General features: G+C 46.4%; 6 protein-coding genes across 14 annotated transcripts; 4 read left to right on the top strand and 2 right to left on the bottom strand.

Moving 5' to 3' along the window:
* The first annotated feature begins 2,665 nt into the window (after positions 1-2,665).
* Positions 2,666-38,468, top strand: LOC135375157 (EF-hand calcium-binding domain-containing protein 4B-like). Its single transcript, XM_064607883.1, has 13 exons — positions 2,666-2,754; positions 10,464-10,575; positions 15,467-15,548; positions 17,971-18,085; positions 22,146-22,250; positions 22,514-22,590; positions 25,229-25,376; positions 25,939-26,083; positions 27,743-27,827; positions 30,140-30,254; positions 33,832-33,933; positions 34,122-34,213; positions 38,268-38,468. Exons 1-13 carry the CDS (start codon positions 2,743-2,745, stop codon positions 38,362-38,364), a joined length of 1,287 nt encoding a protein of 428 aa, XP_064463953.1. The 5' UTR covers positions 2,666-2,742; the 3' UTR covers positions 38,365-38,468.
* Positions 38,469-85,460: 46,992 nt separating this feature from the next.
* Positions 85,461-88,747, top strand: LOC135375153 (uncharacterized). 4 transcript variants are annotated; one of them, XR_010417170.1, is made up of 8 exons: positions 85,461-85,585; positions 86,588-86,626; positions 86,737-86,890; positions 87,583-87,748; positions 87,930-88,012; positions 88,187-88,303; positions 88,370-88,424; positions 88,669-88,747. XR_010417170.1 is itself a non-coding variant. In XM_064607880.1 (8 exons), the coding sequence occupies exons 3-6, from the start codon at positions 86,856-86,858 to the stop codon at positions 88,245-88,247; spliced, it is 321 nt and encodes a 106-aa protein (XP_064463950.1). In that variant the 5' UTR covers positions 85,463-85,585; positions 86,588-86,626; positions 86,737-86,855; the 3' UTR covers positions 88,248-88,303; positions 88,370-88,424; positions 88,669-88,747. The 4 variants fall into 4 exon arrangements, 2 of the variants coding, with proteins under 2 accessions (XP_064463950.1, XP_064463951.1); XM_064607880.1 differs by lacking the exon at positions 87,930-88,012 and adding an exon at positions 87,307-87,365 and having other exon boundaries at positions 85,463-85,585; XM_064607881.1 differs by lacking the exons at positions 87,930-88,012; positions 88,370-88,424 and adding an exon at positions 87,307-87,365 and having other exon boundaries at positions 85,463-85,585.
* A 19,883-nt stretch (positions 88,748-108,630) lies between these two features.
* LOC135375144 (medium-chain specific acyl-CoA dehydrogenase, mitochondrial-like) lies at positions 108,631-133,987 on the bottom strand. 2 transcript variants are annotated; one of them, XM_064607869.1, is made up of 14 exons: positions 133,792-133,987; positions 128,355-128,442; positions 127,223-127,320; positions 126,516-126,585; positions 126,133-126,233; positions 118,346-118,426; positions 118,142-118,272; positions 116,433-116,541; positions 114,958-115,029; positions 113,483-113,551; positions 113,272-113,367; positions 111,078-111,254; positions 110,936-111,007; positions 108,631-108,771 (listed from the first exon to the last, which is right to left on the bottom strand). In XM_064607869.1, exons 1-14 carry the CDS (start codon positions 133,810-133,812, stop codon positions 108,703-108,705), a joined length of 1,254 nt encoding a protein of 417 aa, XP_064463939.1. In that variant the 5' UTR covers positions 133,813-133,987; the 3' UTR covers positions 108,631-108,702. The 2 variants fall into 2 exon arrangements, with proteins under 2 accessions (XP_064463939.1, XP_064463938.1); XM_064607868.1 differs by lacking the exon at positions 126,133-126,233 and adding an exon at positions 120,874-120,974 and having other exon boundaries at positions 133,792-133,981.
* A 264-nt stretch (positions 133,988-134,251) lies between these two features.
* Positions 134,252-198,654, top strand: LOC135375124 (choline transporter-like protein 2). 4 transcript variants are annotated; one of them, XM_064607838.1, is made up of 24 exons: positions 158,980-159,108; positions 159,210-159,326; positions 167,833-167,881; positions 170,018-170,091; positions 171,713-171,791; positions 171,896-171,995; positions 174,970-175,104; positions 175,314-175,377; positions 178,131-178,239; positions 181,693-181,713; positions 183,720-183,803; positions 185,679-185,791; positions 185,874-186,014; positions 186,827-186,926; positions 187,132-187,224; positions 187,976-188,060; positions 188,136-188,392; positions 188,956-189,084; positions 190,150-190,219; positions 190,306-190,379; positions 190,479-190,549; positions 192,846-192,934; positions 195,524-195,608; positions 197,551-198,654. In XM_064607838.1, the coding sequence occupies exons 2-24, from the start codon at positions 159,260-159,262 to the stop codon at positions 197,655-197,657; spliced, it is 2,196 nt and encodes a 731-aa protein (XP_064463908.1). In that variant the 5' UTR covers positions 158,980-159,108; positions 159,210-159,259; the 3' UTR covers positions 197,658-198,654. The 4 variants fall into 4 exon arrangements, with proteins under 4 accessions (XP_064463906.1, XP_064463907.1, XP_064463909.1 ...); XM_064607836.1 differs by lacking the exons at positions 158,980-159,108; positions 159,210-159,326 and adding an exon at positions 134,252-134,528; XM_064607839.1 differs by lacking the exons at positions 158,980-159,108; positions 159,210-159,326 and adding an exon at positions 139,343-139,830.
* A 4,112-nt stretch (positions 198,655-202,766) lies between these two features.
* LOC135375137 (splicing factor C9orf78-like) lies at positions 202,767-208,915 on the bottom strand. 2 transcript variants are annotated; one of them, XM_064607860.1, is made up of 10 exons: positions 208,737-208,915; positions 207,323-207,437; positions 207,174-207,235; positions 206,128-206,211; positions 204,931-205,008; positions 204,651-204,779; positions 203,338-203,471; positions 203,107-203,244; positions 202,934-203,030; positions 202,767-202,871 (listed from the first exon to the last, which is right to left on the bottom strand). In XM_064607860.1, the coding sequence occupies exons 1-9, from the start codon at positions 208,877-208,879 to the stop codon at positions 202,936-202,938; spliced, it is 978 nt and encodes a 325-aa protein (XP_064463930.1). In that variant the 5' UTR covers positions 208,880-208,915; the 3' UTR covers positions 202,767-202,871; positions 202,934-202,935. The 2 variants fall into 2 exon arrangements, with proteins under 2 accessions (XP_064463930.1, XP_064463929.1); XM_064607859.1 differs by having other exon boundaries at positions 202,767-203,030.
* A 645-nt stretch (positions 208,916-209,560) lies between these two features.
* Positions 209,561-210,651, top strand: LOC135375143 (large ribosomal subunit protein uL15m-like). The gene has a single exon (XM_064607867.1). The coding sequence runs from the start codon at positions 209,693-209,695 to the stop codon at positions 210,569-210,571; it is 879 nt and encodes a 292-aa protein (XP_064463937.1). The 5' UTR covers positions 209,561-209,692; the 3' UTR covers positions 210,572-210,651.
* The last annotated feature ends 434 nt before the right edge of the window (positions 210,652-211,085 follow it).

The raw sequence follows: 211,085 nt of genomic DNA, 5'->3' as shown, positions 1-211,085 counted from the left end.
CGCAGTCCGGCACGTGCAACGTGTAGCCACACAAATTGGCTGACTCGCCTTGCGCGTAAATGTACAGGTATAAGTAAAGTAGATGTTAGAGGGCGTATTATGCCCCCAAATTCAGTTTTAAAAAAAGAAGAAACGACGCTGCATAAACGGCTTTACCTGTGTTTCAGCTTCTTTCCGTCAGATGGCGATACGGTCAACTTACAAAACGATAAAATGTTACAAAGAGGACAAAAATGAAATAATATCAGCAAAAATGGCCACACTAGTATTTTCAATGTCATTAAAGCAACACTGCATGCGCGCCAAAGGAGAAGACGGGTGGCAAAAAAAGTGTATAAAGGGTACGATGAACTCTACAATGTCTAGATGGCGCATGAAAATCGACACCGGCTAACAATAAAGGAGCATCTATTTTACCATGCACGACATGGAACAAGAAAGTCATATATCTCGAATATAACGACGTTGTTTCAGCGATGTCATCTTAAGCTTCGCAAGGAGGTGATATTGTATTCGTAAAACCATTTTCTTTGTGAGTACCGTATCGTAAATAATTCGCACAAACTTCTTTTGCACATTTTCGAGGCGATCTAAAGCGAGTTTAAGGAGCACGTAGAAGTATCACGATACCGCGTCCGAGAACATGATAAGCCAGTCGCTCAATTCCTTTGGAGTGGCTTACGTCACGTTACTGATATTGCCCGACATCGATACGGAGACGGAATAGGAGGGCCCTTACGAATATCTCCCTGAGGCGATACTTACGCGATTCCCATCGGACATCACGACACTTTTCATTTTTGCCCTTTTCTTGATGCAAGCAACTAGGGATGCGCCAACCGAATTCCATTGGCCAAAAACAGCGAATCGAATCTTTCGAATCCACCAACCACGTTTGTTTGTTTCTTTTTAAAATCGGCGCCTCCAAGCAGACTTGGCCGGGGGGCCCCCAGGGCGTGCCAAAACCACACGTTAAAGCTCCAATATTAGAAGTATAAAAGTATAACACGGTTTTGCTTTGATTGTTTCTTAGTTTTACATACGGAGGGAATTCGGACTCCCGAGTTTATGTATTTCCTGTAGTCGATGAATAACACGTCAAATAAGTTACACTAAATTTCCAGAGAAGACATACCCATCATGTACTTCTTCCGGTCTTCTCTGGAAATTTTTATTGATTGATTGATTGATTGATTGATATGTGTTTAATGGCACAAAGGCAACAAAGGCAACAAAGATAACCAAACTCTGCTTCAAAAAACTTTCCAGTAGAAGAGTTTCCTTGGACTCGGATTTTAAGAAATTCTGGATTCGTCCCATCACTACCCACTTAAAAATGAACTTTACCGCATAGCACGCTCCTAGCCAACCATTAATTATCGCGAATGATATCGTTATAGTTTTAAGAGTGTACAAGCAACACTGCAAGCGTACGCGCGCTAAAGGGTAAACCCTTAAAAATGAACTTCACCAACCATCATCTCGAATTATATCGTTATCTGCCCTGATTTGTTGAAAACGGGAGGCGTACGCCTTTCTGTGACACTTATGCTGTTCATAATTGTCACAAAAAAGGCGCCTCCCGTTTTCAACAAATCAGGGCAGATAACGGTACACTCTTAAAAATGAACTTCACCACATAGCACGCTCCTTGCCAACCATCATCCCGGGTGATATCGTTCCCTTCCTTGATTTATGGAAAACGGGAGGCGTACGCCTTTTTGTGACACTTATGCAGAAATGTTAATTGTCACAAAAAGGCGTACGCCCCCGTTTTCCACAAATCATGTGAGAGAACGATGTCACTCGAGATGATGGTTGGCTTGGAGCGTGCTATGTGGTGAAGTTCATTTTTAAGAGTGTATCGTTAGAGATTATGGTTGGCTAGGAGAGTGCTATGCAGTGAAGTTCATTTTTAAGAGTGTACACTGTTAAAACAGAACTTCACCACATAGCACGTTCCTAGCCAACCATCATACCGAATGATATCATTCTGTGTCATGATTTGTTCAAAACAGGGGGGAGGCGCCTATCTGGGACAAGATAATCTGTCCCAGATAGGCCCCGCCTCCCATTTTCAACAAATCAATACACAGAATGATATCATTCGGTGTGATGGTTGGCTAGGAGCGTGCAATGTGGTGAAGTTCTGTTTTAACAGTGTACTGCATGTTTTTGTTTGGAATCTCCTCTCGTGCGCGTCACATTCAAACAGGTGTCCGCGCGTATTCTTCTAAACACGCATGTCACACGTACTTGCAAGACAGGGGAGAGAGAGAGAGAGAGAGAGAGAGATTATGGGTTTAATGGCACAAAGGCAGCAAAGGCCATAGAGCGCCAAAACTACGGTATCGCACAGAAACAGCATTAAAAATCTCGCCATGCCACAGGCAGCGTGCCGCTAGCCAACGAACCTAGAGCGCTGTCAACGGAATGTGACTTCACGCGGTTTCACATTCCTAATACATGGACTCTATGGGATATGAAGAGGTGAAGTCTGCCTTACGTTTTGTTCCGAATTATTGGGGATGAATAGATACTGCGCAAGCGCATTGTCGTTCTTCGCTCGGGCTCCGCTCCGAGTGAATAAACATAAGCGCCCTTGGTCACGTAGTACAACTCTGTCACGTGACAAACTCCTATCCCGAGAGTTTCTTTTGGAGCGCCGCCAATACGTCATATCTCACAAGGGCTCACGGCTGCGTGTAGTGTATTCCTTCTGTGCAACTGCTGCTGCTCATCATGAACAAACAGGTAATTGTGTCCTATAAACATTATTTTATTTCGCCACTGAACTGCAAGAAACATGTCTCGTTTAGAAGCTGCGTGCAGAAAACGTAGGAACTTCGCAGAGTCTGTTTTCTTCCTTTCTTTTCTTTTTTTCTTTCGTTTACAAATGTGGCTCATTATGCCAACGAGATTCGGAAATTGCTATTTTTCGTTGCAACTGCTTCGATATGCTTCCAACTTCTCCAACTTCCCGCCCGGTGCATTTTTCTCCACTTTGCCCGTTGTCTTTCTGAGAGGATGCTGTAGGTCACGTCCGTCTTCCTGGTGATAATCTAGTCCGTATCAAATACATGTTGAAAGAAGGGAAAGTGAACTATATGGCAGCATAGCGCAGACATAATACAGCTCGCACCAGGGTTAACTTGAACGCCATTCCGGCCTGCCGGTGGTGCCTAGTGGAAATAACGGCGGGCGGTGTTTTGGTCATCCACGCATTTACCGTTAGAGTGGGGACCCTCGTTGTGAAGGCGTTGGTTTCTGTATAAGGCGCTATTGGAGGCGCAGGGTGGAGCTATTCCCGCTTCGCAGGATGGGGCGGTGTTCAAGCTAACTTTGACACGAGCTGTACCACACTCTTGAAACAAAGCTTCGCTACATAGAACGCTAAAGGCCAACCATTGTACAGAGCGATACCTCTGTCACTCATAACTGTCACAAGAAGTCGTACGCCTCCCGTATTCATCAAATCAGCGATCAATTCATCAGACAGCGACATCATTTGAGATGATGGAGCGTGCTATGCGGTGAAGTTCATTTTTAAAAAGATTGAAACATTTAAATAATTCATCTCTTTAAATACTTATCTTAATCAGGGAAGATCGATGTCACTCGGGATGATTGTTGGCTAGGAACGTGTGATGTGGTGAAGTTCATTTTTTAAGAGTGCAGCTCCCTATCCAGTATTATTTTTGGTGTCGTATTATTGATTTTATGAATTTTCATCTTTCGAAGAGTGAGTCACATTCCTAGTGACCTATGCGCTGTATCGGATGAGATGCTGTACCCGTTGTATTATATTTAGGGTTTCACTTCTTCCCATGATAAATTCGGGTCAAACCCGATTTCTCCCCGAATGCTAGCCGCATATCAAGTTGTGTCGGATATCGCGAGTACTATTTAGTGCGCATGCCTGATGTAAATATTACCTGAGTGCGACAATAAACTACGTGAACCCGCCTACAGCAGCACACCGGCGAAAACATGCAGGCCAAACCGCATGGATAAGTGCACGTCGTGAAACGGGGAATTCGGCGAGAGAAGAAAATCACGCTGTGTTGCCAGTGCGTGTACAATGTGCACTAACGCAATATAACTCAATATATATATATATATATATATTATCTTGAAAAGTTGGAGCTGGGTCGAACGGCTACACAATTATAGTGAACGTCGAGATAAATGGGTTGAGGTAGCTTCTGTCTCTCAACGTTCACTATATGTATATACATATACGAGGGACGTTCAAGTCAAATCGGGACTTTTCATTTTTCACAAAAGTAAAATGAACTTAGAGGCGAGAAATTAGTTTTATTTTTCAACGTAATCTCCAGCTGCACTAATGCGCTTGTCCCAGCGTTTCACGAGGGCTTGGATGCCAGCAGCGTATAGAAATCCTTACCGGCGCGTAGCAGCCATGTTCGGACCGCATTCTTGACCTCGTCCTCGCAGCTGAAGTGGCAGCCCCCAAGGAACGCCTTCAGTGAACCGAAGAGATTGAAATGGCTGGGGGCCAGGTCTGGACTGTAAAGGGGATGTGGCAGCAACTCCCAGCCAAGTTACTGTAAGGTGCCTGTCGTGAGATGTGCTGTATGCCGGCTTGCATTGTCCTATAGGAGGAGGACACCTTTGGTGATGAGGCCCGGCTTTCCGAAACTGGAGGTGTTCAACGTTCCCACAGAAAGGTCCGTCTTTCGAGCCAGTTCGAGACATGTTATCCGTTGGTTCTGGAGGATCAGGCGCTCCACAAGTTCTCAGGAACTCTGACACTGGGCTCTGAGCCGTCCCGGCCGGGATCGTCCTGCACTGATGTACGGCTGTCTCGGAACCGTTTGCACCACTCAAACACTTTGCTGCGGCTAAGTGTATCGTGGTCATACTGAGCGTGAAGTCTTTTGTGAATTTCAGATGACTTTACGCCTTCATTCACGAGAAACTTCATGACAATTCGCTGTTCGATGTGCGGGCTCATCCCGTTGTCGGCCATCTTGTCCAGCACGTGTCTTCTGTTTTGCACAAACTTTGGACCACCACGTGGTGAACGCGGAGGCCTGTCGCCTGTGAAGATGACGAAAAAGAAGTTGATTGATTGATTGATTGATTGATTGATTATGTGTTTAATGGCACAAAGGCAACAAAGGCCATAGAGCGCCAAAACTATGGTGAGTGTGTCGGAGATGATTATGGGAAAGATGATGTGAGAGAGAGTGTGGTAGTTAAAACCTATCTACAGGTATGAGCGATGAGCGATGATTGATTGACCAGGATAAGAGAGAAGCGCCAGCCATTTGTACACTCAGGAGACAGAAAGTCCCGGTTTGACTTGAACGTCCCTCGTAGTTTCAAACACGTCTAGTATCATTTACTTGTTTCTGTAATGGCTTTTTTCCCTATATATATATATATATATATATATTTAGCTCTTTTGTCCCGAAGAAGGCGGAGCTTCCGCCGTAACGTAGACATCCTCCCTAACTTTTATGATTTTTAAGTTTTAATAAACCCCTTTTTTGTTACTTCCCCTACTTTCGTCTTCTGTCTCCCATTTATTTCAACTATATATATATATATATATATATAATAAATGAAGAAAAATAGCATACGCTCTTTGGCTACACGTTGCCTTCCGACGCCACTCGCTCAAACGTCGCCCACCTACGCATTGCTGATGAAGGCCCAATAAGGCCGAAACAGCTGTCCAATGCTGGTGTGGCGACGTTTGGGACTTATAAACATATATATATATATATGTATATATATATATATATATATATATGTATATATATATGTATATATATATATATATATATATCTGTTAGACGAAAGATATTGCGGTGCGAGACAGAGGTTAAACGTTTAATATGGTTCAGCTAGGTGCACACAGGGCGCCGCTATCACAAAACGCTGTGTGACCTGTTTTCAATACGTTTCTATATTCGCTACTCCTGTTATCCCAACAGCGAGGGCCCTCCCTGTACCTTTCGTTATCTTCAAGTATAACAAACGTGAGAGGCTGTCATGTCAACCAACAACAACAATAGATTCACCGCGGTGGTGCAGTACCTTACCCCACTGCACGTGCAGCATTACATGAGGATGATGAAGGAAGGATGAAAATACGAGAAAAAAATTAAAGCGTCTGGAGCAATCCAGTGGACGACAGGAAGTTCATGAACAGGTGGAGAACCCGACGATGGAGCACAGGATCTTCATAGGGGCAAATGAAAGCAGCTAAGTTGAGCGGTCTCTTGCTGATACGGGCAAGCTCATCACACAGTATCCGCCTCTATGGGCAGTATCGTGTTGAGAGGTGACAGAAGGACCCTACTAACTGCGTGGTTTCAATCCTTGGCTCTGCAGCAATGGCGCCGGGACATCACGGCTCAATCTCTCATGCATTTGGTAGACCCAAATTTGTCGTTTTCTTTCCCTGCCCGTTTGTCACGCCATATCACCTCCCTCCTGCGTAGACTCGGCCTCAGTATGGCTTTCACCCCACAATTCAAGTGCATGATCAGGTGCTGTGACACAAACCTCTGTTCTAACTGCGGTGTCGTGGCGGACGCCCAGCACATGTCAACCATACAAAAGTGGATGCAGCGTCAAAATAAAAAGCACAGCGGTTTCCATGGGTTGCGGAACCGAAAACTGATACGCATGGCACGCTACGATTGCCACGCTTCCGTCCCCGTGACATATCAAGAGGTTGACGCCCTGGAGCACGCCCTAGAAACCGGTTCTCCACCTGAAATTTTGCGCCAAGCTTACTACGGCGGCGTTTTCGCACCCAAATACACGTCATGCGGTTCCAGCTTCAGGCCGGTTTCACACTATAGATAGATGACGTTTTTCCGCGTCCGTGAAATGCGTCCGTGTTGGGACCGCTTTTTTTCTCCGTGATCATCGCTGTGCGCACCGTGTTCGAGACGTTTGCCTGCTTTTATTGTGTGTGTGTGTGTGTGCGTGTTTTCACTTCACAGATTCTACTCGGATTCATGTAGGCCATGCACACTACCGTATGGCCTCGCGAGTGACGTGTTCGCGACGATGAATTCCCCCACGCCCCATTCTAAGCGATTTTCCCGCAACAAACTCGTCTTTAGCTCCGTGCCTTTTCAGACTACAGAGTTTTTTCCTCCGTGTCATATCGCCCGAGAGCCCGTGTTCCCGATCCGTGAAAATTACTGCATGTCCGTTTCTTGCCCGTGTTTTTCGGGCACCACACCCTCTTGGGAAGTATCTTTGGTCGCTCTCGCTCCTCAACGGCATCAGGACGTTGGTATCATTGGGTAACTTCGCCAATAATCCTGGTGGTTACCGTGGTAGAGGAAGCATCCCAATGAAGGCGACTGAGGGATGCTCGCATGTTTTCTGTGGTGAGTGGTTCTGTTCTGTTGGACTGCCCAAATACCAGAGCCTGACGGTTAGCACACCCCTCCCTCTCCTGTGCCACCATAATTCTCTTCCCTCCCTCTTTCACCCTCTCCTCTTCTCACTCCCATGGGTACACACAGCCGCCACTGCACAGCAGGCTGACCGCACCTTCCCCTCTACATCCCCGGACCCACCAGGACGTTGCGATTTTGTTATTTCTCTGTTTCCAGTACGTATTGCCGTTGCTCCATTAGCGGTAATATCGTGGATATAACAATATTTTATATATTCTTATTTTTTATTATATTTTATATGTACAAGTTATATTTTTGCCTGTAACTTAAAAACGTTCCCTGCTTGCAAAATTTCTTGTCGTAAATCATGTGCACAGGCAAAAGTGACGAGGTATGAAGGTCTGAGAGTCATTGCCATAGCTTGAAATCACGGAATGGCGTAACCACCAGGAGAATCTGAGCGTCTCGCCTATCGTGTAAGACAGCTGTCCTCGAGGCTGGCCTACGTCAAAGAACACTCTCTTTACACCCCATTCTTCATTTATCTCTTATTTTTATCAGTATCTGGATGTACCAACACCTCCTAGGTAGTAGAAGACCTGCGCACTGCCCACCTCACGGAGGCCTGCGTGCTTCCAGCTGCTTCGAGCTTTTCTCTTGTTCGCTCTTTCATTTACGTCATAGCAGCGTCCACAGCAGGCCTTCGTGTGTGACGCTCTGTCACGTGGGGCGCAGGCCTGATGCTATTTAGGAGGTGTTGGGTGTACACGGACGATGAATGCGGTTGCGTGAAAGGGAGCACCTGCACCGCGAGCAGAGTGCGTGAAGAAACGGGTAGGAATGGGACACGCACATGGTAATCAAGATCTGTACTGGCGTACCTCGCGTCCATGGGCGCTTCTTGAAACGGTCCTACAATGTCCAACCCAAACTTCTCCGACGTCTTCTTAGGCAACTGTAGTTGCCGACTTGTCTGCCGCCTGGCATACAACGCAGTCCTTCACGATTTGCTCCACCTCGATGTCGATCCTTGGCCACCGGTACTGTTCTCGGATGCGCCGTTTCGTACGCACTATGCCCTGATGGCTCCCACGAGCAGAGTTAATCAGCCTGGAGGTGTATTGGGATGGTGGAACCAACCGTTCCTCCCGAAAAAACAAGTCCTCCACAACTAATAATTCGTCCCTTACGTCATAAAATGGCGCTATTTCTTCCCGGAGCCCCTTCTTTCCTGGCCACGTTATCTCTGTTATCACATCATTCTGTAATGCCATCTTTATCGATAACTGTTCCCTGTAGACAGAGAGAGAGAGAGATTATGGGTTTAGTGGCACAAAGGCAACAAAGGCCGTAGAGGTCGCACGGCATGATAGACACCGATGATCCAGTATCGATAATAAATTCCACCTTGTGACCTTCTACTAAAACGTCGGTCGTTATCGTTCTATCCGTCTTATCAGTAAGTTTCAAAACACTGAGCTGCTCTTCATTTTCTTCTTCTATAGCCCGCACTGCCAAATCTCGTGACTGTCGACACATTCTTTACAGGTGTCCCAGTTTTCCACACTGGTTACATCTTTTATTCCTCGCCTTGCAGTCTCTGAAGTTTGCGAGGTATTTTCGCGAACCACAACTATAGCATTCCGCGACTGGAGCACGCGTTGAATCTCTCCTTCCTATTATTGATTGATTGATTGATTGATTGATTGATTATGTGTTTAATGGTCCTATTATTGTCTGGTTTCTGTATTTACTCTGCCTTCGTACTTAAACAACATCCGTTTTCAAGCTGACGACACTGTACAACTGTGCTACTTTAGTCGTATAGTTTCAATTGCTTGCAGCATTTCGGCTGCTCTCTCTAGGCGCCTCCTTAAATCATTGAAAAGGACGCCTTCGACAACTTGGCCCCTCTACGCTTCATTCAGTGTTTCTCCATAACCACAATTTGCCGTCAATTGCTTCAGTTCTGTGACGTACTCTCCAATAGTCCCTCCAGGAAACTGCTTCCGCATTTGGAAACGACAGCGCTCCACTAACACGTTGACGACAATTCCGAAATGGGAATCCAGCAAACTTACTGCTTCGTCGTACACATCTTGGTCCTTGTCAGTCTTGTCAGTGACCTTGACCTTTGTTGGCGTCGTTGACAGCGTTCGAAAGATCCTTCACTACTATGACATCGTAGAAGCATAGCTTTCCATCTTGCCGAATCCAACCCGTTGGCTCCTGCCAGCAAGTAGTTGAAGTCTTCGCGTCACTGCCTCCATAGTAGTGCAGGTTCACCCGGAAGCTTGAGAAACGGCGTCAACGGCGGCAGGCCTAACGATGGCCTTGGCCAGGCCTTGTCACATACACGGTGTAGTAGAGAAGACGCTTACGAAATCCCGAAAGTACACCTCCAACCATCTTCGTCGCCATTGTCTTGGTAATAGGCTCGCAGCTCTTAGGTACGATGTACCTTGCAAAATGGCAGTTCACATGCGCCCCCTGGTATATGTGGCGCCCTCTACCACAAGAGGGAAAGCGTGAAAAACAAAAAGGAAAAAGAGGGAAGCGGAAGTTTTTCCGCTAAAAATAAAGGGGAAGGAAGCGTTTTTCGGTTTCTCTGTTCTCTCCTTCTCAAGAGACCAGACGCAGGGGTGCGGTACAGTGTCCAATCATATGGCGGTAAATTGTTTGCGGAGACCAATGGGAGACAGTCCCGCACTGTCGCGCTTCTTGAGAAGGAGAAAAGAGGGGAAAGGCGAAAAAACACCTGGTTTCCTTCCGATGCAGCTGATACCAGAAATCACCGGATAACGATCAATAGAAACACCGCCACAGCTGACAGAGATCCTTAGGGCTGCTGGAGTCACGGAATGTGATGGCGACGAATTTTCCCTCAGAGGAAACAGATGAATTTTGCCGTGAGAGGTGGAGCGTGAGACCATTTGCTTAACCTGTTAGAAGTTTGTGCATATTTTCACTTCGTCGAAATTAAAATCTGCGCGGCAGGACATAGAGATGTCTACCGTGGTACTTCCCGCGCTAAAGGCAAACTAGATTGACAGCCTCAGTTTATTGCAGGGACCGTCAGTCACAGTGGCAGTGATAGGAGAATCAGAAGTCGGGAAAACCACCTTCATCAACGCATTGGCAGCTGGTGAGGAAAAACAAACGGATGGCTTTTCTGCAGTAGGTAAGCTCCTGTCAGCGGACTAGTACGTATGTCCGAGAAGGATTGTAAGAGAGTATGGGTGCAGAATGACGCAGGGGCCTAGGGTAAGTTCGCACTGTAAAGTCTTAACAATTGCATCAAAGTTCCTGCTGATTCTTTTAGTGTGACGTGAATGCACCCATACTCTCTTACAATCCTTCTCTGACCATGACGGAGACCGTCAGCGTCGTCCATCCGTTGCGAGTGCTATACGATTGCAAATAAACGACGTCAGAGATGACGCCAGCAATACGAATAATAAGCAGTGCATAATTAGCCATGTCGCGTTTACATTCGCGCACTCCGTTTCGTTGTATTCCCTTTCCTTGTCCTGGTTGAACCATACAGACTCCAAACAGAAGGGTATCGTGATGACCACACAGAGATAAGGAAGGTTCACTTAAACGGAGACTTGGCAAGGATTCGGAAAAAAAGAAATAGGTGAGAATCATACCGAACACGAACCACCCTCTCGATACCGAACACAACATTCATTTTACGCGAATACTTAACTCATAAATGATGACAGTGGCATACCGAAACTGAAATGCGAAGAGTAGAGAACAGAGCCCCATACTACGGCGGTTCGTCCGGAGGAGGATACCGTGACGTCACCCAGCACTGTCGTCTGCTCCGAAACGCGCATTCTCCCTTGCCGGATGATGTCAGCGGTGTGATGCTTTCAGCGCCCTCTGGTCTCACAGAGGTGAAACGCTCGCTTCGTAATAAATTGGCTTGAATAAAATCGGCGCAGTTTTGGAACGAGATCTTTCGTACACATGTTCCTGACATCCGAAAGGCTGCGAATATACCACAATCTTTGTGTCGATTTTGTTGTGGAGTCCCAAATACGGCCCATTTCTCGCCTAGATTTGAATGGACATGTAGTGATTAGGCATGACATCGTTGTTGGAGAGCTGATTCCTGCTAGCGCTCACGCCATCATGGACGGTCTCGCCATGATGAAAGCTTTCTTCGCGAGGTCGGCAACAGGGGATGCATTGCATTCTTCTGTTCACACGTGTTAATATTGGCCTACAGCTCCGCGATATGGACGTCGCTTCCTGTTTAACCCCAAAAAGTGTACTGACTCCGTATTACAGCGCACGGACACACGGCACGGATACAGAGATGCACGGATAAACAAGCCTACTGTGACACATGCGCAGGGCAGCAGTATTCGGTAACGTACTCGGGTATTAGTAGACACAAAACCCATGCGCACGTGCTAAATATTTGTGGGAGCTCAGAAGGGAGCGACCACAAGAGACTCGGATCAAGCGAGAAGTGATGGTTTTTAATGGAACCGGGAAAAGCCCGCGGCCGTGTGCGCGAGATGCTGTCTTCTTCCTTGCCAGGCACCGATGGCGCTACAAGCCGCCACATATTTTTTGTTTACGGTCCTACCTCTACCACCAACAACTAGGATCGCTCGCGCGTCATGATGACAGCCTTGCCGATGGGTCTGATTTGGTATTCCCGCTGGCTTTCGCTACCAGTTTGCGTTTACCTTACTTACACCACTTAGGACTGGTTTTACCAACGCCGATTAACATTTGAACCGAAATCAACAGCACCTTGAAGGAGCAGGGAAGTGACATGTAACATGGCTTTTAATCCCGCTTCATCTGTGAAGCTGTCCACCCCATACCATGCAAAATATTTTCGCCCTGCGGTGTAAAATTTACAAAAGACAGTCGGAGAAAGCAGTCGCGGACGAGAGATAGGAGCCTCGCGTGACGTAGAAAGTGCTCAGTGCCTTTTTTCCTTTGTTTTCCTTCTCGACTCACGCGCTGCTTATACATGCTTGAGCTGTGCCGTTGGACGTGACTGGTCACGTGCCGGAGCCCGTGATACGTCACGACGTTTTCTCGTTCGCCGATGCGCTCTATGCACGTGGAGAGGGTTTTTAAAGGAGGTACGCATGTATTTAGTTACGGGTTTAATAATTCTTCTCCTTCATAACTTGTGCAGCGTTAATACAAAAATACACTCTCTTTCGTATTCAGGCGAGTACACGCACCGTCGTCCAGATACCTCTATCCATCGTACGTCATGTAGCACCCAATCAGACGCCAACGCGGAGGCACACATAACGTTCTGCTTTACCCTCTTCGAGATGAACTTCACTACATGGCACACTCCTAGCCAACCATCATCCCAAATGACAACGTTCTCGTCTCTGATTCGTTGAAAACGGGAGGCGTAGCCATTATGTAGCCGTGGATAATATATACATAACAGGCTTCGCCTCTCGTTATCAACAAATCATGGGCGAGAACATTGTCATTCGGGAAGATGGTTGGCTAGGAGCGTGCTATATGCTGAAGATACGCACGTATCAAATTCACCTGTACGAAACGTGTCACAGGCAACACATCGAAATTGCCGTTTGGAGCCGACACAGTCGGCGGTCTCGCTTGGTACAGCTCATAGCTCCTTTAAAGGTGCACTCTTAGAAATGAACTTCACCACATAGCACGCTCCTAGCCAACCATCATCTCGAATGATATCGTTATCTGCCCTGATTTGTTGAAAACGGGAGGCGTACGCCTTTTTTGTGACAATTATGAACAGCATAAGTGTCACAAAAAAGGCGTACACCTCCTGTTTTCAACAAATCAGGGCAGATAACGATATCATTCGAGATGATGGTTTGCTAGGAGCGTGCTATGCGGTGAAGTTCATTTTTAAGAGTGTACTGTAAAGCAGTTGACAAGCATGATATGCCGGTGATGTGACTAGAGACTTTGTTGCTTCTAAATACCATATGCGGAACCATATGACCGATAACGTGCTATTGCTAATATTTTTAATTTGCCATGAAAGATGCGGCATAGTGGAGCGGGCAACACTGAAAATTGGTGTTACACGCTATTACATCGGAACTTCGTCATTTTAGTAACCATATTATTAGTTTCCCTGTTTACCTATGCATTCTGAAACCCCTGTTAACAAGTGTTTTTTGAAGAGTAACCCAGCGCTGGCCGCTGTTCGATGGAGGCTCTCCGTACTTCTCTGCTGCGCCTGCGCGCTCCTTCTGTTCGGCCTCTTTCGAACGAACAAACTCTCTCTGTGAACCTCTGTGAACAAACAAGTCCCGACGCTGTCTGGCTTCTTGAACGTCCGACACACTTTTTCAACGGTTTCAACATTTCATTTCAGTTCGCTTATCCGTTTATCCTCAGATGTGGATCGTCCATCGTTGTGTGGATTGCAGGGGCGGATTTTATGGTGGATTGTTATGTCGTGCCCAGTGTTATACGCATGCAATGTGGTTGCCGCCGTATGTGGCAGGAGTACGATATTCCTTTCGAATACCTAGTACAGTGTTGCCCGTAACCTTTAATTGTAATTTTCCAATTAATTGTACCGTCGATTGGAATGAAACTTGCGCAGTTCGTCCCGGTGGCTTGGATTATCGAATAGCGCCACTAAATGACATTTGATCGGTGTTGCATTACAGTACCTTTAAAGGTGTGCGGAGCAGAGCCTTGCGCGTGCTCTGTAGGTCACCTGAGCTCATCGTTCTTTCGCAGGAGCTCATTTTATTCGTTGCAGAAGACGCCGCCCCATGCTCCTTTAACTTTAATTTAATACCCCCGTCACACGGGCATTTTCGATCCTGCTCGACCGAACCTGCTTGAACCCAATGCAGACCGGATGGTGCTACACGGCCGCTTCCAAGCAGGATCGAACTTTGATCCTGCTTGACTCAAGACAGTTCCCATAACAGGACTGAGAATTTCAAGACGGCTCGACGGCCGCCATTTGCATCCTCGACCCCGGTGAACTGTCATAACTTAAGACGGACATGCGCGCGAAGCTACAAATGATGCTTACATCGGTATACGATAAATTACCACTAATATCGCTGTTATATAGGAAACGCGAAATTAATGAGCTCCGTTTATTCATTTGCACAGGTCAACCATTCAATGCGCATTGAAAGTGGCAGTGTAGCAGCGTCAAAACTCCAGCGTGCTCGGGAAGTTCGATGCAGATCGGATTCGAGAAGGATCGAAATGCCCGTGTGACAGGGGTATAACGCTTAGCTCTGCTTCAATGAAGGGAGTTATTGTCACTGAAACATTCACCTTCAGCATTGGTATTACCTTCAAGTCTTTGCAACCCTTGATCTCTGCTTAACGTTAACCAACGTTGGTGAAATCGGACTTTACTGTCCTCGGGAACACTTACTACTTCGGCACAGTCTAGGAAGCTATTTTCAATTTGGATTTCCTAAGAACCCACGCGTGTGATTGGGATGGGTTGATTGATTGATTATGTGTTTAATGGCACAAAGGCAACAAAGGCCATAGAGCGCCAAAACTATGCTGAGTGTGTCGGAGACGATTATGGGAAAGATGATGTGAGAGAGAGTGTGGTAGTTAAAACCTATCTACAGGTATGAGCGATGAGCGATGATTGATTGACCAGGATAAGAGAGAGGGGGATGACGATAGCAAGCGAGCATGGCAGTTAAAAGCTATCTACAAGTGTGACAATGAGATATTTACATGAGGAATTCGGTGATAATGGATAAAAGCGGAGCAATGCTTATCATCTACATCTGACTAAGAAACCCACACGTGGTCAAAAATTTGATTACGTTATCAAACGGCACAAGAGGGGTGTCACCCAGTAGAAGGGCTGGGTGGAGTGGGACATGGAAGATTGGGATGGAAATTGTGACTTCAAAGTAGTGGTGCTCTGGAGTACGCTACTGAAAGAACTCAATTTTATGATATTGCGTCTCAGCTGCTTTGCGGTATACCGATAGAACTACGTATTTTGCAAGGCGCTAAATGATGCCTAATATATGCAGAATAGAAACGAAAGCTGCTCGCACTAATTTAGTACCCATGGGCAGGAGTGGACGTGAGGAAGCGAAGTATTCGAATCGGACGCGGCCTGGTCACGCTGATCTTCTGGGACACAGCCGGAAATGTCACGTATGTATTCTCACGTTTTCTACGATTATATGCCTTTTGCAGGGAGCTCAAGTTTTTTGTACAATTAAAATATTGTCTTGTAATGCAACAGTATGCAATCAAAAATATTTTATTCCGCAATGTTTTCAGCACATGTACTGATATGGTTTCCTCACAATGGGAGCTTTGGCGGTTGTGTTTTCAAAACTGCGGCTCTAGAATTTATCCGCTAGACAGCATTGCTTTCCTGCGCGAAATAAATAGCGCATTCATCGATTTTCTTATTGAATGCGATAGCATCTATGAGCAAACCCACTCGTTTTCTTGGGGCAGGGTATGTCGCCACGTAGGATGTGTACTCATGGGCTGCATGGAGATCGCGTATGTTGTGATAACGCCGAAACGTTGCCTACACTCTTAAAAATGAACTTCACCGCATAGCACGCTCCTAGCCAACCATAATCTCGAATGATATCGTTATCTGCCCTGATTTGTTGAAAACGGGAGGCGTACGCCTTTTTTGTGACACTTATGCTGTTCATAATTGTCACAGAAAAGGCGGACGCCTCCCGTTTTCAACCAATGAGGACAGATAACGATATCATTCGAGATAATGGTTGGCTAGGAGTGTAGCCGTTAAATGCGGCAGTGCGCGAAGCAAAGAGAAAAAGAAGCGACAAGAGGAGGAAGAGGAAGCCCATTCACAACAGAGCAGACAGATGACAGCACAGAGCTCAAACACGACAGATTTCATGCAAGCAAATAAACATCTTTACTTGTACAAACTTATACGCTTCTGTGCTCCCTGGGACAGCGGCTGTGGTCAGACAGGTCCACTTGTGATTTTGAGGTGGAATTTCCCATACGTGTTCAAGCGCTGGTATAAAACCGCCATGGGAGAGATCGCGATTTCCGTTGTCACACCGTGGACGTCCCGACGCCACTGACGCCACCACAAGCAGTTGTCGGCGGCGGAGTAACTTCTCCAGTTCAAGCGTACGTGTGTCTGTGTACGAGGAAGATTTCAGACCAACGCAAAGCACGTTTGTCCAAAATGCGACACGCTAACCGGGTGATGCAAGACGCGGACCGCAACGAGCTATGCAGCCCACCAGCACATCTGAGCCCCAACTACAGGAGATTGTGCTTCGGGTTCAGTAGTGATTGATTGATTGATTATGTGTTTAATGGCACAAAGGCAACAAAGGCCATCGGGTTCAGTAGTGGGATCAGTTGGTTCGGCGGACAGTAGCAGCGGAATGAATGGCGCGGGCAAGTGCTGAGCGAGCAGGTTGCAGGGCCGGGCCGAAGTGGAGTAAAGGCAGGTAGGCCGAACTGATTCAGAGAAGGGGGAGGGGGGCAGGACCGCGACCGGTTCGTGAGCGGCGAGCTCTTAGTGTTGTCGCCAATGAGAAAGTCGAGGAGGATCATCGTGAAGAACGGGGAGGCCGGGAGTAAAACTCACTGCGGCCTCCGAGCGTGTCCCCGGTGGAACGTTGGTCCAGATTCCTCTTGTTCGCAACCGGGTGGGCTGCCAGCATCTTGTATCAAAGCCTGGTTGGAAGGCGAAGCGGGCAGGGTCCTTGGGACTGAAATGGCAATGCGGATGGGGCCATGTAGTCGTACCGCGGCCGGTATGAGAAGATGCCGCTGGTGGAAGTCCGAAGAGTGCCATCACGAAGATGGTGACGACGTGACGTGGAGTGTGGGACCATAGCGAACGGAGTTGTGTAGATGAGCGAACCATGGTACTCAGCGGCCGGTCGTTGTGACGAATAAGCCGCGGTGAACTGACGTCGTCGCCTAGCGATTGTTCGGGAGGTGCACAGTGCACCGGTCATTCAGTGATGGCTTCCAATGTGGCCTTGCAGAAATTTGGCTTCCTCCACACGAGTCCTGACCGGCCATGATGGAATGTCCCAGCGTGCAGATGTTCGTGGGCGCACGCTAGAACGGTGCCGATAGAACTGGCTGCCATGCGCAGTGGCGCGCGGCTGCGGAGGCACGTCGTTGCCATCGTCGTCCACGGGACGCCACACGTTCTTGCACGCCTTCCATCAAGTTGGATTTCTTGTTTCCCATCGCCTCGCGCTCTAATACGTCTTTCTCTTTTTCGTCGATGAGGCCCGCATAAGGATGCCACCACATCCTGACGAACGCGAACAGACTATGTATTTCATATGCTTTTCCATGTAAGCCTTTGACGTCACAACCCTCTCTCCGATGCCACTGCGCGGACCGAACCCAAGAGAATACGCACGCAGGCGGCGGATGTTCTCGTTTGCTCTTCATTTCTACCCTCTTTGTGCCATTTCCATCGCTTCTCGTCGTCAAGACTCTCTCTTCGTCTTGGCTCACGTTGTAAAACGGCTTGTATTTCAACTATGGCGAAGGACAAACTTTCCTCTAATGTTTGCGCTTCCTTTGACTCGTATCATTACAGGACAGGGTACCTACAAAATCTAGATGTTAAAAAAGTCGATGGCTTCATCCTCATGTACAGGGTCTACAGATGGGACACCTTCGCCGCCCTCCTGGATTCTGTCGACGCTCTGCAGGTGAGGGCGCCATTGAAATCTTCATTTTTGCCCTGCTTCGACGGATAGTTTTGAATGGGGATATGCAAGAGAACCGTGCTTCAGTTTCCCACTGCATGTCACGGCGATCTTGACTAACGGCCGTAACGCTTGTAAGCAAAGCGAATGCCATTTTGTAACATTTTTCGATGTATACCAGCAATTTTTATCCATCATGCTTGCAGTTGACAGGTCGGCTTGTGCATGCTGCCCCGTACGGGAGGACCTCGATATTCCCGCCGAAATCCATCTCGAGATTCACGTTCTCAAACGAAGAAGGAAAATAGAGAGAGAGAAAGATTATGCGTTTAATGGCACAAGGAAAATAAAGGAGAGAGAGATTATGGGTTTAATGGCACAAAGGCAACAGAGGCCATAGAGCGCCAAAACTACGGAGAATGCTCTGTTGCTTCGTAAGGCGATATGTCGTTTTTAAAAACGCGCCATCACTATTTAATTACTCAAATTCGCGGGTTTTCGATGTCTGTCCAAGTCGTTCTAGCGAACCAAGGCCACGTGTCAGCAACCGTTAGGTTTAGCAGTGCGGACACGATGGAGCAGCATGTTGGTTAGTTGTCGTCATTATTATGGTCCCGTCCAAGTTCGATGTCTGCACTCCTATGCCCGGGTTAATCTACGTTCGCCGTTGACAGTCCCCGCGCGGCGCCCATTTTGTGGTCAGATACAAGATTCATTTATAGTAGTCTATTTTGCAACGGAGATTTTGATCACTTTATTTTGTGGTACAGGTTGGGACAAAAGTTTACGGAACACGCGAGCGGCGTACTTTTTCTTCGGTGCGACACCCTAGCGGCCGACGGAAGCGGGTGAATTCACCGTTTCAGAGGTGTGGAAGGGTGCGCTGTTGAGACACAGCGGTAGTTCCGGTGTCGCTTTCGGTATGCCTAGAAGGGAAGCTACCGCTGTGTGTCGTTAACCGCACACCCTTCCACCCCTCTGAAACAGTGAACTCACCCGCTTCCGGCAGCCGCTAGGGTGTCGCACCGAAGAAAAAGTACGTCGCTCGAGTTTTCTGTCCCAACTTTTATCCCAACCTGTACAGCCCCTCGTACTGCTGACCGTTCCCAGCGGTGTGATAACTGTGCACCGTGCAACTTACACAAGCAGAGTACGTTCATCCAGTAATTTCGCGCTGACAAGGAAATGTCGGCCAGCGCGAGAACAGAACATAAGCAAGATCGCATGGCACCCGTGACGTGGGGACAGGACAAGATGGCGATTTCGCCACAAGTGACCGCTTGAGCGTGACTACAACATATTGGAAACGTGTGTCACCCCTGAGGTACCCGTGGATAACCTACAGTCAGTCATATTTAGCTCCTTCGCGCCAAATTGGCTAATTTCGACTGTCGTGGCGCCGAAGTTTGGGCCACGGCGACTCGGCAATTTTCTGGCTACTCTGCGGTACTCCTTGGTGATACATTTGAGAGTTCTGTGTATGCCGCAAAAAGGACAAGAGTAGAAGATAACGGGTTATAGTTTTGATCGTGGCGACACGTCTAATGTTCGAAGTACATACATTGCGTTCACTCTCAAATCTCTTGATGATCGGCCTTCTCTTACACGGTATGATGTCCTTTGGACTGTTTTGTTTCTGTGCTGGGGTTTCAGCGTTCGTTAAAAACACTTGGGTTCGGTGAAATTAATCCATCTATCCTGCGCTCCTCATGATCATGTGTCTCTTGCGGCGTAATTATACGAATTATAACAAAGTCTCTCATGGGTTAGGCTGGCTAGGTTTTATTCTCTGGTTATATAAAAATGAGACTATGTAGACACGACCCTGGTCATTTTTTTTCTCTCTCTGATATCGCGCGTGCTTCAAAAATCCGACCCGAATATTTTGCTGATTGGTCAATGTGTATCATATGTCTTCTAGCGCAACTGGCAGTTATCACCCCTCTTTACGGTGGTGAAAGAGCGGCCAAGAGAGGAAAGAGGGGTGATAACTGCCAGTTGCGCTAGAAGACATATACCATTGTGCAAATACCTTAGACGACCTCAGCTGATTCCATGTGGCATTTTGATATCATGCCTACGCACCACTGGATATACGATTGGCTCCTTCTACTACTTTCTCTTAGTCCCTCCATCCAGCTTGTTTTGTTCAGACATATGTCGGTACAGTTCCCCTAGAAGTCGGCCCAGGACGCACATTACCCCAAGGCGTCAGTCGTGACGTTGCCCACCTCTGTGGGGCCGACAACGGCGAGTCCTTTCACCATCACCACCACCATCGTCTGCTACTTTCTCTATGCGTTTTGGCGGCTTTTCAGGATTTTGACTTGTCAATCGTGCTTGCAGATTCCTGCGGGTGCTGGTCCCGATCTGCGATATTGTGCGGCTGGCAGATCGCACGCCGGTGTCACTTTTACAGCCACACGGAATGGAAAATATTTAATGATTGATTGATTGAAGATGGGTGTTCTTGCTTCGTTGCGTCGTAGTAGCGCCGTTGTGACGATCCGGTCTTTTCGAAATGGGCTTCACAAAGTCTTCATATTTTCGAAGATTAAAGCGACAGCGCGCACTGTTATTTCTGGAGCTCACGTCACCCCCGAGGGCCATAGACGTGTTCGCAGCGTTTCTCTATGCTGGGAAGGGAGACCCAAGGGTGCTTCACCCAAGTAGCGGAACTTTTGTAGAAGGGAGCATCACTCCAGGTAAAAGAAAGACGTGGCAATTAGAATGTTCTTGGAATGCAGTGTCTGGAGCACGTATGTTTTGGTTTGGCATATAGTAACTGGCCCTGACTGTGGCTTGGTGCAAGATATGTTGTAAACCCTGGAGGACGTTAAAGTAGCACAGAAGTCACTTTTAACACCCTGTTTTCTTCCTGTATAGCTCTTAAGTAGGCCAGTAGGACGCACCATGCGAAGTAATTCACACCACTGAGAGTTATAATTCTCGCAGAAACTGAATTTAAAATGCGCCGCAAAAAGCGACCGTGCGCAACGGTGGTGAAGAACAGTACCATCCTGCGATTTGCCTGGAACCTCGCGCTGATGCTATAAGGAGAACGCTCGCTGATTGGTCTAGAGAAATGTTTTCTGGTACTTCGCTGTCGTCTGCTACTCGGCTGTTCGGGGTTCTGAAAAAGCCTTTCTCCTGGCTCGGCAATGATTCGTCCGCTCCTTCTATCCCCAATTCTCCGGGAGAACTGGCAAAACTGGTTTACGGCGGCAAAGAGACAACGCGCTGACCCCAACTGACCAGCGAACCAGAACGAGTTCTCCTTATAACGTCATCGGTGACGTGGCATCATACCTCCTCATCCTCGTTATACCTGGAGTGGCGAGTTAAGGGTGAACGCGCGTAGCTACGTTTATGTGATTTTTTTTTTAACAAATTGCACACATCAAAACTTTTCGCGCTATTAGGTAAAATGACACACACTTTCATCAGACGTCTTAATCTGTTTTTTTTTTTTTTTGATTGCCCTCTGTACCACACACAGAGTGTAGAGGCAGCCGGCTAGTAAGTCAGGCAGAGTTGGTGTCAAGGCCCAGTTTAGACCTGAGAGCTGGCCGCCCTAGTCCCCTTCCACCAGCGCTGACGTACCCGGCGCCTTCGGAAACCAGTGAAACTGATTGATTGATTGATTATGTGTTTAATGGCACAAAGGCAACAAAGGCCATAGAGCGCCAAAACTATGCTGAGTGTGTCGGAGACGATTATGGGAAAGATGATGTGAGAGTGTGGTAGTGAAACTGAGAGAGAGATTATGAGAGAGAGTCACATCATCAGAGACTCATCAGGGACAGACTTTGGCGAGCACTTACAGCTGACGGCTGTGTTTCTTCTCGCCTCTCGATCGGATTTGAAAAAAAAAAAAGAAAGCACGAGTTGGCGGGTGGATGTAGATTGTAATTGAGCGCTGGCTGCGTGCAGGATGTGGGTCAAATATTTCCCACCCGCACGGGACACACCACGTAGACTGCCACACTACACCCTTTTGCTTTCTCACACAGTGCAAGATCACAAAGCTCTCACAGAATTTCATCGTTGCTGCAATTTTCAGGCCCATCTGGGAGGGAAGCCCGTTCTAATTGTTGGGAACAAATTTGGCAGCCGTGCCGCCGACGAAGCAGAAGTTAGTTGGTGTAATGGAGAAGTACTAGCTAAGGTAAGCACTCTAAGATATATTCCCCAACACGCAGTGTACTCGCAACTACCTCCTCAGAACATCAGTTTCTCTCTTGTACCTCCCATCTTGGAGAAGCATGTCCGCGCACACACTCGATAATCTTGTTTACCTTCGTTACTCGTTACCTGTTGGCGCGGACAACATAAAATTGTCCTGTGGTCATTTTGGAGGGTCGTCGAAGAATTTGAGAAAAGAGAACTGCTGTAACTCCAGAGCGGAAAAAGAAAACAGTTTTCTTGCAGGATTTGGGAGCAAACTTCTTCGAGGTTGATGCATGCGACGACAACCAGGTGCGGAAAGTAGTGCAGAACTGGACAAAGTAAGTTCTACCATTAGGAAGAAAAACTGACCCGCTCACGAACACCAAGCGTGACTTCGCTTTCTAAAGTCCGTGGAATGCACCGGCAGGCCTCCGCGTGCCCTTTGCGTCAGGCTTCACATTTTATGTTTACGGTGACGTCACGTCACGTCAACATTCATATGTCCTGATGCGCAACTGGAGCTGCCTTTTGAAAAAGCGTACCGCGCTTACCGAACGGAAGAATGAAGGTTTCGGAGGGAAGAGAGGGTAACCCTACACTCTTAAAAATGAACTTCACCACAACGTTCTCGCCCCCGATTTGTTGAAAACGAGAGGCGGAGCCTATTTTATGTCAATTATGTACGGCACAAAATAGGCTCCGCCTCTCGTTTTCAACCAATCAGGGACGAGAACGTTGTCATTCGGGATGATGGTTGGCTAGGAGCGTGCTATGTGGTGAAGTTACATTTTTAAGAGTGTAGTTGTAGCAATGATAGAAAGGGTGGTGTCATCTGTTTTCACCTTATGGTGGTCAAATCTCGTACGTCTGTGTGTAAGAAGGGAGGCAGATTGACAATCGAGTAATCATATATCACGCAAGTAGCGCCAACTGGATGGGGCGTTGTTGAGTCCAACAGATTCCGTGCGGAACTGAGCCGTGCTCTGCGCCGGGAAGGAGTAGTAGGCCTGCTGCTATTGGCCAACCTCTCCTCAAGCCCCATAAACGAACAAAGAAGGACAATGGTGGTACTTTCGCCCAGTGCAGTAATGGAAGTAATGACTTAGTTACAAGTAACTAGTTACTAGTATCGGGATCTAGCTGCTGTAACTCAGTGACTCAGCTACTGTAATACGTGAAGCGTAAAATATTTTATTTCAACCACTTCACAGCTTTTTGTGTTGACGGGATGGTTCAACATACTGTCGGAGACAATACAAGACGATCGGGGAGGAACGATCTGCCCACGTGGTGCTGTCAGCTAAGATGATGATGATGACAATGACTCCTTTCAGCTCCAGGATTCCTTCAATGATGAGGCACTGGAGAGAGAGAGAGACAGATTATGGGTTTAATGGCAACTGGAGAAGTGGATACAGAGCAACCGTAGCCCTGTGTTGTCTCTAAATGATTTTCAAGTTTAAGGAAGTTATCCGTGTTGGAAAACACGGAGATTCCATCAAGTGCACCTGTTGTCTTCAGTGGTTGGCAGGGAGGGGCATCTTTGAACTCAAGCCTTGGGAAAATTAGTGAGAGAGAGAGATTATGGGTTTAATGGCAAAAAGGCAGCAAAGGCCATAGAGCGCCAAAACTATGGTGGGTGTGTTGTGGTGTGAGATGATTATGGGAGAGATGATGTGAGAGAGAGTGTGTGTGGTAGTTAAAAGCTATCTACAGGTATGAGCGATGAGATGGACCAGGATAGGAGAGAGAGGAGAGTGACGATAACAAGTGAGTATGGCAGTTAAAAGCTATCTAAACGTGGGAGCGATGAGGTGATCCAGGATGAGATATTTACATGAGGAGTTCGGTGATATTGGATAAAAGCGGAGCAATGCTTCACATCAACATCTGACTTAGTAGCCCACAGATGGTCAAAAATTGGATGACATTATCAAACGGCACAAGAGGAGTGTCACCCAGTATAGAAGGGCTGGGTGGAGTGGGACATGGTATCTGTAGAATGCGGTGAAATACTGTTGGCGTTGGTGGCTGAAGTGTGGGCAGGATGCCAGTAGGTGCAAGACGGTCAGCTGTCACCGCAGTGCGCGCAAGCTGGCGGATCCTGACCTCTGAGTAGGTGGTGATGCGTGAGCCATGTGTGCCCAATCCTCAAGGTCGCGTAAAGAACTTCGGAGGATCTGTTGATGTGTTCAGTCCGATGCGGGGGGAAAACGTGTGGCTGTGTGACGTGTAGTTTGTGACACTGGCAGGATGTCTTGGTAGGGTAGTCCTAGAGCTGAGTCCTCTTGTGCCAACGCTCGCCGAGCCTCACGGTCGGCTCGTTCAATCCCCGGGATCCCAGTGTGGCTGGGACAGACAGCAGAGACAGATTGAAAGGCCTCGGGAACAAAGTTGAGTCGCAAGCGCCCGTAATCGCTTGACGAGGTGATTCTTGCTGTCATAGCATGAAAGCAGCGCACGCACAGAGCTTAGCGAATCGGAGTAAATAACTGAATTTTGAAGATCGTTTTGTTGAATGTGCCGCATAGCCAAGAGAATCGCGTAAAGCTCTGCGGTGAAAACTGTGGCATAATAGAATCACCTTCAAGGGCAACGGCCGCCACACCATTGCTTACTTTGGTCCCATCAGTGTAGATTGCATGGTGGTTCCCGAAGGAATTCCTGGAGAATGACATTGTGTGCAGTGGATTGTTTGTCAAACTGTGATAGAACTGTCAATTAGTGATAGAACCTTCGAAAAACAATAGTTGTGGAAATGAAAACTCGTTCAGATGATGCATAAGATTCCTGGGTATTATATGAACGAATTGTATCGCATGAGCTGAATTGCACGACATTCTTATGTTAAGAATGCCATGCGTTTTTGAGAATAAAGTACTGTTTGCCTGTGCCCATACGGTTGTCCGTCCGCGCTTGTACCAGTGGCGTATTCGATGCACTTTCACGTTTATACGCAGTTACCTTGCTTTACAGTAAAGTACTGAGTGTTCTGTGCACGCGTGAGAGACCATTGAAGGCAGCCATAGATGAAGAGAGACCATTGAAGAAGACAGCCGTAGATGAAGCGAGACCATTAAAGACAAGCGTGGATGAAGACCGGCCTCTTCAAAAACGTTCTGATGTGAGTTTTATGCGAATAGGTGAAATATTGTGTTGGAGACACGTATATGAATACGAAGCCTGCATTCCGGTCAGGGAAGCAGTGAAAGAAGGAAGTCACTAAAAAGGTTAGCCAGCTGTAGGACTTGAACCCACGTCTTCTGGATTGCCAGTCTAGGGTTCTAGCAATTGAGCTAAGCTATAACAGCGTCTTCCAAGGGTGCGTCATTTGGAGGGACAAACACATCTCACTCACTCAGTTATTCCACTTTCACTCTTACATGTTTTCTCACTCACACGCACACATTCATAGGATTGATTGATTGATTGATTATTCATAGGACGGGGTGACTTCCTTCTTTCATTGTTCTTATGTATCTATAACATATCATCTATAACATATATTAGAGAACCTGCAAGTACCTGCAAGTACCTATATCAGTACATGCAAGTGCGGTGTTGGATATCACTAGACATACGGATTCGGGAAAGTATAGGGACAGTCTAGTTGCGCCTCTGCTAGCCCGAGTGCAACCGCTGTGTCTTTCGGTATCTCAATCAATATTTGTATTTCATTGTTACAGATTCCATCATCAATACCTTCAGTAACAAGAGATGGTCACCACAGGCACTTCAAGGTCATCTTGGTTGGAAACAGCAAAGTGGGCAAGACATCTTTCGTTATGAGGCTGGTCACGGGGAAATTTCAAGAGACCCAGAGTACAAAACGTGTGTAGTGCAAATGTCTTAAGAGAATATCACAGGTGATCACAGTGGCTGTATTTATGCGGTGACTGAAACTCGACTAGCGTAATAAGTTGGCCAAGCAGCGAATTTGCCAAGGTGTTACAGAGGATCTGCGTTCTGAGTGGCGTACCTTGTCAGAAAATCTACCAGCTTGAGGAATCTAATTGAACAGCTAACGAAATTATAACATTAATCAATCATAAAACTGATAATATGTAATAAATCAACGATATTAATAAGCTTTTGCGAAACTAAGTATGGAATATGCGTACGCTGTTTGTGGGCACCAAGTATTATTATTATTATAAACTATTATACGTATATCCCTCTACGGAAGAATCCCACCTGGTAGGATGCAACAGAAAACTACTTCACAGAGGGCACTCAATGCCCTCTTTCCACCAAGGTTTCGAAGAACAACAAGTTATACACAGGTTATATCATCCCGGAGTATACCCATGTCATAGTATTTCGTTTAACTGTACTTTTTCCAGAGAGTTTTTGTAACAAAGTCCAAAGTAATTTGTTCTTAATAATCGGAGAAACCGAAGGAAGTAAAATGACGAACCAGTACTTTCCAGAACGATGTCAGCAAATATTCTCCTGAAGGCATCCCAAGACTTCGCCCCTATCTCCCAATCCTTCCTGTCGTCCCCCTGTCCATCTATACAGATCTGTACGTCTCTGATAGCCTCATAGTTCAAACAAATAGACGTGAGACGTGAGTGCGGGTAAGCAAATTCGCACCCGCACCACACCCCCGGCGCATGATGCGGGTATGCTAGCACACTTCCGATGCCTGTGCTGGTACTCCAGCATTCTACCCGTGTCATGCAGCGCCACTCGCTGATAGCAAAACTACGAAGTGAATCAGAAAACGCAACTGTATTGTCCGGAATGATGGTTACGCTATCATGGGGCGAATTTTTGTAGAGCCGGCGTGACAAAAGGCAAAGCAAAGGCAAAATGGCAAGGGCAACCTGAATGTGATATTTCGAGCTGACCGACCCGTCTGTTGCCGGATAGAGTTGAGTTGAAAGGAAGGAGTGGAATTCCTGCGCCACAGGCGACCTAGTGGAAGGTCAAACGGCAGTGGGATATGCGAAAAAAAAAAAGTTCTTTCTTAGGCACTTTCCTGATGAAGCCCAGGGAACATGCGAACATTTATTCGCAAGTTCGGGTAATTCGGGTGTACCCGCACTACCTGCGGACACGTTGTGGGTACACCCGCCATTTTACCCGTAACACGTCGTGACGTTTATACCCACCCATTTATACCCACAAATCGCGAAACTGCGCGGGTATCTGCGGGTAACCGTGGGTACACCCGCTACCTGCACTCACTTCTACTGATTACTTATTTATTAATTTATATGATACTGCAGACCCCTTGGGGCCCTAGCAGGAGTGAATTTACAGTACACGTAAGACAGTCACCAAAGGTTAGATTTATTGACCACAAAATAGCTAACGAAGGCCGAGGATGCTAATGAGACGAGGATCATACTGCAGTCAAGTATTGATTTATACGATTACTTCTCGTGTTAATTGTAATGGATCATACGTATTTTCGCAGTAACCTGCTAAATTGTCTCTCCCCATGTTTCGTATTGACTTCCCATTCCTCTGTTTGTTCCGCAGCAAAATTTGACATCGTGCGGCACGACATTGATGTCGAAGGCCACACAGTAAAACTGCAAATCTGGGATACTGCAGCACAGGAAAGGTAAATTTCACGAGTGATTATCCGGTACATAGATGCTGTGAGATTTACGAGTTTTATAGTTGTGTTGCTTGTAGGGAATTGATTGATTGATTGATTGATGTGTTTAATGGCACAAAGGCAACAAAGGCCATAGAGCGCCAAAACCATGGTGAGCGTGTCGGAGATGATTATGGGAAAGATGATGTGAGAGAGAGTGTGTGGTAGTTTGCCATTAAAACCATAATCTCTCTCTCTCGCTTGTAGGGAATACGAATAGTAATTCGTACATGTTTGTCGCTACGTGTATTTACCAGCACTCTTTTGGCTGTCGTGGTATGAGGAAATCTTATTGCATAGTGAATAAAACGCAGCATTATGTTATCGAATTAGCATACGTGCACAGTCATCATCATCATCGGACACGCGCGTGCACACACACACACAAAAATAGAAAAAGAAAGTACATTATGTATTGTTTGAGGTGTATTACATATCACTACTTACACGATCTTATTTCAGAACTTATACGAGCATGCAATTCAGTCAGGCAGTGCAGATTTTCACAAGCTTGCAATATTGGAACGTTACATCAATGCGCCCAGAAGATCATAAGAACCACATGCATTTTTTATCAATCTCGTCCACATAGGGCCTTCCAAAAAAATTTCAGGTTAAGACGTCTGATGAAAGTGTGTGTGTGTGTGTCAGTGTGTGTGCGTCCGCGCCTTCACCCTTAACTTGCCACTCCGGGTATTATCAGGAGGTGAAGGCATGATGCCACGTCACCGATGACGTTATAAGGAGAACTCATTCTGGTTCGCCGGTCAGTGGGGGCCAGCGTCTCGTCCTTTGCCGCCGTAAACCAGTTTTGCCAGTTCTCCCGGAGAATTGGGGATAGAAGGAGCGGCCGAATCATTATCGAGCCAGGAGAAAGGCTTTTTCAGAACCCCGAACAGCCGAGTAGCAGACGACACAGGAGTAGCAGACAACATTTCTCTAGACCAATCAGCGAGCGTTCTCCTTATAGCGTCAGCGCCAGGTTCCAGGCAGATCGCAGGCTGGTACTGTTCTTCACCGCCGTTGCGCACGGTCGCTTTTTGCGGCGTACTTTAAATTCAATTTCTGCGATAATTATGACTCTGTGGTTTGAATTACTTCGCATGGTGCATCTTACTGGCCTACTTAACAGTTTTATAGGAGGAAAACAGGGTGTTAAAAATGACTACTGTGCTACTTTAATAACCTTGTCAGTCACCTCTGGCACTCCACAAAATTCCTCTCCTATACCAAATTTTTGTCCTATCATCTTGCTTCATGCGCTAGGAGCCAGTCATGACTGCACCGCTGAAAGGGGCAGCGATGTGCCCCATATAGTTGAGCAAACGACCACAGCAGGGGACCTTGTATCGCTACCCTGGGGGGGTTACGAATATATTTTAATATATTGTGTATGTAAAATGGTGCGATGGTCCCTCCCGCCGGCGACCGATTGGGACGCGTATTTGAAAGGAGACCCACAGCGTGCGCGCGCCTCTGTTGTGCCGCACACTTTTCAGACATCCTCATCTCTTTGAAAGAGCGTGTAGGAGAAGGAGCGATGGAGGTTGATTCACCACGTGATTCGTGACGTAGACCGAACCTGAGAAGAGAGAAGAAACAAGAAAAGGGGGCACGGGGCGCAGCCGACGTCACGCGAGAGGATCGGGTAGTCCGTTCGTGGCTGCTTTCGGCGAGTGTTTTCTAAACATGGTTACATGGCTACAATACATAACATGCAACAAAAATATTTTCCTTTGTGGCTTCTGATGGACACTTTGACGAACGACACAGGGTTTCGGGTCGGATTAAGGGTCATGCTCCTTTGCTCAAATGTTCCTTTGATATGCCTTTAAGGTTAAATGTTATGCGCTCCTTTGCTCAAATGTTCGCTTACTGTACTTTCACCTATCTAACATTGTACTGTTTGGGACATGATTGTCTAAAATCCCGTGGCCGAGCAGTCCCCTACCGGCCATGTCACGTTACCAATACAGTCTCTGAGGCAAGGCCACGCAGTGCCACCTGCCGGGAGAGAGTGAGAGAGAGAGATTATGCGTTTAATGGCACAAAGGCAACAAAGGCCATAGAGCGAGTAGAGTACCATCGCATACTCTGCGTCGTCTGCTAGGAAGAGCAGTTTAGCGCGACCTCCCCTATGTGAGGGTATTGGTTCCTTCGTGCGCGACATCGCCGATAGGGGACTGCTCGGCCACGGGCTGGAGGTTTTAGACAACCGTGTCCCAAATAGTACATATCTTGAGAGTTTGCATCCCAATGGCTATTCGTCAATGCAGGTTTCAAACTATGCCCGAGCAGTACTACAGACGAGCGGAAGGAGCCATTGTCATGTACGACATCACCTGCAAGGAAAGCTACGTCGATGCCTCCAAGTGGGCTGCGGAGATCAAGGCACGTCGACATCATTTTTATTTCCGATCATTGTGTTTCCGATTATTCCCCTATGGGGCAAAAAAAGAAGAAAAAGAAACGAGAATGTGATGTTGATGACCCCAGACAGAACATAGCATCAGCCTGTCCTCGCAACCGCTAGGTTTCGCAAGCTGCAGCACCAGTACGCGCATTAGACCAGTGGGCGGTAAAGTCCCTCGATCGCTCTTTGAGAAGTAGCGACAACCCTTGCGGCGCCGACAGGGAGCGTTCGTTGGTCGAAGGTGCTCACGTGGTAGTTTTGCGCCACTTCCGCCGTGTCGCTCTGCTTCGGTCCGCCATGATCTTCCCAAGTTCGCTCCTTGCTCAGTTCGTGCGTTCGTGCTCTTTGCGCGTAGTTTTTGAAGGCCGAACTATCGCGTTGAATCGCCTATCATAACCGACTGAAAATGACTGGCTGCTGTGCCTTCGGGTGCAATAGTCGTCCTGAAACAGGACAGGCAATGTTTGCCGTTCCAATGGGGAAAAGCAGTAAAGAAGTAGCAAGGCGGAAGGGTGGCTGCACAAGATTGGAGGAAAAAACTTCAAGCCAACGAAAAGCACAAGTGTCATAGTCTTCGTCCTTGTGACCCAAGCCGCCGTCTCTACTTCTCTGCTGACGTTCCCCACGTGTTAAAGAATTCGAGAAACCATTTATCACACGGCCAACAGATATATACAGGGTGTCCCAGAAAACGTGTCATTGAATTATGATAAAAAAAACTACACCACCTAGAGTCATGCGGTCAACAGCATTTGTTCTTATTAGGTTTTTGTCACCTACTAATGTGAATGTCATGTACTCCAAGTTTAATTATGTAAATATTTGTGAACTGAACTCGGAAATTTGCCAGGTAAAGGTGACTTTTTTACCTCACCAATATGAAGAGCGTGCCAAATTCACTCAAAATCATGATAATTCACAGTGATATTCACGAGCTATCGCATCGGAAAAAATAGCCGAATATCATGCTTTTCGGAGCACCGGACCATAGCGCGCGATGACTTTTTGAGCGCAATCGCTCTGAGTGCGACGAAAGGAGGTTCCGAAGCCAGCCCACAGAGTGATAGTAGAAAAAGTAACAGTTCCTAAAATTGGGAGAGGGAAAGCATTATCCCAGCGAAAGTCGGACGTGATAAGCCGTGCCTGTTAATTTGACTAAATTAGACACGCTCTTCACATTGGTGGGGTAAAAAAGTGACCTTTACTAGGCAAATTTCCGACTTAAGCTCGCAAAAATTTACATAATTAAACTAACGTTACACGACATTCACATGAGGAGGTGGCAAAAACGTAATAAGAACTCCTATAGATGGTTAAGATTACCTATGAAGACAACCCGATTGTGACAACCTGACAAGAACAACCTGACATGACAACACGCGCTGAAAAAAAGACCCTTTTCAGGGCCGTTCCAATTAGTCAGCATGAGGCTTGCAGCTGTGTTAGCAGGAAATCCAAATTGTGTGTTTTTTCCCTTATACTTGAGGGTGGGAAAATTATAGTAGCCAGGCCTAGGGACATTAGTGGGAAAAATTACGGTAAACCGGGGCATTACTTGGAACAGCTACCTCCTTACAAGACGCTGTGCAGAAAATGAAATAAGTTTGGTGTAGTTGAGGTTGAAGTTTGTTTGATTCTGGAAAAAAAAAAGAAACGAACGAAAAGGCTAAGTTGCAATTCCCTAACAGATGCATTACAGAGAGTCACTATCGGTCATGCTTGTGCAGATATTTTGTCTTTTTATCTTCCTAACAAGCAAACGGAGTCGTGCAGGACTGGCAAACAGCACTTCCGAGAAATAGATGAGAAGTCTTCCTTCGAAGACGTTTTCGTTGGGTTTTCATTCAAGCGTTTCACTGCACAGCCAAATGGTTCTTCGTGATGCTGTAACACTAAGCGGCATGCTCCTACTTCTGATTTGGGAGTTCAAAAACAAGTCAAGGACGTTTAGCATTCAAAACGCACGCACATACACAAAATTTCGGTCTGCTGAAGTGAAATTAGCAGGCGGCTAGCAAGACAATGTATCAGCGAACCGAACCGGCGTCGATACCTGGGAAGAACATGGCGGGCGGAGGAGTGAAAGGGAGAAAAATAAAGAGGGCGAGGGAAGGGTTGTCGCTACTTCCCAAAGAGCGATCGAGGGACTTTAGTGGGCGGATCCCAGGGGTCCCAGAGACCCTCCGCGCTTTCCCGGCACACACTTTCCCGACAAAACCGGGAGCTGGTTTTCGCGCAGTGATGCGACAATTGCAAAAGTAACGCAACCGCTATGACGTATATTCACGGACACCGTTGCTTAGGGTTGTGTTCGTTTATTGGACTGGGGCAACTCGAGATCCAACTCTGTGGCCGAAAATACAACGGCGACACAAGCAGCACGCCAATACTGGACCCATGTGGGATGCCAGGATTACCAATATTGGTCCAATATGGGGAGTACAACCAGGGTCTATATTGGTTTTTATGATTTTTATGATTTCTATATGATTTTTAAGGGAAACACTGTGGGACTGGATTCCTGAAGCAAATGTCCCTCCTGAATCGGTTCGTGAATCGCTTCATATTTATACGGTTGACAACGAAATTTGGTCGAGGCAGACCACACTTAGGGACGACACAAACATGTAAGCCTCATACGCCCGGAATCATCGAAATGCAACAACTCATATTTATTTTGGTACAGTTCCAGTTCAGTAAAAAATGAGTTTGAATGAAAATGAATTTGTTAGCAGTTTTCGGTTTGGGTTCAGCTACGGTTCCGATCCCCAGAGCAACACATTGTTGCACCCTTCCATATCCGGTTGGTCGTTGTGACAGTTCTGCGCATGTAGTTCTCCACCGTATAGTTCTCCGGCATCGCTACACAATTTCACTGTGAGGCACTGGGTGTGACCACGGACATCTTTTTGCAAGATGAGGGAATTAATGCCCTCATCTTGCGAGAAGATGCCCGTGATCATACCTTTCCTGTCTGAGTCATTTTCGCCCATATCCAACTCGCCGAAAAGCTCTTGTATCCTTTCCCAGCTCGCCGAAGGTGATTGACCTTTAGGCGAACTGGGTTGAAGCTTCCCTGGATCCACTCCTACAACCATTCTTACTAACCTAACGGACCGTTTCCATGTGCGTGTCGCCCCTGGCGTCGGAATGCAAAACATCGTATTTTAATCGCAAATGACTGAGGGGCGCGTTTCGAACTGGCACGTCGCGTGCTGAAGTGGCGAGAGAACACTGTAAAAAGAACACGGGAAGAGTGAAAGGCGTATTGTCCTGATTATATATAGCTGGATTTAAGCTAGATTGTGCAGCTAGCCAGGGTTCGGTGTTGCGCCGTCTACTCCCTAGGCCGTAGCTCCTGCAATCCCTCGTACTAGTAGTATGTGCGTATGCACAGTCAGCTGCACCTGCAGGCTGCTGCCATGTCATTTTGCCGTATGTCATCGGTGTGGAGGCTGCACGGACGTTTGAGGCCGACACTTGACGCTTTGTACTGGTAATCAGGACAATACGCCTTTACCTGTAGCGAGTGACCAGAGTTCCTTTATTTTGTAGAAAAGATCCTCCGTACAACCGGTACTGGTAGTGGTAGGCAGCAAAGAGGACCTGACGGGATCACGTGAAGTGAAAGCGAAAGAAGGAGAGAAGCTTGCCCACGTAAGTGTTTAATCTGGCCCTCATGATTTGTTGTTTTTGAATAAGCCTATCATTTACTGCAAGTACTGAGGGTACGTATTACGACAACTTCACACGATATATCATTATAATTATATATATTATTATTATTATTATATATTATAATCATTTAGATGATGATGATGATGACGATGACAAATCTGTTTCAGACTTTGTCCTCTCCAACAATGACGGTGGCATTCTTCGAGGTCAGCGCCAAAACGGGATTCACCGTTCTCAGGGCTGTAACACACTTGGCACTGTAAGCCACATTGTGATTTAAATGCGTGCTAGAGCAGGTCAAGCTTCCTAGCGGGGATATGCTGAGTTACAACATTTTTGTAGCATTGCTTTCCTCTGAATATAAACTAACCGCAACGAGGCATGTCCCGCGATGAGAATACGGTTTCACTCGTAGAGTTATACCCATGTTACACGGGCAGTCTTTGACATAACCGTTGAAACCAACTGCCTTGAAAAATGAGCGTAGCGCCGGCTGGCATGTAATCTGTCAACTTCTAAACTGGCATTGAATATAATCCTGCTTGACAGGTTGACACGTTATAGAGGTTGACATATATACATGTTAACACGTTATACTTATACTTTGTTGGCGCTACGCGCGTTTTTCAAGGCAGCTGGTTTCAACAGTCGTCGAATTAGACTGCCCGTCTAACAGGAGTATTAGTGGAGCTCGTTCGCATGGGCGTACCGGGAGGGGGCCGTGCCCCCACTGGAACTCCAAGGTCGCTTGTGAAAATAGTGCACTCTTCAGTCGCAGGTGTCATAATAGGAACCTCTGAACATCCACACAGTGCGCAACGTCCGCCGGTGGGGTTTTGCACTTTTGCCCCCAACCTCTTCCTGGAAAAACTCCTGGGAACGCCCATGCTCGTCGGCGATACTCGGCGAATTCCTCACATGATTGGAAAGCGGACATGGGTCGAGGCAAACAGCGCCTGTGTCGTGAGGTTAAAATGGAACCGGAGACCTAGACTAATGGGAATTGATTATCTGAGGCCGGAACACATAGAAGGGACAAATACATACAAAGCCTCAAGTGCCTAAGAGGCATGTTAGCTTAGCTCTGGCTTAGCTTAGATGTGGGTACGAGTCCTACAGCTGGCTTCAGTGACTTCCTTCTTTCTCATTTCTCTTCTGTCATTTCTCATTATCTATAGACTAATACTATTGAATGACAAGGCCCAGACAACACAATAGAGACGACAGCACAACGGCTTTCGAGCAGACCGTGGTCCTTGGCACATATAGAGGACGAATTCAAAGAGAGATTCTAGAAGCTTATCACCTAGGCGAACATGGGTGCCAATAAGTGTATTCGCGCTCCCCCTATCACTATCACTATCACAGAAGAGGAGATAAGGCATCCTCATACTATAGTATGAGGATACCTTACCTTGTATACAGGGGAAACCAGCGCCAAGAGACCAAAAACCCTGAAGTATATGTACCAACTCAATGTACAGTGGCGGATTGGCGCCAGTAGGCCCTTCTTGTGAAACAAATAATTCGAAGTTTCGTGTTGTGTTATCGTCTCTATTTTTCGTATTGTCCTGGCGCCGTTATCCAGTAGTTCGCAATGTACAACTATACCCCAGGTGTCTACGTTGATTAATCTAGACCAGTGCTTCTCAATCGGAGTTCCGCGAGCATTGTCCTGGGGTTCTGCAAACGTTATAAGGACCGACAGTTGAGAGGTTTAGTGCATCGTACGCTATCACCATTGCGCACGTAGGGGATAGCGTAGTGGTTCTGCGCAGTGCAGGAAGCTCTCCTTTGTTTCGCGCGTGCGTAGAATCACCAACGCAATCCCTTGTGTATGCAAAGGCGATGACGCACGATCCACTAAAGCTCACTACCCGCTCATACCCGCTTGCGAATTGTTGGTACAGGCAATGCGCAAACAGGCTACAACACCACCATGGGCCTGTTTCACGACGTTTGGGGGCACTCCGAACCGTACTCTGCAGCGCCATTTGTGGTCGTGTAGCCGGACGTTTTTCCGTACATAGTCATGTATCACCTATATGGCGGCTCTGAAAAATCATGGCGCAAGGATGTCCACAAAACAGAGATTATGCGTTTAATGGCACAAAGGCAACAAAGGCCATAGAGCGCCAAAACTATGGTGATTGATTGATTGATTATGTGTCTAATGTGTGTGGCACAAAGGCAGGCCAAAACTATGGTGAGTGTGTGGGAGATGGTTATGGGAGAGATGTGAGAAAGAGTGTGGTAGTTAAAAGCTATCTACAGCTATGAGCGATGAGATGGTCCAGGATAAGAGAAAGAGAGATAGGATGATGACGATAACAAGTGAGTGTGGCAGTTAAAAGCTATCTACAAGTGTGAGCGATGAAGTGATCCAGAATGAGAGGTTTACATGAGGAGTTGGGTGATAAAGGCTAAAACCGGAGCAATGCTGAACATCTACATCCGACTAAGTAACCCACACATGCTCAAAAAGTGGATGACATTATCAAACGGCACAAGAGGAGTGTCAACCAGTCCACAAAAGATTGATTGATTGATTATGTGTTTAATGGCACAAAGGCAACAAAGGCCATAGAGCGCCAAAACTATGGTGAGTGTGTCGGAGATGATTATAGTCCACAAAAGAGATGACGTTCCTAGTATGGCAGTAAGGCAGGGAACACGGGGGACTCGATCGTGTAGTAAGGGCGCTCGACACTACAGGGCATTTGGCGCTGCGGTCGCCCGACTGGCCCCATGCCAGCGCACGCACAAAAACGCTCGGCAGCAGATAACAAGGTCTGCACCTTCTCATTCTTTTTAGGAGCCGATGGTGAGATTTCTACAACGGGTGCTGCACTGTGTCTACACCGACACGAGTGCAGCACATTTCTTTCGAAAAGGGTGCACCGATATGGTATTCTACCAAAATGTTGTTTCTCTATCTGATGCAGAAGTATCACAATGTCTGCACTCATAAAAATGAACTTCACCGCATAGCACGCTCTAAGCCAGCCATCACATCGAATGATATCGTTATCTGCCCTTATTTGTTGAAAACTGGAGGCGTACGCCTTTTCTGTGACACTTATGCTGTTCATAATTGTCACAAAAAAAGGCGTACGCCTTCCGTGTTCAAGAAATCCAGGCAGATAACGATATCATTCGAGATTATGGTTGGCTAGGAGCGTGCTACGGGGAGTGCGGTGCATGACGTCAGAGGGTGCGCTATATGCTGCCAGTCTGGCAACACAGGCCCTCCAAAGTCGATTTCGTTCTCAGCACCACAGCTGTTGGCAGTCGTCCAACCTGGGGCGAAGAGCGGAAGGTACGTGCGGTGTTGCTAAGAGACGGACATCAAAGCTCTTGCTGACGTCACCTACTCTTGGGTGATACGAAACTGCGAAGCTTTGCGACTTTTTCGAAAATTCGTGGGAACACGTAATTTTCACAGACGTCCCTTATATTTTTGCGTACTGAGTCACTTAGGGAGGTTCTAATTAAAATAAATTCACTCCGTCGTGGCACTTTAAAGGCAAGACGTACTGCTTGCGACATACTTGTCTGAAACTTTCAGCCCGTGGCTCAGCTGTCCCTCATCGTCGGTGTAGCGCGCAAAGTAGTTGTACCATTATCGCCTTTGGGGTGGGGGGGGGGGGGCGTGTTCCACACAACGCCACCAATCGGGAGATATCATCCGTATACTTGAGCGTCATCTGCTAGCATTCTTTCCTTCATGCTAGCAGACCATGCGTCCAAGTTTCACAAATGATCTCTCAAGATTGGTCGCGGTACAGCTCTCTCGCGCGCGACACCGCCGAGAGGGGACGGCTGGGTCACGGGCTGGAGATGTCGCAAGCTATACACAGGGCAAGCTACCCATCTCCAGAATAGAGAAACACGAGGCTGATTTCACTTAGGCTGATTTTATAGCTACACTCTTAAAAATGAACTTCACCGCATAACACGCTCTTAGCCAACCATCATCTCGAATGATATCGTTATCTGCCTGTTGAAAACGTTGTTGAAAACGGGAAGCGTACGCCTTTTTTGTGACACTTATGCTGTTCATAATTGTAACAAAAAACCGGCGTACGGCAACTGAAGGCGTACGCCTTCAGTTTTCAACAAACCAGGGAAGATAACAATACCATTCGAGATGGTGGTTGGCTAAGAGCGGGCTATGCGGTGAAGTTTTCAAGAGTACACTGTGCCAGGAACGTAGCTGTATGACACGTCACGCTTTCTAGCAAGGTTACCTGGCAACGTAGCCATTAACAATCAACTAACTAACATCCCCCTTTTCTCTCTTGGGCCCACAGGCAAATGCTGCGTGCTGAGGACAGCGATGTTCACGATGTCTTTCAGCTTCAGAGCCAGGCCGGACAGCCACGGAAACGCAAATGCTGTTCCAAATGATAGGCCGTATTACCACGCTTCTCACACCATGCGCAAGCACAAATGCTCCATGTACACTATTGCGAACGAGTCGCAACAATCGAAATAAATTCGAAATATTTTAATGAGTGTGGTCTATGCGTTTATGCGACCGTTTTTAACGAATTGCGTGTTGGCTGTGGTGGCACACCGCTCAAGTTGGTCGATTGGCATCAGCGACAAGAAGTGCCAGATCCAGACATCCATTTCTCTCCCTTTTATTTTTTCAAGATCCAGGTTATTTCTTCTTCGTCGTGTGTATTGCAACGTTTACGCTGAATATTACGCTAACTCACCCGTAGATGATGTGGTGACCCTGTACTAGTGCTGGACTACATAAGTTACGAGGAACCTTGAACTGTAAAAAGTTACTGCTTTTGGTTATTTAACAAGCACATGCAGAAGGTGTCGCATCACGACCACACCACACCGTTTCACACCGTTTCGTAGAGCCCCGTTCCTCGAATTTTGTCGCGACGCTGTGTGATACGTTTAACCTTACGTGACGTAACACCAAAGAACTCACGGTGTGCATGCACAACCTGCAATAGGATTTGAGCTCGCTTCTCCGCCACATGGTACATTCTGAATCTGGGTGAACTGTGGATAAGTTTGGACGAGATTAAAAAGGTTCAAGATTGGCGATTGGCTTATGTGATACCACACCGTTTTTCAACCTCTCCTTGTTGACACTGGTGGAAACACTACTCGCCGGCAGGTTTCATTGCACCCGTCAAACGTTTGGTGACCATTTCCGCTACCTCTTCAGGAAGGACATTTACCCGCAGGTCCTCGTCGACAGTTTAGAAGCGTACAATTTGCCCGCGCTACCGCCACAAGAAGCTTTCAAACGTGACCCGAATGACCACGGACGAGGACTATCGGTATGCCCCTCGACATTTTTGAATTGTTCGAATGTGAGGACCTCGGCGGTTACACGCGTCTCTACGTCACGCTCTACGCTTATCAGCTGTGCGACGTCCTGTTGCATTTCAGGAAGATTGCGCTAGAGACGGATGGGATGGATATCCTACGTACCATGTCCCTGTTACGCGTTACGCGTAACAGGGACGATTATGGACTTATGTTGACTGGACAAGATAGAAAATCTTTCAGCGGGTACGTCATCAATCTGTTCTGTCTCTTGTCCAGTCCGAGACGCAGAACGTTTCGATGCATTTTCCGGTTCTATGGTAAGTAATGCATGTTTGTTAGCTTTACATAGCAAAGGATATGTTTGATACCGTTCCAGTGTTCTTCGCTTGGAATCTCGTTGAACGGAATCATGCACGATGTGGCAAACGTCAAATCTGGTCTCGTTCCAACGGCAACAATGCTCTAATTGCCTGCCGGTACTAGCATGCCAACTCTTCTCTTGGTCCATTGTTCCTGTCCGCCATTTGATACCTACTTCCACGGCGACGCCCACTTTGCATCCATTTCAAACGTCTCCAGAATCTCTTCGACGTAGACCTTCTGATCGAGGGAAACATTTCTATTATGGCCTCGCTTTAAGAGTGTGGATAGAATACGATTGGCCTCGCCAGCGACCAGCGATGATGGAATGTCCCAGCGGGCAGATGATCGTAGCCTCACGCTAGGACGGTGCCGGCACTGTCGTGCCAGCGCCGTCGCCCCTGGCAGCAGTGGCACTTCTGCATCGTCTTCCACGGGCCGCCACATACCTCCTACTACAGTCCACCCTCGTTTATCCGGACGGTGCCGTTCCCGGCGAAATCGTCCGGTACCGGGGCATCCGGATAAATGAAACGACCGAATATCAACGTCATACAGAGCAAGGTTTAATTAAAACACAGAAATGTCGTCAATGATAGCTGTTACATAGTAGTCATAGGCACTCGATTCCTGCAAACTTCTGGTAATTGCATACAGTTGAGCCACGCTGTTGCGCTGCTCGAAGTGCAGCGCGGACGTCAGTGCGTCAATGTCGGAGCCTTGTTTCTCACTGGCGTCATCGGCACCGTCTTGCTGCACATCATCGGAGGCAACAGCAGCAATCACACCGTCATCAGTCATAGTTGCGCACGCGTCATCATCCTGTCAACGTAGTCAGAAACCGCAGCATCATCTACGGCAGTCGCAGTGAACCTCTGCATGAGGGATCGCAGCTCAGCTAGGGGAATGTCTTCATCGGCCAACGGACAGTAAGCAGCAGGCCCTCGGGTTGGAGTTTTCCCCTCTTGAACCGGACAGGTGCTGGAGATATTTCCAATTGACTCGACTGGTCAACGTGACGCAACGCACACAAATAGAAAACGCGGGTCATCGTGCACGGTTGTCTCCCCTACGGAGGAATGTAGGTCCCTGACGTGTGACGGGAATAACCCCAACACAGCGAAAAGGGTGACGAAGCGGCGTCAGTGTCTCCTCTTACTCACGGTAGTCCGGATAACTGAAGCTGAATTACAAGAATTTTCGACTTTCGTTCCCTGGAATTCTTGTCCGAGTCCCGAAGCTGAAGTCTGGATAAACGAGAACAAAATACATGGAGGAAAATCCGTTCCCGTGCCTTTTGTCCGGATACCGCGGGATCCGGATAAACGGGGGTCGACTGTATAAGACATTTGTCGCAATCGCAATACATACATATACATATCAGCTCTTCCCCAAAAGGTCCCGACAACATCATCGTCTTGCAGTCAATGAATATCTAAAACAAGCACAAGCGTGGGGGGGGTGCAAAATCCCCCCCCCACGGAATGGATGTCACCACCACATTGGAGATGACCCCCGAATGCGTACAGCTGCTATACAGGTCGCCTTGTGATGTTACCTGATGGCAGCTTTATTGAACATGACTTGTTCTCCCCGTCTCTTCCTCAATGAAACCCTTCACAATCCTTGCTGTTCTGCAAACTTGTCTCGTGTACAAGATCGCTTTCTTTCATGGAAGGAGAAGGCGTGGCACGTGAGAACTCCCGATCGTAACTCCCACAGATAGTCCTTGTGCCAACGTTTCCAAAAGTGGTCAGTTTTCCTTTGCTGGTGCACCCACCTTCGCGAAAGCACTTCTGGAGCTGATCTGGTTTTGTTTGGTCGGTTCGAAGTTGGAAAAGCAATCAAGCGTTTTCCAACTAGGAGGTGCGCTGGCGACAGAGCAGCAAGCTCGTTGGCTAGCACGTCACGTCGTAGAGCATGTTTAAGGGCCCGAAAGAGTCTCTCCCAAAACCTGCCCCACCACGAAGCTCTTCCAAGTATGAACCCCCAGCCGACCACTTGACAAGGCGCAATACTGCGCTTAAACTGATCAGCAGTTAATCCTGGTGGCATGGACCTAAGTGGCTAGGCGGAGGCAGCGGTGTAGCGGACGCCAGAGCACCCGCTTCTCAGTTCCACCGGCGCGGCCATGGAGATAGGCCACCGTCATCGCCTCTCCGTGGAATACCATCATTGCCGGTCGGGGCTCATGTAGAGGAAGACCACCGTCCCCTACATCGGGATGTTGGCCGAACAATTTCGTCGAATGGGATCCACGAACGGATGAGGAACGCCTACAATGTCTGACAAAACTGCAAGTAGCGTTGCAACGAGTGTCGCCAATAAACCTCTACCTGAGAAACGTCATCATGACGTTGGTAGACACACCGAAACCAAAACGGATCGGAAGGGGAGAGCTGGGTTCCACGAATGGGCAATAGGACCGAAGGTCGCGTCCTTTTCGGAGACCATCGTAATCCGCTCAAGACCGTGGCTTTCGGGCGCGACCTTGTTCGCCACTAGCTTTGAACGTAGTTCAACTCTACCAAACTCGTGGCGCTGTCGAACATTATGACGTCATTTGTTTACAAACAGGTAGAGGTCTATTCTTGAGTTGGATGCATGCAGCAAGTATTCCCGTGTTTTGCGAATGACTACCTGAATTTTTCGACTCACCAGAGATTTTCGGCATCATAAAGAACGGGTCTGAAACGTACTGGGTACGTACTTCGCACGCCGAAACGCATCCAGATTAAGTTTATTCATTGAGAGAGAAGAAGGAATTTCCCAAGAGCTCAAAGATCGCCAATGTGCAACCTTTCCGGAGAAGAAGAAGAACAAGTCAAGCATCCCATCATCATTTCAAAGAGATAGAGATTTTTTCAACGTGAAAATGAAGGCGAACGAGCAAGGACTATCTAGGAAGACTAGGAAGACTTGTGGAGCTGCATTGGAAACTGTCACTTGCAGGCTACGCCTTCACAGATAGAGAAGTGGCTCTGGTGATGCTCATGAAACTTCCTGAAACAGACGAGAAGCTCATCCTAAACCTAGAGCAGCACGAACAGACGCTGACAACCAAAGCTGTTAAGACGAGACTGCTCATCGAAGAGAAACGCAAGAAACGTGGTGACGAGAAGCAGAGCATTGCAGAAGACAGGTAAGGCAACGGCTTTCCTCACTAAGAATTATGGTAAGAAGGACGATAGCAAACAGCGGCAACGCAAATCAAGGTACCCAGAAAAGAAGACGCATGTGGAAAAATTGTACACACAGCCAAAGACTGACCAGTTCTCGAGCGAGGTTATGGGTCCTGGACGACGCATCCACCATGGTTTCCAGAAACGCACGCAGCCTATTTCAAACTGTTGCAGCCTATGAGCCACGTCGTGCTTTGGAATCAGGTCGCACTGCCTACACTTGTCCAACAGAGTTCTTGGAATACATTGCTGTCGTTGATTCACGGCTTCCAAGCAAAGCTTTCATGTACCACAGAGAATGTGTTGGCCGGCAATCGCCAAGCTCTTCTGTGGTCAACAACTGCTGTAGCCGCTTACGTTCAGTCACGGTCAATGATCGCGGACTTCAACCTGGTGTACGGCCCCTGGGATGGCAGTGCTTCATGCACGTCAGTAACTTCCGTGGCGATGTCGGGTGGTAGGACATGTGATGGTACATCGCAAGCCGAAACGCGTCCGCGTAATTTGGGATAATACACAGTCAAGCCGGAATTGAGTCACTGCCTGCATGAAGCACATGTTTGCATACTTCAGTTGCCTGCGTGTCGTCGTCGAGATCCTTGTCTCCGCTTCTCGGACTCACACGAACGGCCCGAATTTATAGTGAGTGTTGGGCTACTTATCCACAAAACAAGAAGTAAATGTGGTGTTGTAAAGCAACATGCAATAACAAATTACTTACCTGTCGACAGTCGTTGACCGGGTATCGGAAAAACGAGGAGATATAATCTTTTGAATCGTTTCTACACCACGAAGCAGAGCGAAAATGTTGCGCATGCATCTTCCCTGGCAGCTGTGACTGTTCGACGACACTGACACGGTCCAGTCAGCGTTTTTAAACAGCAAAACCGGAACTCATAGAGCAACCCAACCTTTACACACATTACACGACATAAGCCATCAGAGACGGACGCCGGCGACTCCGTGGACGCCGGTTCCAGCCGGCACAGCCGCCGCGCTGTCGCCTGTTTGAGCGCTCGCGAACAAATTTGAAAACGACCAATCATCACTCAGAAAACGGATTCCTGCTCATGGAAACCAATCAGTAAGCACTAGCCACCGGATGTCGCCGTGACGTTAACTTTATGACGTTTTCTGACGTCCGATGACGCTCATGAAGCGCCTCACTTTATCCCGCAAAGGAACTCGCGGGTTTCGAGCCCTTGTCTAAGCGACCCAAAGGGCTGCACTGGCTGCGATCAGTCGACCGTGTTGTTATTGTCTTACTTTGTTGTTATTGTGTTCGTGTGCTCTGCTTTCGACACTTCTGAATAATGGGAAATTCGCTGACATTTCTTTCACTTCTGGAAGCTCCGAAGTGATCATGTCAGGCGGTGCATGGTGTTACGTTCCCGGCTGTACGAAGACGTCCATAGCTAACCCAGAGGCGTTTCGCCAGCCGACGTGAAGATGCCAGTACAGGAAGATGCAATTTCCGTTGCAAACCTTGACCTACCAGAAAAACTACGCGTCTGTTCTTCGCAGCTTTCGGACGACGTCTACAGGATCGACTAGAGTAGCTTGATGGGCTTGTTGGTACATGACTCGGAGAACAAGGAGCAGTCTAAACAAGGACAACGACACAAGAAGACACACAAACAACAAGTTTTTAGATTATTAGTTATTAGTTTAGATTTAGATTAGAGGACGATTTAACTCCAAGAATGAAAGAGAAATTTTCGAGGCCTTTTTGATAATGAAGTATGGGTCTGATAAATGTGTCAGTGAGCCGTCAATATCGCTTAGGGAAGAGTTTGGGTTCTTGGAATGCAGACTGAAGGCTGGAAGTGAGTAGTTAGATCTGATTGTTCCTCGTGTTTATATGGCCCCACGTGTCTTCCGTTTTCCCCCCTTTTCCCGTCCTTACCATTGGTTATAAAAGTGTGCTTGTGTTGTTCAGTAAGTTGATAGTGGAGCCTCTGTTTGTGTGTCTTCTTGTGTCGTTGTCCTTGTTTAGACTGCTCCTTGTTCTCCGAGTCTACAGGATCACTGGCATCAAGCGAATGCACGTAGGGATTCCAGTAAAAAAAAAAAGCGTTTGACTTGGCGCCGTGCCGACATTATTCACTGAACAACTCAGCATGCCATTGCACGAGGTAAGTGACATTTGTTTCGCAGCCTCATTGCAATAATGATGCTACGACTACGCTTTCGCGGAATTCGTGTGTGCCAGCTAGGATGTACGGCCCGTAGTAGAATAATAAAATGAGCAGGGCCTCAGCCGCACATCATGCGAGAAGGATAGCTGTTCCAACCTGCGCACTCATTAATACTGCATGATGTTAAGCCTTTTGCACTTAAGGTTTGCGTGCAGTATAAAATGCTGTATGCATACACTTGGAACACATCCACAGGTTGAAATCGGTGCAACATAAGTGTCATAATTTCATGTGGGGGCATTTGGTCGTAATTATCGAATAAAATCACTTGATTAGATTAGAGAAAACTTTTTCCCCAAAATAAAAAGTGCTTCAAATTCAGTGGGGTCCCATTATGGCACGGAGCATAAATAGTACCCTATTAGCATGAAATAATATTTCTTGTTCAGAGCAATATTGGATTATCGCTGCCTTAACTAAAAGAGTAGACAGTATAGGTCAACATTTCCACTGTAGAACGTGACTCATCCAAATAGTATTAGTGCCATTTTATCATGAATTGACGCAACATTACAATACAGTTACACTTTTCAGAAACCCACACCTGTTTGCAATCTTGCCTTGCAGGTACTCAGACCCACTTACTGACGCCAAGTAGAGCAAGCCTCCCACCTTCTAGCACCCTGCCTCTAACATAACAGTCGCATTTTGGGGTGTGTAGAGACTAGCACATGTGAAAGTTGAAAGTGTTCAACTGGCGTCCTTTGGCGGTATCACCTCGAAGAAAGACTTGCCAGGTTCTTGTTATCTTATAGGAGAACCCCTCAACAATCTGGACGTTCACCATCGGAAGCACTTTTCGGATATCGCATCCGATCTCGCCTGGACACTTTCCTGGCTCCCGCCTAAACCGCTACTGACGATCAGCCGAAGCAAGACTGCCCAGTTCGAGCTGGAAACAAGGTCTACGCCCCCAACTACGGCGCTGGACACCTGTGGCTACCCGGATACGTCCGCGAAACTGTCCCGTACTGTGACAATCCAGACACCGACCGAAGCGATACGACGTCTCGTCGACCATGTCTTTGACCGCATCACCACTGAAGCAGATGCCCCGCCGCCTCAAGTGCCCGAAACTGCGGTCTCCGTGGAAGCTCCGGCTCCCCAACTTCGAAGATCGAGTCGGGTCCGACGACCAGTAAACAGATATTCACCTTAGGGTGGAGGAATGTTGTATATCTGTGATTATCTGTATATCTGTGTTGACCTGTGATCTTATTAAGGTAATGATGCTCGCGCTGTCTAGCCAGTCACACCTGTTGACGTGGCCCTGTATTCGGGTTTTGTCTGTCACCATATTTAGCCCGACACGCAATAAATATTGTCACTACGGAGCACATCACGTTGTTCGTGTCGTTCCAGCTGGCTGCACTGCCACCTCGACGGCTTGGAATACTTAACATTTGGCGGCGATGAACGATGAAGAAGTACTGCAATACCTGAATGAGTATTACAGACCGAAATGAATACATGGAGAAACTGTGGCAAATTTCATTGTCGCAATTCGCAAAACTGCAGAAAATTGCCGAAATTTCGGAACGACGCTGGACCGCATGCTCAGAGAGCGCATAGTCTGTGGAATACGTAGTACAGATGTGCAGCAGTTCCTTCTGAGCCTTGCTCAATGCTCTTCTCCAACGGAATCAGAGATAGCAAATTAGCTCTTTTTGACTGACCTTATATCATCAAGAACATTGCCCGTACTGTGACAATCCAGACACCGACCGAAGTGATATGACGTCACGTCGACCAGGTTCGTGAACGCATCACCACTGAAGCGGATGCCCCAGCGCCTCAAGTGCCGGAAACTGCCGTCTCCGTGGAAGCTCCGCCTCCGCAACTTCGACAGTCCAGGAGGATCCGGAAACCAGTAGACAGATATTCACCTTATGGTTTGGAATACTAAACAGAAACCTCGTCACTCGATAAAAGGATATCTGGGAGAATTTCTAGGAAATATCCAGTTTTGTCACCTGGAAGGCGGGACAAGTCACAACAATAAGACTGCCCTAGCCCTAAAGACTAAGAGCGCGTGCTCACTGTGACGGTCCCGAACAGCAAACGATTCCACTCACACAAGCATCACTCGCGCACCCGGGAGTGCGAGACTCCGAGCCGCTCCCCAAGCAGCAGCTTTGAAATGGGGACTTCGAAGCAGACGACAAGTGCCCGGGTACTTGAGACTTTCCGTGACGTACATCCTGTTGAGCGCCAACAGGACAACTTTCGAGATGTGGTTTCGGTAACAAACTACAGACTGAACGCGTCATCACTGAAGCGGATGCCCCTCTGCCTCAAGTGCCAGAAACTGCAGTCTCCGTGGAAGCTCCGGCTCCGCAACTTCGACAGTCAAAGAGGATCCGAAAAACAGTAAAAAGGATATTCACCTTAGGGTTTGAGGAACATTATATATTTGTGATTATCTGTATATTTGTGTTGATCAGTGATATTAAGATAACGATGCTCGCGCTGTCTAGCCGGTCACACCTGTTGACGTGGCCCTGTATTCCGGTTTTTTCCGTCACCTTATTTAAGCCGACACGCAATAAATCTTGTCGTTCTTCTTTCACTACGGAGCACATCACGTTGTTCGTGTCGTTTCACGCTGGCTGCCCTGTCACATTGACGGCTCGGGATACTTAACATTTGGCGACCATGAAGGGAAACGACGACACAATCAGGCGGCCTGATCAGAAACTCAGCCCAAGCATAAGGCATGACCTTCCAATTACATCAGTTTGAAGAAGGTAGAGACCCTTGGCCGTCGTACCAAATTCGAGTGTAAGCGTACTTCCATGCAAATGGTGTTAAAGACGACGCACAGAAGCGAGCTTTATTGGTTGCAGCGTCATGCACGTCAACAATTGAGGTATTGCAAGGCGTATATGCTCACCCAGTGAAGTCAAAACGTTGACGTATAAAGAAGTACTGCAATACCTGAATGAGCATTATAGCCCGAAATGAATAGATTGAGAAACTTGCGGCAAATTTTATTGTCAAAATTCGCAAAACTGCAGAAAATTGCAATTTCGGAACGACGCTGGACCGCATGCTCAGAGACCGCATAGTCTGTGGAATACGTAGTACAGATGTGCAGCAGTTCCTTCTGAGCCTTGCTCAATGCTCTTCTCCAACGGAATCAGAGATAGTAAATTAGGAGCTCTTTTTGACGGACCTTATATCATCAAGAACATTGCCCGTACTGTGACAATCCAGACACCGACCGAAGTGATATGACGTCACGTCGACCAGGTTCGTGAACGCATCACCACTGAAGCGGATGCCCCAGCGCCTCAAGTGCCGGAAACTGCCGTCTCCGTGGAAGCTTCGCCTCCGCAACCTCGACAGTCCAAGAGGATCCGAAAAAAGATACTCACCTTAGGGTTTGAGGAATGTTATATATCTGTGATTATATGTATATCTGTGTTGATCTGTGATGTGTGATGTTATTAGGAGAACGATGCTCGCGCTGTCTAGCCAGTCACATCTGTTGACGTGGCCTTGTATTCCACCCCCACCCCCCGGTTTTGTCTGTCACATGTACATGTACATGTTTGTCATCATGTGCGTGTTTGTTGAAATAAACGCCTCGAACATCAGCTGCAGGAAAAAAGTCCAGGAACCGTAGTGTGCCCCGCCAGCGTTCGGCCACGCACTCCGACACACGGTCCATCAAGGCAGACCAATAAATACAATTACATTATCTGGCGCAGTGACTGAGCGTGTAACCTCTCTGCATCCAACCATCTGCCGTGCAGTAATATTTTGAGAGCTGACGAACTAGGCTTCGTTTCCTTACGTCGAACAAGACTATAGAACCCTTGCCGAAGGGCCCATCTTGCGCAAACAGCAATGCTGACGTCAAAATAACAACAAGAGGCACATATGGCTGAAAGCAGCAACAGCCTGCGGTTGCGGCATGCTGAGCACATGGTCAAGCCAGCCCTGGGTAGAAAATAGGTCACAGGGAAGCATTATCTTCTGTGCTCAGCCATTCTCTTTTAGGGCATCAATGTTGCAAAGCAGCTTCGCATGCTTGACTTCATGAAAGTGTCTACGGTGATGAAATCACAGTATTTAGGTGCACAAAAGCAGCATTTCTTGCTGTGAGTGACACGAGTGCATTAATGTGGTACAACTTTGGACAGTATAAATCTCATGCTCGTAATTGTTTCTATTTCCTGTGTGTAATTAAGACTTACGCACAGTGAGAGGCGAAACTTTGACGCTGTCTTATGTGTCTTTCGTTGAGATATGTCTTCATATTCTGCACAGGGCTTGTAATTCTAATTCTCCCATCATATTTGTTCTCGAGTCCATCCATGCCCTTTAAATGCCGTGGCAATGATGAAGACAGTGCACAGAAGAACAACACTCGAAATATTGATAGCTGTCCTCCAGAGGGACTTTCCTTCACATTTCCTAACCAATGCGCTGAATTTTTCTGCCAGTTCTTTATGGACAAACATGTTCAAATTGGCATCGGGGAGAAATTGTTATTGCAGCCATATTTTGTGCGCGTCAGTTACTGTTTCATTTGCCTCTCACCTGTGTTGCCGTTGCATTTCAGGGATGCATTATGTTGATACTCCCCTGTGCGGCAGTTGTTGACCCCTCGAAGTCACGCTTTGGGCGGAGTGAGCTCCTTGTCACCTCGACTCTATGTGTGACCCGAAGCCAGTCAAGGGTTTACGTTCCCTACACGTAGCTGTCACTTCCCGGGTACGGAATTTGCAAGCCTTATTAACTCCATAAACCCAGTTCAAAGAGTTTTTGAGAGTGGTACCATATGAGCTCGAGCTCGAGTACTGCCGAATCAATGGAAGGGATGCTACCGCAACGCACGAAAATTTGTCGTTTTCCCCAGTTTTTGGAGAAGGAAACTGAATGCCGCAGGCCCCCACGTTTAATTGGCAGAAATAAACGAACTGAGACACGCCAGGGTGAGAGTACAACGTAGCAGTTGCAGCATTGGCCGGAGACATCGCACTCAACTCGCACCGGCAGGACTCTGCTTCCATATCGTGGGATCATCTCATTGACACCTCGTGCAGTATCTCGGTTTGAACACTCGATGAAACCTGCATGCCCTCTTGCCACATTGAGATCTAGGAATTAAGAAACGTTTCGTGGTATGTCGTTTTGCACGATTAGGAACTGCTAAAAAAATTTCGTAAACAAAAAACAAAAAGAAACAAAAATACAAACGGAATAGGTAGAGTTATTGCAAGTGGAACGCATGTTGGGATGTTGGACGACGATATTAAACGGGGTAAGAGTGGTGACAGTACAGGACAAACACTGAGGGACACACACACACACCAAACAAACTTTGGTGGCATACTTTCTATACAGGGTGTCCCAGAAAACGTGTCATTGAATTATAATAAAAAAAACTACAGCCACGCTAAATAAAAAGTGTTTTTCATTGTGATGCGTAGAATTCATTATATTGATGACAAAGATTACGTTTATTATTTCAGTTATATGCTTGTTTCTCCCGATAAATTACAATTGTCCTATTCCAAACTCTGTACAGAGTGTACTGTAGTACTGTGTATAGCGACAATTTCCTCTACAGTCTGGTGCCCGATTGAAGGGGAAAGTACCTCGAGTACAGTCGATTATGCGCTTCATAAGAACGACGCAGTGGGCGGATGAATCATAACCCAATTGCAAGGGAGAGTTACCGGGCTTGGTGGCATGATCTAAGGTGCTGGTAAAGTCTGATTCTTTAGCCTCAGTGTGGCGGTTTTTTGGCGGTGCAAGTGGGCGCAACGCTTAACGTAAATAAAACCATGTCGTTGCATTTCGTCGTGCTTCGTTCCGTGAATTAGGTTTCCGCAAACCTGGGGCGAATTATAGCGAAATTAGGGAAGCTAGGTCAACGAAGACGTGTATAGTGTTCTCTCAGCCATGCTGTTCCTTCATTCCGACCATATATTTCCATCATGAGGAATCCGGCTCTCAGGCCTCAATGCAACGAAATGTTTTTTTTTTTTTTTTTCAAGTGTCCAGGCGTAACATGCGTTGTAACTCATGTAAAAATCAGGCACGCGTTGCTCGCTCTAGACAAGTCGCACGCACCGTCCATGTTGAGTCACCTCCATCGAAAGCCGGTTTCCTCGGTTGGGACCTGGCTTGACTGGGCGCTGTTCTACGGCGGAGAAGGGGGAGATTGCCCTCCCATCGACCTCTCCCTGTTTGTACACAAATGACGTCATTGTGTTCGACAGCGCCACCAATTTGGTAGAGTTGAACGTTGCTCGAATCTAGGGGCGAACAAAGTCGCGCCCGAAAGCCACGGTCTTGAGATTACGATGGTCCCTGAAAGGAATGCGACTTTCGCTCTTACTTTTCTTTCTGTAGGAGGCAGCGAATAAGTGCCCATTCGTGGAAACCAGCCCCCGCCTTCCGATTTGTTTCGGTTTCAGTCTGTCTCCCAACGTCACGATGACGTTTCTCGGGTAGAGGTTTATTGCTAGGCGACGCAGCCGCGCCGGACCCACGATGGCGGGTTCGGTCGCCGGCGTGGCTTAGTGTCGCTAGTCTGCTCCCTATTTAGTGACTAGTTCGAGCAAACGAAAACGGAGAGGCAAGTATGCCAAACATGCCGACCAGCCACTACGTGGCTACACAACACGTGCTAGGGGAACGGCATGTGTGACACACTGATTAAAAACCGAAAGCGGGTCTATCGTTCAAACCGCACGGATGAACGGTGTTGTGATAATGGGTGCCGTGGACCTGTTCCCGTTTGCATGCGGAAGCAGAAGAAAAACCGGAATAAAGAACGACCACGCGCAGATTATCAATAGTGTAATCAGGACTGGAAAAATATTGGGAGACCAGGGTAATTTGATGGGTCGGACGTGCTCGAGGCAGCGTTACCACAACGCAGCCGCCATCCTTTGGCATGGAAGGCGTTGCCTTCCGTTTGTTACCTCATTCCGCTGAATTTGACTTCTATTTGCATTTTCTTTTAATTTCGCGTACTATATGTACATATCTCCTACGTTGTATATGTCAAATAAATATGTAATAGATATTTTACACTGTCACTCGTTTGTGTGCTGTTTCTGTACGCCGTTTTATTATTATACATGAACTCAAGAGCATGGCAGGAGCGTCCGCTACCGCTTCGGAGCCGCCTGGCGTTCTCCGGCTGCGTGATGTCCGAAACGGAGGATTTGAAGGAACTGTGAACGACACGACCTGACTGCCCGGGAAGAACGAGTGGTGCAGCATGAATCCGTGTGTCGTACAGCGATACCCCAGTGCTTCCCGACAGTGTGCAACCGTGACCGTTTTCACCGCACAGTTGGTTCAGTGACTAACAGGTGACGCCACAATAGCGCCGTCCTCGCTTGCTTTCTGCTACTGTGGGTTTTTAAACGCGTGAAGGGGATTAACCCATTTGGCCATGGCAGGTTTCCCATCACGGTGCGCTCCAAGCAGGCGGCGGAGGCCCTTGCAGCGAATACCACTCTCATCTCATAAGAAGAAGAAGAAGAAGGGCATGTTAGAAGAAGTTAAAGGGGCGTGACTACGTGCTTGTTCCTTGCGAAAGGAACACGAAGACCGTATCGCTGCATTTCTTGCCGATAGAGGTTCCGGATGAAGACGTTGAGGTGGAATTCAAGAAGTTGAGATTGCAAAGAAGTCACGGATATTACTCTCGTGATCGCAATCTTATTTTGTCATGCAGCATACATGCTTGTTCTCTTTATTTTTCTTTCCAGAAAACGTGATATTTATATCACGTTTTTATACAGGGCACGTTTCATACAGGGTGTTGAAAATTAATCTTTCACGAGCGCTACACAAACACAGCGATGACACGAAACCGGATGATAACTTTACGCTACTTGTGCAAGAAACAGGTGCTGCTAATTATGTAGCGCCTGTTTCTTACTCAAGGAACAGAAAAAGTAGTACCAGTTTTCTTTTGTTCGCCTATTTATAAAGTGCTAGTGAAAGATGAATCTGGAACACCCTGTATAACGAATAGAAGTTAACAAGAAACAGCTCGCAATGTTCGTAGCAGTCGGTTCCTCCTACCAACGAATGAGGGGGCTCTCTACCGCAAACTCCACATTAGAGCGGGTGTGGTCTGCAGTTGGAGCGCTCCGGCCTGTCACCGCGGCAGCGACTTTGCAAATGAATTGCGCCGCGGTGAAACAACTTTGGACAAATATTTTGTGGGAATGCTTTTCACATACTGCTTTACAAGATGACAGCAGTTCTTGGCCATGTTAGATACCACTTTAATGCTCCTTTAAGACGCTGCTTATATGGAGATCCAGAGCTAGCGTGCCGCTCCACAGTTAAGACTATATGTTATTGAGAGTTATATTTTATTTTATAGAAAGTTTTGGAGATTCCTAACTCCATCAAGTAAGAAAGATTGACAGACTCCAAGTGGGAGAATCAGTTACCTGTGATGATAGAGCAATTTGTGAGCGCATGAATCGCTATTTTTGTTCCCAATTTACGGCGGATGATTGACTCCGCCCTACGTACACTCATGGCATTCAGACTCCAATTGCTGACATTTGTCTATCTGTTCAAAGCATCTACCAACTGCTATTAAGGGTTAATCGTAAAAAGGCGATGGGAGCGGATGAAGTTCCTAATGAATTCCCGATCAGATACGTGAAATGGTGTAGCGAGTACCTGCATGTACCACGTATACAAAGTCAGGACAGGAGCGGTCCCAAAGCAATGAAAGTGGCAGAGGTCGTACCTGTACACGAGACAGGTAGTACGACTGATCCTTGCAATTACCAACCAGTATCCCTACTACCAACATGTGCCAAAGTACTTGAGCATATCGTGAGTAAACATATGGTTACATTCCTCGAAGAACACAATTTCTTTACACCTTTCCAACATGGATTTCGGTCGGGTCTGTCAACAGTAACACAAATAATCGAGACTGTCCATGATTTCTCCAACATAGTTAACGTTTGTGGGCCGTTTGTGGGCGTAACGTTTGTCTGGGCCCCTACTGCAATCTAGGCACACTACATTTTGGCGCAGTCGACAGGATTGGACACAATGTGGGTTCAATTTTTCACGAAGCCCCCTGGGGACGCGAGCTTCATTCTCGAGAGCTGACGAGGAGGATCCTGCCCCACTACCCGAAGTAGTCCGTGAGTACACCCGACATGGTACACTACGTTACAGAGAAGTACATTCGCGAGGAAGGAACGGTCCATATAAACATGAAGGTGACGGACTTCCAGGAGCGAATCTCGGCTAGGATCACCGAAACAGCGTCACAGAGAACGGCTGACGCGTCGAGACAGGATTCCGTGGAGGGCATGATGTGCCAGTTCATGCGTTCCAGAAGCAACAAGCCCAACAGCAGCAGGAGTTGCTGCGAGTCATCGCTGGCGCTATGACACGGAAGCCACGGTCCGGGCTCGTGAAACCTGGTGTCCTTGATTGCACTGGTGCGAGCCCTCAGGAATGGCTGAGCTTTTTTTAGCACGCCTGCCAGGAGAACTACTGGGTGACGGACGAGGAAAAAGTCAGACACCTTGGGCTCTTCCCTGACAAGATGCCGCGATCGTGGTTGTATGAGCTACGGTTACTGAAACACAGGGATGACACCAGGAATGCCTGGAAAGAGCTTCCCCACATCTTTTCAGGGAAATGCCATCGGCAGGTGGGAACGTGCACTCTCCTTCAAGTACAGGTCGGGAAGCACCACCGAGTACTTCTTCGAAGAAAAAAAAAAAGACTTCTGCAGATAGCAGACCCGAACCTCCCGGATACATCTGTCGTCCCCTTGGTCGTCCTCGGGATGCCTCCGGATCTGCAGCGCCAGGTGCAAGTGAAAAGCCCCACAAACATCGAAGACCTCCTGGGATGTTGCTAATGGATTTCCCAGGCCTGTAATCAGGCACTCTACGACACTGTCTCTATTATTTTTTCTTTGTTGTTGTTGCCAACATCAACATTAGCTGGTACACTGTGCGCCACCGTACTTGTGACAAACCCCTTTCTTGTAAATAACCATGCGAATAACCTGCATGTGTACACATCCAAGGAAAATTCAAACAAGCGCGGTCCAGAAGAGACTGGTTTACTTGTGTTTGCCACCTCAGCCGTAATTATGACAATGTCAGTAATATAAGGCAAGAGGTCAAAGCGGAATCTCTTCTTCAAGATCTTAGAAAAGCTTCATTCGCTGCATAGCCCTTACTCAATGTGAACTCGAGCACTGGGCAGTGAGTGGTGCTTGCATAGTGCTTGCTGCAGACTCTACTATGACGGTAATTTACTTTTTCCATGCCAAGTCTGATGAGCCTTTTCAGTCGCTCAATATAAGCACTGCAACACCAAACAGTAGAGAGCCGTCACAGCAGACATCTCCGACGAAACAATTATCGAAGCAAGGTGCCGAAACCTCAGAGAATTCCACCTACCGCCAGTATCTATCCTATACGTGACGTAAAATACACGTGATACGGCTGACTGAAGCGTCACTAGTGTTCGCTCTCTTAGGCGTACACGGAGGCGTACACACTCGTTCACATTCGCAAATCCCCCGAAATCGTACCTTTGGTAGTGCATTTGGGAGAGGGAAACGATGGCAGAACCCTCCTTTCCATGTAAAGTCCCAATAGAACCCCCCACCCCCTGAAATATTTTCTGGCTGTCACACTGTGCCGAGGAACGCGACGTGAGAACCGAAACACGGCGTGAAGCTAGGTATCGTCATGTGCCCGGGACCCATGCCTACTTCGCGAAGCACTTCATGCAAGACGAGTTCGAAGTGTCGTGCAGTGTGTACCATGAAGTCGTTTATGATTATGACAGGAAGCACCCACTAAAGCTCGTGTACGTTGCTCTCTCCAGAGCTACAACTGTCGAGGGCATCTACCCCACCAAGGTAAACGATGACTTCACCTTTGCACACACCTAAGAATCCACCGACAAAGTTCTGACAGCAGAGATGGAGCGAAAAGCATGTGCAAACGGAAAACGGTTTCCGATTACGCATGCGATTTGGTCGAATATGCTATAGAAAACAGGAAGATTGTCATCACATCCTTCAACGTCCAGTCACTGAAGGCGCATACACCACATATACACTCTGTACCCTTTATTGTAACTTCTAGCAATGTGTAACCTTTATATAGACGTAGATTTCCAAATATCGTAGAGGTTACACGTACCTCTATTTAGAGGTTAAACACAACTTGTAATGCGACACTGGAAGAGCAGTAGAGGTTACTTCAGGGTTCAACGGAAATCTAATTGTCGTAACTTATAAATGCACCCTTTATGGGAACGTTGTAACTTCTAAACCAATTCCACGTTTGAATTTCCTTCGCTTGTTTTTCTTGTTTCTTTGCAAGGTAACCTGTATAAAAGGTACAGCTCAAAAGTCACTGCGTTCTCGTTCAAGCCGCACATTCAACCATTCAGTACGAGAGTGTCCGATCAGTGTGCGTTACGTTATTGTGTCTCTGCGTCTGCACGAACTGCGGGTCGTGTTCAGAATTGTGAGGAATGCACAAGGGTCAAGTGACGGAACTTTATCAGGGTATTTCTACGGTATGTTCACTAAAAAGGTTACGTGGTTACGTTTTTTGCTGGACAGTCTAGAAACACTAATCGCAGCACAGTCTGTCTCTCTAACACGGTTCAACGGTTCAACACAGTGTGTACGTGTGTGTCTTACGTCTGTTATTTGCTTAGTCCTTTATCATCCTTGTGTTTTACTTCTTCGTGTGCTTCCGATTAAGCATAGCCGCGTCGCTGATGTGTCATTCTGACGTATCAGAAAGGAATAGAAATGTTTTCGGCGTACTGGAGAGGAAGTTGCAACAACGTGGGACTGCAAAGAGTATACCTCCTTGAAACTGAATATCGTTCATCACAGCTGAAGTGTTGGTATTGTGACGTCCTCGTGCTCTTGCCTCAGCTGTAGTTCCAGGTTTGCCAATTAAATAATACATATGCTCCAGTTGCAATTATTTATTTATTTCATTTGTTGCGCATGTGAATCTGTACATGTAGTGATCACTCACTTTTCGCCACTGGATGCCCTTAGATGAATTACGTATATTATAGCTATATGTTCCGAATGACAGTATGCGTTCTGCACTGATGAGAGCTTGTTTTGAGCACCATTTGTACAGTAGCGTCTGTGAAGATGCGAGCGTCTTAGAGACAGCCATGCCTGGCGAAACTAACTTTTACGTCGGTGTGGGGGTTAGGAGACAGTAACCTCTATCTATAGGTGATCTGTGTAACGTTTATAGAGGGTATTGCCCACTGGTTACAAGGTAACTTCTGAAATAGAGGGTAAAAATTTTGAAATTTTTACCCTTTACTAGAAGGTACCAGGTTTAGAGTGTAGAGGCTGATCCATAGCACAGTTGCTTACCCGCTATGTCGAAAACGTCCTTGTATTCATAGTGAGCTCCGTTGTGAGTTGCGACGTGGATATCTGGCATAGTAACAAAACCTGGCCTATTCTTGTATGTGACGTCGTGGGTCCACGTACATGATGCTTCGCATATCGCAGAGATTCAGCAAAGTGGTTTCTGCAACAGTTCGATGTTTCAGGTGTGGGAGCACCAATCGTACAAACAGTGTATGACGTCTCAAAGACGAAGAATGTCGTGCTTGCAGAAAGGGGAAAACTTCTAAAAGTTACCTACGGTCTAAAGGCAGGGTTAAGGCCGTAACGAATGTTTTCATGACTAAGGAGCGAGGTCGCCAAGTCATTTGCTGTTTCATTGAATGTCAGAACGTGGAGCTGCAAGTGGACACGGGTTCTAGGCATACTTTGATCGATCACAGGACATGGGCTCAGCTTGGAAAACCAAAAAGCTGGACATTCTTCAAGGCTTCAACAAACACGAAATCCATATTAAATATTAAGGTATGGGGGAAGTGTCTTGGGAGGGTCGGAAGCACATCCTTGAAGAGTGTGGATTCAGAAGCTAGGACTGAACCTGAATTGTCTTTTCGTTGGGCTTCTTGATGACGCATCCCACGGTTTGAAAAGAAATAAGTACAGCAGTTTTGTTTCGTAATGGTCTAGGAAGGTGTGCTAAAGTCAAGGTGCAAATGCGTTTGAAAGATGGAGCATGTCCCAAATTCTTGAAACCTAGGCCGATTCCGTCCGCATTATGCAAACCGGTCGAGGAAGACTTAGACCGTCAATGGAGTTTTGACACCGGTTGAGACGGTCACATCCAGATCTGCCGAATCCCAGTTCGCCGAATGCAGTTAAGCGGATTATCTTTGAGGGTAAAGGTCAACAACTTTCGGCAAGCTGGCAAATGATATAGGAGCTTTCCGGCGGGTTAGGTATGGTGAAAATAGATGCCTATAGATAGGAAACGTGCGAGAATAATTGAACAACTTAGTGAACGGCGTCTGGAGAACTAGAAATGATGTTGAAATGATGTTGATGATGTGACCAATCACAATATCATTAGAAATATATATGACGAAAAACCGCGACTAGGGAACGTAGCAGCACTTGCAGAAATTTATCCATGGCCATTATGATTTTTATACGTTCCCTGGTCTCGGGGGTTTATCGTATTGAATCCTTGCCACCAGCTCGCATGTTCGCGTGTCGTCACTCCCTAAGCGGAGAGAGGGAAACCAGGGAAGACGACAGGCGCTCTCCAGAGTCCTGTAGAGCAACGTTCTCACTGCCGGGCCGGGCGTGCGCTCTCGGAGCGAACTGTGGCGAACGGAGAATTACGAAAGTGTCGAGAATCGCCATTCTCTCGATGTATGGGCACCGTGCACTAGCTGGAGGGCGCTGCGGTCGCTTGATCAACAGCGACGCCCGTGGCGATTTCATGCGTAACGGTAACTAGTAATCGATTACTTTTTCAGTAAAGTAACTGCTGGCCTCCTACTCAGAGGCCTACAGTATTGAGAAATAACAAGAATAATACAAATAAAGGGTCAGCCAACCTTCCGAAAGCGGACGTCCTCACAACAGCATTCCATACGTGTACCCTTCTGGGATGCTTCATTGTGACGACCTGGGCTTTTGCACGAAATCAGCATAACAAACTTGTCCGGTTTTCTAACATGGAAGAGACACGTCAAGCGGTCGCTTGGGCTTGCCTTGCACACAAAGCTGAGAGCCATAAAACTTTATTTGACATGTTCGGCAGTGTCTCTCCGTAGGAGCGGTGTCCTCTGCTTTCCTTTGACAGCGTTGCTTCCCCCAAGAAGCAGACCTTTGTAGAAGGGGACGTCACTGTATATGTGACTCGAAGCTGTGGCAATTAGTGTTCTTGGAATGCGGTGTCACAAGTTTCGACAAGTGCAGTGCACGTTGAGTTACAAGGTGTTTCGTGCTATCTAGTCGAACCATACCTTGCCGCTGTAACCCTGCTGTCGATGTTTTACTATGGTGACGCTCAGAATCTGAGCTGCGGGACGCTTGCTTGTCCCTGAACAGAATGCCTCGGTACTTGTTCGAGCACTGGAGAACAAAATCACCCTCACCCTCTTCACCCTCTTTACAGGTCTGTTCTCGTGTGAGATCCAATCTGGATCAGATATCGCGGAAGAGCAGTCGGGACCTGCCGACGACCGTTCCGCCGTCATCGCTGCTGTTCCCGAGGACATCACCGAACCAACACCAGCGGCACGGAGGACACAGATTTGGTGGAAACCAGCCCCTCCGAAGAATCATTCCCACATAACTAGTTACAAAATGAGCCCAGCAACAACGGCGCGGAGGACATCGGGTTACTGGAAACCACCCCCTCCGTACAGCCATTCCCGCTGAACGAGCTAGATGATGAACCCAAAGCGGACGCTGCAGAACTATGGTTACCGACAGATTTGCCTAGACAAGCCGGTGATATTTCGGCGCCGTTGTAGGCGCTTCCAGAGACGCTGCCACCAAGTGGTGAGGGGCCGTCGGCCTCAGGCTGCACCTCGAGACCCGTGGACAACGAAGCCAAGGACATAACGTCAATGGAACGCAGTCGCGGCGACTACATTGAAGCGTGACCACGCTCCCAAGTCGGACAGTGGGACTCCCAACAGTCCTGGACTGCGTCGTCCACACAGTACCCACTGTTTCATCCCATACGTCGCGGAGACCACAAAGCGCCATGCGTGATACCAGCAGATCGCGTTACGTCGGATGTCACAGCTCCGAAGCTGTTTCGCGACTTCCCGGTACGACGACTCCCAATTCAGGTCAGGACGGTCGTGCGAGAGTGTCTTGTCGCCGGCTGTGACGCGACCAAGAACAGCAGCATCTACGAAAAAGCAGCCATCTCGGCCGTGGCGATGAAGTGTAGTGGTGAACATGGTACAAGCCTGCCCATTCCAGCGGAACAGTGTCTTGCGCTTTCAGGGGTTCTCCTTCCGCTGAATAACTCATTCTTACTCGTCCCTGCGCGTAACCGCTGCGAGTCCGCTATATAACGTCATTGTTTAACTTGCCTCGAGAGGCAGCTATCCTGCTTGACTGTACACCGCGGAAGTGAAAATAAATGGTTACTTCATACCTGCCAAAGCCACTTGAACACAAGTGGCCGTGTGTGTGAAACAAAAAGCGGCTGTTTTCTTTTTCCACAATGAAGCTTGCTTTAGTTTTAAAAAATTAATGAAATGTTTCCTCAAGAACCTCCTCGCATATACCGAAAGTAACAAAACATTTTGTCGTCTCAAGTCGTGTTGCTCAAGTAAAGACGAACATTTACTTCGGGTGAGTTTGCCAATGCACGCCGCCGTATTTGTACCTGCATTTCGCACACGGTCGTAATAATAAAAATCAATCAGTGAACTAGTTTTTTCAGGTTACAAATAAGGCGTGTTTTTTGTTTGAAAACTGATATGTAATGATAATAAAGGTTTATTAGTGCTAAAGAACGGCCACAGCGGCCTTCGTATATGCGTACTAGCATCAGACACATTGTTGCAAACTGTAACATAGAAGCAGCCACAAATATTACGCAAAAGAAAAAACACAACATAAACTATGCAAAAAATATAAAAAATCGACAAGTGTTAAGAAGAAACAGAAACACATGACTTTTCTTTTTTTCTTTTTTTTTTTCACAAATAGGAAGGAGCAAAGAAACACTTATAAACCGAGATCGCAAGATTTTGCCACGATAATAAGATCGTAGGGATCAGAATGCACCTACATAAAATGATGACGGGTTGCGAAAAGCAGCTCTGGGAGGACAAATACGTCCCGTATTTCCCTGTGTTCGCATGCAAGTTGTACATTGAAGAAGACAATACTTCCAAAAGCCAGTCAGCCAGTTTTTGCCGCCACGCCGCCAACTTGAGGTCAGACTAAAATGGATAAATACTGTTCGACACACAGCAGACCTTATTTTAAGCCAAGTTCCACTATATTCATTGGTCTTTCATTGGGAGTACTTCGCAACTGTTTCACGCAGGCTGCTGTGCTATAGTCCGCATCGTGATGCTCAACTGATCACTGACAAATATAGTAAACGCACGAAATGAGTTAGAAACAAGGGATTGAGCGGGAGGCTGGATGGATTGCAACGTGACATCACCACCCACTCTCTGCTTTACTATCTCCCCCGCCGATTGCCGCGTTCCTTTACCACAGTATTCCACCGCATGAGACTTAATGTGGCTTTTACACCGGCTTTCAAACACCTCCTCGGTGTCTGCGCGTCCAGACTCTGTTCCACATGAAGTGTGTGGCCTCCATCACGTCCTCCTGATCTGCGGACAGTACGACCGCGAGCGCGCCCTCATGGAAACTGCTCTCCAGCACGTCGATCAACGCCAGTTCGACTTAGCCAAGATTCTCGGGCCATAGTCGGACCCCTCACATCTGATGCAAGGCCTACGAGCTGTTGCTGAGTTTCCAGGACACTTTTCCATCATCACTTTCTCATCCCTTCCACAAGCGCAATTGGACAGTGTATGTATGTATGTATGCATGCATGTATGCGTGCGTGTATGCATGCGAGTGTGTGCGTGCGTGTAGGGGGGGGGGTGAAAGCGCCCTTTCAAATACGTGATCGGCGGGAACCGTAAGGACCATACAGCGAAGAGGACGAAATCTTTACGGCAACTTGCCTCGCTTTCACACTAAATTGGTTATCGCTGCAGATTACTACATAGAATTATTTTCCATTTTATCTTCTCTTTCTAATGCAGGCTGCTTCAAATTAATCGCTCATTTCGAAAGACGAAACTAGCACAGCACTGCAAGACGCTGCCACGCTGCTGGCTGGTACCAGGGCATTACGCCGCGTTACTCCTCGAGGGGCCGCTGTCGTCGACAGAAAGCTCTAGCGCACGGCGCCCCTACCGACGAGGATTTAACAGGTACACGAAACGGAAGGAACACAACCAAAGGACTAAAGGAGCCCAGAAAGCCATGCAACAGACTGTTTCTGGCGAATTACGAAAAGGACGTAACTTGACGTGACAACTAACACAAAAATTCTCTGTACGCAGTATTTTTCTTGGAATAAAACGCCCCCGAACATCGGCGCGCGCGTTCCCGCAACTTGCTCTGCAGACCGAAACGAGGAGGAGGAGGAGGAGGATTGTAATGTCATCACAGTTACAAGAGAAACCGCGCTCCAATCGGGGCTAGCGCTTCTCGCACTTTTTTCTTTTTCGTTTGTACCAGTTCTCTCCCTGTGTAGCAGACCACGCTTCTCCAAACAAGCAAACCAGTTACCGGGTTGTACCGCGATGACGTCAAAGCGCACGATCGCGCACGGTCGTGATTTTCAAAATCGAATTCCGCGATATGCATGCATCTGTCGAGCGAATCACTTCGCATGATGCGTTGTAGCAGTCAGGTTAACGGCTTGGTTTGAATAGATGGTCTTGACTGACGCGCGTTCTGTGCTCCTTTAAGGTATACTGTAAGGACTGGTATCGTTACGCATATCACGGCACGTAAGAAAGGATAATGAAGTCCAGGAATGACTGGATGGGGCTGGGTGGTACTCCTGGATGCGCGACGATACGGTGTAAGACACTACATCATGTGCCAAGCAGGGGGAGAACAGTTTAGGGTCAATTAAAAGGGAAACGTGGTTAAAAGTGTCGATAAACGGTTCGAGCAAACGAAAACGGGGAGGCGAGTATGCCAAACATGCCGACCAGCCACTAGGTGGCTACACGACACGTGCTACAGGGGACGGCATGTGTGACACACTGATTAAAAACCGGAAGCAAGTCTACCGCTTAAACCTCACGGATGAACGGTGTTGTGATAATGGATGCGGCGGACCCGTTCCCGTTTGCATGCGGAAGCAGAAGAAAAACCGGAGTGAAAGATCAAGAAAAGGTCTTCCCTGAACAGCACCGCAAGCGGAGTAAAGAACGGCCACGCGCAGATGATCAATGGTGTGATTGACACTTGCTCGAGGCAGCGTAACCACAACAGAGCCGCCATCCTTTGGCATGGAAGGCGTTGCCTTCCGTTGGTTGCTTCATTCCGCTAAATTTGACTTCTTCCCTTTCCTAAATTCTTCTATTTGCTTTTTTAATTGCGCGTGTTGTATGTAAACATCTCCTACGTATATGACAAATAAATATCTAATATATATTTTACACTACGTCACTCATTTGTGTGTTGTTTCTGTACGGCGTTTTATTTTTACGTGAACTCAACAGGCCGGAGCAAGGAGTGGTGCGGGTATATAGTTTCGGTTTCCATCAGCGTGGTTTCAGTTTGTTCGCAGAGAAGCGTACTACTTCTACGAATTGCTTTCGTCCTCGTAATGTCTTGTTTGTTCGATTTCTTTATTGCTAGCACAGCACTTCAAGTTCATATCAACGCGTTAGATGCGACATGACCATCTCTCCCGCTGAGAAACAAAGGGCTGTCGGTGCCCACATAGATATGGGATATGATCCACAACATTTACAGTGTGATACCGACGGCACTGCTCAATTCTGCACGCACCCAGAAGTGCTGTACGTATACGCAACACAATGCACAGAGTTTGCCTCGCTTCCTCCGCTGGCCATCATCGTCCCCCCCCCCCTTTCCCTTCGCCTCCACCCTTCACCCACCCGTTTCGCCGTTCTGTTATGACACGTGACCACGTGCTCCTGCTGATGATATTGGCGGCCTTTCCCTTTGTAGCGGGCGGACAACGCAGGCGTCACCTGCGCGTCCTAGCCAGAATCAAAAATACACACGCACAAAAAAAAAAAACTCAGTTGCATTGTCCGCTTCTTTCCCACCGGTATTGTAGTCTCTTGTTGAACCTACGTAGACATCTGTTGTAAATCCCGAACACGGTGTTGCTTCACACCACATCTGCAGTTTCGCTTCCAATCGTAGTCCAGGCACGTAGGAAACATCAGTTACTATTGTACGCTCTGACTTAATCAGTTTCATGATTTCAACAAGGATGCTGAGGTTTCTGACAGAAAGGTCAACTTAGCATACAGTACTGCAGAGTTTCCCAACATCAGGTTCCGCATTTTTCCCGCTTTCTTGCCTGTCAGGGAAGAGGAATTCACCAGTTGCTTGAGTGATTCCCTTCTTTGGTGCAAAACCGAGAAGCCTGAGAAGGTCATATACGGTGCCTATCGGTGCAAAATCCACCGAACATTTAGAAAATTTTACCGTCTTACATTTATCGGTGCTTTTCGGCAACTACCGAAAACCGGAAACCCTATGCGTAAATTAGAGTGCAGTCTATAGGAAATCGTGATAGGGAAAACGACAAATGACCAGAGCGGGACAGCTGATTAGTGCCCTTTCTGATTTGAGCAGGTAAAGAGGGAATAGCAGGATGGAAGTAGGGAGTCAGGGGAATGGTATTCGTAGAAGTGGAAGCGGCCGTTACATCATAAATCGACATAAACCAGGAGGAATAAAATGACACCGTAGTTTATAAAACAACTGTAACAGGTGCGATGTTGACGTATGCCTGTGCGTCAGTTAAATCTCGTCAAATGTAGCTCGAGGGGGCAGCAATAGATGTGCTCAGTGCCACTGTCCAAGAGGCTCATTTCAGTCCTTCAAGGAACTGTAAAGTGAATGACAAACCCGTAGAAAGTCGGACGCTTGAGATACGAAATAGCTCAGCTGTATATTCAGCATTTTTTTTTACAGCAAGCTGCCTTCAGATATTGCTGCGGACCTTGCGGACTCCGTGGACTCCAGACGCGCCAACCCAGAGGTGGGTAGCCGCCCCGCGCCATCTATTGAAAACTCAAGCAACTACGCGAATCAGGTAGATTAGATTGTGCTGGTTGTCGCGAGTGCAGTGCACGTTTCATCGCTGAAGGTGTACGGTTTGTCCATCCCGGGACACAAGAACAGAAACCAGACATCCGTGCAAACCGCATGATGCGCGAGGTGTTGCAAACAGCAGCGATACACCGAGCAGACGACACGGAGAAAGAGACAAGCCAGCAGAGGCCGCAGATCGCATATATTTCTCGCAGGCATGGGCATCTCGCAGGCACTGCTGTCCTTCAAAAGAGGTTTAATGGTAATGAGTAGAGGTGTGCGAATCTTGAAATATCCGAATATGAATTGAATAGAATGTCTGCAAAATTGCCCTTTGAATATCGAATCGAACTTCGAATATCACGTCATAAGATAAACAGCGGAGCAACAATAGGCACTAAGAGGCACTGAACTGATATAGGAGCAATGATGCATCAGTTGGAATACGTTCATGAATACGCTCATGAATGTCGACAACGACATAGTAACACAGTAATTGAGCCTCTGTATGCAATAAGAGGATAAGTCTAAAAATCCCAAACTGAGAAAACTGCAAGCGAATATTTGGTAAAGTAATTGCAGTAAGTGTGTAACACATATGCATGTGTCTACTCTACATGCGTGTCCCATTCGCATCATTTCTGTGTGTGTGATTTAGCAGACATTGAAATAAATCCAGGAGCATGACATATCCACTTTTTCAATATAACAATGCACGCGCAGGGTTTACGTGCAGGAAAAAACACGAGTAAGGCTTTCATGGTGACGGCAGGATGGCCGATGTTACATTTGTGCAGTGGAGTAGTCCAAGATCGTGAATATCATGCTGCTAAACGAGCACATCTTGAAAATAATGTTCTGCATGGCCAGCAAAATATTATTTATTAGCACAGTGGGCACTTTCCGATTACAACGCTCGGCAGCACTGCTGACACGGTCATGTGAGGTCATGTGTGAACATGTTTTTCGAGTGAAAGTCGAAGTTCATTTCCGCATCGTAGCAAAATTTAAGCTACACCATTTGTATGCATGTGTAGGAAATGCGCCTGATCTGGCTGTCCATCCCAGCAAGGCGGCGCTAGAAGTGCTGTCATCATTCTCGATCCCCCTTGTTCAGGACATTGGCGCGCTCATCGTTCAGTGCCTCAGCCGTCTCGCCCGCGCGGGCAAAAGCGTTTGGCTTCAGTGGGTCCCCGGTCACACAGGCCTCCCCGGCAACACATCCGCCGACGCCGCTGCGAAGCAGGCCCACACCTCTGCACCATTGTTATCGGTCCCGCTATCACCCTCGTCATGCCGACTCCACATACGCCGCATGTGCGCCCAGCACACTTGCTTCTTCACTGAGAGCGCCGTCCCAGCCCGCACTTTCCTTCATTCCATCGATCCCAAGATGGAGCTCACCATCACACTGAGCCTCTCTCGAAGGGAGAGCTCACTCCTTCACCGATTACGACTCAACGTCGCTAAGACCCCATCGAGCCAGTTCCTCATGGGCAACGTAGGTTCCCCACTATGCACGAAATGTGGTGTGGTGGCGGATACTACCCACCTCCTCCTGCACTGTCGCCTTTACTCCTCAGCCAGAGCCGCACTTGAGCAACAGCTCACACACCTCGGCCTGCACCTCACGCTGCGGACCTTACTCGGCCCCGTGCAGCGCGCCCGACAGTGCGTAGTCACCAGACTGCTCCTCCGTTACCTCGCTGCAACCGACCTACTGGTCGCCCTGTGAACCGGACTGTGCTCAGCTCGGTACTCGCTCTGATTTATTTATTTATTTAGTTGTTTTGGGGGGGGAATAGCAAGCCGACAGCCTGTCTGGCTGACCTTTCCCTGGTCCCTCTTCTTTGTTATTATTAAACATATCCCCCCCCCATTGACACACATGCATTATCCCCTTATTGCATCCAGAGGTTCAATTACAAAATGTGTTGCGCACTATTTCATAAGTTGCTCCGCCCTCCAAGTTCTCACAACAACAGGGTTGACGTCATTTCGATGTGTAATACGGTCCACAACTCATGTTGCTGCTTTTTTTTTTTTTAAAGTCACTAGGCTACTCACGAGGAATGCCCTTCCAGAACGTAGTATTTGTACATCTTGTCCGGTTGCCTTCAATAACAAAAATAAGATAACTCTGTAATCCGCACTTACTCTTTGAAGTGAAACCCTTCCGCAGGCGCGGAACAAAGCGACAGCAAACAGGCTCGTCTGGTTGTGACAGTACCGCTACATTCCTGATCCCTCATTTCCTTTTGGGAGTCCGGCATTATAGTTAACGACGCAAAACATCATTCCGTGATGGGTCTGCCCCGTTTGCTGTAGCCGAGTCACGTTTGCTGACTCATTTGACGAAAGGGAGAGCTGGGCTCGTTTCGCACTTTTATCTGCTTTTTAAATAGCGAAAGTGCTTGGGATACTTTTACTCTTGGATCTTTTACTTATTCGGGTAGGGTGAAACCCCTTCTTTCACTCTGTAGTTTTTAGACAAATGACGACAAACAGTTTAGCGCCCCTTTAAGTTCGCGCTCGGTGTCCTCGCGCTGTATGGCCAGTTCTACCGGCACCGTCCTAGCGTGAGGCCACGACCATCTGCCCGCTGGGACATTCCATCATCACCGGTCAGGACTCAGGTAGAGGGACACCACCTCCTCTACACGTTCTATATATGTATATATTCAAAATATATCTCATCGGGGATTGACGCCTCCGTCACCTGGGGTAAATGGTACACTCTAAAAACAGAACTTCATCGCATAGCACGCTGTGCGCCAACCATTGCCAGGAATGATAGGGTTATCGCTTCCGATTCGGAGATAGAGGTGGGCACATGCCTTTTTGTGGCAATTTGTGTGGACAATGACGAAGATGTGCCTCCGCTGGCGCGAGTCACTGCGCCTGCCAGCCAGTTCTACCTGCACCGTCCTAGCGTGAGGCCACGACCATCTGCCCGCTGGGACATTCCATCATCACCGGTCAGGACCCATGTAGAGGGACACCACCTCCTCTACACGTTCTATATATGTATATATTCAAAATATATCTCATCGGGGATTGACGCCTCCGTCACCTGGGGTAAATGGTACACTCTAAAAACAGAACTTCATCGAATAGCACGCTGTGCGCCAACCATTGCCAGGAATGATAGGGTTATCGCTTCCGATTCGGAGATAGAGGTGGGCACATGCCTTTTTGTGGCAATTTGTGTGGGCAATGACGAAGATGTGCCTCCGCTGGCCCGAGTAACTGCGCCTGCCAGCCAGTTCTACCGGCTCCATCGTGGCGTGAGGCCACGACCATTCCATCATCGCCGGTCAGGACTCATGTACAGGGACACCACCTCCTCTACACGTTCTATATATGTATATATTCAAAACATATCTCATCGGGGATTGACGCCTCCGTCACCTGGGGTAAATGGTACACTCTAAAAACAGAACTTCATCGAATAGCACGCTGTGCGCCAACCATTGCCAGGAATGATAGGGTTATCGCTTCCGATTCGGAGATAGAGGTGGGCACATGCCTTTTTGTGGCAATTTGTGTGGGCAATGACGAAGATGTGCCTCCGCTGGCCCGAGTAACTGCGCCTGCCAGCCAGTTCTACCGGCTCCATCGTGGCGTGAGGCCACGACCATTCCATCATCGCCGGTCAGGACTCATGTACAGGGACACCACCTCCTCTACACGTTCTATATATGTATATATTCAAAACATATCTCATCGGGGATTGACGCCTCCGTCACCTGGGGTAAATGGTACACTCTAAAAACAGAACTTCATCGAATAGCACGCTGTGCGCCAACCATTGCCAGGAATGATAGGGTTATCGCTTCCGATTCGGAGATAGAGGTGGGCACATGCCTTTTTGTGGCAATTTGTGTGGGCAATGACGAAGATGTGCCTCCGCTGGCCCGAGTAACTGCGCCTGCCAGCCAGTTCTACCGGCTCCATCGTGGCGTGAGGCCACGACCATTCCATCATCGCCGGTCAGGACTCATGTACAGGGACACCACCTCCTCTACACGTTCTATATATGTATATATTCAAAACATATCTCATCGGGGATTGACGCCTCCGTCACCTGGGGTAAATGGTACACTCTAAAAACAGAACTTCATCGAATAGCACGCTGTGCGCCAACCATTGCCAGGAATGATAGGGTTATATGTGTCTGTTATATACGACCACCAGTTCGTGGGTGATTCGATGATGCTGCGACTGGCGGAGCGCATCACTCGGCGAAAGAGGAGCGATCTACGTAAGGTGCTGATCACATTTACAAGTTGCACACTATTGCACATTGCTGAGGTCCACGAGTGTGTGCACCCCTCCCTTCCCTTCTCAATATGCATGTCACCGCGGTGCCGGCGTACGGGGAGGGGGGAGGATTTTCGAGCAGGAAGCACCAGTTTTATGGTCACAACGTGGATGAACAGAAACTAGTAAGAGGCGGGGGTAATGAGGAAGTGGCCTACCTACCCCCTACCCTGATTGTACCTCTATAAACCTAACTGTGAGGTGAGATGTCGCTTCCACCTCAGGCTTTTTTTTTTTTTTTATTGTGAAAGCCTCATTTTTGAAAGGAACAAAAATCAGTGCTCAGTTACATTCATTTTTCAGAATCTTCAGTTTTGAAGCCCGGTGCCACATGCTGGGCTTTACTGCACGCACTAGAGAATTGCGAAAATATTCACAGAAAAGTCATCATAATATGATTGGCACTAATGACATCAAAAAGGTAAGCACATATTGAAGAAAATGTATTGATGCGTGACTCAATCTCTGATGCTGCAGAATGTTATTGAAAGGCCATTGATTTTCGTGGTAAAACCTTCCTAGTTTATGTATGTTCATTCCTTTTTGGGAAAAGATGAGAGATTCGAAAAGAATCAAAGAAGACATCTCAGCAGTCATCGACCACATCAAGACACGAGTGGACAAAGCAATACTCCTAACACTTCCGCCATGCCCACTTGTCTCTAAAACATCGAGGGCATGGCACACGCTTCACGCAGTCAACACACATTTACAGACACTACAGTGTGGTAAGTTGCTCAGATAATGCAATAAATACTCTCATGACGTAGCCGACTATGGAAAAAAGATGAAGTGGCATCCTTGTGCAAATTTAATGTTTACTGTAAACGGTGTATGTATCTTTCATGCCTTTAAACAAAATTATGAGCCATTAAGTTCAACGCTTGCAGATGACATTCAGTTCTTAGATGTACACAAGATCTTCATAAAGGGTCGCAGAAAGGCGAATCATGGCATGTACGAGAGGTAAGTTAGCAAAATGATCAAGCTTGACAGAGCTGGATGGGAATCTTTAAAAAATTATGCTTATGTTGTCTGAAACCTTTACTTGTACATAGGAGGTACAGACGTCGGCGCAACGAGGCAGCACCAAGGACTGGCCTTGTGCATTGGAGGGGCATGGATGCTGTTCACAAGGCCATAAAAGATCATCTGGGACTGTAATTTCTAAAACTGTGCTAGACACACGCTTAAAAATGAACATAACCGCATAGCACGGTAATAGCTAACCATCATCCCGAATGACATTGTGGCGGCCCGCGGAAGACGACGACGACGCGCCTCTGCTGCCACGTGCTACGGCGCTGGCACGGCAGTTCTACCGGCACCGTCCTAGCGTGAGGCCACGTCCATCTGGCCGCTGGGACATACCATCATCGCCGGTCAGGACTCATGTAGGGGAACACCACCTTCTCTACATTTGGTGACCCGAACAACGAACACCATGTTCGGCGTAATTCGGCCACTCAACATCCTAAATTTTTCGTCGGCAAACCAGCAGCGAACCACCCTCTAGCAGGCAAGGCGCACCGGGACCACTGTTCCACCGGGGACCCGCAGGGAGACCACAGTAAGCTGGCTTTCCGGCCTCCACCTGCTTCATGATGGTCCTCCCCGGCACTTCTCTGGCGGCAACCGGCATTCACGCTGTCGTACCGGTCGCGGTACTGTCGCCCACTCAGCAACTCAACACAATCAGCAACAAACAGCTCTCAACAACGATCACTCAACGCACTCCCTCAGCAACAAGCAACGCAGCAACTCAACGCCACACAACGCACTCAAGCACCCAACCACTCAGCACTCACAACTCACCTCTGGAACCCGCCCGGACCACAGCGCCCTTGTTCCCGCCATCCCGCTGCTGCATCAACAGCCACAATCGCAAGCCGTATCTCCAATCGTCCACCATCCACGAGTCGTCCTCATTCTCCTCTTCATGGTATCGACGCGGACCTCAACCGCATGCACCGCTCCGCGTCTGAGGGGGGGAGTGATGTGGCGGCCCGCGGAAGACGACGACGACGCGCCTCTGCTGCCACGCGCTACGGCGCTGGCACGGCAGTTCTACCGGCACCGTCCTAGCGTGAGGCCACGTCCATCTGCCCGCTGGGACATACCATCATCGCCGGTCAGGACTCATGTAGGGGAACACCACCTCCTCTACAACATCAGTGTCACAACAAAGGCTTACGCATTCCACTTTCAACAAATCAGGGCAGATAATGTTATCATTTGAGTAGATGGTTGGCTAGGAACGTGCTATGCGGTGAAGATTTTTATGAGTGCAGTGTTTTCAATCTGTTTCGTGTTCTACACAGTGCGAGCATTGTGAATAACGGGGGAACAGGAGAAGTTAATATGCATACCGGGTCGACAAGGGGGAACTACGCCGTCATTCGTCTGGATGAACTGCTAAAAAGCCCATGTAAAACCTCAACCTGCAGAGCCAGTGGTAGGATTCCGAACCCATTACCTCCCAACCTTTGTACAATCGCACGCATGGAAGCCGACATTCATTCTTCCGATTTCCCATCGATGAACAGTAAATTTTGTTACTTTCCATTGAAGGACAAAATGCAGGTCTATCGTGTGAAGTCTACTACGAGTCATCGATTGGCGTTTGAGGCGTTTCATAATCAGAGTTGCGCTCGGACGCCGCTGTCAGATTATGTGTTCTCGTTATACTCCATGTGTCACTCTCACATGCATAGCTGTTATTCATTTAGCGTGATTTCTTTTGTGATATAGTTTGCATGACGAAATTCCATTCTATGTTTGTCGTCCCACGCATAGAGAACCACTTAAGGTTGACGAATGCTGCAAACAGGCAAATTTCAATAGAGCAGACACAGAGCAGAAGAAAGCGCAAGAAACTTGCTTCGTGAATACGAATGTAGATCTCGTCATATCATATTGACATTATCCAAATTTGAAGTAGAGTTTCAGTACTACCAACATTTCTGAAATGTAATCCCATGCACTGTAATGTACTGCATATTTCAGTGGCTATCAGCATGGGAGACTTGTTCTGAAAGCCTAAAGCAGCAATAATTTAGAATGGGCGCGTACGACCCCACAACTGTCTGGAGCAGAGGATTTCTTTTATTTATTTGAGCAAAAAGAAAGGTTCAGTTCTGCTGTAGTAGATTCTTACATTCTTTCAGCACTGCCCTCCCTGCAAGCTGCTTTTCAGATTGGCTTTTGCTGATTTATTTCCTTCATTGTGGTAATTTGCTCTCGCATCGTTCAGGGAAGGCAACAGATCAGGTTTAGACATGGTATTGGATGTTTCATATTGCATTGCTTCACTGTGCCTGCTCCGTGCTTACTGAATCCTGGTAAAACAGCGCAGGAGCTCTGAGCAGCACAGTTGATCATATAGTAAGCGCGAGTAAATTAAACCAAAAAGGATGTAGATGGTTCTTTGCTTTTGCCTTTCTTGAACACTGTGTCGCTATGCGTATAGTACATGTGACGTGGATATTATTGATTAAAGGTTCATCAGTTTTCATGATCTAATTTTCCCACACAAACTCAAAAAAGGCAATACATCAAGGTTACACATGGTACTGCATATTTCATATTGCATTGCTTCACTGTGCCTGCTCCGTGCTTACTGAATCCTGGTAAAACAGCGCAGGAGCTCTGAGCAGCACAGTGAATGCTATAGTAAGCTCAAGTAAGTTAAACTTCGGCGCAGCATGATCCCTGTTATCCCTGCGCCAGTATGGTCAAATCAAACCAAAGTAAGTTTAACTAAAAGGAATGCAGATGCTTTTGCCTTTTTTGAACAAAGCGTGTGTAAGTGTGTACATGTGTGGCTCGTTTATTCATAATAGATCATCATAAGCAATGATAATGTTCTATTTCTAATATTCTCATAACAACATCATAGCAACAACAAAGCTCTATAGCTGCATAGTATTTTGTCTGAATATGTACGTGGACTTCGGATTCAGATTTTAACCTTCTGAAGTCGTAACATTTTCACTCCACTGTGTCTTCGCCTTTCCCCTTGTTATTTAATACAAACATGCTGCTGTCGATGCACGGCTTCTAACCTCTCTTTTACTAAGTTATCAATTGACTTTCCATTCCTAAGCTAAACCCACTAACAGAAAATGCCAATGATGGAATGGGTCCAGTACATGATTACGATGAATGGTATTGTTGTGGCATATTAGCAACTCTAATGTGCCAAGGCAGAGGGCCCTAGCAGAACATTCTGTGTTCCAAGATATCTGCATATTTGCAGCGCCAAACTCTGAGGCATTTCATTTTCAACTTATATAGTTCTATAGATTAATTAACAGAACATAGTAGCGTATACTTTCGTTCACGTTACCAGCTGGCCTTTCCTTCCTCTTTTTTCGTCATGCCATGAACCACCAAGGGACATTCTATTTAGTGTTCTATTTCAATAAGAGCGCTAAAAACAGATTTTTAGCGCTCCTTTTTAGTCATTTCCCTCATTCACAGGCATCCACAATCTGTACACTTTCCCTTATTTTTTCAGTGTTCTCGCGTCCATCGGCGGCAACGACACACCTGGCACAGCGCAGCCGTCTTCCAAAAACCCCCCTTCGATGTGTACCCCCTGTACCTGTACCCTGTACCCCCTTCGACGTGCGGTCCGCGATTTTATTGAACTTCAAATGAAGACTGTTGGAAGACATGTGATTATGTTGAACCTTTTCAAGTCAATTCATGAGCACAAATAAATTTGCACTTTATAAACCGGTATCGCTTCCAGTCCATTAAGTTTAGTCTACACATTCGACGTGGGAAGCAGCAAAAAGCAAGCGCGCAAAAGAAAAATAACACCGCGAAGCCAGCGGAGCGCGGAACGAGAGCAGACGACAAAACCCAGGAGAGAAGGGGGAGGAGGTTGAGAGTTGGGCCTCATCAACAGCACGCAGGCAGGCAACGTTTGAGTGGATGGCGTCAGAAGGTCACGTAACACGTGATTCCTCCCGTTAGGGTGAGATAACTCACTCACTGAAAGCACATTGCAAAGCCAGTGAAGTATATGTATATGTTCAAAATATATATCTCATCGGGGATCGACGCCTCCGTCACATGGGGTAAATGGTACACTCTAAAAACAGAGGGGGGGGGGGTCGAGGTAGCTTGCCGTTGTTGGCCGCACTCAAGTGGGCATCGTCACGACTATAGCCAAAAAAAAAAAGGAAAAGAAGGTGGGAGAAAGGGGAGTTGAGGACTTCAAAGTGATGACAGGAAGCAGGATGACAGAACTTCACCGCGTAGCACGATGCGCGCCAACCGTTGCCAGGAATGATAGGGTTATCGCTTCTGATTCAGAGATAGAGGTGGGCATATGCCTTTTTGTGGCAATTTGTGTAGGCGATGACGAAGATGTGCCTCCGCTGGCGCGAGCCACTGCGCCTGTCAGCCAGTTCTACCCGCACCGTCCTAGCGTTAGGCCACGACCATCTGCCCGCTGGGACATTCCATCATCACCGGTCAGGGCTCAGGTAGAGGGACACCACCTCCTCTACACGTTCTATATATGTATATATTATATTATATTGCAGAGACACAGTGTTTGTGCCGACCCAAGAGCGTGTCATATCCCTACGCCGTGCCGATGAGCCAAAAAGCTCGAAACGGCCGTCCACAGCTGGGATTGTGGCACGCTTGAATGCCCGCATCTGCCCGCTGGGACATTCCATCATCGCCGGTCAGGACTCATGTAGAGGGACACCTCCTCTCAACGTTCTATATATGTATATATTCAAAATATATCTCGTCGGGGATTGACGCCTCCGTCACGTGGGGTAAATGGTACACTCTAAAAACAGAACTTCACCGCGTAGCACGCTGTGCGCCAACCGTTGCCACGAATGATAAGGTTATCGCTTCTGATTCAGAGATAGAGGTGGGCATATGCCTTTTTGTGGCAATTTGTGTGGGCGATGACGAAGATGTGCCTCCGCTTGCGCGAGTCACTGCGCCTGCCAGCCAGTTCTACCCGCACCGTCCTAGCGTGAGGCCACGACCACCTGCCCGCTGGGACATTCCATCATCGCCGGTCAGGACTCATGTAGAGGGACACCTCCTCTCAACGTTCTATATATGTATATATTCAAAACATATCTCGTCGGGGATTGACGCCTCCGACACATGGTGTAAATGGTACACTCTAAAAACAGAACTTCACCGTGTAGCACGCTGTGCGCCAACCGCTGCCACGAATGATAGGGTTATCGCTTCTGATTCAGAGATAGAGGGGGGCGTACGCCTTTTTGTGGCAATTTGTGTGGGCGATGACGAAGATGTGCCTCCGCTAGCGCGAGCCACTGCGCCTGCCAGCCAGTTCTACCCGCACCGTCCTAGCGTGAGGCCACGACCACCTGCCCGCTGGGACATTCCATCATCGCCGGTCAGGACTCATGTAGAGGGACACCTCCTCTCAACGTTCTATATATGTATATATTCAAAACATATCTCGTCGGGGATTGACGCCTCCGACACATGGGGTAAATGGTACACTCTAAAAACAGAACTTCACCGTGTAGCACGCTGTGCGCCAACCGCTGCCACGAATGATAAGGTTATCGCTTCTGATTCAGAGATAGAGGTGGGCATATGCCTTTTTGTGGCAATTTGTGTGGGCGATGACGAAGATGTGCCTCCGCTGGCGCGAGTCGCTGTGCCTGCCAGCCAGTTCTACCCGCACCATCCTAGCGTGAGGCCACGACCATCTGCCCGCTGGGACATTCCATCATCGCCGGTCAGGACTCATGTAGAGGAACACCACCTCCTCTACACGTTCTATATATGTATATATTCAAAATATATCTCATCGGGGATTGACGCCTCCGTCAGGTGGAGTAAATGGTACACCCTAAAAACAACTTCACCGCGTAGCACGCTGTGCGCCAACCGTTGCCACGAATGATAAGGTTGTCGCTTCTGATTCAGAGATGGGGGGGGGGGGGCGTGCGCCTTTCTGTGGCAATTTGTGTGGGCGATGACGAAGATGTGCCTCCGCTTGCGCGAGCCACTGCGGTACCATTACGACCTTACGACTTTTTCGTTCAAGAGTTGTAGAGTACACGCATTCCATAGGGACGCCTTGGTGAGTGACGTTAATTCATGGACAGGGGATGCTCTGGCACATAAATGACTTCGTACTTCCTTTCTTTCATTGTATGCAGTATCTGCAATGTGACTTTTTTTTCTTTCTTTTTTTTGTCGTACATATTGTGCAGATATACAGATTTCATGCCCGTCATCCCCATCCTCATTGTCATCTCAATAAACGCGCTCTTCTTCGAACCTCAACAACTTGGTGGCGGTGCGAACGATTCCCTCTTCTCAGCCTCTTTCTAAACCTGGAGCTTCGGAGTCGACGAATTTCGGCAATGGCTAACGCTCCACCAGCTGCTGCTGGTAATGGTACGGCCTCGGGGAGCTCCGGTCCACCTGCGACCTCACAAACCCCTACAGTAGTACGACAGCGCGACCGTCCCACCTTCAATGGTATCGACGGGCAAGATGTCGACGACTGGCTAGACGAATTTGGACGGGTGTGCCGTCACAACAGGTGGGACGACAGCAGTAAGCTGAACAACGTCGCCTTTTACCTGTCCGGTGTTGCTAAAACCTGGTTCTTGAACCACGAAGGCGAGTTCCAGGACTGGGAACGGTTTGCAGGCCGTTTGCGTGACCTTTTCGGCAGACCAGCGTTCCGCAAAAATTGACGCGGAGCAGAAGCTCTCGTATCGTACGCAGCAGCCTGAGGAGTTTTACATGTCCTATGTGGAAGACGTGCTGTCCCTCTGTAAACGGTGCAACCCAGATATGTCAGACGCTGAAGAAATACAATTTATACTCAAAGGAATCAGGAAGGATGCGTTCCAGCTACTCATGGGCAAGGACTTTTCTACGGTTGCCGAAATACTTGCTTTCTGCAAGAAGCTTCAAGACGCCAGGAATCTGCGGAACAGAGAGACTTACGTTCAATACGAAGCGGCGGCTGAGATTGTATCCCTCGACAACCTGCGCACTCTCATTCGCGAAATTGTACGTGAAGAGCTCAGCAAGCATATACCAACCGCCGAGCCTACTCAACGTGAAACCCCTGCGCTTGTACAGTCTATAGTACGAGGAGAGATTGCAAGCGCCCTAGCGCCTTGTACCGTTCCGCTTCAGCCATTGTACGCGGATGTTATCCGATCCAACTTGTCCCCCGACTCCACAACTGCAGCGGTATCTCCAGCTTTTATCCGAAACCCCACCAGTTTTTCCGTTGGTCCTGCGAGGCGCCATTTCACATGCTACTACTGCGGTATACCAGGTCACACCATGAGATTTTGCAGGAAGCGCCAGCGACAGGAGTTTTGGGCCGGACGTTCCTCCTAAGGGCCGCAGCAGGTTTATGCGAATGCTCGATATCAGGAACACCCCTTCGATCACACTCGTGAGCACTATCTTTCGTCACCGCCGAACGAAGCGTCCAGTGCGCCCCAGGAGGTCCGACTACGCAAATAATCCACGAGGTTCCCGATCTCCAGGTGACGGTTGGAGATCCTCCCCGCGTAGCCCAGTTCGCATCACGTCGCCTCCCCCACGGGGAAACACAGATGCAGTCCTTAGAGGTCGAGGTCGAGGTCGTGCTGCACTAGTCGCATCTTCTCAAAACGTACCTCCCCCTCCTCGCACACGAAACTTCATCTCTGTCACCATTGATGGTCATCCCACATCTGCACTGATTGACACCGGCTCTTCCGTTTCTATCTTGTCATTGAGCTTGTGCAAGAAGTTACATAAAGTGAGATTTCTGGTGGCGTTCAACAACATTAGTCAGACAGCTGGTTCCTGCACTGCTCGCGTGATAATATCTGGTGTATGCTATCCTGTTGAATTCCGGATACTCCCTACTTCTTAGCACGACATTACCTTGGGTTGGGACTACCTCGAGCAGCATGACGCCGTTATCGATCACGCGCGCCGGGAGCTATACTTAAATTCTGTGTCGTTGAAGACATTGTACTTGCTCCTTGTTCTACGTCGTTCCTCACTGCCGCTTCTTCGGGGACACAGCTGCTTTCCGATGTTGTACTTTCTCCTCGTCAGGACGCCCTCGCACGAAAGGGCCTCGCTGCTGCTTTTTGCATTTCTCTCTTGGAGAACGGAAAATCTTCAATCCCCGTCACCAACACACTGCTGAAGCCGGTCGTCTTACCTGCTGGCTTCGTCGTGGCTACTTGCGAACCCATGTCTTGTGGTACTGCATATGCCGCTCTCGACACCGCGGATGGACCCACAGTGACGACGCTTCGACTCGACGAGTCGATCCTACTTCAGGGGGTGTCGTCTTCTCTCGACGCGCGCCAAAGAGGCGCTCTCCTGTCTTTGCTGCGTAAATACGCTCATCTGTTAGACCTTGACAAGTCCCCACTTGGGGTTGCCCGAAATGTAGAGCATACAATAGACACAGGAGCAGAAAAACCTCTTCGTCAAAGACCGTACCGAGTTTCTCCTACCGAACGCCAAACAATCGACCAAGAGGTCACTCAAATGCTCGCTAAAGGAATAATCCGGCCCTCATCGAGCCCCTGGTCACTCCTGTCGTCCTGGTTCCCAAAAAGGATGGATCGATACGCTTCTGTATAGACTATCGCAGGCTCAACAAAGTAACTCTTAGTTCTCTGTTCTCCAGTGGAGAAGGGGGCTGTTGCCGTCCCATTGCTAGGCGACGTAACCGCGCCGGACCCAAGATGGTGGTCTCGCTCGCCGACGTGGCTCAGTGTCGTTACTCTGCTCCCTATTTAGTGACTCTAGTTGGGCGTTGCGCCTTCAATGATTAGATTTCACGGTCCAGTACAAGGCAGGAGGCAAACACCTGGATGCTGACGCTCTCTCCCGGTCTTCTCTTGGCCAGAACAAGTCCGACTCAGAGCTCTCTTACGAAGACGTTATGTGCCTTAGCCAGCTTGACCCGCTCACTTTTCACTCCGAGCAGCTTAAAGACGAATCTGTTCGCCCGCTCATCCGTCATTTTGATGGCTCTGACCAGTCATCTCAATGAACGCGCTCTTCTTCGAACCTCAACAATATTCTTTGTTTTTGGCTTAGCTTTCTCTTAGTCGCACTTCCTAACCAACACACTCAATCATAACCCCACTCACTTACACCTGCATTGTTGACGTTTCGCTTCTCCTTTTCACCGACCCCTTCAAATCAACTTTTTCAAAGTGCACATTTCGAATTTAGTGTCGCATAAGTCACTGCGTATTCATTACATGTTACCATGCTATTCATGCTATGCCATATTGTGTGCCATGTCATGTGCTATTAACAAATTCCCAACGTCTTTATAGAATCGGGAGATTCTACTACTTCTTTTGAAGGTGGATTAATAAATGCCCTTATATCTAGGTTGTTCTGAATTTCAGAACAAAAGATGCTGCATGGTTCTGCCAAGGGCCCTGACATAAATCATGTTCTCTTCTTTTTTTTTATCCTGTCTCAGTTCTTCAATTAAACTTCTGCCTTACCGCTCTTGTAACGGTTTCATTTTGCCTCTCTGTAACAACGAAATGAGAACATTTCATTTTTGTTACAGGTGTGCGTGCGAGTGGGGCCAATCTGTTTAATTCAGCCTCACCGTCATTATCAGCCGGAAGTGACGCCGTTACATTCATATAAGCGCGCGCCACGTGCTGTTGTGGATACCTCATCGCACTTCCTCCCTCACGGATATTGGATCCTTGCTTTAGCTCATTCGGCCCTTCAACACAGAAATTGTTAGTTATATCTGTTTCTTCATTTTCATTGTTATGTATCATTCCGGAGTGTTAGTAAACTGTGTGCCTTCCAGATGCCGTATACCTGAATCTTTTTGAGTTAGGCAGATAGCCAGGGACATCGGGTCTGTCACCGACGCTGAACTACATCTTCACCCCTTTCCTCTGGGTTTAATTTGCCTCACAATTATGGTGACCTTATCGAGAGAACTGCCTCATTCAGATATCAACAGACAATCTACAATCTAACAGAGACAAGGCCAACTAGAGGTTAAAGTTCAGCATATACAGCACTTGTCCGCCCTTGTTTAGAATGTGCTTTCATCAAGGGCAACCCTCATGAAAAGTTCCTCATCGACCAAATTGTAATGATCCAACACAGAGCCGTAAGGTTTGTAGTTCGTGATTGCTCTATAGGACGACATGTGTGAGCGCAATAGATTTGAATTACTACCACATTTACGTTTGCGAAGAAAAGTTGACCGCCTTTGTTTTTTCTACAAACTACTTAAGCAGGAAAATCAGAGTTCCGGGTCACACTCCCTTGCGAACACAAACATACCATTTTTTATCACACAAGACTCTCCACGCAACTGAGCGTGCCCATGGCTTCAACTAATCGTTTGCGTTTTTCCCCATTAGAATCAGCAATCTGAGTCTGGAATGATCTTCCTGAAACGAGAAGATGTCAAGCTGATATGGTACAAATCGTTGCCGAGCCGCGGCTTATCACCCCAGCGCCACTGCAATAGTCGAACGACTGCACAGACACCTCAAGGCGACAATTATGGCCTACGAAGACCCCTCCCATTGGAATGACCTACCATTCATCCGACGGGGACCGAACAGGACATTCGAAGACGCCGTGGCGTCTGACGACCGTCCAAACGTTTCCGATACAAAAACGAAACAACAGAGTCTTAAATCACATGTCCTCATGAAAAACGGGCACCATACCCTTACAAAAACAGTTTTCACCTTTTAGTGGTCCTCTTATGTACTTCTTTTATACCATGTCACCTTTCTATGGTTTGCTCCTTCCTTTGTACCCGGTATACAGACAGTCTACCTACCTCTTGTGCTTTTCCTTTAGCTTTCACCGCTGTGGTCGTTTTAACGACTTGGTATGCAGACTGTTGGTAGACCATTAATGTACCACTACAACAGCGCTTTCATGCTGTTCATTGCGGATGGCAATAATTTGGAATGTGGTTACTGATTACATTACACTTTAGTGACATTAATTTGACCTTGACCGCAAGCTCACCTGCAGTAAGTTTGTACAAGCGACCAGGGTGTCGGAGCGAACCGAAAACCGGAACCGAAAACCGAAAAAAACCGCTATTTTGGGGCGAACCGGAACGGAATCGAAACCGTATACGTTTTTTTCGCTCAGGAGGGAAACCGAAAAATATATTTAACGGTTTTCGGTCCAAGAAAAAACTTCGCCGGTTTGGACTACGGATAGGCGAATGAAACAGACGTCGTGTGCTCTGAAGTCATGTCATGTGGAATGTATGTCGGTATAGTATGACCCTTACCGTGTATTCACACGAGCGTGTTTTCTGACGGCGCAGCGACTGAAGGAGCGAGAGGGGTAAATGATAAGGCACTGAGGCTACGCCCTTTTGGAATGCCTACACAGATAGTGTTCCAATGTGCTCTCAGCTAAATTGTGGGGTAAGCCGGGGATAACGTTCGCGCTGCGGTTAGACGTTGCAGCATTAATTGTATGTGCACGGCGCTTGGTACACAATAGACGAAAGAAAGCGAAAATTGGTGGCTCTTGCTTTTCTCATTGACGATAGTGAATCCTGCCACGAAAAGAAGCGGTTAAAGAAGCTATGGACAAATGAATGGGTGCTGAGGAAAGAGTACAGTCTGCAAAATAGCCTTCTACGGGAGCTACGACACGAGGACCCATTTGTCTACCGCAAGGTTTTGAGAATCGATGCGGCCACTTTTAAATACATTCTGCTCCGCATAGCAAAGCGCAGAACGAGAGTATAGAGGCCAATATGCCGGACAGTATACTAGCCAGTGATCGTCTTTCCGTAACCCGTCTGCAACAGGTTCGTTCGAATTATGTGCGCTTAAACATGCCTCTAAATGCATAAAACGTTCGTAAATAAGAGTGAGCGGGAAAGAGTGTAGGAGAGAGTACTGTGAAAGCTGTGCGTCGTCGTTTTTTACCGTGACTCAGCAGGAGTTTGACGGTGTTTAGTGTGGTGTAAAGCAGAGACGGCTGTGGCGTAAAGGTCGCACCTTTCGAACGCAGTAGAAACAGCTTCACCGCATAGCAGGCTCTGCGCCAATCATTGCCGTGAATGATAGAGCTCTCACTTCTGATTGGAGGACAAAGTGGGGCGTACACCTTTTTGTGTCAATTGTGCGTGTGTGTGTGGTGGTTCTTCTGCGGCACGTTCCGCTAAAGCAAGAAACCTTGTCCTCTTTCTGCAGAAGGGAGGTCTTGCTCAACGGCCCATCTAATACTTTGCTCTCCCCGACGAACTCATGCACCCTCAACGCATCTCCACCCTCCATCCTCTATCCTCCATCCGTCTTGCCTTTTTTTTTTTGGCTAGCTTGGCTAGCTTTGGTAGCTTCCAATTCCTGTGTTTCATTGGCCCCATTGTTTTAGGCGTTGGACAGGCCATGTTTTTGTGTCTACTACTCATTCCCAGTAAAACGTTCATCGCGTATACTGGTGGCATAGCGAGGCAAAGTTCACACCCACTCAAACAACCCTTATGATCTTTCCTGTTTCTTTTTCTTTTTTTTCTTTTTTTTGTGGGGGTACGTTACCGTCCCATACATACATATAAAATTATGGAAAAAAACGAAATTCACGAATTGGCACTTTTTGCATATCACGTTATATAGGAAGCTCCCCTAGTGAATAATTATGAAATATGTCATGACAAAGCGAGACGCTATCACGTAAGTGTTGCATTTTCAGCACTATAGCTTTATCCAGGGGCAAAGCACGTTACTCTAAAGCGCTGTGGCAGTTCCCAAACTGTGTGGCCGCGATGAATGGGAAACACGTAAGAATAGTGAAACCGCGGAAAACTGGCTCCCTTTATTACAACTGATCGTTCTCGTTGATGCTTGTCAGAACACAATGTATGCACACAGTGGCCCCCGCGAATGCACTGCATGACGTGATGATGACCACGGGGTGCTACCATCTAGGCTTGTGTAGCCCTAAAATGTTATACAGTTACATGGTTAATTTATGATGCCAGACAACTATGAATATGCGTGATCCCAGAGTGGCCGGCTTGGGGATAAAATTTTCCCCCCCTTTGTCTTACCCGGCGTGCGGCATACTGCTCACACATTTCTCGTTTTTAAACGAAACTGCTAGCGTCCTGAGCCGACACCTTTTGGTTTGGAACGCGAATGCTGCCAACTCGTTATTATTAATTAACAGCAACTGATACAACGACTGCGCCGTGAATATGGGGACCCAAAAAGTGTTTTGATATACACATCTACCGTTGCTACGACATCCGGATGTCTCTTTTCCATTTCAAGAGCGATCTTTTCCCACATGGCATGTTTCCTCGGTACATTTCGGTTTTGCTCATCGGCAAGCTTCCACAAGATCGGGTGTTGCTCTACCTGGTGTATTAGATCAAAAATAATGGAGCTTGGAACATTGGCCACAGAAGGTGGCTTTTCTTTTTCGCTCAGTCCTCCTTCTGCGCGTCAGTCGTCAGATTCTGTGCCGCGCGAACAAACTATCCGTGTGGTTCTTTCTGACGGACGGAGCTGCTGAGCGCAGTGATGTTGCACAAGGCTCTTTGATATCTTGCCAAAAATACAATAAAAACGTGTGCGCTTCATTGATTCTGCTGCGCGATAAGCTCCGCCCGCGACCGAATGGTTGGATGATTGCGTGATTATGCTGAAACCTCCTTCTCCTCCTTCAGTCGCTGCGCAGTCAGAAAAGGCGCTCGTGTGAATACACGGTTAGGCTCCCTTTGTAATGGTTTATCCTTCGCGCACGCACACAGACTTCGAGGTACATGTGACTCTCTAGCAATGTGCCGTAGTGTTCGTTTTAATTTGATCCCCCCAAACTCTACTCAACTAAACAGCGACCCAAGGGGGCTGCATAACGGCTTCTTTACCGGTAATGTCGCGCAACACGTCCCTTGTTTTAGAGCAGCTAAGTTGAATACATTTACGTATACGCGAGGGCAAGCCCGTGCAAAGTGGCAACGCTTTTGTGGACAGGACACGAAGAAAATAAGACGGAGCCGTCGAGCGCGTTTGTGAGTGAAGGTGTTCCTCGATTTGCGTCGTACTCGTGCGGTGGTGCTTGCTGGCTAGACACACTAGCAACAGACATTCGGATGGGGCGCAATCGCTCCAACCCAGCAAGAAACGTATGACATCACGACAAACAAGTCCGTTTGTAGCATGCGCTTCAAGAAAGGAGAAAGCCCATTTGAACAGACAGTAACCTACAGGAACCAGGAGCTATAAATTTCACAGCTGTCTACTAATATTAAATACCATGTATGCGGAATAAACGGGTTTACATTTTGTAACATTGATTTCTTTTGTTTTGTTTTGTGGGGATGAATATTCCCAGCAGAACCGGAACCGGTTAAAAACCGGTATGAACCGTTATTTTTTTGCTCCGGAGCAGAACCGGTACCGGATCGTTTATGATGTAACCGGAACGAAAAACGTTTCGGTTCGACACCCTGCAAGCGACACGTCAGAAAAATAAATAAAATCTTATATTCACTAAGAAAAAAGTACTAAATTTCTGATTAACAGTTGTATCGCAAATAATTCTACAATTAAGGGACTGCAGATGTTTATGCAATGGGGCAGCATCAGTGAAATCCACAGAAATTCAAGCATCACAGTAAGTGGAACAATTCCTAATACCAATATGCCAAGAGTCACGGTTACGTAATGACATGAAACAAACAGGAGATTGACACAGCAACAGCACACTGGTAAAAAAATAGTCGTGAAAAATACGGGCATATCGCCGCGAGCGCGATCCCGTGTTTTCAAATCACGCGCGTTTCCTGTTATTTCGCGGGGGAGGAGGTGTCTGGGCATGCGCACTGGATCTGCATGGCCTCCAGCAACCGGCACATGTGTGAGGAACGCCTTTGGCTTTGACGATTTTGACAGTCGGGGCACGCTTGCGTCACGCAAGCGTGCCCCGACTGTCAAAATCGTCAAAGCCAAAGCTGTGCCTCACTCGTGGGCTTTCGCAATAAGATTTTGAAGGTATGTGAACTCTTATTATGTCCTTTATGCTGTCAGCTTTTTGGAATAAAGGGAAATATGCGCCGCCGTTGTGTGTTACCAAATACGTAGTGAATGGCGCCTTCTCCAACGGAATGTTGTCGCCTTCCGCTGTGTTCTCACTTGTCACACTGTCCATGTCGTAGCCATGCATGTTCTTAAAACTTTCTTCTCAAACCACTAAAATGAGCAGTGTGTAACATTCTGGAACTAGTGGATGGGTGTGCGTTCATTCTCGTGGACATTTGAAATAGGCCGGGGTTCACCAACGCCGGTTAACGAGATTGAACGCTCAACAGAGATTGAGTACCCTTACACCTTTTTCTTATTAATGTTAATTCGGGACGCAAGATTTATTTTAAATGCTTCTCAGTGCTGTCGAAAGAGAGTTGAATCGCACTTCCAAGTCGAGGGACCCTTGATCTAGTTTAACCGACGTTGATCGAATGAGGCCATTGTGTACAGCCGTCGTTCATATAGTTTTAAGTGTTTGCACTATTTATGAGGCAAATATCACCGCTCTATACAGAATGCATGAAACAAACATGTGGATTAAACAGTAGCAGAAATATTGGTAAAAGAGTTGCGGAGACGTATTTTTCCTTGTTCCGTATACGCTTGAGTATATCTTCCTTGTTAGCACCAAAAGCGTTCGACGACATCGCCTGATATGAACGGGTATCAAGTTACGGCACCGCACTGATGGCACACCAGCAAGCAGAGCCCGCTTTGAATGGGAAGAATAACGTTTGCGCGTCTCTGAGTTTAACGAAAATCTGGCGAAGGGCACGATATAATGTGACGCGTTTCGTTAGCTGAGCGGTGTTTGCATGAAGTGATAGTGTTGCAGCACAATACTTTTTTTGCTACACAGCTTTTACTCTGACGCAGACAACACCTGTTCCTTTTCAGGCATATTCCTCTATACGCCCTTTTTTAATACTTTCGTGGACTTATCTCTTTCTCTATTTTATTACCAAACAGGGTCTGGGCGTATACAGACAAGAAGCAAGCAGCAAACGAGTATGTTCTCTTCTGTGAATGCAAGCTATCTCAAGTATACCTTTATGACTATCAAAGGCACTTCCAAATACATTCATCTATGCATAACGTATCTGTGTCATGTACCCAAGGAGACTGGAATGGAAGCCGCAAACAAGAAAGTTGCTGCAGCCCATATAGGGCTCCAGTGATGAACATGGCTGCCCAGGAAAACATATCTTTGTGTTGAAGCCGGTCTGTGCATATTTTAATGAAGACTATGAGGTCTGCACCTCGTTCCACACTGTAAGTTCTCATGCACCGCCTTGATTCTGAGAGTTCTGTGATAATATGATCATTGACACATTTCTTGGTGACACACATGAAAACGAAAATGTCAAAGATCAATGTAGTATGATTGATGTCTGAAGGTTGTGTCAGGGCGGGGTGAATGAACTTTAATTCACACACGCAGTTCTAAAGGCAGCAACTAGGCAATCACAGGAGATTTTCTCCATTGTCTCTGTTTCCGGTCCATCATTGATACGGCAAAGTGCAGAGAAAAATTTTGCAAGCAGTAACGAGCGCACAATGCTTTATGGTTATTTTTTTATTATATATTTTGTTTGTGTTTAATGTTGCATATTTTCTTGTGTCTGATGATTATTATATGAGAGTTCAACTGTTTGCATTACTGAGTGAGGTATCCAATCTTTCTTTAGCACAAAGCTGGCCAGACAGCTGTGGAGTGAGGGCCCCCAACACCATGCCTCTGCTATTCGTATGAGTGCTTCCATTTCTTGGAAGTTTTTTTTCTACTGCTATTGGCACCTTGCAGTGGTCATTTCTTCTTCTTTGTGTAAAACATATTTCTGTTTTGTGCAACTGAAAGAAAGTATGCTGTCACAAAACAAGAATCTGTGCTGCAGCTGCAACATGGGCTCTCAAAGCATTTGCAGTCACTGCAATAGATTTATGTATATCTATCTCTCTTATAGGGTCATCACTACTACACTTCTCAGGCATTGTTCTTCCCTTGGACAATGACAAAACGCTATCTGCAAGGAGCATGGAGAAAGGATTGGCGCTTCAGCTCGGAGTGTATTTCAACTACGATGTGCAGTGCCTGCCACCAACGTTTGTTACGTTACAATCCATGCAATGGTATGCGTTCTCATGTATTACACTCATCGTATCATAAATCGTTATCACGTAGTCGACAACTACTCCGCTGTATTCGTCCTTGTATTGTTCATTCTTACCGTGGGGTGAGAATAAGTTTCACAGTCATGTGTTTCAAATGTTTCTTTCTTTTTTTTTGTCTTTCTATTCCTTGGTTTCACAGATACCGAAAAACCTGCTGCTGCTCTAGGCGACGTGGTGTTATTGGCAAACTTGGTTGTGATACATTGACTTGTGGACAGCTAGGTTTGCAAATTTTATTGTGCCAGTTCCTGGTGGCAGAAGAAAATTAGTGGCCTTCTCTAATTCATGAACAGATGGCCGACCTGCACATGAAGCTTTGAAGGCAGTTCAGCACCTGAGTTGCTATAGCATGAAAAATTATGATTGTTGAAAAATGCCTTCCTTTTTATTTCGCAGCTATTTTGGACACATCAGCACTGAAAGAGGAACAAAGCACCCCAATGGTAATCAAGCTTAAGTAGCATACCTGTTTGCGTTCTATCACTCATCTGCGAACTGGGGTAAAGTTGAAAGGTAGGTATCCCATTAGCCCTTTCTTAGTCTGCAATTTGGTGCTGATTATTTCTATTTGGTCCACAGTTCCCAAAATGTCATACTTTTGACCGTTAACCATTGTGCTTTTGAGGCCCTATTTGTGAGTCTTGGTATTGTTCCTTGCATCTTCTGCATGTGTTTGTTAGGATAAGCTGAATACTACAGGGCACAGCACAAATACTTCTGTGCTTTCACGTACTTTGTCCACGTATGTGCATTGTGCTTTTTAAAGTGCACAGATACAAACTGTGTGTTGAGCACTTCAGTTAATACATAAATATGTCTTGTCTTTTTGTATGCCTTACACTCAATGTTCTTAATTTCATGTTTTGTTCTGATTTCAGGAGCCATTCCAAGCTGCTGTGCTGGAGAAAGCTACTGCACTGTACATTTCAGTGAATATATTGCTTTATGAACACATAACATGTGGTGTGGGTGTCTGATAATGATACAGGCCAAACACTATTTCATGAAATGATAGACAGTAATTTTTACAGGCTTGTGCATGTTTCTATAATACAGTATCCAATCATAATAATGGTTAGCCATTAAACAACAAGAACACGGTCCCATCTTTTAGCTCGGGTTAACACGTAATGCAGGAATACAGCGGCATGTGAATTTCACGATTTTGTCATATATCTCGAAAAAACTTTTCAGTCTTTTTCACGGTGTTCACAATTAATACAGCTGCCATGCATTTCCAGTTTTTTTTTTTTTTTTCTCAGGGAATATTGTTTGCAGTGCAGCTGGCACTTGTCTGTAAACTGCCTCACATCTTTCACATTTGTGCGCCTGTACAGTTGCAATATCATTTTTAGAACCACAAATTTAGAAAACGGAGAAGAAATGGAGGGGCCTAGCCCGCCCAGGGTATCCCTGGTGGGCAGACTTTGGCCAGACAGTGGGTAGATTTTTAGTCACCAAATTGTCGGTAGACGTTCTACAGGAAGGTGTGTTCCAATAGCCCATAAAAAGGTGACGTGGGTGGTAGATAGTCTGGATACTTTCTATACACAGTCTCATGGCTGGGTGATTAATGTTCTACCCACTTCCTGTAGAAAGGTGATAAATTTTTTTGTAAGGGATTGCGCAGTGAGCTCGTGCTAACGAAGACTGAAAGGCGGTGGGTTGGAATCCTACCACGCTGTGTCGCCTACTGGGTCCTCCGGTAGACTTCCCAGAGCAATAGCCTAACACTGCAAGCTAGGTCCGTACGCCACTCATTCAAAAGGTTGCTTCGCAGCGAAATGACTTAATTAAGGCTGCGACAGCTGCTTGATTACTCTTGCTATAACGGCTGCCCCGATGTCATACGCTCTAAGAAAAAAGGGAGTAAAACGGGGAGTAATTGCAGCTTTTACTCCCCTAGATTGCCCCCCTCCCCCAATTACTCCCCATTTTAGTCCCCTAACCCGACACTTAGTCCCGACATTTACTCCCCAGGACTGCGAATTGTCACTGAACTCCGCGAATGGTCTCCTGAATGCAACAGTCTACGTCAATATGTGCCCTTGTGTCAATTTGATGGCATAAGGCGGTATAACTCAGCCAACATTGCAATTTTCCAGCCACACAGAGTAAGAAAAAGCGCAACTTTCTTCGCAAATTGTGCCCCATGTATGGCGCAAGATTCTATATAACTCGATGATATCACGGTTGACGGTTTGCTTCAAAGTATTTCCATGCATGCACACGCATTATGTACCTGGGACTCGTACAACCAGCGCGTGAAATGCAGTCTCCACTCTGTGACATTCATTTACTCCCGAAAGAGACTATTTTTTTGTGGCAATGCATTTAGTCCCCAAAAAGGAGTAAAAGGACTCCTTTCTTTTTTCTTTCTTAGAGTGTACGTCTCCCTGTCCTGGGGAGCACTCAGGGATGCGGCGTTAGGGCTGCTCGTCGTACGCTACCCGGGGAATCCTCACAGTCGACGTCGTCACCCTCCCCTGCGTCCTCGGTAGGTGGTGCCCTTGCATGGATGTGTATGTTGTGGAGCACGGCGCATGCCAAACAATATTTGAGGCCCATTGCCGATTGTATGGAAACTCTTGTATCGCAGCAGGTGGCGAAACCTTCACTTCAGTACGTCGATGCATTTCTCCACTGCGCCGCGCGCCGCTTTGTGGCGCCTGTTGTGCCGGGCCTCCTGTGTTTTGGGTGGAGGGTCTCCAGGCAACGGCGGCGTCAGCAGCCGCGGTTGTAGAGGGTAGTATAGCGACGACGATGACAAGGTTCATATCACGCGCATTGTCATTCTCTCATTAAGTCATTGTCATCATGACGCTGTGCTGTTGGCAACAATAACTTGCAAACGAAGTAGCTCACGCATTACTTCATCGAGAATAGCTCCCAAGAACGCAGCCTTCCTCTTCCTCTACCTCTACCTCTACCTCTACCTCTTCTCCTTCTCCTAGGTGCCCGATCTATTTCGCTACGACAGTTAATATAACAGCATCCGAGGCACCGCCGGCGCAGTTTCACCGACTGGACTGCAATCGTCATAGTAACAGCGCATTGTGTGCCGAGATTTCAGCATATATAGGGAAATATTAAGCGAAGATAATTAATCAACGTGTCGAACATTCCGGTGTCGCTTACGATGATCATATAGAGCGAAGTAAAGCCTGGTGTGGCGACCCAATGGCGACTTATCTCCTCCTGCCATAGACAGCGACGACGACGTGCCTGCCACGAAATCTGCCCGTGGGATATTTCATCATCGCCCGTCAGAACTCGTGTTGGGGACGAGTACTATCTCCTCTAGATTTGGTGACCCAACGATCAAGGACACGTCACCTGACGCCGTCGGGACAGTGCCGCCGCTCCGGCATTCTCCTTCCGTTCTATCCCATGCGAACATATCTCCTCGTCAGCCATCGCAATCGGAGAACAGAGCCCTGCCAGCGTCCCCCATCTGCTCAAGCAAAGTGAGCCACACTGCCGCTTCTCTCCACCGGAGCCCTACCCCGCGACGTCCACCGTTCCCTGACGTTCTTCCCCTGCCGGCCGCTGCACTAGAGCATCGAGTTCGCCTACCGGTCTCGGTAGTCGCGGCAGCCGACCTCACGGCATCATGAGACGGCGTTCTCGGCATTTGGGTCTGGCGAAAACAGCCACAATCATCATCACGCATGGCGTACATCGCCATCTTCACCACACCCCCTTCCCAGAGGCGACGACCACCGTCACCTTCGTGAAGCACACTCCACGGAGACGCACACCGCTACCGACTCCCTCCCTGGTACACGCTGCCAACCTCATTCCTCATACCCATATGAAGAACGTCAGCCGCAATCGCAACGGACGTCGTACACCCAGAGTGTCTCCATCTGCATCGCCATCAACTCTCTCGAAGACTACTCAAGGTATATCTAAACTGGTAGCGAAAACTAGCGAAAATACCAAATCAGACCCATCGGCAAGGCCACCAGCATGAGGCGCGAGCGATCCTGGGTGTTGACAGTAGAAGTACGGTTGTAAACAGAAAAACTTTATAACATGGGCCTGGCTTGTGTGTGTACTAATAGGTTATTCTTAATTTCAATGTAGAAAAAGCTTTCTGTTGCCCCGCTCGTGCACATATACGAGATCATCTACCACTCCAGTACATTTCCGTATCCTGCTCCTTTGCGCATGTGACACAGTTGGGGGGTGTTTATGGTTTATCCGTGAGTCTCTGTATCCGTTCCGTGTCTCCGTGCATTGTAATACGGAGTTCGTACACTCTTTGGGTTAAACAGGAAGCGACCTTCACATCTCCGTGCTGTAGACCAAGGTTAACAGGTGTGAACAGATGAATGCAACAATGCATCTCCTGTTGCTGGGCCCGCGAAAAAAAGATTTCGTCATGGGACGAGCGGCCATGATGGTGTGAGTGTTAGCAGGAACCAACTGTGCACCAACGATGTTGTGTTTTGTTGCAATGGACCTATAACGGCCACTCATTGAATAAATGCAAACGTCTAATCACTAGATGTACGTATAGCTCTAGGTGAGAAATGGGCCTTATGTGAGCCTTCATTTCTTTGTGGTCATCACGACGCCTTTCTGTTTGGAGTTGTCAAAATCTGTGATAACTGTATGTATTTGGAATTGATATGATTCATTAAATATGATATGCTTTATTTTTCTGTGTTCTCGTCTGGTATTGTTGACTGGGTGCGGAAAAGGGAATACAAGGCAAGCGAAGTGGGCCAGTATAAACGTGCATGGCTAATTATGCACTACTTATTATTCATACTAGTGACGTCGTCTCTGACGTCATTTATTTACAATCGTAGTAGTCCGCGCAACGGATGGATGGCGCTGACCGTCTCTATCATGGCGTCATTCTGAAGACACAGGGGCCTATGGGAGTTGCGCTACCTGTTTAAATATACCTTGGACTACTCTCTTGCACAGCTCTGACCTTCCTGCACAGATGCCTCTGTGTCCAGGCCAGGGGAGTACCTATGGCAACCTATCTGCTCATGCACAGGCGACGACGGTGACGTGCCTCGGCTGCCAGCTAGCCAGTTCTACTGGCACCGTCCTAGCGTGAGGCCACGAACACCTGCTCGATGGGATATTCTATCATCGCCGGTCAGGACGTGTGTAGGTGAATACCATCTCCTCTACACCTCGTATTTTCACAAAAATACAGGCGCTTGTGTATAAATTAATGCCCTGTCTCTCCCGATAGGCTACAGTCGGAGAATTAAATGCGTAATACACCTGGTTTAGAATAGCGCGGATAAATCCAACACACTTTCACGAGGCAACTCAACGTCATATACCGTATTTTCACGCGTATTAGCCGCACCGCAGATAAGCCGCAGGACTCGTTTTTAGATACATTTTGAATTTTTTTTTGCAGATAAGCCGCACTCGCAGATAAGCCGCGGGTAATACGACGCGACTGCTTTGTGCGCTAAACGAGTGATGCACATACAAAATCAATAGAGTCTTTATCGCTATGAAAACGGGTATCATTTATTCGACAGAAAAAAGGCTAACATCAGAAATATTACAGAGCGGCTCACTAAGACATGTTCCAGAAGTAGGGTTGCCACCAGGCCGGTATTATACCGGCACGGCCGGTTATTTGCTCGCTTTGCCGGTTGCCGGTAGGAAGGTGATACCGGCAGCCTTTTGCCGGTATTTGTGGCTCAACACCTTTCATAGGGGCTTTTACGGGGTTTTCCTTTCAACATTCCACTGCAGATTGAATAAATCTGGAGCACAGATCCACTCCGGAGTCACGAGTCGTTTTCTTAGTTATTAGAGAGTTTTAGTATACCGGCCATAGGCTACCGGTGGAGCCAGTATTGACGTCATGCCTTCTCTGCGCAAGCACGAGCGGAATACCGGCCTCCCGGTCCTACCGGCCGCCGGTCGGAGGGGCGAAATACCGCGCAGCCTACCGCCAGCGTACCGCTCGCTTCACCGGCGAGATCGACAGCCAGCGCCGCCGCTTTCCTTCCCGTCTCCGTGCGCGCTACCGGTGAAATGTCGCGGTAGAGTCGCGCTATACTAAACGAGCCTGTTATACCGGAGCCGGGGGCCGCGATAAGCAAGTCCACCGGTAGCCGCGGTAGCCTACCGGGCACCGGTAGCGGTATACTAAAACTCTCTATTCATTATTATTGTCATTGTTATCTTGAGCGAGCACGCTCGTTCTTTCTCTCTCTCTCTATATATATATACTCTCCACCCCTCGCCCACTTTCCCTTTCCCGCAAACATTTCCTCCTCTCCCTTTCAGCCGGTATTTTTCACTACGAAAGGTGGCAACCCTATCCAGAAGACATGATTCACTGTCACCCCTTTTGTTAAAGCTGCGTGGGAGAATGTATCCGGAAGGTCAGACCACTCGAATATGGACTCGTCCCTGTTCGGTATTGTTTATGCACTGGCAGGGCGGTCCTGTTCCGAAAAACATGACGCACTGTCTGCCCTTTGGTTTCATCCAGGGTATTGGGAAAATACAAGGGAAAGATAGTAATCAGATAAGCCGCACCCGTGCATAAGCCGCAGAGCGTCCGCGAAAACAAAAAATCTCGCATAAGCCGCGGCTAATACGCGTGAAAATACGGTAATTCCCAATATTAATAAAATATATGTTTGTTGAATACTTCGCTATATTCTTACCGTCCGCAGAGCTGCGCACTTTGATAATGATATTCTTTTACAGATTGAGAGGCTCACTTTTATGACGCTGTTGTAAGCCAGCATATTCACATTTGCCTACGCATGCCTGACATGGTTACGACCGGTCAGACTGACCAGCAAGATTCAGCGAAAAACAGTAGTTGAGTCGGAAGCCGCCACGTGGCCTATCGAGGATGATTTCTCTCTCCACAATCGTCCAGGTCGTCCTCCACACCCTTTACGATATTATGGACTGATAAAGCCCCGATGACAGGAGCACTGCAGCAGAGATAACCTAATATTCGCAAAGTGTCCTCTTCTTCCTTTTCTGTCAGACCTTTCCATTCACTATATATATATATTCCCCCAATCCAGGTGCCCGATTTTGGTGCAGGTATTTGAAGGGATACGGTCTCCTAAACTCAGCTAGAAAGCTTCCCACGCAGAGTTGTCAAGAAGCTGAGTGAAAGTAACTGTACCAATACTTACATATTTACATATTTTTTGCGTGCCCTTAGTAAAGTATTACATGCATTTTTGCACAAGTATTTGTATTTTTTTCCCATCTTCCCATAGAACCCTTGCATTTCACGTACACGTCCGTGGAACGAAGGAAATTATTCGCAGGCGGTTAAACCTGCGCGAATATATTCGTTTTGTATCATATACGAGCAATTCCAGAGAATAGTGCAGCTTACTGAAGTGAAATTATGTGATTCAAGAGAAAGCGTTCTAAGGGCATGGTGCCTACGCTCTTACAAATGAACTTCACCGCATTTTTTGCGACAATTATGAACAGCATAAGTGTCACAAAAATGGCGTACACCTCCCGTTTTCAACATATCAGGGGGCTTAATCGCTTCATCGTCGTTACAAGCTAACGAGTGGCGGGAAATTCAAAAAGGCGGGCGGGAAATTTAAAAAGGTGGGCACATGATAAAACACATGCACGGCGCTCTTCGCGCGATACGTGAAGGCCGTGGTACACGTCACGCGCAATGTGTCACGTGCCCACCTTTTTGAATTTCCCGCCACTCGTTAGCTTGTAACGACCGTAACGACGATGAAGCGATTAAGCCCCCAGGGCAGGTAACGATATCATTCGAGATGATGGTTGGCTCAGAGCGTGCTATGCGGTGAAGTTCACTTTTAAGAGGGTACGGGCCGTGTAGGGATAGGCTTCACCACACACACACGGGAGTTCTAGGTGAAGCACGCTTTACGTTTTGTTCCTAATTCTTGGGAATGGGATAAGGTCAATAATAGTTTAAATTCGACTCTCTTCGCGACCCCACTCGTTGCTTCGACAAAACGGGGTGGAGGTCCGCTTCTGCAAACATACCCCTCCACCGGCCGCCAGCAATGGCGCCGAGCGGAGTCTGCGACGCACCATCTATAGTTCGCGCACGGTGCCTATACACTGAGACCGTGCCTGCAACGTACCACGTCGAATTCCACCAGATATTTTGGTGTCGTCAAATAAGCATCTACCTGAATGGTATACGTGAATTGCGCATTGCGGTCCTCAACAGCCGAGTAGGATAAAGAAAATGCCGCTTACCCATTGTCGATCACACCAATTGCTCACCAGTCTTCCGGGCTGATACTTGTAGTGCTTGGAGCTCGTGTGAACTCGCCTGGCACCGGAATTGGACCACTTGGGCGGTACATCATCTGTAGCACTGACGGAGATTCACTTTTTAGATGGGAAATTGCTTAATCTAATTGCAGTTGTAAAAAGAGAAACGGTCTAGTTGAATTTCCTATTCAATACAAATGGCCCACCCATTACTAATAAAATAAGTTAATAAATAAAAAATACTTAAAAAAATCGAAATCTAAAAGAAGGGTACTAGCAGCCAGACGGATTCCGGTCAGGCAATGTTCCACCGACTACAACAACTACTACGACCAAGACCTACGAGATTACAACGACCATGTCATAATTGGCAACCCCTATGAGGAGCCCGTCCGCACGATCCGTTAGGAGCGCTACTCATCGGCCCGCAAGATCTGTATCATGATTGGACGATGGAAATTTGAATTTTGAACGCGCAGAAGCGGACGCACGACTACCGTAGCAGACGACAGCAACACATCCTATGAAAACGCGTAGAATGATGATGATAATCAACTTTAGAAAGAAGCATCTCCAGTGGGACATCCATCGCTTGTACGAAAATATACTACGCTAAGCTGAGGTACAAAGTATTGCAGAAATTGAGGAAGCAATAACCGGGCCGATGAGTAGCGCCACCGCTAGCTCCCAAACTGCGGCGCTGGGCAGGGATGCCTAGTTCGCTGTAATCTAGTTGGTCGTGGCTACGACATCGAGTAAGTGCGAATATTGCGTGCGGATTGTGGCTTTTAAAGAGAGGCCTCCGCATTTCTGGCGGCCATGGGAACGGAACCGAAACTGAACCCGAACCGGAAACTGCGAAAAATCCGTACTTCTCGCTGAACAGGAGCTGAACTGAACCAAACTATTTTTTTTCCCCCCGTTTTGAACCGAAATGAATTTTTGCGGTTACCTGTTCGCGAAACGATTCACGCGATTCTAGATTTTCAGCGATTCAAATTTTCATACCCGCACTGATCTCTACTCATATACTAGTGAGAGAGGAGAAACGCATGCCATTCTTGTCAAAAGCCACTTCATTCAAAAAGTAAATAGGTACAATACCCGACGTTTTTTCTTTTTTACGGGGATTGCCACAACAAAAATTCCAGATTAATCTCCGAGCTGGATTATGGGACTGGTTCCAGCCTGTAATTTAAGTGGCTAGTAGAAGAGTGGGAGAAGAGTGCCAGCCACCAAAATGTTAAAAAAAAAACTTTGGACAGACAGGAGACACCTAATCCGGACGCAGTGCTAATTGCCAACGTATGACTGTGCAGCGATTAATGCGCGGCCGTGAATCCTTCGGCTCGTTGGATGCTTCAGCACTCTAGACACTTCGATTTACATTCGCCCGTGAGGCAGGTTCCAACGACCTGAAGTATCGAAAGGCGCTGAAGGATCCAACGTGCTGAAGCATCCAACGAGCAGAAGGATCCACTCCAACGTGCTGAAGTGTGCAACAAGCAGAAGGGTACACGGTTGGATCCTTCTGCTCGTTGCATACTTCAGCACGTTGGATCCTTTGACATAGGCTGAATGTGTCCAAGGGTCCAACGTGCTGAAGTATCCAACGAGCAGAAGGACCCAACCGTGGGTCCTTCTGCTCATTAGACGCTTCAGCACGTTCGATCCTTCAGTGGATCATTCGTTGGATAATGGCCGTGATCCTGAGCTGTTCCCTATCAGACATCTGTTCTTGTGATCTGATCTTCCGTTCACTCCCGCGTCTCGTCTGTCTGGCGGATCGAATATTATGCGCTATCCAAGCGAATATTGACCTGTTTACATGAGTGCATTTAACACGAGAAGGCAAAATAAATTGTGCCAAGAATAAAGATAAAAGAAACGGGGACAGTCGGCGTACCACACTCTTAGAAATGAACTTCACCGCATAGCACGCTCCTAGCCAACCATCATCTCGAATGATATCGTTATCTGCCCTGATTTGTTGAAAACGGCAGGCGTACGCCTTTTTTGTGACACTTATGCTATTCATAATTGTCACAAAAAAGGCGTACGCCTCCCGTTTTCAACAAATCAGGGCAGATAACGATATCATTCGAGATGATGGTTGGCTAGGAGCGTGCTATGCGGTGAAGTTCATTTTTAAGAGTGCACGTGTGGTATTACACCCTCGGATTGTGCCAGGTGAAAACAAGAGCGCCAGGACGAACACGTGCGTGTACGATGCCGATGCGACTGGCGCCCGAAACGCCCATTACCAGCTCCGGTGGCGCAGCGGTAACGCGTGCGCTTGGAGACTGGGAGGTCCGCGGTTCGAATCCGCGGGCTGGCTGTGCCGTCTGGGGTTTTTCCTGGGTTTCCCTCAGATGTGTAATAGGCGTATGCCGGCACAGTTCCCCTGAAGTCGGCCCATGGACGCAGCTATCCTCCCCCCGAGCGGATTCCGCTCGGTCTTCCACTTCACCCTTTCCTCTCCTCCTCTCCACCACCTTTCCATTCCCGAGCAACATGCCGCCTAATCAGGCAGGCAGACCTCTCGGGTTCCTCCCAACGACACTCCTCCTCCTCCTCCTCGAAACGCCCATTAACAACACACGAAGAATGACGGATCTGACATTTTCCATTCGAACACTGCGGTGGTGCCCACAACACAAAACGGGTCCTACAAACAGCCCTTGTAGTGATCCTCCGCGTCACATGCACACTCGATCGCTTTAAACCACCATAATTAATGGTCGAGCATTTCCTGCGCGGACACGACGGTTCCCTGCCTCCGATTCCTTCTGAAGAAATGTGTCCTTGCTAACCTTGGTGGCTGGTCTATATCCCGTGAGCGCAGTCCCTACCGTCATACCAGGAATGGTGTCTGGCACCGAAATAACTCTCACTGTGTCCAGGTTGAACTGGAGCGAGCCCGTCTCAATCAATGGCGTAGGAAGGAGGAATGCACTACACGAAAGGTAGAATTTCGGAAGGTATGAACTAGAGCCCTGCACCATCCGCCGCACGATATGCGGATTCTGATGAAAATTTTGCACTTCCTGCGGTGTGCGGATCGGATGCGGATGGCTCGAGGTCGGATGCGGCTATACCGCGTGCTGTAATTTTTCCACCAGCACTTTATTTGTATTGCGCGCCACAGGGAGCCGCTCGGGATCACCTTTGACCATGCATGTCCATGAGGAGGCATTCTGGCATCTCGAACCGCACGAGCACCGGCGTTGTAGCGTTCCACGCGTTCCAAAAGTCTCTCCATACCGCGTTTGTTGGAAGGTTTACCTTTGCTTGTCGTCGTGAATCCTTCCGTGACAGCATGGAGGCATATCCGAAATTATACCAACATGCTTCTGGCGGTCTTTACGTGTCCTTCAAAACGCGCGGACTTTGCGGATCGGATGCGGATGGTGAGTTTTGCTCAGTGGATCGGATGCGGATGTAAACTGTTGTGTATGTCGCGGATGCGGATGGGATGCAGATAACGTGTACGCGGATGCGGATTCCAAAAATCTCATCAGCGCAGGGCTCTAGTCTGAACCATCGAGAGCAGCCCTCTGGTTACGCGTCACTGGTCTGAATCACGTTTCCGTTCCCCGTAACTAAGCCGAGGGCTTCCAGCTTCTTAATTACAGCCCTCGAATTCAGAATCAAGCCGAACCAATATCACTACCAGTGTTCCTACTGCCTTCATTATGGACACGCCTTGTGGCAAAGTCACGGAGGACGCCAAAGGCTGGATGGCGGCCAGTGGTATACACTTTGCATTGTGAAGTTGCACCAAGAAAACACCAGAAATGAAGAAAGACTTACTTACCTAGGAGAAGCAAAAGAACGGAAAGCTTCAGATCAAGTCAAGCGCGAGCAGAGAACACGCCGTCGTCGTCTTCTTCCTTGTCCATTGACCTTGATCCGCAAATGAAGATTTTCCTTCCTCTTCCTCGTCAAAAGTGGTGCATAGCTCACTGAAAACCGCTGCCGTCTTCTTCTACCACGCTATACTACCAGCTACAGGTTGGCGTGCTGGCCATGTCACGTCGAGACTGGGGGGTACATGGTTCGAATCCCGGTGCCGGCTGTGCTGTCTGGGGGTTTTCCTGGGTTTTCCTCAGACGCTTTCAGACATATGTCGGCACAGTTCCCTTCTTAAAACCAAGAGAGGCCAAAGTTATCAAGTTTGAGAAAGACCTGCAAGGGAGAATAGTAACCGTAGACATAGATAACGATGGCCTTAGAAGTCGGTTCAGGACGCACATTCTCCCACACTCTAAGAAAAAAAAAGGAGTAAAATGGGGAGTAATTGCAGCTTCTAGTCGTCTAGACTGCAATTACTCCCCATTTTGGTTCCCTAACCCCGACATTTGCTCCCCAGGACTGGAAATCGTCACTGAACTTCACAAATGGTCTTCCGAATGCAACAGTCCATGTAAATATGTGCTCCTGGTCAATGTGATGGCATAAGGCTGTATTACTCAGCCAACCTGGCAATTTTCCAGCCACACAGAGTAAGAAACGGTTAGCCCATCTTTCTTCGCAAATTGTGCTCTATATGTAAGTCGAAAGATTTTATATCACTCGACATATCACTGTTGACTGTTTGATTCGAAGTATTTTCATACATGCACACGAATTTCGTTCATGAGACTCTTAGAACAGAGCGTAAAATGCAGTCTCCACTCTGTGATATTCATTTACTCCCGTGCATTTACCCCCGAAAGGGACTATTTTTTGAGGCAATGTATTTGCTCCCCAAAAGGAGTAAAATTACTCCTTTTTTTTTCTTAGAGCATGGGTTCTTAGAGCGGCAACCCCCATCAGTCCCCCAACAGGTCATCAACCCCCAGCAGACCTATAGATCGGCACTGATGGGAGGTTGCCAGCTTTTCCGCTAGCAAATAGAAACACCGTGGGGGGGGGGGGAGTCTCGCTGGTCATAAATAACGATCGCCTAAAAGTGCGTGAAGCTCTCCGACAAGATAATGACCGAATATATCACTAACAAATATTAGGGCGATTAATATAATTAACGCGATGACAATGTGTTAGCATTAGGCATTCGTCTTGCTTCCAATTGCTTATCTGATGCTTCCTTTCTGCTTCGTATATTTTATATACTTTGACTTGTATTTTGTCTAGTAGAAGGTCCGGGAACCATTGGAGAACGTTGCAATTTAAACTGCCACACGACACGGGACACAAGCTCAGCCGCTCGCGAAACTCTAACACACGAGACGTGAATGAACACATCCAGAGACGAGGCACAACTGACGACAGCTCAGACTCCAGCTGACAAGCTCCGCGAAGGCTGCACCGCCGCTCCGCGCTTTTACGTGACGGAGAGGTGGTGGTGGTTGTGCTTGCCAAAGAGCTTGCCATTGTCGGCCTCACAGAGGTGGGCAACGTCACGACTAACGCTATGGGGGGAATGTGCGTCCTGGGCCGACTTCTAAGGGAACTGTGTCAACATACGTCTGACAGCGTCTGAGGGAAAACCCAGGAAAAACCCAAGGCAGCACGCCCTGCACGGGGATTCGAACCCAGGTACGGATCCCGACGAAAGTTTACGGAACATCAGTGCGGCGCATTTCTTGATCTGAACGACACCGTATCAGCGAACGGGATTGGACACACTTATACTGAGAGGTGCATGTAATACCCAATCACCTGCCTGCTAGTCCACCTCCTCCTGTTTGCTGCAACGGTATCACTAGGGTTGTTTAGATTTAATCCACGTGGATTTTATCCGGGGGATTTTTTTGGATTTTATCTACACAATTTTATCCGGATTTTTTAGAGATTGTCTCCAGATGTGATGTGAAAGACAATCTGAATTCAACGTCACACGGAAAACTCCCGGCTTATTTCTCTTGTAGTGTTGGCTATTTGCAAAAGCCCAGGTACGCGCAACATTAGCATTTAACTTTTTTAACTTATAACTTTTCAGATTTAACTTTTTCCCACTTTCTTCTACTTCTGCCCATTCAGGGAGAGACTTTCTTCCGCTTCCTTGAGGCACTGTAACGACAGCTAATCCAGGCGTGTAGAATCCACACCATTCAACCACGCGTGCATGGAACTCCACCTTTTTGGAAAATAATAGAAACTGATATAATGTCTTTGGGACATCAACCGAACGTCACCTGAAATCAAGAACAGCAAAGCACATTTGTTTTTACTCACTGTCACATTTCTAGCCTTCTCCAAAAATATCCGGGTTTTATATAAAAAAAAACACTGAAGAGGATCTTCTTAAAAAATATCCTGGTTTTTATTCAACCCTGGGTATCGCTCCGATGACCGCTTCCGGTCAAGAGATCCATCGAGTCGGAAGATCCAACCGGTCACGTGACAGGCGAGTCAAGAGATCCAACCAATCAAAGAGTCATACTGGTCCCGATTCCAGACAAAAAAGGAAGTGTATCCCTTACCATGTTCATTGCAGAACGATTGCGCTGTACGTAGTACGTAGTATTATCAAAGGACCGTGGTATTAAGTTAGGAAGTAATAAGCCCGGTAACAGTGAAGACTTTTTGGCGTTTTCTCTCCCCTTACCAAACACGCACACGCACAAGAAAAAAAAAGTAAGCGAGAAAATCCCGAGGTTGTGCTGTAGCCTGTAGGTTACTTCCGCGAGAACCCCTTTTACCTTTGCACGTTTATGTCCATTGCCCCTAGCGCCGTAACACGCTATGCCAGGACGGATGCTTGTTACCAAGAATACTGGGCTCCACGTACAAGGAATCGTAGGCCGCAAGGCTTAAAACTTATCCTTGTCGCGTTCTTTTCATTGGCCCCTACCCTTATCACGTTATTCTATTCTTTTACTGACCGTGCGGGAAAATACACTCCGACTGTGCTTTCGAATCAACATTGACCTGTCACGTTCATTGACCTCCACCCCAAAATGCAGGGTATACTTCTGTGTCCATTGGCGCAGCCGCTCCACGTTATGCCAGAACTGAAGTTTGTTACCGATAATGATGGGCCCAGCCGCAAAGTGCTTCGTCTTTGTCCTTTTGTGGATCGCGGGAAAAATTAAGGGAAAACTTGATACAGAAAACACACACACGCACGCACAAAAACAGAACAAACAACAACTTTATTTCAGGATAATGAGTGGGGAGTTTCATCGCCGGGGCGATACTCTATCCCATTGCTGGAGGTGAAGCAGAAGATGAAGGAATGGGTCCCGTTACAATGAGGATCGAAGCCCTGTGGCGTCCAAAAAGGCGAAAAGGGCCTTGAAGACAGAGCATTGGTGAGCTGGATGCGGCCAGGGGCCAAGCAATTTGGTGAGGGAGAGGGAGGGAGATGCAGGGTACGGAGTGGGAAGGGTCGTAGTGTGTGCAATGGAGAAGAATGTGCTCGAGATCTTCAACAGCACTGCAGTGGGGAGAGTTAACTTGTCGCAAGCGGTAGCGCTACTGTGCGGTGAAGGCCACGTCGAGCCGCATTCAATGAACCTGAACTAATGCGGCGTCTTGACGAGAGCACGGACGAGAGATATGTGCTGGCATGCGGAAAGCGAGCGCTGGGTCAACTCTGCTCAGCATGGCGGGGGGTAGTATATCAGCGGTCCGTTGGCGGGTAGCCAGAGGAGTCACAAGGCTTCGAAGTATGGACCACCGATCGCCTCTCAGCAGTGCAATGCGCGTCCGTGTCCGAGACGAGAGCTGCTTCGGCGGCGCTGTCCGTCAGTTCATTGCCTTCTCGAGATCGCGGGTTCGAACCCGGCCGAGGACGCCAGCAGCTTGGTGGCAGGGTACAAGTTGCTTAGACACGCAGTCTTCCGCGAGGGACGTTAAATACGGGGTGCCGTGTGATGAGCTTTCATCGCACGTTAAAGAACCCTCAGGTGGGCAAAAACAATCCACAGACCGACCGCTGTGGCGTCGCTCATGATCTCAGTTGTCTCGCGACGTAAACACCCAATTATTAAAAAGTTCATTGCCTTCAACACCGCAATGGGCGGGAACCCATTGGAGAGCGAGCCTATGTCCTGCTTCGTAGACAAGGTTGTAAGCGGTTAACACACATCCATAACCAACGGGGCGGAGGAGCCTCGGATGCCAGAATTTTCAATTGCTTGCAGCGCAGATGCTGAGTCAGTAAAAACCACTCAATTCCGTGTGGTAAAGTAACAATGTGCTGCAGAAAGAAAAGTATGCAGAGAGTTCCGCAGCTGTGGATGAGGTATGATGACGTTCTTCAACTAAGCCTTCGGATGGGATGACGAATGCCGGCGCGGACTTGCCATTTCGAGATGCGCCATCGGTGTAAGCGGCGGTAGAGGTGGAAAACTTCGTGTTGACGAGAGCAAAAAAAAAAATGGGCTCGAAGGACTTGAGGGGGAACCTGAGCTCTGCGGACCTGGAGGTCAGGAAGACGTGGGAAGGTGGGCGGCATAGGCAGAGACCAAGGGGCGTTCGGCGGTGTGACAGTCCTAGGTGTGAAGCCGGTGAGAGTGTGGCGTGTCCTCTGCGCCACACGATGGAAATCACTTTCAGGACGGTATCGAGTGTTCCTGAGGAGTGGGTGACGGGGAGCGTCAAGCCGTTTCCCGCTCAAAGGAGGACCTCCGCCGGGAGTTCTCCAGCTTCAGCTAGGACTTGCAGTGTTTCAGCCATTCTTGGAACGCCAAGGCAGCGATGAAAGCTTCGGGCGAACAGAAACCGAAGGGTATTGAACGATGTTATAGAAACCATATGCAAGACTGGAAGGCTGTAAAGCACAGTCGCCCTCACCAAAGCCGCGTGAAAAAAAACGGAAAGAAACAGATGTTCGGGCATATGAAGCTATCTTTCGTACCCCGAGAGAGTCCATGATCAGACGGTTCTGCCATGTAGAACGTCTGTCCACAACAGCGACTTGGCTCTTCGACTACGAGCATGCTGTGATTCGAGAAGTGTTTGAATAATCAACGTGTTTGAAACAGCGGCCCGCCTACCCAACCTGAGTGTATGTAGCCCACGCTAACTGTAGAAATAATCTTTAACACGAAGCATTGTCAAAGAAAAGTAAAATAAAATGACAGCACTTCTATAAATTCTGTGTTACAAACAGGTTGATCTTACAATGCAACCACCTGTCTTTAACAGAAATTACGTAAGAGAGCTGTCGGCTTTTCTTGGACCGCGCTGTCTTACAAAGTAAGTAACTCAATAAAACTAAGATGTTGACTTGACACCTGCATTTGTATTCTATTTATACCGTACGTAAAACGTGTCCCTCGTATTTCGATACGAGTAATTTCTGCTTAGCGAGGTTAGAATTAACGACGTAACACAAAGGCGTCAAAAGATCCAAGCCTGGCGAACCCTCAGACGAGTCAAGAGATCCATCGGTGGATCTCCTGACTCGATGGATCTCGACTCGTTGATCTCAAGTTGGATCACCTGTTGGGTCACATGACAGGCACGTCAAAAGATCCAATGTGTCAAGAGTTCCAACCGCTTCCGGTCAAGAGATCCATCGAGTCAGGAGATCCAACCGGTCACGTGACAGGCAAGTCAAAGGATCCAATGTGTCAAGAGTTCCAACCCAGTCGAGATCCATCGAATCAGGAGATCCAACCGGTCACTCGACGTGACATCATTCACATTATTAATGCTAACACGTTAATAATACAACTATATCATACAAAACTTTTAACCAAAAGTTGCCAGAGTTATTGTTGCCTACAAATAACTGGGCGTCATACGGAAAACCAGTAGAAGTCGATGGTGGCCTGAACACGCGAAAGGCGAGACAAGCAGGAAGGCCCCTAATTGCCCGGCTAGAACGCACAGCGTCGCATTTTTATTGGTGCAGTCAATTTCATTTGCATTGTGCCCAGTGCTGTGTAAACCACGACCTACTAGATTATAGCGACCAAGTCATACGGACCCCTTCCCAGCGCCGCATTTGGAGGCTGGTGGTGGCGCTACTCATCGGCCCTGTTACTGCTTCCTCAATTTTTACAATACTCTATACTTTAGCTTACCTTAGTATTTTTGTACAGTCGGTGCATATCCAACGAGGGATGCTTCCTTCTAAAGTTGATTATCATCATCATCCTATGCGTTTTCATAGGAACTGTTGTTGTCGTCAGTTACAGTAATCGCATCCGCTTCTGCGCGTTCAAATTTCCATCGTCCAATCATGATGCAGATCTCGCGGGCCGATGAGTAGCACCCCTAGCGGATCCTGCGGACGGGCTCCTCACTGGGTTCGCCGTTTGTGACATGGTCGCTATAATCTAGTAGGTGTGAACTATCTCAAACCATGGGTTCTATGCAGAGCTATTGCTGTTGGGACCTGCCACACCTCCATCCATTTCTTGCCCAGTCTTGGATGGATGAAGCGGATCGTGAGGGATCGTATCAAATTCTTACTACTTGAATGCCAAGCGCCGGGAACAGAGGCTTCTAAATACATGCGAGAGGTTCTCTACAGTATCTTCGTGTGGCTCAGCGTAGCTTTCATTGGCCATTTTAGCTATCGCTCAATCTTTGACTACGATGACGCAAACCATAAACTAAATTCGTAGGCTTCTTACTCGGACTTTGCGACTGGAGCATTTTCCTTGGGACGGGCAGCGCATGCGCAGCCCTCGTTCTGGCCGAAAGCAGCTGGAACTAGAGCCCTGCGCGGATGAGATTTTTGGCATCCGCATCCGACCCACATCCGCGCACACGTTATCCGCATCCGATCCGCTGAGCAAAAAGCACCATCCGCATCCGATCCGCAAAATCCGCACGTTTCGAAAGACGCGTAAAGACCGCCGGAAGCATGTTGGTATAATTTCGGATGCCTCCATGCTGTCACGGAAGGACTCAGTCATGACGACAAGCAAAGGTAAACCTTTCAACAAACGCGATATGGAGAGACTTCTGGAACGCGTGGAACGCTACCTCGTCGGTGCTCGCGCGGTTCGAGACGCCAGAATGCCTCCTCTCCAGTCTTGCCACCGTGCATGGTCAAAGGTGAACCCGAGCATGCGCTCGCTGTCGGCTGTCGGCGAGCAATACAAATAAATTGCTGGTGGAAAAATGACAGCACGCGGTATATCCGCTACTGATCCGCATTCCTGCCTTCGTATCCGCATCCGATCCGCACACCGCAGAAAGTGCTAAATTTTCATCCGAATCCGCAAGTATCTTGCGGATATCCGCGGATATCCGCTTCCATCCGCGGATGGGGCAGGGCTCTAGCTGGAACCCCGTTACTACACTCACGCTACTACACCGTTTCCCCATTCCTGGAGCTGTTCCGTCAACGAGAAAGCTACGCTTCCCGGATCCAGCATCAAAAATGTAGGGAAGGGATCCAGGAACGAACAGTTTCAATGAACAGAATGGCTGCACCACGCTAAGACGCACAAGAATCTTCTTTCCTTCAAAGCAGCGGGGCGTAGCTCCTTGGTCTGGCATAGAATAGCACGGCGGGCTCTTTCAGCAGTGCTGCCGTCACTAGAGTCACTAAATAAGCTACGCTTCAGAGTAACGACACTGAGGCAAAAACAGCCGCCATGTTGTTTCGGATGACCTCCAGCCCCACCTCTATTTTGGCAGTAGAAATAGATGAAGATGAAGTTCAGCAGTGGAAGAAGACAACACTTCGAGGAGCGCTAAATGGATGGCGCTGGAGGTCATCCGAAACAACATGGCGGCTCAGTGTCGATACTCTGAAGCGTAGCTTATTTAGTGACTCTAGCCGTCACCATCCAGGGTGATGTTGCATGCATCTAACCGACACTCAAACCTCAAACTTCGTCCAGACAGAAGCAGTAGACACCGGGCTGGAAACCCGAGATGGGCACCCAAAAAAAAGACTCCGAATGCTGGAACGCAAGACTCGAAAACGAAACAGAGGCTTCCCCTCACGTGCACTTGTTTGCATCCAGCAGGCAGACGACATTCGAGGGGGCACCACGTCTCAGGAAAATTGTCAAGTTTCCGAACATTTTATGTCTGCATTAGGCCATCACCCAGACACCAAAAGAATTTTCTAACTGTTCCGGGGAAATCCGGACAGGTGGCAGCCTCAGTCGCTGTTAATGGTAATTTCCTGATGCAGCCAACACGAAACAGCTGGCGGCCTTCTATAGAGAGTATCTTGATTCAAGCGACACCTACGAGAGTAACGGCTCAGATGGTTCGGAACAAATAGGAAGCTAAATGCTGAGGTCCTTGTTTTTTTCCTTTTGCCATTTATTTATCGAACACCTCTTTAATTAATTAATTAATTAACGTATTTATGATGCTACGTTTGTGTAAAAAAGCTGCAGCAATTATGCACGGCCAAATATGTAATAAAATGCATTCTAGTGTAGGAAGATTGTATCTCGGGGGTTTCCAATATTACTTTCTCGCCCTCGGTATTGATCGAAGAGGCTACTAACAGCATCGAGCAAAAAAAGAAAAACACCAAAGGAGTCCTCAGTAGTAAGGTATATAAATGGTACTAACCAATACTGTGGATACAAAAGACTTAGCAGAATAACATATAGTATACATAGTGTATATATCTGTGCTGGCACAGCACTTAGCATTGCATTGATAGGTTCCCAGTGTGTCAAGAAGTTGAGCAAATACAAACAGTCTAGGAAAAATAAAACAAATCTCATGGCATACTTTGATGCAATTATCACATCACCTACAAAAAGTGCCTCATTGGTATAAGCCTATTTGTAGTGTCCTAATAACTCCCTGCTGATGATAAGACGTTGAATCTGAGAGGTGCCTTCATAGATCTGAAAAAGAATGCAAAGAGAGCACATCAGCACAAGAACAGAACAAAGGGTTACATGGGCAAGCGACAGTTAAAGGAGTTGCAACACTTTGTGACCAGATTTATGCCAAGTAGATGTGAAAGACAATTATTTGCACTGATGTAAACCTCAAAATAAGGGGGACAATTGATGCGTAGGCAATTGCAACTGCAAGTACAGAAACTTGTCAGACTCTGACATCAGTGCACACTACAGCAACGGGCCAGGCTAGCCCCAAAAGCCCGAGACCTTCCCAGCCCACAGGCCGAATTTAGGCCTCAAAGTAATTTTGACCGTGGTCTCGGATCCAGTCCAAGAGTTATCGGACCTGAGTCGAGTCAAGCTTTTGTCAGGCATCCCTTCATATTATTTAATCTTCAACATTCGTTTTGAAGGTGTCTGGGCCCTTACTTTTTCTTTTTGTTAAAACACCACAACACATGCATCACATTATTCTCAACTTTACTTTATTGAGAATATTTCCCTCTCCACAGTGTGCAACGCGGACAGGAGCGAGGGAGTTGATGCAAACATGTTGCAACAAGCACGAACTGCATCAAGGACTGTGCTTGTGAATTCTAGGTCAGTGTGATTTATGCTGTATTATAAGTCTATCTCATGGATGGACTAACTGGATGGATCATATTTAGGGCCTGACTTTTTAGGGTTAAACCCGTATCCGCCCGATATTTACCCCCCGAACGAAATCTCTAAAATTCGGGTTTAACCCGAATCTACCCGAAAACATCCGGGTCTCGTGGCACACTCATAAGCGTCCATTAAAATAAAGTTTGATAACATTGCTAAACATTAGTTCCATGTTAAGACAAATTTTTAATAAACAAAAAAAAAATCACCCGAATACACCCGAATTCCTGACGACAGAATATGCTGTAACGGGATTTAACCCGAATACACCTGAATTTTCAAATGAAAAATATCACCCGATATTTACCCCCCGAATTTGGCCAAAAATAAAACCCGAAAAAGTCAGGCCCTAATCATATTACAAATCTGCACATGGAGCTGCGGGCCCGGCTTCAGAGGGGCCGAGTTGTTGTGAGCCGTTAGGGTCAGGTAACCCTCCGTGGTGCAAGATACTCGTGGCGTAAGGAGTGCTGTTGCTGTTTGAGTTATGTAAGCCAGGGGACTCTAGATCGCACACGAAGGGAGGCTGTGTCTGCTGTTACTATCATTCATCGAGCGTTTCTGCTGGGGCCCGCTAGGTGGCGAGCAGGCAGTTGGGAGAGGTGCATACCGAAACGGAAGGAAACTGTGCAGCATCTAGAAGTGCCTACTGTGTAACATTGACCCTGTTCACTTTCAAGCATCTAGGAAGTTTTCTGTGTCGGAAACAAAGGTGCAGGAATGGCGAAAACAAAGTATGAATTGATGCGCAAAGACACAAGGTCGACGCACAAAGGAATAATAATGAACCTAAGCAGGGTAGGTTCCGCCCCCCCCCAAAGTGGAGGAGCATCTTGCAGTTTTCGTAAAGGCTTTGGGGGCACAACAGTTACCCGTAACACGGGAGATTGTAAAACTGAAAGCCAATGGTTGCCAACACATTCAGAAAATGCAGGATATGAAATGCACTCCATGGGGCCGAAAATGATTGCCTCTGGACAGCTGACGGTGACGTGGACACATCAGACGATGACAATGACGAGATACAAGCGTTTGTCCGCTGCTTGTTCGCCGCATCATAGTCTTTTTTAAATACTTTTCTATACTAAATAAATACTTTTCTTCTTACTTTAATACTTTCTCATACTACTTTAATACTTACTCTTTTTAAATACTTTTCTATCAGAGAATCATTAAAATTAGGTTACATTCCGGGGGCCACGTTAGAATAGGGAAAATAAGGTAGGTCAGCTGTCTTCACAGCCTCCCCATGTTCCCTCTCTCCCCTATTCACCATGGAACGCCCTCACTACTCCCTCTCCCAAATAAGGTTGTGGGGGCAACATTTCAAGGTGGACAAACAGTTGAAACACAGTTTACCTCCTGTGTACTCACGCTGTTCGACACATTCGGGGCGTGGACAGACACTTTGTCACGTGGTTTCCCCAAACTTTACCCTCTCTCCGAGCACTGAGACGAAAACCATCCCAGCATATTAGAAAACACGCGGGTAACTCGCCTGGAATATCTTTGCATCACGCATCAGCTTTTCGACTGGGTATTCCGTGTTGAATCCATTTCCCCCGAACACCTGAAAGAGAGGAGGCTCTCTGCCGTGAGCTCCCGGGTTCTCGCGAGAAGTGCGAGCTTCTGGCACCTACCTGTACGGCATCGGACGCACACTTGTTTGCGACATCCGAGGCCAGGGCCTTGGCTATGGAAGCATAGTAGGTGTTCCTACGGCCCTGATCTGCCTCGTAGGCAGCTCTCATCCAAGCAAGACGGGACACCTCTACCCCGATAGCCATGTCGGCCAGGATGAACTGCACTGCTTGGTGCTGCATGGAGACGGGCATCCCAGGTGAGTGTGTTGAGTGTGTTGAATGTGCTGAAGGGGCGCGGAAATGCAAAAATTTCCTCTCGCGGAATGAAAGATGGCGTCTCCTCGACACTAACACGAAAGCAACAGGATTCACCCGTAGCGTGGTTATCGATTTATTAGTGAAAGAAACCACCGATTTATGCTTCACTTTTTTTTTTTTTTTCCTCTCCTTCTCCAGAGGTGGGACAAAGGTCTCAGATTGGTTTCCACAAGTCACCTCCTGTGGTAAGCGGACAAATTGTCTGATGTGACAAACGAAAGCCCGTTCCACGTTCTTTCGTTCATAAAACATGAACAATGCGATGGATAAATCTGTGCCTTCTGGGTTGGTGTCAAAATAACAATGTCTTTCATTTGTGCAAGGAGACGTATTTGCACATTAGTGCACCTTAGTGAGTGGCATTAAAAGCTCAACACAATACAATCCATCAATTAGCTCCTTCTGATCAAGAAACCATAATACAGGGTTACCAAAGATACAGTATATTACCATATTTCATCTACTCAATAAGAAAGGTCCGTACATAATATGTTACAAGTAATTGCATTACTAATAATTACTTTTTTGAGTAATTTTGCGAGCAATCAATTAGTTTGCTGTTTAAGTAATTTTTTAAGTAATTCGATTACAGTTTTGGGTAATCGATTACCGTGTACATAATCAATTTCAGAGTAGTCGATTACTTTTCGACTCATGTAATGAATCGAAATGCATGTATCGCATGTAACATCGCTAAGGCCCTGGGTTTTCCGCGATTCCACAGTATTTCACGGAATCTGGAATCCATCGTGGAATCCTTTGTTTGGCATGGAATTTCACGGAATCCCTTATTTCGCATGATGTTTCGCGGAGTTTTGCACGAAATTCTGTAGAAATCCAATTGGGTCGACAGTTGCTATGATGTCCAGCGTCGCAGGAGAAGTATTGCACGCTCACGCGAAGTAACGTCAGATAACAGCGCATGGAGCGCAAGGTTCCCAAATGAACACAGACCTTTAAACTGTTTCTCGCGTAGTATTTTGCACCATCGGATAATTCGCACATCCCATGTTTTTTTAGTTTAGCACTTAAAACGACACGAAAGCAAAAAAAAAAACTCGTAATATGCGCACCTGTGTTTTTGTGCGCGGACATCTGACACACGCATCTCAACGACCGTGGCGATTACCTTTCGCAACGCCGACAGTACTACCGAAGTTATATTTAGGGCCTGACTTTTTCGGGTTTTATTTTTGGCCAAATTTGGGGGGTAAATATCGGGTGATATTTTTCATTCGAAAATTCGGGTGTATTCGGGTTAAATCCCGTTACGGCATATTCTGTCGTCAGGAATTCGGGTGTATTCGGGTGATTTTTTTTTGTATAATAAAAATTTGTCTTAACATGGAACTAATGTTTAGCAACGTTATCAAACTTTATTTTAATGCACGCTTATGAGTGTGCCACGCGACCCGGATGTTTTCGGGTAGATTCGGGTTAAACCCGAATTTTACAGATTTCGTTCGGGGGGTAAATATCGGGCGGATACGGGTTTAACCCTAAAAAGTCAGGCCCTAGTTATATTGCGGTGAGTTTGTCTGATTTGCGCGCACTTTCGAGTGACGGTCCGCTGACGCCATTGACGGTACCTGTCACTCTAACCACGAAACGCGTAAAGATACAATGGACCCAGCGTTTCTTTCCGCAAACCTTGCAGCGCAACATCACGAGTGTGCGAACATAGCGCGCTTTCGGGTTCCAAGTGTGGATTACTGGCATCTTCCAGCACAGCCTTGACATATTTTGCCATTATATGAGCTGTAGTGGGGCGCTATTTTGCCTCCCGACTGTCGGTGGTTGCGCGGTACTTGGGGTACTTCTTTTGCACTTGGGTGCTCTTTTGTGTTAACTGTGGGGCTTTACTGTGCGACCTGACTGTGCACAGTGGCCATCAAAAAACAAAGCAGGGCATCTAGATAAGTACAAGCATTACCGCAGCAATAGGTGCACCAAATGTTTTTCTCTCAGTGCTGTATTTTGCAGCTTCATCTAGCGCTCTCTGAGCCAAGCCAGTGGCTGCAGCTGCAACCTGAAACAGACAATTACCCAGATTGTCGAAACTGAGAAACAAGCTTCTGCTACGAAATCGTGCCACAATATTACTGCTGCAAAAGCAGCAGATTAAGCGCCAGACGGAAACTGACCGGTGCTCTCGTCCTGTCAAAGGTTCCCATGGCAATTTTGAAGCCGTCACCTTCATTCAGTAAAACATTCTGAAACAAAGCAAATGTACAAGGGCACGTAATTATTCACAACAGTCAAACACTGAGACCAGGGACAATGGGCACACAGAGATAAAGTGTCAAAGCAATTCTCTCTTGCATTCACATATGTTTTCTTTCATGCTTCGATAAAGCAGACCTCATTTATGCCAACCGTAGAAACCTCTGCCTAGCTGCAGCTGGTTTGACTGCACTGAAATTGTAACAGCAATATTTTCCTTTTCAGTAAGTTTCAGGTAAGTTGAAAAGTTTGCAAACTGATATTTAAAAAAAAATCCTAGTGAATAATTCTCGTAGCAGGAAGTTGTGAGTAACTAAAAATTGCCTCCCAAGTAAGTTTGTGTGCATTCCTACAGACCTGTCAATGGGGGCAATTTGCGGGGTAAAAATCGGGTTTCACCCTGAAGAGGAAACCTCTAATTTGGGGAAGAATCGGGTTAAACCCTACAGCTTCAGGCTCTGACTATCTTCATGAGCAATGGCAGCACTGTTGACAGAGACTGCACAATGAGAATGCATGCTCCCACACGACAAATGCTGAGCATTGCAAATAGACTATTTCAAGAAATCCCAGTGCTGCTTGCACATGCTTTGCCACCTGGCAGATTACCTTTATGAGGAAGAGGGAACAGCCAATGTTTCGTTTTTGTGGGCTCGACACCTCATGGACTATCGGCCGAGACAGGAGAAACCGAAACAGTTTGGAGACCTCATTCCTGATAAGCAGGGTCCTATAGTTCAAAGCATCACCAAGCTCTCTGGCATTTTCTGAAGTCATCTGTTCAAGTTTGCGATTGTCTTCAGAGGGCGCATGGCAACTCTAGAGTCACGACATAGCGCACCCACATATTTACGCAAAAATACTCTATACTTAACAGCACGTGCATTATTTTAAAGCAAATACATAAAATATTCCTTGTAAAAAACCTAAACATCTCAACTGGTTTCCCATAGCTACCACATGAAGTGGATTATGGAACAGCCCATGTGTAAGTCGGCCCCCCATTTCCAGAAGGGAAGTGTACTGAAAACTGAGCTAGTTGGGTGGCATTAAACATCATAAGGCAGGAAAAAAAATCTACAACGGGGCAACGCAAGACAGCTGCCCCTAACAGATGTTGTTACAGGCACTTATCTCGTATTGTCCCATTGTTGTTTTTCTCCTGCCTTGCGGTATTTATTTCCAAAGAGAAAACTAAGGAAAAGTACTTAAAAGATCTATAACATGAGGGTTGTTTTCCAGAGTTTCTTTAATATACAGTAATAAGCTTGACCTATAGTTTTTGTGGCAACTAACAGCTGAGATATATGAGATGCTGAAGGCATAGCCATAGGCATAGCTATGCATGGAAGACATGCTTTGAAGATTCATATATCATCCAACTACAGGAACTCACCTCTTTGGGTACTACTACGTCTTCAAAAGTGATGCCTCGTGTGTCTGATGCACGCTGTCCCATGTTCACCTCCTGCAAGAAGATACAAAAACATACGAAAATACAGGTGTCATATTCCAAAACTTTTAATGAGCTGAACAAAACATAATACTTCTGCACGTGGATTAATCACTTAGATGGCGCAGTCCCCAGCCAGGCACATGTCCTCTCAAAGAGAGGCTCGTAATTATTAGATGACAAAATACCTAAAGTTAATTAAGAAATTTTAGGTTCATTAAGGGCTTCCCACAGCCGTTAAGCTGATGAAGGTTTCATGACACCAGGGGTGCATTCAAATAGTCTGAGGTGCGCCACCACATACGGCACATCAGAAGTGCCGCCATAATGGTGTGTCATCCGAATTTGCCACACAGGGCACACTCCGCGAAGTCTCCTCAGACACAGGCTCTGCTGGTGCTGTATGCTCTTACGCCAATTTTTTTAAGGGAGGTGTGCCATCAAAAAATTTAGCAGACGACAGCTTGTTGCAGCTGTTTTGTTTGAGCAAATAGCAGCATACAGTGAAGGCAAACCAGTGCAGAACAATTGAACCTCTGTATGCAATAAGGGGATAAGTCGACTTATCCTCTTTTTACTATTTTTGTTGCAATGACATCTACATACCAGTGTGCACCTGCCAATGAAAACTTAGGACCTTATTGCGATTTGTTGGCCCGCTACAGCATGATAAAAAAACGGGAAATGCATGTGTGTCAATGGGACGGACAATCAGATCAGGCCCCTTTTCTCATTTTGGGATTTTTCGATTATATCCCCTTTTTGCATACAGAGGTTCAATTATACTTGCAAGTTTAGTGTCTCACTTTAGGTATGCATCAGAACTTAAAATAATGAACAATTAGAATTAACAGTTAAATTTTCTAAGGAACTGAAAAATAAAAACAAAATAATGAAACAATTCAACTATTCAATTAGCAAGACAATTAAACAATTCAATTAGCAAAACAGTCAGACAAATAATTAAACTGTAGCAGGCCAAAAAACGTATAGATTTATTCGTTGTCGAAACAAGATGTCCAATCCGTTTTCGAAGTCACGAAACATATGTCCCACCGTCCTCGCAACGTTCAACACGCCCATTCCGCAACTAGGGCCCGCTACAAAACCATAAAATTAACACACACAAAAAAAAAGCTTAATTTCATCGGTGTCCATGATGAAATGCGAGAAATCATTTTCTGCTATTGCGTCCGATTCTACTTGCATGCCTCATGCTATGTTCCCTCTGGAGTCTCTTTATTAAATATATGTTGCAGATCAACAGTAGTAGATGGCATGCACAGTGCTCAGGGCCCTCGTTTAATAGATTGGCTCGAAGGCACACAAGACACAGTGTAATGGCCTGTGTGACGCGTCACTGTTCAAACGTGCCCACATATGTACAAGAAAGCCGCAGTATATGTTTTCAGCATTACCTTGCGGCCCGGAGTAAGTCCAGGTGTGTCTCTTTCCACTATAAAACCAGTAAATGCTTTTGAGGCTGGGCACTTGGGATCTGGGTTTGATCGTGCCAACACAAAGTACCTACAAGGAAGACGTGCCGAAGATAATTAACCGTGCTTCGTCATACTATGTGAAGAAAGATAAACAACAACCACAAACATCGTTTTGGACAATGTTGTGGGATGACAACAAACTGCAGTCTTTCGGAAATTGCTGCGCTTACAATGACGGCAAAGTCAGAAAAGTGTTCTCTACGGATGCCAGGTGATAAGCTCTGTGTTCTTGATTATCACCATCATTCCAGGCCAGCGTTTCTTGAAGAATAATAAAGCATGAAGGGCACTCACACTGGGCTCTGCATTCTGGTCAACACTGATTCAGAAAATATTTTGCCTACAATGAACTACTTCACCACACACTTGACTGTGGGTTACAACACTGGCCTGTACATTCACTGACCGACCTAAAAGTTGCCTCACAAGTTAAGTTTGTCCAATGTCGATCATAATATATAGTTTGAATTCCAACATTTTTATCTCACTGTTCCAAGCAGGGAAGGGTAACAGACGTATTTTGGTTACCGTTTCTCGGGGCTCAGAGCTCAGCTTTCCAGAGACCTGTCATGCAATTTTATTCTATCTGGGTTTTGAGATTACACTTAATAGAAAATTCATCCCCTGTCAAAATCTACAGGAATTCATGCGAACCCCTGTCCCATTCTGCTGCCTGTGGCTGAGACAAACATTCAGCACCAAGAAAGCTGACGCTCTTCAAGGTACACAGCATTCCGAGAAATCATACACTACATGCACCTTGCCGTATAATGTGCCTGTGCTCACAGAGAGCTTATTCATGATGATGATGATGACGATGGTTAGTATTTTTATGGTGCAGCAGCGACGAAGGCTATAATGCGCCAAAACGTTAAAAGGTTATAAGCTTATTCATATGACCCGAGAATCGTTCATGCAAAGTGATAGCATGTGCAGTACTGTGAGCATTATGAAAGAAAACACGCAAGCGTGCAGCAGATAGCCTCGTCCACCACTTATGGCGGCACCCAGCATCCACTGCGGAGTGGAAGTGGAAACAGGGCTGCCGTTCCTTCTGTTGCAGTCACCCCTCCTCCCTCTGACGACAGCTGATAAGAGGAAGTAATGGAGAGCGACACCGTTAAGACTGATATTACAGTCAGCTAGGGATTCCATCATAGTTACAATATGCTTGAACAATCCTGCTTGCTACCTTCAATGGGCACCTTGTTATAGAAGCAATCCTTCGATGTCTTTACCATCACAGTGTTTCAGTGACAGCTTGTCCGCTTACATTTGCTCATTTTCACATGCTTTTAACCATTATTAGTAGTAGCAAAGGGTGTCCATTCTGAACAGAAGTTTATTATCTAACGTACACTACCTGGACCGAATGCAATTGAAAGTAAAAAGAAATAAATGTTGTCGCTACCAACTGCCAAGGAAAGTGGACGTGATTCACGGCGCACACTACGTGCATGAAAATCATTATGCGCATGATGGGGACACTGGCACCAGAGCGGCAAACATGTTGCCATCACCTTGCGTGTCTCACCGCGGAGCGCTGCCACACGGTGGCGTGCTCCCTTTCATAAAGCTCACGACGGTATGCAGATACGATCCCGAAGCGTGAGACAACCATGCCTTACCAGTTGGCCACCCCTCCGTTTGTGATCCACATTTTTTGTCCGTTGAGGACCCACTGGTCGCCCTTTTTCTCCGCCTTTGTCCTAATGCCAGCCACGTCCGACCCGGCGCCTGGCTCGGTCACGCAGTACGCCTTTTTGTGAATTGCAACGTTTGTAAGCAACAGCCATTGTTCCTTTTGTGCTTCAATACAGTGCGACACTTACAGCCAGTAAGGGTTCGGAGATTAAGCGGCCGAGGTACTTCTTCTTCTGCTCTTCATTTCCTGCTATGATAACTGGAGTTTGCTGACGAAAGGAACAGAGAGAAAAGGAGGAAGAGAAAAAAAGTGATAAATGACAACGTCTACGAAGCGATACCAAAACAAATAATGTGTGTCCGCAAGGAGGGAGCGCTAAGTGAAACTAATAATAAGTGAACTAACTCCCAATATTGCACGTGAGTACTCCTCAAGCGGACCTTATTTACTGTATTTAGTCACACAACTGAGGGGCCTGTGTAATTAGTGCAAAGATGTCGAGACTTCTTTTTTTTTTCTGTTCACCTAACTCAACCATGACACTAATAGCATTTTGTGTCTACCAGCTCATTACAGAATGCTGGCATATGTGAGAGGATCACCCTGGTGTGGGGCATTATATATCTCGGTACAACTGTGAACACTAATGCAATTTGTGCTTCCGAAGAGAGACACAACGGTCTGATCATGACGTAACCGAAGAAAATGCCTGCAAACGCTGGGAAAAATAAAGCTTAACGATGCCTGTAAATATTTTTTTCTATCCCTGACAGGAAGAGGACAGCGTATTCCAGCAACATAGGAAAGCTCTGTCGCACATCAATAGAGTAGTAGACAGGCAGAAATCCAGCGAACCGATAAGGAAGTATGAAGGGAAGTGCCTCAGGACGAGAACCGCCGATATTTCGAACAGAGACTGTTCTTCTTCTGGGCCAAAGAAGAAGATGATGCCCAGTAGAAGAACAGTCTGTGTTCGAAATATCGGTGTCTCTCGTCCTGAGGCAATTCCCTTCATGTATCAATACAGCAGAACCTCTACGCAGTGAAGTTAACCTACTGTTCCACGTTTTGAAACCTCATACACGAGTTCCTAAAGGTCTTAAAAGGTTTAACTATCTTCACTGTGAGGAGGTTCCCCTATACCAATGCTTCGCTCCATTACGATCCAGGGTTGGTTACCAAAAATAATAGCATTTCCAATTCTGGTTCCAGTACCTACAAGATCGACTTTTTGTTTCTGTTTCCGCTTCGATAGATTTTTGGTAGCAGTTTCTGTAGCAGAATTTGGTTTGTTTCCTTGAGATTGTACAGTCTGTTCTTGGCATTACAGTGTTTGTTCCATCTGCCCCTCAATCTTGCAACAACACTGTGTAAACAGAGTGACAGACCATTCAACACAAACACTGAAAACCAACAACAACCGAAGACTTTTTTGTAATTTTGCATGGTATGTACCCTTCTTGATTGGGCTCAAATGTCTACAGTATGACTTAAATAAATAAACAGAAAGGTGCCAAGGATCTAATACATTAACTTGAGTTAAATTTAAAAAGAGGTCGAAGGAGGAATACGTCACGCGTAATCAGTATCCATTTCAGTTACCGTATTTTCACGCGTATTAACCGCGGCTTATGCGCGATTTCTTTTTTTCGCGGACGCTCTGCGGCTTATCTGCGGGTGCGGCTTATCTGATGGCTATTTTTCCCTGGTATTTTCCCCATACCCCGGATTAAACGAAAGGGCCGACAGTGTCTCATGTTTTTCGGAGCAGGACCGCCCTGCCAGTGCACGAACAATACAGAACAAGGGCGGGTCCACATTCGAGTGGACTGACCTTCCGAATACATTCCCCCACGCAGCTTTAACAAAAGGGGTGACAGTGATTAATGTCTCCTGGAACACCAACTAACTAGTCCATCCACGAAAAACACGCAACAAGGGCACAATCCGATCTTAGTAGAACACTAGAACTGACCCCCTTTTTTTATACATTATGCCGACACCGGAATGTGGACCACAGGGTTAATGGCCTTCCCTATGTTCTCCTTTGTCGGCAGACCCACAGGAAGGGTTCAATACACCTGACATCGGGATAAAACGTGGTCAGCTAAGCGTCAGTTCTCATTTGACCTGAGCAGCAGCATTCGTGGACACAGCTAGGCACGGCAGTTAGAGGTGAGGCATGGCCCCAACGCGGAGGCACAGCTGCGACAGCGGCTTCAAACTAAAAGTCGTCGACGTCGCGGACCAGTACGGGAATAGGGCAGCTAGCAGGGAGTACGGCGTCGACGAGAGTTGAACGTCTCTATTGATTTTGTTTGTGCATCACTGGTTTAGCGCACAAAGTAGTCGCATCGTATTACCCGCGGCTTATCTGCAAAAACATTTTCAAAATGTATCTAAAAACGAGTCCTGCGGCTTATCTGCGGTGCGGCTAATACGCGTGAAAATACGGTACCACCCTTTGGTGTCAGTCTATTTTTGTTCTCGCGGAATTCGGGTCGCTCACGTTTTTCGTCTCCATCACTCTTTCCGGTAACCAACCTTGTTCAGAATACGAATCACATATTGTTCATCATCAAAAACAGTAGACAACAGTCGTTACGCCATTTCAGATACAAATACAGCTTCCATACCACAATGGTCCACAGAGTGACAGTCTTTCACATGACTATTCTTAAGCAAGAAAGAAGTGACCAAAGCATGCATTCCTACCCCAAGCTCAGTGCCCGTTAGAGCCAATGCAACTCCCGAGCAGGCATACGCAAACTCCTCGACGCATAGGCAGCTGGCGAAACAGTCCAATTCGGGGCCACCTGAGCCGCAAAGGAAGGGAAGGCCAAGAAAAAAAAAAGTGAAAACAAGGAACATGATCCCCCGAAAAGGAATCTAATCAATCAATGGTATGATTAACAGATCGTAGGGAGTCTCTAAATTTAAAAGCGTGACGTATCATTTACGGTTCACATTCTTTTTCCGTCCTCAAACGATTCTCTACAGTTGTCACAAGCGATCCCAATTTTTCGTAAGAAAAATATTCTACTTCCACGCTAAGGTACCAAATAGTTTATTTATATTCTCAACGTGTTAATTTGAGCAAATTTTGTGAGCGTATTATAATCGCGCAGAATGGTGCTCGTGAATAAAGATGCTGATTCTGGAACAGGCAGTTAAAGAAGCATGTTTATGCAGAGTTTCATGCTCTGTTAGCTGGATCCTGATCGAACATACCCAGTCAGAGTCATATATTTGTGTTTAGAGACCTCTTCAAGAGACTCCACTAACCACGCGGCATGGAGGGTGGACACCCAAAGGTGCACGTTGACACCGGTAGGCGAACAGCCGTTGTTTATCACAGCCTTATGTATGTCCACAAATATGTCCCAAACAACAATTTCAAACAAAAATTATCTCCCCTGTGGCGTTGCAGTCTTGGCAGAAATAACTTGGAGGTACTTTGTGAGAGGAAGGACCTGACCAATCCCAAAATCAAGTAATCACGATTTTGTTTCAAAAATGGACAGTTCGAAGATTCACGAAAAACTGACCATGCGAAAGAAAACAAGTTTGCAGTACCTGGGTAATCTATGTCTTTCCACAATAAAAATTATGTATAATGCTGGTACTACGCTAGCATGATATACCTGCCCTGTCGTAAATCATTGAGTGAACGGTAACGAATCCACAAATCTTACGGATCTCAAATCTTTCGAATCTTTTCTGTAAAAAGAGTTTAAAAAGCCAAGAAAGAAAACTACAGGAGAGTGTTTTGAAGCAGAATATGATACATTTCTTTAATGAAAAAAAAAAAAAATAATAATAATAATCGTTCAGTTTCGGGAGAAAGTATTAACGGCGTAAAGTCATCTGAAATTCACAGAAGACTTCAGGCTCAGTATGGCCACGATACATTTAACTGCAGCAAAGCGTTTGAGTGGTGCAAACGGGGGGAACTATCGTGAAAAATCGGGTTTAACCCAAAAATGAAGAACCCTACATATACCCCATACACTCCATATATCCCACATACCCCATATACCCCATTACTTGAGACCCAGAGCAACACAACGAAGTTAAAAAATGTTCGTGATTTGTACTGAAACACAACTTCCCTGCAGTGCAACTTCGTTGAATATGCCATGAAGCAAGAAGCTTACATGTTTGGGGTCATTCAAGAGCTTGATAGATGCCCTCACTTCTTTTGCCCTGGAGCTCAAGCTTTTTATCAAATACTCTTCTGACTGTAAGCTAAAATTCCTGAGTCTCACCCCTTTTCTCAGGGTGGCCTTTCTCGTTGTTACGACAAAGACAAAGCGAAACTTCATACAGAATTCTAGTTCTCACTACTTAAGACTGCCAAGTTTAGTATTATTTTATTGTGTGCTGTGTAGTATTGTTCAATGCCTCCATCTCTAAAAGTTGTGTCCATTATGTTAGTTCTAGCTTGTCAAGCAAGTGCAGCAGGTTGCTTTTAGCGGGCTATAAGAAGCAACTTATTGCCTCACGAGTAGAGCCTGCAGTTTTTGTGAAAGATTTTTTTTCTAAATTCATAGGGTAAAAATCAGGTAAATAAACATGCACGCTAAAATCGTTTCAATTTGGGTGGAAAAACTTCCGGTATGCTAAATTTGTGGAGAAATCAGGCTCAGTTACTCAAACTAACTGTATTGGTTTGGTAGAAACTGCATTTGCTGCCAAACAAGTTGGTGCGCATCCCCATAGACGTTCCAGTAAGAGCAATTTTCTGGGTAAAAACCTGGTTTCGCCCTAAAGGGGCAGCCCTTCAATTCGGGGTGCAAATTTTGGGAAGAATCTCGTTAAATCCTAAAACTTCAGGCCCTACTCGTGAGCCTTGTTGTCATTTGCTCTGCAAATTAAGTTGCTACGAAAAAAAGCATCCTTCAACAAGACTGGAGTTATCCCCTACCATCATGCTATGTACCACAGTACACAAGCTCTGGTCCAACACTTTGATATCAAGATTGTCTGTTTGTTTGTTTGTTTTTCGAAAGTTTTCAAGTTAGGCAAACTATCATCCTGTTCTCCCATTTTTCATGGCTGTACTGTGAATCATCACAAACTGCTTCTTTTCTGCAACCGTTCCGTCGTTTACTGCATCCCCTTTAAGTGGAGTACAGTGGAGACCACTTACAACGTAACCGCTCGTTGTGCAGGACCGCTTGTAACGTGGCTTTTTCTGACCCCCAATATTCTTCCCGTGGAACATAATGTAAAGGAACACCGCTTATAATGGTCCATCCCGACGCAGGATACCGGTTATAGTGCGGTCACCACTGAAGCGTGAATCACCCATTGCGAATAATGCTTCTGTTACCCCCTCACGAGGAGGCGGGCGAGGGTGTCGTGCGAGGAGGTTGGCAGCAAGGAAAGTTTTCGACTTCGCTATGCTTTACGTCACCAGTCTTTGTGGCGCCACGGTGCACCTGCGACACAATGACGCCATCGATGCACGAACGTTCGGTATGGAACGTGGAACGGTCTTGTAGCAGACGACAGTTTCTTCAGCAGAAACTTTTGATGACTTTGTTAACGCGAGAGGAGAGGACACCTGTCGTGCCACACTAAATTTATACCTATACTTGTGTGGTATTTTTGCACAATATGAATTTTTCGGGAATTCTGTGAATTTTTTTTTTGTGGCATTTTTGAGCACCTTTTTGAAAGTACAATTCCAATAACCACACATTCGGACAATTCCACTATCATGACTTACTATATAACTGTTTGCCAATATTATTGCCTAACTCTTTGTTCAACTTTCGCCTTTCCCAACAACGACTTTCTCCTCCTTTCCGAGCTGTAACGCAAAACCACCTTCCGGCGTACACTCACTTCCCAAGCGTTTGTTTCGTATATATTTATTTGAATAAAATGTAGCCTCGTGAGTGAATGCAGTCAATGAGATAAGTATTTAAAGAGATTCAAACATTTATTTTACTAAAAACAAACTTTCGGATGGAGTCCATCCTTCATCAGGTGCGATACATTGAACACTTGGACACTTGAAGCGGACAAAGAAGGTGGTGAGGAGGAACTACAAATTCTTATTATTATTCTTATTAAAGAGGACTGCGGGCGCGAAAAAGTAAGTACAAAGGAAAGCGATGTACAGTAGGAGTGTTACCGGAGACAAAAACTGTTGAGAGATCTCAGGTGAGCGAACATGGTAAAGAAAAAATGGCTAGGAAGCAAGCGAGCTGGTGAAGATGATACATAATGTAAAAAAAACCCGAGACTAGGGAACACGAAGGGACAGACACAACACGAAGTCTCAAAAAATGAAGATGATGCATAATGTAAAAACCCCCGAGACTAGGGAACATGAAGGGACAGACACAACACGAAGTCGTGTTGTGTCTGTCCCTTCGTGTTCCCTAGTCTCGGGGTTTTTTACATTATGCATGGTAAAGAAGACTGCTGGAAGAAATATTACCCTGCTGGTGTTTGAGAAAAGATAAGCGATGGCAGCACTCGTGCCAAGCCTGCATTCTAACGTAAAGAAGCTGAGAAAAGGCTATCAGTTATTAAGAGTTTTGCAAAAGTGGAACATTCTTAAAATGAGTAAAAAATAAAAAATAATAATGGAAAAGTTCTGCAAAGAAAGGGCTGCTCGGCGGAGACTTCTCCGGGGGCTAAGTGAGACTGCCGCCCGTGGAAAATGCATAAACAATCCCCCCCTGCTATTCTCTTTCCCCAAATCTCTCTCTCTCATTCCTCTTCCCCTGCTTCTGAGGTTTTTGAGCATATAGTAGTTTGCCGATCATTAAGCTAGTGCTGCGTAACGAGAATTTTCCATGCGTTGTCCTTTTTGTCCGTTTTTTTTTTTAATTCAGTGAATTCCATAAATTTTTAGTGTGTCGAGACGTGGCTGTAGCTATGAGAGGCACACAGATGTAGACAGGTGGAGAGAGGACAGCTTTTAAGGAGTAGGGGCAGAGGAAGGGGAGTAATATGTGTCCTGGGCAAACTTCGAGGGGAACTGTGCCGACACAAAGTCTGGAAAAACTGACAGAAAACCCAGGGAAAACCTCAGACAGCACAGCCGGGGCCAGGATTCGAAACAAGTGTCAGCTCCCAGTCTCGACGTGGAAGGCGATCGTGCAAGCCACTATTCCGAACGAGCTCGTACTCTCTGTCCCAGGTACAGACCTTTCGACGGCATACCAGAGAAATAAGCGCAAAAAAGCAGAAACCCTACCCACAATCATATATGGAGATGGGACGAATCCAGAATTTCCTGAATCCGAATCCGGATCCGAATCCATGAAAGGTTCTGCGAATCCTAGAATCTTTCGAATCCTTTCTTTAAAAAAAAAGCTTAAAGACCTAGGGGCAAAAAAAAAACATTTTTACCGAAAAGGTGTTTTCAAGCAGAATTTGACATATTTCTTTAGTGAAAAACAAAATAAATAATAGTACACTTTCAGGAGAAAACGCACCCATATACTACTTCTTAAATGGAATTTATTTAACATGTTGTTCATCGACTACAGGAATTACATAAACTCTCGTGTCCGAGTACTTCCCATAGAACTAAGAAAGAATCGAAAGCAGAACCATGTTACTCTTAAACTTGTAATGTAGGGGCTTTATGCTGTGGTTCCGGCACGCACCAGGTCAGGCTAACCAGGCGTTCTGCGGACTCTGGAGGCACCAATTTTTAAAAAGAAACAAACAAAAGTGGTTGGTGGATTCGAAAGATTCGATTCGCCGTTCTGGGCACCGGGATTCGGATTTGCGAATCTTGAACCCTTGCCTAGCACTCGAGGATTCCGTTGGCCCATCCCAAATATAAACGCATAGGCTATTGTGCAAGTCAAAATCTAGTGCACCTGTGTGTGTTTATCTAAACCCCAGCGTGCTCTGGTCACTTGAGCCCACCACGCTCGTGGACCAGTATGGCAGAGAGCAAAGCAGAATCCACACACAACACATGCACTGCAAAACAATTACCCCAAGATCAGAAGCATCTATTGCTGTAGAGACACCTGTGCAACCGTATGCAAGTTCTTCCGTAACAAGACAATGGTTCGTAAGTGAAAGTTCGCTCCCACCTAGGAGACAAACAAAAAGTGCATATCATACCTGGCTAACTTTTTTTTTTAGCAACAAGTGGACAACCATATTTGCCTGCTCAGAGACCGCTAGCACTGACAGAACTGAACCCAGTGGAATTTGTTGATGTTGTGCATAACACACATGCATAACACACGTGCATAACAAACCCACAAAAACACAAGTGCAAATTGCCCAGAACAAAAAATGGAATGTTCATACTCGAGCATCGAGCATACTGTAATAAAAAAAGAAGCTTTTGTTCTAGTGGGACGACTTACCGTATGCTGTCGGAATGGCCAAATTCATGAGACCAAGTTCCCAGGCCTTTTTGACAATGTCCCACGGAAACTTTGGAGAAAAACATGGCAGGAAGTTAGCAGATCTACTTCTAAAGGGGCACAAAAGGGTATACGTCAGGAGGTGCAGAAATTAGGATTGCGAGCCCTGGGAAACATGTTCGCAGAAAACGTAGGAGTGTAGTGTGCAATAGAGCTTCCAATTTCGCACTCCACAAAAGCTGCTTCCTCCAGACTGCGACGTCACATCTTCCCCTAACAGAGAGGTGAGCGCTTTCTTTGTTCTCGCAGTTGTATATGGCGACTTCCCGTCCCGAGCAGTGGGCCAGTCTGTTTGCTAGCAGATGATTCTTGGCAGTCAATAACAAATTCATCAGATGACCTGACACCGCAACACGCGAGGAGCAGCTGGGGGAGATAACCGCTGATGTGCGCATTATTATTTTTAAATCATTTTCTTGGAAATCTGCTTGTCCCGAAGAATTTTTGGACTTCTTTTATGTCTCGAAGGTAGTATGTTCATACTACATTGTAAAGAAAATGCATGTTTGAAATGCCTTCCATGCCCCCTTTAACACAAACAAGCAAAAAGCTAGAGGATGCTCACCCTATCCATCGTCATAGGCACACATTAAAAAACTGGAGAGAGAGAAAGAGAGAGAGAAAAAAAGAGGGAATGAAAACCTTACCTCCCCAGTTTTATCATGGTGGGCAGCTTTCGGTAGGATTTCTTCTCGAGAAAATTTCCTCGCAAGCCCTTGGAACTCTTTCTGGTCATCTGACAGTTCTACAACACAAATGGAGTGATGTTGTAGTGATTGTAGTGATGTTGTAGTGATTTTGTCAACACACTAAACACACAAAAATACAGCACTTCTGCTGTATTTTTGTTTCTTTGTTTTTTGCATAACGTTCACAATTCAAGCTGTACGGTGGACAGTGAGCGACTCCAAATTGGCGCTCAAAGATATGTTCAAGGTCACCAACACTTGGTTTTGAGGTATAATTTATGTCTTGATTATTTAATTAATTTATGAGGCTCACACTTCAGATTTTTTGCGTGACGTTCTGGCATTACCGTTCAGTGAAGGGTTTAAATTAATTAAATTTGCGTAATTTGCTTGATCTTCAATTATTAATAACCTAAAGATGAACTTCTATCAGTCTAATTTGCTGAATTACTAGAATTATGTAGACTATTTGAATTCAATTAAAAATCAGCAAAATAGATTTTATGTCCAAAACATCACTGACCTCCCAATGGAGCTGATTCCTATTGCAATAAAGAGTGCTAATGCTTGCGGTTTCAAAGCTACAGTTCTGACTCCGTAAAAGCATAATTTGAACGAGTAGCTCCACAAGAACAATTAAAGGACGTAAGATCAAGTGTTTTCAAGGACTGTAAAACAAATTTAAGGATTTCCAGACCTTGAAAATGGCATTTTCAAATTCGAGGGTGTTCAAGGGTTGCAAAGACCAGAAGGAACCGTGGACTTTGTTAGCACAAAGACCATCAAGTAGATCAACCTGCCTTCGTGCAGCTCATATCGTCGTGAATTCCAGTGTTATTTTGTTAATTAAATTTTCATTAATTCGTTACTTTTTCATCCCTGTTACCTATATTTTGCATAACCTTAAGTTAGCAGAAAAAGTTTCGATCACAAAATTTCCAGAAATTCCTGCTTTTACAGTACTCAAAGTGTGTTTGGAGCATGGTACCTTGTACTGTACTTAAATTTACCAATGATATCAGGTACTTGGTACTTTACTTTAAGTACAACTACGGGGTGCTTTCCCCATCACTGATTGCTTGTCACTCACCAAAACAGAAGCCAGTATTGGACGCTGGTGCATTTGCAGACAAGAAACGTGAACAACATCTCTGAGCAGCCTTTACGAGGACGGACGCCTGCGAAAAAAAAGAAAAAACAAAGGACTCACATGAATACACAGCTTGGAAGGGGCTTCAAAGTGGACAATGCAGGGTCACTCAACTATAGAATTCTCTAGTGGCGCTTCAAAATGGTCAATGCAAGATCACTCAACCACAGAATTCCCCGCTGGCCAGAGAGTAGAGCACTGGAAACTTTATGACGAACAGCTGTCTGACAAAAGCTGCGCCAAACCTCACAGCTGTGCACAGCTAAGGCAGTGTTACATTTTGTGCAGTGATTTAGTCGTAGCAAATGCTAACAGAGAGAACCCTCATCTGCAGAGATTTACCAGGCAATAAGCAGCTAGGCTAAGCTGGCTAAGCTGCTTGCCGAGGCCTCGGCTCCCCGTTTGGCTATATTGTTGCTGTTCCGCCCAGCACAGCACATTGGCATGCACCAAGTTGCATCTGAATATGCATTTCAATTGGCTTTCCTCCCACACTTCCATGCAAGAGGAAATAAATTTGCGGGGCAAGGAAAAAAAAGCTCCACGGCAGGTGTACAGTAGACTGCAGGAAAAGATTCTGATGGGTATTTCTTGGTACGCTTTCCACCACTTTCTAATTCACATCTTGCCGATAGGAGAAACAATTAAAAAGTTAATGAGGTACACGTAATTAATTAATCGGGCACCATGAAAAAATTCGGGAGAATAGACCACGCGATTCCGCACAATAGTTTCCGAGCAACAATTTTCATTCGTCTGCGAAGCACCATGTTTTTCGTTAGACCCCGGTGCACGCCGGCCTAGACACCTTGTATTACGGGGCGTCTGCTTATAGGCGGAATCAGAATTCATGCCCCTCAGGCTCGTCCGTTCTGTCGTTTGTCAGTGTATCATTGAGTACATCAATCTCGAAACCCCAAAGATTTTTGGAGCTTCAAATATTTTTTCAGCATCTACTCTCTTAGAAATGAACATTACCGTAGCCAGTAACTTACTGATGAACGCATTTCTTTATTAGGCAACTTTGTTGAGGTAACGTGGAGCAAGTTTCAAATTCCTATCCTTCAATTCTGGCCCACAAGTGACACAGACCGCGCCCTCCCTCTCTAATCAAGTCGGTGATCCTTTATCTTTTACACGGTGCAAGTCCAAAACAGCCCATCCCCTTGTACCTTGTCACTTGTTTGAGGCGCAGAGGTCATTTCCTGTTACCCTCGCCCTCCTTCGACCCAAAAGTGCCAGAGGGAAAGAAAAATAAAGGCGATGGAGAAACAACATGCGTCACTAATCCTTCCTTGGTGTTCTCAATGGGTGCGAGTGTGACCTTCTTATCACTGTTAAATTGTTAAAGATGAATAGAAGAACCCAGGTATCTTCCCACCTTCTACACTGCACAATTCTCACAATGTTTTACGGTGTATACAGTGAAGGAACGTTGTTCGCGAATCCTGAGCAGGGATGGGCAGTATTTAAATACATTGTACTTAAAATAGTATTTATAATATAAAGACATGTATTTCAAATACGTATTTAAATACAGGCAAGAAAAATGTATTTATATTTAAATACCATTTTCAGCATATTTATATTTAAAATAGACTTAAATAAACATATCTCATTCTCCCGTATTTGTGGGCTTCTCCACATTATTAGCCTCTGGTGATGAAGGGTATGTTGCTAGAGGCTACAGGTGACTCATCCTCACGTGTTCGGGGATTTCCGTCCTTCTAGAAAACAGCACTATGCGCGAATGAAGGCATTGTCGCCCCCGTTGTTTCAGTCTTGGAAGCGAGGAGAGAAATGTGAACACCAATTTGTGAAAAATGTGATTCTGTACCCTCTTGTGATACTCGACAAAGCCTAGTGTCTAAAAGGAACCCTTAAAATGAAACCGTTAGCGGCAATTCTGCTCAGTCATTCATTGGGAACTCCGAGCAATGGCTGCAGCCCGCCAGACAATTTTTGACGGGGAGTTTTTTGACTGTCGTTGCTGAAGATGGAAAATCGATGAACATAAGTAGAGGAGGCAAGCAAGCTGGTGTATATGACTGAACGGAAACACCTCCTCTGTTCCACGCTGTTCCTCCTGAGGAACAGCGTGGGGGAGGGGGGACTAGACAGGACAGACAGGGCAGAAGAACCAACAACGACGACTCAAAAGCGGCAGATGAACACTTTATTCAACATAACGAAAGCGGAAGAAGCGATAACGAGTTCATTTGCTGGTTTTGAGTTGTCATCGGTTCTTGTCCCCTGTCTGTCCAGTCTAGACCTCCTCCCCCCCACACAACCAAAATATTTCTTTTCTCGCATTGAACCGAAATGGAAGTGAACCTAGATAAATTTAGGCAGTTACTGGTTTGCGAAACGGTCCACATGTAATGTGCGTGTGAGAGATCAGAAACACAATTTACACAGCAGACTGAGCCGCGTTGCCAAGAAAATTCGAAACCGAAACTGAACAAAACAAAACCACAATCCAAGTGAGCGAGGTATTTCCTCCTCGCAGCTATTGCATCCATTCAGTTGTGTTAGTTTTGAGGTCGTCCCTTGCCCCTCCCGTGCTGCTCCAGTCCCGAATGTCCCGTTCAACCCGTCGCTCCCTCCTGCCTCACCTCCCACTGACCCCAATCCGAGCGAAAGAACGGCACATGCGGCGGTCTTGGTCAGTGGAAGAAAACCTTCCCAGAGGGCAGCTGAGAGGGTTGGGGGGTCTCAGACAAAGGGCCGCCCCCTCTTCGCGACCGGGTCAACACACTTGTGAACATCATTTCCATATATAACTTCACTGGTGACTTACGGTTACACTTTTACACAGTAACTTGCAATAAGTTTTTTTGTGTCGGGCAGGGAAAGGTAACGGTAACGAAAACAGAGACGATATATTACCAAAATTGGAGATGGTAACGATTACGGAAACGCATACGTACCACGGTCCTCCATTACCGGATACAGAAACGGAAATTATCGTCCGGTATTGAATTCGGGTAATGACTATTCCTGTTGTGCGATGGAATTTGAGTGACTTTCAATTTTTGTTTTTGTATTTTGATGACTCCATTCCCTGTAATGCTCTAAATACTACACGTGAAACAAAGCGCAATATCGGATCTCGAGGGTGCATCCCTCGCTTAACTAGTCCCATTCGTCATAACTCCATGACACGAACACATGCCTCTACTCCACCATAGCACGAGTATGACAGCCTACGATTTTTAGTTATGCATTTTTTTGCTTTTTTTTTTCATTTCATTGTGACTATGGCAGTATTATTTACTACTCAGAAAGTCCACTTATGAATGTGATACTGGATGAAGGCTACGTCGATCTTGAGTTGCTGGACTCAAGGTGACTGAAGACATGTTCCTACGTTTGTTTAATATATATCTTGCAAGATGTGTGCATCCCAACGACGTAAAATTACTTGTGTAGTGTGTACGAATGACACCGAAACAGCACTTGGGTAAAACAGGGTGCTGACAGAGCCGGACGGGACGTCCTCCCGCAGCTTTGTAACAGCCTTTCCATCACCGGAAACGGTAACGAAAACGAAATTGAACGGCTGGTACAGGTTGGGACAAAAGTTTACGGAACACGCGAGCGGTGTATTTTCTCCACGGTACGACACCCTAGCGGCAAGCGGAAGCTGGCGAAATCAGGCCAGTTCACTGCCTCAGAGGGGTGAACGACTGCGCTCTTAACGACACACAGCGGTAGTTTCGGTATGATTACTGTTGCGTGTGCCGCGAAGTGAGTTAGATTTTACTGTTGTGCTCGCCAACAACACGTGATTCAACGATTGCTGAGACAGGGAGCTCGTCGCCATCGTCGTGATAACAAGGATGAATCATGGTGGCAACACTTTACGGTGTATTGCTTTTATTGGAAAGCCATGATATGTAGACAAGAGAAAGAAAGATATCTTGTAAACAGTTGCTTTATTATGGACGACGCGTGACGAGCTGATAAACAAGTGACGCTGACATTGATAGATTGATAAACAACTGACGTTAGTCACGAGTTGTTGACGAGCACAACAGTTACATCCAACTCACTTCGCGGGCACTTACAACAGTAATCATACTGAAACTACCGCTGTGTGTCGCCAAGAGCGCAGTCATCCACCCCTCTGAGGCAGTGAACTGGCCTGATTTCGCCAGCTTCCGCTTGCCGCTAGGGTGTCGTACCAAAGAAAAAGTACGTCGCTCGCGTGTTCCGTAAACTTTTGTCCCAACCTGTACCGGAAACGGATAACGGAAACGAAAATATGTCCGTTACCCTCCCCTGGTGTCGAGTAACTTTCTAATCTGCACCAAGACGAGCACCAAGCTGGGACCTGCATGTGGCTCATCGCAACGCATTGTCCAAGATGCAGGGGCGTGTTTCGACACACGTTACTTTCATTCATGCTGAGGTAAATAAATTACCAAATATCCCTCGTATAACGTATGCTGGTGCATAATCACCGAGGACATTCTTTCAGAAGCTTTTTATCCTAGCCACAGAAGTGATGCACCTCTCGCTATGGAAGGAAAAACTGATACACGGAAACGACTGCAAACCCTCATGGTAATCAAAACGTCACAGTAGGAACTGAAGGCCAAAGTAGGTGATACACCAAAGATAAGCTGTAAAGAGACAAAAGTCCACTACGAGCAAGCATCCCTGAAACATGAGATAAGAAGGAAAAATGATGGCATTAGCGAAAATGCACGTGAGACACGCACACATCTGTAAATACAAAATGTAATACAAAATCATGAACAATGATTTTCAGGCTTGAGGAGTACTATACGAGAATCGTGAAACAACAGCATTTTAACGAGGCTGGACAACATTACAGTGAAAACAACGTCAAAGTAAAGTATCGAAGCCTATATATCATAGGGTGACAATTTTCGGGTTAAATACATTTCACAAAATACAGGGTTACGAACAAAAAAAAACACAATAGGCTATGTTTTAATATCGAATTCCGGGTGAGATCAGATGGTACTGGATTAAGTTAAAAATAATAAGTTTTGGCTAACACCGCACAGGACCAGAGTGCTTGCATGTTTAGCCAACGGGTTCAGCTCTGCAACTCACACCGTTGTACGGGGCTGTAGTAATACTTGTATTTTACGTATCTGATGCATGTTTGTCGCAGAAAGTGCATCAAACTGAAGTGCCGAACCCTACGCATGGATACACCCGATGTTATGTCATACGCATGCCTCAGGTCGGGGCAAATATATAGTCATTTACCCTTGCGGTACGTGTAATGACTACTTTTTGACGATATTTTGTATTTACATGAATTTCCAGGATAGGCCCCAACAGAGCGACAACATCCTGAATGGCAGACAACGCACGCGACCCATTACACATGACTCACCTTGGTCAAAGGTGTGTTCATATTTCGGCGCTTTCGGCACCCAACAGAGAACAATACGCTCGCGAACAACACGCACCAACGTCCGACGTTCAAGGAAAACTGAAACAACACAACACGGCAAAACAAAGCTAAAAAAAAAAGCACGAGACGAGCACCCAACGTAGCCAGACGGCCAGACCAGCCAGACGACGGATTAGGTCCAAGGCGGAGGATTTCCCGCCTTGTATTGTAGAGTGGGATTTCCTTCGGGCTTGCTATATGCGTGAAGTGCGTGAATCTGGCGCTCTGGCTTTTTTGCCGCCTTTGCATAATAAGCACTGATAATAAGCAGAGCCGTTTTGATAATAAGAAAAATTATGCGCCCCCTGGCTTTATGTTAGGTTGATCAGTGGGTTGATCATTCGGCAATGCGCGTAGCTTCTGCTGACGTGACATAGGTGGCGACAGCCGACAGTCGTGCGAAACCCAAACCGGTCGGAGTCACACAGCCACCAGTGAGCGAACCACACAGCAACGGTCGGTCGCAATAAAAATAAATAAAGGGGCACGACGGCACGACCCAAGTCAGATCACAACGCCAAGGTTTTTCGGGGAAGAACACCGCCGCCGTGTTGTTGTGAGTGTCATCTTGCGTGCATAAACAATGCCGGACACCACGGACCACCAGCCCAGTGGCACATTACTAGAAATGAACACGGTGGGGACTGTCACACCGACCGACGACGGCAAATTTTACGGTGGGTTTTTTAAACGTGATTTTCTGTGGCACGCCCATGTTTTGTTTTCAAAACATCCTTTCGAAAACGTCTCTGTAACGGCAGTTTCTTGGCTCACTTCCCATGATGTCAAGGTAACAGTTGCACGCTATCGCTCCGGTTTTGTTGTGCGCGGCTTGAAGTTGTTCTGTTGTCAAAGGGCTCGAGAGGAGCACGCTGCTCAAGCTGGGCCCTCCCATAAAAAAGCCAGTTTTTGTGCGTCGTACCGTGTTTGCGCGCAGATGACCTGCACCTCCATGAGCAAAAATTGCAGAGAGAGGAAGTCGCTTCATGCGCTTATATAGTTAAGCTCGTCAAGTTCGCGACGCGTTTTGGTGACACTTTCTCTTTTTCCTCTTTTTTTTTAATTCGTCAACCTGTTCGCCGATCGGGATAGGTGCGAGGAGGTGTGCCAGCTCTATACGATACGCGTATGTCGCATTCATGTAACCTAGAAGTGGTCGAAACGGTAAATGCCTATCGAAAAAACAAAACAAAAAAAAACATGGTTAATATATGCTCCAAAATGCTGTGGGCGTTCAAAGCCGCAGTACGCGGTGACCCCACTGCACTGCAGCACTGAATATTATAGTGTTGTGGTCGGATATAAATCGTGCTGCATGTCACTTGACCACCACCCTGGATGTACTACCAGATATACAAGAAATTTCCGTGTCTGCCGGCAGTAATGTTTCCAGAAATCTACCTCTTGGGGTGGGCGGGGGAGGGAGAGACCGAGCTCCCAGTCGGGGAGGGGGTATATGTATATGACACATGTGTGTGGGCATGTGTATTGGTAGCTGAGATGTCCTGGACAATCTCAGATATTTCAGAGGGTCTGCAAAAAAAAAGAACGAGAACTGGGGGGGGGGGGGGGGGCGAAGTCTCAGGACTCCGGTTATTTCCAAGTCATAATGAACTAGTATGTCCACGCCTCCTATTTATTTAAGTGCGTTACAGACCCCCCAGGGAGTATGACATAACGGAGGAATGAGAATCACATGGGATAAATACAATAGAAACACAACGCCAGCTTCCGACACTGCTGGACAGTATATCTCTAGATTGGAGTCTAACCTTTTCGATGTTACATGCACTTTACAAACTCGGGACGTAGGAAACAGAACGCAAAATTTGGAAGGAAAAAGCATCGGCTTTAGCCCAACAGATACAAATTTCAACTGCCGGTGTATAAAACGGAATCGCGCTTCGAAAAAAAAGAAAAATAAATAAAAATGTGGGAGGATATGTCTGTAAAGGGGAATCTTTTGTCTAAGATGGTGTGTTTTGGTGCCGGCAACTAGGCTAGGCAGAGAAATATTTGGGGAGGGAATGAACGGGAGGTCTACATAGAGGAGAATACCTCCGCCTTCCCTCTCAAAAGGGTACGATTTCTGGGGAGGGAAGGGGTTGAACCCACGGAACCCCCCCCCCCCCCCCGTGGTTTTATCACCGGTTTATACGAGTATATAAGTGGATAAAAATGTTTGCACATATCCTAAATATAGCGGGACGCTGTTCGCTGTACCTGTTGCGTTGTCCCGACCCATGCGTAGCGTTGGAATTCATAGGTGGGGAAGTTACTCACTACTTTTTTTTTTTTCAAAAAGTAACGCATTGCGTTAATCGTTACTGTTGCGGCGGTAGGTAACGCGTTACTAACGCCGTTACTTCTTATAAGTAATGCCGTTACTTTTGCATTACTTCACCAGTTGTCCTTATAATACGTACCATTTTTGCTTGAGTCGCATAAGTGCATTCCGCAAATCAATACAAACAATGTTGGGCACAAACAAGGGTCACGCATGAACACAACTTACATATGTACGATTTATTGCAACGCGGAAGTTCCGAATTCTCATCTGCGAGCTTCTTCTTTGATCTTGTGACACTTCTTTTGCGTTCTTCGTGGGTGCCTTCTTGTCATTGTTGAGGATGAATAAAAAAAAAATCCTGGATTTTCTCGGATTCTGCAGGCACGGTCCTCGCTCAAGCTTTCAAGTTTAGACGATGCAGCGATGTTCCCGAACACGCAGTAACGCATACCGTGTATTCACACGAGCGACATTCCCCCAGAAGCGGAATATGCGAAAAGCGTCATAGCTTTCTACTGTCACGTGAGCGTGAGTGCTCAGCGCCGTGTCTTCGCGTACACTGCTAACCGTGGGGAATATCCTGCTACGCGGCCACAAGATATACCGTTGCAGACGACAGGAAAACACGCTGACGGTGTCGTCTGCGAAGTGTCGTCTGCTAAATGCGCAGTACGCCACTCCCGATGTTCCGCACCGTGTGAATGCTCAACATAACACGGGTCGGGACTTCGGTTGTGTGACCAGAGTTTTCGCTTCTTGTTCCACTAGAATATTCGGTGAAGTTGTCGCTCGTGTGAACACACGGATAACGCCGTTACTCATTACCTTTCTCCCAAACGTAATGCGTTACCATATTTCACTACTCGAATGTAACGAGTTACCGGGAACGCGCTACTTTGTAACGCGTTACTCCCCACCTGTGCGTTGGATATCAGCGAAATGAGTTCGCACTAGGGAATTATTAGGGCCTGACATCATAGGGGAAAGTGGTTGTCATTATACATTCACTTCTGCTTTATATGTGAATTTGTAACACCTGTGTCTCTTATTTGTACAAGGAGCTGTTGGTAATAGGATGAAAACATTAATGGGACACGCCCATACCTTACTCCGTATGTCATACATTATTACGTTTCTTGGCCGACACGGCGACTCAATCATTCAGGGTCCTGTTTTACGCGTTGCGACTCTCACAATGGGCTTCAGACAGCTGCGCCATGCAGAAATGCACGCTATGTATACTTCTAAAAGCAGTCTAGCGTAACGCTATGGAAAGTCGTCGGAGGGCTCGTGCTTGGCGATAGGGGAGGGGGGAAAGTTGATGAGAGAGGAGGCTATACGATAACCTTTCTAGACTCTGTTCTTCATTGTGCTGGGCGTATGCTCTGGACGTGTCGCGGTACACGCCGCTTAGGAGCAGAGTTCGAGGTAACTCGTTACTGTAACTAAGTTCCTTTTTTTTTTTTTGGTAACTTGTAACTTAAGTTACATTTCACGCTGAAGAACTTCGTTGTTAACTTAGTTACATTTTGCGCGCGGTAACTTAACTGGTAACGAGTTCTTTTTGACGGGTAGCATCTCAATCTGTGCTTAGAAGTGCCGCCCACAAAAGCACAGGAGCGCCCATCCAGATACTTTCTTTGGAAAGACAACTCCAACAGAAAGGCAACCGTACTTTGTGACGATTTCCGAAAAATACTGCCGAAGTACGGCTCACAGCATTCAAGACTCCAAGTTAGGTGGTGTATGTGACTGTAATGAACGATGTAGGGGAAAAGAATATCTCCAATTACTTCATGCTGTGACTGCAATGGTAGAAGGCGTTAGCTACGTCTGTCACTGCCGCTATAAACCCAATGTAGAAACTGCATAGCCATCCGAACACGCAAATTTATGTATTGCGTGCTGTTGTTGCGCGTTCCGCAAGTACCAGCCCGCACGAAAGTCATACGCCGCGTCTTTCTGTTATGGCAAATTGCACTCCCCTGCAGTAATAATAATAATAATCTTCATTAACGTGCACAAGAACAGCCAAAGCCTTGGTATTGGCGCCCGTAGACAATGCAGTACTTACACACACACACACACATATATACATACACGGTGTCCACGCTAAGTGTGAACAGATTTTTTAAAAATATATATAACACTTTTTTCCAAGATGAAATCAATTGCAATATAGCATATGCTGAAGGGCACTCCCTAGCAGGGCATCAACAAAGTCCAAAGGCAATGTCTTAATTAACTTTCATTAATTAACTTTTTAATTATAAAAGCTACGAAGTTGTCCCAATGAGAACATCTGTTGCTTTCGGTCACCTGATATCGTAGCCGTTTTCAGAACAAAAATCTGTTCGATAGATCGCCCGCAAAAAATTCGTGAAGGAAGGCCATTTTTTTCTTTATTTTGTTCATTGCGCTTCTTAGAAGACGCGTATTTCCTTCATTCCCCCCCCCCCCTCTGCCTTTCTTTCCCTTTCCTTCAGCCCCTACAGGCGAGCCGGCGTCATATCTCAGCTTTAGTCACATGTCGGCAATGATAAGTATAAACCTGTTACAACGTAGCCGTATTAATAATACCCCATTTTTTTACACCCCCCCCCCCCTTGCTTGCTATTCTGGATAAGCCACCGGTAGGTATTTATTCGCCGCTATGAATGTCTCCCGATTTCGTGGGAACACCAATGTCAGGAGCACGGCAACCTGTAACTGCTCCTGACCTGCCAAAAAGGGAGGGCCAGTTTTGTTCATGCACTCGCGACTGCATGGATTAAATCGATAACGAGCTTCCGGGTCTCGTCCCGTCCGTAACCGTGTTAGTCGGTCGAGGTCTCTCTCAGACAAGGTCCAAACCCGGCCGCGTTAGGACGACTAACCTTCCTTTAATCGGGAGAAGGTACAATTAAATCGAAAAGGAGGCGTCGCCCCACGTACGCTCCCATAAACTTTAATGAATTATTATTGTTATTACAGCGTTATTACAGCGTACTCGTGACGATTTTGCATTTTAGCATCATGTATTGGAGGACCAGAAAGCTTTGGTGGAGAGGGGAATCAAACAGCGTACTCTCAGTGAATGCAACTCACACGCAGCTCAAAGCAGTCGCCTCAAAATAAACGCAGCGTCGATAACGGCGACACTCTGTACTAGGTGCACGCCCACAGGTAGTATATAACAACCGCTGGAGATAAGCCAACTCGTCCACAGTCCAGCGTCTGATCGCAGCCGGTGGACGCGGCCAGTTCTTGCCTGTACTTCACTGTTCTCTACGGCTCCTCCGCGTTGCCGTTTAGTGTTGTTTTCAGGGAAGTTTCTCGATTCCGCGTTTCTGAGAAAAGTATCGACATTTGTGTCCTGGGATACGGGACCGTGGGAGACCGACAGTCGCGGGGCGGCTTCTGGTCGACGGTTTGTGCCCGCGGAATATCGAGCTTCGATTTCTGGACCGTCCATAACCGTTGAAGAACATCGCGTTATGACGTCACTGCGGATCTTAGTGCAGCTGCGTTGAAAGAAGACGTTGAGTGGGATGTTAGTGCGCGAAGTGTTTGCGGTACTGTAGTTCAGCGTCCACACAAGCACGGAGGACTGTGTTTCAGAGCTTCTGGATAGTGATTCGTTATTTGAGGAAAAGAGAAAACACTTGGAATTGCTTTCAAGATGGGAAGGTCGAAAGCATCTCCCAAAGGTGAGCATTTACGATGGCCTTGCTCTGATGATGTGTATAACGTCCTTCCTTTGAAAACGGAAGTCCGCCTGTTGCCCTATCTGTGCCTTCACAATTATCCTCTTTGAGCGTATCAGTTTTCCCTTTCCCGGGAACTGTGGGAGGGTACGTTATGTGTGATAATATGTAAGAGGCAAAAATACATTTTTCAATTGTCTCGTTAAAGGGACACGAAAGTGTAAAAATTTCGTCTCGCGAGCTGAAAGATGTCATCATGGTAAAGAACGCAGACAGAGACGAACGGGACAGCGTTTAGCTAGTCGAACGCTGTCCCGTCCCATTCTGTGTCACTGGAATTCGCAAAATGAAGCCGATACCACTATGATCTGTATCGACCGACAATCTACCTGTCTGATTTTTTTTTTCGTCCGAAAAGTGCTTAATATCCGTATTTTCACGCGTATTAGCCGCGCCGCAGATAAGCCGCAGGTTACTGTTTTTCCCGCACTGGGGAAAACTTTTTGCTGATAACTCATAAGCTGGCTCTGAGAGCGACGAGAATTATTCACAGCCACTGTCAGCGTCGTATAGCTGTGCTCTTGTGCGGGAGTCATATGCACACTTCTGTAATCAGCCATCTATGCGCCAGCAACGGCTGAGGTCCCAAATATATGTGCAGCGCCTGTAGCGGCGCCACATAAGATGCCCCTAGCGGGAGAGGCGCGCATTTCTTCCGGGAATCGTAGCAGACGACCATGCTGACCGTAGCGGACGTTGATGTTCGGCGCGATACATCTAAAGACAAGTTTATTTGCAGGAACAGCAGCGTAAAAGGCCTCAGTCTTTATAAAAGTGACACGTAAGCGATGTATCATCCCGGTGGAACGGCACATGGCGTATACGAGGGAAATGGCACATGCCAGCGTCGTTATATCTCCGGCAGTGAACGCATACACGCAGAATGTACAGGGTTCGCGAAGATAAACTTCGGAGTTTGTAACGAAGATACAACAAATAAGAACAGTGTCAGAAAGCTAAAGTAGATGTCAGGGGACGTATTATACTGCCATTTGGCAAGTTTCCTTGCGGATAAATCGTGAAAATTTGAAAACCGCCGCTCCCTAATCGGCTATACCTGTGTTTCAGCTCCTTTCCGTCAGATGGCGAAATTGTCGAACGCGGCGTTGCAGACGACACCGAAACAAAGGCTGCGTTCCAATACCTCGCGCCCGTGAAGCCGCCTGACTAGGCAGCTGAGTAGACCCCTTTGCTTGTCACTATTGGAACAGGCTTGCCTAGCCGAGGCGCCTGTGGCGCCATCTCGTTGCTCACGCAAGACATGCGTACGGCGCAAGCGCAGCAGGTACTAGCGTCTCCATCCCGGCTGTCAGATGGTCAGTCGTATAACTAGACTGCATAGATGCGCACTAGGCGGTAGCCGACTGAATAGCGGACTTGGCGAGATTTGGAACGAACATGGCGTCACTTCCGGTTAGACCGCTAGGCAGTCGACTAACTGGTGGAACACATTTTCAAGATAGGGCACACTCAGATCTAACCCTGGGAACGAGGCCTAAACGGAAGTGAGCACAGTCTCGAACAACTGCGGGGGGGGGGGATATCCCCCCCGGACTCCCCCCCCCCCCCCCCGCGCGTGAAAAATGTACTGACCTAACCTAATCTAACCTAACCTAACCTCACTATAAAATTTGCAAATTACAGCGTAATTCATTACTAGCGTACGTGCGACTTCCGGTTGGCCTCGTTCCCAGGGTCAAAATGACGGCTTGCCCTATCTTGAATATGTGCGACTTTCGTCGAACTAACCGGGGTATTGGAACGCAGCCAAAGTGAACAGGTGGAACGGAATGCAGAGCCGTACTCTGCAACGCCGCGTTCGACCGTTTCGCCATCTGGCGGAAAGAAGTATGTGAAGGAGACCCTGTATATATGTGTACTGCTCATGTTTAGACAGACAGCACACATAACGTATTTATTTTGTTTTATAGATTGTATTAACTTCTTCGTGTCACTCCTCCAGTACCTGACCAAGTGTGGACCGCCACGCGAAGGCTGGTATTAAAGTGTTGTTCAGCTTTCTGGAGCTTTCGGTGACTCTGCATGCATGAGTACGTATCTGCATGCTATTCGCTTCAAAGGCGTCACAGAAACTCTAAGTGAAATAAAGTGGTGTAGGAAAATGATACGAGACCGTACGCTCGACTTTATTGTCGAACCTTACCAGCTCCCAAGGCCTATACCCGCAAGGCGCGCGCCCGGATAAACTAGGCGCCAGGTGTGGCTGTATCGCCCTCGCGACCCACTACAGAACGCCCCTGATAAAGTGGAAGCAACGAAATCTCAAGTGTCCAAAGCACGAAGCAAAGTGCACTTATGTGCCCCCAGTCACACGCATATTAGCAATAACTGTTTGGTGTGCACCGTAAACGTAAAGGCTGTCCTAACAAGCACCAAGATGAAAAACAACGCGGAGCGCGATATACGAATAATTTTAATTTTGCGTAATCGATTTGATTATATAAGATCGGTTAACTAAGTAGTTAACTAAATGGACTGATGGTTCGTCGAGGCGCATGCCACCAAGACTAAAACCTTAGGTGACTATGATGGCGTTCTCTGAAACGAGGGTCAGATATATGTGGTTGAGCAGCCATAAACACAGCATTTAGTGCGCGAGGGCATGTCTCACCAAAATAAAGAAAGAAGAGCGATGAAATCACGCAGTGAAAGCGAAGGCATGAGAGAGGGAGAGAGAGCCTCGGAACCGCTATGCGCTGAGAGCGGCGCAACGATTGAAATGCAGCACGGGCATCTAAGAGGTTCCTGGAGACTCAGGGGGGAATTACTCAACCCAAGGTGGTTCTGCAAGTTACAATTACCATGACAACGGCGGTGTACCCGCAGGCCGACGTCATAAGTGACGTTGCATGAGAGGAGCGCAGGTTTCGTCGTCTGCTATTATACGGCACGTTTCGACAAAGTCCTCGAAAACGACTCGAAACTTTGACGGTTGTATGTGTACAGTACTCGTGAAGATAGTCTTGGCTAAGTTTCGGAGTCGCGCCGGCTGCACGAGGCCGTCCCTTTAGCCTCGTGGCCGCGCTTAGCTATTTCGTCCTGACGAAGGCGGAGCTCTCGCAGTAACGTAGACGTCACCCCTAGCTTTTATAACTTTTAACTTTTCATAAACACTTTTTTTTGTTAGTTCCCCTACTTTTGTCTTCTGTCGCCCATATATCTCAACGTTGACCACTATAATTACCTAGCCGTCCTACCCAACTTCAACTTTTCAAGATAGCATACTCTCCTCATATATACCTGAAAATACATACTTTGAAACATCTACAATTTTTGGCAGATTAAGTCTCTGTCTTATGCCCATTGCTGAGACAACTTGAGGAGGGAGAAGTTCCATAAGAAGCCTGAGCATGGGTAGAAAATACAGAGACAACACGAACACATCACAGCTCAAACCAGCAACTTGAAGTTGCTGGTTTCTAGTAAAACCGCAGCAAGGGACGCTTACAAGCGGGTTGTAATACATCAACGAACGACAGGTATTAACTCGCTTGTCCACGTCCTTCGCTGCAGTTTTTACTCTGGTACGTATTTCAACCAACTACACTGCTTCAAACCCACTTGTTGCAGGTCTTCCACCCTTTTTCCACGCTGGTGCAGCTTTTTTCACTATAGACTCTCCGGTTTTTTTTAAATATTATTTTTACACTATTTTACGAGCACATGGTGCACTAGACTTCAGGTTTACATGTGCACCGCTCCTGAAAGGATCACACTGGAGTTTGTTACACGTAACTTAAATACTCGCTCGATTCTCTTCTCTTAGATACTTTTGGGAATAACTTGTAGTTACACTTAAAGGTCACCTCCCAAGCAGCACAATGCACCGAAAGTCGAGTGCAATAGGGGTGGACGGTATGTGTCTTGTCAACGTTCTTTAGTTTCACGAGTCCGTTCAAGGCTTTCCACCTACCCGTCCACCCCTATTGCACTCGACTTTCAGTACATTGTGCTGCTTGGGCTATACCGATATCCCAAATAGTCGAAACGGTTGTGATATTCTCAAAGCCGTCCCGTTTTTGCAACTGGTTATGATTGATTTGAGTAAAATAAAAAGTACCTGTACCAGCTCTCCCCAAAATGCACCTTCCTTATTCCAGTTCGGTACAGTGCCATGTCGAAAGAGAAGATAATAAACCTCTACCCGAGAAACGTCATCATGACGTTGGTAGACAGACTGAAACCGAAACAAATCGGAAGGGGAGGACTGGGTTCCACGAATGGGCATTTGTTCGCTGCCTCCTATTGAAAGAAAAGTAGGACCATAGGTCACGTCCCATCGTAATTCCCTCAAGCCCGTGGCTTTCGCGCGCCACCTTATTCGCCTCTATAGCTTCGAGCGTAGTTCAACTCTACCAATTTGGTGGCGCTGTCGAACACTGTTGTCATTTGTTTACAAACGGGGAGAAAGTGAATGTTTGCCGTTTATTGTGCTGTCTGGGACGCCTTTTTGGTGACAGTTATCATAACTGCTTATCTGTTTTTTCTTGCCCTTGTCATCATCATCATCATTTCTCTGCCTGGGAGAGCACTGCAAGGGCTCGATAGAGCCTTCTTTTTGCGGGCCTGGATTGGACGCGGGTTCGACCTTATGGACCCGTACCGGGGTCTAGGTCGGGCTCGACCCTGTGTTCTTCACTGTTAGTTAGCAAACGGGTCACAGCCCGCAATACTGCGCCGGGTCCGGTAGCCTAGAAATTAATCTGGCTCGGGCCGAGCCTGGGCTGGGAAACATAGCAAATATTCGGGCTTGGGCCTGATCCGGTATGAAGCATTCGGTCCGGGCCCCCTGCGGGTAAATCAAAGGAATCCCGGGCCTGGGCCTATATATGAATGCGGGTTCTTGACCCCACCCGCGATGTCCTTGTTGGTTTCTTATTACAGAGCAGTAGATCTTCGTATTTGCTTCATCGGCCTGTATTGTCATCCAGCAGAGCTACACTCTTAAAAATGAACTTCACCGCATAGCACGCTCCTAGCCAACCATAATATCGAATGATATCGTTATCTGCCCTGATTTGTTGAAAACGGGAGGCGTACGCCTTTTTTGTGACAATTATGAGCAGCATAAGTGTCACAAAAACGCGTACGCCTCCCGTTTTCAACAAATCAGGACAGATAACGATATCATTCGATATTATGGTTGGCTAGGGGCGTGCTATGCGGTGAAGTTCATTTTTAAGAGTGTACCTAGACGGAACTTCGTTATTTGTAAACTTATATGACGGTGCTTCAGCGTCAACTTCAGGCTGGGACGTATGTCTCGCTCAATATCTCCGGTGCATATACACAGCCTGCGTTCGAGCTGTAGCGTATAGCAGAACTTATAGTCTCTCACCGCGACAATTCCATCCACACTCTTAGAAATGAACTTCACCACATAGCACGCTCCTAGCCAACCATCAAACCATCATCCCGAATGACAACGTTCTCGCCCCTGATTTGCTGAAAACGGGAGGAGGAGCCTATTTTGTACCATTATGCACGGCACAAAATAGGCTCCTCCTCCCGTTTTCAACAAATCAGGGGCGAGAACGTTGTCATTCGGGATGATGGTTTGATGGTTGGCTAGGAGAGTGCTATGTGGTGAAGTTCATTTTTAAGAGTGCAGGGCATGATCCTTGTGAAGATCTGACTTACAAAATTATGAAATCGCGAAGCGACGACGTCTTGCAGGCACGATTTTGCGATTAACGTTCGCTGGCCCCGGATTTTTCGCGAACTTAAGATCTTCCTGGATTAATGATTAAGGCGATAATTTCGTGAAAGAACTACACTGTAATCGTTAGTTTTCACACTTGGTTGTACAGATACGTAGCAATCCAAGCAGCTGGAACGACGCTGTAATCAGATGAGATCACGAAGCATGCCAATCAAGGGGCGGGTTTTAGCGCAGGGAATTGGTGCGCGTGGCGCGTTTACGTGAAGGCGACATAAGTCGACTGGGCGAGATAGGTCTATCGCCCCTCTCCACGTAAACCCGCCTACATCGACCTAAAGGGGACGTCGACGCAGCAGAAATAAGTCGCTACGTTGGGGTAGATCAGACGGCTGGAGTCGTCTCGCATTTGCCACGTAAACCGGGCAAGTCGACTGTGCCGACGGTTTCCGCTACGTCACAACCTTATCTGCCGCCGTGCCCCGCCCGCAACATAAACATGGCGACGGACATGGTTGACTTTCCCGCCGGTGCAAGCGTTTCAAGCCAGCAGCGTTGCCAGACTGGCATGCAATGCAGCGCCAAAACAAGACTCGTTCTAGGTGTAGATTTATTATGACTGGGCCGTTGGTACAAGGCTTTAATGTTTATGGGCACAGTAAAGGAAGTCCCACACTGATAAAACAGCATGCAATTGCAAAGTGACCACTTTAGTGCCTTGGCGGCGCTCTCATTGGCTGAGTCGACTGAATTGCCCGGCGGGGCTTGCGATCAGTCGACTGTTGCTTTCAGTCGACGTATGCGCCCATGTAAACGCTCCTACTGTGTACGCGTATCATCTTTGAAGCGACCACACGGAACAGCGGCAGCGGGCGGGGAGGCGTCGAGCGACGGGCTGAGATTTACGACACGCCGCGCTGATTAGCGAGCGATGCTTGAAGCACCTGTTTCTTCGCTCGCATCAATCTCATGAACTGATCGACGACCTTGGAGAAGCTTCTCTACTCCCTCTTCTTCACCGACGCGCGCTTTCTACAATGTTCGCCGCTGTGTATGAAAGCTTGTGAGCTCCCAGCCGGAGCATTCTTTACCTTAGTTCTGTCTAAGAGCGCTCTTGTGTTAGCCGGCTAAGCAGCTAGAATAAAGCGTTCGCCGATTATTCGCCGTCTCGCTCGTCTGTTTTCATCCGTGACAATATTGCTGTCTTATAGGGGCAATTTTGGTATTATTGGGGGTTAGATGTATTATTGTCGTTAGCGTATCGGTATTAAATGCACGGAAGTTTACGCGAAGCTTATAGGGACTCTGTACATTGCTGGGGAAGTAAATTTCAGTGTCAGGGGACTATACTGCGGAGCAATTACAATCTATAGGCGACTAGAAGCTGTGATTCCCCCAATGTACTCTACGTCTCTTCTTTGAGTGTCCCCCCCCCCCCCCCGCGCGCCCATCAGAGCAAAAATAACCGCTCGGCAAACAACATTGTAACGCCACTGTAACCATTTTTTAGTTCTCGGTGATAGAGGAAGGTTCTTGCGCTATGAAGAACTCCAGAAGAACGGTTATTTTCCTCTCTTGCGCCGCGCGATTCGCGAAAACTTGGGCTCGCGAAATGAAAGAGTTATACAGGACATGCACGGTCTCATCACTTACAGTTGAATGTGGTCGTCGACTCCTCCTCGTCGTTTCTCACACGACCAGTTCCGAATTTTTCCTACACCAATGTCTCACAGCACTGTAGCTCGTGGCGTTATATACGCATATATCCCCGTAGACGCGCGACGTTAGTACCCCTCCTGCATGCTTTGACGGCAGACGGATATCCTGCAGCTGGCGAACGCAGAGACGTCGGGGTAAATATTAATCACCCGCGTGCCGGACAGAATGTATCTGCAGGTTGCAAACTTCGGGGGGTGACTGTCACTTGAAACTCTTTTAAATTCGCGGCCCCTGCTTCCCTTCCTCGATCCTGTTGAGACCCACTGTTTGGGAAGCACTAGCTTAGAGGATTAGAAAATTCGGAGGTTCTGCGAGTGCGCTATGCAAGTAACTCAGCTGTCTTGTGCAGCTCCCCAGTTTTCCCCTTTCCCCTATGCCCGTGGAGCGACGTGCTTGGTTTCTCTTTCGAGAACGGGGTGCGACGTCTTGAGGTAAGCCGTACGTGGTTTCTTTCGTGGGTCCATGCCAGTCTAGGAATGCCCCCTTCATCGCTGTCTCGTGAGTGGACAAATACTTTGTCACGTGGTCTCTTCTATACTCTTAAAAATGAACTTCACCACATGGCACGCTGCTAACGTTCCAAAGGGAGGCTCGCTGAAACGTACGCTCTGGAAACAGAACATCTCCGCAGAACATCTCCGCAGAACACGCTCAGAACCAACCACCATCCAGAATGATGTTCCCTTTCATGACCTGTCGAAAATGAATTTTCGAAAGTGTGTCCAAGTACGCATGTCGAAAATGTTTCTGTGTGACGATTTGGATTCGTGTTCGGTGTCACAAAAAGGCGTACACGCCGCTCTACACTCTTAAAATGAGGTATAGAGGAGATGGTGTTCCGCTACACGAGTCCTGACCGGCAGTGATGGAATGTCTCCAGCGGCAAATGTTCGTGGCCCCCGCTAGGACGGTGCCGGTAGAACTCGCGAGCGAGCGCGGCGGCACGGCAAAGGCTACATCGTCATCGCCGTCGTCCATGGACAGCCACATCACTCCCCCCCCCTTTTAGACGCGGAGCGGTGCTTGCGATTAAGATCCGCGTCGATACCACGTAAAGAAGAATGAGGATGACACGTGGATGTGGGTCAGCAAGGTGTGCGGCTTAGTGCGCGGCAGCAGCAGGACACCGAGCGTCGACGATCGTTTGCGATGTAGTGCGCTGTGCGTCGTGCTGCTGCGCCAGTGGACACTTCGCTTCGTGTCAGCTCGTAACAGTACGATGGGGACACAGCGTGAGGCATTGCCGCGAGCGTTTTCCAGAAAGCGGTGCAGAGCTGACGCATGTGCGGTGTCAGAGCCTAAGGCCAGCGACATACCGGTACCTGTAGCGGAGCACGTTGCTCATTGAAGTGTCGCTAGTGACGCCTAGGAGTACCATCATGATGTAGGTGGGAGTCGGAATAGTGTGAGACCGCGGCGTACCGCGACCCTTACGAGGCGCTGAAGCCGAAGGGTGCCGCTTCGGAAGTAAGTGAGCGTAACCTCCCATTACCAGTCGAGTCCCCAGTGGAAGGACGTGCTCGGAAAGCTCGCGAGACAGGCTCTATATCGCCATCGTCTGCCTCCTGTGCAGGTGCGCGGATCTTGATGCCGGATGTGGTCCTTGTGAAACTTGGGACGGTACAAGGCCGAATTCTTCACCGAACTGAGGTGTTCGCAGTTCGGGTCACCAAATAGAGGAGATAGCGTTCCTCTGCGTAAGTCCTGACCGGCAGTGATGGAATGTCCCAGCGGGCAGATGTTCGTGGCCTCACGCTAGGACGTTTTCCGGTAGAACTCACGAGCGAACGCGGCGTCAAGGACACGGGCAGCCAGAAGGGCTTCGCCGCTTATACCACGATCCTACACTCTTAAAAATGAACTTCACCGCGTAGCACGCTCCTAGCCAATCATCATCTCGAATGATATCGTCATCTGCCCCGATTTGTTGAAATCGGGGGTGTACGCCTTTTTTTGTGACACTTATGCTGTTCATAATTGTCACAAAAAAAGGCGTACGCCTCCCGTTTTCAACGATTCAGGGCAGATAACGATATCATTCGAGATGATCGTTTGCTAGGAGCGTGCTATGCGGTGAAGTTCATTTTTAAGAGTGTAACCCGAATGACATCGTTCTCTTCCTTGATCCGTCGAACGCGAGGGGCGTACGCCTTTTCGTGACAATTATAACTGCATAAGTGTCATAAAAGGCGTACGCCCTCGGGTTTCAACAAATCGTTCGGGATTATGGTTAGCTAGCTGCGTGCTATGCGCTGAAGTCCTGTTTTAAGTCCTTAGAAGTCGGCCCAGGACGCACATTCCCCCAGGGCGTCAGTCGTGACGTTTCCCGCCAATAGGTGAGCCCCTTCACAACCACCACCATCTCCACCCTGTTTTATGAGTGTATCATTCAGCGCAGTGGTTTGCGCAAAGCGTGTCATGGGGTGAAGCTCTTTACTTTTCTCAGAACTTGGGATGTTGGAGAGGCCGTCCTGTTGGAGGAACGGAGGGAATCGATCGGCTGAGAAAGAAGGGCATGCACCCGTTCCGTCCTCTTCCTCATCAATGGAAGCGCCTAGACGTCTGGGCGACTCCGTTCTCCCCTCGTCTTCTGGACGGAACAAAGGCCAATCGAGCCGTAGACCATTATATACGCTTCTTGCATGACGCATTCTGGAGGAACGCTTTCGAATGCTGCGTCAACTGCAGTATCGACCTTTGACGGCATTTCAGAATGCAGAAACGCTGTGGTGTGTGGTCATCTGCGCACATTCGAGCAGAAAAGCGCGGGAAAAACCTCATCCAAGTAAATGTGGCGATACTAGGGTTGCCACCTTTCGTAGTGAAAAATACCGGCTGGGGGAGAGGAGGTGGAATAGAGGGAAAGGGGGAAATGTTCGCGGGAATGGGAAAGTGGGTGAGGGGGGTGAAAATTATACAGAGAGAGAGAAAGAAAGAACGAGCGTACTCGCTCAAGACAACAATGATAATAATAATGAATAACTAAGAAAACGACTGTTGACTACGGAGTTGGGTCTGTACTCCAGATTTATTCAAGCTGTTAGTGGAATGTTGAAAGGAAAACCGTGTAAAAGCCCCTATGAAAGGTGTTGAGCCACAAATATCGGCAAAAGGCTGCCGGTATCATCTTCCTACCGGCAACCGGCAGAGCGAGCAAATAACCGGCCGTGCCGGTATAATACCGGCCTGGTGGCATCCCTAGGCGATACGCGTACAGAAGTATATAAATAGCTGACAATGCAACTTGGTCCTATACTACGTGCACCCTTGAAACACAACTTCACTGCACAACACGCTTTCGAGCAAACCGTCATCCTGAATGGCATCATTCTCTCCCCTGATTTGTTGGATGCGTACGGCTTTTTGTGACACTTATGCGGCTATGTTAGCTGTCTCAAAAGGGCGTTGACGCCCTGCGCTTTGTAGAAATCGCGAGCGATAACGGCATCGTTCCGTGCAACGATTAGCTTTCAGTGTGTTACGCGGTGAAGTTGTCTTTTTACGAGCGTGGAAGAATGTCTGGAAGAAGTAACAGATAAAACAGCATGCACGCGGGAAATCTGGTGGACAAGACCCGTACCTATACGAAACCTGAGCTTGGCCGTAACTACCATAAGGACGTAACGTAACAACACAGACGAGCTCATGTGTGTACTACGTGCTTATACACTCTTCACGGTAGGCGTACGCCTTTTTTTTTTTTGTGACAATTATCAACAACATAAGTGTCACAGAAAAGGTGTACGCCTCTTGTTTTCAACAGATAAGGGCAGATAACGATATCATTCGATGTGATGGCTGGCTACACTCTTAAAAATGAACTTCGCCACATAGCACGCTCCTAGCCAACCATCACCCCGAATGACAACGTTCTCGCCCTAGATTTGTTGAAAACGGGAGGAGGAGCCTATTTTGTGCCGTGCATAATGGGCACAAAATAGGCTCCTCCTCCCGTTTTCAACAAATCAGGGGCGAAAACGTTGTCATTCGGGATGATGGTTGGCTAGGAGCGTGCTATGTGGGGAAGTTCATTTCTAAGAGTGTAGGAGCGTGCTATGCGGTGAAGTTCATTTTTAAGCGTGTAATTGTTGTACCAATCGATGGCAAGTATGATATAAAACGACTACACTCTCAGAAGAAAAGGAAGGAGTAAGATTACTCCTTTTGGGGACTAAATGCAGTGCCACAAAAAATTGTCGCTTTCGGGAGTGAGTGCACGGGAGTAAATGAATGTCACAGAGTGGGGAGTGCATTTCACGCTATTCTAAGAGTCCCAGGTACATAATTTGTATGCATGCACGAAAATACTTCGAATCAAGTCGTCAACCGTGATATGTCGAGTGATATAAAATATTGCGACATACATAGGGCCGAAGAAAGAAGAGCTAACTGTTTCTTACTCTGTGCGGTTGGAAAATTGCTAAGTTGGCTGAGTTATACAGCCTTATGCCATCAAATTGACCAAGAGAATTGACTCTTTCAGGCTGAACCCAATTGCGCGCGGATGTTATCCCCCGAATTGACCTCCTACGTATTCGGGTTAAACCCGATTTCTCCCCGAATTCCAGTCACTATGAAATCCTCAAGTGATGTTTCCACTGACGACGAACAAAAGGCCGCCACGTGTAAGAATGGGTCATATTACGTTCCCAGCAATACACCCATGTGTGTCAGCATTATCTATGCCTTCGGGAATTAGCGCTGGTAGGTCCCCCCCCCCCCCCCCAGAAAAAAAAACAAAGATTAGTGAAAGATTAATCGACAAGATGAGAAACAAAAACACCCGATAACACCCGAAGGCACAATTATCGCCCGATTTCTCCCCGAATTACAGATTTAAAAATAGCGCCCGATTTTGACCTCCCGAATCTGAGCAAGACGCATTTAATCCGAAAAAGTCACTCCCTAATTGCAGCAGGAGACAATTTGCGAAGTTCAGTGACTATTATTTGCGGTCCTTAGGAGCAGATGTCGAGGTTAGAAGACTAATTATTTCATCATTATACCCATTAATTAACTAATTATAATAATTTCACATACTTTTGAGTGGAACTGTAGCAAGAGACGCCGACAAGCGGGTTGAAACATAAATGACAGGAGATCCGCAACTAGCAGACTAGCAGAAGTTTAATGGAAGGGTTTAATGAGGGCTTATTGTCGCGTTTTATATTTTGTCACCTTCCGACGATGGCTCGTTGTAGCGCACTTGATGATACATTCCTTCTTAACCACCTCTGATGAGAACACATAGAAGCTCAGCCCTGCTGGCATACGCGTTTTCTACATCAAGCACAGGTCGTCGACGATCAATGTACGCGAGATTAGCGTCGTGAGACACAATTTATGGCTTCCGGGATACCTGCCGTTCAACGCTTCTGGTCCTCGTGTGTATTGTCACTAAGCACTTCACGCAGGACGAATAAGTCATCGTCCACCGCGAAGCGCTTACGTGAAATTCCAGGGGTTCCCAAAACAGTCGCACGTGGAGGCTGCCATCTCGCCTTCACTAAGACGGATTCGGAAAGGGGCCCCAGAAAGGAAACGGGCTTTCAGATAGAGGGAGTGGGGCGACTCAGCGGGGCGCGATGTGATTGGCTGACTGCGATACTGAGTCTGAACCGGAGAGAGCTTACGTTTCTCTAAAATTCTCCAATTACCTTAATTCTGTACGGTAAAACACTCACTCCGTACCGGCACTGTAAAGATGTAAGAATGTGACCACTAAAGTCCTGTCCTTCAGTCTTGAGAAGCCTTTAATGTCAATTCTAGTCTCCCGTCTTCGGCAGTCCTGAATCGCAAGTGCCACAATATCTTGGCCCAATATTGCGGCGGTATTATCGATATATCCTGCCAGTATTGGGCCAATACATTGTGCTGCTCGGGAACGGGTGTCATATTCCCCACAGTAGTCCGTTCGTATAGGGCTTGAAAACAGAAAGTCCGTGGTATAGGGGCTCCGTTCAGTACATGAAGCGATTGGTCGATTCACACGATGCAACTTTAGTTGCGCACAACTAGGTTGCGCCAACAAGTTGCACCGTGTGAACGGCGAAGCTCTGGTTGCGCAGCCGGGTTGCAGGAGTTGCGGAGCCGATCGCTTCACGAGCGATTTCTCCTGCAACTCTAGCTGTAACCTGTCAATCACACGGCTCCGCCTTGCAAATGCGTCCAATCAGGAAGACTTCCGTGTGTCAGTTATTGCTGCGACAGTACGACGGGACGATGAAATTTCGCTGTCCAGTGGAAATTATTCAAAATTGTGGAAGTCGCAAGAGATTGAAGTCGCAAGAGATTGAAGTCGCAAGAGATTGAAGTCGCAAGAGATTGAAGTCGCAAGAGACTGAAGTCGCAAGAGACTGAGGTCGCAACAGATTGAGGTCGCAACAGATTGAGGTCGCAACAGATTGAAGTCGCAACAGATTGAAGTCGCAACAGATTGAAGTCGCAACAGATTGAAGTCGCAAGAGATTGAAGTCGCAAGAGATTGAAGTCGTAACGAGCGGAAGTCGTAACGAGCGGAAGTCGTAACGAGCGGAAGTCGCAGTTCGATTGGACGAAAATGATGGCAATGATGTTTTTTCGCGCCGTCTGGCGAGCTCGGTGACCACACTATAGCCACCAGGCACTTCCTGGACTTCGCCTGTGGTAACCTATAGTGTTTCCTGCCCTGTTTCAAAAGGGACGAGGCGAACCCGAACCACGACATTCCGAGTTGCTCGGCGTATGAAATGGACCTATTTGGTGCAACTTCGGTTGCGTGCAACTGTAGCGGGAACCGAGTTGCAGCAAAAAGTTGCATCGTGTGTATCGACCCTACTCCCACGAAACGGGAGAATCCTGGGAAAGCGACGCAAGAAGGATTCCGAGAAACCACGCTTCCGTGACAGTGAATTCCGCAGCAAAGGAAAGAAGAAGAAAATGAGGAAGAGAAAAATATTCTCTTCGATAGTGAAGATTAAAAGGGCACTAACTTGCAAACATTTCTTTCTCTCAGAAATGAAATACGCCGTTACGTTGACAACAACACAAAACGAACGGGGCTCATCTGTTGCGTCGTTCGTGACGTGGAAGCGGAAGAAACCTCAATTTTCATTTCCTGTGTATCCACACAACAGACATCCTCACGGAATATTGTAGTGGAAGAAAAAGCAAATTTTAAAAAAACTACTCACGGAGCCAAAGTTCCTTCCGTGTTATGTTGAGCATTTACAGGGTACCGGGAAATATGGAACGGCGTACTGATCACCTATAGCAGACGACACCATCAGTGTGGGAGGACCTCGATATTCCCGGTTGCGAAATCCTCGATCTCGAAAATCACGTTCTCGAAACAAGGAAAATCAAGGAGAATGCTGGATTATTTCGTAAGATGATATGCCGTGTTTAAAAACAGGGCATTACCATTTAACACTCAAACTCACGGTTTTTCGATGTCTATCCACGTCGTTTTAGCGAACGAAAGTCACATTTTAGCGGCTGTTAGGCATAGCAGTGCGGACAACGACGGAGCAGCATGTTGGTTAGTTTATTATTAGGTTAGTCCAAAGTCAGTGTTTGCATTCAGATGTCCAGGTTAGTCTAAGTTCGCTATTGGCAGTTTCCTGCGCGAGCAACTGTGCATTTTATAGCCAGATAACTTATTTACGGTAGTTTATTTCGGGGTACACCCGTCAGCGTCATTTCCTGTCGTCTACTACGGAGCATCTTGTGGCTGTGTCGTAGGATATTCCCGACGGCGTTAGCTGCTCTCGGGCGCTCCTTGTTTCGTGCTCCTGGAACAGCTATTAAAGGAGTACAGAGGGCCATCCAAAAAAAAAATCAGATTAAGTCGTCTGATGAAAGTGTGTGTGTCATTTTACCGAGTAGCGCGAAAGGTTTTGATGTGTGCAATTTGCTTCGCAGAAAAAGAAAATAATAAAGGACCTCACATAAACATGGCTCCGCGCGTTCACCCTTAACTCGCCAGTTCGGGTATAACGAGGAGGAGAAGTATGATGGGACGTCACGGATGACGTTACAGGGGTAACTCGTTCTGGTTCGCTGGTCAGTGGGGGTCAGCGCCCTGTCCCTTTGGCGCCGTAACCCAATTTTCCCAGTTCCTTCGGAGAATTGGAGATAGAAGGAGCGGCCGAATCATGACCGAGCCAGGAGCAATGCTTTTTTCAGAACCCCGAACAGCCGAGTAGCAGACAATATTTCTCTGGACCAATCAGCGAGCGTGGCCCCTGTAGCGTCATCGCGAGGTCCCAGGCAGATCACAGGGTGGCACTGCTCTCCACCGCCGTTGCGCACGGTCGCTTTTTGTGGCGTACTTTAAATTTAATTTCTGCGATAATTATGACTCTATGTGGTGCATTAATTCGTATGGTGCATCTCACTGGCCTGATTAGCAGTTTTATACCAAGAAAACAGGGTGTTAAAAATGACTTCTGTGCTACTTTAAACGGCACTTGGACGCTTGAACACGCTCGCTGTCATGGAGGAAGGAAACACAGGAGCGGCCCTTCCAACTTTTTTCCATTGGGACGGGCGTGCCAGCCTTCGCATTGCATTCTGGGATGCTCCTGTCTACCACGTAACCGCTCACGTGACTCCAAGAGCATGCGCATGCCAGCTGCCAAAGCAGACGACGGGAATCGTGGTATGAACGCGCGCGTGCAGTTTTATTTCTCTGTGTTCGGAAGTTTACTCTTGGTTTACTCTTCTATTACAAGACCAGGTACGGCCTGCAGGACAAGCACGGAGGACTAGAAGCATCATTCGTAGCAGCGACGTTTGTGTGACGACGTGGCCGCGTCTTGTGTGTTTGTTGCTGAAGTGGTAAAGAATGCCATTAATCAAACTTGTACAACAATAGAGGAAATCAAATGAACATGCAGCTGTAGCACAGCGCCAGCTCGCAAACGAACGATTCAGGATGACTCACACCTATACAGGGGCACGAAACAATCAATCAATCAATTAAGTACGTACTGACGAATGAAACGTTATCCCCGTGACAGAGCGGCTTTCCGTTGACGACAGCCGCAGCCGTGGTAAGAACGTTTCCGCAATGGTGCTCACATTTTAAGGGTAACTGACTTTGGAAAGTCATAAAAGCACGGAAAGCAGCACGAGCAAGAAAGCGTTGCTAAACCGAAACTTTAGAGAAGATCACGTGGTGGGCAGGAAGTAATGGCGGTTTTGACACGAGCGACCGCTAGAGGGGTCCCACGAAAATCTGTTTGAAACGGCCGCTTCTGCTGTGCTGTCGTTTTTCCCTTTCTCTATTTTCTGCTCTCTGCTCTACTGCCGCTCCACCTTTCTTCGCTTTCGTGGAGAGGAGGGAAGAGGCCACGTGATGGAGCACGATACCCATTTTACCTGCACCATCCAAAAGCCACCAGACATGTACAAAATACTGCGCAAAAGTATTCAAAATAAGATACTAAGTACTTCACGTGCAAAGTATTTAAAATAGAGTACAAAATACTCAAAACAAAGAAATTTGAGTAGAGTACTAAATGCTCTAAGAAGTACTTAAGATACTCTTTAGAGTACTTTAGTATTAGCGGTAAGTAAAATGCGTATCCTGAACGTGGCCAAACAGATGAAAGGAAGGTCAAGGTAAACCTTGGTGATATGTTCTGACCCAAAACTTCGTAATGCCTCCTGTATGTCAGCCCGGATCTTTCAACTTCATGCGCGTGTTTATTGCTTTGGTGACCAACGAAATAAATGCCGTGATTCTCTAGTACCTAATCCCCCAGGCATTCACCTGCCAATATGAATAGGAACCGTTTTCTGGCGAAAGGGTCGGGCTATTGACAAGCAAGGCCAAGCGTGGGACCAGCCAATGATACATGACAGATAAATAAATGACAGATGCGGCGAGCATAAATGACAGATGCGGCGAATTCCCAAAAAAGGAAGAAAAATGGGAGTTAAGTTGAAGTGAGCTGAAAATCTGGACACGTCGGAGAAGTGTGCTGGATACGGCTTGACAAGGATGGAAAGTAAATTGAGCACTGACTGGCAAATACTGAAAACAGCAGTACCAAAATATCGCAAAAAGTATTTAAAATACTGTATTTTGAGCATAGATCGAGAAGTTACCCGTCAAAAAGAACTTGGCACGAGTTAAGTTACCGTGTACAAAATGTAACTAAGTTAATAACGAAGTTCTTCATCCTGAAATGTAACTCGCAGTTAGGGAGTTACTTAAATAAAAGAACGAGTTACTTCCAAGTTACTTCGGACACAAAATAGAACTACACAGGTGCAGCGCGCGTGAGCAGTTGAGTTCGACCTTGAGTTGCCTGTGGAGGAGTGCAACACGCTTAGATCGTTTTCGTTTATGTCGAATAAATCGAACGCTTTGCATCTTATTCCTTGTGGGCGCACAATGGTTCAGCTTCATTTCAATGGCAGCGGTTCTTACTTCCTGAATAGAATATTGTCATTGATTTGTCATTGATTGAATATCACGCTTTATGGCATAAAATGCCACGAAAGAGCCGGAGAGAAAGCAAGAAAATAAGTGGACGTGAGTGAAAAGCGAATTAGAAGTAAATTAGAACTTGGCTTATGTTACTTTGGCAAAGTTACCTGAGAAAGAAACGAATTCCTCTGGAAGTTACCACGGCGCAAAAGTACCGAGTTAAGTTACAAGTTATCAAAAAAAGGAACTTAGTTACAATAACGAGTTACCTCGAACTCTGATTTTGAGTATGCACTCAAGATACGTACCTAGATAGAGGAAGCCTGCTTATTGCCCGACGTGACGTATCAACTAAGAGTCAGCCAATCAGGATCGTGTTTTCAATGGCCGTACCCAATCAGGAACGTGCTTTCAGCGGCCGTAGCCATGGAGACGAGCCACCGTCAGCCGCATGGGCAGTCACTGTCGTCTGCGAGTACTGAACGCGTCCTCGCGTACTAAACGGAAAAGCAAAATAAATCGCAATACGGTCCCATATTTTTCTCGAGAGTAATGTTCTGGAAAGCGTGTTGCACTTTTAGTCTACAGGTTCAACTTTACGAAGATAGCTTCAATCGTTTGCGAGTTCGTGAATTCGCAGAACTGCAAATCGCGGACATGGTAGCAGACGGATTCTGACTTTGTGACCACGTAACGAGAGGGGGGCGGGGGGCATTAAGCAGCCCTTCTGCATATAGGTGGCGTTGGCGGCGTACGTAAAGACACGACGTTGTGTGCTCGCGACCACGTGACAACAGAAAACTGTGACGTTTTTCGCATCTTCCGCTGCAGCATTGGGAGGAATGTCGTCCGTGTGAATATACATCTCAAGAACAGGTCGGAGTGGGCTCCCATTTGGTATCCTCAAACGATGTGTCCGAGCTCTCGCGGAGAGGTCGTTGAGGAGTCCAATCGGAGGCCTCTCCGCATTGTCGCTCTGCGTGAGAAGGAGAGGGGGAAGGCAAGCGTATACATTGTGGTTGCTTTCGCTCAAAAATCGCGAACGACGCAACGGAAACCGCGTTCCTTTTTTTTTTTTAAATATTCCTGTCAAGGTAACGGAATATTTCGTTCCATGAGGAGAAATCCTTGCACTCCAGTGCCCCCTTTAATAGTTTGAGACGTCACAGCGTTTCAGGAAACCGATTCTCTGGCTGACATGCCCCCTACGCCGATGCAAATGACAACGGCAACATGCTATACCGCCGCAGCTGTTCCCCGTATACAAGCCGAACGCATGCACTTGGAGACAGCGGCCGCGGCATACTCGCTTTTCCAACGTAACTGCGAACCTCCGTTCGCGCGGTGAGAAGTCACAGTCGCTTAATCGGGGGATAAGAACGGTATCTCCACTGCATCTGGGGTACGTATCCCGAGTTCCGGCGCGTTCCTGCCGGCGGATGCCGACAGGCAGCTGTTGATAATGTGCCATAGCGGTGTTGTAAAGCGGTAAACTGCTTCCAGATTGTGCTCTCGCGTGCTTAGTGGACAGTTTTTGCTGTGCCCGTGCGGCGATGGCTTTGGATAAAAGGCCGAAGGTTGCGGATTCCAGTACGCCGCTGCACGAGAAGGACCCCAAGGGTGTGTACACTTTGTGTTCATGCTTCGTAACGGTATGAAGGCGGCGTTTGAAATGCTCTTAAGATTTCTATCGAAAGACTTTCGATGTTTCGCGGAATCGCTTATTTTCTATATGTCGTTACTGCGGTATATTTATACCATTTCAGCGTATCGCTAACATAGCCTGCCGGTGTCACGTGGCTTCATAAAGTTATGGACCGACGTACTCAGTGTAGGCCGTAAAGAGCCAGTAACACTATATATAATGTGTTTTAAGGTGGGATACTTGGTATTCATGCATGCCTGAGCGTATAGAATCAGCCAAAGACGCACACGATGACAGACACCACGCGGACGCACCATACTATGTATACCTGTCAGCTAAATGCACTTATACCCCTGTCAGACGGACTAATTTAGTGTCACTTTCAGCGAGTGACACTCGCACTTAGTGTCATTCGTGTGCTGTCACACGACATATTTTAGTGACACTCGGCAGAAAGTACGTTTCCCAAACTCACTTCGCTTCTTTTCGGCTGACGAAGTTTCTAGCCCCGACGGCAGATTTTGTGACACAGGTAAAAATATTGAGAAAAAGTGAGGGGTCCCGACACCACAATAATTTTAGACGAGTATTCTCAACAGTGTGTTTGTTATATTTAAGTACAGCGCGAGATGGTAAACACACACACACACACACATCAGTACTCTCGTTAATAGCATGTGACTACTTCGCGGTCTCGGCGAGCCGGCGGCGGCCATTTTTGTAGTGGCACGTGTTTTAGGCCAATTTGTTTAATGTTGGAAGTAGATTAACACTGTGTGTCTGAATCAAAGAAAAACGTTCTGGGGATGGTATTGTGGCGCACTCCTAAAAAATTTGCCGCCGTTTATTCTCATCTATCGTATATTTGCCATCACTACATAAGCAAGTGACGCTGCATGCAAGCACGTGGTGTAAGTGACATTCGTTTGTTGGAGTGTACCGCACGGAAATGGCACTAAATCATCACGTGTGTCAGGCGTATTCGCTGCGAGATCGACCTATATAGGGGGCGACACTACGACCTATAGGGGGCGAACACGTGGGCCGATGTTTGGAGTTGATGGTCCTTTTCCGTAGTTCTTGCGTATATTCACCGGAATATCACTTTTGCCGCGATGGTACGATACTGTTCGGTTCCCCAGTGCTCCACCTACTGCAGTGAACGCAGAAGTGACAAAGCAGACGACGCGTCCACACTGCGGTAGTTCTCCGCAGCGCGGCGACACCGTTCGATCTCGGAGCTAGGACTGCCATTACAGGGTCGCCAATCGTTAAAATTGTTTAGAGGTGCTTCATTTTTTTTTTTTTTTTTTTGGGGGGGGGGGGGGTCTTGTCGGCAACAATATATACGTCAGCGACGCGTACCGGTTTCCACGGTAACTGCCCACACCTCCGCAGGAAAACTCTCTGTTGGGCGTCGCGCTCTGTCATTCGAGCTAGTGTGGTTCTTTCACTTTTCCGCTTATCCTTTACTAGTAATTGCGGTGCTAGTCGAGGAGATATTCTGACTCCCTCCCGCTCCAGTTCCTTCTGAATCCCTTCTAGCTTTCCAGGGCTGGTCTGAAGGGTACACAGAGCAGACGAAGCGCGTACAAACACCTTGAAGCTGCCAGTGCGTTTCCAAAGCGCACACATCTTTGATTCTTTCCTAGTGTATAGTGTACTTGAAGCTACTTCCGTTTGAGCAACTCAGTGATGTTATTATGTATGGTGCACGCAGTTCACGTAGCACGTACGCTTTCAGCGTTTTGTCGGCTGCTATAGCGCATTTTGTCGTACTGCCCATGCGCGTATACATTTCGCTCTTGACGAAGAGTAATTCTTCGAATAATTCCGAAAGAGTCACTATCGATTTCGTGAATGGCTCATCTCATTACGCGTAAATTATAAAAGGACGCCAATGTACCTAAAATAATCTTTTGTTTCCTTGATTTGATACCTCATTTTAGGGCTTCTCCGGTGTTTCAGTAACTTCCGAGGATACTGTCACCGTTTTTTTTTTCTTTTTAACTTCCGCGTTTCTCGAACTCTCTGTTATGTCGAATTTCCCTGATCGAATAAGGATTTACTGTACATGTAGTCCAGTTTGCATCGCTACAGGGTTACAACAAAAGAATATATACCGAATGCACTGAGACACCTGAGTGGATAACGCCATTTAGCATTCGAATTAGTCGGCACTAGAAGGAACGCTATTTCCTGGCAAGTACCGGAGAACAGATTATTAGGAAATGGTCTCGTCTGACGAAGGAGGCGCAAGTCGTTTCATTCGGATGACTTGTACGCACACAACTGACAGCTCCGGGCATTCTAGCCGCGAATAAGAAAGAGAGGGCGGTCTGCCTGCCGAGACGGATGGCAAGTTGCCACAAAGCGAGAAAAAGGCAAGAAAAAAAAAAAGAAACCTTTCCTTATTATTGTATTTCTTTCAAGTCCTTAATAACACGTTACCCAAAAAAGAAATGGAAATCATTACTCATACACGATTGTTCTAGAAAGCAGCTGCACGTTTCTATCAAGAGACTCTGCAACGCGATCTCGAAAAAGATAACCTTGAGGGCTGAAAAAGACAATCGCGGTTGCAAAAAAAAAAAAAAAAAAAAAAATGACAGGGCCCCCATTGGATGTTGCAAGCAAATTTCGCCGCCATGTTGAGCAGGATATTCTGGGCGAAGTCCTGAGCCTCGGCAACGCAGGAACACGTACACACCTGACTATAAAATGTTATATTGAAAAAAAAAAAAAAGGAAAGAAGAAACTGGGAAGAATCGGGACCAGTACCGTAATATCTTTACGCATTGAGCTCGAAACTTCACCGCATAGCACGCTCCTAGCCAACGATCATATTCGAATGATATCGTTATCTGCCCTGATTTGTTGAAAAAGGGAGGCGTACGCCTCCCGTTTTCAACAATTTCAACAAACAACGGGAGGCGTACGCCTCCCTTTTTCAACAAATCAGGGCAGATAACGATATCATTCGAATATGATCGTTGGCTAGGAGCGTGCTATGCGGTGAAGTTCGTTTTTAAAAGTGTAGTCGGCCAAGCTCAGCAAAGCAACCTCACGACTATCGCAGGGGGTGGGTGGCCGTGCGTCCTGGGCCGACTTCATAGGAAACCCAGGGAAAACACCGAGACATAACAGCCGGCGCCCGGCCCGGAATCGAACCCGGGTCCACCTCCCAGCACGTTGAACGCCAACCATTGCCAACCCAACCAGGCCATGCCAGGTCAACCATTGAATGATGCCGTTAGTAGCAGACGACTTTTTCTGTCTATAAGTGGCGTCGGCAGGGGGCACTACAGTACCACAGTAACACGTCCACATAGCACGCTCCTAGCCAACCATCATCCCGAATGACAGCGTTCTCACCCCTGATTTGTTGAAAACGGGAGGCGGAGCCTATTTTGTGACACTTATGCAGTTCATAATTGTCACAAAAATGGCGTACGCCTCCCGTTTCCAGCAAATCAGGGGTGAGAACGATGTCATTCGAGATGATGGTTGGCTAGGAGCGTGCTATGCGGTGAAGTTCTGTTTTAAGAGTGTAGTTGTGTCTGCACTGCGTGTTTCGTCGTCATTTTACTAATGACTCATTAGTAATATAAACTATAGGTACAAAAACGCGTTGCCACTTCCTGGTTCCTCTGCGTCCTGTAAACAGTGAACAAATGAAAGGCTTATTTCAGCCTTCCAGCAGCTGACGTGCGCATATACTTGGAGCAACAAAGGACAACGTAATGCTTTTCCTGCTCTTTTTCTTTTGTTGGTAAGTCACGGGATAGCGATGAAATACTCTATCTAAATATTGTAGGATAGCGGCATGCTTCATAAGCATATACAAACACAGTACGTGCAGCCAGGGAGCTTCGGGTTCTCTATATACCCATCGTATATAACTGTATATGTAAGGAGAGCTATGACGGGTGAGCGGTCCTGTCGAAGGCAGTGCCGCCGACGGGGAAATAGTTTGAGAAGTATGACATCATATATTTCTTGTATATATGTTTCTTTTTATCCGTTACAAAATTTTACAATAAAAGAACTACACTCTTAAAAATGAGTTTCACCGCATAGCACGCTCCTAGCCAGCCATCATCACAAATGATATTGTTATCCGCCCTGATTTGTTGAAAACAGGAGACGTACGCCTTTTTTGTGACACTTATGCTGGTCATAATTGTCACAAAAAGGCGTACGCCCCCCGTTTTCAGCGAATCAGGTCAGATAACGAAATCATTCGAAATAATGGTTGGCTAGGAGCGTGCCATGCGGTGAAGTTCATTTTTAAGAGTGTAGCGGAACAAAATAGATGCGGTTTTTGCAGTCAAGTTCTACGGCCAGGCTGACATCCTCTCGAAGAAAGTATGTTATAATTATCCAAAATTGATTAATGAACAGGCAAAAGCAGGAGAATGAGCGACCACCCTATAGTTGAAAGCCATTCCACTTTTAAAGAAATCCCGAAACACGCAAGTGCGCGAAAATATCCACCCCCGAATTTTGATAATGCAGATGAGCCGAAACCGCCCCGACCTGGAGCGCAGGGGGTACAGCCCTCATTTCGCGTCAGAGGGCCACGTGATTTGGAGCGATGGAGATGATTGGATGAAGTGCCGACCTGTCGGCGTATAGATGACGCGTTTCTCAGCCGCCCTTTTTCAGTTGCGGCTCACTTGCATCTTGAAATAATTCGGGGGTTGACATCCTTACACTGTTAAAGCAGAACTTCACCACATAGCACGCTCCTAACCAACCATCGTACCGAATGATACCATTATGTGTCATGATTTGCTCAAAACAGGGGGGAGGCGCCTATCTGGTACTAGATAATATGTCCCAGATAGGCGCCTCCTCTCATTTTCAACAAATCAATGCACAGAATGATATCATTCGGAATGATGGTTGGCTAGGAGCGTGCTATGTGGTGAAGTTCTGTTTTAACAGTGTACGTACTTACGTATTTCAGGATTTTTAGAACGCGGAATGGCTTTCAACTAGGATGGTCTCTCATTTGATTTCCCGGTTCTGCACGAAATGAATGAGTTTTAGGTAATTAGTCATCTTGTAGTTGCATACGTTCTTCGAGAGGATGTCAGCCTCACCGTAGAATTCAACTGCAAAAAACGACATCTACACTCTTAAAAATGAACTTCACCGCATAGCACGCTCCTAGCCAACAATAAACTCGAATGATATCGTTATCAACCCTGATTTGTTGAAAACGGGAGGCGTGTCACAGAAAAGGCGTACGCCTCCCGTTTTCAACAAATCAGAGCAGATAACGATATCATTCGAGATTATGGTTGGCTAGGAGCGTGCTATGCGGTGAAGTTCATTTTTAAGAGGGTATATGCTGCTCCCGTGGCTTTTTTATTCGATACAAATTTTTTTATTAAAAAACAGGAGCAAAATAGATGCAGTTTCAGCAGGTGTGTTATACGGCCAGACAGGCATCCTGTAGGACAGCGTATGCAACTGCTGAACGATATAAGCATCGATATTTTAATGAATTTCATCGATTATTTTTTACGATGTTGAGATTTATCGATATTGAAAATGTCGATATATTTGCAGCACTACACTCTTAAAAATGAACTTCACCGTATAGCACGCTCCTAGCCAACCATAATCTCGAATGATATCGTTATCTGCCCTGATTTGTTGAAAACGGTAGGCGTGCGCCTTTTCTTGTGACAATTATGAACAGCATAAGTGTCACAAAAGAGGCGTACGCCTCCCGTTTTCAACAAATCAGGGCAGGTAACGATATCATTCGAGGTGATGGTTGGCTAGGAGCGTGCTATACGGTGAAGTTCATTTTTTTTGCATCATCAGAGCGTGCAGCCGTGAGGTCCCACTGAGAATGCGTCTGCTACGGACACAGCCAACGCCGCCCACCATATACGTACATGTACCTTCAGCAAGTACACATTGCGGTCGCAACGCAATCACAAATTGCGATTCTTTATTTTCACTCTACGTTCCAGAAACGTAGGGTTTCTGAGCCAAGACGCACAGTTGACGCGCAGAACAATATGCTGATCCCTTACCGTGACCCCCCCACCCCCTGAAAAAATCCTGGCGCCGCCCATATACAGGGTGTGTGCAGAAAAACATGACCCGCATTTTTACATGTAACTCGTTGTCTACTTAGCCGAGGAACTTCCAGTGGCGCACGACGGCGCATTTATGCGTGCGAAATCTGTAGAAAAATTGTGGAAGCCATACCCAGCTTAAAAAATAAACGGAACAACGAAAACGTCGGCTTCCGTGCATCAGAATAGGGCAACATGGTGGACAATAGGGTGTACGTGAAAGGGCAACGTGGTGCACGTAGGAGAGTTGTGTTCAAGTACCGCTAGGGGAGCTATCGGTGCATAAATCGAAACGATATGTCCCACATGGATGCTCATCGGCAGTCCCCTAGCGGTATCCACGACGCTGTCGCCTTTGGTTTTGTTGGATCTGCGCAATGGTGTAGCGACTGTAGCGTACGATATACTATAAACTCGCGGATACGAGGAAGAACCACCGTGGGAAGTACCAATAGCCTTAGGATAATTGAGTGCGAGCGCGGTGTGTAACAGCGCATAACCGACAGGATCGTAGTATCGGAGTTATCGGGATCAGACGCACGCCTTGCAGCGCGCGCGACACGGCCCGCGAGACGTGACGGAGATTGCTCCCTCTTCACGTCGTTCCCTATAGCCCTCAAGTTTTCTTCTTTTCTGAGTTGCTGTGCGCAACCAACACATTCTACAGTACGGAGCGATCTCCGTTAGCTGCGTTATCTCGAAGGTGGACAACGTGCAACGATGGTGTCTGCTGATGGAAATAAAGTTGCGCCCGTGCTTGCCGGATTTTGTACTGGCGCAAAACCTCATCGCGAAGTGCCGTGCCTTCGAAACGTGCGCTGGAAGGCTGCTGAGGTCGGCATTAAAACCCGTATCGATGAATTATAAATTACCCGTGGATGAGGCGCTCTCTCACGGACAACTTTAGTACTGATAAGGCAAGCAATTAGTGGACGCGGAGCCTTCACTATCAGTTGTTGTGTTGTTGGAAAAACTTTCATGGAATGTGATACAAAGCTGTTTCAGCGCTAGACAAAATATGTTTTCTTGCCTTCAAGAAACAACCCTCTTCAGTGGCGTTCTATACTTTTACTGTTGACGTGATCGATTTTCTGACATAATTCGATACTCTGATATAATGATCGGATTTCGTGTTCTTGTCAATATCGTTATAAGCGGTTAGGCTGAAACAGCTTTTTGTATCATTGCTGATACTGTATTACCGTTTCGTGCTGCTGCTGCACTCCACCCTTTTCTTTACCGAGTTTAAGTTACTCACAGGCTTTGAAGAGGTGAGGCTAGCCCAGGGGCGGATCCAGGGAACATCCTCGGGGGGGGGGGGGGCACTAAAGAAAAGAGAGAAGACGGGGGGGGGGTCGCCATGTAGCAGGAAAATTCGCCGTGCGGCAGGAAACTCTGCCGGAATGGGGGGTAGAGGTATGTCTCGGGGGGGGGGGGGGCCTGTATCCGCCCCTGGGCTAGCCTTGCCGGGATCCGTTCTGCGCATCTATTCAAAGGACACCCTCCCACAAAGCATGCTTTTAAGCTAAACGTCGGTTCTCCTAGCAAATCATATAGGACAACCACCATCTGCAACATGCAGTTGTTTTTGCTGCAACATGTAATTTTCAATAATAAAATATGCCTTTGTAGCAGACTATATGTACTATCTGTCCTGCGTGTACTAATCTGTTTTCCAAACGTATCATATGTCTTTATTCTGTGATATTGCTTACAGTAAACTGGCACACGAGCAATATTGAGCTCGTCCACAGCTTGTAATATTTACTAAACATAATGTTTGACATCAGGATCAGAGCAGCGGCTACCATTGGAGTACTGTGTTGATATTTAAACAATGAAAAGGTTTTACCTTATAGTAAGCACAAAGGGTGTATAGTCAGTGAAAGCTTAACCGCCACCGCCTGCTCTTCCGTGGAAGGCTCCTGCGATTGGCTACCAGCCTTTGCACGACGCCCCCGCTTCGTGATGTAGTGCCGGCTCTCTCTCTCTCTCTCCCCAGAGCACTGTACCCCAGTTCCCGCTTGATGGCGCCGCACTACATTAGCGCGCGTGCGTGCGTGCGTGCGGGAGGGGGGGGGGAGGGGGTCAAATGTATGACTTATGTTGTCACAAACTATAGGTTTTTTTTTATTTTTTAATATTTGTTACCTATACTGTATTTTCTTTTTTCCTGTCTTCTTATGCACCTAAAGCTATTCTGCAACTGCGAGTTACACATTACAACAACGAGTATCGAAACACACCCATCCCTAAGAAAGTTTACTCCCCAAAACATAACTTGCGTGGAACTGATAATAATAAATATAATTTTCATGATAAAATAGAAATTTCCATGTTTAGTAAGCTTTTTTCATAATTTCAACTATTTTCATTTCAGGAGAACCACGCAAGTTTGACCCAACGTTCAAGGGACCAGTTAAAAACAGGTAAGCTACGTAGAATTATGCAAAAATGTACGATAGTGTGGTGTTACGTGTAGTTAAAGCCAGAGCATCAAACCGAACTGGAATCGGAACCGAAAACAGGAAAGAACCGTTATTTTTTTGCCTGAACCAAACCGATTTAGAAAATTTAGGTTACCATTTTTAAAACCAGTTTCAAAGCATTGAGAGTTTGAGACTGGCCGTTTTTCGTCTTACCCACCTTAAGTGCCTCAGCCTGTTCCGAAAGCGACTGGTTCATGCGACATTTTTTGCAACCTGAGCCCGAGTCTCCAATACAAGCAGAAATGCATAGCTGGATGCCCGCATCGATGGAGACGTTGGGCAACTGCACTCTGTAGTTTCGTTTTCCTGTAGACAAGAGTTCTTGTCACAGCTTTGCGGTACGCAGGTTGGAAGGATAGGGAAGCTCATACCTGAATCGTTTGTAAAGTCCAAAGGTGACGGCCATTTCCCAGCAAACCAGATACATCCAGGAAATATCCGTAAGGTATCTCGCCCGGGCCGTTTGGATATCCAGTGGAGTTTGCCACAGGTCTGTTTTACATCCATGCGATATCCCAGCGACTAGCATTTCTGCCATGTTTGTAGATCCAGTGAAAGTCCCTGCGACGTCTGTCACGGATATTTGGATATATACGGGAGATTACGAATATCGAACATATTTTGCTTTTAACAGTTTTGTGCATCAGATATTTAGTGTTTGTAGAATGCGTAGAGACCACTGCAACTGTGCACCTGCAAATAATATTTATTGTATGTTTTAACCCACACTCTTAAAAATGAACTTCACCACATAGCACGCTCCTATAGCCAACCATCATCCCGAATGACAACGTTCTCGCCCTAGATTTGTTGAAAACGGGAGGAGGAGCCTATTTTGTTCCCATTATGCACGGCACAAAATAGGCTCTTCCTCCCGTTTTCAACAAATCAGGGGCGAGAACGTTGTCATTCGTGATGGTGGTTGGCTAGGAGCGTGCTATGTGGTGAAGTTCATTTTTAAGAGTGCATTTGATACTATTGGGAACAAAACATTACCTCAGCCTAACAGGATTCACCACAGTACAGCAACACCGAGGGACACGCCAGCATAAGTGCCGAGCCCTGCCCACCTCACTTGGACCACTTGGGCAGTAACCTCTATTTGCGAGCTGGATGGAACATATACTGAAATACAAATCATTACACACACGTTCGTTAGGGGTGGCGTGGCGTAAACCATTTGGAACGGTGCCGAGGATGTATCTTCGCAATTCCTGTGTTTCTGCATCAACCCACAGTATACCCAACAACATTTCTGACATCCCTTCCTATCGACTACTGTGTTTTTAATTCAGGTTACCGTCTCTACAAGGACAAACAAATATTTCCTGGATCTCCCATAGACATCCCTAGGATCTGCAGGCTGCTTGTCAGGGGACATTCAAACATCCAGAGCGCGATATTCTTCCAACATACCAGGGACATCTGTTGTTTACTGGAGTAAGCTCAAAACGCAATGAAATTGTGCGATATCCCATAGATATCCTATGGATGTCGAGATATTCAGGACGTTCGCGACCTTGTAGGGATGTCCCAGGGATATTAATGGTTTGCTGGGTTGGGTATACATCAGAGTTTGTAATAATATAAAATTGCTGGTGATATTCACTGTCGTGAGGACGTGCAAAGAGAAATAAGGCTTTAGGAACTTTCAGACCGTGTACTTTAGGGCATATACCTTGCGCAATGAACCGGTTCAGAGCATCTTGAACCAGTTCGTATATATGATATGTGTGTCCTACCTGAGCAGAACTGGAACCGAGCAGTTATGCCTGGACACGAACCGACTCTTAGCTCTCATCATCTATTACTAACGGAACAGTCTCGAAAGTGACGGCATTTGCAGTTGTGCTGAGATTAGATTGAGGTTTACGTATATGTGGCCAGACCAAAAGTAGGTTCTTCGATAGGTGCAGGGGCAAAATGGCATTCTTTGGGGGGGAGACTTGTTCCTCAGTCGTACAACTGTGCAAATGGGAGAATCCTGGGTAAATCAGGAGACTTGGCAGGTCTGGGTTAAAGTTATGCCCAACAATTACACAAAAAGCAATATCCCCCCCGCCTTTTTTCTTTCAGGAGCTGTACGGACATCCTCTGCCTGTTTATTTTCATCTTCTTCCTGATTGGTTGGGCCATTGTAGCATTTTTTGGTAAGCTAATGGCTGCATGAGACCCATTAACGACATTCACATATAATGCCTTTAGTGCCTTTAATGCACTTTAGTTAGTGCCTTAGACAAGTTGAAGAGGCACTAAAGTGCAAAAATTTCTCTTGTGTGAATGAAAGGTGCTGTTACCTTGACAACAACGCAGTAGAGAATTGATTCATCCATTGCATCGTTCACGATTTAGTATAAGCGAAAAAAAAGAGAGACCGCAATCCCTCTCGCTCTCCTTCTCAAGAAGATCGACAGTGCAAAGCATGCTCTCGTTGGTCTTCGCTAACGACCAGTCCAATCACACGGGAGGTCGCTTGAGGAGACCAATCCGAGGCCCTTCCGCAAGGTTGGGCTTCTTGGGAAAGAGAAGGAATACGTAAATTCAAGCTGCGTTCCTTTTAGCTGCACCTCCTGAACTAGTTCCAAGGAGTGCAACACAATCTCATTGTTTTTGTCATGCACTCGCACTGCAACTGCACGTCCCCATTCTTTTGGGGAAGTGCTTACCTAGTTCTGCACTATAGTTCTCGATTTTTTTGCGCAACGTATCCTGGTCATGCAACGGAAGGGTGCAGGGGAACAGACGACAAGATGGCAGACAGCATTCCATTGGTGGCTCGGCCCAGTGTTGTCGGATCATGGCGAGGAAGTCATTCGAGATGGGGAGTATTTACTTGTGACATCAAGCAAGATTTTATGTGTGCTTTTAAAATATTGTCATGTTTCTTGTTCGCACAGTTTGTGGGGGCAGTTGGGCGATCATCATCAGTCAGTCCATCAAAACGTCAGTTTATACATTCGATTTCCCTCTCTCTCTTCCCCCACTACGCGCTTTTGTTGTTTAGTTATTAGTCAGCGCCTGTGTTTGTCTGACTCCTCCTTGTCCTTGTTGTTACGCTGTATCGTGCCACCAACAATATATGCGTGAATATGTACCAACTCACCCAACTTTTCGCATTAACTGAATTAAATTATCACTTGTCAGTCTGAAGCAGAACATTTCATGTGTTTAAACAATTATTAGGGCATTATTGGGAGCATTTGCTCCGATAAAAGAGGACACTGTAAGGAGCAAGAATCTCCCAACACCCGCTTACGAACTTACGAATTATTACAACACTGCCATGCTACCACACACAAGAAAACGCTCTGTAGCAGACGACACGGTCTGCACTTAATTCTGTTTAGGATCTGGGGGTGTCGCATAAGTGCAACTGGTCCGGAACTGTGTTTGCACCTCGCATCTACTTAAGAACCGGTGCAGCACGGGTGCAGAGCTTCCAAAAAGAACGCACCTTTGGTCTCTTTCGTTCACATATAACAAATAATGCAATGGATAAAATCCTGTTCTGTTGTGTCAATGCCAAGGTAACAGTCAGTATTTTTCATTCTGCAAGGAGAAATTTTTGCCCTTTAGTACCTCTACAAGATAAACTCATGTGCACTTTCCATTTGTGTTGCGTTATACTTTTCTCCTAACAGCGCACGGAAACAAGAAATCTGAAGTTTAAACTTCTGCGTAAGAGAATACGTGCACATAGAGATTCCAGTTGGGCAATCACGTATATTCCTTGCTCTGAAGTTGGGAAACATGCTCTTTGCCCAATTGCAGCGTTCAAGTATGGTGATCCAGAACGACTTATCTTTCCAACTGACAGCCAGGGCAACATCTGTGGCAGAACACCTGTGGAGTGAGTGATCGATACCTCTCTCTTCCTCTCTCCCTGACGCACAGCCGTGCAAGGGTGAAAAGAAAGAGAGATATAAACACTCAATGATTGCTTTCTGCATTTAGGGACAGAAAGCACCTCTTCTTTTTTGACATCAAGAAATGTCTGGAGCGGGCATACAAACCTGGAGACATACTGCCTGCGTTCATATGCAACACACCTCAGGTAAATCGCCAGTACGAGATACATTGCCTTGGAATTTACGGTGGGTGACAATTTCTGCTTCTCTTAAAGGAGTACAGAGGGCCATCCAAAAAAATTTCAGATGAAGACATCTGATGAAAGTGTGTGTGTCATTATACCAGATAGCGCGAAAGGTTTTGATGTGCGCAATTTGTTTCCCTGAAAAAGCTCACATAAACATAGCTCCGCGCCTCCACCCTTAACTCGCCACTCCAGCTATAACGAGGATGAGGAGGTGTGATGGCACGTCACCGATGACGGCATAAGGAGACTCGTTCTGGTTCGCCGGTCAGTGGGGGATAGCGCCTTGTCCCTTTGCCGCCGTAAACCTGTTTTGCCAGTTTTCCCGGAGAATTGGGATAGAAGGAGCGGCCGAAGCATTACCGAGCAAGGAGAAAGGCTTTATCAGAACCCCGAACAGCCGAGTAGCAGACGACAGCGGAGTAGCAGACAACATTTCTCTAGGCCAATCAGCGAGCGTTCTCCTTATAGCGTCAGCGCGAGGTTCCAGGCAGATCACAGGCTGGTACTGCTCTTCACCACCGTTGCGCACGGTCGCTTTTTGCGGCGTATTTTAAATACAATTTCTTCGATAATTATGACTCTGTGGTGTAAATTACTTCGCATGGTGCATCTTACTGGCCTACTTAACAGCTTTATAGGAAGAAAACTGGGTGTTAAAAATGACTTCTGTGCTTCTCTTAAGCTCGACAAATATCAGGCCATACGGCGTGTTCGGTCTCAAAAACAGGAAGTTCGCGACAGCACCGAGGTGACGGTCGAAAGTTCCACACGTGTAGCATGGTGCCCATGAACGCCTAGGTGATGGTTCACCCCAAGTTGAAACCACGTGGTTGAAACACAACCAACAACATAATAGAAACTAGTAAAGGTAATGGTGGGACATCTGGAACATAGGAGATATACTGATATACAGGGTCTGAATTAGTGGTAAGTGAGCAAACGCAACATATTAAACTTAAAGGGACTATGAAATTTCCCGAACCCTCATACTTTTTTTCGATGGAAACTGTTCTTCCCGCAGAGAAACTAATATGCCACAAATTTTTCCGGACGAAATCGCTCCACTCTGCGAGGAGCGCGCGCTGGAAATGTCTCTTCCGCGTTCCTCCTCTCCCGCGCATATTTCCCTGCCGATGGTGTAACTGTACGGAACGCTCTTCGGTTCCCCGTTACGTCACCGGTGTTGCACAATGGCAAGTAATGCCGCGAGCTCGCGCTGTGGCTGCCGCCACTGCCGAAATCTGCCGATCGCGCGAAAGCTGCTGTCATGGAGATTTCCACTCCCGATGAACGCATACGCGGGATTCCTCGGCTCGGCAACACGTCACGATGACGTGTTGCTGAGCCGGCCGTGGTCGCGTCAAGTTACCCGTTGTGTCTCCGCTCGGCAGCTCGTCACGGCGCGGCGCCAGCTGTCCTCCCTTCGCCGCTCCGTTTAAATTCGCTCCCGAGAAATCCGCTCGCGCGACGAAAGTAAAATTTCGGTTCTAGACTCAGAAAAATGTCTTCTTTCGAACGAAACGAAGAAAAAAGTCGTTTCATAGTCCCTTTAAGACAAATTCAAACTAGAGTCGCAATAGTAGAGACAAAAGATCCAAAGTACGCAAAAATGTCCAAATCGCACTCACGAGAGATATTACTAAATGGTTATAGCTATGGTTCTCATAATCGACAAAAAAAGAAAAATGAATGCATGCTTCACCACATACAGATGTGCAAACTATTACTTTGCAACACTTTGTCCCAAGTTATTCTGGATCGATGTAAAACGCAATTATTAATTTGACGAGACTGAAGTGATGGAACAGCACTCATATCTTAAGAAGTGGGCAGTGCCAAGGGCTTTTCAGTACCCCACCATGTATTAAGTACACCATGTGTTATATGTCTTCGTTACAAAGAGCACATGAAAGTCTGCCTATGCGTGCGGCACCATCTGCATGCGCCTGGAGTGCTCATTGTGCTTCCGACATGCTAACCATTATTTTACGCTTTTGCATTTCACAACACCATATCAGTGGCTCCAGAGCCCATCCTTTTCGTCTAATAAATATACGATTCCGAACGCAATGTGGCAACAAACGTGGGAAGTATGCGGCACAAGTTTGAGATGAGAAGCCTATATTCCATTTGATTTTTGATTCCATTTTGGATTTCGTATTTGATTCCATTTTGTACTGCTATCAAGGCAGTAGCATTTCATTCCGTGAGGAAAAATTTTTACACTTTATTGCCCCATTCATAGGCAGAGAGTTTTCAATCTGCCGGAGAAGGCCAGGGCACAACGTCCCCCCCCAGAGGTCGGGCAGGGTGTCGGGAATTCCGTGTTGTGACATTGTGAGGCCAATTTTTACAGGATTTTCATGATCACTCAGATTTTTATTTTCATTTTTGATTTAAAATGTAATTTTCATGAACATTTGCATGAAACATGCACTTCTTAGGATATCCCTCGAAACTTTCATCTTGGGTGTCAGCTGGGTAGGCTTCCTAAAGGAGGTCGACTCCCATATGAGTGCCCGAGTTCCATGCTGAACCAATGCCTTCTGTATCTCTATGCCTGTCAAGTCAGCGGGCTCACCGTTCTTCGCATACGTCCGCATTAGTATATGGGGGGCCTCAGTCAGGTGGCGCCAAATCCATAGGATACGCACCACGTGATACGCACGCAGCAGCTGTAGCTGCAGTCCGCAGGCAGAATTTAGCCTCGCGTTGCGGCAAGAAGCACTTCAATTTAAAAAAATTTGAAAAAAAAATCGAAACAATTCGAAAAACGACGGACCGATAGCAGACGACAGTTCTCGCGACCCTTGGGAACTAGCGGCACCTCTGCAAAAAGTGGCGCTGGGGAGCGACTGTCTTGCCAGGCATTACAGAAATATAGGAGGCATTGGCTGAACTAATGCAAAAAAAATACATTTTTCAATTGCAGGTGTGCGTAGAGACGTGCCCAAATTCAACATTTTCTGTGGGCCTTTACACGAGCTTGGAGACTCGGCCAGTCAGTGAAGATGTTGTCAGACAGAAACTCATCTGTCAGTACGGCGTAGACCCCATGGACAAATCGGTACACTGTAGACTTTTATTTTCACACTATCACACTTTTGACGAGCTAGCAGTTGAGGGTACGTAATTTTGGAGTTCCCCAGTCCGGCTTAGTGAAGTAGCATAAATATTGTGCAAAGTGTCCATTATTTATTTGACGACACAAAGTATTCTAGAGAAATAAATGGGAGTTCTCCGGAGTAACACAAACAATCGCTCTTTTGTTTTTAGCGTTCCTTGGACGATCTGGTCCGTAATGAATTGTGTGCCGACTACTACATCACGAGTGGCAGTGGTGAGTTGATTCAGACTCCAGTAAATAAACAAGTGTTTCTAGACTAAGCTTCACTGGTTGTAAATGACGTCACATTACATTTTGTCCCGGACACGTGCACTTCTTGTCATGGGCCGAACTGCATAAATGTGGCGTAGGCTACATCAGATTGTCAAACTTGACTCAAACATGATAAATTCTAAGCAATGAGCTTAAAGGAGCACAGAAAGTGCTTCAGTCACGACCATTTTTTCAAATGAAGCCGGTAACCTGTCTGCCAAAATGCACCATGCGAAGTGATTCACTCGACAGATGCATACGTATAGCGGAATTCGAGTTTGAAAATCACGACCAAGTGCAAAGGTGGCGATGCCCACAACTAGCCGCCAGGGTCGTTTTGACGTCATCGTGGTACAACCCACTAACTGGTTTGCTTGTTTGGAGAAGCGTCGTCTGCTGCACAGACGGAGAACTGGGAGTAGAAACAAAAAAGGAAGAAAAAGTGTGAGAAGTGCCGGCCCCGATTGGTGCGCGGTCTCTCTTGTAACACTGATGACATCACAATCCTCCTCCTCCTCGTTTCGGCCTGCAGAGCGAGTCGAGCGGGAACGCACGCATCGGTGTTGGGGGGCGTTTTATGCCAAGAAAAATACTGCACACAGAAAATTTTTGTTTGTTAGAGTTGTTACGTCGAGTTACGTACTTTCGTAGTTCGCCCCAATCGGGAAAATCTTTTGAATGGCTTCCTGGGCTCCTTCAAGAAACAACATTTTTTTCAAGTTATATTCGTCAGATTCATGAAAAGGTTGCATGCATGAATATGAACCTGCAGTGCAAGTTCTGCGGGAAAGAGAAATGCAGTACAGTATCTCATTAATTTGAAATCTAGCTCTATAGCTCTCACGTCCAGATAATTAGAACTGACATTCGGGTCGTGTCAAAGTCGTGTATCGTCTGGATGGGGAAAAGCCGAGAGAAAACAAATGCAAGTGCATCTAACAGGTGATTAGACTTGGGGAGTCTCATTTTTACAGAAGATTTTCCTAAGCATCACGAGGTGGGGTGAAGATGAGTGACAAACGGATGTTGTCCTGTTATCTCACAATGTTATAAGCCAATTGAAACTTGGTTTTGCGCTCGTATTAATTTGGGAGACCCCAAGAATTATAATCGCCAAAGATGAGAAACCCTGCTTACGGTGCTTAAAAGATTCTTTTGTAAGCAAAATAAATGTACAGTTAGCCCCTGACTTTTGCAAATTGTATCATTTGTTCTTACTTTTTTTTTTTTCATTTATAGTCTAAGAGTTATCGATAGTATAATCTTGAGGTTTTTTGGTAGGTGCGAAGGAGGCCACCAAAGCGTTGCCTGCAGAGCGCTTTCCGGAACCTCTTGTTTCTTGGAACCAATGGGCCTCTACCTGTTTGTAAACAAATGACGTCTTAATGTTCGACAGCGCCACGAGTTTGGTAGAGTCGAACTACGTTTGTTAAATATAGGAGACCTGAAGAGCGTTGAATCCCTACGTTTATTACCGGTCAGTTCCAAAACTGAGAATGCCCAAAAGCTCGTAATCAAAAGTGCGCGCTAGCCGTTCTCGTTCATCGTCTTCCTCTTCATTGAAATATTCCACATCCTCCCGCGGCGAATGACGAGTTCTAAACTTCCAGATGAAATAGGCGTTGAGCAGCAGTCATGACGAACTTGCCGTTAGTGTGTTTGACGACACATAATCGCACAGTGCCGTCTTGCCCAGGGAACGTCTTCACCACCCTTCCTAAGTTCCACATGTTCCGTGGCAACTTGCTCTCGATGAGGACAACATCGCCCACTGCTAACTTCGTCGTAAAGGATGAGGAAAAGTGATGAGCTGATCGTAGTTGCAATAAATAGTCTCGCTTCCAGCGTTGCCAAAAATCATTCATGACCTTTTCTCGGTATCTCAACCGACGCGTAAACTCGTCCTTTCTTGTGGTCGAGCAGTCATTGTTCGATGAGGTGACCGATGGAGGTAGCGCAATACTTCTTTTGCCCAAAAGAAAGTGAGACGGTGTCAGAGCATCAAACTCGTCTGGGTCGTTTCCTACGCAGGTGATGGGACGAGAGTTTAAAACCGACTCTACTTCTGTCATCAACGTTCAATGCTAGTGGCGAACAAAGTCGCGCCCGAAAGCCACGGCCTTGAGGGGATTACGATGGTCTCTGAAATGGACGCGACCTTCGGTCGTACTTTGTTTTCAATAGGAGGCAGCTCGTCTGCAGCATTCGTCGAACCCAGCTCTCCCCTTCCAATCTGTTTTCGTTTCGGTGTGTCTACCAACGTCATGATGACGTTTCTCGGGTAGAGGTTTATTAGACTGATATAGTAATTATGGGTCTAAAGCTAGGTGCTCTTACAGTTTCTAAAAGTCCCAATACGCAGATAATACTGCCACGAAGAAAAAAATGGTGATCAAACGTAAACACAGAATACGGTGAGGCTAAACAGTGAAGCAAAATACGGAGAGGTCAGCTTGTGTAGTTGCTCCCCACTACGGCGGCAACAAGCAATCTTTACGAGCTCATGTTATCCGCAAATTTTGACTTTAGTGGTGTGGCCCTCTGCTCCTAACAAAACCTACCCTCTCCCTATGTCTCTCTTCACTCTAACCTAGAGGGGTGGTTAGTAGCAACAGACATCAAATGTAGACACAGGGCAGCCATGGATGGAAACATGTGCACGTAAAACACAGATGTTGTAACTAGGTGCTACACTCTCTCTCCCTCTATCCCAGTGGCCGGAAGATGTCTTCCTGCTGTTAAGCTCGGACAACATCTACATGATGAGGTCAGCAACAAACCTCTCGGTACCTTCAGTGGAGATGATCTCAAGAAAAGGACAAAGTAAGGGACCTCCATGAGTTAGCATTTTTTTGTGACCAGTGTTTTACTTTGTGCTCAAAAGTGTAAATGAGTGAGACTGTGTAAGTTTGTACCTGTATACACTCAAACTTGAGATTCACTACCCACATTGCGCACCTGCCGCAACTCGGTAGCTTTGACCGGCTTTCATGCTCACGGTACAAAGGTACCGTATTTTCACGCGTATTAGCCGCGGCTTATGCGCAATTTTTTTTTCTCACGGGCGCCCTGCGGCTTATCCACCGGTGCGGCTTATCTGATGACTATTTCTTCCTGGTATTTTCCCCATACGCCGATTTTAACGAAAGGGCCGACAGTGTCTCTGGAACAGCACTGCCCTGCCGATGCACGAACAGTGCGTAACAGGGACGGGTCCACATTCGAGTAGATTGATCTTCCTGGTGCATTCCCCCAAGCAGCTTTAAGGAAAGTGGTGACAGTGATTCATGTCTTCTGGAAGATCACTGACCCATCAGCCCACGAAAAACACCCGACAAGGGCACAATCCGATCTTGGTATTCCAGAACTGATCTCCTCTGTTGTACACTGTGCCGATCCCGGAGTATGGACCATAGGGTTTATGGGCTTCTCTATGGTCTCCTTTGTCGCACAAATCAGTCGTCTCGTATTGCCCCGCGGCTTATCTGCGGGTGCGGCTTATCTGCCAGAAAATTTTCAAAACGTCCCAAAAAACGCGTCCTGCGGCTTATCTGCGGTGCGGCTTATACGCGTGAAATTACGGTATTACATGCATGCTTAAAATGCCTGTTTCAGGCTTTTGAGATATTTCTTCATTGAGACATTCATTGCTTGTTGAGGCCCAACTAATTATACTGCCATTACACGAGATATAAATGGGGTAGAATCAAATTGAGTAACTTCGAAGGAATCCTTTGGGTCCTTGTGTGTGCTACTTGTCTCTGATTGGTGAAATGCAACATTGCTTATAAAATATATGTAAATAAGACTTGTGCATGCTTCTCACTGCACAAGACGACTTATTATGAGGGTTACCGGAAAAGGAGCTTCGAAATCCGTCAAGTGGGAGACCTCACCGAGCACTGGATACTTCCGTCACACTGGAGTGTAGCACTACTTGTGCAGAAAAAAACAGTAATATATCGGCAAAGTCTGTAGTATAAACATACTATTATACTCGTAAGACATTCAGTGTTTTGTTTCCTGTCACATGCCCATGCAAGTCGTGGCAAGAAGCATTGTATTACTTGCCCTTCTTCCTGCTAGTACAGTGAGGGGAACCTTTTGAAAAAAAAAGTAGCAAAGGTGAAGTCAACTCCTTTCTTGGGGTCCCAGGGAAGACAGTTGTGAAAGGTGGTGGTGCGACGATGTGAATCTAGTCCGCAGAGAGAGCTAGGCCGGTCCAGGTCGCAGCGGAAGAAGTTTATCTACGTATAAATGTACAACTCCATACAGCAAAACTGCTTTCGACGAGAGAGTCCGAAAAAGGTAATCCAATATGGGCGACGGGCCTCTTTGTTCAAAATCGGGGCTCCGCCCACAAATAACACGAGCAAAAAAAAAAAAAAAGAAATGTAAATTTCTCACTTCTCATCCCCGAGGATTTGTCATTTACAGAAGGTCTACAAAATGTTCCAATACTGAAGCCAGCAAATTATAAAAAACAGTTCCCGGAATTATATAATTGTCACAAGCAAACGATATTACAAATCCAAAACCCATTAACGGCTCAAAGAGAAATGTGTACAAATATAAGAAAGGGCTCAGAGGAAATGAGTCGCCCACAGATGGTAGGTTTGACCCCCAATCCATGTTCCTCGAGTCCCCAAAGGGAGATAAATGCCGGTGTTCTGCATGCCTGCTCATTCATACACAGGCGTCTCGAGCTAATCCACAGCTATTCACAGAGGAACGCATTAGTGAAAGTGATTCTAGACAAAACCCACTGGATAGAAAGAAGCGACCAAGTAGTTACTGGCATACAAATATACTACACAGAGAGGTCTGATCCACGACCTACTACTATACTAGAGACCTGGACGTCCGCAATGCTCCCAGCACCGGGGTAGTAGTTCTGGCAATCGCCGCTTGGCTATGGGATTTGGCGCTAGCTCGCACTATTTGTTACCACGTGACTTGTCGAAACCGCGGCGATGTATGGTAGGCTGTGTTGACAACGACGAAGCAGCATAAGAGAGAGAATAGCGCGTGCTTAGCAACGGGCTTAGCAACAGCCTGTGTATCCCTAGCAGACTAAAGACGGTGGCAAGAGAGATTCCCTCTCCCCAATAATGCTATGTGGCGCCTGCAGCGGTCACTAACGTAACTAACCCATGGCCCGTCTCTCCCATAGGGGAGCGCCAGCTGTCCAGGTCTCTAGTATAGAGTAGGTCGTGGTCTGATCATAGAAACTCAACGGATGAAGAAAAGGATAAGCACTTGCCTACAAAGTTCATCTCCTGTATTCCCCTCTTAAAGTTCACCTGCTATACCTTGTTCTGGAGCTGGAAGGAGCTAGCAGTGCAAGAGCCCCAAAACAAAATCTGTTTTCATAGTTGTGGTGACATGTCTACACTTAATGACGTTTTCGTAACATTAGCCCAGCCTATCTGGCACAGTTGTGGCAGACGTTTCAATTCCAGAAGAGGGAGAGAAACAAAAAAGAAAAGGAAAAAAAATGCGGAAAGCACCGGCCCTGATTGGAGCGTGGTCACTCTTGTTACCGTGATGACATATCACAGGTGATGATTTTCTTCCTCATCCTCATTTCGCCCTGCAGAGCGAATTGAGCAGGAACACTGGTGTCGATGTTAGGAGCATTTTTTCCTTAAAAAAAAAAATGTTGCGTACAGAGAAATTTTTCGTTCTGGTTGTATCACTGCGTGAATCGTTACGGAAAATTGCACAAAACACTGAAATCTTGAACATGAGAGGTAATCCAGAAGATGTGGGTCCGAGTCCTACAGCTGGCTAACCTTTCCAGTGACTTTCGTCTTTCAACTGAAATCTTATTTGGCACTGACGTCAGAGCGCGTCATTGGGGTTAAAAGCCATCGAAAAAAGAAAACAAATGAAAACATGTGCCAGGAGGGATGACTGTTGGGTGTAGTTTCCTGCAAACCATACTGAAACACTGGAAAATGACTTCAGCTGAAAGTGTTGCCGTCTACCTTTCAAGTTCCTCAGCTGCTTCACGACCCCTGCCCCCATTCATTGACCCTGTCACGACCCTCCCTGGGGGTCATGACACACAGTTTGGGAAGCACTGGTGTGATGAGTCAAGCACAATTTTAAGAAATGGGAAAAGTGTGGGCATGCTTTTGTTTGCCACTTGGCGTGCAGCAGCTCAGAAAGTTGTTCCTTTCATAGCAGAGTCGCTTGGCTATCGTTGTGCGTGCGACCTATGTTATCTAAGTTAATTTAAGTGTTGTTTTCTACATTTCTACCTTTTTTCAGAAATCACTCTGTCGTCGTAAAGTAAGTTTGTTTTGTGTGTAAGTGAAAATAGACACGCTATCGGACTTGGACAGGCGTACACTGTTTGACACTTTTTGCAAGGAATGCCAGCTCACTCAGCTGATATTAAAAAAAAAAAAAAACATAAGAAAGGTATGCTTCTTGCTGGCTTTAGATCTGTGTGAACCCTATTGTATTATTTTTTTATTTTTATTATTAAACTACTTATTAATTTTTATTAAGTAATTTCTTTTTATTTACTTCAACATAATAAATATTGGTATCTCTCAATGGTTTCATGACATTTACAATCGAACGCCATTACGTCGAAAGTGGAAGTTTCATCAAACATCATTTCATCGAATTGGTGGCCGCCTCTTTTTCTTGCGGTAACGCATGGAATACGTAAAAGGCTCTCCTGACCTAACCTTGGTCAGGCGTCGCGATGAAATGTGCATACTCCTCTCTGAATGAAATAATGTTCATAAGCCTGGTGTCAGCTTATTGTCAGACGACTTGTTGCAGGGTGCCGCAAACTTGCTGCACCTGTGTATTTCATCAACATTTCTGAAAATCAAGATCTTTGTGCCCTTATTACGCAGATAGATCCAATTTGTTTGACCCAGATAGACGATTTCAGGAAATCCCAGTGCTCCTTGTGCACGTGTTGCATCCTGGGAGATTACTGTCTTGAGGAAGGGAGAAGAATCCCTTCACATTTAGGAAAATCAACTGAGAAAGGAAACACTGAAACAGCTTGGAGACCTTCTCCACCTTTCTGATAAGCAAGTTCATATAGATCAAGGTGTCGCTAACGTTTCTGGGATTTTCTGAAGTTGCCCATTGTCATGTACTGTACAGTATGCGGCACTGTTAAAGAGCTTTCCGGTTTCGTGGTGTTGCTCTGGGCCCGTTTGCATAAACGTTAAGAATGAGGCTCACACTCAATCCCAATAGCCTTGACAGTGCACTTAGCATGCGGGAAGTGCAGCCAAGGCTATTAAGAATGACTCTTACTCTGTCACTACTGACACTTACAACTGACACTCATACTCAACTTCTATGCAAACAGACTCTGATAAGCGCTCGACTATTGGGGAACGGCAAAAACGGCAATGGACCAGTCGATTTGCACTTCGGGGGTGGTTGTGTGCTGGCACGGTAATGTCACTTGTTGACGACATGCGTGAAAACAATGGCTCAAGTGCAGTGAAAAAAGCTGCTTATCTGGGACTTTCCTGAACGATTTCCCGGGCATTCTTTCACTGTGCTCGAGCTGTCGTTCTTGCAGGCGTTGTTGACAACCGATACAGGAACCGACCACCCCCAAAGTGAGTCGACTGGACCGTCGCTATTTCTAGTTTTCCCCAATAGTTAAGCGTTTACCGGAGCGAGGCGATGGAAACAGGACATTGGTTAACAGTGGTGGGGATGGTGCCTCTATGTTGTGCGCAACATGTTTGAATTTATGCTTCTCACATTCAGGATTAGTAAACTGTGCATTTCTATTCCGTAATATTCTTCCGTTATCAAATGTTTCAGGATGGAAAGTAACGCAAGTCGATAGAAAGTCAGTTGACAGAAAATACCACGTAGTACGTGTCTGTGTCACTAATATGAAAGTGTGGGTTTGAGTAGTGCCAGTGGCATTAGCTGAGGCTGCATAAATATACTGAGCATATTCATGTTTTAGTATGTAGGGCAGTGTGCAGTGCACCCTGCACACAGGAATATTTTTCAACTCTTACATTGCTTTCCTCGCTACAGCACCGTGTAGAGCAATCTGCATTACAGGGGTATCCACTTCATTTCGTATCTTTTCCTTCTGATATTCATTTACTCCATAGAGCTACAAAACACATATCTGCTGTGCAAAAAATGACAGAGAACAGTTTCTGTTCGAAATATCGGCGTATCCCGACCTAAGGCTATCCTTTCGATACATGTACTGATGGTTCGTTTCCGAAAGTGACTCAAATATAGCAGCAGCAATAATAATAGGCATTCTTCGTATGTGTATTTGATAGGGTCCTTGCCGGCATTTCAAGTGCAAAGGATGTTGGAGAGCTCGTGTTCCAGGACTTCAAATCTTCATGGCCCTACATCCTTGGGTAAGTTTTCAAGGCTCCAGCACAAATACTGTACATGCAGTTACTTTTGAGAATTGAAAAAGTTTACACCAGCACTTATACACGGGCACGAAAGATTACATTATCGTCTAATGTTATTTGGATCCCGAATGCCATTATTTAGAAGGTCCTTGGCACACACACTTTTGTGACATTCAATTCAATTCAATTTAGTTTTATTATTAGTTATGCCATACGCAGCATACAGTTGGGGGCCTGGTAGAATAGCTAGAGGTGGGGCCTCCCGGAAACAATCTGAATATCAAATGTCATGATGATGATCTAGTCCACTTTCTAAAAAAAAAGTAAAATATATCTGATACCTCTTTAAAGGGGTAGCTTACTCTCTGATCTTTGCTTGATTCCTGAGCAGACACACACATCCGCGACGTCAGTGCGACAACATTGTGACGACTTATAAGGCACTCCCTTTCACCTTGCCCCAACTCTGCGAATGATTTCCTTCGGTTGCTCCCCGGTTGCGGAATTTGTCGCATCTGGCTGCGGAGCATATGTGATTAGGAGGTGTGGGAGACAAAAAGCTCACATGCGACCATCCCTGTGCAATGTTGCAGAAACATCACGTGAGCTGATGAGGAGATTCTCCTGCTTGCTCTGTCCTGTAGTGCGGAACAAAATATACACACATATCACAAAATATACGCATATTTTCCCCACAGCTTTTCCCCCACTTGTCGAACTAACCTTACCGGTATATTTTGTGCTACAATGTACCTTAGAGAAAGATAAACAGAAGATATACGTAGCTCTGTCAACATGATGCAGAAAAATTATGCATATAATATTGATAATAATAATAATATAATAATAATAATTAATAATAACATTGAGTGGAAGGTCTCGCGGGAGAGTTGTTAGTAGTCCGGCACATTCCTGCCAGACATAGTGAACCCTCCCTATGATGGACACTTGCGGTGCAGCCGAAATGTGTCCTACTTAGGAAGGTGTCAGAGTTACAGATTACAAGGAAAACAAAAAATGGAAGGGAGCACGGCTGTGTTGCCAGAAACGTCCCTCTTCCTCAGTTCCTGGTCATTAGTGGTACTTGGTACCTCTCCGTACCCACTCTTTGCTGATAATTACTGCAGATTTTGGTAGATTCAATTCCACGCGGATTCCACTCAATGGCATTGCCTTTGGAGCTTTTCGAGCACCGTGCTGCTTGCTTGAGGGCTTAAACCCACATGGAATTACGCGCAAGGCCTTGTCTCTGAAGTGACAGCCCACTTGTGATTGTCCTGGTGCAATGCACGTTCAAAGGCTCTAGACAAACCGAAGACAAGTGCTTCCACTAAAGAATAGTTACAGTGTAAACTGATAGTGCCCCTTTTTGGACTCCAAAAACTATCGTATGTCACAAAATGCTGAGACCAGTGTAGGAGAGAAAAAAAAAGGTGAAAGTCAAGGGCACTGGCTCATTTTGGTCTTTTCGGTGCAAAGACGGGCTGAGATTGAGATAATCTGGCTAGGGCTCTGTCTGACTTAGCAGAATAAACCCTATCCTACTTCTGGGATAGGGAGGTGTCCGACATAGAGTAGTTTCCCATGTAGTCCCATGTAGTTTCAATAGGAGCCTGCGAGTGCAACAAAATCTCGTCCGACATAGGGAGTTATCCTAGGTAGAGAGGTGTCCAACTTTGGAGGTTTTACTATATTTACTTCAATACTAGGGAGCAAAGGTTTCCTTTAAAGCAGCATGCCCAATGACAAGTACTGTACTCTCGTCCCCAAATCTGAGAGAGGCATTGCACACACACACACAAAAAAAAGAAAAAAAATTGGACAGTGCTTATACAGTACATGTACATCGACAGAAATTTACCGTTGCTGTTTCAGTGGCTTAGTGGTCGCCATGCTCGTGGCTTTCATCTGGATTCTGTTGATGAGATGGATCGCAGGGATCATGATTTGGCTCAGTATTCTGTGCCTCATTGTAGTATTCTCATTTGGTAAGTCAAACGTTCTCTCATTTGTTGATGCCCTTTAAAATGCTGGCACGGACAGTTTTAAGATAAGTATTACCCTGCACAGGGACGTACTATTGCTTCAGCATGTACGTTCAGCTGAGAAGCACACCAGATACGGAGTTGAAGCCCAATTATGAAATCTCACTCTCATTCCGAGAAAATCTTCGGACATACTCTGCTAACAAGAAGACCTGGCTGATTCTTGGTAAGAAATTGTATAAAACAACAACAACAACTTTATTTTCGGCCTTGGAGAGTGGGGAGTTCCATCGCAACGGGCGATACTCTACCCCATTGCTGGGTGGAATGGGGGGGAATAAAATAACGAGCCCCTTCACAATAACGATCGAAGTCCGATGGTGTCCAGAAATGTCAGAAGAGCTTTGAGCGCAGAGCGTTGCTGGGCTGGATTGGGCCAGGGACCAAGCAATTTCGGTAGGGAGAAATTGTATAACTTTACTAATACGCATGTTAAACTCTGATTAGCGAGCATTGGTAGACAGCCAATGGGAGCCCGGTAGGCTACTGCGTTCTACCGCACCCTATCAACACCCGAGATTCTGAGCAGACACGGGAAGCATATAGAATTTCCAGAATCTGAATCCAAATCTAAGGAAAGTGCTGTGAATCTATGAATCTTACGAATCTCGAATCTTTTTAAAAGAGTGTTTAAAAAGCCAGGAGGGGGGGAAAATACTGCTGCTTAAAATCACTTTTCAGTAGAATTTGATATCTTTTGTTATTTAAAAACAAATTAAATAATAGCTCACTTTCAGGAGGAAACATATCAGTATATACTATGCTGCTTAAAATTTAATTAATTTAACATGTTGTTCATCGACCACAGGAAGTACATAAACTCACGAGTCTGAAATTTTTCTATAACACTAAGAGACAATCAAAAGCAAAACAACGTTACTTTTAAACTTGTAATGTAGAAATGGCGACGTTCTCAGCGGTCAACTAACACTGTCTATCTTGCATGGAGAAATTAAATACCTTGTCACTTTTATACAGGGATCATCTCCGTAACGCTGCTCGTTATCCTTCTGCTGACTCTCATATTCCTCCGAGCTCGCATTATTATTGCCATAGCTCTCATCAAAGAGGCAAGCAAGTGAGTCACGTTGATATTCACTCTCCTTTGAATGACATGTAATTTTAATCCGCATTATTTATTATCCTCACAACAGCCCTGTAAGTCATTATGCTGGAGCATTACTGTGTAATGTGCTTCCTCGTGGTAATATTGTGTGTTCATAAAAAAAAAAACCTCGTGCAACCACAACAGCGGAGAATATTGTTGGCCCTCCTATTTTCAGGGCTGTGGCACTGATGCCGTCAGCGCTTTTCTTCCCGTTGCTTCCTTATCTACTTCACGTCCTCGTATTGGCCTTCTGGGGATCTGTAGCAGTGTATCCTTTGATTGGTTTGGATGTTACACACTTTGCACTGTTCCGCGTACACGAGTATTGGTACATCTACCTTTACAAGCAACACACTGCATAACGAGAGTACCAGATTGTTTCCTGCGCACGTACAGTGTTCTGGCTTCATGATTAGAAATGTATAGTATAATACTTCTTCTCAAACCACTATCTGTTGCATGACATGTTTTTCCCTCCTCTGATGCAGTCTGCTGTCAACCACAAAAATGCACGGAAAGACACTCACAGTGAAACATGCACATCAGTGATACGATCTCACCGTGATGCTGCAGAAGACTGCTGCTTTCTAATGCGGTTTGAATCTCGCTCGGAAGAATCTCATCAAAATTTTTGGTCACTGATTAAGACCACATTCACCTGGAAAGTCTACCAGAAAAGCCAGGGATAACCCCATAGTCCGAGGACGGATTTTTCAGTGCTATTTATAAATAAAAATACAAAATACTTTGTTGAAAAGAGGTACTATATAAATACTCTGCATAAGTACCTTTCAATATTGTACAGGTGGTTAAATTCGCAGGATCAATAATTCGCGAATTAGCCAGGATTAGGCAATTATCAGGCAATGCGCCGCCCCACCCCTCCAAGCCCAGATAAGGTTCCGGGACCTTGGTCCAGCACCCCCCGCGTTGGAACGGCTCGGACGTTAGTGATAGCAGAGTGCCAGAAGAGACCAAGTGTCGCAGAAATCATTTTGTTCCTTAACATTACATGGCAGTTACTTAGCATCAAGCGGAAAAGCAGACTACAGGTTAAGAGATGCGGAATCACGCAACATAACTACCACGGTCTGCCCTAAGCCTGTAAGTATACCAGGAACCACACTTTCGCAGCGTTGTCGTATCACATTCTATACCACTAACTTTTCGCTTCATTAGGAATTCAATGGCACGCTCGCATCAGTGGGTGAAAGTGCAAGGAATCTTCGATGCCAGTTCACCCAATATGTCGTCAATGAGCACCTGTCACGTGCGCAGATCTACAATTTCATCGGCCTCATATGGGGCATGTTCTTTGTGGTTGGTTTAGGCCAGGTGGCACTGGCTGCTGCCTTTGCTTCCTACTACTGGGCTTTCAGAAAGCCCCAAGACGTGCCTTTCTTCGCTGTGCTCAATGGAATATGCCTTACGCTTAGGTGAGCACTGTGCACAATGCATTATGGGTAGGGGAGTGACTTTTTCGGGTTAAACCCGATTCTGCCCGGTTGTTCCCCCCCTCTCCGAACTGACCCCTGACCAATTCGGGTTAAACCCACTTTTTTCCCCGAATTCCATTCATTATGAAACCCTCAAGTGACGTTTCCACTGAAGACGAACGAAGGTTGCCGCGTGTAACACATGTAAGAATATGGGTCACCTTCAGTCCCAGATACACCCTTGTGTGTCTATGCCTTCGAGGATTAGTGCTGGTAGGTCACCTCCCCGCCCCCCCCTAAAAAAAAAAAGAAAAAAGAACAAGAAAAGAAAAAAAAAGAAAAAGGAAAGGACTTAATAGACAAGAGGAGAAACAAAACACCTGAAGGCACGATTATCGCCCAATTGCTCCCCGAATTACAGATTTAAACATAGTGCCCGATTTTTACCCCCCGAATCCGAGAAAGGCAATGAATCCGAAAAAGTCACTGTGGTCAAGATGTTTGTGACGTTGGATGACGTTAATCATGGGCTGTCCATAACCACTGCTATGCTATCTACGTAGGTACCACTTGGGATCCGTAGCCTTTGGTTCCCTCATCCTGACCATAGTGCGGTGCATTCGTTTAGTCCTGGAATACATAGATGCCAAGCTCAAGAAATACGACAACCAATGCACAAAGTGTTTACTATGGTAAGTCCCCTTGTACAATTCGACATATGCCAGACGGAGACTAATTACCTGGAGCTACGTTGTCAGCAGCCAGTTTACAGGACTGTGATTCTGATATGTCTGCGAGGAAGTGCCGTAATTTCACGCGTATTGGCCGCGGCTTATGCACGATTTTTTTTCTCGTGGGCGCTCTGCGGCTTATCCACCGGTGCGGCTTATCTGATGACTATTTTTCGTTGGTATTTTTCCCATACCACGGTTCGATCGAAAGCGCTTTCAGTACCTATGGAACAGCACCGCCCTGCCGTTGCACGAAAAATGCGTAACAGGGGGCGTGTCCACACTTGAGTAAACTGACCTTCCTGGTGCCTAACGAAAGTGGCGACAGTGATCCATGTCTTTTGGAAGGCCACTGACCCGTCGATCCATGAAAAATACGCAACAAGGGCACAATCCGATCCTGGTAGAACACTAGAACTGACCTCCGTTGTTGTGCACCATGAGGTTGTGCACCTCGGAGTATGGCCAACAGTGTTTATAGCCTCCCCTATGGTCTCCTTTGCGGCACATATCATTCGCATCGTATAGCCCGCGGCTTATCTGCGAGTGTGGCTTATCTGCCCGAAAATTTTCAAAACGTTCCTAGAAATGGGTCCTGCGGCTTATCTGCGATGCGGCTTATACGCGTGAAATTACGGTACTTTTGTGAGACACACTTTTTGCAAGTTTGAGCAACTATGTACAAAACAGCAAGACAGTGGTACAACTCAAGGGAGGGGGGAAGCAAGACAAACATGATAACATGATAATATCATGATGATGATGATAACATGTCATCAAAGATCATGATGATCATGATGATGTGATCATCACATGATGATAACATGATATCAAAGAGAACTTTTGAGATCATGTTGCGTTTATCTTGCACCATGCTCTTCTCCCAGTCTCGAGTTCTCTCTCATCACGTCCTTGCCTTCTAGCAAACGTAAGTAGTGTTGGTAGCAGTTCAAGTCACTGGACCGTTCGAGGACACTTTTTTTTCTTCTTACGTTACTTAGCTCAGAAGAAGTGTTTGTTTTTCAGGTGCTGCAAGTGTTGTTTCTGGTGTTTGGAGAAGTTCATAAAGTTCCTTAACAAAAATGCATACATTATGGTACGTGATGTCTCATTGAAATTGTAACTTACCTGTTGCCATTCTTGTGTCGTGATGGCGTTTGTGACGTTTGATGACGTTTTCAGATAGCCATCTATGGCAAAAACTTCTGCGCGTCAGCAAAAGATGCTTTTATGCTGCTCATGAGAAATGCAGTCAGGTTAGTGTTTCAGTGTGTGCTTTCAAGTATTTCAACACATCTTGCACTTCTTCTACACTGCTGGAGTACTGTGGTAACATGTTTGTGTATGCTTTGCAGAGTTGTTGTTCTCGATAAGGTGACAGATCTGTTACTTTTGATTGGAAAGCTCGTCATCGTGGGAACAATTAGTAAGTTACAAAGTCATGTCACACACAGGGATGTAAGATTCATAAAAAAAATTATGTTCTGACTGCTTGATTTTAAAAAAGTCTTTAAGCTGCTTTCCAAGCAGAAGAGCAGTAGAGAGGAAAAACTTCACAGATTCGCAGAAAGCGTTCACCTGGGATGTTGTAACAGATAAGAGCCTTTGAACGAAGCACTGTGCAAGAAATTATGTAGGATGTAGTAACGTTGGTTAAGAAAGTCAATAGCAAACCATGGAGGTGAAATGAAAAAAAAAAAAAGAAAGAAAAAGAAATGTATATATGGTGTTTCACCTGACGTATCATAAAATTAGATTTAAAAATCTACTTGTCTGAACAGGGATCAACGCTATTTATTGCAGGGAATATTTTTCCATTACTTCCGAGCACTTTTGTCAGTTTAATTCACGAGAAATTGAATTTTCCCAATTGAGCTAAAAAATTTGTCAAGTCAGCCTCATATTTTTATTACTATTCACGGAAACAAAGTGCCCGCAGGATTTACCTCATTCTAGCACAAAATATATTCACTACTACAAAGGTAATAGCCGGAAAAAAATTGCGGAAGCCGTCCTTTCGAAGAGCGCAAATTGGCAACCAAGCTCAGTTCCACATCATTTCCACATCATTTCCACATCAGTTCCACGTCAAGACCACCTCTTCCCAGTGCCGCATTTGGAAGCTAGCGGTGGCGCTACTCATCGGCATGGTTACCGCTTCCTAAATTTCTGCAATACTTTGTACTTTAGCTTACCTTAGTATTTTTGTAGACGCGGTGCATGTCCCACTGGAGATGCTACTTTCTAAAGTTGATCATCATCATCATCATTCTACGCATTTAAATAGGAGCTGTTGCTGTCGTCTGCTACGGTAGTCGTACGTCACCTTCTGAGTGTTCAAAATTCAAAGTTCCATTGTCCAATCATGATGCAGATGTCGCGGGCCGATGAGTAGCGCCCCTAGTGGATCGTGCAGACGGGCTCCTCATAGGGGTTGCCTATTATGATACGGTCGTTATAATCTAGTAGGTCGTGGTCAATATAATGCAAGATGCGGCAGAAGGAAGACAGTCGCCTGTTTCTTTCTCCCTCTTCTTTCAGATAACTTCGCGTTGCAACAATGATGCCGTTATCGGTTTCGCAGTTCTTTTTCTGGTGATTACCTTTGTAGTAGTGAATGGGGTTCCCGCGTGCGCTTTCTGTTTCTGTAAACAAAACAAAAAAATGTGTCTTGGCACATTTTGAAGTTCAGTTGGGAAAATTAAATTTCTCGGAAATTAAATTTGATAAAAGTGCTCAGAATAATGGTAGTATCTCCCCCTTGAGATACATAGCATTGATAATGTTCAGACAAGTAGATTTTTAGACAGAATTTTATGACATCGTATGTCAGAAACGCCCTATATATATACATACCCATAAAAAGGGGAAAACTTAAAGAAAGCCTGTAAGACCCTTACTGAATGTACTCCTTCACTTTGGTTGCTTGACTTACTGTTCCTGTTTTGGGTGAAAAATGACATGACACCGATAACAGACGTTGTGGTCCACCCTTTGCAAATATTACCCACAGAACACTGACCAGTGACCTTATGCCTTCCATTCATACCGATCCTTTTCTCCCTACTTAACCCCCGATTCAGCTTCCCCTTTTGACCTGTTGAAAGTGATTGTCACAGTTCGAGTGATTGCCTTCTCGAGATGGGTCACAGGAACAAAAACCCTGAAAAACTGTAATACGGTAAAACATCTTACATGGTATGTTTGTTTAATTATTTTTGAAATTTTCCTCAAGGGTTCATGCAGGAATCAACATTTCTTTGAATTCTGCCATGGTGCCCACTCAATTTCCGTACAAACATAAAATGACCTTTGGCTATGTCGTCATTTCACTGGGATACAAAGCATTTTTTATGCAAGAACTTCAGTATTTCACAAATATAATAGTGACATACAGGGTGTTCAAAATTAAGCTTTCACTAGCACTTTATAAATAGGTGAACAAAAGAAAATTGGTGCTATTTTTTTCTGTTCCTTGAGTAAGAAACAGGTACTACATAATTAGCAGCACCTGTTTCTTACACAAGTAGCGTAAAGTTATCATCCGGTTTCCTGTCATCGCTGTGTTTGCGTGGCGCTCGTGAAAGCTTAATTTTGAACACCCTGTACTGATATGACGGTGTAAATGTTAAGCAGTTGCAAAGACACCAGAGTTTCTGAAAAATCCGTTGTGCCTGATTCGTTCAGATGCTTTGTTCCTGAATTTTATCTTTCTTCCACAGCTATCATGTGCTTTTACATCTTCAACCGAAGAGTGGATGCTTTCAACCAACATCTTCCTGAACTAAACTATTATCTGGTTCCTGTAATTGTAAGTCTGCTTCCAGAACATACTACTACATAGTCGTGATACTCGGACTGAGAAGCATAACTTACAGCATTCAGTATAATGAAGGCAATAATGTAGAAATGGTGTAGAATATAGTAATGTTGGTAAAGAAAGTCAAAAGCTAACCATGGAGGTGAAATGAAAACCTCAATTCATTTGAGGTGCATTGTTTAAGTGCTCATGGAAGACAGCAGTATAGACCTCTCCCTGTTTGTAAACAAATGACCTCATAGTGTTCGACAGCGCCACCAATTTGGTAGAGTTGAACTATGCTCAAGGCTAGGGCGAACAAGGTCTCGCCCAAAGGCCGTGGTCTTGAGGGGATCACGGTAGTCTCTGAAAGGGGCGCGACCTTCAGTCCTACTTTTCTTTCAATAGGAGGCAGCGAACAGGTGCCCATTAGTGAAACAGATCCCTCCCCTTCCGATTTGTTTCGGTTTCAGTCTGTCTACCAACGTCATGACGATGTTTCTCAGGTAGAGATCTATTCAGTGGAGACCAGAACATACCAACTAAATGGCTGCGATTTTCGTTCAAAATCAGTGGTTGATTACATTGTGCCGGCACCGTGTGACAGAACGTTAACAACTCTATTTTAGTTATGCTTACGGCCTGGAAATTTAGGCACTAAAAACTATGGAAATAGGCAGGCATTTAGGCCCTCAAGAACATCGAAACAGGCAATAAAGTACGCACGCAAAAGTAGGCACGCTCACAGGTTTTGTTGGCGTTTCAGGGTGCTCCACCCAGGAAGATTTGCTCGTTTAAACACTATGGTACCGTACAGGCTTTGACTTCTGATACATGAATGCTCGGGCCTACACTCTTAAAAATGAACTTCACCGCATAGCACGCTCCTAGCCAACCATCATCTCAAATGATATCGTTATCTGCCCTGATTTGTTGAAAACGGGAGGCGTACGCCTGTTTTCTGACAATTATGAACAGCATAAGTGTCACAAAAAAGGCGTACGCCTCCCGTTTTCGACAAATCAGGGCAGATAACGATATCATTTGAGATGATGGTTGGCTAGGAGCGTGCTATGCCGTGAAGTTCATTTTTAAGAGTGTAGAACCACGCTATATTGAATGATACTTTTAGTTCTCCACCCTCGAACATCGTGAAGGGCCACGAGGTGCGAAATCTTTCGATCCAACGTACACGAACCCGTTCTACCAAACCAAGGTACAGAAGGAAACCAAACACAGAAAAGACAAAAAGCAAAATGCTGCACGAGCATGAAAGGCACGCTTGCGCCTCTAGAAAAGGCTTTTATAGCATCTAAAAATGTGAAAGAAGGCTACGATCAGGGGCGGATTTAAGGGGGGGGGGGGGGGGCGACCCCCCATACGGTCTTGTTCTCTATGTAAAAACCCTATCTCCTGGACGATGCTGCGCCGCAAAGCACGAAATTTCCTTAAGACCCCCCCCCCCATGACAGACACTTAAATCCGCCCCTGGCTACGATTCAATAGAATCCGTAAAAAGGCAGGCAACCCCGAAAATGCCACATTCAGGCATTCATAGGCATTTATGTATAGGCAAATGCCCAAGATTCTGGGCCCTCGTTACGATGAATGGACTATTTCGTCTCTATTCGACCCTCATTTACCTACTCACGGTGATTTGGTTGATGGGCCTCGCGGTGTGAACCGCTCTGTTAATTCATCAGATACAACTTAATGCCAGTTACATGGCTTAGTTGAGTTATCGCTTGCGGTATATAAGCTACTGCAGCCTCGGTAGCTTAGAGAATCTGGAACTCAACCTTCTCCATTGCCCGCACTGCCCACCCAGTGTGATTTTTATATGAACTTTGCTTGCATCATACTATAGTTGAAACATGGACTTCGATTTGAGAACAAGTTATTGTATTTAAGGCCCCTGGTTTTCTGCTGCAGCAGATTCAAAATTCTGCGGCACCGACTCGTAAGTTCCGTGACTTTCCGTGGCAAGGAGTCAGCGGCTGCCTGAAATGGGAAACACTCTATTTTCTTGGATAATGTGGGAACAAAAAATCTTACAGATTCAAAGCACTGTTGTGGCTCAGCATTACACAATATCTTGTGCTCTCCTCTGACAGTGAATGCCATATGTTACCTACAATCATTTTATACTTACTGAAAGATCTTTCAGCATCTACAGTTTATAGGAATTGACAACTACTTCATTGCAGTAGATGCTAAGTTTGGAACACGCACCTCATTCCGTTCCAAAACGCAATTGCTAATGTCAAAATGGTCACATGTACCTTGGAGAATTTAGGAGCGTGCGCAGCACGCGCTTTTATCTGACGCTCTTTTACGTGAGCACGCAGTACTTCTCCTGAGACGCTGTACATCGTAGTAACCGTTCATATCATGCCAATCACGTCCTTCGACCCAATCGGATTTCCGCAAAAATTCTGCGCAAAACGCTGCGAAATTTCGAGCAACATAAAGGATTCCGCGAAATACTGCACCAAACGAATGGCTAAGCGAAATTTTGCAGAATCGCAGAATACCTGGGACCTTAATTATATTTTAGTGGCCTTTTAACTCCTACCCATTTTTGCTTCTTCTTTTAAACAGACAATATCAGCTGGAGCCTACGTCATCGCGTCGAGTTTCTTCAGCGTCTACGGGATGGCCGTGGACACGCTCTTCCTCTGTTTCTGTGAGTAGTGTTAGAATTACCTTCACAGAAGCACCAACTAGTTGTGCTTCTGCTACACAGACATGAATCGTCGGACAGGAAAGGCAAAATAATCCGATCCGAAATGCACGCGCTTCGGCTTTGACAGTGTGATACTCCACCAAAAGCGATAATTCGAAAAAAGCATTTGCGATATATGGGGGTTTACTGTACAAAGTTCAGTATGAGCATTCTTCCTAATCACTGTGCAACCCTGTCTCTATGGGATGGATAACCTTCCTCAAAGTAAGCCCATGTCCTCACTGCTCAGCCAATGCACAGATCTCTAATGCTCTGGAAGAAGCAGAAATACCGTCACTCAAAGAGGAATGAAGTGAAGTTTACCATAAATAGCCACTATGCAAAAAGTATTATTGTTGCTGTGTGGTGTAGTGGTCATTGTGCAACAAAATTTACAAGAACACAAAGAAAGCAGCCACAGGCAGCTGGCATGGTACTTGAATGACACTGATTGATTGATTGATTGATTATGTGTTTAATGGCACAAAGGCAACAAAGGCCATAGAGCGCCAAAACTATGGTGAGTGTGTCTGAGATGATTATGGGAAAGATGATGTGAGAGAGAGTGTGTGGTAGTTAAAACCTATCTACAGGTATGAGCGATGAGCAATGAGATTGACCAGGATAAGAGAGATTGATTGATTGATTGATTATGTGTGTGAGAGAGGAGGATGACGATAGCAAGCGAGCATGGCAGTTAAAAGCTATCTACAAGTGTGACAATGAGATATTTACACGAGGAGTTCGGTGATATTGGATAAAAGCGGAGCAATGCTTATCATCTACATCTGACTAAGAAACCCACACGTGGTCAAAAATTTAATGACGTTATCAAACGGCACAAGAGGGGTGTCACCCAGTAGAAGGGCTGGGTGGAGTGGGACATGGTATCTGTAGAATGCGGTGAAATACTGTTGGCGTTGGTGTTCGAAGTGAGGGCAGGATGCCAGTACGTGCAAGACAGTCAAGCTGTCACCGCAGTGCGCACAAGCTGGCGGATCCTGACCTCTGAGTAGGTGGTGATGCGTGAGCCATGTGTGTCCAATCCTCAATCTCGCGTGAAGAACTTCGGATGATCTGTTGATGTGTTCAGTCCGATGCGGGGGGGAAACGTGTGGCTGTGTGAGGTGTAGCTTGTTATTTTCTTCCATGTCCCGCTCCTGCTGCCACTGTGTGTAGACAGCTCTCTTTAACAGTGGCAGGATGTCTTGGCACTTGAATGACACTGGCATGCCCCTCTGTCTTTCTTCACCACATGCCCTCCTCTTTGCCCCATACCAGTATGCGCTTTCCAAGGGAGGATAATTTGTGAAAAGTGTGCAGTACAGAGGCTTCGTATGCGCACTGCTTGTCTCGTTGTTCTTGTTCTTCCGCACGAGCTCGTTTTCATTCGTGGCGGAACATGTCGTAGACTAAACGTGAAAAGTTGGGGGTTACCATGGCCAGAAGTAAGACCGCCATCGACAGTATCTTTTAATTATGGAGATACCTGTCCTAGAAATGCGACGAACTGGACACATGGAGAGAGGACAGCAGGAAGGAGTGGGGGACAGGGGGGGGGAGGTTAGTATGTGTCCTGGGCCGCCTTCAGGGGGAACTGTGCCGACATTCGTCTGGAAAGTCTTCAGAAAACCCAAGGAAAATCTCAGACAGCACAGCCGGTGACAGGATTCGATCCTCCCAGTATCACCTCCCAGTCTCGACGGGGAAAGCGATCATCCTAATATTCAGCTTTTCCTGCTTTGTGTAACCCGTTTACTTCAACCACCACTCCCCTCTGCATTACTAATGCCCTGAGGGTATTTAAATAAATAAATAAGCTTGCAAGTAAATGGCGTAACTTGACCCCACCCCAGTGTGAGACACTCATGGCCTAATGCATCCCGTGCTCTTCTTCCTTCAGTGGAAGATTGCGAGAGGAACGACGGCTCGGAGGAGAAGCCGTACTTCATGTCCAAGGAGCTGATGAAGATCCTCGGGAAGAAGAACAAGTTCCAGGACGTAAAATAAGCGCAGCTCTAGCTGCCGTGCAAAGGGCATGGCAGTGCTCAAAACTGTGAGGCAGCGTGACTTTCCTCGGGGACTTACAATACCTCAAGCGCTTCTCGGTTACGATGCATCCAACACAATTTCTGTGTGCGTTTCCCCCGAGCATGTGATTGTTTTGTACGTTTCATTCACCATACCCCCGTCATTTAGTATAGTTTCTCAGCACATTGGATCAAGCGGCTTTCGTTGAGGGATGATGAGTAAATGTGCCTCGTGAACTTTTATGATGCCTTTGCCAAAAAAAATATGGGTGTTAGGACGTTTGTAGCCTTGTCTAGCTACTGTGACAGGACTCGATGTGCTGCTCTCAGTGGCCCAATGATTGTGTACGTATATATCAGGAGCAGTGCATTGTTTTAAGTGTTGTGACACGTTGATACTGTTGGTACCCAGTGTGCTTGCCAGGAAACGCAGGAAAGCAGCTTCGGTGTAAGGTCATACCAGTGATAGGTTTGGGGACTGCAATGACGTGATTCTGCCCTTGGCGTGATTCTGCTTTCTGAAGCGTGGGTCACAAGATCGTAACAATGACATCCTGTTTTCTTTTGCCTTTTTTTTTTTTTTTTTTTCAAATTGAATATAATGCTACTGTCCCAATCCCTTTAAATTCTTGTGAACAGCCTGCCATAAAACTACTCCAGCCAGAATGTATAGTTTCCATGCCAGAAAAATGCTGTTCTCTCAAGCTACAGCAACACTATAAACTGGGCTTTGCAAAGTGCCACTGAAATGTACTTAAAACTTTGCCAGGATACTACTATCGGCATTTTTCGAGGAGGTTTCCCCAAACTCTCCGTATTTTCATACCTAAAGGAGCTACGTATATAAAAGTGCACTTGTTCTCGTGTTTAAAAATTGCTAATGCCTCGTTCCTGTTATAACTTTTAACTCTTTTACTCTATTTTATTTCTGAGATGATGAGAAAGAGTTCACTAGAATAAATCTGTTGATTCACCTACGTGTCTGGAATGCTGAATATTTCATAATTTTTGACTACCCACTACTGCAGGGTGGCTGCCAGCCTGGAAAACTGGGAACTGTCAGGGAAGTTGCAAAAAAAGAGCAGCTGAAGCCAGGGGAAACCATAGACAGCTGCCATGACGATATGTAGCAAATCGTGAGCGGCCATGCTGCAGCAACATGCCGAGAGTAACAGTTCGTCAATGTGACAAGCTCAGAGGCAAAGAAGTAGAGCAGCCTCACTAATAAGCAGTGATGGCCAGTAGTTAACTACATGTAGTTAAACTACTAGCTAAACTACCTGATTGTAGTTATAAAGTAGTTAACTACTTGCAGAAATGTAGTCCAACTACTCGTTAAACTATTACTTTGAGTAGTTAATTACAGTAGTTAGGTTACTGCAGGTGCCAACTACTTCAGATTTTGCTGCAAGCTTTACGGCACGACTGACCTTCTGCCTTTTACTTTGAGCTACACGTTTGATGAGAATGCAGGTTTCGCTTTTCAGTTCAGTTTATTTATGACATTTTATGCAAGGTGCAGAGCAATTGTGCCGTGCATGCGTACGAAATCTTCACTTTCGTCACTGCTTGTGATTCATATTTCGGTGTCCAAGAACACTATAGAATGGGATTGGTGTAGATAGACGACGTTAAATAGTTAGAGATGTAGTTAAACTACATTGCAGTAGTTAAAGAAGTAGTTTTAACTACCTCCCCTGAATAGTATAGTTAAACTACTAGTTAAAGTACTCTATTGCGAAGTAGTTACAGTGAACCCTCGTTAATATGACCACCGATAATCTGACATTTAGTATGCAAATCTCCCCCGTTAGTATGACAATTCCGCATTACGACCAAAATTTTCGGGGACGACCATGGTCATAATAACGAGGGTTCACTGTATAGTTAAAGTACCGTAGAAGTAGTTAGTGGCCATCACTTCTAATAAGTGACCTTTAACAGAAAAAAAAAAAACAGACAAGGTTCACAAGTGAGGCACAGTACCAGCTCTCCCTACCGCAGGAAGCAAAAAATGGTTCTCTTACAGGCGGTGTCTGGACAAAAGCAGCAGTTGAACTGGAGACGCGATCGGAATAGTGGGCATCTGAAACACATGTAACCGGAATACTGTACAAGTGGTTAAATTTGTGGGCTCAATAATTCGTGAATTTGCAAATGGTCAGGGTCAGGCAATAATCTGCGGTACCGCAGCTTTCGGCCCTGCATCTGGCGTCTTAGGAGCCCTACACCTTGAACTTCTGGGAAGGAGTTAACAAAAGGTATCACAACTGGGCAGTAACCTGTTCCATTTGTCTTCCCCTAGAACCCTTCTTACTCTGATAGTGAAATTGTAACCTCTGCAAAGGCTGATTTGCATGTCAGCGTGCTCAAACTCATATACGCTGGCTGGATGATCCAGGCTAACAAGGAACTGGAATCAATGGATGCAGACATTCGAGCGGGATTCTTGAAGTGTTGAGCCATACTGTCTCCAAGTGGATATCGTATTAACCTTAGAATTCCGGATTCCTTGCAGACACCGCTTTTAATGGGGGACGTGGGGATCAACACAAACTTTTGTTTCTTAATAGATTATGAAAATTTGCTCACATGTTGATAGTGCTCTCAAAATGAATTAACCAAGAAATTATGATATCTCAAAGACCTTATTTTCACATTTTTTTAAAATTTTTATCTCTGCATTTTGTGAAGGGACTGCTAAGTTCGAAGAATGCAACGAAAGACCGTGTTGGAGTGTATTCCTAAAGGTATGGCCAAGGCCCTCTGTTTTCTGCTGCGGCAAATTCAAAATTCCGCGGCACTGACTTATAAGTTCCGTGACTTTCAGCGGCGAGCACTCAACAGCTGCATGAAATAGAAGACGCTTTATTTTCTTAGATGATGTGGGAACCAAAAAATATGTTATAAAATTACAGATTCAAAGCACTGTTCTGGCGCAGCATTACATACATGATATCTCGTGTTCTCATCTGATGCGGTCTGTCGCCTGAAATCATTTTATACCTGCTGGAAGATCTTTGAGCATCTACAGAGTTCATAGGAACTTTATAGGAATGAGTTTACAATACATGCCCCGGGGAAGTTCCATTTTTAGTACACCCATTTTTGTTCTTGGGCTGTAGCCATTATTTAAAAGACTTAACTTCTTGAAGGCAACCTCCCAGATGTCATATCAAAATCCCCACTGCTGCTACCACTGAACTGCATAAGGGAGGGACGCCGCCCCTTTCTCAGGTGAAGTATACACAATAAACTTGGGCTAATGTTATCCTAAGCTAAACTACAATCTGTCTGTTTTTGACCTGCAGCATAAACAATTTCGTAAAGCAGGCTTCAATTTTGTAGGGGCGGCTTCACTTCATGCAGGGAAGCGTCAGGTGAAGCCCACTTTCGGGAGGTGTCGTTCGTATTCGGCGAATAGTCAAAGTATCCGGAAGCCCGAATATTGGGCATTTCGATTCGCGAATCGGACACTTTGAGTGATTGATATTCGATTCGAATTTGAGAACTCCAATATCCACACACACCCTTAAAAATAAAGGATTCCGTGAAACTCCGTGCCAAACGAAGGATTCCGCAATTAATTCCGAATTCTGCGAAATTTCGCGGAATCACAGAATCGCGGAAAACGAAGGGCCTTACGTATGGCTGAGGTTGTGAAATTCTTAGTTTTCTTTTTTTTTTTCAATTTCCAGCACGACAACTTTTGGTTTTCATTTTTTTCCTCTCGTGGTTGCAACTGATGTATCTAGCATAGAAACGTATGACAATAGCATAAATTATAAATTAATTTACTTGAAAAAATACGAATGTCACGACCTCTAGGAAGGTGCAGTGATTATAAGAGAATAAACTGCACCAAAATAGACCGAGTCGATGTGGAGATATCAGCTTCACAGGCAGAGCAGGCAGAGCGAGAAGTTTTGTTTAGAAAATGAAGTGCAATGTTTAACACTATTTTTACCGCACATTAGAAGGCCCCAGCACCATAATCTTTCGAGCACGGTTTCTCTTGCCCTCCTGGCTCTCTGTTTGATGCACTTCAGCTGTTTTTGTATGACCAAAAGTCAGTCAGGGCAGTAGACCCTTGTTCTACACTTTTGATGGCTTGAACAGCCAGCTGAAGTTTAGGAACTCCATACTTGAAGGCGTGCATGATTCACACACTCTGTTCCCTTATTTTCGTAGCAATAACCGCTAATCTGCAATTGTGCCACAGTCCTCAGGGTCCAGGTTCATCTTCGCTGCTCATGCAAGCCTGGTTCCTGGAACTAAGATTTCCCGTCTCGAACATTTTGGACATAGCGTCTTACTGAGTAACGAGTTCAACATGACCACTTCGAAAAGCAGATACTCGCCGGGGTTCTGCTGTTCCTCGGAACATCTTTACAGAACAGCGGTCACATGCGGTCGTTTACACTCCGCAGCAGGTTGTGCTCAGTGAAAACCAGTGAGGAGGCACTTGGCACATAATACGAGGAACACGTGCAGGTATTTCTTCTGCTAGGAGAACGCCATCGGAGGAGACAAAACTACGGTGCGTGGCTGGACTGACGATGGGGCGATAGCACGTCTTCTCGAGAAACCCGGACATAATGAAACACACGACGATCTGCTGCGACCTCCAAAAATGGACGGTCATGCCACAGAACAGGTTTACGGGCAGTCGAATTCTTCGGGAACGCGACTGCGCTGCTATTAAAGGAAAATTGAGAGAAGAAACCTTATCGTGAAGGGGCTCCTTATTTCATTCTCCACATCACCACCAGCAATGAAACAGGGTATCGCCCCTGCTGATGAAACTTCCCGTTTATCATCTTAAAATAAAGTTGTTGACGGAAGAAAAGCCCCAATTTTCTGGGAGACTGGAGGGCAGGTTCGTTCAATGGGAAGAAAGAACGAAATTCGGGTGAGTTGGCAGGTATGGATTGAGTATGCCATCGACAGTATCCCGTTTGCTTGTGCTCGGGAGTAGGCAGCCAACGTTACATAGCTTTGGAAACTCCGTTTAATTTGTCTCTTCCTGGAGGCCCGAGCATATTAAGGCCTCAAATGTCCTGCTCATGTGACTAAACCAGGCAGGAAGTTGGAATGTCCCGGAATGGTTTTATGCTGCAGATAATTGGAGGCCTCCAGCCACAGTGGCCGGTAATCGTACAAAATGGATTGAAATCGCTGCAACTTGCATGGGCTGTAATCACGAGATGACAAATATGAGCTGTACACGACGTGAGGTAGGGCAGTCATAAGTACCACTAGTACCGCCGAAACTGCTTCTTGAACTTTTCAAAATGGAAATCATCCGTAGCTTTCTCGTCGTCATTCCTCGACTTGAGGGAGCCCTTTGTGCCTGTACGAAATGTGGATCATCCGTATTTCAATGTATGACTTCGACATATACAAATATCTCACAACACAACACACACCTTTTCCCTGCCAGCCAGGTATTTGGGGTTCAACACCTTCTGCCTCTGCGATGACCACTACTGGCTTGGACACTGCTGGTTCTCTTTCTTTCGGTGGCCGTTTTAGATTCTGTCGTCTGCTACCGTCGTCGATGTTAACTATTGCAACGGAAGAGATAAAGCAGATTTAAGTGCGAATGTAGGCCATTAAGAAAAAATTGGATGGAAATGGATTGAAAGAAGTGAACTTACATCTGTTGTGCTGCACAAAATTCACTGCCATGTTGGTAGGCACAAACGAAGTCTCTTTCTCCTTCTTGGACATGCGTTCCTTCAGCAGCTTCATCTTGGCTTCTTCCGTGGCTTCAATATTGCGGATGCGTTCCCTGCACGCACACACACAAGCACAAGGTTTCTACTCCACGGCAACTAAACAGTTTGGTAATGGTCCCTATGCTATATCAATATAGCCCTGTGTTTTGTGCCCCCGGTTTGAATCGTTGTCACTCGAGGTAAAACTCCCAGGCATGAACAAAAAAAAAAAGCTAGAAAACAGAACTTGCCAAAGTGCAAATTCAGCCACCAACACAAAAGAACAATTTGGGGGAGAGAGTAGAGCTTGGAGGAACCATGTGACATCCACTCACAAGGCAGCACTAAGGGAATGTCCATAGGTTGGCATGGGTCCACAGAACAGATGGCTCGCTTCACGATCTTTAAAAGTTAGAATGACTTTCTACAAGTATTGTCACTTGTTCTACTATCTTTGTTTTGGCTGAAATTCCCTACTTGAAGAGTTAGTTAATGAATTTCAGGTACTTAGTCACCGTGTAGTTGCATAATCTTTTCGAGGGTATGTGTTCGCCTGGCTGTAGCCATACAACTCAACTGCAAAAACGACATCTACGCTGCTCTCATAGCTTTTTTTTTTTTATAAAAAGTCTGCAAAGGAAAAAGAAGAAAGGACCTCCCTGTATACAAGTTGTCCACGTCAACGGCCGCATCTTACAAGGGCCACATCCTAGGTCGACGTACTAATTAAGAATGATTAGTCTATTTAAAAATCTGTCTATAGTCAGCGTGAACACCTTGTATAAGCAGGGCCTGAGTTTTTAGGGTTATACCAGATTATGCCCGATATTTACCTCCGGAATCAAATCATGAAAAACAGGGTTTAACCAGGCATTTCCCTGAAAACTGCTGGAACAGAGGAATCCGAAGTCATCACAACTAACACATAGCTATGTTGTAACTGCATAAATATGCTAATACAAACTGTCAAAACAGAGAACCTGCTGCACCTTAGATGCATAGACTAAATATTGGTGCGCTGTGTCTACTGGTGTGTCACGTGTATTATGCTGAGTAAATCAAAGATTTACGCCTGATCCAGCACGATTCAACCAGAATCAGGTTGAATCAGGTTCGGTTGAATCCGATTACACCAGAATTATTCAAGAAAAATATAACCCGGTATTTACCTCCCCCCGATTTTGCTGGAAAATATAACCCGAAAAAGTCATGCCCTATGTATAAACCTCTGAAAAAACATATCTCATGCTCACTCAATTCCCAGGTCGACCTCGGGGATTCCGGACAGCATCTGGTTAGACAACATCTCTTCGGACTTCTTTGAAGAAGATTTGCGCAGGTGCTCGGGCACGTGAAATAAGACGTCGTCCGGGCCAAGTGTTCTGCAAAGTTTACACGAAGGGTGGCGTAAGCTAACACGTGGGATCGCTCGCACCACAGTCTCTCAACAGGGGCTTATTATATAATAGCATATTATGCAGGAAGCCACTTATAATTTTTTTTCTTTATATACTGCACAGTTGCTCAACTCACTTTTCAGAAGAACCCTGAGAGTCACTGTCCTGCTCCTTTCCTTTACGCTTGGCTAGTTCTTCCTCTATGTACTTCATCCTGCGACGCAAGTATTACACATCCTTCAGCAACGTGACAAAGCTGGTGTTGGTGCAGTGCAATGCTTCGAGCAAGTGGTGCACATCAAGCATAACCAAAAAGCTCTACTGTACTTGGACTTCCCCTCCCAAGGTTGAAGGAGGAGGTTGGAAGTCCATATTTTGCACCATATCATCATAGGCATACTTGTTGGTAACATGTATGCTTAAATCAACAAGGATGCAGGGCTGAATCCTGCTGAGAACACAAGCAACCCTGCAGCAAGGTACATGCTGGAGTCACTAAAGAGGGGTACAGAGCATAGCATTCCTTCTCCGCGCCGGAGCGGCCCTTCGGTGTCCGCGATTGGGTCGATCGTGTCATGTGGTTTCTCCTTCCAAGAATTCGCTGTCCGTGTTGAGTATCCTCCGCCCAAAACTGGTTTCCTCGGAACAGCGCGCTGTTCTCCAGCGGAGAAGGGGGAAACTGGTGCCCCATCGGATATTACCGGGTTTAACCCTATCACACAGGGCTCTGTTTGTGGCTGGTGCCCTTTAGGGGCGTACTTCCCTTTCTTGTTCCAAATCCTAATTTAGTAACAATTTTTCCGGAAACGTTAACGGTCCATAACTTAAATCAAAGGTTCACTGTACTTTCACGTTGTTTGACATCCAGGGGAAGCATCAAATCAAGACGACATCAGTTGTAGAACGACAATTAGGACAACGCATCACCAATGCCCAAGCAATGATCTGAAAGGCGTTTATCATCCTTCAGACGTTTATCATCCTTCAGATAGTTATCCTTCAGATGTTAATCATCCTTCTGAAGCACACAGGAAGGATCAAGGAAGGGTTTTTGTCAACTGCCGTCCTTCAATTAACTTAACCACTACATTCCCTTCTTGACGCATATGTGCATGCCTCGCAGAAATGCAAATGCTGTTTCGATTCAATCAATTAACCAAATAATAAGCTAATGTTCTAACTGCTAATTGTGCTGTGGCAGCACAGTAAGTCTCTTGCATGGATATTACAGTTGCAGAACTTCAATACAAGTGTCACACAACATCACAAGTACAAAATATACTGCACAAATACCAAAATATACTGCAAATACCAAAATATACTGCACACTCACATGTCTGCATCTTCATCCCTCTGATTAGTTTCGACAGAAAATGTGTTGCCGAGATTCACGGCATCCAGTTCGTCCACAACTACCCTGGAATGTGAAAAAAAAAAAAGTGATGTGTTGTCAGAGGCGCTCACAGCAGATAAACGAGCATCCATGCACAATACCAGATTTATGCATCACGCATGCGATTTGGGGTCTTGCTGATCATTGCAGGCTGTGTAGTGGTTGCGGCGTTGGATCAGTTTCATTGGTACAAAACATTGGTCGTGCATGATTCTCAGTCGTTATCCTTCCCATTACTATTATTGGGCAGAGTTTGCAACAATATTTTCCAATCTCGTTAATTTATCGGCTCATATGGCGGTATTTGTTGTGCACATTACATTACGCATCCGTCTCATTTCGATATCTTCCATGTTCTTGATTTAGAGCACACTTGTAACAGCTGATGTCTTAGTGAGACCTCAAATATGGGACTATCGTTGTGTTTGCTGACCAAAACCTAAGGAGGCACCACCTCCTGGGTTCTGGCCAATAAGAGGACGAGGAGGACAGGCACTTCCCAGGCTTCCGCTCTCGCCTAAGAGATGGCGCAGTGTTACTGTTGTTTAGCGTGTCACAAGGCTTAAGCCACGGCGCAACAATCGAGCTGACGTCTGAACAAGGCTTAGGCAGGAGCACAGTCGCCGACTGATTTTTCGGACCCCGATTTTTCGGACGCGCTCGATTATTCGGACTCACTGCCCTTACTGAAATGTCCGTAGGAATGAACAATAGCCTGTTTGGCAGCAAGCGCAGTTACATCACCACTTGTACCGAACCAGTTCAGTTCGTTTGAGTAACTGAGCCCAATTTCTTCCCGAATTTTGCGTACTGGAACTTTTTCCACCCGAATTTGCATGAATTTACAGCACATGTTTACTTACCCAATTTTTACTCCCTGACTTTAGAAAAAAGAAAATCCTGAAAACTTCAGGCTCTATGCTCTACTTATCTGTAACCTTAGCCTCATGCAATGCCGTTGCACCCAGTGAGTAAGTATACATTACCTTTTTCCTTTCAGGGCTTTCATGTCGATCATGCCACCCGATTTAAGCTTGAAGGGGTCCTCCTAGAAACACGTCAATGGATTCAATTTGTGCACAGGAACCTAAACTAAACGTTGTGCTAACTAAAAGTGGGCTCGCAAAATACTCACAATTACCAGCTCCTCTTTCGTAGTGAGCTTCTTCCCAAGATTCAGACCAATGATGCTCACCCCATGTGGCCTTTTTCTCAGCTTCTGTATTTCTTTAGTGTCTTCCAGTATTTCTCTAATGTAAGAAGCAATAACAGGTAGTTTTTCAGCACACTGCAGCTCAGTTATTGCAATACTACATGGCCAATAGGAAAACTTATCCTCTCTGATTGTTCACGAATTTACTTGCTCAAAGTCGCGCCTGGGATCTCGGCCTTTGTCAAGCAGCCTTGCTGCTTTCTGTCAAGTTTCGTTGTATGATAGAAATAAAATTGGATTCAATTTAATTGAACATTGCTTCTTCATCTGGGTGGCAATGTCCACTTCAAGGGTGGGTCACTAAGCACAACGGATGCATTCGGTGCACCGCACCATTTATCTGACGCATCTGTTCTGCGTACTGACCCTCCCTTCAATAGGATAGTGGATCATCCCAATCTTGTTCCTATCTGCATATCAGCACCGAAGACACGCGCTCCGCTGTTTGAGGGAAATCTGCGCGCCGTTGTACTTGGCATGTGGCTCTGACGGAAGTTGAAATGCTATCATCAGCGGCAACAAGCTCATCTAGCCCCGGTATCACCAATGGCGGTTAATACTTGAACCGAGATCGACGGTGCCCTAACTTGAATTTTACACTTAACTGTGCTTCACAAAAGGCAGTTATTATTACAGAAACATTCACCACCTCACCAACTGGTGTTCGCAAAAAAAGAAGAAAAGAGAAAGCACTGAGCGTTAATTGCAAGTTTTAGCAACACTTCATCTTGATTCAAAGTTACCAACATTGGTAAAACCGGACCTTAGAGCGCCAAGACTTGCCAAGACAAGTGTCCTGTACTCGATTCGCTTATCTGGAAATTCGCTGTCCAGATGATTGAAGTCGAGTACTGTGGCGCTCGGACATGCGAAGCATGATTGTCCAGCACAGATTACCACGTAAAACTGTACCAAGCTGTCGTTACGGTTACTGAAAAAAAAAAAAAAAAAAAAGTATTGGCGCCTAAAGACATGAGCAATGTGATAGGTTAGAGTAACATGCAGCCAATAGCATGGACTGTGATGGCCAAGAACCCCAATGATGTCGTTCGCTCTCGATGATTTGTGTGACAGACGACATTCCCAGGATACACAGTCATTCAACAACCTTTGCTTGCACCATTATTTCACAGTTTTTCAACTCCCGACTTTTGCTCATTTTCAGCGTCGTGGCACCACAGGTGAAAGGGCGATTTCGATCACTCTATTTCGAGGTACACCTGTCAAAGCGTATCGTGGTCTTGGAATATGACGCGAGGGTACCCAGCTTTCGGAGGAAACATTACATGGTATGTCCCGTTCTCGTTCTTCGCAGTATATAACCGCGTTTGTTTACCTGGACACCTCTTCCTCTGCCTCCTTGTCAGAATCATCATTTTCTGTCCCTCCTCTCGAACGAAAGCACTTCCGTTTAGTTTTCCTACTTTTAAACACAATTTTTGGAGCTTCAGATTCTGCAGACACTTCGCCATCCGCCATGTTCAGCGTTCAGCCTTTCTATGGCTAGAGACACGGCTATGGGCTATGGCTGGGAATCATGCTAGAATTTAGAATTTACTGACAGATATACAGGGTGTGTGTAGAAAAACATGACCCGCATTTAGGCACATAGCTTGTTGCCTACCTAACTAACGAACTTCCGGTGGCGCACGATGGCGCATTTATGCGTGCGAAATCTGCAGAAAAATTGTGGAAGCCATACTCAGCTTAGAAAATAAACGGAACAACGAAAACGTCGGCTTCCGTGCATCAGAATAGGGCAACATGGTGGACAACAGGGTGTATGTGAAAGGGCAACACGGTGCACGTAGGAGAGTTGTGTTCAAGTACCGCTAGGGGAGCTATCGGTGCATAAATCGAAATTATGTCCCACATGGATGCTCATCGGCAGTACCCCTAGCGGTGCCTGCACATACTCTCCTGACACTGAAATGCACTACCATGCACTGTCATGACCGCCCTATCTAATGCATGGAAGCCCATGTTTTCGCGCTCTGTTTATTTTTTTACGCTGAGTATGCCTTCCAGGATATTTTTGTAGCTTTCGCACGCATAAATACGCCGTCGTGCGCCACCGGAAGTTCCTCGGCTAAGTAGACAACGAGTTACACGTAAAAATGCGGGTCATGTTTTTCTGCACACACCCTGTATATATATAGCGTTACGTCTTACGAATTATAAATAAAGTAATACTTTTAAGATCACTCTAAGATTTAATGTCATCATACTGCAGTATGTAAGGAAATGTACGACAGGCAGTGGTGGCAGTAGCAGCAGCCGCACGAGACAAGAATGGCGTCTTCCATTACCGAAAAGGCATTGGAAGTTCTTCGGTTTTTGCCACGGGTATGTCTTAATAATCTTAGAGACACCCCTGGAAGTCACTATGCGAAGAAACCACATTTCAGAGGAGACCGTCGAAGGCGATTATTTCCACATAAGGGGCACAAGCAACGTATGGGCCATGCCCGACTTGGCTTCGAAGGTGGCCAGTTCCCGTTTTACCTTAAAGTCCCCATCGAAAACTACAACAAAGGGCATCATCTTCGACGACAGTATCCTCCCATCTCGTTGCAGCAGCTCCAAATGATGATTGACCTCGGCAGGATCGACGCTAGCCAACCCATTGACTTGGCCACGCTCTGCAACACAAAACTTTGTTTCGTTGAGCCCCTTCAGCAGCATTTCGGCCTCCAGTTAACGGACGAAGGTATCGACAATTTCAAGGCGAAAATAAACATCGAAGTTCAGCATGCGAAAGAGCACGTTATTGCGGCCATAGAGAGGAACGGCGGCGTCATCACCACTGCTTTCTATGACGTGGAAAGCGTGATGGCACTGGTGGATCCAGAGAAGTTCTTCCTGAAGGGGATACCAATACCCAAAAGAATGCTACCTCCTGAGGACGGCATTGGGTACTACAGCGACCCCAAGTCCCGGGGCTACCTTGCTGATCCTGAACAAGTTGCAAGCGAAAGGTTCTTGTTAGCACAGAAGTACGGCTACGTGCTACCTGACCTGTCGAAAGATCCAGACTTTGCAATGTTGACTGCTCGCAAAGATCCTCGGCAGGTTTTTTATGGGCTAGAACCAGGGTGGGTTGTCAACATGCGCGATAAAGTGATATTGAAGCCTCGTGACCCCGAGTACCAAGCGTACTACAACGAATGAGAGGTCGCCTTAGCTTCCTACTCTAGCTATCCCCTGTTATACAGTTAGATTAAGAATAAAACATTGATGAGGCATCTTGAGCATTCTTCTTGTCTTTGCTGGGTGACATGACATTGTTTTTCTCAAAGGGGATTCTGAACTTTGGTGAATGCATCGGAACAACATGTTGCAGCATGTTGCTGATGAACAAGCTGCTGTGCACAATAGAGATTTTCTACGATATGAGTTATCAGCTTGTCCCTGGTGCCTTCTTGTGTCCTGTTCACAACTGGAGATGAAATGTGTTTATAGAATTCTAGCATATTTTGTCTTTTTTGTCATTATAGTTCATATATCGCTTGATTTATTTTTTGCGGTTAGACATGATTTTTGTGAAGAAGCTACTTGTGTACTACCCTGCTTATCTGTTTCATTTGTTATCACACTTCATTTACATAAATTGCAATCATTCATGCAGCGATGGAAGTGCTGCGCCATTTGTGCCAAAATGTGCCAATCACGGGGTGCTGCGCCA

The sequence above is a fragment of the Ornithodoros turicata genome, unplaced genomic scaffold, assembly GCF_037126465.1.
Source record: "Ornithodoros turicata isolate Travis unplaced genomic scaffold, ASM3712646v1 ctg00000829.1, whole genome shotgun sequence".
NCBI lineage: Eukaryota > Metazoa > Arthropoda > Arachnida > Ixodida > Argasidae > Ornithodoros > Ornithodoros turicata.
The sequence above is the reverse complement of the archived record's forward strand: the minus strand, read 5'-3'. Positions and strand labels throughout refer to the sequence as shown.

Bases quoted from the DNA above. Each gene is read 5' to 3' on its own strand.
- LOC135375157 (XM_064607883.1), top strand. The intron at 15,549-17,970 runs GTATGTATTCTC...GTATCATTACAG, and splicing joins GACACAGCCGGAAATGTCAC to GACAGGGTACCTACAAAATC. The intron at 26,084-27,742 runs GTGTGTAGTGCA...TTTGTTCCGCAG, and splicing joins AGAGACCCAGAGTACAAAAC to CAAAATTTGACATCGTGCGG.
- LOC135375153 (XM_064607881.1), top strand. From the start codon at position 86,856: ATGAAGACTATGAGGTCTGCACCTCGTTCCACACT. The intron at 86,891-87,306 runs GTAAGTTCTCAT...ATCTTTCTTTAG, and splicing joins TCTGCACCTCGTTCCACACT to CACAAAGCTGGCCAGACAGC. The intron at 87,366-87,582 runs GTATGAGTGCTT...TCTCTCTTATAG, and splicing joins ACACCATGCCTCTGCTATTC to GGTCATCACTACTACACTTC.
- LOC135375144 (XM_064607869.1), bottom strand. From the start codon at position 133,812: ATGAACACACCTTTGACCAAG. The intron at 118,273-118,345 runs GTAAGTGTCGCA...ATTCACAAAAAG, and splicing joins TCTCCGAACCCTTACTGGCT to GCGTACTGCGTGACCGAGCC. The intron at 111,255-113,271 runs GTAATGCTTGTA...GTCTCCATGCAG, and splicing joins TTGGTGCACCTATTGCTGCG to CACCAAGCAGTGCAGTTCAT.
- LOC135375124 (XM_064607836.1), top strand. From the start codon at position 134,435: ATGCCGGACACCACGGACCACCAGCCCAGTGGCACATTACTAGAAATG. The intron at 134,529-167,832 runs GTGGGTTTTTTA...TTTTCATTTCAG, and splicing joins CGACGACGGCAAATTTTACG to GAGAACCACGCAAGTTTGAC. The intron at 178,240-181,692 runs GTAAGGGACCTC...ACCTTTTTTCAG, and splicing joins GATCTCAAGAAAAGGACAAA to AAATCACTCTGTCGTCGTAA.
- LOC135375137 (XM_064607859.1), bottom strand. From the start codon at position 208,879: ATGGCGGATGGCGAAGTGTCTGCAGAATCTGAAGCTCCAAAAATTGTG. The intron at 207,438-208,736 runs GTAAACAAACGC...TTCTTACATTAG, and splicing joins GCAGAGGAAGAGGTGTCCAG to AGAAATACTGGAAGACACTA. The intron at 203,031-203,106 runs GTGTGTGTTGTG...CATTTCGTACAG, and splicing joins ACCTGGCTGGCAGGGAAAAG to GCACAAAGGGCTCCCTCAAG.
- LOC135375143 (XM_064607867.1), top strand. From the start codon at position 209,693: ATGGCGTCTTCCATTACCGAAAAGGCATTGGAAGTTCTTCGGTTTTTG.